Source organism: Centroberyx affinis, unplaced genomic scaffold (assembly GCF_046629955.1).
Source record: "Centroberyx affinis isolate AG114_WGS23_722 - 3 ecotype Tasmania unplaced genomic scaffold, CSIRO-AGI_Caff_v1 ptg000249l_1, whole genome shotgun sequence".
NCBI classification, from domain to species: Eukaryota; Metazoa; Chordata; class Actinopteri; order Beryciformes; family Berycidae; genus Centroberyx; species Centroberyx affinis.
The window spans coordinates 144,645-433,002 of record NW_027278932.1 but is presented as its reverse complement, the minus strand read 5'-3'; the positions used below and the strand labels follow the sequence as shown (position 1 = coordinate 433,002).

The following is a 288,358-nucleotide window of genomic DNA, read 5'->3' as shown; positions in this document are numbered from 1 at the left end:
GTAAACATGGGTACATGAGTAAAACTCATGTGGGATGGCTTCTCATCACAATCACTGTTGGATTTAGCTTTCCCAACACAACAGCCTTCAACTGGTTTCAGCTGCTAAGCAGCTTTTCTCATCAGTGACTGATAGTGACAGAGATACAGTGGAACACGCTGAACAATGAGATGGGCCATATCCTTCCACAGAGCTGACGACTATCTGAGATGGAGTCTGCCGCTGATGAACACCTCCTCCTCTGTAGAGTAATAATGTGCAGTGAGCCAGAACCTCAGAGAAAAGCTGCAGGGTTGGAGGGCTGAGCGTCTGCCCGTCTCTAGAATAGAGCCCCACAAACTGGCTCTGGGGGACAGACTGAGTGCTAAATTACAGGGCCATGAGGTCAATCCAGATTAGGTGACAGTTAGCTGGTTTCTTCCATTGCTCTTCTCTCTACTATGTGATGTACTTTTCAAGCCAACCAAAGCTGCTCTATGTCTGTGTCCTTCATGATAACACAATCTATCCATCATGTTACCATCCAGGTTAAAATCTCATCTTTAGCCTTTTACATAGGCTCCACAAACTCAACATGACCACTGAGGATTAAAATGTATTTATGGTGAAATCACTAACTTGTACAACTCAGACAAAGTTCAGAAAACCTTTTTCAGATCCTCATACTGCGAAGCAAAAGAACATTTTTACCTTGGGTAAATATTTCTTGGTAAGTCTGATTATTTCTTTAAAATTCTCTAAAATTAGGTGCTGTGATGGTCATATTGAGGGAGAATCTATTCAAATGGACCAGATAAACTCTTGAATTAATCTATCCAGCATGTACAGGCAAGCTACACAGACCTTCAAGACTGGAATGCAGAAGTTAGTCTTTCTCTCTCACTCAAAGCAGCCATCCCATGGGAGGATTTGTCCCTGGAGGCTGAATAACAAGCATTAAACACTTGAACTCAGACACTCCAGTCTTGTCCTTTCTTTAGTGAAAAAGTGTACATACAGAGAAATTTTACAACCTAACAAAATACCACACAGTTTTAATAGAGTCACGTAGTCAGAGGACCAATATGCACTTCATTCAAGATCAGCGCAGGCATACAGACCAGAAAAAATGATAAAAATAGAGAGATAATGGGAGAAAGGCAAAGCATCATACTTCAGATTTAATGGACTCTAATGACTCCATTTAGACACTTCATTTTGCCCCATCGAATGAATAAAACACAAACTATTTTGGTAAGAGCTTTGAGTATAAGAGACAAAGCCCAATTACCTGGCAGGCATGGAATAACAGAGGAGTAACTCCATGACAGTGGAATTAATTCAAAGAGAGGACAGGGAAATGACACTAAAGCACATGCTGGCTCGGTTAACATCATTATACTATTGTCACTGAATAGAAACTGTATATCTCTGTATGAGTGACAAAGCAATATTCACTGTATATTGAGTATATATTACAATTTCCTGGATTACTGCAGCAATCACACAACAAAGGCTATTCGGCATGGATTTTGAATGTTATAAGTGCGTGATTCGATATAGGAGGATGAAAGCTGTGATGTTGGCTCACTCGGGTTACATGGTTCATTCTGGCCCGAAGTGCATTTCTATATTTCATCTCCGAAACAAAGATGTGTACTCCATCTCAGGTGTCCCGGGTAGGAATGAGTCAGGCAGCGTGAGCATCACTCTCTGTCTACTCTGGCAGCGGCAGAATGGGCCGAGGAAAGCAGAACAAAGACAGGAGTCAGGTGTTGCCTGTAGAGTCGTCATACATCTGCGAGATAACAGCGATGAGGCTGCCGAGGTATTTCTAGAATGACTGTAGGGGTCTCAAATTACGGTCACGAGTAAAATTAATGAGTTATGAAGCATGCACACAAAGAAAACCTCTCTGCAACTAATACAGCACCTCATGCTGAGTCCCACTGTCAGGCCTTACATGAGTTTTCTATTCATACAGCTGTGAGGAACATTCCCTCATTTTTCTTTCTTGTTCTTCCTCAGAGTGTTGGAATGTAATAAATAAATTGTATCTGATTATTCACCCATGGTCCTTTTTTTAAAATCAGCAGCCATACTTAAGAGTCTCCCTCATTTAATCCCCTCTTTTGAACTGACAGATGAGTGTAGATATACTCTTCTAAAAAAAACTCATTTGAGAACAAAGATTGGACATTTCCAGTGAGAGATTCTTGATGTTGAGGTTACCTCAAAACCCCTTACAGTGATTAAAGATCAGAAAAAGAGAGCACTTGAGGACTGTGTGAGACTCTGCAATCTACAGTATATGGAGAAAGTATTGCTGAACATCTGGCTCTGGAAATTATTGTTTATTCAATTCTTAACCAAAGCAGAAATCTGGATCTGCAAAAGAAGCTCACTGACTTAGTTACACAGTAGGATCTGTATTCGAGATAGCCATCCTGGGATCTGCGGGTGGTTGAATGATTGAGGAGTTTCCTGCTTTTGCCTCTTTTTGTCAGTAATGAGGCAAGGGACCAGTAGAGCTGGCAGCCCACTCGGGGTGCGCTGGTGGGCAGGCACCCTTTGATGGCTGCTGATGAGTGGGGAGCGTCCTAAGCCACTGGGGCGAGAGTTGGCAGGCTCCCGGTCTGTCCAGATGGGGTCTCATCTGGCCTTGCCTCTCCCCCTCGACAGACCATCTCCCCACACACAATAGGACAGACCGGCCGCGGAGTAGCCATCTCAAATCACACCAAATGAAGATGAGAGGTGTCTGGTACATCAAAAGCATCCCTGATTGCCAGGCATCTCAGACTGAGATCCATCACTGACATTTAGAGTTTGTCTGATGGCCAGAAGATGGAAAGGTTAGATTTTGGATGTTTGAATGAACTACAAAACAGGGGTGCTGGGGAATAGCAGACATGGGGGATTAGCAGAATATAAATTGGTGAATATCAATAGACAAATACAAAGACAAAGAGCAAATATATGAGGAGAGAAGAAAGAAAGGAGGGAATGACAATTTATTAAGAGCAATGGAACAGTTATGGTGTATTGCAGGAACACTGTCCCTCTTCAGCTGGAATGCTAATGAGATATTCATTGTCTCTCTTGTGCACTGAATATGTCGCAGCTTCCTTATCACTACTTAAATCCCACAGCAGAGGGAGGAGCCTATGTGCTAGGTAGAAAAAAGTAGATGGAATTCCACAACTACATAGCCAGCAGCAAGCAATTTTCCTTGTCTGGCTGGAGAATAATAAACTACAGAATGAAAAAAAAGGTCTTAGTATTTGTTCAAACCTCATTTGTAAATCTCTCCACAAATTGGTATCCCATTTCGTGCATGATAACATCACCAAACAATGGTCGCTGCTAACTGTTCATCAAATTGAGTTTTCTTCACACACAATGAAGGGGAAAAAAACTCATCCCCTGGACACTATCATTTCAGCATAAATTGTTGGACAAAAAGCAATTATTGATATGGAAATGCTTTGGCGCGACTTAGTAATTGAAATCTCATTTCACCGCTGCATTGTTCCATTGCATCATTTACAGTTTTATACAGATGAATGTCAGAGTCCCGGCTTCAACAACTACCTGGGTAAGTGGCTGAACTCCGTCTAAAGGAAAAATAAATCTAAATTGTATATAACCTTTACATGTTTCATAAATGGATGGTATTGGCAAAATGGAGAAAGGCTAAATAAATTTCAGTTTCTTTCTGATTTTTTCTGATTCAGTCAGATGGCATCTAGGTCTCAATCAATACCTTCATATCTCAAAACCTCTCCCACACCCCCTGGAATGGTCTGGTTCTAGGTCGGAGGAGGACATGTGTGTGAATTATTATGAACAAGGTATTATGAACAGTATGAGCAGGGCATTTATGCAAATGAGATTCATTATGAGTAACCAAATTACATGGCAAAACAAAGGATAATGTTCAGGATCATGTTCAGTTCGAAGGTGGCAGAGGGGATGGTGGCGAGGAAGACGGCACTGAATAACTGTAATGGGGGACGAGGTCATCATGTGCATCATCAGCTGCTGATCGGCAGGCCTTTTCAGTGCATTCAGTTTGAAGAAGAAATTATTGAAAATAATTATTAGATAAATTATATATCACTATATAAATTATTGAAAATATATCAATATTGAAAACGTTGTCAAAACTTTGCAGTCCTGCCAGGGTATTTGAACTGTGCCATGAACTGAACAAAAGGAAAAACTTGAAGCTAGAATTGGTGCACAGCAAATTTGCCACTGTTGATAATTTCAGTGTTGATTTCTCAGTGACAATTATTTGGAGATGACAGCTGTTGACTGGAGAGTTGTTTGTCCACTCAGAGTTCATACGGCTCTGGGGCAGCTCTTCAAAACTAAAAGTGTTTATTAACTGTGATGTGTGTGGACCAGTGGTGGAAGAAGTACTGAGATATTTTACTTAAGTAAAAGTAGCAATACAACAATGTAAAGATACTCCATTACAAGTAAAAGTCCTGCATTCAAAATCTTACTTAAGTAAAAGTACATAAGTATTGGCAGCAAAATGTACTTAGAGTATCAAAGTAAACGTGCTCATTATGCAAACTGTCCCTATTTAGAGAGTTATATTTTTCATAAATTATTGGAATATTAATACTGATTTATTGACATACATGTACATGTAAGCAGCATTGTAAAGTTGTCAATGTGAAGCTAATCTTAACAATTTAGCTATACTTTTGGGTAGTCTAATATTATTTATATTTATATTATTTATAATATAATAACTATTTTATAGTTATTTTATAAAGATGATCAAATGTTTTAAATATAAAATATTGATCTGAAAAGTAACTAGTAACTATAGCTGTGAAATAAATGTAATGGAGTAAAAACTACCCTCTAAAATGTAGTGGAGTAAGTACAATGGAAATACTCAAGTAAAGTACAAGTAAAATTGTACTTAAGTACAGTACTTGAGTAAATGTACTTAGTTACTTTCCACCACTGGTGTGGACTGATATAAACACTGGCATAGTGTTGACAGTGACCACCTTTACACCTGAGATTAACATTGGTCTTGGGCACACAGATTTTTATCAAACTAGAGCCTACATGCATATAAATCTTGGCATAAATGTACCTGTGGAAGAAATTAAGCTTTAATCATTTATATGAATTAAGTTTATCGTTCTTTCTTTAGTGTGAATGTGTTTGCAGAGTGTAAAAGTATTGAATCCTTCATCCAACTTGTTTACCAGATCTTTGTGTTCTGTTCCTGTCTTTATCAGAAAGTCAAGGACATGTGAAACTCACACATAGTACACCAATTGTTACATTTCCAACCGTCCCCTATCCACTCCACTTGTCTTTGTACTGAAAATCATACTTATATCCTTTTTTCTGCTTCACTATTCAGAGAACAAAGAACCTGCCACCTGCTTGTATCTTTCTTCCTTCCTTGCACATATAATAAATCTTTTCAGAAAGACACAGACGTCTCCTTGAATTATTGGTTATTTGCTTTATTAATCAATTTATACTAAATTCTTCAACAGTACCCCAAATGGATTTAAATGGATAGTAATCCAGTCGCACCAATCCAATCACCTCTAAAGGTGGTCAGAGAAACGTTGTGGTCGAACTGAAAAGTGTAAATGCTGCAACATCTCCAGTCCAAATAGAACAACTACATAAGTGTAAATAAAATCTCACATAAGTTGTTTCCATTGTTGTGTACACCATTCCATTGCCTGATTTTTTTTCCCCTCATCTTTGCAATACAGTAGCTTGTGCTATTCTAATTGCGGGAGACTTTGCGAGGGAAAGAACAATCTGTGGATACTTGAGCTGCATTTTTAATGCTAGGTATAAATGAAATACAAATAACTCATATCTGGAAACAATCTGGATAAAGGAATGTTAATGCACAATGTGGGCCACTGGTCCCATCACGAAAGAACTGCATCATAGAAAGACGGTGATCACTGTGAATCATTATGTTTATGGTAATTAAATGGTGATTGGACCTAATCATGCCAGGAAACGCACTCAAACCAGTATAACACCGCCAGAACACTCACTGCAAATGTGGGGGGACTTCACATTGTTGGTTCCTTTATTTCGACCACACTCTACATCTTGTTATTGGGTATGGTGCTTTCTAGCTCAGAGCTTGGCCCTCATCAAAATGAGTTTTTTAAGCTATTCGATAAATTCAATTAGGTATACATCAGGGTTTAATACACCCTAAATTAAATGAAATACTGTATAATTGATATGATGAGCAGCATCACCCCTCAAGTGACCAAAAGTAAAAACAAATGATAATGTGCAATATTAAATGGCAAAAAAGACCACAAAACCAGGACATGCTCCCAGCCATGTCCCTCCCCACCCACTTTGTTTACAAATCAGCAAGGCCCCAGTCCACTGGGAACCGCTAGCAGCAATGATTTCCGATGCATAGCAGATCCCTCCACTATCCCTCCTTTGAAAGCCCTCACTAATTCCCCTTCCCTGTGCACAGTGAGCTAAGCAGAGTTCCCAGTGGACCTGGTCTGTGCAGAGGGAGGGGTGGGGGCTGGGGGGGCTGGGGTAGGGGGGCTAGAGGGGGGGGGGGGGGGGGTATGGCTGAGATGACTGGCCAAGCATGGGAGTCAATCGATGCAAATCATTCTGAACCTCCACGAAGAACAGGAGGGAAACACCATCATAACTATATGCTCGGCTATTTCTTCCACCCAGTTCAACCAGTGCATCAAGATTCCAAAACCCCCATTACAATCACTTGATTTGAACTCTCAAATCATCAATAAAGTCAGCTGATGAATCCTTTGATGCAGAAATGCTTTAAATCTTAAAAAAAGTATCAAAAGTACTAGACTGTGTGTGTTTATTAGTACATGATATGTACCGTGATGGTAAAGTACCAAACAAGTGAACGTGTCACTCTTTGATAACAGAACCTCATTATATTACTCACACTGGTAATGACACAAATCCACAGTGTTGCAGAACTGAGCTCACACAATTAACCTGCTGCCAGAGAATGAAAGTAATCAACCCCAGCGAATCAAAATGTATAATTAAAATGCAAATCCTCGGGGCTCTCTACAACCCTAAATGGATTATTTCAAATTACCTGTCATAAAAAGTGGCATTAATATTGCATCCACTGTTAAAAGTTCTGAGATGCAGAGGGGCATAAGCAGGTAAATATTAGACTCTGGGAAAGGATTGTGGGTTTCTGCAGGTGCATGTTTGTACAGTAGCTCCATGTGTGCATAGCTGTGTATGTTGGCTGAAACTAAATCAGTGAGAGTAGAGAGAGATTCATCTATTCTCCTTGATTGAGACCTGTATCGCTTGAAGTTAAAGTACATTTCTACCACTGAGTATTATCAAATCACTCATATGGCTCCTATTCAATAGCTCCCGAAGGTATATTTTAACACCACTAAGTGACGTTTTGACCTGTCACTTCAGGAGCTACACAGTGTGTGGACTCACTTGTTTTATTTTAGTTTTCAGTATGGACACAAACCATGACATCTCATACATTTATCACAAACAAAACAACCAAATATAAATTAAAAACGACAAAGACAAACTCAAAATAACTAAAACAGAAAACTTGATATCTACTCACCTGCCAACAGAACATACAAGCAAAACACCACACATTACAAAGCCTACATTAGAACATACAACAAATCAAAATACTGGAATCAACATGAGCACTCCATCTTTATTTTTTCCTGTTCCTGTTTACATACAAGATGTGTGTGTCTTTTTTCTCTTTTTCCTAGTTAATATCTGACAAAAAACTACAGGATTTTAACAGATTTCAGGCATGTCCTATGCATGAAAATATAACATATTCAAGTTCACCTAGAACCTGGTGCTAGTTACAAACACATGGGTATTAAAAACAAATTGACTATTCGCCAGCCATGGCATTGATCATTCCACGCTTTGTGTCCCCTCACATAATGAAAACTAAACAGCACATTAAGTCAGTGGCTGACTTCTCAGCCATCTGGTGGTGCAGCTAGTGAATCTGCGGTCTAAACAGAGCAGTGTGGCGGAGCTCTTGTGTCTGTTGTCTCACTGTCTCATGGTGAGGAAGGGGGGAGGGCTGTCTCTTGTCTCATCACTGTCACCGACGAATTGAAATGAAGCGTGTCTGGGTTGGGGAGGTGGCAGAAAGATCGGGGCATTGCTCATTTTGCTTAGCAGATTACCAAGGGGGGGTTGGAAGATATTATGAAGAGTGATGAGCAGGAGTGGGAGGATCACTAAGATGTAAAATGCTTCATCTTGTGCCTCACTGAGCAGTGAAGAGATGGAGGCCAAACAGGTGGTAGAACTCTACATCAGAGACTTCACACACTCTGAACATCTTGACTCAAGGCCCTCAATTCAAACTGTGTGGGCAAGCATGTAGCTGCTGATTATTTCCACTTGTCCTGTCCATACTGACCATGGTGGCTGGGATAAATAATATTTCAATTGCTCAAAGGAATTAATATATTACTTTTGACAGCAGATGTCACGGAGTCAATATTCCAAGGAAATGACAGTATGTTCCTTTGAAATAATTTATAAACAGGAGGATTTCAAGTGACCTGCTGTGACCTGTTTAGATATTTGTTGAGTTAAACTGAAAAACATTCTCTCTCAAACTAAAGGCATTGTTAAGAGACAGTTTGAACAAGTCATTTGTAGACTCTCTCAAAGGCCCGGAAAACGTCACGGTGCGGTGTTTACATGACAGAGTTGTCTTCTGATGTCTTCTTCCTGATTCCCATACAATAATCTCCTGCCCTCTTTAATTAGTAACCAGTCAGGTACAGCAACACCCTAAAGCACTTCTTATGTCAATCACGATTTACACCTAAATCCACTGGCAATGTGAAGTGCCAACAATAATTGCCAAGACAGCTCTTGAAATGAAATGAATAAATATAGCTATGAGCCGACCTGTGAAAGTCTATAGTTGACAGTGTGTGGAACTGTATAACCCATGGCAACATTTTCTTACTAATAACTGAGTCACAGCAACAATTTGGCATCCTCAAGCAAATTGGAAACACTGAAATAATGACTTATCTGTGTGCGAGCAAGGCTCTCATACCTCAGGGCAGTGTGTTTTTACATTAAATTGCTAGTTGTAATGAAAATAATGCAGTAACTGCAGGACACATCACTAAGGACAGATGGGTTTCTCTTCACCGAAGGCAAAGAGCACCGCCAAGCAAAGACGAGGGACGTTGTGCGTACTGTTTGTCTCACAATGTGTTGTACCCGGTAATGTTGAAAGTGCACATTTTGGTCATATGGGGAAGTAGGCATTTGTACAGATAAAGAGTCGGGCACAGGTGCTGAAATGTGTCTCCTTCAGGCTCTCTGGTATGGATTAAAACTGGGATGTTATCTTGCTGATGTCTAGACAGGTGGCAAGCAAAGCCCAGAGTCACACAAGCAGCTGCCTCTCAGCCCCTGCCTGCTTTCTGCACTTCAGGTGCCTGAGGCAGACTGGAGGACAATGGGCACTGAAGAGCCGACAGTGTTCATTCCATGACCTGAAGACAGCACGGAAGGTAAAAACACAGACACACACACACACACACACACACACACACACACACACACACGCACACAGACACATACACACACACAAACAAACACCTCAAGGTCACTGGCCTTATCTTTTCGAGAGCAGAGCTGTCCATCTGAGCCCAGCTATGACATTGTTTGTCAAGCATTTACTGCTCCTCATGTAATTCTGATCTCATGCATGTATGTTTCATCACCCCCCCCCACACACACACACACACTCCTCTATCTGCCTCTTTACCCCCTGGGAACAGAGACAAGTAAAAGATCTGCGCTTCCTTGCTGATGCTGAAAAGATTGCTGTTTTACTTTGCATTCACAGCGATGTTCTGCGCCTCACTGTTTCACAGGTCAGGAAGGGAATAACTTGCCTCAACAGACAGCCTCAACTTGGTGATTTAAACAGCCAACATTTAGAGATTGTTCAGACTCTTGCTATACGCATTTCCAATTATTTTTCACAAAGCAGATTTTGGTAGCAAAATTTGGTATTCACACAGACACTTGTGTCCATGCCGTTATCTATTCCTCATTCAAAATTCAGGGCATTAAACTGCAATAATGAAGGGCCTATGGGACAGTTGGGGTTCAGGCCTCTTTGGGGAAATGTATTCAGATGATCAGTCAGCCAGACTAAAGCAAGATGGGGGGCCAGGCAGTGTGTGCAGCTCATGTTTGAATCCCCCTGCTGAACCGGCCTCGAGCTGAAAAGGGTTGTTACCACTGACACAAAAAGACTTGCTGGGCTGGCAGTAAAAAGCACCTTATTACACTGTGTTGATCATTAGGTCCGGAGAGTGAGGGGGTGAGCTAAACTAGTTAAATACCGTAAAACAGTTTGACCGCCCAACTGTGTAATGATAAATGCAAAAGGTGTGTAATAAGTAATGAGGATAATTACAAAAGGTAACAGCTTAGTTTAATTTCTTGGCTTTGTGTGGTGATAACATTGACGTGTAAAGAATAATCTAACTATGTTTGGAAAATTGAATTATAATAGCCACTACTACAAAAATGATCTCAGTTTTTTGAGTAAGCCTGTTTCTTTTTTGCAATCACACATGTATCTTTGTACCTGAACGATTCAAGTTGGAAGCACTGAGAGCTGATAACCCCATTACATCTGTGAAGCAAATGTGAAGTGTTAGGAGGTGAAAAGACATCTGTATTTGCTGTACCATTAGTAACCTGCAGGGTGACTTTTTTAATACCTCCACTCTGCGGCAGTGGATCAGTGGAGATCAAAGGAGATTCTATTAGAATGTGAGTCGAAGAGCAGCAGAGAGAGTCGCTGATGAGGACCAGGATCACAATCACCTTCACCTGACAAGTATATTTGCACTAGAAACAGACCGTTATCAGAGGTAAAGTCACCTTTACACTTGAGGAATGTTAATTTGTGCCTGGTGCAGAAACATTATGTCAACAAAGCAGTCCAACTCTTACTGAAACACATTGCTAAAGGATATGAAGGACCTCACATATAAAACAAAGTTCAAGTGATAAAAAGCTAAAATGTTGATATTCAGGTTGCAGTAACGATAATCCTTGTTCTAGCATTTTGTGCAAGGGTATGACTGTTGAGCTGAGGATTGCAAGGATTGCAGTAACCAGTGACGGCCCTCAGGTAAAAATTGCTGAGATGACAGTGGTTTTGGTTTCAATGGACTGGTCACAAGGATAATTAATGACACAGGTGGTTACCTACAGTATGTGGGCAGGGCTGGTGGCAGTCTTCCCTGTCTGTTTCCCCACTCTGGCATCATGCTCAATCAGACTTTTATTATTAAAGATGTGAAGATGCATTCAAGGATAGAGCTATTGAATAAGACTAGTACTCATTGTGAATTGGTGAGTCTTTTCAGTTGCACATCCTCTGTTGGGATTTCTCATCCCATACGGTCTTGGCCCCTAGGAACTTTGTAGTGTAGTGTTGTTCTAGGGAAGAAAAATATTTATATCTCACTGTAACCGATGCAGATTAAGTTAAGTACCTTATTAAAATAAATTTTCTAAATGTGGGAATCAAATGGAATTTTGACAAATAGCAACATTCAGCAGTAATCTGTCTTTGCTATACCAATGACTGAAAATCTTCAGTCATAAAATACCAAAAATTAAGTAAATGTCAATGAATAAGTCAATAAGTCAATTCAAAACTACAGATTTGACTATACCTAGCTTGAATTATGTAAAACAATCACTATCCAAAACACAGTATGGGTATCAAGTTTCAGATGGAAATGGAGATTTTGAAATGCATCAGGCCACACATGTATAGGGAAATTAGTCATTGGTGATACATTAGGCAGCCCACTTTGGGTCAAAATCTAATATGATGGATCAAGTGTTCACTGGCAACAGTTTCTTTTCACCAGCAATTTGATTTTGCAGAACAGAATCATAATTTGGAAGGTTTAGGTTTGCGTGTAGATATCCTATATGCAAAATAGGTACATAACTTTTCTTAGCGAAATCATAGACAGTATTATATGGGAGCATGTTGATCTGATGGACTTGTCATTGTTAGTTGATAAGGCCCCTGAGGTTGGTGTCTGTCATCTGCAAACTGCACTTAAAGATAGAATGAAGTGACAGATGTGGGCCAATACTCTGTAGACTCACACTGTATCTTTTTATTTCATTCCTCAAGTTAGAAGTCAAGTATAATTCTTTCTCAGTCCCTGAAGTTTATAGTCTGTCTAAGCACAGAGAGAATAACAGTACCGCAAGTACATTTGTAACAAAAACACATGGATGGAGGTGTAAATAAATAATAACCTCTGTATTGTACATATTTCATTAAATAAGTGGTTATCAATCATAAACGAGAGAAGTACCAGACTGTAGCTCAAGTCTGAGCTACTGAAAGTCATCTACCAAAACAAGATATCAAGCCCTACATTTCCACATAAAAGGAGCAGCGAAGTCTCAAATGACTGCGGAACTGAAGTGAGCACAGAAAAACAAAGTTACAGAATCACAGCTCCAAAACAGGACGTTTTCCTCTTTAAAATGGCTTCCTACTACTATAAGAACAGCTACACGCTCTGACACTACAGCATATTCACTATACATACACAATTGGAACGAGGGTAAACATAATATCACCTTTCTGGTTAATGCAGTATAACAATTTTGATTTGAGGCTCATCCCATACTGGTGAAGCTGTTATTCAATAGCTTATGCCCCATAAACTAAAATCTGCTGTTATAATGGAAAGCTTTATGTGTTAATTGTTATCAAGTTGTTGGATATGACTTCTAAGTTACGTGGGTGTGGTAATGAAAGGATGTTTCTCTTTACAAGGTTAATTTAGCCCCCCTAAAACGAGAGGGGATCATTAAGTCTGAGTTCAGGGCAGCGGTCATTAAAGTCATGAGACCCATTAAAGTGGAGAAAGAACCTTAATCAGAATCTCCTTCTCCGCCCTCCCTCCTTCTGCTGCGTGGCCAATGCAGCATGAAGGGAAAACACTGCTTTATGCAAGCAGCAAGGGCAGCATCATGCATCCTCGCCTCCCATGGACCTTTAACGGCAACTTCCCCAATTAACTTTAATGGCCAATAATATCATTTTATGCTTTTCACTCTATTCTTTCTATTCCAACTCCTCCATGAATCCATATTATGCCCCTACACGCCCTCGGCCTTCCATCCCGCACACCCAGCTCCTCCGCCTTCATTCTTCTTCTCCCCAGACCTGCAGTGTCAATGGTTTAAACGGATTGCTCATCCAGCCAGTTAACCTTCTCATCCCATAAAAAGTATAATTGGTTTACTATAGAAAGGAGCCTTTTCCATGCTAGGGATAATCCCTCAGCTTGATTAATGCTTCTCTAATCAATTGGTGTCTGGGAGACCCGCCTCTTCAGTCACATCCTGTAAAGGGGAACAGCTGGCCTTTCTAAAGGTCAGGGAGAGGGGGGTCACCTGGGGTCAGAGGGGCTGATGGATCAACCAGGGGGTGTCAAACCACTTACACACATTAACGAAACCCCTGTGCCATTTTCAAGGAGTGGTCAAGAGTGTGTAAAATAATCAAAAGGCTTTATGTTGTATTTGTGTGTGTGTGCATGCATGCGTGTGTGTGTGTGTGTGTGTGTGTGTGTGTGTGTGTGTGTGCGTGTGTGTGTGTCTGTGCATGCATATGTATGTGATCTTTTACTGTCTATTTGTGAGTCAAAATGGCTCAAAGAAAGTAGAGCACTGAAAACTGATCACATGATAGAATCTTTTTGTCAAAGAATTAGGGTCATTAGGAAATTGTTTTTTTTTATGGGTGTAGGGAATTAAAGGTAGGGTTTAGCATTAGAAACGGGATAGAGAAGGGTAAGGGTTAAGGTTAGGCGTGTAGCGGAGAGGGTGAAGGTCAAGGAACATAATAGAATCTCCCCAAAAGTATATTGCAAGTGTGCGTATATGTGTGTGTCTGTTTGCAAGCACTCCCATGTGAGTTCATGTGTATGTGTCAACCTGCATGAATCTACTCAATCCATACATGCTGGACAAAAAAAAAAAAAAAAAAAAAAACAGAAAGGGGAGAATGCTTCATTTGGATGAAATTGCTCTGCGATGTCTCACGCAGTGACATCACAGACAATGTGATGTGAAGAGATCCCCGGGTGTATTGCTCTTGTAATTTTCTCTTCAAACAGGATGGGCTATCATCCTCCCAGCCAGCGGTGCTGAGGGGTTTGTGCTCCATTCAGAACAGATTTGAATAAGACTTGGAAATTGACATAGAGCCCGCTGCGATGTATGAATATCAATGTCACCTCTGACTGAGTAGAATGACAGACTGGAAAATATCAATTCATTATGAGTTTTGGAATGGGACAGCGGCAAAGTGCACTACTATTTTACTTTGAAGACCTGATTTTTTTTTTTCTCCTCCCCATCAACCCAGCAGCATGATGAGTGTGTATGCACTCCGTGGAATAAGTCTGGTGACAATGAGGTGAAGTTATCCTCACCGCGACTGTAATCAATATACAATTTTAACACTAGCAGACGCTTAAAGATGACCACATTGAACAAGATGTCACCTCTGAGGGCTTTGAATAGTAAATAATGAATCACTGCATTAGTACAATCTCTGTTGTATACATTAGCATTCAAAGTGGACATCTAAATTACCTTGAATCTATAAGTGTCACTTGTCACACAGAGAGAAGACGCATGCTCTCCCCTCTGTAACTCCTCTGACATGTTTCTAGCGAGCTGGACTTCAGAAAGAGAAAAAAAAGCCTGACATTACCTGCTGCAGGTGAACCTCGACAGACTGCTATGTAAACCTAGAGATGGTGCATTAATCTCCGAGTCATCTTGACACTAAAAACCTTAGACTCACGACATAACAGAAGCATTGATGAATTATCTCACCGTACGTTTATTTCAGATATTTTGCAGCTATCAGTTTTCCACATCTCCCCCTTTCTCTCTCTGTCCCTCATTCGCTGTCTTTCCTACTTTCACTTTCAACTTTCTGCGGGGTGTCACGGCTGATCGGCTAGTGATTTAGTTAAACTTGTAAACAACAACAGCCATCTGTCTCCATCGACTTTAATAACAGCTCAATGCTTATTCCCTTATTTATAAGAATGGGAGAGCAGGCAGCAGGCGCTCCTGTGTTGGCATAGGGGAATCGCAGCATGGCCTGTGTTAGTATGCACATACATGCCTCTCCTACACACAGACTCACTGCGACAATGCTGCAGTCAGAGATGGGGGAGATGGTAGGAACGGAGTGGGGGATGGAGGGGGGATAAGGGAAAGAGGAAGGGAGATGTGTTTCGGAATACTCTTAAGCCTCTCCTTAAGGTCAGTGGTTTGGACCCTTACATATGGAAACAGACACACAGAGACATCGAAACACCCACACCCACACACACACACACAAAACACATGCACACACACCCAACCACACAGGAGCTCTTTAATTGGAGCACAGTAGAGTGTGCAGAATGAATATTTCACCCATACACACTAACACACAAGAAAACACAATTGATTTGGAGCGGGTCCGCAGCACAGCAGCGGACTAGTAAGTGAGCCCCTCATTGTGTTGTTTTATTATTAATACTCTTGAGCCAATGGGCTGTGGAATATGCATCGAGTGACCTGCCCTTCCCTCTTCTTATGCTAATCGTCATTGACATTTCCCGCACACAGCACACCCGTCCTGCACATCAAGAGGGCCCCCTCTGCAATGGACCAGAAAACCACTGAACATTAACAACAATAAAATCCTCAAATGGTGCAATAATCCACCCTGAGACATTACCATACTGGAATTATAGTCCTCCATATGCTGGAGCGTGGCCGTGCTTCTTAGAAAAGATCGCCACCTGATTTTGCTGTCATCTTAAATGTTTGACCGTCAGGTATTCTTTGTGTGCGAAAGGCTACAGCATTTGAACTCTGCCCATTTATCATTCCTGTCCATTTTTCTGCAGTCCACCATTCATCTATCCATCCATCCATCCCTCCATCCATCAGTTCATATAGCCATTGTTCCACATGTGGATCCATCTGTCATGGCCTTTGTGATGCATGTGCTTTTATATATAGACAACTCAATCCAACCGTCCACCTATTTCAAATTGCTTAAAATACGTGGCCAATTTTGGCGCAGATGCTGATTCAAATATAATTTCAGGGTACAGAGAGCTTTTGACTGAAATGCTCTTTAATAGACCGGTATTTTGTTCATCTCTATAACAAAAAGGGAGTGGAAAGGTACGTATATTCCACAGCTTGCAATTAATGCTTTTCCTTTGATGACATTCACAGCAGACTTTGGCACTGTCAGTTGAATTATGAGTGAGCATGGCTGAGGAGTCTATGTCGGTATTAGAGCCGCATGATGCCCATCAGATTGTGTCTAGTATCATTCCTCCCACACAACCGGGAGGCCTGTATCTTCTGTGGGGAAAGAAAAGCACGATCATGCTTGAGAGGTGGGGAACTGCGATTTTCTGGTTCAGAGAACCCACTGCCTTCCCAGCCGCCTCCGCTCCTTTTTTCCTCACTTTGCTGTCAACTCACGGCCCTTTTCTGTTTTCCCCTGGAACTTTTAATAGACTATAGAATTGGCCCGGGTTTATCTCCAATGTTGGTAAATCTGTGAGATTAAACACGATAAGATTGAATCTCAATCAAGGTACTCAGGCAACAAAGACAACTTGTTTAGTTTCTACAATGTTCTACAAGGTTTGTCTATAGCAAATAATACAGTTGCCATAGCCACGGTGTCTCTCCTGATCTCATTTGTAAAAACAGTTATTTTGCGATCAAAACAAGGGAATCAATGAGTGGATGGAGATGGAATAACAACCAAGCTAATTGGATTTCCTGGCTCCAATACAAGCCAATTAACCTTACACTGAGGCAATTAACAGTGAATGGAGTGGTTCAATATCACAAAAGTGAGGCCCCAGAAGTTATTTGCAGAATAGTTTATCTCTATTGAACTGCATGGTGCTGGTCTTATAGAAAGCAATACACTCAGCCTGCGCTCTAACCACTTCTGTAGTAACTGGTAAATGTGACCCTGTGCTATGTCATCTTTTAATGATGATTCATGCCCGTCTTTCTGCCCCTGCAGTTGGATAGTCCTAACCTCTCTGTGCATGTTAATGATGACTTTCCTTTCGAGTGGGTTCTGTAGGTTCAGCGGGGACAAAGAGTAGTGCAAGGTTTTAAGCATGCCTCACTAGAGAACCTCCACAGACCAAGCTGTGATAAACACATGATTAGGAAGACAAATGATATTAGGGCCAATCATCTCCCGCCCACTGTGGTCATTAAAACACCACACAGCAACAATAGATCAGTACTAATTGGATGCAGAATATGACCATAACAACACATTAGTCCCATCAATCACCAAGTCTGTCTTTGAGGAGAACGTGTGTTGACCTAATGATTTACATCAGAATTGTTGCAATTTTTTCACAAGTGCATGGTTATAAAAGTCATATGGCCAACGGAATAGATACATTCTCTGTTTTCTTTGTTGTTTACAAAGAGCAATAGATCCAGGATGGCGCCACTCAATGGTATATAACATTATCAATAAAACAAACAAAACATTTAAAAATGAACAAGGACAGGCTTTCCAAAGGGATGTTACTGCGTGGGCGCCTTTGGCAAATCCAGCTCTGATCCGTAATCTCTGTCACAACGTGCTGCCTCTCATTAATAACATATCATCTGGCACACCACGTCTGTTGATCAACACAGGAGATACTCCTTCCGGACCGAGAGGAGACATGCATTCTGCTTCCTCTGCAATCCACTTATTTTTTACAGTCAATATTTTCCTGGCAAATCAATTTAGCCATACTCATCATAAGCCAACCCAAGGTCAAAAAGGACATAAGGAGAAAAATGTTTGCTACCATATTATAAGTCCTACGCTGATTTAAGAATGTAGCACATGGCCTCCTACTTAATATAACCTAATCATTGTTCGATTTTGGGATAATATTTCTAGTTTTCATCTTAAATCCTTTAAGTTGCTGAACATCACAAAAAGCACACTAATTTTGAAATTTTGCACTTCAGGGTGATTAGACTAGAATTGAAATGTTTCTTTGTGAAACATTCCCACTCTACTTATTCAATATTATTAATAAAGAGAGTGGACAGGCCCAAACCTCTAAATGACCCGCAGTGCAGCCTACCCAATAGGAGAGAGGGTCTTGCCCTTAGACCCGGACCTAGACCCAATCTCCTCCACAGACACTATCATCAGGTCACAGGTGCATCACATTCACCCGTCAAACGGAATTGACCAGTGGAGAAGTATGGGAATTCAATGGCAACGCATTGTGATGATGCGACCACACTTCTGTCAAACTCCTGACAGTCAATTGAGCAGAATCCAATAAAGGTTGAGTCAAGGATGAACTAATACTGATGCAATGGTCATACTGGTTCAGGGGTCAAATAAGAAGTCAAAGTTGCAGGACAAAGTGATTAGAAAAAGAATGTGTGTGGAGTGGAAATAAATGATGATCGGATTATTGACTGGAGAGACCACAGGTTTATGATTACTTTGGGGATGGAAGATGGACAATGCTCTCTGTTCAGCCTCTGCACTGCTGAGCAAACACCAATGAAATGAAGCAAATTTGCAAACCATCAGGCTTACGTTATTAGGAAAGGTTGCTGGAATCACAATGAAGTAGCATCTTGCTTCCTTATTTTGATTCCTTATGAGCATTCCTGTTGAAACAGGATATTGAGGCGGGACATAACGAGCGGAGGGATCATTCAAAAGTGTAAACCAACATGATCGGTTGCAATAACTGTGTCAGAATAGACATATTATTACATTCGACATAATTACAGTACAGTTGTCAACTCTGACTCATCTTCCTAGGTTAGGTTTTAACTTGTAAACACAGATCTGTGTCATAGCACAATGTTGTTGTGCCTAGTTGTAAACTCACAAGAAATAAAAAAACAACAAAAAAAAACAACAAGTGTTATCTGTAGCAGGCATGATGATTAATGATTAAAAATGGCTAATCAATAATCAATATTGTGTGACAGTCATATTTTGGTCTGTGATGTTATAATAATGTTCCTTGCTGCCAGTTAAATCATATTATAAGCTATAAGGAATACCAATACAGGGAAGAGTGACAACCCACTGAGCCCTAAGCTGGTTAATTTACCCGCCCAGTCATTTTTTATATGGCCGATTCATTGACATTTAATTGTAGGGTCTGTTGCTTCTGTTGTTGGCATGTTGTTGATTGATCTGTCTTGGCTGATCAGGCGGAACAGTTTGGTATGTGAAAAATATGAAATTGCGAATGTACTTGATACTTGAAGCTGTTATATAGGTCAGCTTCACAGACAAAAACAGGTGAAGCTTGAAACTAGCACTAAGCTAGTTTTAGTTAGGAACACAAACTTAGCATTGTGCCATTTACAGCATATTATTATACAGTTTAGTTGAAAATTGAAAGTTGAAAATTGATGTCATGGAACTTATAAACTAGTGAGAGTCTAATTAAGAAGAGGCAGACTGGCCATTAATTCTAATCAAGCAATATACACTTTCAGCCTGCAGAATGATGAATAGCTAAAAAAAAAAAATTCAAAAACAAAAACTTCACTGTGAGAGGAAAAGTGCTATGCAGAACTCCAGACTGAAAAGCCAATGTGTGGAAAGGCTCAAAGTGCAAACAGATTGACTGATGGGACCTTTGAAGGTATCGGGTGGAATTAGATTGATAGTGTCCATTAATTTGTACGACAGAAAGCTCTTCTGGATTCTCAGCATGATCTCACCCTATTCGAGAGTAGATGACCCACGTGAAAAGGCTTGACAGGGGTTGGTTCTCCCTATTAACAACTGTCGACTTGCCCTTGAGCAAGTCACTTAATCCCCAAAATTGCTGCAGTGGAGCTCCTCAGTAGCCAATGGAAGAAGTCTGTGGCTGAACTGGTAAACTCTCAGGTGAAATTGGCTCTATGAGCATAAAGCCAGGTGTTGCTGAAAAACAGCATCCAGGCCAGATATACGTTAAAGGTATTCTGATGAAGGCCTTTGATGGCCGAAACGGCATGCTTTTAATGGAAGTTTAATTAAGCTATGCTATTTTTAGACAAGAGCAAGAGTCGCCTCAGAAGTGACAACCTGTATTTAGTGGTGACAGCCAAATATGCTTGTGTCATCTTTCTTAAATCACTATCAATCCAAGAGACACAAAAACTGTGTTCATTTAAAAGGGTATTAAGTAATTTAGGACTTTTGCCGACCTTTATCAGTGACCAAGGAATTGCGACAATATTGACAGGTCCCTGGCACAGCTCATGGTAGCCTGTAAAAGCAATACAGGACAGAAATAGAAAGGTCACATTTTCATAATAGAATGAGTAAGGTAGCTAATTAGAGAAGACATCCAACAGAAACATCTAGCGATGCAAATTTATACTGCTTTGTTATTTGCTTTCTTGGCTTGAGAAATGTGTTGTGATGCCAGATGCTCGCTCGTAGCACCGTCCTCCATCCTTGAGCTGCTGGAAATACAAGGGGAAGGTAGGTTGTTTGCGAAAGTGAGTTTTTGAAATCCAGAAATCTAGAAATCTCAGCACCTGGCAAAGCAATCGCTGAGTCACTGGTAACAACCTTATCAAATCTCTACAGATAAGTTACGGCCTTTCGTTCTATGGGACAGTAAAACCTTAATGCACCAAGTACACCAATACTGTAACAACACCTTAGGGTGATGTTATATCTTTTAGGTGTCTATTATTGGGCTACATCCAACCTCTGCTTTTTCCCCTGCCTTGTTCAGCCTCACCTTGCGATGTGTCTACGATTGTGGTAATAGTATTTGAAGGGCACTCTATATATGATGACTTTATTAGAAAGCATCATCAAATGGCACTCAGCTCCAACATCTAACAACGTGCAGGTGAGTAACTCCCTTTAAAACACCGGTTTGTCCTTCAAAAACTAATGCCAACAAGCCAAAGGCAGAGATATAGTGCATTACAGTCCAATGGCATAAAATGTTTTAGTACCCTTCATAAAACAGCACTTTCTTCTCAGTGTCCCTCTTTGAAACATCTATTTTTCTTTGGGATCTAATGGGCCTCATTGGAACTCCTAATTGGCAGTCACTGTACCCACTGTCCTTTGAGCTACAGTTGCTATAGGGGGATTTGAGCGTTCAAACCAGCTTTGAAGACCTCAGAAGTGAATTCTCTCCTCACTGCTGTGGCAGCAGAAACAGCAATGTCCAGATGGGATGGTAATTGATAGGAGAGGTATAACTGGAGCCAGTGTCATACGTCTACAAAATCGCACTGTGGGTCCATAGGAGTGGGTTCTCATTATGAATGTGGCTAACGGAAAGTACCCGCCAAAGCGTTCACAAAGACCTACCATGTTCACCCAGCTGCTATCCCACATGGACCTTCATGCCTTTGTCAGTGGGTTGGAGCACTTGATGTTCAGAGAGAGAGGTATTTCATGTGTTCCCTTTCCATTTCCTTCAAACAAACTCAAATTGTTAATTGCTTCCTTTTCAAGCTCCAGCACGCCACCCTCAGAAAGTCCCAACAATGCATTCCCCTTGACCCTCCATGCTCCCTTTCTCCTTTTCTATCTCTCAGTTGATCTGATAAGCCCATGTGCCATGGTGAGATCAGTGAGCAAATGATAACTGTTTGCTTTGATAACTTTTTTATGTTTTTATATTTTAGAAGAAACATATCTGATTATCCAGTCGCAATGGATTTTTGTCATATATTTCAGATGTAATACAAAATGGAGCCTTAATTAAATTCAGTATTTACTGTTGGTCTCCGGCCAAAGACCTGAGTGCATAATGCTATCCAAAGGCCATTTTTCACGGGGTGCATTTCCAACCGTAATCTGTACCTGTTCAGTGCTTTACCTATGGATTGCCAAGGAATTTGTAATTACATTTAACTGCATACATCAGAAGCAACATCATGGATACCACTATAGCTAACAAATATTTTAAATAACGATTACACCTCATATATGCATCAGTGTTCCTCTTTCAAAAAGAAATTCAACTCTTTCACTATTTCCTATTCAGTAAAATGGAAATGGTTTCAGTATACAGGAATAGTTTGTTCCTTTTTATTCTGGATAATTCTTTAGGCACTATTATATAAAGATATTATAGAAAGAAAAATACATACAGACAATAAATGTCTCTCTGGGTGAAGAGCGCTACATTATCCACTACACATCATCCACTACATTATGGCCGAGTGTGCTCAGGATTTGTGTTATTATCAACAGTGATTGTGCAAACAAAGCATGTTCTGCTATCTAAATACTCTGTTTAATGCTAACAACAAAAACCCTCTTATTCCTCTGCACTCTTCAGTATGAATCCATTGACCCTCGCTCCAGCAGGAGCAGGTCTTAGAGTCTGGGAAACAAAAGCGGAGACATAGATGGCGGTTCAGCAGATAGGATTAGGCTGTAAGTCTTCAAAGAAGTCCCTCTCCGCCAAAGCTGTTCACTTCAGTCTTGCTAATGCTGTTTATTTTTTCTTATCCGTTTTTGTCTTTCTCTCCCTCTCCCTCACCCTGCCAGTGGCAAGGAGGAGTAAAACATCATTTCTAATCTAACACTTTGCTGGAAATACACTGACAGGTGAATATTTACAGAGGGGGAGAGTTATGGACAGAGGAAGTGAGGGGTTTAATACTGGCCTTGAGAGTGGTGGATCTTTAATGCAGCATCTTAGCCTGAGGCGAAGCCAAGGGACCCTAGTACTGACAGTGAACCCCTCCTCTCTGCCTGCAATGAGGACTTTTTTTCCATTTCATATGGACCTTTATGCTGAAACTGCCTCTCTCTCTCTCTCTCTCTCTCTCTCTCTCTCTCTCTCTCTCTCTCTCTCTCTCTCTCTCTCTCTCTCTCTCTCTCTCTCTCTCTCTCTCTCTCTCTCTCTCTCTCTCTCTCTCTCTCTCTCTCCTCTCTCTCTCTCTCTCTCTCTCTCTCTCTCTCTCTCTCTCTCTCTCTCTCTCTCTCTCTCTCTCTCTCTCTCTCTCTCTCTCTCTCTCTCTCTCTCTCTCTCGTGCACACACACTCAAACAAGCCTCCCAGGGTAAATAAACATTTAATCAAAACCTTTTTTTAATGCCACTGTATGCCTGTGCCGTCTTCATTAAGTGTTCAGGGAGTCTTTGTCATTCAATCAGTCAAATGTGCCCTTTATTACAGTAAACTAAAAACAGAAGTTGCACATAGTATATTGTCTCCCTCATGCTCTGCTGAACGCTTCTGTCTCAAATGTGATTTCAAAATATTTTCTACCTTGTAAGATTCACATTAATATGAATATTACTGATTGCCCCTCTGAATGCTTTAGCATTTCTTAGCAAATTAATCAACTAGCTCACTCACTCACTCACTCAAAGTAAGTTCCTCAGTGCAGTTAGGGCATTGAAAATTTGAGTTAGTCCACAGAGCTGTCAAGCATGGAAAATGGAATGCAAGGCAGCTGACAAGCAATTAATATCCATTACAGAGGAAAGTGTGTGAATGTGACTTCACCAGATGACCGTAGTCCTGTTTCCACGTCCATACGTGGGAAAACCACAGTGCCTCCCTGGCAAATGGAACCCATATATAATCGAGTCCAATGCAATGTATTTCACACTCCACTAAAGGCGCTTAAAAGCAGGATTTAAGAGACTTGAAGCCATGAGTCCCTGCACAAAAAGCCATCACATGGTTGCCACTGCCTTTGCTCTCCTCATAATTGCAGTAGTGGACTTTCTCTTGCAAGGGCACAGTGAATGGTAAACGGGACTAGCTTTTGTGCACACCGTCTGATAATGGCAACAAAGGGAGAGAGGCAGCAGAGTGAACAGAGCATTATGTAATCAATATCGCTGGTCAGTCGGAACAGAAAGGGCCGTTGATCTGTTGTCTGAAGTACTGTTTACATAGATTTTATTTTCTCACGCTGCAGATTTCAAAGGAAAAACGAGCAGGAGGAAATAAAAAGCACTTCCGCGTCACCAAAAGTGTGAAGTATGATCCAAAGAAAACCCCAAGATGATTGAAGGCACCTAGGAAGGTGCCAGGGGTAGCGACCCATGTCACAACAGAGCGAGGTCAAGGCCAAGTTGCTTATCTCTGTAAATTAAAACTGTCGTCTTGAACAATGGACGGATGATTTCAATTAAATTTGCAGTGCATGTGGACACTGAAGAGCAAACTCTATAGCTTTATCGCTTTCAAATTATTCCCTGCTGTGACTAAAAGCAGTTTGTTGGTTTGTCGGTTTGTCTTTATGGGTTGAGCTGAAGCCTTCTGGGCAAAATAATAGCCGAGTCACTGAAATTTGCCAAACGCATTAGATATAATTTTAACCATGTTCTGTTCATTAACAACCTATTATTGTTATGGCAGCATATTTAAATTAACAGGAAGAGAACAAGTTGATACTGTTGATGTACCTTGAGCAGTTGTTGTATATTTCACATGCTGTTTCCATAAGATGAACAGGATGCAGCAATAGTGTTCATGTATTTGTCCTCACTGTAAAAATGGTAATATATAACCTGGTAAGTAGGAGCACTAATCGCATTTCAGTGAACAAGAGGAGGAAACAAAGTGAAAAATACACTAAATGACAAGAGAGAAAAGTAAAAATCAATAGATGTGGAACAGACCTTAATAGTTGAATTAATATATTTGAAAGACAGTGAGAAGTGCTTTGTGTAACTGCGATTTAAGTGGAAAATACAATTCAGGCAGCCTTACTTTCTTTGCTGAATACTGAATACAGCTCAACCCAAACACTGATATAATGAAACATTCCTGACACAAAAACACTTTCAAATGTGCAAATGCATGTGTGTGAGTGTGTTTGCAATTATTACTGGTGATATCTAAGAGCTGAGATCTGATAGATTGACCTTTGTGCAGAAAGTGGCAGCTGTCACTCTGTCCAACCGTCAGTATGTGACCTTCACAAGCTGTCTGTTGCTTCACCACCAGCTCTCTGCTGCTCAGCTCTTTCCTTCTGTGCTGAAGATGTCTTCTAACTTCTTTCAAACTTATCAACGATATCAAAAGGTAAATAGATCCATAGGAATTCGGTGTCAAACACATTTCTGTCTGAAAACTAATTGCTGTAGTAATTTCCAAGCTGTTGACTAGCATTACTCAGTCGCATTGCCGAAAGCCTAAATTGCTGGTGATTGGTTTGTCTTCATCGCCATTAGGGTCCAGTGTGTTTGGAGACACCAATGGATTGTCAGCTGGCCTAATTAAAGTGATTTCATGGTTGCCACTCTTTGGAGGATTTTAATCTGAAATGCTCCACTGTGCTTATGCAAAGGCTCAAAATTAAAAGCATATCCCTTAAAATTAGCTTCATTCGATTTTTCTCCCCCAAGTTTGAAAGCCTTGCCTTAGGTAAACTGATGTGCCACCCTCTAGTGGAGCTGAACGTTAGCATTTATTCTTCATAATCACATTTGGTTAAAACCTAATTGGCAGAGGCAAGGAGGCATAAACTGAGGGACAACAAAAGAAGCTACAACAAATATAATCAGATCAATGTGTGAAAATACAAACCAGTCCAGGCTATCAAAAACACATTTCGGCTAAAGAGGTGGAAAAGACAAGAAAATGCACGACAAAAATTGAAATCTAAAAAAAATAACAACAGAGAGTTAATGCTGGATGTAGAGAAAAGAACAACTAAAGCGTCATCCCCCTTACTTCACATGGAATAAGCTGTGTCAAAAAGCAGCTCCCATGAAGCATTGCATTTCAGGCTCCTTTTCTCCCATCGCAATTAGAGGGTAGCACATCAGTTAACCCACATGCATATTCATATCGCGTCATGAGGCAGATCCATGACTTGGTGCAGGTCTGCAGTCTCTGCGCAGGGTGGGGGGGGGGGGGGGGAATGTGAGTTCCTCAACTGGGGAGGAGCGAGGCGATGGGCCTCACACCCTGCAGCTGCTACCTGGAAGTTACGAAGGAGAGAGAGAGAGAGAGAGAGAGAGAGAGAGAGAGAGAGAGGAGAGAGAGAGAGAGAGAGAGAGAGAGAGAGAGAGAGAGAGAGAGAGAGAGAGAGAGAGAGGATTTTGAGGTGCTTGAGGCTCAGACCCATTAGAGATATCACAGCCCTCTGATGGGTGTCACCTCTCTCTCCCTCCAACACAGCCAAGGCCCTTTTTAATGAAACCGGACTGCTTGCTCTGCTCAGCAAGCCCTTTGATATCGTCCGCGGGAGCCTTTTACAATGGCTTGATGTTAATTGTGGCTAATAAATCCACCTTTCCCCCCTCCCCTCCCCCCTCCCCACACCTCCCACCCCACACCCAGGCCTGATCGGTGCCTGAAACTCCTTGGATGGCTGCCAGGGAGCAGAGACGCAGCAGTGTAATGAAAAAGCGCTGTGGCAGACGCGCACACACACACTCACACTCATGTTAATTATTTGTTTAATAAATATGCAATAACTCCAGCTCCTGGGGCAATAACAGATCCATCTCAGCACTGCGCGTTTCCACAACAGTCAGTTTGGGTAAGTGGGCTTTTCACTGTAACTTCCTTTGCAGTGCTGACACTTTCCCAGAAACTTCTGCAGTAGTTATATTCTCCACTGGCTGGATGTTCACATCTGTTACAGACTCTGAGGGTTAGTTGGTCTTTGTGAGTGCATCCCTTTTTCTGTATTGTAATGTGGGCTAGCCTAATCCTGATTATCCATGTCCACGCGTCGCCATGGAGAAGCACTAGAGACAAGTCACAAGCCCTCTCTCCCTGTCCGTCTGTTCTACAAATAGCTCTTACCACTTTCTATCTCCAACTCTTTAATCACCCACCAGAGCCTAGATCAAGGGTTTTACAAGGGTGATTATGAAAGTTGGTGAGCAACAGTGCTCAAGAGATGACAAGGGCCCACAGAGATACATCCCCCATCCTTTATTATGGCAGAACAAGGCTATTAAAATAATTTTTCACTCTCTGTTGCGCTGTTGTTTTATTCTTCTAGTTCTTGGTGGATGACACTGCAAAACCTCAACAATGGGTGAGTGGATGAGTGAGACTGTGAGTTTCAGTCCTGCTTTCAATCCTGCAGTGTGTATGAGCTCCCTGTGTGGTGGTGGGGTTTGTTTCACTTTTTGTTCTGTGGTCCTTCTGTTTGTACATACCTATGTATAGAAAGTGTGTATATGTGCAGATCTGCACTGTAAGAAACTACACCATATCAAATACATTAAAATTACAGCTGAAGATAACAGAATGTGCAGATTTGGATATGCGAATTACTAACAGTCCACCTTATCGTAAACTCCAGATAGAGGTACCCTATGTACAGAAAAGCAACAGTGTGCAAGGCACATGTGCATTGAGTTCTGTTCTTATTATCATATCAGAGCATGTTTATGTATAGAGGTAGCATATGTACAGAAAAGGTGTCCAGAGATATGTAGCAATTCTTATGAATGTACAGAAATACAGGTCAGAAACAGTACAAGAAACTATAGATTAGTCCAGAGCACAGGAATGCAAAAAAATAGTCCAGGATAAAATATGAAAATATGGGCATTGCATTTGCCCTGCTTCAGCATTCAGCTTCAGGGGCCATTTGGATATGAAGCATTGTACAGTGTGATGCCTGTGGATTCATAGACCTGATCTAGAGGGAGTGAACTTCATAAACATAGCGCTGCCACCACTGTCAATATCATCCAAAGGGGGGGGGGGGGGGGTTATGTGGATTATAACACATTGTTTCATCAAATCTGGCAACCTGCTCCTCCACAAACCTGTTGCTAAGAGGTGGGAGGCAGATATGGCTGGCTGACAACCACCTAACTATCTTTTCATTTCAATGAGTGGCATAATATGAATAATGTGAAGCTCCAAAAGAACTTTTCAGTCGGGGCAGGAAAGCGAAAATAAATTGAAGAAAGAAAACAAAAGGTTTGCTGCATGTATTTTATCTCATGGTGACAGTGACGTTTGTTTGCAGTCAAGCTAGCAGGCAGCTAGCTACTAGGGTCGGGATCAGCTTGGCGTAACTTGTAGGCCTTTATTAAACTGCCAGAGCCAGCTAACTAACATGATGGGTTTGGGAAAAGAAAATCCTCTACTAGCTATAGTTAAACCTAGTTAAGTTTATAGTAGAGCGTAGTTAAACCAAAAAAAATTTAGCTATACGATAATTTAAGATTTTCATGAATAAGCCATATTTTGTTGACTTATTTTAGATGATCACCTTCTCAGGAGCACTGATGCAATATTTGGGTTATGGAGCCAAACGAGCCAAACAAGCAATGGCCAACACCGAAGCTACTGGTGAGTGCAAATAACGATGTAAGTTACCTGCTAGCTATTGTACAGTATGCCTGCCTGTATTGGCCAAAGATCACCAAGTTCTTCTTCCTCCTCTGCTGGAAACAATGCAGCAGCTAGCCGAGGACATTAGCTGCTCCTGAAGGCAGTCAAATGGATTCCAAGGCAGGTAGGTGTTAATTTGTATTTAAGGAGCTTTCTGTATTTTATATATTATGTGATAAAAAATCTAAAATGATTTGTTTATTACTACTCTTGAGTGACACCTAGTGGCTGTAAATTATTTATTTATTTACGTATTATTTTAAAAAATTACTAATATCAGATTTAAAGCAGAGTTTAAAGCACAATCCCACTCCTGCTATTTCTATGGCCAAGGACAATTCAATTGATATTTTTGAACATGCACAACTCTGAGTTGACTGAGTTGGAAACCAGAGAACTAAAACTAATCTGAAATGCACAGCTTGAATCGGCTCAATAGACAATGAATAGAAGGCTGACTGTGTAAACTCATCATCAGAGGGACAAAATCCCGCAAAGGGCCCCCCACAGTCCAGGGCCGGAGGGTGTGGGGGTGTTGATGGGGTTCAGTTTAGTCCTCATTCTCCCCTCTGCTCAGAAGTTCATAAGTGGATGTAAAAGGACAAAGCATTCAAATGTCACTTTTGTGTAGGAATTCAATCTGCACACTCACACATCACACTCTGCTCCTTTGGTTGGACCAAAACTCTCACCCAGTTTTGTGCATGTTAGAGATGTGCAGACTAAACCGCCTCACTTCTTGTTTCCGAACCCCCATTCCCAACTGCTGAATTGTATTCGCCCTCACAATCCTCCAGCCTGGACACCCTGTGGGTTTGTGTTTTCTGTTGTCAGACACTGCCTAAGGTTACTGTGAGTGACTGTTTGCCCTCTGCCTCAGACAAACGTACTCCACAGACCTTCATGCAGCTTTTTGTCACAGCATGATCGAAGAAAATATTTGAGGTCTCTCACCTATTCCTCTCTTCCTTCCCTTTCTTCCTCTTTCAGGTTGTTTTTGTTGTCCTTCCACTGCTCTTCAATAACCCCTTATTTTTTGTATAGCCCAGACAACCTGAGATTCTGCGCCTGAAGCTCTAACTCATCTGATGCCAGGCCAGAGAGAAAGGGAGAGAGGGGCAGAACGAGAGAGAGAGCAAGAGGGAGGGAGAGACAGACAGACAGACAGACAGACAGACAGACAGACAGACAGACAGGCAGACAGGCAGACAGGCAGAGACACAAAGACAAAGGGACAATGTGAGAGAGAGAGAGAGAGACACTTCTGGTCCATTCCAGAGCAACCAACACATTTCATTCTTTGTCCCCTCCTAGTTTTGCAGTGCCTCCTAGTGCAGAAAAGGAGATTGCCAGAGAGAGAGAGAAAGAGAGAGAGAGAGAGAGAGAGAGAGAGCGAGAGAAAGAGAGAGAGAGAGAGATGCTCTCACTACTTGGAAAGGCTTTAAACTTACCATAGAAACTATGATTTCTACGGTTTCTATGCAAGTTGTAGGAATTATATAAATAATGACTAACAATTGCACAAACTCTGACGGATCACACATACATTTCCTCTAGTTTCATTATACAATTTCTTAAATACTGAGTACATGTATACAGGTCTGTATAAATTTGGTATTAGAGATTCATCAGTGTATTACAAGAATCAGGCGATTTACCAAGTAATTAACTCTATTTTTATTTTATTTTTTCAGAAACTAAGGTGAAACTTGACTGTAAACTTCTTACCATAGACAGGAAGCTGCTGAAGCAGGACAAATGCAAAGACTGTAAAGTTCTTACCATGTCCGTCATAATACCTTATTTCCATTTCAATTCAATTAAGGTCAACATTTACCATGTACATTCTGTGATGGTACTAGGCAGAGGGGCAAACTAGGGTTATGCAGTATGCAGTGCAAAATCACAGGGGCAATAAAAACAAAAGAAGTGTTTAGCTACAACACATTTTCATTGGTTCAGAGTGGTGTTCACTGCAATCTTACCAGAGTCAATAATAATAACAATAATAATAATAACCTTTATTTTATATAGCACCTTTCATACACAACACGTAGCTCAAAGTGTTTTACGTCAATCGAAGGAAGATAAAACACAGATAAAAATGTAAAATATTTATAAAAGAAAAAAGCTAAATTCATTGAATTAAAAGAAAAAGCTAAGATGAAAAGATACGTTTTTAGCAGTTGTTTGAAAATGCTTACAGCGCCTCTCTAATATTCTTTGGCAGGGTGTTCCACAGTTCAGGAGCATAGTTAAAAAAGCTTTTGAGTGGAGTTTTGTACGTCTAACAAACCAGAAGTAGAAGACCTGAGGGCTCTTGATGAAATGTGGAACAGCAGGGATTCTGTAATGTATGCCGGTCCTAAGCCATTAAGAGCTTTGTATACAAGTAAAATAACTTTAAAATCGATTCTAAAGGACACTGGGAGACGGTGCAATGAAGCTAAAACCGGAGTGATATGCTCTCGCTTCCTTGTTTTTGTGAAAAGTCTCTCAGGGAGGCCGGTAAAAAGGGCATTGCAGTAGTCCAGTCTACTTGTATAACAAACACGTGAGTTAGCTTTTCCAGCATCTTTCTGGGTCAGGAAGGGCCACAACTTGGCAATATTAGAAGAAAGAATGCTGTTCTGGCCACCTTGTTTATAAGGCTGGGTATTGGCAAGGACCTCACGAAACGATACATATCACGATACATGGGTCACGATATGATTGTATCACGATACATTGCTATACGATACATATTGCGATACATTGCAATAGTCTACATAACTTACTGAAAATTTAAAAATAGAGCTGAAAATACAACTTGCTGTGTACCACCTGGGTAGTCTAATATGTACATCACATTATATTGATAACTCAGTGGACAAATTGAGTCAAAACTATTTAATTCAAAGGGATTTGAGGGAAATCTAAGGACATTTTAAATCCGTTTAAAACATGAATAATTGTTTTTAATGTATCGATACGAGGGGCTGGAAAATCAAGCAATACTCACCTGTATCGATTTTTTTGCACAGCCCTACTTGTTTATATGTGAAGTAAAACTTAGATCAGAATCTAAGATAACACCCAGGCTTGTTACTTCTGGCCAAGCCAGCCAGGATACAAAAAACAGGACTGCTGTATAGCCTAAGTATTGCATTAATTCCTAAAAACAATGTAGTTACTTGAACTGATGAGTAATAACAGAGGTGTTTTTAAGTAATTCAGCTGTGATTTCTGTTTAGTATTTAGTTAGTTACAGCTGTAACTACTTGATAACTTACTATTCTTAACATGTATTTACCTGGTAAATACCTGGTAGGCCTACTTACTGTGAACTGCTGCCACATCTAACAATGTAACGATTGATAAATACATTTTTAGGCCAGTTTAATTAACAGGGAAAAGGCAGAATGAATGAAACCTGGGTGGAGGGGGACCAGAAGTCTCTCTCTCAGTCTCTTTCTGTCTCTCTCTCTCTCTGGCCTGGCACCAGATGAGTTAGAGCTTCAGGCAGAGAATCTCAGGTTGTCTGGGCTATAGAGAATAATAGGGGGGGCATTAGAGAGGGTTAGAAGGACAAAAAAAAAAAACAACCTGAAAGAGGAAGAAAAGAAAGAGGAATGTTTGTGAGACCCCAAATATTTTCTTCGATCGTGCTGTGACAAAGAGCTGCATGAAGGTTTGTTGTGTAAGTTTGTCTGAGGCAGAGGGCAAACCGACACTCACAGTAACCTTAGGCAGTGTCTGACAGTAAAACACAAAACTATGGGGTGTCTGTTTAAGGATGTAGGACTGTGAGGGCAAATACAATTCAGCACAAAACAAGAAGTGGGTTTGGTTTATTTATATATTTATATATGACTCAGACATGGACAAAACTGGGTAGAAATTTGGGTCCAACCATTACGAGCTGAGATTAGCATGTGACCTGTGAATGTGTATATAAGAGGCATACCATGTGGCAATGATGTCCTGGATTTAATCTGGTCTAGGACCTTTGTTGCACATCATCCCCTATTTCTTTCTTGCTTCTCTTTTCACTGGAAACTATCCAATAAAGTAGAAAGGCCTTTTCATCCAAAAAAAAAAAAATAATGTAAATGTTTATCAAGTTACATGTGGTTAAATATGTAGGATGTTTCTTCTATTCTGCCTGCAAGCTACTGCACATACCTGAAGGTTTTTAGATTGGATTCAGATAGGACTCTTTAATCGTTAACCTACTTGAAACAATGCATTAGGCAGGAAAATCTGGTTCTAATAGGTTCCATGTCTGACCATGCATGATTTCAAGTAAATATAAATAATAATGACACTTTATTGATCCCCAAAGGGAGATTCTGTTTTTCTGCTTTTCTTTATAACATGGCTCAACAACAAGGATGAGGGTTCTGCAGTGGGAATCCAAGTTTAAAGCCGCCACTGATATGAGAGTGTGAAAGTCAGAAGTCGTATCTCTCAGTCAAAGCCAGTGCAAGGACTGTCTCTCAGGGATTGTGATTTTGGGAGGGATAAACAGGTTCAAGTACACTTTTCTGGATTTGACCTCAGCTAGGAGGTGGAAACGCCACACATGGAGCCACAGTAAGAGCAGACAACAGACAGTAAGCATCTTTGACTATTTGACTCTTCCTCCGTAACATCAAATTTCAATTGTTGTTTTAAATATGTCCTTTCCAAAAATATAGTGTATACCTGTGTCAATTTTTCTTCTCCCTTTGTACTTGACATTACATATTAATTTATATCTATACACATCCAAACACATTTTTTAAAATGATAAAAAAAAAAAAACACAAAAACAAAGAACCACATTTTTCCACAGAACATTTTAAATTCAGGCTTTACACCATTTTTTAGCCAGTGTTTGTAAGCTGCATACCTATAGCAGATGTAAAGTAAAGTCCATTTATTTGGATAAATGCATTGCAATGTCACTTATTAATGAATTTATCTATTTCTTCTTTATTTACTCTCCCGATAAGCACTGACCATCTCATTATTGGAAATCAATTATCATTGGAGGGGACAAAAACAACTTATTCTGCACAAAATTAACAATGAATAATTGTAATTAAGCCAGAGCAATTATTTCATTTATTTGATTGGCAGGCTCTCATTAAACCCCACTTAGGACAAACCATTTCATTTGTACTGGAAGGATCTCTCTTTCCGCACACAGCAGCTCTTTTTCATTCCAGTAAGTGATCACGGCATGCAGTCATTCATTGACATGAGACACAGGGCCACTCTCACGGAGAGCCGTCCTCTGACAAACTGCACCGCAACCTTTTACCTCTGCATGTAATTATGGCTCCGGACATGGAACACATTCACTTAACCTAATTAAAGGACGACAAAGACAAACCGTACCATCATATGCCTGACATCTTGTCAGCTGGTGTCTAAGCAGAATCTTAGATATTTTCATCTGCAAATATTGTAAAATGAGATCAAGGGTGGAAGAAGCTGTTTTTCTTTGTGTCTGGTCCGCTGTTGCTTTCCACAAGCTTGTAGAGTCAGCTAATCCTGCTCACTGCTCCAGATGCTGTCAGCACGAGAATGAACCAACAGGCATTTCTGTCTGCTCCAAAAGCTGGATTACAGTAACAAGAAGATTACCCTTCCAACCACTCTAACAAGCATGAAAACAAAGCTATCGCAATGCTTCTCAGTGTGTGGTGATTAACAGTATTCTCTGTTGCTCTCATAATAAATACTGTCCGGTAGTTTACAGACCCTAAAAACAAAGATTCCCTGCTGCGCAAATTAAGTACATGCTCAGAACACAATTTTGGTTTGTTTCAATAAAACTAATGGGCGATTGTTTGTTTTCCATCTAATTTGACAGTCTGTCTGGCCATGGTGATGGCAGAGTATTAAAAGTAAATAGATCTTTCCCACATTACAATTGTCCCGTTTTTCTTCAGGGTGGTGCTGTAATGATGCGATAGAGGAAAGTTCACGGAGAGGTAGTTAGCGACTGTCTGACAAACTCCTGGCTGAAGCCCTCTGAGGTAGAGAGAGTGATCGGCTGCTGCTTTCCTCCTCCAGCCACTCATAAATCAAATAATTACATTGTGGTTCTTCAGGGAAGAGAAAACTTTTCCCATTAACCGGCACTCATTAACCCACTTCCAAAATGTGCAAATGACTAACTTCAGGGGGCTGCAGTTATTTTCTTATCGCACAGCCAATTCAAATACATTACAAATTTGCCAAAGCGTGGTTTACATGCATAACATGGGATCCTGCTCACCAGGAGCCTGCCACAGAGGCAGTAAGTGATCATTTTGTTATCAATATTTTATGATGTACATCAATTAACCTTGAACTGTCTGGGAACGCTAGACAAACGCTCCCTGGTGACTGTGTCAGAGGAAACTCTGTCAAGTCCAGCTTACACCCAGCCGCTGTGATTGACAGCAATTTAAAACCTACTTTTGAGGGATGGGTCCTATTCTTCTTCTGGAAACAAGCCAGAGTAATCGTCCCTCATTTTATAGATGTCTGAGGTCTGTAATCCAGTCTGCTCAGTGTGTAGCGGGCTGTTATCCAAAGCACTGAAAGTGAATATGAATCAGGGTGAAAGGCCATAGTGATAATGTTTATTATTGTGCAGTGGCAATGTTTGCTTGTAACCATCTTTTCTAAGCCTGACTTCGTTCACAAGATATGCCTTAAAGGCTGCCATTCTAAGTAAGAGCTCATACTTGTGCATAATGAAATGACTTGATATTAAAATCAGATCTGGCTGTGGAATCTCAAGGCCATGAGAGTCGAGGCAGTTAATCTTTCATCTTCCTCATTTGACAGAAGTTTGTAAAGAAAGGCAGAGGGTACGAGGCACATGAAGTGGGCGCGTGTAGGTCTAACTCCTCAATTTCAAAGATAAGTATCGAGCCGGGACAAAGCCACGTCTCTGCCCCGCCGTCACAGAACTGTCAGAAATGACAGAGGGAATACTTTAGTCCTGTACAACGTGAGACGAGGACAGGACAGGCGGGTGTCTCTGATCACATCACACTCCTGATTACTGAGGAAGGCAGAGGGATAAGAGAAAAGCCAAGGCTCCCATTGATCACACAGATGCATTATGGGCCAGTTAGAGCGGGCAGGGAGGGTAAAGTGCCTTTATCTGTCACTGCATACCGCACAGCCTTGTTTGTCACAGGCACTGCCTGAGGGCTACACCTCAGGTAGCCACACAGATATACATTACCATATCTCAGAATAGCAAAACGGGTATTTTTAAAAGTTCCTTCACACAGACTTTCGGGTCAACCTAATCTCAAGGTCAAAATTGTTTATGTATATATATATATATATAAAAGAATAATAATCTGATTTTCAGAGTAAGAATATGAACAGATTCCGGTTACATAATGAATGTCAAAAACAAACTTTCTCAATTCAGTTGCAATTATTTATTCTAATTTTTATTATTTTAAATTATCTTAAGATGAAAACAGTGAAACAGTGAACCAGACAAGACACTAAAACCATCACTTGTCTCTCTCAAGAACATTTTTGGTGATCTACAAAGCAGATAGTAAAGGAAAACACTCTGACAATTTGAGTGATTACGATATTTCAATGACTTTAGTTTTAGCGAGTCAATGAGGGCCAGAGAGGGGAACTCTATATTCCTGGCCAGAATAAATGAAAGAACAGAAGAGCAACTAAGGGAAGTGATATTTCTTAAAGCTTTGAACCCTTTCCAATAACATTGAATTCATGTGACCTTTCCTGGACGGGGAATAGTTTGTTGAAGGTTCCCATGGATTAAGCACAAAATCATTAAAATGACCCATGCTGGCAGATAGACTGGCCACATCAAAACGTGAGCCAAATGTTATAGCACCTTATGGAGTGTGAAAGGTTAACTGGGAAGGGAGTACAGAAAGACAAATTGAAGGCAGAAAACAGAGTGTGATAAACTCTCAACACATTCAGTGGTTATATGTACAATTGTACTTGTATTTCTGATTAACTATATTAGTCTAAAAGATTCACAATGTAATTTTGATGTTTAGAAATTTGCTACAAAAGTATAGAAACTATTAGTCTGAAGCCAAACGTTGGTCATTAACAAGACTTCATAAGTTACTTTACACATGTTTCTTCGTAAATATAATCTACTAAAATGAATAAAAGCAGTTTGATTGTAAAAAATAATCCAGTAGAATAGGATAATGTTGTACAGGCAGCAGCATGGCGTCCCAGTAAACACTTTCCCATCTCAACCTGCCTGTTCCAGTGGGAAGTGAGTGGGGCAGCAAGTCTGTGGTCTAGCGGCCTGTTTTCCTTGTGGTGAACTCGGGGAGCAGGTCCAGATGGTGCCTCCATTAGTCGGAGCAGTGGAGCCACCCTGGCAATGTAAATAGCCGTGTCAGATGCCCAATAATTGATATGGATGATTACAGACTCCCTCTCACACACACTGGCTCCCAGGAATAAGGACCAGGAATATCCCACTAATTGTCAGTGAAGGATGCAAACTGGCTGCAGGTCATCATTTTTCCACTAGCAAGGCCCAGTATTCCCTGTAGCCTCCTGAGCTCCAAAATATCCTCTTCAGCCCTGGAAACTGGGGTTAATACCAGAATACTGATTCAGAACATCTAAAAAAAAAAAGTGGGATCTACCTCTCAAAGTAGCACTATTGACAAGTAGTTAAGTGCTACGTCTAAAAACCTCTGTCCCAGTGTGGAGTGGAGATCTTTGATTAAACCATAAAGTTATCAGTTGATAAGCAGAACAGTGACGAAAGATAATATCATTGCCCATTTATTTCGCAGCACACACACTGCAATAATTCATTTCAACAAAAATGTGAGATGAGAAGAACATTTGCCTTTGGAGGAATATCATGTAAGTTGAGAAACACCTTGGGCATTTCTGTTGCTGAGCTGGAACAGAGTTATATGTACAGTATATGTGTTATTACTTGCCCATTGTGGCGCTGCCTGGGTGGGCATTATAATCAACTTCATAGAGATATAAAGAATAATATATCATATCAATAATATCAAGAATAAAGCCCCTAAGCTAATGACTCTGTAAACAACTGTAAACAAATGTCCTTTATTAAGTGCCGTTATTATTTTAAACAAAGAATATACTCATGTGCTGATGGCCACAGCTTCCAGTTTCTGTTTCACAGACACAAAACAGACACAAGGTGTTCTCCGTCCTGAGCACCATATGCAGTAAGCTCTCACCCTCTGTGCACATGTACACTTTTCTTGCTGTTTTGAGCCATTATTGCTCAGCTGTTGAAAATCGTGCATTTCAGACTCCAAAATCACCACCGCTTCAAAAGCAATTATCTTGCCATTTCAGAGGTGGACTCATATGCCCACTAGCTGACAAAAGACCAATTTAAGGGCAGCTACGTTGAGCCTTTCAGATTTTATGACCTCTTGAAATTATCAGCATTCAAAATAATAACTATTTAATTGCTACAACATTGTTCAATTTCTACTGCTTAGACCGCTAAACCGCATTCTTTTATTTGTCAACCAATAAAAGAGTGAGTACCTTTTAGGGATCATCTTTGTGTGGCTTTTTTTGGTTTTTGGATGCAACCTCAGTATTCTACAAGAATACTAAGATGAAAATGAGAGAGAAAGAGAAAATTTCTGGACAAATGGATTCTCAGGCAATCAGATTGGGTAGCAGCAGCCTGAAGGTTAGAAAAGTTTGGCAGGAAGATCACTGGCTCGAAAAACCAGACCAGCTGGGACAATCTGGGTGGGGAAAGTGAATAAGTAACGCTCTTCCCTCCCTCAAAAACTACTGTTGAAGTGCCCATGAGCAAGACAGAATATAATAGGCTTATCACATGGGTATGCACCTTGTAGTTCATTCCTAAGTGCAGGCTGAAGCTTCTCATCAGACTCATCAGATATAGAAATCAAAAACACACAAACAAAACAGGCTTTCTGATTGCATTCAACACATTTTAAATTCAAATCAATGCTTGTTATTTCTGCCAGGACTGTTGATGAAATGGTTTGCCAAGATAATAATGTTTGTAAGGACTAATGTTTGCCAGCTTTAACCCGCCTCTTTTGTGCGTTACTGTATGTGTTTGTGCAATGTGTTTTGCCATCAATTATGTTCTATGCTTCTGCTCTACTGCTTGTCAAGCCCCCTATCAGTTACAATTACTGCCCTATCAGGTGCTTATACTATTAATTTTGTCTGTTACTTTGGCTTGTTTGTTCATTTGTCATTTATTTCACACCAATGCCGATGGATGATATTATCTGCATCTTAATCCCCAACCTGAGCTCTCACATTTTCCTTTTGCTAGGCTGACATTTTTAATAATAATGACAGAAAAGTCAATAAAGAATGAATCAGTAAAATAGCTGTAGACTATATCTGCATCTATAGCCTGGGCACATTACAGTAATATTTTCTGTGAATAGCATCACAAACTGAGCATAAAATAAAACTAGCAGAAAAATCTTGAAAATGTGGTAAGTGAGGAGAAATCAATTTGAGGAGACATTTTCATGCTTTAGCTGTAATATTTTGCACAAAAAAAAAATCAGCTCTTTCCAGAAGATTTTAATCTCTGGTCAAATTGTTATCTTATGAAGCATAAAAAGAGGCAGTTTATTCAAGCTAAATGAGTTCCATTTCCATTTAATTTCTTATAATTTGGCATGTTTTTGGCTCTCTGAGCAGTTGAAATCCGGTGATCCTGCATCCCACTGATGTATTGAGGACAAGGGGCTATTAATCCTGGCAGGACCTGTCGAGATAAAGCAGTGCTCTGTTGGATTGTGCACTATGCTCCTAAAACTACAGATTTAATGTTGTGGCAATGATTACTCCCCATGAATCTATCCTCAGTCACAATGTATCCAAACTTAGTCAATTTGTACAGTTGTACCAACTACTGCAGTCAATACACTCAAAGCACTGCCTCCCACTCCTAACTAGGTCAATGAAATACATTTTCTCTCCCAAAGTCTGCAAACAAATATTGGATGCCAAGCTAATATTGTTTCCAAAGGTCAGATCCATGATGAGAGATTGTGGGAGAAAGATAGAGCAGACAGAAGATATAGGAGAGAGCTGGTACAATTGTTACACTTTGTTAATAAACCTTTGATACACTGTTCAGACTATTTAAGCAAGAGACGAGACAAGAGTGTCCTGCCATTACCAAGGGAGATTTTTTTTTTTTTTTTTATGTTACAATTTACTAAATTAAATACTATTATTGCATGAACAAGTAATGCAGAGTGTTACATTTGACCCCACTGGTAAGGACTATGGTAAGACACAGTTAGAGTCTTCAAAATGTAACCATCACTGCTTGAATTGGGTTGGTACCCAGCAGCAGGGCGGAAAAAGTCTAGTCAACTAGAAGTATTTGTTGTTACTTAGTAGATACTTTGCTGAAATTGTATTTAAGTTAGTTAAAATTACTGGTGTAAAAATCTACTTAAGTAAACGTAAAAAGTAGCTTATTTAAAATGTACTCAGTAAAAGTTACCTAGTTACCTTTGACAAAAGAGAAAATTGGTACATGTGATCTTTTCCATGTGATTCTAAAAGGCAAAGAGGGCAGAGTTCAAACTAGATTCTTTTAACTGGGGAAAAAAACATTACAAAATAAAGTAAAGCCAGATTACTCTTGTTTTCTCAGCTGACTGACCGTTCACTGCAAATGGATCCATGTTTGGGCAATTTATGACTGGCCAGTCTCTGACAGAATACATAAGGTTAGACAAAAGATCCGTACTCTGTAATGGATGTGATTTGAGATGTAGCAAAGTACCTCAATAAAAACATTCATCTATTTTCCATACCTGCTTATTGCTATTCAGGTTCTTGGTGGGACTGGAGCAAGAACACCCTGGACAAGTCACTAGGGCTAACACATAGACAGACAAACACACTCACATTCACATCGACGGGCAATTTAGAGTCTTCAGTTGACCTGACCTGCATGTCTTTGGACTGTGGGAGGAAACCCACACAAACACAGGGTGAACATGCAAACCGAGATTTGAACCCAGGACCTTCTTGCTGTGAGGCGACAGTGCCAAACACTGAGCCACCATCCCGGCCCCAGTCAAAACATACTCAAGTAAAAGTAAAATTACTGATTTAAAAAACAACCAAAAAAATCTACTTAATTACAGTAGCGAGAGTAACCGTAAATTAGTTGCTGTCCTTAGTCAGCGATACATCATACCATCTCTGATACTGATGTGGGATCTTGTTAAAATTGATCCCTGTCTCCACTAGTATGAAGGACTGTCCTGTTGGGGAGAGGGGCGGTCTGACTTGCCCTTTACAAGAATGTGAATGGCAATCCCTCTGCATGACCCCGGCCTGGAAAGATCCCTGGAGGGGGATTTGTTACCTTGGATACCTAAGCATATACAAAATTAGATCTACTTCATGCTCTGGTGAATACATTCAACTGTATGTACCATGTAGATGATTATATTTTGTGATAGAATGCAGTTTAAAGCCATCGCTCTAGATGCTATAGTATAATCATCTATGTATCTATACATCATTATACAGCTATACAGGAGATAATTTGCTATTAGACGATTCTCAACCCACCAACAGCCATCTGTAACGGTGATAAATATCTAGTCAATGTGTCATCAGAGAGTAAAGTGGTCAGTGTTGTGAGGTATTGTGCACCTCAGGATGGGTCTGCTTTGTTCTGAGCCTCGATCTGAATCCTCATTGACTGACGCTCCTCATCCCTGATACCTCTCACAGTCAATGATTCCATCAAGGGCTGACAAAATACAGACAGGCCCCTCTCCATCACTCTCCTGCGGTGAAATGAGCTCTGTATCTGTGTTTGTTTGGGCCGAAGGGGGCCCGGGCAGTGATGGGACACGGCAGAGCGTCTCACACCCAGCCTGTCCCCTGAAACAAATGGCTCTCAACGTACCTCATTTTCTTGTCTTTTCAAGTATTATTGAGATTTCTTACACATAAGGCGGCCATCAATCATTGTCAACGATGCATATTCACGTTTTCTTTGAGCCTGTCAGGATCAGAGTCCAAAGTAGTTATCAATTCGCTCAGCTGTTTTGTATACATTTTAATGATTTCAGGCAAACGTTAAAGAATTTTGTGACCTGTTGTATTTCACTAGACATTTCTTGCATATTTCTTCAATCCTACTCTACTAGAGATTTCATCTCATCACTATATCAAATTGACTGGAGTTATTAATCATCCACAACAGCCCTCATCTGTAATTTAAATTTCTTAGTTCATTTCAATACCTGCTTGCTAAGATGTAAGCTTATGTAAAATATTGATGTTTTTCAGATATATGCCATGAAGGCTCCAGTCTCAACATACTAACCCTAACCCTCACCCTAACCCTAATCCTACTGTTAGGAACTCTCATAAATCTATAACTCAATTAAGATTCTCCTCTTGACCGCTTACTTTATTCAGTTTGTTTGCTGTATTGTGTCCGTGGCTTGTGCAGCCAACTGGCCAGGGAAAATCAACACCTGCTTTGGTCCAGAGAATGGATTATCAAGATTCTGTCACTAAGATGACACCATTTCTCACTCCAGCAGGATTTACCTAACCACCGATGCTACAGCTACTTCCCTCACAGACAGGTGCATGGAAAAGACTGCACCATTATGGTGTGTGAGCACAGCAACTTGAAATATACTGAGACTGCACTAAAAAAACGCTGTCTGTTACATTTTTTCTAAGGAAACTGCAAAATCCAATGATGTTTACTTAGCCAAATTACAATACAATAGACTAAACTCCAGGGGGGCACACTTAAATTACAAAGTGTGACGTTAATTGCCATTAAAACGGTCTCATTTGCCTGCTAAATTCTTAGACTGTTTTTATTCTCTTTAACAAGATTGGTAGTTTGGAAAAGGAGAGATGATTCTACGGTGAGATGCTGCTGAGAAAGAAAGGGCACAATTAGTTTCCCGATCAATTTGCCAGGAAGAGGAGAGAAAAATCAATCCTCTGATTATGCATGAGGACGTCATCCGCTTGCATTGAGATCAAAGTATCAATGTGCCAAGCTGAAGCAATGAGGGATCCATCTATAGATGCTGCACACGACTGGTGTGGGAAGGGAAGGACTGAGGGAAAGGCAGACATATATACAAAGGGATGAACAGCAACATGATATGTAAATGGAGACAACTCATCTTTACCCTAGAGCCCATGAAATCATGTTGGCTTTTATTATCTCATTTGTAATCAATAATGTTGAAATTCTCTGTGGAAGCACTTAGAGGTGTCCATTGGGAGTTCCAATGTTTGAAAAGCAAACAGGGAAAGAGGGAGTGGTTAAGTTTTGATCTAAAACACTGTATGGTTTAATGGGAACATGGAAGGCAGCTGGTTAAATTATATGTAGTGGTTTGTTAAAAATGTAGAATGCATATGTTTGGTTCTGAGACCGCGAGTTTCATGTTTACTTAATAAATATAGACAGTGTCAGAGTCAGGTGGGATTCTGGCCGTAAGTGAAAGAGGAAAGCCACTCAAGACTAACATTTGTACTTGATGTTGGAGGAAAGAGCATGCAATCAGAGGCAGCGACACAGACATTCAAATATTTATGAGTTTCGAGGAACCATTTTCTTTTCTTGTCTCCTCGGAGGTCAAAGGATTAAGATACAGCCTTTCTTCTCCGGATAGGATGGTGCTCATATCTGTGGACTGTAGCTATTGTTACTCAGATGTATTGTATGGCATTCACAGCGATAAGCAAGGAATTACAATGGATTATTTCTAAAACTATGAAATTATTCTCTGTCTGCATGCCTTTATTCATCCACCACATACAACACTTACATATAAGCACAGAGTGGCTCCTGAATTGATTATCAGAGATCCGGTAATATCTTGGTGATATCTTATTGGTTTGAATTATGGAGTGAGCTTGAATGGGAGACATTGTCCTGTCCCTTTACAGAGAATGGGAACCAGCAGACGGGGTGGGGCAGATTCTTAAGTGAGATGAAAGAGCGGTGCACCTGGCAGGTCCACACTCTAACATCTTTGATCCACCGAGGCAAACATCAAAGACTCTGTTGGGGGCTTTGTGTGAAAGCCAGCCTGCGAAGCACTCACCGCCAAGCACCAATCCACAGCATAAAGCACAACCCAACAAGAGGTAAAGGAAAGCTTAAGACGGAGTCCAGCGACCGAAATTACAACAATTGAGCAGTCTCCAAAGTAAAAGTATCTCAGAAGTGATTCCTCAGTGATAATAGAGGGAAAATTTCAGTGCAATTACTGTCAGAGGAAGTGTGTGAACATAGAATAAGTCATATAGTGTGTGGGATGTGTTTGCTGGAGCTATATTATCTAAAGAAAATCCTATCAAATAGATAACCGCTTATCACTGTGTGCTCTCTTCCACAATGGACTTGCTGTGCTAAAGTGAAGCACCAAACACCGTACCATCTTCCACATGGCCATGAATGCAAGTGTCCAAGCTGTACTGTGAGAGAATACACTCATGACTGATTTCATGATTGTGACTATTCATGATTACGGTCACAATATTGCCACAGTAAGAAGAGATTTGTTCCAAAATGTCCACCATTTGATAAATTTGTCATCTACAAAATAATTGCTTCCATAAAATGAAAGCTCACCATGGAAATATTATTAGAATCATTTGATATCTGGATACTTCTACTTGTACATTTTTAGTGGATGTGTTATCAAGCAATGAACATCAAAACTGTCATATTGTAATTGTTACTTCAATAGACTACCAGGAAGAAGCAGAGCAATGCTGAAAAAGAGCATAGAAGCCCAGCAAACCTTCCCTGGATGAATACAGGTAAAAATAAAAATGATTTTATCTATCTGCTTTATAGAGAGTGAACTAACCCACTGGGAACAGCAGTAAGTCAGAGAGGATGTAATATTAACAAAACGGGTCACAGCAGAAAAGACTTATTTGTATAGTACTAGTACTATAGTATAGTATAGTATAGTATAGTATAGTATAGTATAGTATAGTATAGTATATATTACATGCAACTGTGTAGTTTTGCACACTGGCTAAAACTTGAAGCGAAGTTGCAGATGTAACTGGAGCAGAATGAGCCTTTTATTGTGTAGTGAGCAGCTGTTGGTGCAAGGCAGACAGATGTGGGCTATGGGAAACAATATAATGTTAGCAAGGAATTGAACTAATTAGCTCATGCATTGAGTCAATTAGCAAGATGTTTGGCAAAGGTTGTAAGAATTCCAGATTTTTAAATTAAGACTGCTAGTTTACCAAAATTGCCAAGTTGTCTGACTGCACTTTTACATCAGGTAAGGAATAACAGAAAGTTACTTAAATTATGCTTTGAATTTGTCAAATTTAAAAGGCAATTGTTGGTAATGATAATAATGTCCTTCCTGAAGCAGCAGGTTATCGTGAAATATCATGCACATAAATCCTTTACCCTAAAGTGTTTTTATCCCCGCGATGACATGGGGAGAGGGATCGGCCCCGGTCCGTTCATCCGTCCATCTGTCTATATCTCAGATGCCACTGATGGGATTTTGATGAAACTTCAGGGAATGATGTGTGTCATTGGCATTTTCAAAATTACACTTGATTGGTCTAAGGGGGTGCTACAATGTTTGTTTAATTGTCTGTACCTCACACACAATATCTTAGACACTGCTGAATGGATTTTCAGAGGAAATGATGCGTTTCATTGCTCCATTCTGGTATTTTTAAAATTGCACTGACTGGTCTAAGGAGCGCTTTGTTTACTTGTGGGATTTTGCTGAAACTTGGGGGAATGATGCATCTCACCACTGCATTCTCACATTTTCAACATTACACTGATTATCCCAAAGGGGGCAGTAGATAATTTGTTCACCAATCAATGTGTCACGCACAATATCTATCGGACACTACTGGTCGGACCAATAGTGGGGAAATGATGCATCTTACCGCTAAATTCCAACATTCAAAATTACACTGGATGGTGCAAGGGGGAACAACCATTACAGCTCAAAACAAGGTGACATATTTGTTAATGATTGGCCCAGATGGCGACTTCATCATTTGTAGGGAACGGCATGTTTACTGTTACCTTTTTTTTTTTTTTCCCAAAAAACAACGCTAAATTACCACCGCATCTATGGATGTAATTAACTTGACCACTGAGCAAATAATGAAGGTGCAGATTCTACCTTAAGTTAATTACCACATTCTACTAAATTTATTCTGATCAATTTATCCATAATTTTGGATTGTTTTTGCCATTAATTTGATTTCATTAACCCTGGAAGCAGAGAAACCCGGTTCACTCACTGAACATCTGGCCTACTTGCAGTGTTGGAGGAGCGGTTTCACCAACAATTTTTAGCTATAAAAGAAAAATGAGGAAATAAATTATGTATTTATTTACCTATTTATTTATTTAGCTATTACCATTTATTATGGTTGCCTCTCATGTCTTGATTCATCTCTTCTGACCCCCTGATTTTTTACCCTTTTTCCTCTAATCCAGACCACTGCAAAGGCCCACACAATACTTCCACTTTTTTTGTATGGAGAACCCAAATCGAGTTTTTTGGTTTTTGTTTAGGTCCAGACTGTAGTCTCAGACAGACGGGTGTCTGAGTGACAATGTAGGAGTGATGGATATTACATACAAAAGAAAGTTAACATGCCTTGCACTTCTCCCTGTAACCAACCCAGTTTTTTCTTAACAACCCAATAAGTGGTATTTTTTGCAGCCATGTGATTTAGTATTGTATGTCATTGTAGATGTAGATATTATATATTTTTTTTACAAGTCAGCTTGAATTACTTTGAAGCTGCAAGGAAGAATCTAAGAAATTTTGTAACAAGTGAAAGAATGGCAACAACACTGTCAGTTATGGGTAATTTGTCTCATTTGTTAACAGTAGGTTTTATCCTGTAACTTTTCCATAAATACAATGTAAGACGGCTTTGGGCTGCACATCGTGCTGATTGCTTGTGTCGCGATGATGCTGCAGTGTCAAGAAATAAGGGCAGAGTGAAGGATCTCTGGCCTCAGAAGTACCTACATTCACTTCACTGGTGCTCCAGTTCAAGCTTATGATTATTGGACTCCACACAAGTTTCATACTCTTATGGCATTTTTCCTACTCCAATACTCTACTATTTATTCATTTACTTATTTATTTCTATATATTTTTTATTCCCATATTCAATTTTTTTTTATCTTTTATGATATACACAAATCAATCTCTCATTCATACTGTAACAACTACAACATACTGCAAGCACTTGTGTATCCAGTATAAACTATATAAGCTGCTGTAGGTCGGGTAGAAATAGTAAATGCTTTGGAACAAGCACAGTGCACCCACAGCCAAAACTATTTCTCTGCACTATTAATTAGACTGCATAGGCCTATAGCCTTATGCTATTTCGTTTTTGCTAACTGAGTCGCTTGATAAACAAGCACAGATCCTGTGCAGACTCACAGCGCGTGTGTTCAATTCAATGCACTGAAGCATTACGACACAGTTATCGGTGAAATAATTCCACTAACGTCACTTAAATACCACGTTACCTGACGTTAAAGTTTAGAGGCCAACAGCAGACGTGCATGATTGTAAATTAACGGCAGAGAGTGGGGCTCAGTGTGGGAGCAATCGGCTAGTGCGACACGTTTATTGGTTAAATTACCTATTCCACCAATGTCACATACCACAGGGAATAACGTGACCTACCGTTAAGGTTTGCAGGACAGCAGAAGATGTGGATCTCTGTAATTTCATGGCGAAGATTGTGGCTCAATGTGTGAGATCCAATATGGCATTATCAGTGGCATTTAGCCCATAGGAGAGAGGCCATCTCATGAAGCGACATCTTGTGATGCCTTCGGCTGCACTGGGGAAAAAGAGGAAAAAACTTTCTTTACTTGTTCATCAGAGTCAAAAATGACTCCCAAATTTATAGCAGCTGGTTTAACATTGGCAAACAACATGCCTAGTTCATTTTAAATCAAGGTTGTTGTTTTGGGGACCAAATAACATTTTTTAGAATAGGCTATTGAAATTACTGGGTTTCATGGGTATATATAGTTGTGTATCATCTGCATAACAATGACAAGAAATATTATGTTTATAGATTATGTAACCTAATGGGAGCATATGAAGAGATAATATGGGTCCGAGAATTGAACCTTGAGTGGCTCCACTGGTAATGGGTGCTGATGAAGAAGAGGAGTTCAATACAGAACCTGAGAATGTTCTATGTGATAGGTAGGAGCAGAACCAATATAGTGCTGTGCCTGTGAAGAATTTTCCAGAATTTTCCCCCACATCCACTGCTAAAAGAGGTAACTGGTTACCAAAACTAGATTGGAACTGTTCAAAGACGCTCTTTTGAATCATAAAACATACAGTATAAGGTGAGTTGAAACCACCTTCTCTAAAACCTTGGATAAAAATGGAAGGTTGGAGATGGGCCTGTAGCTCCTCAGATTTAATGGATCTAGGGATTTTTTTAAGAAGGGGTTGGACTAAAGCAGAGGGGAAAGTACCAGTTGTCAGAGAGCTGTTGGTTATAGTTAAAAAAAAAAAAAAGTGGGACAAACTGTGTCAAAAACCTCTTTCAGGACTTTTGTAGGGACAACATCAAGGAGGCAGGTAGTAGATTTCATATGCAATACAGTCTCTGCAAGAGTTGATGGTGAAGTGGGTTCAAAATGGCTGAGAATAACAGAAATTTAAAGGAACCGCCTTATATTCTCAACCTTTATTCATAAAAAATGTAATGAAGGTAATGCATATTTTTCTTCCACATGTAACTAATTGTCAGACAGAGGAAGCCATCCAGTCGGTGGAGGATCTAAATAGGAGATGAACCCTCAGCAGTGGACAGAGGGTAGTCTAGTTTTCGTTACTCCTGAGGATGCTCCACTGATGGGTCGCTCATCGAACTGCAGAATAAAAGGGCTGACGACTGTCTCCAGCATAATTGGACAAATTAATCAATGACATCAATAGCAAATTACAACATTCATAATTGATCCCTGGGCAAATGCAGTATAGATCATCCCGGTGTTCGATGGCTATACCACAATATTCATGTTACACTGAGAATATTCAGGAACTAATTAAATCTCGAAGGAGAGGATCAATGTTTGGAGTAGCATGAGAGCACTATTGATCGTACACACAAGATCTCTTATACATCTCTTAAACCAATGATACAACATACGTGACATGATACTAGCATTTCTTTTGATGAATTATCTTCTGCAGAAACTAATGGTAAATAGTGGATAGTGGCCATAGCAGTAGTATTAGTCGTATTCTCTATTGTTTTCATTATTCTTCTATTACTGTTGTTTAAAGTTTCCATGTGCATGCTGTGAAAAATTCTCTTGGAGGACAATTAAGTATCTATTTATCTAACTATATAAGTATTGTAGGAAAGCACTAAGCACAACTCTGAGTCTTTATAAGAGGCTTAACAGCACTTATAATAGAACGTGCCTGTCAGTACCAGAGTTTACTTGACAAATCAATACCATGGACAGAGTCAGATATATACTGATGCCCAGAAGCGAGAACAGAACAATTCACCCCGAAATAGAAACTAGTTATGAGACTGCTTTCTGGTTCCTGGAGCTTTTAACTGTGATAAAACGTGAAATGATTTTATAATTATTGTTGCTTTATTGTTGTATCTAAAGAAAAACAACAGCATATGGTTGGCTTATATCTGAAGTAGTAATTTTCAGCTAATATCTGGTATGTTTGACATTCCACTAAAATCCTAGACCTGTTGGGAGGTTTTACTGATGTTATTTTTCTCACTAAAGCATATTCACAATTATTATAAAAGCGTCAAGGTTGATCTCACACAGTCAAAATATTACTGAATTGTATTTAATGGTATTTACAGATGGAAAATCGGTAGTGTCAGTTACAGCTATGCCTCCCTCTCCTTGCTGCCTCTGACCTTTCTCTACTGTCCATGTCTCACAGCTAGCGGAGAGTATTTTGGCCACACTCCATCTCTTCCCAAATGAGGCCAACTGAGGAAGTGAATCAATGTGTTTTTCCCCTAGTCATAGGAAACAGCTGTCGTGCTGTCGTCTGGTACAGAGCTGGGCTGACTTAATGCCAGAGCCGGCTAGGGGAGTCAGCAGGGAGGAGAGTGCTCCCCTCTGCATCCACTCATACTAAACCCATCACCTGAGTGAATTCTATTTGCCATGCCTTCCAGCTACATCCAAAGCACAGGGACATAAACAAAGAACCAGCTATATTCCAGCAGGGTATCTTCCCGGCACTGCTATATTTCAGAATATCTGCCCTAATTAAAGGAGCATCACTTTTATACGTCCTTGGACAGTATTAACTTTCATTATATGTGCTGTCACGTGGGTTCCATGCAAACGCTGCAGGTTATGGTTCGCTAGCTAGTGTTAACATATTGCAGATGAATGATAAGAGATATGGTGAAGTGGTCTGCCATGTGTCTGTCATATAAATCCAAAGAAAGGAAAGGTGGTTGATAATGAACAAATACCAGGGACGAGCTGGATGGGCAGGGAATGAGACAGATCAAAATAAAAGACACATGAAATTAGAAGTTAAGGGGGAGCTCTACGTGTAAACCTTAGCATGTGTTTCATTTGCAGGACCTGACCTTATCTCCCAGGACCAAACCTTATCTCCCACAGATACAGCCAGCATGCATAATAGGAGTAGGCCCTTTGTGCCAAATGCTGGGGGGCAGAGCCCACACCTCTCTTCTGGTGCAGACCACCCCCTTTCCCTTTCAAGCACAGAGCAAGCCACAGCCGTACACACAGACACACACAAACACAGGGATGCAGAAACAAACACACACACACGCTCACTCACTCACACTCACCTCCCCTGTCTTCAACGCCTCCTTCATGTTGCCCTTTGCTGGTTTTTCCCCAGAACCTCGTCTCTCTATGAGTCAGGAGCTGCTGTCTGAGATTGTAATCAGGCTCACGTCCTTAAACAGAGAAATGGGCTGAGTGAGGGCAGGAGGCAACAATGAGGTTTGTTAACTAAACAACTGGAGAGCAAGGCAGTGAAATCTTTATGTCAGTCATGGAAATGTATACATGTCACCAAACCAGCTTTAATCGTTTTAATTAAAGACAGGGAGTGAGCAGGCGGGGATGTGTGTATGTGTGTGTATGTGTGTGTGTGCGCGCGTGTAATATAAGACGAGCATCTGCGCCAAGCATAGAGAAAAGCGGAGGCTACCTCTTCCATATTCATGGGTTTCCCCATATGTGACCTTCCACTGTAAACAAAGAATATTAAACACGGTTACTCAGAGGCACACTAATGAACACATACACGTATTACTCTCACGGTGTAATGAATCGATAAAACTTCCTCTTTCATCAAATATTTATTGAAGTAATATTTCTGAGCCCTTCAAATTGAAATGACTGTGCCGTTTGGAATATAACAACAGACCTGTATGGCCTCAAAGCCAGGCTGAACGCAGTGACTCATTACGAGGAAAATATAAAATCCTTGACTTAATGAAATATATTAAGTCCATCAATCATCCCCGGCCAGGTGGATCAAATCGCTACAAAACTAATATTTAGAGCGAAAAGCGTTTCCTTCATCCTTGCACTGCAAAGATTTTGCAATATCAGTGAAATATACATTACATTTCGCCTGGTTTAAAATCCTGTTTTGCTTGGTATAAGTAAACTATTTGAACGCCGCTATCTCCAAACCCTCTGTCACAATGAACCTACAAGCTCATTAATCTTTAGGGGATGTGTAAAGAGCCACCCTGTGACTATTGTGTACAGTGGGGTTGCACGGCATAATGAATGGCACAGTACAGGAGCCTGGGACGCCGGCAGAGCGTGACGGCAGTGTGAGGTAACCACAGGCGAGACGGTTATGAACACTGTAGTAATAGAAAAGCCTGGTGGCCCCTGGAGACCCCACGTCTGTTTCCTGGGGCCGAGGCAAAACAGCTGACAGGTCCCACCTTGAAGCAGTGAGGGACCACAGCTGTCTGCTATTGTCAGGTCCTGGGACGCCTCCCACCGCCTTCCCTCCCTCCTCCCCCCCCGACTCAGCACCTGCTGGGGAAGCCTCTACGCCCTCCATCTCTAAAACCCCCTCATCTCTCCACCTCTGTCTTTCTTTTCTTACTAGCAAAGGTCAGCAAACATATTCTGCTTATGTTATATCTGTCACAGCGACAGACAAAGAGATATTTTCCCTGTATAAATAAAGGTTTGAATGAATTTGAACTGACCAGAACTATACCAGAGATCCCTCTCAGAGACTGAAACTCAACTGGCTGTAAATGTCTACCTGCATATAGCTTGGTGAGCTTTACATTTCATTAGCCCGTTATTTATTTATTAAGTAATTTTGCATGTAAACAAACTGCGGTGGCACCCCTTGCCCCATCTCAGGTTGAGGAGAGATAGCTATTGGGCTCCCTCTATTGGCCTTTATACATCTATCTGCATTCCTCCTGTCCAGTAGCAGGTTAGGACAGTAGAAGGTAAAGGGTTTATGGCATAATTTGTGGGCATGTCATATTTGCAGTGTTATATTGAGCTAACTTTGAGCTATCTGCCATAGATTTTCCTGTTAACCTCTCTGATCTAGTATGCATGTGAATAGTAAAAAGGGTCTATTTAAATTAGTGAACCATATGCTTAAAGATGGCTGCCAGCTGATGCCATCCTGGTCCATTCAGCCAATCCCATTGATGCAAAGCACAGCCCACAACAAATCACATCAAACCAAAATGCTGCCACATTGCTTCAGGTACATGGCCTTTTCAAATTTCAGTGGAATAAAAAAAAGAATATAACGTAAAGAAACTTAGAGGGTACAACCCCTTTCAGATTTTACAAACTACAGCACTGTTTGACTCTGATCTTTGCTCTGGGCAGGTAACACAAGCATGTGATCAACCAATTAGCATTGTTGGGTCATCTGAAATGACTGATGTCCTGGTTTAATTAGATAATAGTATCCCTAACAATTCCCTAGTCATGATTGTTGCCAAGGAGCCAACTTCTGAAACACATTCCCTTGTGATGAATTATGCATGGAGCAAAGCAGCAAAGCCCAACTCATCCATCAACATCAGGGATAAATACATAAACAAAATTATTCAGATAGAGTGAGCCTTAAATTTCAGTTTAGTCATTTGGCGTGCAGCCTTTAAAAAGGGGGTACTTATTGTTCTATTTCTCTCATTCAGAAGGGGTTGTGGAGCAACTAATATGCATTTGGCCAATTTACCTGAGGCCCAAGTAACTCAATTCATTTTCTGGACAGAAATCGTAGAGAACTGGCAGTATTGCATAAGGCTTTTATTGGACGCCACTTACAAAGTCTGTCATAGCAGAATTCATGGCAGAAAGTTTGTGCGTTTGCTGTGCCAGCAGGATCCAACTTTCTAAGTAGGAAAGCGAAGCAGTGGCTCGACTAATAACACTGCATAAAGCTAATCTGTGCTGTACGTCCATCTCAGGGAGATTTCAAGAGTGGGAGAGATCTGAATATTTTCCACAGTCGCAAAGTGACTTTGACCAAAGCCATATCTCTCTAGATAATAGACATAAAAAATAGTGTGGTTAGCACAGTCTTTTGTCTCAAGCTGTCATTCCAAAGGATAGGATTACTTGCATTCCCTGAAGACCCAACAGCAAATTCAAGCGGCTACTTTTAGACCTTGACACAAAATCTATAGACTCCGGTCTACAAGTAGATTGGATGACGGTGTTAGTAGTTGATCTTTATGGCAGGTTGCGGTGACACTCTGCATCCAGGACTGACAAAATCTGCTTAACAATTCTTTGATTTTCCCAAGCGGGCGAGACACCTGGATGAACAAACTGCTCCTGTGTGAGTACATATTCAGGGCAGCCGTGTTCATGTAGGGCTAGGAGATTAAGCAGCCAGACATAATAGAGTCTCATATCCCAAACAAACTGGTTTGGTTCTGTCAACAGCGCGCCGGCTGCTGGAGGTGCGACTGACATTTCAGATGGGACTCATGTTAACCCCTTGTCTCTGCCACAAAGCCATCCGTCCTCTGAAATATTTATGACATATGTGGGAGGGTGACTGTTTATATAAAATGGAAAAGGCGTCAGGGAGGAGTGTGTTTGTGTACTTCATAAATAATTGGACTTTGAAAGGTTAAACTGTATCCATCAGTTGGACAGATCATGCATGTGAGAGTAAGGGGAGTAAATTTTGGCGAGAAGATTGGTTGGGGCATGTTTTTTAACTGTCAGTTTGTCACTACAACCATGACAACCCCATGTACATTTACAGCAACACTGACATGCACAAACACACACACACACACATGCAAGCACAACTGCATTACACATAAATTTACTTGTGATTTGAGGCAGCAGTGTATAGTTGCTGACATATACCAAATGTAATGTGCCAAAAATATCATTGTGTGCTTTAAATTGGGTCCCATTTTATACAAAATTACTTTGTGAGATTGTTTCTTGCAAAATTCACATCATGTACCTTACACTCTGTATTCTATAAGAATGACGAACAAATCCACAGTATGTAAGCTGATGATAAATAATGTAGAAAATATTGTAAATTATCAAAAATATCTAAATACATAATGTTCATACATGCTTTAATTATTTTACAATGCATCTAATATATGATTTCTGAGTAAATAATTTCTCTATTGTCTGAGCACTGTGAGATGTCACATGGGAACCTTTTCCTCAACTAGCCTCATTTATAAGCTGCTCAAACCTGGCTCATTTATCTGCTGAAATTATTCATTGATGCGTCCCTCATTAATACAAAAAAGTACGGCCGTGCTCACTTTATCTGCAGAGTAGCAGCACACCACTTGTGCTTCTTGTGTGTTTCCAACAATATCATATATCATCATTGTGTCAAGTACTTTCAAGCTTATAAACACTAACTTAACATCTTACCTGAGTCTCTGATGCTCCGTCTCCCTCTGTGCTGTTGCCTCTTCCTGGCTGTTCTGCTTTATTTGTTGCCTGATCAAATAATATCCATGCTGTGCCCATTATGGCACTAAATGTTAATTAGAAACAGTGGCTGTGTATTGTGAAATGGGGTAATGTCCAAATGGCTTATGTCCACATTTTCTCTTAAAGACTAGCTACCAAACCTGCAAATACAAACCAACACACACATACACAAATACACACAGACACACACTGTGACTAGCTGGAGTGTGAAAGCAAAATGCCATCCATAACACCAGGATGTAGATTGTGAGGTAGCCAGCCTGCACCAAAGTAGTGGCTGTACTGGTTACATTAGTCAGCTAACTGGTCCAAAAATGTGGTATATTCAGTCTCTCTCAAATTTAATATGACCATACAGCGTCTTTCTGTTTCGGCGTGGACTATTATATTGATTCTCTCGAAAATGATGGGAAGAAGAAGCCAGCAAAGTGGAGCCAGCAAAGTGGAGCAGCCTTTCTCCTATCTATAATAAACACAAGATCACTCATTCTGACTCTGGTAAGAGCGACGCCAGTGGGAAAAGCAACCATTTCCAACACCCGTCCGTCTTTTTTGACCTTTCCTGCCAGGATGAGGAGGGTCTTTCAGAAGAAAAGGAAAGGCAGGAGCTGATGGAGTGTTGGCTTTAATGAGGTATGCTGGGGCTGTTGTCTCTCCATTTAATTAGACAATTATGCACCCTCCTGGGGAAGAGGGGGCATTTGGGGTCACAGGGGAGGGGCAGACGATGCCACTGTGCCACGCTGTCACATACATAGGTAAGGAGGCTAAATCACAGGTGAGTCCCTTTGGGGTGTGCACAGACCCTGCTCTCCATTTGGGAGCCATTAGAGGATCATATTATTTAAATTCAGTTCAACCACCTTTGTCCATCTTTGTTCTGTTTAAATCTGATTATGCCAGCGATTGCCGTTCCACATGGAAGTGGAAGTCACTAACATTGCTGCGGTCTGATGATATTAGATGGTCTTTCCTCCGATTTTTCATTATTCGTACCTTGTAGAAACTGGGTTGATTGCCGAACCTCTGGCCAAATAAACAAAGACTTTTGAAATGGGGCCGTTTGAAGCTGCGACAAGATTGCATTCCACTGGTCCCTCATTTTGCACCAGAGAATTGTGATTACAGATTCATTGCCATCTGGTATCCATGCTTGTCTCTGCCCATTTCTCACTGGTGCCAAAGCAGGTTCCAATTTCTTCCACACTGAATTGCTTTAACCTCATGTCTGCTGTCCCAGTGGATATGTCACTACACTACACGCTCAGACAGGCAAAACCAAAAGAACAACACAGTAGGTTTGAGATAGCCTACACAAGCGAGGTGAAGGTTGAGGCAGCGCGGTTACAGCAGCTTCTAACGGTTCCACTTGTAAAGGGACCATAACTCACGTGGATGAATTGTCGGAAATCTCAGCCGCTGATGAGACAAAATTCATTTTGGTGATGTATGGAACGTGTCTCTGACCAGTATTATTTGTACATATGTCAGCACAACTGAATGTCCCCCCATTTCCTTTGTTTTGTCTTTTTTTCTCCAGCCCTCAGGAGATAAGGTGAGAGTGGAGATGGAGGGTTCAGCACGGACGCAATATAAACTGCATTATTACACAGAAATGCTTAAGGATCAATACAATACCAGTTACGGCACATTTTGGTCCTTCGTGGCAGAGACTGCTATAAAGACAGTGATAGAAATCACAGAACGCTCTTTTGAGTTATCATTATACTCTAGGTGTATAGGCAAGGTGAGAATCTGCCGCATGCTGATACATTTTCTCCTCCGCGCCGCGTACAGCCTCTGAATATCACAGCTGCAGCTTCCCAGTTGACCATAAATCATCATCAGCCTCCAATCTTTCCGCGCACATATTCATATGCAATTCAGAAAATGAGCGACATCTCCCAGGGAAGTAGTCACCCAGCAGAGAGCTCAGCTGTACATCATTTCTCACTGCTGCCAGTGTAGTTAGAGCAAAGAGACATAGAAAAAAACTGAGAATACTGTCCCAAACAATCTCCCAGCATGAAAACACACTCATTCTGTGATGACGGGAAGCCACTCTCTGTATAAAACACAATTAATCCATCATTACTCCTTGTTCATTCTGGAGACTGATGGTAGTGTATGATCTCAGCATGCCCCTCTCCACAAGTGAGCAAGTACAAGCACATTGGCTTGAAATACACTATTCTCAAGGGTTAAAACAATGGGAATTCGTTACATGTGCCAGAGCCAGCTGCCAGGAAAGATACATATTTAAATAGGCACAGTGGTGGTGCCACTTAGCCAGAGCATTATGATGGCAGTCGACGGGAGAAGATACATCAGTGCACTTAACAGCTGTTTTCCTCCAGAGCACCAAATAGTGATGAATTTCTTAATAGTATACTGCTATTAAGAATACTTACAAAGGTAGATTAAGAGATTCAGCAACATAAAGGTGTGTTAGATTTTAATAATCTCTTCAATCTTCAATTTGTTTGAAAGGTTAGAGAGTTTAGAGGATTATAGTTGTACTACATGTAGCCTACTAGGACTATACTATGTGAAAGGCATTGTAAGCGCACACTTAGTTTTATCTTAGAGTTAGTGTAAGCTCCCGTTCAGTCTTAGTTAGTTTGAAGTTGAACATTTGGACATAGAGGAGGCATTTGAAACAGAAATCTGCAAAGCAACTTTCACCCAAACAACAGAGAGGCCTGTCCACCTGGACAAACAACTATCGCCAATGAAAACATTACACTCCATGTTCATTGTTCCATATAAGCTCCTACCAATTATCTATATACATCCATATATATCTGTGTACAAAGCCTACTACTGAGGATTGCATTGTACGGTAACATCCTTATGCATTTAACGTTAATTGTTCAGCACAAAGTACTGTAGGTAACTAGGCATGGTCAGTTTTGGCAAGCTTTCTGACTGTAAGATTTTCTTAAACTGGTTGAGTGACAGTATTTTGCCTGAAAGTTTTGCTAAGAACTTGGTTCTTTTTCATAGCAGATCAGAGCAACAACTCACTTTTGAAGGGCAGCGGAGACTTTCCAATCAAGATGTAATTTTCTCCCATAGGTCTCTCCACAGGGACTTTGCAGAGGCAACAGAAAAATCTCTTCCATACTCAAGATAGTCCAGCAAAGGTTCCTATGTAGTGTGGTTGATGTTGTTGCCAAGCAGTAATCCTTAAAATTGAATTATCTTTGGTTTTTATGTACATCTTATCAACCTATCACATTAAATTAATCAAACTGGTAGTAGCAAAATGCATGCAAATGTATAAATGAGAAAAACATCTCAAACAATGGTACTGTAGCCCCACACAGGACACACTAGTAGCTAGTAGCTAACTGCAAGCAATGTATGGTGGCTAGTAAGGATCAATCAGAGTTTGCTGAGTTCCCAATTAGCCCAGCAGTACTGCTGTATATCTTTCACCATGTACCTGAATACAGATCATGCTTGAGGATTTGTATAGCACCTTTCAAAACACACTCACAAAGTGCTTTACAAAGGAGTAAATAAAAACAAAAAAGAAGAAAATCAACAGTAAAAGTGAAAAGCAATGTAAGCAAAATAAGAAACATAAAATGAAAACATAAAAAAGTGAGGTTAATGACCATTAATTAAAGACCATAACATTAAAGCAATATTTTGCTGAACAGCCTCCCTCTCAAAGCTGTGGTATGAAAGATGCCACCACAGGAGGATGTGCAGCATGAGTCAAGTGCAAAATCCTGAAAACGAGATGAGTATGATAATGAAATAATATTCATATACACACCTGAGACATAGACTAAGTTATTGGATGTTCCTGTAGACAGCTTTTGCTACATTTTACAAATTAGAGTAAATTGACAAGGGCCATTTTGAGGATATGTGCATATAAATAGAGTTTCAGTATTTCCTCTCAACCACCATGTTCTGTGTGGAACAAAATTAACTGCAACTGTTTGTGTACAGATGGTTGAAATAAAAAAGCACAACAGGGGCAACTCTTTATCCCAGAATCATATTAGTATCAGTGTCAACACAGTGGGACTGGTTCCAAAACATGACTGAATCCAGTTGGAACAGCATGTATTTTTAAACCAGTCCATCACACTCTTATTGGACGGTGCAATGTTGCTATTCCACTCAAGTGTGATTCAAAAATTCAAGTCCCATAGGCTTTTCCTGTTGGATACTTTAAGCAGTTTTTGGCTTGAAATATTATTTGGAACTTGCATAAAAGCCACACAGATACATCATTCACCAGCACCAGGAAAGGCTGCAGGGCAAAACAATAGATTATGGATCTCATGTACTCAAATTTATCCTGCCAATAATCTCACACACACACACACACACACACACACACACACACACACACACACACACACACACACAATAGCAGTTACCCATAGGATGATTATAATAGTGATTAATAATCAAAATCTAAATGTTTTGCATTGGACCAAACCCTTTGTGGCATATGAATTACTGCATTCATGAATATCAATTAAAGCGAGACAGGATAAAAACACTAATTTGTTTATCTCTGTTCTCAGTAGTGCAGTGCAATATCCTGGGCTTTCACAATAATTCATGAGGGGCTCAATCTAATCCATTTCGAGCAAAACACCATACGCCAATGAGTGCACACATAGTCAGGGCACCGGGGCCTGTGAGCCCATGTCCAGACTAGATGGATTTGTGTTTATTTTTTTCTGCTCACGGCTCAAGGTCATGGCTCCCTGTGACTCTGCCTGGCCTCTCTGTTCCTGCTGCACACTGTGTTCTCACTGAAGGCCGTGCTGTCTCAGCTTTCTGTCCCCCAATCTGCAAATGCTGCCCTTGCCCTCTCGACCTCCCAGAGCTCAACCTGTCAACCCGCACGCCCCGCCACCCTGCTGCAGTGCAGTATGGGGGATTGGAGGAGGAGAAGATGTAAAAAAAAAAAAGGAAAGGAAAGAGAAAAGGGAAAGAGAGATTAAGAAAAAAATGAGAGAGACGGCAAAAGACCGAAAACAAATGAAAGGGGTAAGAATGGAAAAAGGCGAAGCGTAGGAGATTGAAAGGCCTCTTCCTCTCATTTGCACCATATTCATCACCTCAGACGGCAGACACTCTCATATCCCTTTCCATTCACTTCCTGACCCTTGGCTGCAGGTCAAAGGAAAAGGCAATTTCCCCTCAGCCCGTGTGCAAGCTGCCCCATTCCTCACGGATAAACTGTACTTTTAAAGCGTGTAGAAGTGAGGGCATTCATCACCAAGGACTCACGCTCGTCTATGGTTCCCCTCTCTGCAGTAAAAGCTGGAAGAAGCAAACACCTCTGATTAATAGCTTTCTCCTTGTGCAGTTAAAGACCGCACGGCGGGGCCACTGTCTGTCAAGAGGGCCAGTGTTGGGCGCACTGCCCACCTAATTCGCTTACTGAGCACTGGGCAGCTTGCCCACCTACTGAAGACACAGAGCAGACTGTCTCAGGCTGTCAGACTTTTATCTTGGAGATCCACCATGCTGGGCCTGCCAATGAAGACACCAGGGGTCTGTTACACATCCACTCTCTACGCTCTCCCACACAACTTCCGCTACTGGAGGCAGGTGGAAGGAAATCAGGGCATATGAAAGTCATGGTACTTAATAAAACCAAGCAAGGTACGCCTAGGTTTTAAAACGCATGTCAATACAGAGTGACATTACATTTATGAAGGCAAATGGGTACAGCTTTATTTTGCTCGGTTATTCTGAGTAGAACTGCTGTAAAAATAACTCAACAAGATCCCTGTCAAGGTGGTAAAATACAGACAGTCAACACGCTGCAAAAGCACAAATAAACACACACGTGTGCGCACACACATCACCTATTCTTCTCTCCCCCTATTTCGCATCAAATTTCCATCTCTCCCTCACACACAGAATTCTCCTCTAAAGCATCACTTCCACTTCAGAGAGATGGAGGGAGAGGGGGCTGGAAGTAGATGGATGATGATTATTCAGGCACACTCTCTCTTCTCTTTCTCCTCTCTCCATTGATCCCGTCCCATCAGAGAGGCTATAAATATTAATAAGAGGGCTTTGTTTTAGCAACCTGTGTGAAGATCAGAGCGTAGAACAATAGAAGTATCTGGACATGTATTTTTTGCTGGCAGACAGGCAGGCAACCTGCAGAGTGTCCTTGGGGGAGGGGAGCCTGGGGGGAGCGCAGCCCCAGCCCAGCGCCTCAGGCTCAGTGCGTTCAAGTCAAGGGCAGCTCAAGGGGAGCTGCTAATGCGCGAGACCTGAGTCTGATTCAAATTAGCCATTCACAGGCCGACTTGTGGTGAATGTGCCTCAGTACAAACAGACAATGTATAAGGGGCGCAAAACATTTATGTTTTTGTGTCACACACTCGTACACATTTATACATATTCTCACAAGGCAAAAAAAAGGCAAGGCAAACTTTATTTATATAGCACATTTCATACACAAGGCAAATTCAATATGCTTCACATAAAACACAAAAAATACATCATTTGTCAGGTAAAATGACTATCAATTCAAAAACAAACACACTAAAAGAAACACATAGGCAATTGCACCATGCACAACAAATGAGAAATAGCTTCTCCTATCTTCTCTCATTCCCAAATGCCTCACTGAACCAACATGCAACTTAAAACTCACTGAAAACACATAGAGATGAAATAGGTCAAATATTAGTCTCGACCCTCCATCCCTCCCAATGTCATTCAGTGTGTTAGAATAATATGTTGTGTGTGTTGTGTGACCTCCATTTTCTCATCTTGACCCGGCTGATAATGCTAGCCTGTTGGGTCACAGTGCCCCCCCCCCCCGCCGCCGCTTGCTTAAACGTTTTAATGTTGTACCTGACATCATTCTGTTCACACACCAGCACCAATGGTCCTGCCTAAAGTAGAGTATCGTCCCAGTGACGGTGAGGACAGTGATGGAGGGTCCGGCCAGCTGAGGTTACAGAAAACCCAAAAAGGGAAACCAAGACAGCGCTTTAACCCAGCAGAAGAACTGAGCTCTTTCCTGGCAGAATGGATCCCTCTGGTTAATGGGAGTTTATGATTTACAGCAGATGTTCCCCAACTCCTTTTCAATCTAGAAACAATAAGTGTGACATGGGGCCCATTTCTAGAAGGGAACAAATCGATGATACAGAAGGGTGTGTTTTTTATGAGAAGTTGGGCTTGCTTGGCTGTGGGGGTTTGACTGATGCAAGCCATCCAAGCTGATCCACACAGCACAGGTCCTGCCACTGTGATGTGCAGCAGCACGAGAGGCAGGAGGCTGGGGTAGATATTGCTTTTTGGGGTGAAGGGGGTGGGGGTACTATTCAGGTTCTCCTTCTCTCTCTCTCTTTCACAGAATCTCAAATGTACTGTACAGAAACACACTGAAGTTCTTGGAGATCTGAGCAACGATTACACAAAGAGCATTGTGGTGCACATCATGCATTCCGCCTTTTACACTCAAGAGAAAGTTTCTTTTGAATGAATTATCAATGTGAACTGAAATGCACTGCCTTTGCTTTCATTCTCATCGAGTTCAAAAACAAAAGATTATATGTATGATAATGGTGGTGGGAGGGAATAATCAGGGCTCATCAGAGTCCAAGGAAACCAAATCCCTAAATCAACAACTAAGATTAAGAGCGGTGGGGAGTCCTGCTGACTGACTGAACCTGTGCAGCGGCTTAAGAGAAACCTGGCATGTGGTATGAAACCTACATGGACTGAGACAGCAAATGTCTCACACTTTGCTGCCACAACTCTAATCTCCCTTCCTATCTTCACTGTACTATATGAAGAGTTTAACAGCAGCTCTTGTTCATAAAGGGAAACTAATAATAATAATAATAATAAAACTTTATTTGTATAGCACCTTTCATACAAGAAATGCAGCTCAAAGTGCTTTACAACAAAGAAATTACATACATGAAAATAGACATAGAATGAGCATAACATAAGATGGAAAATAAAACCCACTGAATAATAATAAAAATAAAGTTAAGAAATAGAGTACATAGAATGCATAAAATCAAGTAAAATACAACATTTTAAAAGAAGCGCATAAGTGCGAAGCAAGTGCAAAAAAAAAAAAAAAAAAAAGAGTTTGAGGCCTGTATCAGGAAAGTCATAGCTAGTTAAAGGCTAAAGTGAAGAGATACGTTTTTAGCTTTCTTTTAAAAAATATTTAGCGAGCTGGCTTCCCTGATATCTATAGGTAGTGTGTTCCATAGCTTTGGGGCGTAACTGACAAAGGCTTCATCCCCGATTTTCTTTCGGCTGTTGCTGGGAACCTCCAATAAACCAGCAGCTGATGATCTCTTGAAGGCAAGTAGTGAACAAGGGAGTTAGCAATGTAGCTCGGTCTGACAAAACTGACAAAACAAAAGACAAGACAAGAAAACAAGAAATCAGAAGCAGCATTTTTGTCCTTTGTTGCTCCGTTTTTTAGGTCACAATGGCAGCAATCACTAACAGGCGACTGGCTATGCAGCAATGCATATAGCCTACCCTCGACCGCTCCGACTATATGAGGGAGGCTTTTCTGCTCTGGCTTAAAGGATCAGCCCCATTGAGAGAAGCAGCAAGGTGTGTACTTGCATTTCATTTGGTGTGTGCCACTTGAGAGTCCCCAGGCCGACCTGTAAACAGGTTTCTCTGCATCCGACACAGGAGTGTGCCTCTGTCGCCCGTCTGCAACAGTGCCGAGCCAAGCGTCACCCATGTCACGCTCCGATAGCTCAATTTAAATGGAAATTGGATGAACTGCTTGGAAGTGATCCAGCCATCCAGAACAATTAACCCATATTACTGGCAGGCCTTGAAGGAGTAATTTGACTTTGAATGAGTATGGGAGGGGTGGGGGTGAGGGGGTGGGGGGTGGTGGGGGCAGTGGTATTTAATACCACTGGAAACACAATAGCCCCAAGTGCAGAGCAGATCCTATTTGCTGCCTCGGCTATCGGAGATTTAATGTCAAACTTTGTCTCTTAAGTCTTTTTTTCATTTTTAAAATCATGCTAACACTAATCCATTGTTAGAGCAAAAGTAATTAACAAACAGGATTTAGATACATGGGAATATTTATTTTCACTCATCACACATCACACATTGCTTATATGTACATAGTATGTTATCGTATCTATCTATCGTAACTATTTTGTTATTTTATTTCTATCAATCTATTTCTAATCTTATTTCTATCACTATCAAATGGTTTCTATCACCACTACATTAGCACAATGGATAGATGGTAATGGGAGGCCACATGCTTATCTACACCAGTCACTAATACACCACTGTCTGTAATTTACAACCACTATTAGAAGGGAGCAGTGCTTGAGGTAGTGCAGACAGTGCTTGACGAAGACCTTTGTCTTCGCTGATTTTAAAAATAGACACGCCAGCATGTGCCATGAGAAAGTCACCCATGACCCACCGAGCTCAATCTATTCAGAATCAATAAACATAATAAAAACTTTCAAGAAGCTTCAGAGTTTCAGAGAGAAGTGTAGTATATTGAGGCTACAGCTCAGGGCATCCTGACGGTCTGTGGTAATATATTTTAGAAATGGCAGCAGAGGAACATGACAGGACCTTCGTATTAACTCTCCCCATGAAGAGAAAATAGAGTCACCCATAGTGACTAAGATGTAATGATACACGGCTGAGATTCTTTTCAGTTCTAATGCTGTTCAAACTCAGGCACCAAAGCAAATCTAAAGTTTTGTGGATATTGCTGCTTAGGCTACAGTTACAGGAAGTCATTTCAGCAGGATTTTGGACATCTGATTGTAAAGATGTTGTGAGATCACATCACTGTATGTGCACACATGGCCTGAAAATAGCTGTTTTGTGCCTCCTGTGGCTATATATTTATTTAAATCTGTCTGCATTACTTTTTCCTGCTCCCATCTCTTCACATTGCTTGTACGCACATTGTGGCCATATAGGCCCCTTTCACAACGTCATGGTAACAGCTTCCGCATTGAGAAACAGGTGCATTACAATTTCCTGTTGCCAGCTCTGGCCTTCACTAAATCGCCCCACAACCTGCCCAAAATGAACACTGGTGAAGTACAAAGACTATTTTTGTTGACTCCTGGATCTAAACTAGAGCAAGGCTACAAGTTCTTCACCTAAAGTTACCTCTTCGATTATCACATTATGTATCTAGTGCCAGAATCCATTACAATTTTGTTGTCTTTGTTGGATTGGTGTGTCAATAAGGAAGTTATCCACCGGTTGTAATCCACCGGTTTCTCAATATGGAAGCTGTTACCATGACGACGTGAAAAGGGCCTATTGCGTCCAGACAGCATAGAATTCCACTCACAATGTGAACATGAACACTTGCAAATCTGCTTTTGAAGATCAGATAGCGATGAGAGCAAAATCAGATTTTTGTGCATCCAGATTTAATGCAATTCGGCACGATCAGGTGATTAAAGTCGCATTGAAACAACTATTGTTAAGTGTAGCCTTAGAAAGTGAGTTGTGTGAGATTTCACACACTCATACACACACACACACACACACACACACACACACACACACACACACATATGTATACATGCACACAAATGGAAGATTTGGTCAGGGTCAAACCATATACTGAGAGACACATGTAGTGAAGCACATACCAACTAACTAATTTCTACACACAGGACATCACTGTCGTTATTTCCAGAATAAAACCGGTGAAGAAACACTAAATATTCAGAGTAGAGCTTGATCTATAGGGAGGCTGGAGATTGTCCTCCTCCTCCCTTGTCCTCCTGCGGTGTTGACAAGAGAGAGCGAGGGCAGGAAAGGAGGAGGAGAGAATGGCAAAAGAGGCTGAAATCACCACACTTTGTATGCAGGGGACTGAAGCGTGTTGGACTTGTGAGTCAGTCAGGTAATGGGTGAAATTGTGTCTGCTGCACAGCTTATAAATCGCAGTGCTGGCAGTATTTATCTATGTCTCAGACAATCCTGCTGGGAGATGGGAACGGTGAAATGAGAATCAACAGCCTGCTTCTTCTCCCCTCACCTCCCGTCAGGTCATTTCATCTTCCCCCTCTTGACTGCAACATGTGAAGAGAAACTGATAAATATAAAGCAACTCAAGAGCTGCCTGCCTCTGCCCTCTGCATTTCACCATAATTCCTGAGGTCATTTCAATGTATTTTGCCCAAACGTAAAGGAACCTTGCCTAAGCTGCGTCTCTCCTGCTGAATTTCCATGCAAAGATATGATTTAGTATTTATTTATTTATTTTTTTTAGACTAGTCCCTGTCCGCCACAACCCCTTTAAAGGCCAATCAGCACGCACTAATCCTCGACCACACTTCCAGTCAGATCTTGCATATTTCCTCATCCTCCCGAATCAGAGGTTTTACACTCTGGTGACAGCAGGCGCTGCACTGTAATAAAAGACTGGACAGGAGCTATTTCTAGTCTCCCATCCTAGACAATTACCCTTTGGCTTTGTCTCTGACAGTCACACCCTATTACCACATCTCCTAAGGATAGAGCGGAAGGGACAGACCAGGGCTTGAGCAAAGGTTGGAGAGGGAGAGAGAGAGAGAGAGAGAGAGAGAGAGAGAGAGAGAGAGAGAGAGAGAGGATGGGAACTCGGGGAGGTAACAATAACACACAATTTCAGGCTTCATTGTAATTCCGCTCTCATCTCAGTCCCAAGTGACAAGCAGCGAGCCGCCCAGGATTCTAATCATTCCTGTTGTCAGATTGGTACCCCAAGTGAGATTGAGTTGATTGCTTGAACAAATTTGCAAAGTAATGATGCAATTTGCTGTCGTATGCCTTGGGAGGGTTTGGTACGTCAGATTGGTGTGTTCTTTGGAGAGGCTCAGTGGAGGCTGGGACCGGGACCCTGCTGTCTTCTCAGGGGGACTTGTCTTCAGCTAAATTAATCTCACTGTTAATGACAACACCTGTAAACCAATCAACAAGTTATTTATTCGTGCATGGACTCAGTTTGATGACAGCAGCGCTACAGTGAATGAAAGCTTATTTGAAATGGTTTATTTTCCAATATTTAACTACCAGGAAATGAAGAGATACTCAAACGATTACGTGTGTAACAAACTCTGTAACACATTGGGAATGTTTCATCCTTAAATATAATGAGACATGTCATTTTCACTAACTCTAATCACTGGGCATTACAGCCTGACAATGGCCAATGATCAGGCAGTATGAATATGAATTGCTTGGTGTCTGTCATCTCAAGTTTAATGATTAAAGATTCCAGTGACATGGTAGTGCACGAAATAAAAAGACCATTCATTTCCAGCTTGACAGTTGCTATTCTTCATAGCAATTACTCTATTATGGATTTTGACAATTTTTAATGGAAATGAATGATTGGAGGAGGGGGAGTGGGGACCAAGGTGCACAAGAGAAGTATATTTGTCTTGGAACAAAAGAACTTGTCACTGACTCATAAGAGATCCTTGCGGCAGGCTCTGAGGCTTTACCATTCATGCATTCCCTGGATGTGGCAGCTTGCAAGCAGGTCTATGACAAACCCAATAGAGATGAATTTTATGGTAAGTGGTAGAAAGATCAAGGGCATATTTGTCAAAGGGCACATTTGTTTGCAAAATGCACCTCCCTATTCTGAAGAATTCAATAAAAAAACAAGTATTGGGTAAGCTGAAGTTGGCAGTTTTTCATTTCCAATATGCCCATGCCCAAAATAAGCAGGTGCTGTTTGAGAAAAGAACATTCTGCATTTGCACTAGCAACTATTCTGGAAAATAAAGTAAATGAGCTTTCTTCAAAACATAGCCATAGTGAAATTGACAATAGACAAAGGTAACCTAACATCACATACACATTCGTTGTTGTTGACAATAGTCCTAACTTGCTAAAGGATGCTACCTGCATCCTTTAGCCCTCAGCTGCATAAATTAAAGGTAAACATTTTTGACATTTCAGTGAGGGATGAGTAGACATCAAAGAAGTATAAGCTGAAAATTAGTAAATACCCACAATGTTGTGCACTACAAATGAAGTGAAAATTGGTAAACAAGAGTATGATGCGTGTCAGTATTTAAGCCTCGGTATGATTTAAGCGTACCAGGTTAACACTACTGCATGTTATTTTTCACATACTGCACATTACAGAACTGCAGAGTAACTAGAGGCAGGGTTTACTGTTAGATTTGTGTATTTAACAGGCTTCAGACATGGCGAGTGGCAGGCTGTCACTGAACCGCCACTGAGCTGCTGGAGCTGCTGGAGGCCCACTGGAGAAACCATTGTCAAGACACCAGTGGGCTGCTGGCTGCTCTGCTCCCACTGGCAGGGCAATAACTGTGTTATTTGGGGATAGAACGAATTACAGAGCATTTTGAGATTAGACTGTTTAATCCCTAAATTAATAGCTCAGGGCACTAATAGAGACTGTTTACACATTTGTGTTGTGCCTTTGTGCTTTATTCTGTAATCATCTGTCATTCCATGTTTTTAATGTATGTTTTATTATTATGAATTATCAGTTTCACAGGACTAGGTAAAGATAATTGTTTTCCCCTGACACTCCATCTAAAGCTGAAATAGAATAAATATCCTCCTCTGCGTTCCCTTTGTAGTTGATGCAACTCTGTGTCTTCACACATCTCCTGTGGCCATGTTTGATTTGCTGTGACCTGACCAAAGCTCAGAGCGCCGCAGTGTCTTACCTGGTTACCAAGAAGCACAGATCTCTCTGCACAACCCAGGAGCCAGAAAAACAAAAAAAGCAGTGGAAATGTAATGGGCAACCGCTGTTGAAATAAAGGCTCAAAAGGAAGGATCCTTGTACAAAGAGCTGTATTCTTGCAATATGAATCAGTCAGAAGCAGCTATGTCCTACAGGGATTTCTATCATCTCTCTCAGACCTTGATACCAGGTTTAAGATGAGGCTCGCACCGGCTCCTTTCATCCAGCCTGTTCTACTGTAGATTGGTGATTAGATTGAAGAGCCCAGCAGAGGAGATAGAAGTCCTCTCCTCCACACTGAGAGGAAAAGCAATGTTCCACAAGACTACACATTCATTACTCAAAATAAATCCCTATTAAACAAATGCCGTATGCATAATTAGGCTATAGGAATAATTATAATTGTGATTAGTTTCTCCATGGGCCGAACTATCTAAATTGTGATTGACACCCAGCAAATGTGGAAGACTTGCATGCAATGGCGGAATGAATAAATCTGGCCTCACAGATACACAGACACTTATTGTTGTAAATGTGCAACAGCACAATAAGAAACATTAGAATACAGAGAGACGATGAAGGGATTTAGGGCATGGGTGGCTGTAAACATGCCACCGCACATTCATAACGCAAGCGAAGCGAGACGTAACTACTGTACGTGTCATGTATAAGGAATAGAGGTGAACACCTAAAGGATGCATTCGTTCACAGATACATACAGAATATAAACACATGAACTATCTCAGTAATCTGCCGAAAGAGGGTGAAAGTTGATCAGGAAATCGCCCAGGTCTTCTCATACACAATGGCTTTTAATGTAGCAATTTCTGCCTTAAAAGACACTGATATGTCTGAACCACATGATGCAACAGGACAGTGGACTTTGATACGTTTCATCTCTACAAACATAAGTCAATCAGTCACCTAGAGTGGGGGTCCCAGTCTATCTCTTCAAAAGGAACCGATTATAGCCGAGGCCTTGATCTGTCCGACTGCATTGGGATCCTGCTGGCAGGGCAGTCTTGATATTCGTGTGGAGACGTGGAGCCCATTATTACCAGTCTGGGGCTGCAGAGGATTCCACTTGATGTGTACCTTTCATCTCCAAAGCCATCTCTCAGGGAAACAATAACCAGCCCTACAACCCCCTCCCACCCCCACTTTTGAACTCACCAGGTGGGGGCAGCAGTGGAGACGTGAATTGAACAGGTGACTCGGGGTTGTTTTGCATTTTGTTCATGTGCCGGATGGCTCGTCTGTCAATACATATGGTAAAACCAGTGTCAGCAGGTTTAATACATATGCAAAAGGACCCAGGCAGGTTGTGTGGCTTCTTTTACATTTTAATGGAAAAGCTGGGAATGAAAGATAAAGCCATTGATTGAAAATGAAAAATTTCTATGCTTTCACAAGCAGATACCAAAGGAGACATTTCAGGCTATCTAATCCAGAACTGCCCTTTGGAGTCCAATCTTTCAAGACTCACCTGGCTTCACATAGCCAAAAACAGCCAAACCATATCAATGACTCTTTCAGACTACAAGACAAAGACTACAAGACAAACAATTATGATATGTTCACATTTATTGTGCAGTGACTTTTATATACATACATTTTATACACCTAATTTACATGAACAGAAATAAATTAATCTGCTAATGTTCCATAACTCATCTTGCTTTAGTGTTGACACTGGACACACCAACAGAAAATTTTGAGGAAAAAAAACAAAAGAGCACAATTCCAAGTGACACATGAGTGACAAGGCAGTAATATATGAGAATTCAGTTTAGTCTACTTTTAGTTAGTGTTTATATCTTACATATATTTAAAGAAGCAGTTGATAAGATTTTAAGCATTCAATTATCTCTAAAATGTTACAAACATCCAGAGGAATCCATGAATGAAACCATTCTGTGAAAGGCCAGACGTCATAGAGCGCTACCGTGCCCCTCTACAAAGCTTTTTAAATCTGGTGACAAGGTCAGACAATAAAAACAGCACCATGCAGCTTTATGCTTGGAAATCTCTCTTGCAGAGATCACAGTCACTCTTGTGTATACAGAGATGGCAGTTATTTCTGATGAATGCATTTCAAATACGCATTTACTTGCATTTGTAATTTGCATTCTGCAGGTGCCAAAAACATATGTACTTTGTACTTCTGAATATTCTTTAGTATTTTTGCATTTAAAAATAAAATTTGAAAACATAGACAACAGACATCTAGAAAGTGAAAAAAGCCCTTGCTAGAGCTTATGAACAATTCAACAGTGATAGTAAGCAAATGAGACTCAATGACAAACAAGGCCTCTTAGACCAGTGTACATCGTTATGCACCAGTTAGGCTCAAAGGGAAGATCTTAATCTTAATCTTACACAATAGGTAAAAGGTTATTTGGTCATGGTTGTATAGAAATCACTGTTTCAAAGCTGTATTTTCAACATTTTAAATATACAATCATGTATTTTATATACATGTATTTTTATTTCAACACATTCCTCTTCACCAGTATTTCATAATTGTTTTTTTATTGATACATTTGCTGTGGGAGGATTTGGAATTTGTAACAAGATACATTTTAATATAGTTTTGCCTATCTGTGCGTGTAGTGAGGTTACTTAGCCTGAGGATGCTAAGTAGGTAGCTAGCAATGTCTGAGACACTGTAGAGGTGAAGACTACCTAAAATCTTACAAACTGCATCTTTAATATGTTAGAGATGACTATTACTATTGTGCTAAATATTCATTACATACATACACATAGCAAAGATAAAATACAACTCGACTAATTCATGTGTTCTTTATAAAAAAGTAAATCTAACGAGCTAATGCGGAATTTATCTCAATAGTGTACATTTTAGTGTATGCAAACAATACAAAATACATTACTTGGAGTGGCCAGGGTCCAAACAGATCAAAATGTGGCAAGGAAAAAAAAAAAGACAAATGTAAACCATTGGAGAAATCCTCTCTAGGTTTCCCCTGTACATAAACTGTAAATAAATGGAGACACTGACCTGCTCTCATCTTTTCAGTCTAAAGGGACTGACAGGAAAATCTAACCTACTGCTAGCTTATGATAAACACTGATACTAACTAGAGTGACATGCCTAAGAAACACGAAACACCACATCAACTCCAGCCTCCCCTTACCATACAGAAGCACATACAGAATCTACTAGGATACATTAATGGGTCTTAAGCACTAAGCTGCTGCAAGCAGCAATAACTCTAAGCTATTAAAACATGCAGCCTGTGGTGAGGTTCTACAGTACTATTCAGTAGTGGTGGTGGTAAATGGCTGTGTGTAACTCACTCTGATGGGAAACTCAGAGTTTGTATTTATTATTACTATTATTTCCATCACCAGATTTTCACCGTGGCACTGTTGTTCCGGCAGCCTTGCACCAAATCCAACCAAACCCTCCACTTCAAGTGAATGAATAATCACCTGGCAGCCCAACAGCCATCTTATCACCACACCATACAGGAACATCTGATTATTGCACACTAGCACTGAACTTGCAAATGTTCATGCAGAATGTATGAGAAACACCACTACACTCAAATCAGTGGTTGCTCACTATGTGACAGATGATCGTACAATTCTTTGGAAGACTAAAATACATTATTCGGGAGGGTTGGGGACATACAACTATGCGGCACACTTCTTAGGCTCCTACAGGGCTAGTATTACAACCTAGGTTGGGCAGACTGAGAGGTGTAATGATGGTTTAGAAAATCAATATTAGGATACTCCACATTCTGCCTGACAGCGATTGCACTACCTTCTTTAGACAGTAGAAAAGGAGGAGGAGGAGGAGTGTTTGAGTACGATAATTGCACTGAAGAGGAAAAGAGCCCATTTCTGTGAGGGAATCTAGCAACCTCTTTGTCAAGCAAATTCTAACTTTTGCTTGTAAAATATATTACATCCATATCCAACATTCCTAGCATGGTTTCTGTTAAAACACAAAAATAGTTAGACTCACAGAAAGAATCCCAGCAAAGAAAAAAGATAGGTGCCAGGGCTCATTCATTTGGAGTTGAGATCTAAAGATAATTACAGTTATAAAAAGCAAAAGATAAAAAGAAAATAAAAGCAATCTTTGCAGTCACACATTTTCCCCAGTAGCAACTCCACGCACTAGACTAGTGACTAGACAAGTGAAAGGGTTGTAAGGCGAAACAGTGAGCAGGAGGACGAGAAGAGATGGGGAGATTTAGGAGTGAGAAGGGGCTGTTGTGATGGACCTGGTGCTCATTGGGTTGTGATTCATCTCCTCTCCTCCTCAAGGGGACTGAGAGCCTGACCTGTAGCTCTTGAAGCTTCCCAGCAGACTCTGCACCCCCTTCTTGACCCGTCGAGCCACAGAGTCGGCAGGAGGCGTGGGCAGGCAGGAGCCCAGGCTAGGGGGACGTGCATCCAGACATTTCTGGTAGCGAAGCTATTGACAGAAAACATCGACAGAACATTAACATAGGCCAAACACTAGGTCAAAGCCCCAATACTGGACTGTGCATGTGAAACCACAATCTTGCCAAATTAACTTCCCATTTCGGGACAGGCTAAAGAAGGAACCACTTGTCAGAATTACTACACAAGCGATATACATCTCTCAAGTGTCTCCTTCAGAGAACACAGTCATTTGTAAGTAATTTACTTCTCCAGCCCATCTTTTCATCTCTCTGTTTACACGCCTTTCATCCCATGGATTTGTTTATGACTCACCATGCAGGCAGCCTGTACGGCCTCACTCAGACTGGCGGCATTGGGCTCACACCAGAACATGTGACAGATGAAATCCCTGGGGCCTTCAGCCATGATGAAGGCAAAGCTGTGGACATCCTTCCCCACACCCATGAAAGACAGGAACCGCACCCTGCACTCTGACAGCACCTCTTCAGTCTGGGGTTAGAAATACAAACGATACAGTAAGAAGAAAGCACTCAACGTTACATAATTTTAATATTTTTAAGTGACATGGCTTTTGTGACACTGCCATTGCCCATGTTAAGGATGGGCAATATGGATACAAAATATATTAATTTCAGACATTTTCACGATTCACAATGTGCAACGCAATATTTTTTATTTTACTTTTCTAAGGCTTGGCTACAAGATACTGAAAAGTACCCCAACCCCCCATCTGGCAACACTACAGTAGTCAATTTGCAGCCTTTACAGAAAGTATAGGCCAACAAGAAAAAATTATATAAAATTTGAGCTTATCAAATTGGGTTTTTAGAAGCCTTCATTTTCTACTGTTTTCATAGGAACCATGTCGTTTCCGAGATAAAACGTTACTGCATCCATTACGTCTTGCCATCATTTGCTTTTCATTTCATATGGAGCGCTTCTCTCAAATGACTTGGCTAGCAGAGTCCCTTTGACTGTTCACGATGCATTCAAGCAACATGTTGAGCCACGCAATTTTAAGCTTTCAGCATGTTCTTTTGTGCGCTTCCTTCAGAGATGACTAAACTGGATTGTTATGTTACCGCCTGCTGAACCAATCTTGAAAATGTTTTGAGCGATGGTGCTGTGAGCAGTGACGGACTCAGCTAATCTGAACCCATTCCAAACAGCAGTGGAATCTTTTTTGAAACATATTCTTCTTCCACCGCCTCTCCGACTAAGCTATGTCCAGTTCTTTGTTTATAAAAGTAGTATGCAAAACTAATCTTCCCCGTCTGGAAGTAAACGTGAAGTCTCAAACAGTGAAAAACAGGGACATGTCCATCACAGTAAGAATATATCCAATCTAGTTTTACCTTTTTAAACGACTACCACAAAGGACAGCATTGGTTGAATGTTTTTGTGAGGCATGGGTTACTAAGTTAAGCTACACAGTAAAAGGTGCGTGTAAGCAGGTAATGTAAACAGTTATGGTGAAACTTATGATTGAAAATGCATGGGCCACACAATGCAGTTTTAACCAGTGACAATTATATCACCCACCCAAAGTCCATGTCATGTTGAGATTTTAGTTCCTCACCTGTCTTGAAAGTATTGTAAGAGTGGCTGGAGCGACATTAACAAAGACAGGAGTCCAGTCATGTTTATCTTTGCCATTCATTGCTGCCTCAAGCGTATCATTGATTGTGTCCATACCTGAGAAATGCATAGGAGACAAAAAAAAAAAAAACCCACGACAAAACAAATTAACCTAAGGGTTAATTGGGTTGCAAATCATCGTCATGATTAGGACATGGAAATCATAGTGGCATTTCAAGGAACATTGTTCACTTTAACCATTACATCTCGAAGGGTTTTTCTTATCCATGCAGTCCTTACCTACTGGCTTGGCCACAGTCTCATTACCAAGGTAATAAACATGGAAGCGCTGGAAGAGTTCATTTTTTGGAACAGGAAACTCTGGTAAAAGATAAAGTAGGATTAAGTACTGTATTTTCACATATGTTCACAAATACAGTACTTACTTAATATTATGAACATTAAAAACATTTCTGCCCCTAAAAGCATTGCTATACCTTCAACAGGGATGCCCATAGGATTACAGGGGTCAGAGTTGAGCCTGCTCACTCCTGGCTTGGCCGCCTTTCTCTCTATCATTATCTGAAGTTGGATTGGAGGTGAAAAAAGGTGAAAATTCAGTAAGGCGATGATTATGAATGCTTGATGATGAATCGAGGCATTTTCATGAATACATAATCACACAGAATTCACAATGAGCATGGGGTCTGACCTTTGAGCACATCTCATGCAGGCTGGTGGCAATGTTCTTGGCAGGGGAGTCGCAGCGGAAAACGTGACATTTCAGAACTTGGGTCAGGTTGTCTCGAGCCACATAAGCAAAATCTCTGTAGGTGAAATAAAATGAACACAAACCATATTCACATACAGCAACATGAGTATCAGACAAAAATATGCATAAGGGCACATCATAATACACATACTAGTACAGACACCACATATATGTGACAAAAACTTCTAGGCATAATAATCATTGAAGTATACCTTTCCCTGTTCAGGACGGAAAATGCAGCATGGAAGAAAAAACATGTTTGTTAGAATACACTGTTGCAGGAAACATTTTAAGAAACACATCAGAGACATGGAAAAAATCAGGACGTCAGGATGGTATTTTTGAGGAAGATCTGTAATACTCCAGACAATCCAGCAGAGGGCAGTACGTCACCACGGATAGGCTATGTTAGGATTGCCAAAAGGGATTTCTTAAGGAATGCCAAGCCTCTGCTATGAGTCATAATGACTGCCACAGCTGTCTGTGTATTACTTAAAATGGCAAAAATAACCGCTGGGTGCAAATGCAGCAGGATTATGGTGCAACAGTCAGAAGTGTGAGACAAAGACCGTCTGTCCTGGTAGACATTAGGAATACTTTAGGATATTTATAAAATGACAAGCATTACTAGATTTACTGTAGCCAATATCTCCACTTATGGTGTAAATTCACACTCATGCAGCTGTTACTAGAATAGTCCAAAGTGACTGTTTTCAGTTATTCATACCCAAGGAAGCAGAAGGAAACAATTTTCTGAAACAAACATTTTAAGCCCTTGTTCACTTTGATTGATGAGTTTTGGTTTTAAGTCATTAGAAAAATATGTTTTGACAGAAGATCCTCTTAAAGAACCTACAAAACTTTGAAATGTGAATTAAAAACCCATAAAGGTTATTTTCCTTCATGTCAAGTGAATGATATGTGGTCATGCTTCTAGACAACAAAAAAGTACTATTACATGGGAAAAATGCAACTAGCCAAAGTGACGCTTAGTACTTCCTTAAATACAAAAACAAAGCCTTTTTGAAGCGTGTTTTCTTTTAAGCAAATTAAGAGTTTGGCACATAAAACACATCTTGTTTTTGTCTTGCACTGTGGATACTGACCTGCCATTGTCTCTGCCTACACCCCACACACGGATGCTGGCGATGGGCTGAGCATGCAACAGAGTCTGGCCCAGTGGGTCAATCAAGTTCATGGTGTCATTCTCCAGGACCATCAGCATATCCTTTCCCTGTCAAAACAGATACACACACTCTAACAATGAGCAGTCTGGCTTAGAAAACCTTATGCAACAGAGTAATTTGTGAACTAGAAATCGGTAAAGCTCTTTATGCATGCCAATACCCATTATTACTATTTGGTTGTAAACAACATTCAAATCTTTACTATTGGCAATTCCTTATTACTCTAATATGACATTAGCCAAGGAAACATTTCAGAACAGCTTAAAACTAAAGCTGAAGAGATAATCACATAATCATGCACCCCATTTACACCTGGTATTGAAATTAGATCTGTATCTGGATAAGGAAAACGCATGTTTATGCAAGGTGAAAATGCACACAGCATGCATTGTGATTAGAATGTGATCGGATCTCAGCCACAGCCAGCCAGGTATAAATGCAATCCGTACATACATGTGATCGCATTTATGAGAAAATACCGTCCAGGGGGTATCTAGTCATGACTCTCTGAAGTCTGGAAGTTTGAAATCCACTCGAGCACCATCTGCTCCCACCAGTCATCGCTCCTTTCCCTCAGCCATATAGTGAAGCAGTCATTGTAGCAGCCTTCACAGCAGCTGCAGGGTTTACATACTACTAGTGCTGCAAAAACGACCGGTCGTTGTTTCTGCTGCCTCCTACTAAAGAGTCGTAAAAGACGAGCCTTTTCGCTTCAAATGAAACATAAATCCAGGCTGTACAGATTGCGTCTAATGACCCTAAACCTGCCATGTTTGTTCTTGTTGACAATGCCTCCTCCCCACCTACTCATCTGCTTTGCATTGTGGGTGCCAAAAATCAGATCTATTCACAATGCAGACAGAATGCAACAAGGACACATATAAATACCAATAAATGCAAAGGGCGTGATCAGATTGTTCATGATAACATATCCGGATACAGATCTTATTTTAATACCAGGTGTAAATGGGGTCATGATGCCTGAAGTCATGAGTAATACTTCAGGAACCACTTGAGATAATGGTTTAATATTCTCTTGAGCTGCCAACTTTATAAGGAGGCTCTGAGAGGCAAATCAAACTTCACGCGGACAGGAATCGTCAGTCAGCTTCTTATGCGGTACGATGAAATCCTCACCTCTCCCCAGATACCGGCAGTGTCGTGAAGGTTGTGTTTGTGATAAGAGAGCTGCCTGATGCAGTTGTTGACAGCAACACTGCTCTTCCCCGGTGCCATGTCCTCCTCAGACATCTCTACCCAGCCCAGGGAGCGCACTGCAAAACACTGGAATAGCACAAATAGGCCACATATTAACACAAGACTGAACCGGGGCGGCGGAAAACAATCCAGTTAGGAAAGGGTGGAGAGTGTGAGGTTTGTTGACAGAAAGCCGCGCCAACAGACTGTCCACTTCCTTTTGGGATCGCCTATTTCAGTGAGTCAGTTAGTGTTGGTGAATGTACCCAGGTTTTCTTTTATATTTATTTAGCTGTGTTGGCTCCCATATAACTGAAAGCACAATTATCTAAATATATCCAAATGAGAGGAAATATCCATTCCATAATATCCAAAAACAAATAGCTAAGACTGACTAGAACTGATCCTGAAATGGGTCCAAGAGCTAGCCTCAGTCTCAGAAACAAAATTAACCTCACTCCCCACATCTTCAATAAGTTCAACAGGAAACACTGATTTACCTTAGTTTCTAAGTCTGTGCAGAGTGGAGCAAGCTTTTCTTCCTCCTCAGACTGGGAGCAATTGTAGCTACAATGACAGAGAGGGAGAGACAGGATGAGAACAGCTGAAAATATAAAACTGACTATAAAGACCTGCATGTAAATAGCTTCACCACCACCTACTTCAGGTTGATGGATGCATAGCGTAGAGTTGCCCCTTCAAACTCCTTCAGGCTTTGGTCAGAAGCCACCTCCCCCTCCTGCCAAGGGGACACAATAGAAGAAAAAGAAATAGTGATGAGTTAGATATCAAAATTGCAACTTAGCTCAAAGCGTTTCAGCCAAAAGATACTGACTGGTCCAAGAGCTCTCATAGGTTTTGCAGCCTAGGGTGAGAGCGAGACATCTCACCACTTAGCCAGTGGGCCTAGCTGATGAAAATAATATATAACTCTTGTCAAGCGTGGAAAACACCACACATGTGCCTGTGAGCCATTCTGGGGTACTGACCTACAGTTTCAGAAGCACTGGATCAGTCTAAAAATGATCTAATGCCTGAAAAGACATAACTGACAGTTCAGTGACATTTACTCAGCACCATTCACATAGTGATGAGCAAGAGGATTTTAAGGGCTTGACATTAAATTTACCACAGGACGGCACATATCAGTAGCCTGCAATTATTTGTAAAACGTCTATTCAACAGCTGCTGGGATAGAGAAGCCCACTAGGCATTTCTCAGAGAACCCCATTTTCAAATGTCAAATTTATTTTTACCCTAAAGTATCATAGTTTCATAATTTAATAAAATATTTTTCAGCACTTATTATTCTACGGTTGAGCATTTCCATGCACAATGAAAGACAAAGAAGCAAGTTCTGAAATCAATATAACTGGTAACCTTTTAAAAACACATTTGAAATTAGTGAGAAACACTGAAAATGCTGGATTATTGGCAGGTAAATTGTTAATTTGTTTAACCGACTAGTATTTTAATTCCAATTTATCCTGTTTATCTCAAGTAGGCTATTTTACATTTTTGTAAGACTTACCTTCCACAGTTCCCCATCACCAGCTGCTTCATCTGGGTTGGAAAGTTGAGCCCAAGATTCCTAGGAAATGTAACAGAAGACATTATTGGCTACAGAAACACGTGCCGGTGTGCATGTGCGAGCAAAACGCTTGTTTGACCTCACCTCAGCCTCCTCGCAGGGTGTAGTCTCCAGGGACATACTGGAGGACATTATGGAGTCGCCAACTTTACCCAGGGGTGACGGTGGCTCCCACTGGGTGGTGCCTGTGGGGATGTGCCAGTAGTAGGTGCCTGATGTGTCTCGCACTCGCATCCAGCCTGAGGGCAGGTCTGTGTCCGTCTCAAAGGCATTGGAATCCCAGAACGATTCTGAGAGGCAAAGAGCGAAGGAGATGTTAAAATTGTACTCGGTATCTGGTTGAAACAGAAAACGAATACCACTCTGGCTGTGAATAAATCAAAGAACATTAGGTTAGATAATGGTGAGCAATCTTCAAACACCTACATATAAAATCCATGTAGTTCCTCTTACCTCTGTTACCATTTGGAGAGCTGTCAGCTGTGTTGTCCTGAGACAGCACGGGCCAGCTGGCCTCTTCATCACTTGGTGTGCCGTTCACATTGGAGAACAGGAGACAGGCGTTCCTGCCCGCAACGCCACCCTCTTTCTGAGACTCCAGGTCACTCGTTTCCTCTGCCTCTGTCTCTTCTCTGGCAATACTTGACGTCTCCTCATCACCCTCTGATTTCTCCTCCTTCTCCTTGTCATCTTCCTCTCGCTCTTTCTCTTCTGCAGACTCCAGAGTGTCAATAAGTAGTGGCTCATTAAGGATGTTCTTGGACTCCTCATCATTGAGGCCCGGGGTCATTGCTGTTTTGGGAGACTTTGTCTGCTCCTCGTTTCCCTGTTGTTCTTCCTGAGTGGTGTTCTGATGAGGGAAATCCTCCTTGTTCCCATTCTGGTTGATATTGCAGTTGTGGTCTTGGTCCTGCTGGTTCTCAGCTACTTTCCGCAGCTGGTTCTGGCCTTCCTTGACCCATTTGGCATTGTTGCCAGTGGAGTCCTGCTCGCCCCAATGGCTGCTTTCATTCAGCTTGTTCTTCAGCTCTTCATCTTGCTTTTGTTTATTTACTACATATGACATATCATCATCGTCATGGCCACCCATGGTAACGTTACCATTTAACAGCTCTGAGGGAGAGAGAGATTGAGATTTATTAGCGTTAGCTGGCTAGCTAACTGGCGACGATTTAATAATCGAGGTTATACTGGCCTGTTTGAACTAAATTGCAATATAGCTGGAGAGATTATACTTATATTAGCTATCTGGGACTGTGTAAAGTCAGAACAGTTAAGTCACAACTGCACCCAAACGCTAACGTTAGCTCGATGCCACAGCGATTAGCAGCTCGGTTCTCGACACCGAAGTTAGTTTCTTATTCGTCTCTTCCGGTTGTCGCAGTACTGTAGCTACGTTTTCTAGCCGAATACGGAACATACTTCTGCAGCTTCGTGCTGCATTTGCCACCACAACCTTTTTCTGTTTTGATATTAAGGACGATATCTATCGAGTCATGAGCTAAATACACCGTAATCTATTCAGTCAGATGGTTAACAACTAAAAATCTGCTTTTAACAACATACCGAGCAGTAAAATATATCGGCTGGCTTCGCCTCAGTTGGAAATAACGGGCACCATCCGCCATCATCACCGTCGTCATCCCAGCTAAATGTTAGCTCGCTAGCTACTGTTAAACTTCCAACCAGGAAAACCAAAGCGATGGCGGTGACAGCGATTTCTAGTGATAATGTTAAGAATGTCAACTTACCAGCTCTGTCAATCCCCCTTTTTTCGCGATACACCCGCTTGTATCAGCTACATATTTCCATAAATCGAGGAAGCTCGCTTGGTTTCTAGGTGGTGTTTGCTGCCAGTGGGCTCGTCTAGTGATGGAGGATGAATCTGCGTCACGGATTCGTCACAGCCAGTGCCACACTGGTGCCACTCGGGGATAGGAGCAACATCCCACTCCTGCTGAACATGGTGGCCATGTTTACTGGATGTAGTAGTAAATAAAAAGCTGGGAATAAACTATGACCTCCAGTCTGCGATCACAAGGCCACCAATATTAACAAAAATCTATTGTATTTCCAGTAGAACATTAACTTATACTCCCCCCCCTAAAAGCCCTGTCTCCATATAACTTAGTTTAATACTACTTAAGTCACTAGTATAGATGCAGTTTATGTGGGTTTACCCTCCACTACATCCCTGAGCAGCACCACTGCCTTATATCAACAGTCTCTTTATTGTTGTGCGTTTAATAATATTCAATAAATAGTTTAGAATCATTCATTCATTCATTTGAAAGACTTAGGATCATACTTTGTCTTTCCAAACTACCCAGTAATTTCCCATTCACATAAAATCATAAATCACACTATTTAAAAAAAGATTGTTCCACAAGTTGCTCATATTTTTCTTTTTAATATACTTATATATAAATACATACATTTGTATAAGACATGCTTGATTTTGGCTTTAACCCCTGTGATTCAGCACAAACAAGCAAGCTGGTGGAGGCACAGAAACAATGCAGGTAGAAAAAAACAACCCATAAGATTAACATTAATGAAAGATACAAGTGGAAATAATCCAGAGGACCAAAACAATGAAAATAGGGCAGGAAACAATGTGACAGTTTGCATAATGTTAATGCGATCCCCGCAGTGTCCAAGTCACCTTCTGTGAAATGTTGGCAGCAGCTTTCGACACAGACACAAAATCCAACTAAACTGGGAGGAAAGGCGGTCCACATGCTCAGGAAAACATCAACAAACAGAACTGTGCTTATGAATAAATTAGTCAGGATTGGAGTAATCATTGCTGATACTTGGAGAAAAACAGGTTATCACTTGCTGGATTACTCAGATTGTTCAACATGAAAAAGAGAAAGACACTTGCTTGAGAGATTATGGACACAAATACTTTAACACATCTTAAAATTATGGTTGATATTGTTCTTAGTTGAATAGTTATGCTAACACCATTCAAATCATTGTTTGTGTATTGAAATACATTTTCATTTTTATCATAGATTTTGGAGGGAAAGTAATGAAAAAAACAAATACATTGGATTACAATAATACATTTGAGTAATCCAGTGGATTACATTATTTATTACAATTTACAGGAGGGAATCAGCAAAGGATTACATTTTGAAAGTAACCTTCCCAAACCTGGAATAATCGACATTGGCATTTCTGCTGCACCAAGAAAACATGTTTGTTTGGCCAGACTTACAGCTTCAGCAGATTATAGAAGACACAAAACAGGGAACAATGCTCTAGACAGAACAAGCTCAAGACATGGCTTCCCTCTCCACACATCACTAAACAGCCAAGATGAATGGCACAACATCGTAAAACTCCTCTCATGTGAACCACTCATTCATATCCACTTTCTTTATAATGTTACATGTTTAAATGCTTGGTCTCAGACACTTGTCATACTTCCCAAATTGCATACAATATGTTGTTAATACAACACAAACACTTTTTTTCCACAAAACAAGCTTTGGGTTAATACAACATGTATTTGTTTTATTTAGCGCTTCCATTATAGGTGAGCAGGTTGCTTACAGTGTGACTTTTGGAGAGTGAGCTCACTCCAGAGTTAAATAAGGCTTGAAATCAAAGGAAGCAATGCGGCAGACTGCCATCCTGACCTCCACAGGTTATTCAGTCACAGACAGAAGATTGTACTTAGTCCACATGATTACAACTTAGAAGTTGGAACAGTCAATACTTAGCTCCTGCGAAGACATGATGCATCAGTGTCAATGATGAACATACTAATAAAAACTCGTCTTGATAACTCAAGGAGAAAAAAAAACAAAAAAACAAAATCATAATAAAATAAGTGACTGCTGCTGGATTCATTTCAGAAGCAGAAGCTACAGTGGCGTTGAGTGCAGCGGTAGAGTAAGAGTTTAAGGCAATACTGGTAAGCACCACACCACCATATCAGAATGATATCTGGGGTATTTCGGGGGGTTCATTCAAGGAGGCCAGAAGAGGCTTTTTTCACTTGTCCTGCATTTTTTCCAGAATTGGCACAATCATGTCAAATTTAGGCCTCTTTGCTGGGTCTTCGTTCATGCAAATCTTCATGAGCTTGCAGATGTGGGGCGAGATGCCGGGGGGGATGGTGGGTCTCAAACCCTCTAAGGCAATCTGAAGGCCAAAACAGACAGACAGTAAGCAGTGAGGAAAAGACGAGGACAAAACCTGCCTAGAATACAACAAGCAAATGAGGCTTTATGCTGATATTGCTGCGTCTATTGAACTTAAGAGTAAAGGTTTATTTTTTCAAGTCTCAAGCCTATGCTACCCAGTTTGGTGACCTAATCAGCGATAGCCCTACTAACCTTCATGCCTATCTCCATGTTGGACAGGTCAGCAAAAGGCACCTCTCTGGTGACCAACTCCCACAGCAGTACAGCAAAGCTCCACATGTCTGCTGACCGGCGGTTGATCTCTTCAGGCTTCTTCTGCAGGGCTGGACACCATAAAGAGCAACGAGAGAAAGTTACACAGAGAATTAGAGACAAACGGAAACAGATTCTATTGGGCTTTGCCTCTTTCTACCTTATCCAAAAAGAAACCTTTTGAAGAAAAACCTCAGCTCAGGTACAGTGAGCTCCATAAGTATTTGGACAACGCTTAAGTGTCTGATGTTTTGGCTTCATACTTTTAATACTTTAAATGTGCAAGGACACAGTGACTATGAAGTTGAAGTACAGAATATAAGCATTCATTTTTAAGTACTATTATTTAACTATACACAAACTATATATTTAACTACATCAGATGAACAGTTAGAACTACAGATTGTTTTCAGTATCCCTAGTTCAGGGTGCTAAAAGTATTTGGACATATTAAGATTATATTGAATATTTATGCATTTTTCATGCGTAGTCAAATACTCCTTCCATACACACAACCTGGAAATTTTATGGTACACTGATCCGGGTTCAACCCACGTAGGAGGCAATTCACACTGAGCCTCATACACAAGAATATCCCGTGTCCCGACTATTCACACCAGGCCCAGTGTTCTTCATTAATCATCACTTCTCTATGGGCTGTCACCTTTTAAAGTTATCACAAGCCACTGTGTTTATATGTTATGTTCAAGATGGTGGATGGCATGATGCTTGGTGGTGTCAAGAAAGGAAACAGGAGATTTCAGGAAGTGATCTCAGAAGTGCATGGTAACCATAGCTACCGCAGAAGAGTCCTGTAGGCCTTTCGCCTGTGCACTAGCAGCAGCTGTCTGTTGCTATGGAAACAGAATGTCTCATGGAGAGGGGCAAGCAAGACGAGGCTTAGATATGACATTTATCTCTTCATTTCACAATAACTGCAACTGAAATGGATTTTTTTTTTTTCAATTTCAAAATGTAATTTCAAAACATCTCTGGTCGTTTTCACAGAGCAATTTACCCTACACCCTCCACACAACTGCATGCATATTTGCAAATATGCAAAGTTCCCTTTCTTGGAATGTATTGCTTCCAACTAATACTAACTAATAAATCACAATGCAGTAGACAAAAAGATGGTAACCGTTTATACACAAATCATCGGCTTGTTACTTAGCTTGTTTAATAGTCAATCTATCTATCCATGTAGGTAGCTGTAGTGTTAACATGGTGTTAGTGTTGTCAAGATGGCTGTCCTGCTGGGAAGTAGTGAAGTTCTTAAACAGAGCCAAATCTATACATTTGTCCTTGTCACTATCAAAGCTCTCTGCACTCTCCATTTCATGACCCACTGCCCACAGTATGGGCAGTCTGATTTTCCTGAAATCTCCTGCACCCCTTGTAGTCACCACCATCGTGCTCCAGACGTTGGGCCTCATGCATGAATGTTTTCTTCTAAAAACCTCAGTAAGCCCATATAAGGGCAGCAGACTTCAGTACCGTGTGCACACCAACAAACCTGGCAATTGCATTTGACAGACAGACAGAGATAAAAAAACAAATATAGAAGCCTCACAGCAGGATGCCTCCAAAGGGCAGCAAGACTACCAGAAAAAAAAGTTGTCATTTTCAAGTGTGAGCGATGACATTACAGCTCCAGATAAGTGTAAAGCATGGAAAGAAATCACTGGCTGTGAGTTCACAAACTCTTTTGGAGAATGTTGTTTTGGTATCGTTTGCGTCTCGGTTGTCACTGCTGCAATGTGTCAAATATGTTAACACCACCTTTGTATAGCGCCCCGGTCGAGCTGCATAGTTCCCGGGTTGCCTCCTCATGTTATTATCAGTTTCTGTTTCCAGCTTGCTTGCAATTCAGTGCATCGCTAGGGGAAATCAGCTGTAGATGACACTTGGCTCTGAATTAGTCTGTGGCAGTGTGGAGTTCCCTGTATCTATCATTCACGCTCGAGCTTCTGAGGCTTCAGCTGTCGCTTTGGATTCGTATTTCATGAGTGACGCCTACCTTCAGGGGCTACCCATGCAGGCGAGTACATCCTGCCAGGACACTGGAAGGAGAACTTGACGTCTGACATGCTGATCCTAGCTGTCATGTCCTCATCTATCTGTGGAAACACACAACATTGAGGGAATCACCACTTTAAAATATAAAGCATATCACTTCCTACTGGTCCTACTAGACTATTTTCATAGGAAAGACATAATTCCCTTTGATATGTCAGTTATCATATACAACAATCTGCTACATTATTAGACATAATGTTCCCTAATACCTTGCTGAAACCGCCTGTACAGTATGTCTTACCATAACACTCTTGCTGTTGAGATAGTGGCGAGGGATCATGGGTTCAAGTGTGTGTAAGAAGGCCATTCCACAGGCAATGTCCAGGGCAAACTTCACCGCCTGTGTCTGGTCCACCACAAAGTCTGATAGCAGAATAGGAACAGAGAACAACACGTTTCAGCCTCTCTGACTCACCAGACAACAGGCTGACAGTGAAATTGCTACTTGTAGAGAGTGATGACAGCATAATGACAAACACTTAAGAGTGCTGCACAATAAATCACAAAACCCTGCAAATCACCAGAATTGGTGACAAGTAAGGACTTTGTGACCAGAGTAGGAGTACTCACTGGTGCCTTCATGCAGCACGTTGTAGAGGGAGCCATAAGGCATCCAGTGTGTGATGATGATGGGGTGAGGGGCGGGAGGAGACTGACATGCTCCCAACATGGGTAGGACATTCGGGTGGGAAAATATCCTGGGATGGAGCCCAAGTGGGAGGGACAGGGGAGAGAGGAAGACAGACAGACAGAAAGAGGCAAATCCACAGGATTTGACATAAACTAGAGGCTTATGTGAAGTGCAATCCCCAAAAAAAGAAATAATACAAAACGTTTTGGATCAACACAATGCAAACAGACAAATGAATGATCGCAACAGCAGAGGACAAATAGACAATACAAAGTTGAATACTAAATAATAACCTGAGTTTGGGATACTCCTCATTGAAGTCTCTGCTCTTCCTTGTGGTCCAGTCACGAACCTTTAGCACTTTAACAACAACTTCATTTCCTTGCCAGCGCCCTTGCCACAGCTACAGAAGAGAATTGAACATGACAAAGTGACATTATTTATACAGAAACAACAGAGAAATGCTTTATTAATGGAACTGCTAATTTAACTGTTTCTTATAACTCTACAAGAATATTTACTACAATGAAACAATGAAACAATGAAATCAGAAATACCTCTCCAGACTGGTTCTCATTTATTTTAGCCAGGAGAGAGAGCTGTTTGTAGTCAATGCCTGCGTGTTTGTTCAAAGTGCCATTGCCTGGAAACATAGGATTGAGACAAGCTTAAGTGACAAGTTAAAACTCTGACAAAAGCCCTACTATTCATGTGGAATTTAGCATACTATTACACACACTGAAAACCAAAGGAAATGTGTTTTTCAGTGGACGGCACATTAGAAAGTGCTTGAGGGGCCAGTATGGAACATTTTTTTCCCCCATTCATGCAGTATGCTGTCCCATATTAAAACCAAGTGATGGAAACTAGCCAGCTAATAAATTGGTTTATGTGTCTGTGGGACTTACGGGGTCGAGTTCTAGTGGTGCCTTTCCAGAATGTGTCCTTGAAGGGAACCTTAGTCAAGTTCTGCCCCATTTTCTCCGCTTTTTCTGAGGGATGGAGAAATAGAACGCAATGAGAAAATCAACACAAAAAAAACAAATGGACAGGCGAGTAGTAATGGGCAGTGGGGTTACCTCTGAGGATATCTCGCAGGTGAGGTTTGGCTTTGTCCAGAGGAGTTTCTCCATATTTGTTACAGATGCTCACCTGAGCCCCGTTACCCACGAGGTCCTGGGGAAGAGCAGTGTCAGTGAGATTTCAAATGGTTATCATGGTAGGCAATTACAAATAAACAGAGAAGCGTCCTGCGTAAGACCACCAGAGGGTGCACTAACCTCAGCCACTAGGTCTTGGCCCCAGAAGCAGGCGTAATGCAGTGGTGTGTTGCCGTGTTCATTGGCAGTGTTTGTGTCTGCTTTGCATTGGATCAGCTAAAAGATGGAGAAACACAGGATTATGCGGAAAACAAGGCTGGTCAGATCTTGTTTGGGCTATATACAGGGACGGATGTTAATACTACCTAGGGCAACCATGGAGGTTTGTCTTGCCTGTGGCCACATACCAGAGGTATTGTGACATGCCTAATATTAAACTGAATAACTGTGGTCGGCAGCAATTCAAAATCAGACACAGCAGCCTCACATTTTGGCATTCAATACTGTGGGCTAGAATGACAGTTAAGATTTACTAGTATTTGTTTTTAGAGAAGAGCAGCATTACCTTTTGGCAAACATGATTACCTGACAAGTCAGACAATTGGGATACTTTTAGCTGCAAAACCCAATAAATCAATTTCAATGAATAAGTAAACCAAGCAAGATTTCTCAGGGACCTAGTCTACACCCCTAGTTGTGAGGACAGGTTGTTACAACACAGTAGCCAAGGCTTTTGGGGGCACCGGTAAACTAAAGGTTAGAGAAGCAGGTGTGCGACAGGAAGGTCACCAGTTCAAACCCCTGGACCGACTGAGAAAGATTCTCTGCTCTCTTAACACTACAGTCGAGGTTTCCTTGAGCAAGGCATTTCATCGCCAATTGCTACAATGAAGTGTAGAACGAGACTGTGGTTGTACTTAACACATTCAAACTGGCTGGTTTGAACGCGTAGGGCATAGCTGGTAAAGTGCTTAGTCGACTTCTCCTGGATAAATAAAAGATAAAATCAAAAAAAAAAAAAAAGCTTCTACAAAATTACTATTTTTTCACATCATAACCCTTAAATATCAAAATAGTCCATTACCAGACAAAAAAAAAATATTATACCCACCCCCAACAACTCGAGTTTTATAGCCATACTTGCGTAACAGCCATCAAATCATCCAATTTCCCCATCAGCACTGACAAATTACCAAGCATTCCCTTCTCTGTGAAACGACTCATCTAAGTACTGCAAGAACAGACAAGACTTTCCTATCTGTAGCGGTTGTTCAATTGACATCACTTCAGGTTTCATAAGATCCTATGTACAAGAGGAAAACTTAAAGAGATACAACAACATTTTGGCTAGGAAGGTTTGATCACCCTTGTGTGACGGGGAGATCAATTTCACCTCTTTGCTACAAGTTTCCAGTAAGTTTTCTCAGGAGAACATATTTAACCTTTAGTACAGTAGATAGATGCAGTGGAAAATTTTATTTTTATCATCTTAAAATTCAGGAAATAGACCAAAGCTGGATTGCTAGTCATGTTCTATGACAGGTAGGCAAGCCTGGCTGCCTTAAATACTGACAATGAACATAAAAATAAACTTGACTGTGGAGTTACAGGCAGGTTGAACTCCTACCTTTTGCGGTGATACTAAATAGTATCATCGACTACATTTACAGTGTGCTAAAGCATTCATGCATGCACTGCAGCAAATTTTATGCCAGTGGCACGAGAGTGAAACTGGTACCCATTTTTTCACCACACAAAAGGCAGGTTGATCAAAGAGCTTAGGTTTACTTGCCAAAATGTAATTGTTGTACAAAAGCCATAATAGCCTTGGCTGCACATTGTACCTGATTTGCAACCAGTTTAGCACGTGTGGCAAAGTGCAGCTTATATCTTCATGTGACCTGACCGATGATCCTAGATCGGCACTCCTTCTGTAAGGTTGAAACATATGAGCCACTGTGTGCACGCCTTGACTGTTTACACGAACCCCACCTTTCCCACGATGTCGCGATGCCCGTGGCTGGACGCCAGGTGCAGAGGCGTGTCATCTCCACGGTTCATGACATTAATACGGGCGCCTCTCATGATGAGCATGTCCACCACACTGGAGCGGCCCTCCCTGCATGCCCAGTGCAGAGGGCTGAAGCCGTGGTCATCCCTACAGGGAAACAGACATAGAGACAGAAACGTTCAGCACAGCAAGGAGTTTGAATAACTGAGGAAATGGGCAAACTTTTGCTTATGTGTAACTTGAAGGTAAAAAAGAAAAATAAACAACCTCAGCACACTGGTTATCCTCATTAGGCTCAACAGCCCTCTAACAGTCTAGTTCTTCAATGGAGTTCTTCCTTGCAAACAACTTTGTGGTAAAACTAGCACAATTCCAAGTGGTACAGACAGAGAATGTCCTCTGCAGCATATTAATTTTGGTGTGATAAGCATAAAACGCCTGCCGTTTGCTCATGGCTTTGCATTAATGACTGCACCTAATGCATGGGTACGGACACTGAGTGCCCATAAGGAAGCCTTCAAATAGTTTCTAGGCCTGACAAATGGAACAGAAATGACAGCATTAAGTGGGTATGGGCAATTTAGTACTGTGAAGCCCAGCTGAGGGTGCATAATGGGGAATTTCTCAATTTGTGTGACATAGCACTTCTGTCATCCTCTACCACGTAAAAAAGGAAGTTGATGCAAACTCAGACTGCAGTGGAAAAAAAGTCAGTATGCCTCTGGCACACATGTCAATGTCATTCCTCTTTTTTTCAGTAGCGCTGGCAGTAACACATGTAGGACAGTGGCCTCAATTACAAGACAAAATGACTGACAGCATCCCTCCTCAGAGAAAAAGAAAAAGAGATAAAGAGAGAGAGATGAAGATACAGCAAGAACTAACAAAGAGGCAATCAGGAAAAGGGAGTGAAAAAAAAAACACAGTAGGCCAAGCATTTGCTGCAGTCCTTATAAGGGCCAGGGAGACTTCCTTCACCAGTGTTATGCGTGCACACAACACACACACCAGCTGCTGCGTGTGATTATGTCATTCTGCATTTCTTTGGCCCTTGCCTCCTTCCTCTCCTCTGCCCCCTCTCTCCCTGGCCGCGGTCACCTCCTCTCCCTGCAAGACTCCCTCCCTCATCGGAGCCTCTCCAAACCCTCGTCCATCCTCTCCCTCTCGGTCCCACTGGAACAGCTGGCCTTTGCTGGTGATGTATTCCATTTTCCATACTGGTTCCTATTCCATATGACTCTCTCCCCGCCTAGCTATTTGTGCCAAGATGCAGCACAGCCCTCTGGCCTCTGCATATTAATAAAGTCGTACACTTGCTCTGAAATTATAAGTAGGCAGAGAGAATAATAATTTGATCTGAGAACTGAGGGAGTATTATGGTACGAGAAGGAATCTGAACCCTCTGCCCTCACCATGAATTCACTGGCTTGTATTCACACAAGCTCACACACACACACACACACACACACACATCTTGCGGTGCTTCACTGAAAACAGCATGAGAGTCCCACAGAGACCCTCAGACCCACAACACACATCTATGTGTGCATCTGTGTGACCTGCTGCAGCCACACCAGACACGCTCTGGGTGCAATTTCCTCTTGGCCAAAGAGGTCGAAGCTTACAATCTAATTAGCCTAAGTTTATGAGAGCAGAAATCCCCACAGTAAGTGTGCATAAATACAGACCCATTTCTAGTTTCACACGTTAAGTTTGAGGCTCCTTGTTTAGTGTAGGGGAGGAGGTAGATTTACAGAATGATTTGTGTTTATATACAACTAAGCCGCAAGTGTTAAAAAGCAAGAATCCACTCAAAAGCAGAATTCATGTTTTATGCTTCTGATCTTAGATTAATCACCATTTGCAAACATGGACAATTCTCTCTCTCAGCTGTAAATCGGAGACAAAGCAACCTATGTCATCGAGAGACAAAGAGACAAGATTCAGAGCTGCTCTAATGCCAATGAAATGGCGCCAACGGAGTTTGACTCAGAATATTTGTTATGAACAAAAAAATGTGCCGTTATCCATGTAAAACTGTGCTACACATGTACTTTCAGTGACATCATCAAGTGAGGCACAGCCCTCTTGTTTTCTAGCTTTGGTGTGTGTGTGTGTGTGTGTTTGGGGTGGGGTCAAATCAAGACTGTTCAAGATCATAGGATTACCACATATTCTATTATTTAGAGTAGGTTTTCGCTTGAAGCTGGCAACATCCAGTTGGTCAACTTGGTCAAGTGAGTAGCATTAGTGGTGGCAAGAGGAGCAGTTATATGCAGTCATACACACCAAAGGGATTTCAGTGCCAGGGTTTTCTCCCACCCACCTCCCTCCACATTGGCTGGGTTAATTTATTTCAGGCGCTTCCACCTGCCAACAGCGCTCAGTTCGGCAGACGGAAAAGCCCAAGGAAGAGCCCCTGTCTGCACCCTGTCTGTGCCCTGACACCCCCGCCAGGTTTTATAGCATGGCACAATGAAGGGAAAGCAAATTCACTTTCAGAAGACCAGGGTGAGGATGGCAGCATCAACCCAACAAAAAGACCATCCACATACGCACAGTCAAGTTCCCAATTGAGAATGGCACAAATGTCATATGATCTTGATTAGTAAGACCAGGTACTGTTTTCTGGACGAAAGCTGTGTGATTGCTAGCAGCTGGCCAGAGGGATCTGAGAAACCCTGTTGTCTCCCACTGGCTTCACAACACAGTCCCAGCCCGGCCCTCATGTAGATGCAGTGTTACTGATGACACCACACCACCCGGCCTCAAGACCACTGCCGACCACAGAGGCAGGACCATAGGCTCACATTCACACTGCTAACCTCCCCCAATGGGGTTATATATAAACAGTAATCACCCTGTCACTCTACCTCCTTACCAAACCAGAAGCCTCAAACTTAACAACATGGTAAACTCTAAAAAAGAAGTGCCTTCCCAGCGATAATAACATTCATGAGTGAAATAGAAAATGCTCTGGTCAAACTAATATTCATACAGGACTTTACTTTTAGAAGAGGCTAAATACAGATAGCCATCAAAGCCATGCATTACACACTCCTAAGCCAAACAAAACACTGGAGTAGAAGATTCAGTCCACTATTTGCGACCAAACACAACACAAATGGGCCATTGTGAGGAGTGGAGGTTGGGCAACGGGGACTCACTACTCTTAACTTTGTTATGAACACTACTTTCACACAATATTCATTGACCTAAAGTGAATCCTACAAAACCAAATGGCCCTAAAACAAAACAAAAAAAACGCTTTCTGCTCTCAAATTCTGCATTTTGTTCAGTTAAAATGTATTCAATATATCAAAAGGGCTTACAAGAGACACTGTAAAAAGATAAGTAGACTTGTAAACAATTAGGGCAACTCCTTTCAAACTTTGCAATTAACTCTTCTCAACTAGGGGGAAATGCTGAGGGGAAATGACTGGCGCTATCTAATACCACTGGGAGACGAATACCGGAAACACAAGTGGAGGAGGGGAAGGTGATATGCTCTGCTATGGCTTTTTGTGCATTCCTTCTGTGAAGAATTCAGTCAGTCGTTGGCCACACACACACACACACACACTAACTCACTCAACACACACACACACACACACACACACAAGGATTCTCCCCCCCCCCCCCCCCCCCGTCACACAAGCCCCCATAACTCCTTCGGTCCGGCCCACTACAATAATCTCCTCCCCTCTCCCTCTCTCTCATTTTTGGTAGGTGGTAGACTGTTCCCTTGAGGCCTGCGTGTTATTCCTTGTAAGGAGATTCAGCATTCCACTACTACTCTTTGTCTTGGACTTACGTTTGTGTAAACGCACAGACGCTGACATCAAGGAGCGCACACAACTAACACACTGAGTCAGCCAATTATTGATCTGCCTATCTAAATAGGAAGGGAAGAATTGGAGGTTTGTATCTTACAATTGACATTTCGCTGCAGGGAAATGGAATGGAAAGAATGGATGCGTTTCGCCCACTGGGAGAGATATATCAACCAGAAAAGGGAACTTGACATGCAATCAGCTAATGGAAGAGAGTCACATGTGGGGATGCGTACAGCCACACCAGCTCGATGCATTCATACAGTCTCATAGCGATGGTGGTAAAATAAATACAAACAGATAAAAACAGAGCAAACACTTCTCCTTTTTCTACATTTTTTTGTGCTACAAAAGGATCTCAAAAAGACTATTTGGCATATTATGGACAGTAATTTGCATACTGTACTCTATTATATTGAAAACAAAACGAGAATTGTAGATATTTGTGGGAATGTAATAAATCTATTCAACCCTTTTATAGCAAAACAGCCTCAGAGTAAAAACCATATTACTCCTCTCACCCAGATTAAAAACCCAATTTGAGAAAAAAATGTTTTACCTCAGGTGCAAAAAATAACGCATTTCATACCATGTTACTCTTACATTATCAATAGGTTGTACTTAGGGAGTTGTGAATAATGTTTTCAATTCAGAATAACTATTCAGCCTTTCTTTCTGACAAATGTCATCAGGTCACTCCTATACACTGTGCACTTTTTTCAGAATACTTGAGCAGTGTGGAATAGATATTTTACGCATGGGTGTGATCAGAGTCTAGTCCAGAAGTATCAGAGAAAAACAAAAATCACTTTCTCTCCATTACTGTATGTTAAATTACAGGGTTGGCACTTTCATTGCACATTTTCATGTCCAACTTGCTGGACTATGGTTACTATGGAAGCCAACAGAGAAAATGAAAAGACGCACACAGTGAAAAGTGCACCCTTTTTATTTTCATATAACTATTAGAAGGGTGCTGGTTTATTTTTTCTTTTAAACCTCAGAAACTGGACGCCTAGGTCATTTTTAAGTGAATCATTTGTTCCATACTGGTGAAGCCGGTCAATGGGGGGGGGGGATACTTTCTTGAGTGACTATAGTTTACGAAAAAAATAAAATAAAATCACCTCGCTTAGACATACTGTGCTCAACCTTCTGACTGTAAGGTACTACAACAAAGGACAAAACAAGAAAAAAAAAAAAACGCTTCAAAATACATGTTGATCGAACAATAGACTAATTGATTCTCTCTCTGCTAACTCTGAATAGAAATATTCTAAATCTAGGACAAAAAAAAGTCCAAAAGACACACATTTCCTGTGAAAAGTCTGAGATAGTCATCAGTACTTGCAAGCTCTGCCAAGTTTCTCTTTGCAGAGTCAGCCAAGGATACAGAAGAGGGGGCCAGCCCAGGACTTATGACGTGGTACAATATCAGGCTGAATATTCTGTATAACGGCCTAATAAACATGTCATGTCTTACATAAGTGTGGACTGGAGTATTTTCTGCACCCAAATCCTGCTTTGGTACAGCCCCACAGAATATTTTGGATCTCTTTAGTTCTTATCTCTTAAGAGGCTAAATTAAAATGCAATCAACAAATGCAAGCGTGACAAACTCTAACAACAAGGCAGTGGCCATGAGGAAAACAAGGCAGCAAGTTTCCTGCTGGGAGATGTTTGTCATTACACTTTTGAATTATTCCATTGGCATTCCAGACACACACACTCGCCCGTAAGGAAATGGGTTCAAATCAGGGGCCACGACCACACTGGGAATTGGACAGACAGGCTTTTAGCATGGACCAGACAACTGCTTTCAGAACACAACATCAAAAGCAAAAGACACTGCAGTTTAGCTTTGATATTTGCCTTGAGCTTTTGATCCATGTTGTGTATCATCACATATTCATGTTGCCACAACTGTTATGCAGAGAAGTGCAAAAATAATCTGCAGAAAGATTACGGCACAAATCAGAGGACCTCACTATGAACTGATCTCAAGACACAATTGGTCTATGTTATGCAACCAATGATGCACGTTAAGCTGTAATCATTCTTTAGTATATATAGCCTTTCCATACCATTTTGGTGGTCCTGTGTAGCTCCTAAACACTTGGCACCAACACTGCCAAGGATAGGGTGTTTGATTCCCCCTGGGGCCACCAATGCTAAATATGTATGGCCTCATGGTACTGCAATGCTTTGGATAAAGGCTTCCGCCTAATGATCCCTCTTAAAATTATAGGTCAAATTAACTATATATATTCTACCTTTATTTTAGGACACAGTCTTATTTACAGCAAGAGCCTGCTGTTTTCATATTGCACTCCTGAGTTCAACTGAGTTGCTACTTTTGATTAGGTTAGCTGGCCACAGATACAGGTGCTTTGTTAATCTGGGATACCATTATTTTCCTATCGACAAGAATATAAACAAAACAGATTTGAAATAAACTGATGTTGACCCTTGGCTCACCCTTGATTGAGGTCATTCTCTGTGTTGTCCAACCATAAGCGAACTGCTACTGCATTGCCTTCCCGGCATTGTGTGAAGATGTCATCCATGACGGCTGGCTTATGCTTCCTCTGTTAAGTTACACTCGCTCTCTTGGGGGTGGATACAGCACTGGACTGGGAGGACTGGGTCAGACGAGGGAGGCAGCCGGAGGAATTCAGTAGTGTCCTGGCGAGCATCCGTCCCTCATCTGGGAGTGTGGGACACAACCAGAGACGCTCACTGGCACTCACACAATCCTGAAATTAAGACCAGGAACATTCAAGGTTTATGAGAGTCTGTATTAACTGCGTTTACCTTATGGCACCAAACTTTTGAATTGAATACAAAATAATTTTCAATCGGCTCAACCTCTATTCAAGCAGGAGTATTCCCTCTCATGAATGATAATACCACAGCTGTACATACAAACTCAAGAGAAAGCCAGACAACCAAGTAACCTAGAGTTGAGCAATCCTGTCTACCTTAATAATATTGGGTGTGTATGTGGTTGAGCCATCTACTGCACAGTGATTCATCTAACACTTGGCCGTGACTAGCACCCAGTATACTTGGGCAGATGACAAGCCAAGAACTGTGATCCCACTTTAACTTCTAAATACAACCACAACTAATTTGACAAGATGTTGAACCGAGTACCCAAAGAGGAGAAAAATGAGGAAAGATAACACCATAGCCCACCTGAACATGCCACTAGTCTGACGAAGTCGAGAAGAAACACTTTAAGGTTGCCTTTTATGCGATAACTAGTCGGATAACTATTTATCCTTGCAACAACCTGGCGTTTCAGTTACGTTATTAATCAGTTCAACGTTAACAATCACAAAGCAAGAAGCGTTCCCTATTAACAGTAGTGGGACTAGCTACACTGATATCTACCTAGCCAACACAAGATAATAGCTAATATAGCTGATTAGCTACTCTGCTCCTGCTCGTAGATCCGCTATAAAGGAAAATGGTTTGGTTAGCTCGTTACGTTAGCTAGCATCTCATTGCTGGCTAAATAAGTTAAAGGTTTGCTAGCAAGCTAACTAACCAACTATCTTGACGCCACGGTTCTCTCATTTGACGCTGACTGAGAAACCGACGCACAAAACGTTATTTTCGTAGTTTAATAAATTAAACAGAATAACAGATTGTAAGGCGGATAACTTACCAGATGTATTCAGCTATGTTTAGTTATCTGGTTAGACGCAGCATAAGTTATTAGCAATGTATGTTATCTCCAAAAGATTGAATGCTTTGGTACGTCCACACCCTCGCCGTCGTCCTTACGTACGCGGTAGCGCTGCTGAAGAAAACATTTCCCCTCGTGTAGCGCCCTCCACAGGGAGCGAGCCGCAGTGTCGGCATGATGTCAAGATATCCACTGCCTCAGGCTATATTTTATAAGGGATTTAAAATGCCATTTGACAAATGTAAAGCCCAGGTTACAGCAGACTACTTGCATAGTTAAGGAGTAAATCTCTGTTTGTTGAGAGATTGTGGATACAAATTTATGCACAATTCTGGTAACACTATTGAAACAACATGCACATTAAAATGGTCCTGTTTAACTTCCTAATTATTAATTAACTAATTAATTAATTCATACATCTCTTTCCTCATTAGTTGACAGATTAGTTGTCACTGTTTTTTTAATCATTATTATTAAAAAGACCAAAGTATTGTAGGCCTACACACAAGCAAGATATGGACCAGCAAAGTGAAGTATAGAAATTATATAGAAATGAGAAAAGTGAAAAGGATAAAACAGAAATCTTACAAGGAGACTTGCAAGCAAAATAAATACATTAAAAAACGCATGTATACATTCAAGTCAATACTAAGAATATCTAGATTTCAGATAGAGCTGAAGCTATCATAATTTGCATAATTTTTGAGGCAGAAGTATAGTGTATGCATATGCGCATGTGCATGTATATAGTGACAAACATTCCTACTTATAGGCAATTTAGTGTCTCTACCTCTACCTACCTCTATTTCTCACCTAACCTGCATGTCTTCAGAAGGCAACATGTTGCAAACGTAAATAAAAGTAATCAGGTTGCATTTCCAACTTTAAATAATCCACAATGTTGTATTGCTAATTGTAATCGACCTGTAATCTGCAGTGGATCATATTTGGAAAGAAACCCTCTCAACCATTTAGTAGGCTATGGTGTTTGAGTAGTCATATTTATCAGATTTGCTCATTCATTCATATTGATCAGTATTTTTGCCTAATATTTCTACTAATGACCCTGAAAAGAAATATAAAATGTGCATTAAAACAGTGATTCTTTCATTCCAAGCTATATTTGCAGTGTTTATAATATTCCTAGAAAGAACTCAGTATCCCATACACCTTCATTGACGTGCATTGCGTCATTCACATGCGCCTGTAGTTTTGTTTTGCTTCCTTCACGCACATGAGAAGGAATCGCCTTCAACCAACGTGGTTTGCGCGATTGACAAGAAATAGATGTAGCAATGCTATATAGTTAACCGGTCACTGCAGAAAACATTGATATACAAACACCGTCCGTGACGAAAGAAGCCGTTTGACAGGTGAATCCGCTCGTTTTGACAGAGATTAGAAGTCTTGAATCAATGAACTAGCTAGCTAGCTAGCATTAGCTGTGCTGTTCAGCCAGCAAAGTGAACGTTAGTGAAAGTTAGGTAGCTCTGAATTTCTCACTAGCAGTGTTCAGAATTACTTTACCTAGAAGACTGTCCAGTATGTATGGTTTAGCTGTGCCTTACTGAACTAATGTTATGTCCCTTATGTTCCTTACAGTCCTGGATAAACATGTTTATTGAGGAAGAAGATTGGAGCGATGAAGCAGATGCTCAAGTCCTGAGTAAAACTTTTCTCAACAATACTCAAAAGGCCAACAGCAGCACCAATGTCAAGGTAGTTCAAATTTGATTCACATGCATTCATTACCAAAGCGCAAGCAATTTGTATCTATATTACACATTTAAATCATTGTAATTTGTGGGTAACAAACTGATTCTGCTCCTCTGAACAGTCCAAGGGTGTTGGAAAAAAGAGCCTGTTGCGAACCCTCCAGACACTGGGATCAGTGCCAGACTGGAAGAGCGATGGCCCACAGCCGGACAGTGACAGTGAGACAGACGCAGTGTCATCGCCCACTAAGAGAAAGAAGAAAAGAAGCAAAAGGCGAAAGCAAGTAGCGAAATCAGGAGAAGATGCAGAGAATGGTGACTTAGATCTGGGTGTCAAGGAGGAGAAAACTGTCACAAAAAAGAAGAAGAAAGACAACAAATCTGGTGAGTAACAAAATGGTTGAAGAGTTAACATTTCTACTGCATAAGACACCTGAATTAGTACATTATTTTTCCTTTCTCCTAAAGGGGCCCTAAAGGGAAAAAAAACAGACTCAGCCAGGATGGAAGATAAAGAAATGACAAAATCTGACAACTTGGGAACGAAACAAGAAAACAAGGCTGACAATGCAGAGAAAATAAGCAGAAAACAGTGGAAAGCCAAGATGAAGAACAAGAGGAAATGTCAAAATAAATACCGCCCCAATAAGCCTGAGGAGGAAGTAAATAAAGCAGACACTACAGGGCAACACAGCGCAAAAGAACAACTAAAAATTGATTCATATAGCAACAACATCAACATTGAAAAAACATTTACCCAAACACCAGCCCTGAAAAAGAAAAAGGAGAAGGAATGTAAACCACAGAAAAGGAAAATGGTCAATGACGTATCTTCAACATTAGACACGCAAACACTCAAAGAAGACAAGGAATCGATTAAAATAGAGAATAAAATGAAGGGAAGCAACCATGTTAAAAAAGGTGCATTTGAATCCTCTGGTGATGGATCAAAACAGGAAGCAGGTGAACCTCATGGGGCGATCCCAGGTGAGCGGCAGCAGCCAGGACCCAGCAAAAGACTGAAACTGGAGGCGAGCAAAGAACAGAGTCGCAAAAGAGACCAACTGCGGAAACTGCTGCACAGCCAGGAGCCAGACAAACCGGAGAATCCCACAGAGGATAAGGTGACGCCCGCAGAGGAAAAGGTCAAAGACGCTCCGGCGGACCGCTCCGCGTCCCTCAGGTCCCGCATGGAGCAGCGGTTGGAGGCGGCGCGCTTCCGCTACATCAATGAGGTTTTGTACACAACGTCCAGCGGCGAGGCGAAGCGCATGTTCAGACAGGATCCCCAGGCGTTCGGGGTCTACCACAGGGGCTACACCGCGCAGGTCGAGAGGTGGCCGTCCAATCCAGTGGATGCTATTATCTCTTACATTCGGCAAAAGTGAGACATTTCACAGCGTCTTACTCATGGATAATATTCTGCATAGACTGTTCTGTTTTTGGTTTCCTGCTTTCCTAGAATAGTGCACCCCAAAATAAAAATTCCATCATTAGCTATTCACTCCCATGTCAGTCAAAGCTCCGTTTAAGTTTGTAGGACCACCAGACACACCGTTGGCCCCCGTAGTTCCAGCTGAGCCTTCTCCCTAACTATTGAAGTTAATGGGGCCATCTATTTACAGCTCCAAAAAAAGTATAAAATGTCCCTCAAATTTCTTTAAACAGCTTGTGCAGCATAATCCGAGTGTTTTGCAGCCAAATGTTTGCACTGTGGGTTCCAAAAGGCGAATATTTACCTCATTTATCTCCTACATTTTCTTACTGACAATGCTCTGGTTGCACGCACTTTACAGCGCTCTGGCATAAGACTCATTTTCAGTGAGGAAAATATGAGATAATGCTGCATGAGCGGTTCCGAGAAATTTGATGGACATTTTATGCATATTTTTTATCCATGAAATGGTCAAAAAGACCACCATAAAATTGACCCAGTTAAATTCAGTAGTTTGGGGGAAGGGAGATGGAACTAGAGGGGGTAACTCACTGTGTGTTTGGTGGTCCTATAAACAATGGAGTTTCAACTGACATGGAGATGAGTAGATAACTGAATTCATTTTAGGGTGAACTATTCCTTTAAGTTTCATGTCGTTATTTACATTAAGTTTCTATTTGTTTCAGACCTGCCTCTCTAGTGGTTGCAGACTTTGGCTGTGGCGACTGCAAGATAGCCCGCAGTGTGAAGAACAAAGTGCACAGCTTTGACCTGGCATCTGCCTGTGATCTTGTTACCGTCTGTGACATGGCCAATGTGAGTGTGTTGTTTGTGATTCTGTATGTTAAACACTGTACACTCTGTCTGTGATTGCCATAAAACATGCATTCTCCCCCTCTGCAGGTCCCTCTTGATGATGGCACTGTGGACATCGCTGTGTTCTGCCTTTCTCTTATGGGAACCAACCTGGCAGATTTTTTAGTGGAGGCCAGTCGTGTCTTGGTGATGGGGTAAAAGATTTTATCTTGATTCAGTATACAAATATTAGCAGTATACTAGTATATGTTGTTATAACTGTTCTGTACAATTATTGCAGGGGTGTCCTTAAAGTAGCAGAAGTGGCGAGTAGATTTGAAAATGTGCGGAACTTCTTGTCTGCACTGGCAAGTCTTGGATTCAAGATGGTGTCCAAGGTAAGGCAACATACAAGGTGTCATAAGGTCACATTTACATGCACAGATAATTATGTTCTTTCAGTAACTCAGTTAACCTGGTTTTGATTTGACACATTTAAACATCATAGCGGGGTTAGAATAACCCTGTTAAGCTCACACTGATTATGAGAACCCAGGTTAGATTTCCAACCATACTCCAGTAGTATACAGGCTAGTGTGGCATGGAAACAAATTCACTTGCCAGCTGAAAAATCTCACACAGCATTATGGGTACATGTTGATGCCAACAAAAAACAGGGGGGAATCATTATTTCTTCATTAGAAGTTATCATTCCTGTGTTAGAATTAGCTTGCTGTTGCTCAAAGGGGGAGGGGGGAGCTGTCAGCCGCACCTTTTTTTTTTTTTTTTAACAATGTGTTTATTGAAATTTCACAATTGAAAACATAGACAACACATCACGTACATCCTCACTCATACACGTGTCAAAAATAAATAAATGAATAAATAAACAAATAGTGAAATATATATATATAATACATATAATAATAATATGAATCATAACAATAACAGAGAAAGAAAGAAAAATATTAAGAAATTTAAAAAAAACAAAAAAAAAAAACAGAAGGCAGTCTTCTGTCACACTTTTCCTTTTCCCTCCCTCATTCAGGCCATATTTGCAGCCGCACCTTTTATACTTTTTTGGAGGCAGACTGTTTTATCTGTGGGTGGGACACCCCAGGTAGACAGGGATATTCAGTTAACTGGTTTAGTCATGCCAACACAGAGACTCAATTACAGGTATCAAAGGTGCGTGTAAACAGCTTAACCCTAATAAGACCTTAACTGGAGTATGGCTAGTAGCCAGGTTGCGCTGTACATGTAAACCTAGCCAGTGATGGTATGTAATGAGTGTTTTTTGGTTGTTTTATTTATATTTTGCTGTATCTCCTTTTTCTTTAGGATACAGAGAACAGTCACTTCTACTCCTTTGAATTTGAGAAGACAGGAAACGCTCCAGAAAACGTAAAGAAATCAGGACTGCAGCTGAAGCCATGTGTGTATAAGAAAAGATGAGGACAAGTGAAAGGACTTCATTTGCAAGATGTCTGTAAATGTGACATTTTTCAACAAAAAGAAATTCTGTTAATCAAAATGTAAAAGGACTATGAATCTTGTGTTCAGTGTTTTTCAAAGACAGATACTATGTTTTCCAGCCTGTATAATGTGCTTTTTATCAGCAGACTGCAACAGAATTGATTTATCACTGTTAAATATTATGTTAGTCTTTCATGTAATGTGGGGGTCTGCAACCACATGACATCGAGAGCCAAGTGTATGGAGGTTTGCATTCCAACCAAACACTTTTACAGCTGATTTCACTGATCAGTTCCTCTCTGGTTGAAGTTGAGCTAACAAGTGAAATCAGCTGATGTAGTGTTTGGTTGGAATGAAAACCTGCACACACACGGCTCCAGATGGCACATGGCATGCAGACCACAGTGATATAGAACCTTGTTATAAAAGAAAAAAGGTTATTTAAATATTGAGCTTTTCATATTAAAAAAAACAAAAACATTTAAGATTATTAAAAAAAAATAATTTAATGATGGTCATTGATGCAAAATATATTTTTTTAAATTTGTCTTTCTGGTGTCTGTATAAGCCATAGACTGTAAAAAAATAAATAATTCTAAGCACTACATCTAGGTGCACAGGAATACTCTGTAGTACTAGCTTTGACAACTGCTTCACCCTGACATACAGGGATACACTGGAAAATTTTAAGGTGGATAGATGGTAGATAGTTTGAGAGAAACTAAAACTAAAATGAGAACTAACATTTGTTTCTCTGATGACAAACCTTTTTCTCTCACTTGTGCACATAATCATTTGCCACAAGAGGGTGTAATAACACTGCAGCCTTATGCTGTTTGCAAGTGTAGGATGATGGGAGCTGCAGTTCAGTCTGTCTGCATCTTGATCGTTCCTCATTTAAAGAGGGATTGTATTAGCGGGATTTCAGTGTCACACCAATTAATCATGAGCTACTAAAAGTTAAAAATATAGCAATAGGGAAATTGGTGTGAAAGTCACATCTAAGTCTGTTGGTCTATTGGGCAACCTCAAAATCGTGTGTTGTGATATATTACAGTAAATGACTGACTGATACAGTATGGTTATTCTCCCAGTAACAGCATTTAAAGTACACAATTCAAATGTGGATAATACTAAGAAAACTCAAAGAAAATTATATTCATATAATTTTATTGTCACAGACAAAATATGATCACAAAATGTTAACTGAAAATAAATCTAATAATTACACAATGTAAGATTCAAGTAAAAGGAAAGTGCAAACGTGTATTTATAATCATGAATGTGATTCTATCAAATACCTAAATAAAACAGAACAATAGATGCTGAAGTACATAAACAGAAATTCCTTCATCTGCAGATTCTGGGTTTTACTGCACCAGCTGTGTGAGTCACATAAAAAAACAAACACTGAAATGATGAACAAGGCTGTTTTCTAAGTGCCACCAAGCCTTCAGTTCTGGTCTCTGAACAATGTGAAGCTGCATGTGGAATCCAAAGTACTGCTGTGTTTTTCAGACAGTAGTCTTGACGTCAATGACTATGGAGTAACTGACCAGCTGGGCGTATTCCTGGCTGTCTCCTTCCAGCACTGCTGCCTTCTTCAGTTCAGGAGAGCAAGGGTCCTGCATCAGACTGGTCAGGGCCGAGAGGGACTCCTGATTCTGAATTGTGCAGCCACAAGAGAAAAGGAGGGTAGAAGGAAAATGTCCGCAAGCTGATAATGTTGGTTGCTGAAGTGTGTAATAGTATGGTGAGTAAGACTAGAAATGGAATGGATATAAACCTCTTCCTGAAGGAAATTTATAAATTTGCAAGTTCACATGGCAGAACTCATATTCATCATGTGAATAATCCTGCTGTGAATTATGGGATTGTAGGGCTGAGCAACACCCCTATAGGTGGCACTGTGACTTAAAGCTGCAATAAGAACCTGCTGTGTGGATATTAGTTTATATCGTTATGTCTCAATGACATCTCCACATAGCACACATTAGTTTCAGGATTGGTTATAAAGTCTGATATCTCTTATTGCAGGTTTAATCCGGTTTAATCCAATAGACTGAATCAATTTAAGTAGGCTACTTGCAAGTGGGGGTGCATCATGCGACAGGAACATCAACGGAGAAGAGTGGTGACCCGACTCATCATCATTAAGGCTGCTAAAAGTCAGACTACAGGAAATGGGGAAATAAATCTGTTCTTACCACACAGACAGGGAACAGACGCTACCCGCCTGCGAGAGCTGTGGTGGCAGAGGCACCTGTCTGCCCCAGCCACACTGCTTCCTGTTTGTGAATAGTATGATACTTTTGGTTTTGGTGACGTGTTTGTCACTGTTTGTGTTGTTTCATATGGGAGCCTTGCCCTCATTTACCCATCAACAGTTCACCTGCCAAGCTGCGGCCTATCACCTGCAGCGGCCTTTAACTCACCAGAACACCAGGAGAGTGATGACCAGGATGAGAGTGATGGCTGAGGCCGAAGAGATGCAGATCATGGCCAGTATCTGGTTTTTTTTTAAACACCATGACACCTAAAAGGCTCCATAATATTGCCCAAAGGTACAGTAGTCAAATAATGATCAAACATTTATAGGCTAATTAAAATCAGACAGGCAATCACGTCATTTATCAAAAACATGACTGAAATACAGCAGACCAGAAGATGATTTAAGCAATAGAATAACTTGAAGACAATCATGATAAAAGTCTTTTTTCAGATCTATTTTAATAAAGATTAGTTTCAAAATAGTAAGCAAATAAAGTTTCAAGGAAGGCCATTAAAATCTTGCCATAAAATTGCCATAAATCATCATCCTGGCCCTTTTAAAACATATAATGGATAGTAACATATCTACTTAGGTTTTACATCTCAGCTTTTAAGTGAATTGATTGAGAGAAAGAAATTTGTTGGAGAAAATGTGGGTACCCGGATAAAAAAGTAGCACAAAAGCTTGGCCTCAAATGAAAATGCAGTTTCAATGCCACTAACCAGGCTGAGGAACTTATTTAGACCTGGAACACCAAATGAATGCAATTAAGTGCCTGATGGAATAGGAAAGTAGCAGTAGTCTGGGTCCCCAGGACCAGGGTTCAGAATCAATTAATCACATATGAACTCTCTTTTCAAAGTCTCTGGGCTCTCAGTGCTCGATCACCACCTCTGTCTCTGGCCCCTTTAAACCATTTTGAGATGGCCTTCTTAGCTTCCTTTTTGTTTACAGTTTGTGTCATTTTATTCTTCTTGAGTCCACCTTAAAAAAAAATTAGAATTTAAATTAGAGCCAATACTGATACAGTATGTTTAAAGGGCACTGTCACTCGTTAAGAATCCACGTTTTTTCTGTTCCATTGACAATGAATGGGGATACTGATGAGGCATAAATAGCTTTCTCCATGTCAATAAAAGAAAATATTCGATTTTTTCAATGGTGCTGAGATGGAAAAATGGATTTCACTGCTGCATTGTCAAAGAGCACACCACAATATTATTTGTGCATGATAAGACATTTTATGGCCCCACAAAATCAGTACCCAATTCACCGTGTATAGTGCAGAGTCTCAGAATTAACATACAGGTGCATCACTAACCTGAAGGTTTTCTTTCTGATTTCTAGGTTTAGGGGATTGGTACATGTTTCACAAAAGATTATACTCTTCTGGGGCACAGGAATAACATAGGAATTCTTAAAATGTGTTGCATTCTCCTTGAAAATAAGGACTTTGACATTTGATTTATTGACTGGCTTTAGAATTCTTGTGTCTAGCATTGCACATTGTGGTTTAAAACTACGATGGAAGAAGAAAAATATACGAACCATATATGACTTCAAAAAGACGGAGAGTTTCAAATGCACGCTTGCCGTGACATCCAGCGAGGTTGTATTGCAGAGCCAGGTCATTTGTCATCAGGAATGCCATGATTCTTTGTATAGCTTCATCCAGAGTAGCACCACCAATGTCTCTAATGATGGAAACCTGAAAAGATAAGCCCACAATCACAACAAACTCACTATCACTACCAAACTCTACCTGGCTCCATGTGCAATTGTTTACAATTGGACCTGATCGTCCGCAAAACTAGATCATGCTGCCAGTAACGCACTTTCACCCCACAGCAGTTTGTGCTCCGGCAGAGAGAAATAGTTCTGTGATTTCCTGATTAGTGAAAGTGAGTGTAATTGCGAAATTGTGTCATGTTTACTCTCAACTCCCCTGTGGAGCCTACAAACTGCTTTTTTGAAGATATTGTGACAAACCCCATTTGAGCTTGCTGTTTCAACCAGCAGCTGACTCTGGAGTCAATATTCTCTGCAGGTCCAAATACTGCAGGTATGTAAGAGACAAATTGTATACTGTAGGTCCAAAATCACCAAACTTATCCTTTAAGATCAGTGTGATGTGACATGTACAAGGGAAAAAACTTACCACATTATTCATGAAGGCAGTTTCAACCAGCCTCTGTTCTATGGAGTTCACATCTTCAATGCTGGCCAAGGGGAAGTTTGCACCATCAGGAAGTATGGCTGATGCACAGTCACCTTGTTTCAGAAGAGCATTTATCATTTGTCTCTGGATCTGTTGTGTTTCCTTTATCTCTTCAAGTACCATCAGTATGTGGCTGAACATGGCCTTCCCCCTGGCTCTTGGGGTTCCTACAGCAGGGCTGGGGATTCGCCGGCTTCCTTGTACTGCAGGGCTGAGGATTCGTTGGCTTTCTTGTACTGTAGGTCTGGGGATTCGCCGGCTTCCTTGTACAGTAGGGCTGGGGATTCGCTGGCTTCTGAGTACTGTAGGGCTGGGGATTTGCTGGCTTCCGAGTACTATAGGGCTGGGGATCCGCCGGCTTTCTTGTACTGCAGGGCTGGGGATCTGCCGGCTTTCTTGTACTGTAGGGTTGTGGATTCGCAGGCTTCCTTGTACTGTAGGGCTGGGGATCTGCCGGCTTTCTTGTACTGCAGGGCTCGGGATCTGCTGGATTTCTTGTACTGCAGGACTGGGGATTCGCTGGCTTCCGAGTACTATAGGGCTGGGGATTCGCAGGCTTCCTTGTACTGTAGGGCTGGGGATCTGCCGGCTTTCTTGTACTGCAGGGCTGGGGATCTGCCGGCTTTCTTGTACTGCAGGGCTGGGGATCTGCCAGCTTTCTTGTACTGCAGGGCTGGGGATTCGCCGGCTTTCTTGTACTGCAGGGCTGGGGATTCGCGGGCCTCGTGCTGCAGGAGTGGTGATTCCTGGGCCTCCTTGGGCTGCAGGGTTGGTGATTCGTGGGCCTGCTTGTGCTGCAGAACTGGTGAGCTGGTGAGAGGGTGTAGATGGGAGTTCATCCTCACTGTAAATATCAGATTCTTCACTTGAAGAGTTCAGTTGTTTCCTTGTTGGCCTGCAAATGCATTGAAGAGAATATTAAATTGAAAAGCATTTAAGGTTATTAGCCGTGTAATTTAGAGCTTGCATGTAATACAGTATTCTCTATGTAGTTCAATTTTTTTACAATTCCTCTTTTTTTCCCTTCATTTTTAGAATACAATCCTACCAACCCTACCTTAAAATGATCTGCTGTCCTCACTAACAATTGCTGTCCTCACTAACAATGAAGGCCCAAATAAGAAAGCATAGATAAACATGCTCTAGTCCTGTCTTCTTCTTCTCTCTTGTGCTTTTTCCGTCATTTGCCCAATTAGTCATAATGTTGTTGTTGTTTTTTTAAATATTTGATTATTTTTGACTAGAGTTCTGTCTTAATTGCAGTGTGTGGAATATATTTTTAGGTTCCTCAATTAAATGCTCACCTACAAACAGTATAGTCACATGTATGTGACTAGGATATAACTCTAAATGACAGCAACAATCTTCTTTAAGGCAAAACAGGGATCAAACCCATTTCTTGCATGCCTTGTTACACCCCCTCACCCCAAACTCCTACACACACACACACAAAGTTACTGTACATTCTAGAGGAAATACTGTACTTGATAAGATACACCAACCTTCTCTTGTGGTTTTCTTGCACTTCAGTGTCTGTCTGGACAGACACTGAAGTGTCCTCCGCTCTGTTAAGCTTGGCTTGTGCGTCAGCATATGTTTCTGCAAAACACAAACAGAAACATAGAAAAACAATACTGAGGGATTTCTGCTCTTATTCCTTCAGATTCATCAGAATATAAAATTTGTTTGTCTTAAACTTCAAGTCACCTGCATCTCCCATGACCTGCACAATGCACTTTTACATATATTATAGCAGGAGAATGTCCAAAATGTCACTTTCCTTTCCCATTTTTTTTTTTACTTCAGGGTGCCAGACTAAGGATGTCCCTATGTCCCGAGGATAATGAAAAATGTATTTGGGATGAAAAAAAATCACCAAATAAATCCTCAAACATAAAACTGTTTTGAATAAATCATTGTTGCTGTATAACCCAATAGCCTACTTGAGAATACTCGAGAGCCAATGTTCTCCACGGATTCAAGTACTACAGGTATGTAAGAGACACATTATATATACAGTATGTCCAAAATCGCCCAACTTATCCTTAAATTCATTCAAATACTTGCGTGTAAAAATATTTAAAAAAAAGTCAAAACATTTAATTGGAGAAACACAGCCACCAATTGCATGTTGTACTGTATGGTAAAATATGGTATTGTTATTCATTAATGAATGGGATGTCACTGCATTATGTGGTTTGATGATAATAATAATAATAATTCATTCCCAAATGAATTTATGAATGCATCTGATGTATGGTCTGTCAGAGTGGTATTGTAAACATACTGCGTATTTAGAGTAGAGTGAGAAAGAATGTCCAGCATGAAAAATCTGAAGGGGAAAGTTACTGTGCTATGTGAGTTTATCCTTGTTTGAGTCATGATGCCATGACTATTATGTCACTTCCTGGCAACACAGATCCTCAAACCAGCTGAAAAGCACAACAGGACAAACCTACTTTTCTGTGAATGTGAGCTTACCATAGGTGTCCACCCTCACTGTGATGAGTTTGGGACTGGGTAGGGTCGGGTGTTGGACCACACAGGTGACCCTGTCCTCGTCCTGCAGGTGGGTGGGGAAGCGGAGGATGCTGCTCATGGTGGCAGTGCCATCTGGGTGAGCAGTATCGCTCATCTCCACAGTAAAGGGGTAAACAGAGGGAGGAAGGCCGCTGACCAGCCAGCTGATCTGAGGCAGCGGTCTGCCATTCACAGCGGAGCATGAGACTGACTGGTAGTGGGTGCCGTTGACAGTCTCTTCATTTACCAGGATGTGAGTATCAGGTCGGGCTGAGTAAACAGACACATGAATGAATGAATGGATGAATGAATGAATGAATGAATAAATTAACAAGTAAACATGTCGTCCCCCAAGAATGATGCAGGCACTCCTTGGGTCAATCAGAAGCAAGATGCATTATCTCTCCAAGTTTTATCAAAATCAGACTGGTGCATCAGTTACGTCCTTTTAAAGTTTGAAATTTTGATCTTTAATTATAGCTCCCGCGTTAGGTCAATTAGTGTAATTTGTAAGGATAGCTGGATTTGTGTAGCAAGTTTCATGTCAATGTGATTTAGGGCCTTTTAAAGTTTCTTTAATTATAGCACCCCCATCAGACCAATTAGTGTGATTTTTATATGCAGGAACACAATGCATCATCAATTATAGCGTCCCAATCGGGCCAATTTCATCATGTGGGAGACAATGAATGAATGAAAGAATAATGAATGGATGAAGTTTCATGTCTAGGCTATATGATTCTTCCTTTCATTGCTCTTCTTTATTAACTAACAGCCGTGTTCCTGTGCTTCCTATCCTGTCACTTGTCTTAACTTACCTAGTACAGTGAGGAACGTGCTGTGACTGAAATCCTGGTCTTCTGTCATAAACACACAGATGTATTCTCCCTCTGCCTCCACACTGGATACCCTCATCTTGACTGTGAGGTTGGTGGGAGAGGCGGGGATGGAGAAGTTACTGTCACGGCTAAAGGGCTTGCCATTAGCAAATCCCGTCAGTCGCTTAGACGTTTTAGAATTAGTCTGGCGTTTCCATTCGGCTCTGATGATGGTATTCTCGCCCAGATATTTACAGCTCAAGTACACCTCCTCTCCCAGGATCGCTGTGATGTCGTGTTTGACAAGCAGTTTGATCTCTACAACCAGCTCTTCACCTGTTTCTGAGACACAGAACAGCACAGTGTTACACATAAAAGGCCCAATATGTAGACTCCATTATGTTAATGAAATAAAAAGTCCAAAAGTTGCGCCCTGATCCATACCCAGACACCAACGACCTCTTCCCCCTCCACTGTTGAGAAATCAGGCACGTTTAGGGGAGGTTTCAGAGGAAAGGACATTTAATAGCAGCTGACAGTTTTTTGCACTTGGAGAAGGACAGTGTGCAGACTCCAGTGCATAGAAGGTAGGATTTCTGAATAAATGTAGGTTGCAGAGGGTTTTCCTCTACATGAACCAAAAAAATCAAAAACCTTGAAAGTAATATATTAAGTTTAAAAGTCTGTAAAGCAACTTATTGGATTTAATAGGTGACACTACTGGTCACTAATAGTGGACTAACAGCCAGAGTAATAATATAAACATGCCAGCAATAACGTGTTCCATTAATAGTTGTCATTCATGCCTGTTAGTGCATCATATTATTCAAGATGCATTCACAATACTTCAGCATGTGGTTTTATCGCTTGTAAGCATTTATAATTAGACTAATCACTAAGGAAAACCATTGCACCACTGTTTAGTGTAAATGCCACAGGTTAAACAAAGACCATAAGGGCTAATAAAAATAACCCATAAACAGCAGACACTCGCACATGGATTGTAACTCTGCAGACTTACCCAGAATTTCCAAGCAGTGAGCAACATTTAGGACAAGACCCAAGATCAACAGCTTTGAGCATCCCATGATGGTGTCACTGAATAAAATAGAGTTGAATCAGACTACCATATGTGTTACTGCAAGGGTATTTTAAGTGTGTGTGTGTGTGTGTGTGTGCGTATTCTGTGGTTAAGGGTTAGAGGTACACACCCTCTACAGCTGACTACAGCTCAGAGTTACTGTACATTTGCATGTCTGTCACTATTTTCACTCCTCAGCCATTTTCTCTGGCTGTGAAAGTCACCAAGCAGAACGTGTCTGTTCAGCCACTTCATATTGGGAAATTTGGTGTAGCCATGTTTATTTATATAGCCCTTAATCACAAGCATGTCTCTAAGCACTTTACATACCATCATGTACATACATCAATATACCATACTGCATCATATGCATACTACACACAAACACACTCATGCCTATGAGCAATTTAGAGTCTTCAATTCACCTGAGCTGCTTGTCTTTGGAGGAAACCCACGCAAACACAGGGAGAACATGCAAAGTCCATACAGAAAGAACCAGAGATTCTAACCCACGACCTTCTTGCTGTGAGGCGACAGTACTAACCACTGAGCCACCGTGCCACCCAGTGGTGAGGCCATGCATCGTTCAAACCATCTCATCCCTGCTGGGGCCCTGTGAGACCGCCAGTCACTGGCCCCGCAGTTTGGGAAATCACTCACTTTTACGCATTGTTTTATAGCATAATATTCTGCAAGTGGAAAAAAATGTCTGCAGGTGCGTCTGAGAAAAGCAGTAGATTCAACAATGAAAAAAACATGCACTCTGCTACTTGCAATGTAAAGCCTTTTTCTAATTCCAGAGTAATGTTTCGGTCCAACTGGACCGTCTAATCTGGCAAAATAAATCATAATGTTACCATTAGACAGCACCTTAGCATGCAATCTGTCCCCCATTTTATGCCTTTTCCTTAAACTTAATGATGAGTTTGAATTCTCCATCATCTTCAACCTTCATCATCTTCAACCCTCATTACTTTGTTTAGGCACTCGCCAAATCTCCTCGCCTCCATCCTTATGTCCACCTGTTTGTCCACTAACCCATCCTTCTCCATCCTGACTGCTCCCTGCTGTGCATATTCTCCTCACAGAGAAGCCTTAGATCCACTGTATCAAGCATTTGATCTCAAAGCAGTTCCAGTTGAAAGTTTCCAATGATCTCAAATCGGGTTTTGGTTATTAAACCGCCACTTTCTCTAGTCAGAGTGGTTGATGTGGCAGTGGTGTAGCACTGTCTTTGCCAGCTGTCTGCTTTGCCCTGACATACAGAGATACACTGATGATATTACCCTCTTGTGAGGGAAACTTGTCATGGCTGCCAAAACCTCTTTGGAAATTGTCAAGGCGGATAGATAAAGTTTTTCTGAGAGAAACTAAAACTAAAATGAGAACTAACAGATTTGTTTTTGTGATGACTAAAACATTTTTCACTCAGTTGTGTGCATAATCATTTGCCACAAGAGGGTGTAATAACACTGCAGCTTTAGTCTGCAAGTGTAGGATGATGGGAGCTGCAGTTCAGTCTGTCTGCATCTTGATCAGACTTTATAGAGGGATTGTATTAACAGGATTTCAGGATCCAACTGATCATGAGCTACTAAAAGTAGACAAAAAAATAGTAAAAGGGTAGTTTGTGTGAAAGTCACATCCAAGCCTGTCAATCCATTTGGCAACATCTTAAAAATATGGAAATCTGTTTGTTGTTTGTGTTGATATATTACAGTAAATGACTGACTGATGCAATGTGGTTCACATTATTCTCCCAGGAAAAGAAGTGTGCATTTAAAATAACACAATTTAAATGTGGATTATACTGAAAAAATTCAAGGAAAATTAGATTCATATATTTTTATTGTCACAGACAAATATCATCGCAAAACAAAATGTTACCTGAAAATAAAATGCACGTAATTACACAATGTAAAATTCAAGTAAAAGGAAAAAGTGCAAAAATCATTAATGCGATTCTATCAAATATCTAAAAACAGAAGATTAAATGCCTCAGTACATAAAGAGAAAATCCTTCATCTGCAGATTCTGGGTTTTACTGCACCAGCTGTGCGAGTCACATAAAAAAAACACTGAAATGATGAACAAGGCTGTTTTCTAAGTGCCACCAGGCCTTCAGTTCTGGTCTCTGAACAATGTGAAGCTGCATGTGGAATCCAAAGTACTGCTGTGTTTTTCAGACAGTAGTCTTGACGTCAATGACTATGGAGTAACTGACCAGCTGGGCGTATTCCTGGCTGTCTCCTTCCGGCACTGCTGCCTTCTTCAGCTCAGGAGAGCAAGGGTCCTGCATCAGACTGGTCAGGGCCGAGAGGGACTCCTGATTCTGAATTGTATGTGCAGCCACAAGAGAAAAGGAGGGTAGAAGGAAAATGTCCGCAAGCTGATAATGTTGGTTGCTGAAGTGTGTAATAATATGGTGAGTAAGACTAGAGAAAGGGCAAAGTTATGAACATCTTCCTGAAGGACATTTATAAATTTGCAGAAATCAGTCTTACCTTAGATTGTCCCACATCATTTCTTTTACTGAAAAACAAAACAAAAAGTGTTGTTTATATTCCTCATATGAATAATCCTGTGAATTATTTTATGGTTTGTGATTGTAGGGCTGAGCAGCACCCCTAGGTGGCACTGTGACTTAACCCACCAGACTGAGTCAACTCAAGTAGGCTCCTTGCAAGTGTGAATGTATTATGCGACAGGAATATCAGTGGGGAAGACTGGTGACCCGACTCATCATCATTGATCTCTCTGATGTCAGAAACAGTGGCTCACCTCATACATCATGACCCCAGTGACATCAACCATGCCAATGAAGACCTGCTCCTGTCAAAAAGTGTTCCTAGCATTGGCGACGCAAATCCCAGAATAGCTTTTCTCCTGGGGCGTCATGTTTTCTCACCGTGTGCTGTGTGACTGACCTTCCCAAATTAGCCTGACAGGACCCTCCCACTGGAACAAGGGATAACGGGACAGAGGCTCGCTCCACCAATGGCACCTTGACCAAATGTTCTGACCAGAGAAGCAAGCCTATTGAAATAGCCTCTGAACCAGTGTTGTGCTGCACAGTGTGCCTGTATGTATTCACCATCTCTGCACACTGAGGCCTGGTCTGGTCTTGACATACATACTTCAGAGAAGTTAGACCTAGCATGGAATGTGGAAATGTGGAAACTTCCAGAAGTAGAAACCATAAAAAAGTTCTCGGATCGCAGCAGGTATCCCATATCAGTCATAAAAGACAGTTGATTTTGCGATTACTTCCAACAACAACGAGGGTAAAAGATGAATGTGGATTTTTTTTTTTTTCATTCATTTGCGAATAGCAATTCCAATTTCATGATAGATATACAGCTTCAACAGATGTGGAGTTTTTGAATTTTTATCATTGCATTGGTAAGAGTAGATCAACTAAGAGTAGACTGAAATTAGCACTACTAACGCTACTAAAAGTCAGACTACAGGAAATTGGAAAATAAATCTGTTGTTCTTACCACACAGACAGAGGGAACAGACGTTACCTGCCTGCAAGAGCTGTGGTGGCAGAGGCACCTGTCTGCTCCAGCCACACTGCATCCTGTTTGTGAATAGTGTGATGATACTTTGGGTTTTGGTGAGATGGGTTAGCGATCCACGCATCCTGTTTGTGCTGTTTTGTACAACTGTCTTGCCCTAATTTACCCATCGACGGGTCACCAGCCGAGGTGTTAGCGAGGCGCTTTAACTCACCAGAACACCAGGAGAGTGACGACCAAGATGAGAATGATGGCTGAGGCTGAAGAGATGCAGATCATGGCCAGTATCACTGCAACACACACACACACACACACACATACAGCACACAAATCAACAAAGGTTAAAGAAATGTCTGTGAAAACCAAGTAGAGGCTCATAGTAAACCTTGGTACGTTTTATTAAAGTGATGAGAGAGTAAAGCCGAGTTTTATCATTTAACCCTGCCATGTTAGTAATGCAGATCAAAGATATACTACGTGTGAAGAATGGTAGGCACATACAAAACTGTTCGTCCTCAGAAACCACCTCCACCTGAATGTGGACTGTGGCCTTGTGGTGATAGAAGGAGGCATGGCAGGTGTACAGGCCTCTGTCCTGCTCAGTGACCTCTGACTGGAAGACCAGTGCAGCCCCTTCCATCTGCACAAACGACCCATCACTCCTGAAAGACAAGTGTCTTTATAAGTAATTTATTATAGCTAAATACCTCCATCTCATCGAATCAACTGGCTGCATATTTCTTCAAGAATTCAATGCATAGGGTACATTTTCTAACTAGGCTTATTGCACAACTCCAGACAATCTGTGTGGATTTATCAATGAATGCAATAAAAGATAGAAGTATCATGATCTTGAAAGACCTTTATGCAGAGCTTATCTTCTCTGATTGAAAGGCTTCTTTGGTACCAGTGCACACTGCCTTTCCCTCACAGCAACTCATGCAACGTCGAGGTACTCTGCTTATCCCTTGTTAAAAGCTTAGATAAAAGATAAAACTGATCGATAGAGCTACCATCTGATCAGGAAACATTGCTCTCATAAATTAGCACATTGTGTACTGGCATTAACATTAGTATTAAAGGAAAAATCCACCCTAAACACTTAAAGACTGTAAAAAAAAACAGCTGTTGGAAATCCATTGTAGAAGAGGCAGAGATGGCCTACTAATTTCTCCACCGATAGTACTCTCAATAGACCAGAATGCAATGCAGCCACAGACAGGTTGCGTTCTGAGTAAAGAGTGCAACTCTTACTTTTTCTCAACTGGAAAAAACTCACTCTCTCGCTCTTACTATCACTATTTACCATCGCTCTCGCCTACCTACACAGTTCAGGCACGCTTTATGGGGGTTGTTGAAAGGAATTCTGGGAAATCCCTAACTGAAGTAAAAGTAGACGAGGCAGGTTGAGGGACAGTGGGTCCACCAAAAAGTTAAATTACAACACTTTATCACAAAATAATTCCTGGAACACACTGAATATGACAGGCTGGCGATACGTAACAGTGTAAGAGTATCCGAGGGTGGAATTTACCTTTAAGACAAAGGAGAAGAAGAAGAAGCAGACCTGCATAGTTTTTCATTCATAATAAATCCTAGCTGCTAGTTTACTAGCTCCTTCAAAAGGCAGACTGGGAGAGAATAGGACTCTCCACAATACACCATGTTTACCGATGTTGTCTTAGGATGAAAGTGTTAGATTGGAGAGGTTACAGCACCTTTGACAGGTGAGGCTGTATGTTGGCACATTGCCACTGACACTCAGCAATATCCTCTGGCTGTGAAGCTTCTCCTGGAGAGCCAGTCTGTGTATGACGAGTTCGCCGCCATAGCGACTTTGCAAAGGAGTCGTATGGTTGAGCACTGTCACAGAGGAGATATCTGTGGAGAAAAGCTGCAAGGGTCAGTTGGGTGAAACACCTTAGTTCAGTGCAAACCTCCAAATGAACAAAGCTGACTAAACCTGGTTATGTTTCATATGAGTATGAGGATTTTTCAAAATGCAGAGTAAAAGTGAAGTGTACTGGTATGACAACTAAACATAAGACTTCTAAATGAGTTCAAGTTTTCTTATTAGGGTTGCTTTTGATGATGTGTAATAATGTGTTGATTTTCCCTCACACTTACAGTATCTGGGGATGTGTATTTTCCTCTTCTCTGTTATTCCATGTTGATACTGACTGACACAGATCAGGTCCTGCCCCTCATGAAGGGCCAGTGGAAACTGATAAGTTAGCTTGGTTTTCAATATGTGCCCTTCATACTCTGAGTGCAGGGACGTTTGGCCTGTGGTATTGTCAGGAAGGATCCAGGCAAGGTTAGCCCCGACACCCTCCCCTCTGTAGTCACACACTGCCAGCCAGAGAGAGGAGTCCTGCTGTCTCACTACAGACACACTCAGCACCGAGGCTTCTGAAAGAAGGTGAGGGGTGAGAGGAAGGGGATGAGTAGGTGTGTGTGTTTGTGTTTGTGTGAAAGACAAAATGGGAGGATGGAAGGGCAGAGGGACAGACAGTCAGAAACCCAATGCCTGGTGGAGAAACACAAAGAGGAAATATTTCAAAGAACTGCAAAGCTAGACTGGACAGCCTGAAAGTAACGTACTGTGCTCTGGAATGAATATCTCTCTTTTCTCCGGCAGCTCCAGGCTCGGATGCTCCATCATGCAGGTCAAATTCTGACCAGAATACAAAGAAGACAGGAAGAGCACGGTGCTGTGGGCCGTCACCGAGCCACCGGCCTGGACCTCAGGCTGCCGCCCAGTCTCCTCCACATGGCTGATGCTTTTGTCACTGTCACTGTCTCCAACATGCCAGGTTATGGTTGCTGCAGGTGCAACACTGTCCACTCGACACTCCACCACTGTGTACTCCTTGCCTCCTCTCCACTCAGTACTGGACTTTATGGTGATGTTAGGGGGAGCTGCATGGAGACGGTAAAGTAAAACTGCAGGATGTGACGGATTGCTTTGGAGAAAAAGTTAAAATCTATGGTGCGCTAACGTGGCAAAATATATCCATTACTCAGAGAAAATTATTCATTGCTTGATTTGTTGAACATACCACAAATGGGGAGTGTTATGCTTCTGTTCTCTGGCTTCTCAAAAACAGGGTGATTAATCACACATTCTGCAGTGAGCTCCCAAGGCGAGCAGGCAGGAAGGAGTAAAACTCCTCTGACAGAGTGGCTTCCATTATGAGAAGTGAAATTGAACGAGGAGACACCAGACACACCCTCTGGTAGGAGCCAGGACATGTTGGCTGCAGGAACAGCATCAGCTGCGAAGCACTCAATGACCCTGTGTGCAGGTCCCTTCTGCATATAAACTCTTATCTTGGGAGCAACTAACACTAAAGAGAAAGAGGGTGCAGAGAAGGTTCAGCATCAATAATTCAAAATGACATAAAGGAGGAAATTCAGATTCGTAAAACATTTTAAAGACACGTTGGCTGGCCTTGTGAAGTGCGTTCATCAAAGTCTCTTCACAGCAATCAAGCTAGACGTACGTACAAAGGGTTTCACATACCTGGCTCTCTAACTTGAGGCTTAACTGTGAGGTTAAATTTTATCACTGCCTTGTGTCTGTGATAGGAGGCGACGCATTCATACAGGCCAGCATGGCGAAACTCCACAGGACCCTGAACTGTGAGGGAACGACCCACCACCTCCACATCCTCAGGCAAGGCCTCATCATCTCTAGAGGGAAACATGAACAAACATACACACAGTTAACATAAACTCCTAATAATTAAATTATCACCTTAGATAAAATTCAACTGATAATATCTGTTTGTTTCAAAAACGACAATTTCGATCAGGAAGTGTCTCTAAACCTGGTGCCTGTTGTCTATCACTTGTGGCTTGTTGCCACCAAACCTCTTACCACATCCTCAGCAGGGTATGTAGGTTGTTTCAATCTATATGTACGTGAGAAAAGCAGTAATGAGTTGTAATTGTTTTTGAAAGAATGAATGATTGATAAAATCAGGGGCAGCTCATTGAAACAAATGCAATACATAAGAAAAATCATCTTATCTAAACATTTTATCCACATTTTCCTTACTTCTTGCAGGAAACAGAGTAATGTGGTACATTCCCAATGATCTTCAAGCCAATAGTTGTGTCGCTCTCTCCTTCCTGCAGCTCCACAGATCCAGTGTCCTGGATCTCATCACTGCTGTTTCTGAGCCCCGAGTGTGACAACTGAACTCCAGACAAATCTGCAAGAATAAAAAGTACATCCCAGTTTCCTGTAACTTCCACCTCATGAGAATCAACAGGATTTCTCCAAATGTCGAACAACTGGTAGTACTCACGGATGGGAGGCAGTCTAAACACGCGTGACTCCCTGTGTGTAAATTTGGGGTGGTCAAATACACAGGTGATGTTGTGCCCTTCATACACTTGTGCAGGGAGGCGGTATGAGCTTGTCTGTATGTCTGAACTGTTGTCATCCTCCCTTTGCAGCTTTTCATCAGTGGCCAACACCAAGGAGATGCCGGTCTCAGGTCTCCCTCCAGATGCCACGCAGGAGACCACCCACATCTCCCTTCCTTCCTCTTGGACTATCTCTGCTTTAATGGTCACATTTGGAGCAACTGTGGAAAAGGAGGAAAGGAAAGAAGCATTGGCCTAATGTTTTTTTCATCAATAGTCAGATAGCAAGTAGTGGCTTAGGGTGTTTTTGTTAAATAGGAAGCTGGGGCCGGATGAGCTGAATGTTATAGCTAAACACAGGGCATGAGGGGCTCCTGCTTGGGTTTGGGAGAGTGCTGACTTAGGCTTATCACCTGTCCCATCTGTTGGCTGTGCTGCAGCTGAGAGCAGATGTCTGGCCCAGCTGCTGTCAGAACAAAACTAAGAGAACCACAAGCTTTAATACAGGGAATCAGCAGAGTTTATTATCAAATAAATATAAGTTGTCCTGGTGGTGGTGTGTTGTAGCCAGCTCTACTTAATAAGCAGTACAAGTGCTTTATAGGCTCTGGGGTGGTGGGGTGGAAGGGTATAGAGTTGACCAAGTTAACTTTAAAAAACATCAAACGTCATGCGTTGACTTAGCCGCAACAGTTTGAAAATCCCCATCCTGGTATGTGAATGTACTGTGCGCCAACATAGAGCTGCCTCATGCATGTATGACTTCTACTGTTCTGCTTGGTGTACGAACGCATACTGTAATTACCACATGTACTGGCCATTGCAAAAAGTGTTAAGCACGAAGGAACAAGCAAATGAAGGACTGAACAAATTAATTAATAAATGAACAAACAAACAAACAAATGAACAAATGAACGAATGAACGCACGAACAAGCAAATTAACAAAATAACATCTTTTTTAGGTCCCAAGCGCCTAGCGTCTGCTTATGGTCCCATGACTACTAGGGGGGCCCTTAGCAACAATTCCCAGTTTGACTCCTTCAGTGAAACTGAAACTGCAGAAATGTCTAGAAAGACATATGAATATGATGCAAAAAATATTTATGTCTGGTGGATTGTTGACATTTTTTGCAGACTGTCTGGTGCTAGCCAAGCAGTGAATGTAGCCGAGCATAGTATGATGACATGAAGAGAGCATAACTGAAGGGTTGACACATTATTTTTTGGGATTGTTTGGCTTGTTTGTTCTGCCAATCTCTCTTATCTCAAAATTTGGTCTTCACGTGCTAAAGGCTGCGCTGGTGAACCTGCAGGAGAGTAAACAGTGGACTTGATGGGTCTGTTTCTGAGACATACTGTTGATTTTAACAACAAAATAAAACGTTTTAGTGTATTTCTCACATATAATGTGAGAAAAAAGTTTGTGAACTGTTTGGAATTACCTGCTCCTAAAATGTTATAATAATAGATAAACACAACATGAATAAGCAAATAACACACAAACAACTGTACTTTTTCATGTCTTTATTGAAGACTGTCAACCAAATGTTTGCTGTGGCTACAAATAGTCATGTGAGCATTTTCAGTCAGGATGACCGGGGTTCATTTGGAAAATGGGGTTAATTCATTCAAATATTTGTGTACTTCAGTCAAAAACTTCCACTGGAGAAATACACTCACCAAGTGCATGCTGTACTATATGTGGTATTATTATTATTAATTAGTGAATGGGATGTTGCTGCATTGTGCTGTTTGGTATGCATGACACCAATGAAATAATTCATTCCCAAATTAATTTATGAATGCATTTGCGCTGTGCGATCTGATGCATGTGTGGTATGGTAAGCATAGCCTACTGTGTATTTAGAGTAGAGTGAGAGGGAATGACTAGTGTGAACAAGCTGATGGGGAAAGTTATTGTGCTATGTGAGTTCATCCTGGTTTGAGTCATGATGCATGACTATGTCACTTCCTGGAAATACAGATCCTCAAACGAGCTGAAAAGCACAACAGGACAAACCTACTTTTCTGTGAATGTGAGCTTACCATAGGTGTCCACCCTCACTGTGATGAGTTTGGGACTGGGTAGGGTCGGGTGTTGGACCACACAGGTGACCCTGTCCTCGTCCTGCAGGTGGGTGGGGAAGCGGAGGATGCTGCTCATGGTGGCAGTGCCATCTGGGTGAGCAGTATCGCTCATCTCCACAGTAAAGGGGTAAACAGAGGGAGGAAGGCCGTTGACCAGCCAGCTGATCTGAGGCAGCGGTCTGCCATTCACAGCAGAGCATGAGACTGATTGGTAGTGGGTGCCGTTGACAGTCTCTTCATTTACCAGGATGTGAGTATCAGGTCGGGCTGGGTAAACATACACATGAATGAATGAATGAATTAACAAGAAAACATATCGTCCCCCAAGAATGATGCAGGCACTCCTTGGGCCAATCAGTAACAAGATGCATCATCCTTCCAAGTTTAATCAAAATGGGACTGGTGGTGCAGCAGCTACGTCCTTTAAAGTGTAACTGAACCCCAAACCCAAATCTGTGTAAAGCCTGACATCGAATGGTAAAAGCATGCTACTGAAATTGTCATCTGCTATTGGCTGATCTTTGGTACCAAAGACCATCATTTTGCACTAAAAATCAGCCAATAGAAGATGGCAGTGTCAGAAGCATGCATTTTAGATGTCAGGTTTTACACAGATTTGGGTTTGGTGTTTAGCTACCCTTTAAAAATTTTGATCTTTAATTATAGCTCCCAATCAGTGTAATTCGTAGGATAGCTGGATTTGTACTGCAAGCTTCATGTCAATCTGATTTATGGGGTAGGAGTTTCAAAAGGCTTTTCCAAGTTAGAAATGTTTTATCTTTAATTATAGCGCCCCCATCAGGCCAATTAGTGTGATTTTTATGCATACCATAACACAGTGCCACAATGCATCGTCCCTCCAAGTTTTGTCAAAATCAGACTGGTGGTGTCTGGGATATCACTCTTGAGTTAAAGAGATTGACCTTTAATTATCCTTGACCTATATAATAATCCTATTAGGCCAAACAGTGTATGTTTTTTTAATATGCCAGAACACAATGCAAGAATGCATCATCCCTCACATTTTTCATCAAAATCAGACCAGTGGTGGAGCACTTAAAGCCTTTCAAGTGTGAAATTTTGACCTTTAATTATAGCGTTAATTATAGCGCCCCCATCAGGCCAATTTCATCTCATGGGAGACAATGAATTAATACAGTTACATGTCTCATCACATTTTTGAAAGGATTCTTCCTTTCATTGCTCTTCTTTACTAACTAACAGCTTTGTTCCTGGGCTTCCTATCTTGTCACTTACCTAGTACAGTGAGGAACGTGCTGTGACTGAAATCCTCGTCTTCTGTCATAAACACACAGATGTATTCTCCCTCTGCCTCCACACTGGATACCCTCATCTTGACTGTGAGGTTGGTGGGAGAGGCGGGGATGGAGAAGTCGCTGTCACGGCTAAAGGGCTTGCCATTTTCATTGAATCCCGTTAGTCGCTTAGACTTTTTAGAATTACTCTGGCGTTTCCATTCGGCGCTGATGATGGTATTCTCGCCCAGATATTTACAGCTCAAGTACACCTCCTCTCCCAGGATCGCTGTGATGTTGTGTTTGACAAGCAGTTTGATCTCTACAACCAGCTCTTCACCTGTTTCTGAGACACAGAACAGCACAGTGTTACACATAAAAGGCCCAATATGTAGAGCTATAGATTTTCAAATGGGCCTTGATTGATTCACGAGAGGTCATAAGTTCACAAATTCTGTAAACACTGTTAAAATTGCAAAAACTGGCAAAATTGATTTCTCTTGAGGACAAAAATATTATTGTTTCTCTTAGCAAGAGGATGGACAGCGAGATGATAGATGTCTTTTTGTGTGGCTATGAAAGGGGTCTCTGTGCATCCTATTGTCTTTCACTAGTGGAGTGAAGCTGTGATGGATGAGGCAGACGGTAATAGAGAGTCTATAGAAATGAGTATGTATGTAGTTATGTATTAGAGAGAACAGTGCTGCTCTGTTGTCATTCTGCATGTCGGTGCCAATCACTAAGCAGTATAAAACACATGGAGCTGCAAGCCTAATAATGATATGAAAGTAAGTAAAAGATGTAGTATGGCCCTACTGCTCAAAGGGCTAAAGACAGGATGGATTTTATGCACAGAATGACACTTGACAAATGTGGCCTTGTCCCTCCAGCATATATTTAATGGAGGACTCCATTATGTTAATGAAATGAAAACAGTCCAAAAGTTGCACCCTGATCCATACCCAGACACCAACGACCTCTTCCCCCTCCACTGTTGAGAAATCAGGCACGATTAGGGGAGGTTTCAGAGGAAAGGACATTTAATAGAAGCTGACAGTTTTTAGCACTTGGAGAAAGACAGTGTGCAGACTCCATTGCATATCAAGTCCCTTTCATCCTGCTTCCTCTGCTGTCTTTATCACAGGGCACTTAAGGACACAAGTTGCTCTATCAGCCAGTTGAAACTAGGCAGACTGAACCTTTATGTAGCTACATAATGACTGAAATTGTGACAGCTTAATACACTGGGTCATGGAAAAAACATGTAACAGACAGCAAGTTGAAAGCAGCCCACTTTAAGAAATTAGACTGTTTGCATCAAACACTGTCCAAGCTATTAACAGCATAATGCTGTTGGTCTCACTATATATCACAGCACATGGAAACAATGTGGAGAGCTTCCAAAACCACTTAAGAGGGAAAGAGTGGGAGAAATAAATATGCTGTATCAGTCGATTATGTCTAGTGGGTTCATAATCCAAAAAATGGATTTGCCCTTGCAAATTATTGCCAAAATAAAAGTCAGCCAAGCATGGAAAAGGCACACCTTAAGGATACAGAGCAAGTAATCACCGAGTAAAAATCTTGTATTCATCTCCCGTAGTAGATTTCCTGAGTCCCCAGGGCTACTTTTCTCACCAACAGAAACTATATACCAGTGACACAGAGCGTCTCTTTCTCTAGACTGGGGTTGTGGTAAACAAATAACTCTCAGCTTAAAAAAAAAAAATCTAAATTCCTTTCATCATAGTGGTTTGTCAGACATCAGAGAAATTCTCATCTCCAACTCGAAGTCCCAGAGTTTCTCTTTTGAAAACCCAAAACCATAGAAGGTAGGTAGGATTTCTGAATAAATATAGGCTGTAGAGGGTTTTCCCCTACATGAACAAAAAAACAAAAAAAACACACAACCTTGAAAGTAATATATTAAGTTTAAAAGTCTGTAAAACTAAATTGGTTTTAATAGGTAACACTACTTGTCAATAACAGTGGACTAACAGCCAGGGTAATAATACAAACATGCCAGCAATAACGTGTTGCATTAGTAGTTGTCATTCATGCCTGTTAGTGCATCATGATAATATTCAAGATGCATTCACAATACTTCAAATGTGTTCAGCATGTGGCTTGTGAGCATTTATAATTAGACTAATCACTAAGGAAAACCATTGCACCACTGTTTAGTGTAAATGCCACAGGTTAAACAAGCCCATAAGGGCTAATAAAAATAACCCATAAACAGCAGACACTCACACATGGATTGTAACTCTGCAGACTTACCCAGAATTTCCAAGCAGTGAGCAACATTTAGGACAAGACCCAAGATCAACAGCTTTGAGCATCCCATGATGGTGTCACTGAATGAAATAGAGTTGAATCAGACTACCATATGTCTTACTGCAAGGGTATTTAAAGTGTCTGCATGTGTGTGTAGGCGTGTGTGTGTGTGTGTATCTGTGTGTGTGTGTGTGTTCTGTGGTTTAGGTTAGAGGTACACACCCTCTACAGCTGACTTTTACCACTTTTGTACACAAGCACATGCACATTCATGCACGCTTGTCCCCACTCACGAGCATATACACACATACAGTACATATGCCTGTGTGTGCATAATCACAGAACACACACATACTGTATAACGTATGTGTTTAAAACCATTTCTCCCTCTCGTTTTCTGAAATAACAATCGGGCCTCTGTATCTCAGAGTCACTGTACATTTGCATGTCTGTCACTGTTTTCACTTCCCAGATGTCGAGAGGCATTTTGTGCGTCGGGCTGAAAGTCGCCATGCAGGATGTGTCTGCTCAGTTACTCAACCACCTCATATAGCAGGGTGTCCTGGGAAGTGGTGAGGCCATGCATCATTCAAACCATCTCATCCCTGCTGCATGGGGCCCTGTGAGACCGCCTGTCTGCATGGCAGCTCACTGTTTCTCATGCCCCGCTGTTTGGCGAATCACTCACTTTCAGGCATTGTTTTATAGCATAATATTCCCCCTAATTCACTTTGTGGCTGTGCGTTTTTTTTCCGTCAGACTTATTTGCTGAACACAATTTGTCATTCTAATACCATGCAAGGAAAACTGCAAACAAAAACAGATGAGAAAGGGGTAAAAAAAAGTTCTTTCTAGTTGTGCAGCAGGCACAGTATTGCACAGCAGTTTATGCGGAGCTAGGTAGGTGTGAGCTTTGATTTCCTGTTATAGTTATTCAACTTGTGTCAAGTCATAGAGACCACTGGGGTGAATGAAATGACTTGCCTAAAAACACTGTCAGCATATTTGATGGTGTGCGGTTTCTAACGGCTTTTTGATACCTGAGATACGAAACTGTCAGCGTGTGACATTTTGTAGCCAGTGGAAATGTGTTTGCTATGATTTTTATATTTACAATATAAAATAGTATTTTATGTTCTCTCTCAACCCATCTCTTTCTCTCTCTCTCTCTCTGTCTCTCTCTCTCTCTCTCTCTCTCTCTCTCTCTCTCTCTCTCTCTCACTTGCTCTCTTTCACTCGCTTTATACATTTATATGTATCTATCTATCTATACACACACACACACACACACTGCAGGCTGACAGTCAGCCTCCAGGAAGACTTTGAGTCAAGTAATGCCCTATCTTGGTTTCTTGTTAATCCTCTATTAGGTTATGTTACTTTAATTTGACTGCTACATGAAAAACAATGATGTGAGGAAGCAATGCAGGATACATTCATACATCAGTTAGATCTTACAGATGAGTGAAAACAATCTAGCTCCTGAACTGCGGGGATAGATGAGAGCGGTTTTGCTCTGCGAGATCTAAGCAAGATTAAGGCCTTATTACTTCCAGTCTGCTCTCCTCTACTTGATTCTACTTTTTTTCTACAGATGATCATATCTCCGGAAGGTAAAACATAGTTCAGACTATTAAGTAAATTACATGCAACATTTGCTTTTGAGGGCAAACACTTGACACAAGAGTCGACTCTATCTCTTAAAACCCTCACGCAAAATGTATAATCACATGAACGTGAAGCTTGAGGTTATTTTTCCAGCTAATTAAATTACCTGAAGTGGTGTTCCTAAAGTGAGGCGGAGGTGGAGTGAAGCTCGGGGAAAAAAGTCTGGAATCCAACCCTCCACTCGTTTCCATTTGAAGTTGGGGTGTGTCTACTGTCTGCAAGCTAATGTATTTTACTGCCGATAAAACATAAGGTATTCATGAATTTCACAGATGTACAATTGGCTTCTCTCTCTCACCTTGCTGTCTTTCTCTTCATCACATAACTGTATAGACACATATCTGGAAAGGAGAGTGGAAAAAGTGGCCGGTAATTAGCCGGTAATAAATTGTATGGGACACAAGCACTGAAACTTGCCTGTGACGCGTTGTGGAAACCTACTTAAGCCTATATGGAAAGGAAACCTTATCATCATTATCGTCAGAAAGGGGAAAATCTCTAATCATCTCCACCATCTCTCCCTGCTGTTCTTCATTTAGAGCAGAATCATCACCAAACCCTGCAGCTTTCCCAGACAAGACACTGAGATAGATTCCACTCTGACACAAAACTTGATTGATGCACTACTAGCAATCAGAAGCATGTACCGAGATCCTCTTATGACACTTCTGGCTTATACACTTCTCTCACACAGATCTGGCCAGAATATCCTCAGTGTTATCTAATATCACTCACTTTTGAAAAGACGTGTGGCCGGCACCGTGGGTTGTTGTCATATTGTGATTTTCTCTCTCACAATATGCTACTTTTCACAGTATAAAAGTTGAAAAAGGGGCCTGCCCTGCTCAAATAGGCCTCTAAAGGAGTCCCATCCATTTCAGAGCACATGTTCACTCTCCTGGTCTGGGAAACAAATGGGAAAGAAATAGAAAGAGAAGTATCAATTTGCAATTTTATAATAATTTGCATTCTAAAACTTTCTTTGACTAGTATATCTGTACTACATTATAAGGACAACTCATAAGGAATTCACTCATAATACTTTATGAGCATGCTTATAAGAGCACATAATGGTTACTGATGCATCATTTCAGCCCTCATAAAACATTATACATTCTTAAAATGAATTATAAGTGTAAGCATCTTATGAATGTTTATGGCGTTTGTCAGAGTTTGTCTGATGACCTTCTAAAGTCTTAATATTACTTAAATATTACTTTAAGATCTATCACTCAACATTATAACTTTACTTAACTTTAGAAAAGCAATAACTTCTGATTCTTTGTGGTTTATTTTGGAGCATTAGAAGGCATGGCACTTTACTTAAAGCAGACAGTGCCAACTTGTGATGCTGCATGGAGCATTTTAGTAGACTATGAGCACTTACAACACTTTGTTGTGTGCTTGTGGTATAACGTGACTCATAGGGCTTCTTGTAATACGTTATAACCCTTGTCAGGTCACGTGACTTCTGATAGATGCACACTCATGCTTGCACTCCTTATGATGCGCTATAGATGTGGTAGTCATAGAAAGTGTTACCAAAAACTTCAGGCAAAGAACTATTAGTCCCTTTTATTTTTTTTCAAATGAGTTATGTTTCTGAATCTTATAATAATGTGATACTATATTGATATGAAAATTCACCGAGCTACAGAAGAGTCCCTGGAGCTGTTAGGAATTTAGCAGAGGTGGGAGTAAGTCACACATGTGCAAGTCACAAGCAAGTCTCAAGTCTTAACCTTCAAGTCCCAAGCAAGTCCCAAGTTACTGTGGTGAGAATCAAGCAAGTCAAGTCGAGTTGTTGCTATAAGTCAAGCAAGACAAGACATTTTGTGGCAATCAATAACAAGCCTCCTAAATGAACAACAAGTAAATATAATTTAAAAAAAAAAGTCAATTCCTTTCGAGTCATCTGTCTCAAGTCTAAGTCAAGTCTCAAGTCATGAATACCAAGTCAAAGTCAAGTCGAGTCTTTTATCAGTGTTAGTCAAGCAAGTCTCAAGTCCTCAAATTTGTGACTCAAGTCTGACTCGAGTCAAGTCATGTGACTCGAGTCCCCCACCTCTGGAATTTAGTGCCTTGTTCAACGATACCTAAGCAGGGTTTGAAATCCCCACTTGAATGATGGGCTGTCTAACCACTAGGCCACCCAAAGACTACAGACTGTAAGTTGCAGAGTTGTGCACATTCACAGTTAAAGACAGAAGAGGCTGTGAAGAGGATGCACATCACATCAACACTTCAAATAACTGACTGAACAACTGCAAGAATGTTTAGTCCAGTCAATGACTGGAAATCCAATGTGGTTTCTCATCTGAAGGCTTCTTTTTTCTCAATAGAAAGCTTTCATAGGACAGAAACAGCTCATATTGTAACTTCTTGGCACTTTATATTTTTTTCTAAACACTCTGTGAGTCATAACTTCTTTGCTCAATCTCTTGTTCTTGTGTCGTCTAATGTTCAGCTCATGAACCCCTTATGTACTTGAATGGGTTCAGTCTGAGTGCTTAATGGTTATTTAGTTGACGAAAATTACTCAAACACACTTATGAAGAGTGGAGCAGCCTGATCTTGTCATTAGAGTAAGTGCTGGATAAAGCATGGATGAGGGTTTGTGATAAATTACCCTGCTTTGAAATACAATTCAGGGAAGCCTGGTCTTTTGTTTTCCAAGAAAAATATCCCCGGTCATACATCTGTCTTTGCCGCCGGACTCTATATAAAATCAGAAAAGCAACCATGGGGAATAGGTGCGGTGTCCTGCCAGCTGACTCAGCAGGGAGCCGGCTCTCGGACAAGGCTTCGGTGGCCGGTGTGCGGACGGGGGATCAGGCTCGGTCCAGGGGTGAAAAACCGAGCTGCTGGCAGAGTATCAAGTGAGAATGTTAGTGAAACGGACAGCAGATGGTTCTGGTTTGTGCACCGGTTGTGTCGGACTTGCTGAGCATGGCAAGGCCTGTGAGATATGAGGTGTAGCCCGGCGGACCTGGCAGCGGTCCTGAAATCCCCCAGCGCAGGACTCTTCCAGAGCGGCTGTGACTCTGAGCCTCTACAGGTCCCAAATGGTGGAGTTACTGAGGCTCATCCAGGGACTGTTAAATAAGGTCCTGGTCCCAAAGCTATAGGCCTCTTGTGCTTAACTAGCTGGAGTTACTGATGATTTTTGACTGTGCGTTTTATTTTCTATCATGACACACAACTAATTAAGGAAGTAAACATTTGAATCTTCTGTACCATTTGACACACAAACCGCAAAACTGTCGTTATGATATAGAGTCAAGGGGCCACACCTTACTGTGTGGTGGCTGGGTGAAAAGGTTAATCACAGGTTGCTCTGCAGGGTCCTCACTCACTGGGACGTCAAAGTCAAGCCAGTGACTTTCAAGGTCTTGTTTGGTGAAATTCAAGGACTCTAAATTTGCATGTGCTGAGGTAAGACATGATATTGGTCAAAATTAGACATCATAGAGGCCCCATTTTTTTACTCATGGTCTTGTCAAGTCGAGAAATCCTGGTGAAATCATTTTTAAAACTGCTGCTATATCACTGCAAATCACAAGGTTTTCCTCATGATGTGAAGTGTTGATCTGAGGACTGAGAGCTCAGACATAGTGATGAATTTGTGTGCTGTATTTTAATAAAAAATCAAGGCCATCCATTCATTTTCCAAAACATTTGATGCATTATGGGTCAAATCCACTAACTTTTTCAAGGCCTGTGGGAATCCTGCTTTGGCTGTCATTGTAAATAATAATTTGTTGTTAATTGACCTTAAGTCGGGTTACACAATCAAAAAAATACATGCATACATACATGCATATATATACATATATAGATCTGAGTGTCACAGTAAAGGAGAGGGTCATAAAATACAAAAATCTTGAATAGCTTTTATCTGAGAGCAAAGCCCCACTGTCATACATTAAACTAAATTTTCATTTTCAGTCAGAATTGACAGTCTTTGTTGTCATGACAATGAGACACACACTCCATTGTGGAGCCTGAAATATTGCCCATTGCCATTTGGAGATGTCGGCTGCCAGAGGCAATAAATGAGTTAAAGATGTTGCCTTCCTTGACAGCGAGCTCTTAATTAAAGCAGTGTGGGATAATTGGAGTCCCACCTCCTCTCCAGTGAGCCCTGCACTAAACTCAGCTGACACAACAGAAAATTCACATGCAACCTTAGACCTGGGGGACAAATTACTCCAGCAGCGCCCAGGCAGGGACTGTGCAGGAAAGTGAGCAGCAAATCAATACAGTTTTATAGGCCCGAATCACACCTAAATGTTCCTTCTTAGCCGTGCTACACCAAGTCATCTCTCGCCTGTCCAGAGGAGAGAAGTGACGCTCATACGCACACACACACACACACACACACACACACACACACACACACACACACAGACACACACGCTGCTGTGATGGAGGGCATTGTGCTATTTCTTACATTCTCCTTTCCATTAGCCACCAAATTGATGAGAAGTCTCTCAATTCTCAAGACACACACTGTTTATTATGAGACCGTTCTACGTTTTACTCTACAGTGCATTGTATATTGTCAGATGTCAAATAAATCATTGCAGAGTTTGTGCAACAAGTCTGTGCTTGGCAAAAATAGCTTAACAAAACTCATGGCTGCCATCTGTAGGCAGGACTGATGACTGATCAACGACAAGAAGTTTGATGCAAATGATACCAGTGTGACTGCTCACAAATCAAAATAATCAAAATAGAAAGTAAATAAACATGCATTTCTGAAAAACAAAAACAAATAAAAGATAGGATGCTTTTGTTTTTGTTTTGTTTTTTGATGAATGAGGAAGTCATGTGCTTTATTTTGTGATACACAGATAAGCAACAAACAATACTGATGCCACTCCTCAACCCAGTCTCCTGCTGTCAAAGAGGCACGTCCATTCACTAAAGTGCGGTGTCACCTTTACTATATTGCTTAAGCCTCGCTCTCAATCTCATAGTTCTCCAGTTCTTAGTGTTATTGATCAGATGATAATGAAACCAAATTAGCCCTAAATCAGCCAAGCATGCAGCAGGTATAAATATTTCAAAGCCCCTTGTTTATGATAATTCAATCAGCTCCTGAGGTGGAGCTGCAGCCTGTTAGCCAGTGTGAGCGGTGATGAACCAGTCCTCTGGGCCAAGAATAAACAGGGATGCCGGGGGCCCTCAGAAATCCCCGTGGCGCCTGTTGTGTATGCAATGACCGCTCAACCAATGCATTCCTGCAGCACACTGTACTGTAGGTCTGCCCGTGGTAAAACGAGTTTCAGCACAATGACAGCAGATCATCCTCTCCCGTTAGCCTTAAAACCCCCAGAAGGAGCAACACAGGTGATCACTTCTGCCCGGCCGTATCAATACTCAGCACTTCCGCCTTATCAATACTCAGCAATTCAGACGCTGCCAATCATGGAGTCTTTTCAGCCAGGACCCTGAGTTACCTCTCACTCTTACTGCCAATATTACACGCTTCAACCTTTGTTTTACCTGCACTGAGTTAAGCGATGATGGTGCTGATGACCACCCAGTTTTGACGCATTTATCCCATATTAGCTTAACATCTTCATTCCCACAATTTTTCCGAAAACCCTGAGGTTGTAACTCCCATCTATCTGCAGTCACTGTTGATAGGTTAATTGATTCCTTTAATGGGCCGAAGTTAATGACAAGCAATACGTTGTGTAAAGTGTAAAGTCCGTTTTAACTAGTTTAACACAAGTTTAACACAAGTTTTGATGTTACACGGTATAGTTATTTCTATAGTAACTTACTTTGACACTGCACTTCTCTTCCTTATTTTGTCGGCATCACTCGGTTGTAAAGGAGACTCTGGTGGAATTCCTGGTGGCAGATTCCCCAATTAAATAAAGCCGAGCTGTTTTAATGCTCCTTCTTTTCCACGTTCAAGTTTATTTATATAGCCATTTATCACAAGCATGTCTCAAAGGACTTTACAGAGAATGAGCCTAACTTGATCTAACTGATTAACAATCAACTATAGAACAGAATGATATAGGACAAACATCAGGAAAAGCACAAGACACACAAAAGCAGATTTTAGCAAGACATAGCAAGGCCTACCTATTCTACATACCTAACCTGCTCTGTTTCACTTTTTAAAATTTGGTTTCATAGATACAATGGGCTCAATCTGGGCCACATAGATGTTACAAAAGCCCATCTAGGAACAAACATTGCAAATTAGCTTAAGCTATAAATGTTATGATATGTGACATCAGATTATTTTCATTTAAATGTCCTATGGCTATGTCTCTGTCTTCAAATAAACACTGAAAAAAAAATACTTTAATATAAAAAGAGCTGTGGCCTGGAGTAGATTGACTCACCTGAATCCTGTCCTGAATGGCAGACAAAATGTCACCAACTGCAAGGTTTGGCACCACATCAGAGACAAACAGTGGGGCGTTACACAGCCACCCAAACCCCATCTATAACACCTACATGAAATCCATATTCCCCTGACAACACACATAGTGTTAAGATAAGGAAGAAACACTCTGAAACAACCTCTGGTGCTTTTCCAAAAGGTTAAACTTGTTTTACCTCACAAGACAGTCTGTACTTGCCTGTAATTAGATTTAGTGCGTGACGGTGAGAGGGCCGTTTTGAGCTCAAAAACTCACATGCAAAATGAATATGTGATCTGGGAAGTGAGGTTAACAAGGGAGTGTTGGGTTTCAATGACTCAGGCGATGGTGTATGAAATGGATAGGTATTTAAGAAACTGAAATCATCAATTGGTTTCACATTTTCAGCATGGAGTGGCTAAAGGCACTCTGTCACAGATCCAGAGACACAAATATGAACTTTGGCTGAGTTTTATATTAAATATTAAGGATAACAAGTTACATTTAAAGCCTCTCCAAGAGTAGGGAAATCAAGAATTGGGTATGTTAAAAGAACACCGAAGAAAAAATTCCAGTATTCAAAGAGGTCACTCGTATGAACAGCAGTTTCTTCTCTGACTAAAACTAAACAAGCAGTTATCAATAAAGGCAAGAGTTCCTCTTTAGAAAACCCAATTTCTAAAACACCAGAGGACAACGCGTAGTCCACATATCTGTTTTAAGAAGTAAACCAAAACCAACTGTGAGATAATGTCTAAACTGAGCTGCAGCTCCTCCGCCAATGTAAACACACAGCCTGACCAGACGGCAGTGACCTCTGTCCCTGGTGATGAAATTATGGTGTCTTGGTTTGGTTGGGATGCAGTCCCTCATTATAACACATAGGACTCGCTCCCCTATATAATTACTGACTCACTCCTGCCCAATAGCTGTTTAATGACATCTAAAATTTGGGCAAAAAAAAGGGCATTAAACTTCTATTTTCAGCTTTACATTCCCCTTAATAATATTGGGGGGCTGGGGGCTAGAGCATTTTTGTCAATAAAGTTGGTCTGACTGGAGCCAGACACAGGGGCCAGACAGTTTTATTGCATTGTGGGATTACTAGCTGGCTGAAATGAAAGTGCATCGTCACGGATACCAGCCCGCTGATCCTCGTGGCTGCAGTAACGCAGATTCGTGACCTCTCCAGGTAGCACAGCCAGGGGTGAATTTAATACAAGTCCAAACATTTATCTGGGCCAAAAGAGAGCTGCCCCGTGACTTTTGTTCTGATATCGCCACAGGAGACGCTGGGATATTTAGCTAATTGGGAAGAAAATAAAACCTGACTATGCATTATAATAGGGACCTGTTTATGTTCAAATCAGGCAAAATATGATGTTAACTTACGACTCAAACCTTTTTTTAATGTCTTATTTGTAATGTGCATTTGTATACACTACCAGTCAAAAGTTTGGACATTTTTTACTATTTTTCACATTTTATAATAATAGTTAAGACCTCAAAACTGTGAAATAACGCAAATGGAATTATGCAGCGACCAAAAAAACTGTTGAACAAATCAAAACCATCTTATATTTTAGATTCTTTAAAGTAGCCGCCCTTTGCCTTGATGGAAAGGCAAAGGCTTTGATCCCTCTTCATACAGAGGCATCGATCATTTGTCATTCATCATCATTTGTCTAAGAAACAAATTTCAAGCATTAAAGCATAAGCCTTTAGATAAAAATGGCTTTTAAGACAATGAAAAACATAGTACATTCAATCCAAACTTTTGATTGGTAGTGTATATAGTTTGGATAATCTTAATTTTGGCAGATTGAGGATTCCTGATGTTCTTGCTATAGTCGACCTTGGCATTTTTGTCGACTGTTTTTGATGCCATTTCATTTCGGAGTAGAATCAACTGCAATCAGCAGCATAATTCTTATTGTACTCTTGTACTGTGTCTGTATAGTTCGTCTGTCATTTGGTGGTCTGTATGTTTGTAATTATTTGAAATTGTGAATAAATAATATACGTATACAGTATATATTATTTGTAAGCATAATACCAGAGAAATTGACTCATTCACTATAATTAATGACCACACTGGAACATATGCCCATATTTTCCACCAAAAACTATGAGTTATGAGAGGCACATTTGAAGCCTGACAGCACAGGGGGAAGTAAAGGTCAAAGGTCAATACGTACATCCTTATTCTCATTCACACCGTCACACCCTCCGCTAATGCAACTGGAGCTTCTCACCGCCCCTGGTCCTCTTCCAAGTAATTTTCCCTCCTTATTGTGAACAGCAAGCGCTAACATGTGATTGGTCAGCGGGGAGTAACTTGGGATCATTACTGCCAATAAACCCAAGTGTGCATGAAGGTTCAATCTGACAGGAGGGAGAAGGTGAAAAAACGAATGACTTTTTGGAATATTCATCTCATCCCAACGCCGGACCAAGTCCAAATCAAGACGGTGCCTTACCTGCATTTTACCTAACTAGTCTAGACAATTTAATATAATCAACCTGTGTTGTATTTCCCCCCCCTGCTGGCAGAGGCAGTGGAAATGTCCTGTTATCTCTCCAGTCTCCAAACTTCAGTCAGTCTTCTCTCCTTCCTCTTAGCCGCGGGGGCAGCAGCCTCCAACTCCTGACCGTCACAGCGTGAGTACAGCGCTGGCCAGTGTTAAGTCTCAGTAATTAAGACTTCACGCTGTTCGACTTTTAAAGCTCCTAAATGGGCCTCCTCCACCCCTCCCCCCTCCCTCTCTACTCAAAGTAATTTATTCGATTTGACGTGAGTTGTGCTTCACCTCATCCTCCCCTCTCCCGAAACACACTTCTGTGTTGTGGTGGAACAATGGTGCTTTCTCTCCTCTTTTGTCCGCATTTGCTTTTGTCAATCCCCCGCTTACGTATATGATCGCGGTTGTGTTTAATTAAGTCAAAAGGGCCTCTGTCTTAGGAGAGGCCTAAGATTATGAAGTCAACTGGTCATTAAGGCAACTGGAAACTATTGTGAAAAGAGGAAAATAAGTCCAGTGCAAAGCGCTTCGGGGAGAGGGAAGGATAGATAAATATCTGCTGGGAATATTCCGTCTAGCTCTTACAGTGAATCATAGCCATAAATCAGATATGGTAAGGCAGTGCTGATGTTGTTGTAACAGAAAAGCACATGTCCTGACTATAAACCCGAGCCACGGTGATAGATCATCTGGCAGAACAGCTGAGTGTGACAGACTCATCCGTCCGATTCAGGAGAGCTGCAAGATAAAAGACCCGTATGAAGGCTTCGACTAACTGTAGCAAAAACAAACCAGCACTAAATAAATTATGCAAAATCTCTTGGCCTTTAAAGCCACTCTATGTCTATTATTTCCATATTAACTAAACTAGCTGATTGATTAGCAATAAGCTGAGCTGGCAGAGGCTTTAATGTGAGGTAGTACATGAAGTTTTATGAGCGCTCATCTGCTCCAAAGGATCTGGAGCTGACAACAACAGCCTCCGGTGGTGGTCTCTTGGCTGCTGAAGGTTTGACAACACACGGAGGCAGGAGTCATGTGATGTGGGCCGTCACGTGCCACAGACGCACAGCTGGTGGTAGCAGAGAGAGGAGAAGACAGGCCCTGCTGCCAGACTGGATCCACACACACACACACACACACACACACACACACACACACACCGGTCCAGCACAACACTTGTTCATGGGAAGCATGTGGAGTCAGACACAGGCAGCGGTGTCTGGTCATCAGGCAGCCGCTCCTCGGTAGGCTGTGACTGACAGACACAGGCAGGTGAAGGAAACACAGATTTAACACTAAAAATAACAGCAGCACTCTTAAAGAACACCAGACATGCAGACAGACGGCAGAAGTCACTGGACATGATAGATGGTGGTCAGAATTACTTTGGCTCCACCCGATTCTTAAAGCTTGTTTTCTGCTTTGTAATGCAGGAAAAACATTTGCATAACGCTGCTGTCAGGGGGAAAACCTCTGTATCTCAATGTCAACTTTTCAGGAACGAAGAAAAACTTTTTCAAAGCTTTCTTTTTAGTTTGATGACAATGCAGTTTGGAGTTCAGCCAAAGGGGTTTTGAAAGGGTTTCATAAGCCCAAGAGATTAGAATTTCCTCAACCCATACAGGACCATTTAATCCTTCAATTGACGTGAAAACATGAAAATCACCAAAATTTAAGTTATGAGATTTTCCCATGACAACAGCGATATGGTATGTTATACTCTTTTTGCTATGCATATATGGTTATGTTTTTTCTGGCATATATGCAATAAGACAATGCACATCCAGTCCAAGTCTCGCTGTATTTTAGCCAGTTCAGTTCAATAGTGCGTTGTTGTTTCCTGTTATATACTCCACGGACATTTCCCAGGGAACATTGCATTGTTTTGGAGGGATTAAAATTCACTGAAGATTATATCTGCTCCAGCACTGCAGAACAATGTGGAGGGATGTGGGGGTCTCACTGTCACGTCCCAGTACGACGGCTGCCCACCCATTCTGATCAGAGCCGCTGGCATGCCATGAGCCCAATTAGAGGCTGATCCATAAGAAAAACTTTGAGCCTCGTATGTAAAACCATGCAACTCTCTTCCCCTTTTGCCCTCTAACGTGTATGTTTTTGTCTTTAAAACGTGCCTCCAGCCCTGGGTGGGAAGGTCCATGGGTTCATTTTGCCCACGGTCAGTCTGCCAAAGGGAAGAATGATCCTATGGATATTTTCTTACCGGCCACACCACCCAATCTGTATGTTTATACCTTATTTATTAGACCCCAGAGAGAGCCACTCTATCATCACAGTATAATTTCATATTGTGCAATAAGAGATGCTGCTCTCAGTACTTTTCTCTAAACTGTCTCTGGAAACTTTCTGAGTCAGCAGAGAGAAACGCAGGCTCATAGCGCTTCAGCGCAGCGAGCTTTTCATCCCGGCAGAGCGAGCCGGGAGCAGCACACAGAATCTGTGAATGGCCCTCAGTGCAATCTAGAGTAACAATGTGGCTCATCGATGAAAACCTTCATTGTCTTTGCTCTCAGTCTCAGAGGAGGTGAACAGCACAAAGGGGCTTTTGTCAAGGTGCCCGCCCTCTCATCTTTTTCGGAAGTACACCCATTTACGCTGCAAGCCATTCAGATTTACTGCTTTAAGGTAATTCATGTAGGATTTTCTCTAAATATGCAATGAATTTCGATAAGGGCCATATGTCTCTATAGCGCTTGTGGACTGCGTTTTATCAGCATGTTTCATTAATTTTTTGCTTTCTGCCTGTGATAGATAACTAGAGGAAGGGTTTTGTGGGATTTGGCAAGGAATGGAGCCCAAGAATCCCCAAAATGGACAAAACTATAGCACAAAGTAGATAATTAAGGCTACTGTTTGCACATGACAGCCGTGCTTGTAATATATCATTTAAATGTTTCATCCTACACTCATGACATGCAAATGACACACCCTCTTTCATCGAAGGCAGAGTGATACAGTAGGAGTCCACAAAGCAGCGGACCAGAGGTCACAGACTATTTCCAGGCTTGTGCTGCATGATTCCTGCCAAACACTTGAGAGAGAAGAGCAGTTTTACAGAGGAAAATGGTGAAAAACAAAGCCTGGCCTGAGTCTGTCCCCCTCTCCATAGCTTGGCCTGCTTTATGGAGCGCATTGAGGCAAATCACCGTGGAGACAGCACTTCTCTGCTGATGTAAGAGGAACCTTGCCCCCTCCCCCAGTCACTGTGTCGCTCTCCCACAGTCCGGGGTGCAGTACTGGCCTGTGTGGTCATCTAAAAAATCAGCCCCTCTTTCCAAAAAAGGGACTGCAGCATGTTTTTCTCTCCGCACTCCGCCGCTGTCTCTGCCACAGGTGCTCGGCGCTCTGCAGCCTCGCACGCTTCACACCGCGCAGAGGGGCAGCGAGACCACAGGCCATGTGACAACATTTTTGTTGTAACTGCTCCGCACTCTCCCACCCTCTGCAGCATTTCATTATTTCCAAACCCATGAGCTCAAACAATTTGTCTGTTCAGCTATGTCAGCTGTGGCCTTTGATGTAAGCTCCCTGGTGCTCTGGTCGTGTTCATTAGCTAACAATCAGTGTTTTTTGGAGAGGGGGGTAGAAGCACAGAATGGAAGTGGCCCTCTCTCTCCACTACATTCTAGATGAATAAATCAGCAAAAGTGAAAAAGAAAACAAAAAAAAAAACACAGTAGGCTGCTGATTCAATGGCGTATACTGGGAACAATATGCTTATACTGCCCATCTCAGCAAACAGCATGTACGGCAAGCAGCCCATTTTACAAGAATAGTTTCTAAAGGTTACAGTTTGATGCTAAAACCTATCTAGACCTTAACTTTAGGTGGGGTTTCTGAAGAATGTTGAAAGGGCCTGCTGCTGCTTTACAAGGTAACAAAACTAAACACATTTGCTGACTGATTCATTAAGTGTGAAAAAATGCCCCTCGCAGACAGCTGCAGAAAACTTAAGAGGTATGGAGGGGTAGGAGAGGTAGGTAACCCAAGCCCACCAACACTGAGTTATTTACTCACACAGCCTGCACAAACATGCAGATGGTAGCAGTGATGGATTAGGCCGGAGTTACCCCAGCCAGACAACACCGTGATAATAGAGTGAGTGTGTTTGGGCCGGGGCACTGCGGCTGCCGAAGTGATGAAAGTGGAGTCGGAGAAGGGAGATTTCTGTCCGACATGCCAGAGAGGATTAAGTATCTGGTTTCTCCTCTCGCTCCTAATCTGGGCCAGGGGGGGAACGATTGTCACTTTGCTAAACAACAGATATTGATAGTGTTCATGCCACCTCCAAAGCCAGGTTAACACATGGGATTAAGTAGAGGCACTTAGAGTGGGAGGGCCTGGATTATGAATTCCATAGTGAATGCCTTTGTGAGCGCTATTGTGGATAATTTCAATTTGATCGGCCCGCAACATTTAAGTGTACACATCTTATTATCGAGTTTAACACAAAAGGACTGAAGTTGTGGGTGGTCAGCAACCTTCCAGCCAACGCAGGTGTGACAAAGCCAGCGGCCTCACTCCCCATTCTGCGAGCCGGTGATGAAGAGGGTGCTGAGTTGGACGGGATGGAGTGATGCATGATGGGTCAGTTAGTTACAACCACAGGTGTGGACAGTGGAGGCTGCTGAGGGTGACAGAGACTGATGGGCACTGACCTAAAAGATAGGATCTTCTTTGCCCCCTCATTAGAGGAGAAAAGGCGCAGTATTTGTTTAAACATGTGAATGAGAAAGGCATATCTATCTATTACTTGAGGGAAAACAGTGTTCTCCTAGTCTGATTCAAGTTGAAGAACTTAATAAAGGAAAAGGCAGACATCAGCTCTGAAAGCAGAATCCCAGGAGACAGTTGAGTGCAATAACGGTGTTTTTTTTATTGCAAACAAAAGGAACAAAATACAATCTACCGCTCTTTCATTTTTGATTCCTGCGAGAGATCAATCATTTAAACAACAATGTACAAAATAATTAGTCACAAACTCTTGAGAACTAATATAAAATGCAGCGGAAAGAGGAACGCTCTCCTTCTATCATCAGACAGGAGCTCCTCGATGCTTGTAAGATAAACTAATACTCTGTGAAAATTACAGACCTCATAGAAAAAATAAGATTTTTTTTTCAATAATAATAAAAAAACAGCCAGCATATTTACAAGACAATAATATTTTCTATGACTCTGGCCTGCCTGAATTCCCAGTGAAACTTTACTAATTACAATTTTCTGGTACTTTGTAACCGAGTTGTTACATGTGTCTTCTGAATCTGTATAAGGCATAACAATCAACCTTTAGTCAATTTGAATGTTTTGATAACAACAAAATCTTAAATATCAAGATGGAAGACATAATAAAAGACCAGTCAGTCCTCCTCACTGAATGATAGTAATAGCCTTTACATGAATCCATACAATAATTAGCATTTCAAAAGGTTTCTGTGCATTGCTCAGCCCATCTAAGGCACCAACTATTCAGAACATACTGTTTATGAACATGTGAATCAAATGTCTGCAGACAAACGGCTAATCCTACACTAACCTATTAACATTATGTACATGTACATGACTAAAAAACATGAGTGATCTGAAATAATGAAGGCAGTAGGCAGAGAATAACTTAAATCTATATGCGATCGAAAGATCACTGACCAAAACTGATCCAAAAGAAAAGGAAAAATGAAAAAAAAAGGAAAAATTAAAACATTCATCACTTCAGCTCATTATGCAATTGTAAAACATAAACAATAAGTATTAACAAACAATCATCAGAGTTTGAGCGGAGTGATGAAAAGATTATTTTTTCCCTGGATTATATCATGCTTCAGGTGGATTTTAGAGCAGTAGCGGAGAAAGCAGTTTACATGAAGCGGCTTTGTCCATTTATAAGAGAGATAGGTGGACAGCCATGAATCAACCATATTAAAAAACGTATGTGCATTCAGACACTGATGTGTTACATATCACTGAGGTGGAATACTTGCCAAGTGCACCAAAAAAAAAGAAAAAGTTAATTAAAAAGCTAGAAGTCTGAGGTGAGGACTACTCTTTGACTGTGGGCTGGAGTGGCCTTATGTAGCAGATGTGTGGTGTGTGTGTGCGTGTGTGTGTGAGTATGGGAGCGAGAGCGAGATTAAAGTAGTTTATTCTCAGACATCTAAACCTTCAGCCAAAGCCCTGGCTCTGCTGTAGGGGCGAATGAGGGTGGAGGAGGAGGAAAAAAAAAAGAATGCAGTTCAAATTAAAAAGTGTGCCCACAATCTATAAAACCCCAATAGGAAAGAAAGAAACCTCAAAACTATACGCAACACCCCCCCCCCTCCCCCCATCCTGATTCCCCTGTAAGAGACATACATGGTTCTCTCCTCTAGCAGCAAACACCCTGATTGACTAAAAGTGGCTCTTTCCAGAAAGGATATTTTCCCTTTCATGGTGAGGCTTTGCAGAGGCCACTTTGATCCTTGTATCATTCCACAGGAAAAAAAAAAATGTAGCTGCAGGCAGGAAGTGCGAGGTCAAATCAAGCAACGAGATGAGATCACTGATGATGTCAACTCTTTTGTTTCAACCTAATGTCATGGTGCTTGTTGTTAGTCGGGGGAAAAAATATCCCTAGAGGAGCTATTAAACAGACAGAACTAAACGGCTCTTAAAGCAATCTTTCACTCGGGTATAAGATTTCTAGTTTTCCATGATCGCTGTGTGTCCTCACAGGAGTTGCTGTGGAGCCAAACCCCGACGTTAGCTGGTCCTGTAATCAGTAGTGATGTCAACAGCTAACTTTGTTTCCCACCGTGTCGTGAGGTAGTCACAAAAATCATACTTATAACACATATACCCACTGAAGCTGAAAGATCTAATTAATACTGCTCCTTTTCCATGTCCTGGGAATACTTTTTCAACAAGTATTTTTGCATATTTACAATTATTTATAAAGAGTGTAGGGTGTGGGGCATTTGTGATGCAAAATCACTTCATGGGGCCTCATAATGTCAGATGACGACAGCTTGGATAGTCACATACTTACCGTATGTGACTATCCATAACGTAACAGAAATGCTATACCGGTGGAAAATATTGCTTTAACCCCAAATTTAAAACAAAAATAACAATCAAATAACCTGTTTCTGTTAATTATGCAGACATAGTTGAAAAAGATAGAAATCAGAGGATACAGAGGAAGGGAATGACACCAATGCTGTTCAGTGTTATAATGGCTGACTGTATAAGCACAAGGCCTGGTTGGCTTCCTGTGGTGTTTTTTTTGGCAAATTTAACGATAATAAGGGTGTTGCGCTTTTCACTGCAAGACTGTGGTTGGATTAACACATTTTAAATGAGCAAATCAGCCAACTGTGTGTTCCGACTAAGACTGGCCAGCTATCTCACACTTCCAATTCTGTTATACCACTAAACAACCCTTGTGTATTCAGTTAACAACATACCAATATACAGTCTTACAAATGTTGCAAATCAGTTAAACTGAAGATGGAAAAGTACTTCCACAAGGAGTGGCTTCTCTCTTTATGTAGACATCTTCACTAGCCGTTGCATGAGTAACTCACAGATGATACTTTGTTTGCAAAAGCCAACATGAATATTTAAATGAAAATGGTGAATAAGGAGCCCACTGAATAATCGCTTAACCAGAGAAGGTTTCTGAGGGGCAGTGCTCTTCTTGTCAATGTACTTTCGTCAGTCCGCTTGCTTTTCCCTAGGTAAAATGCCTGTGTAATTCTCCCTTTTAACCATGAGATTGAATATCTTTCCCTTTCACTTAATTATACAATTTGTTTTTTAAAAGATCCATGCAATATAATCTCATTTTAAATGCTCTTTCGCAGCCATGATGAAAATTTCAGCTTTATGAAAAGGTCATTTGCACACAGGTAAGCAATCAAGAGTCCATTTTCAAAATGCCACAGAATTTTAGGGGTTTTATGATAATGCAACATGTGGGCGCAGAGCTCAGTCAGATATAAATACTTCACTAACAAGGGCCTGAAAGCCCGACCTATGACCTGCAGCTAAGACAGGCGCATACTCATACAAGCAGAAAACAAAAACTCATTCACATCTATTGAAACTCCATGGTATGCCAAAGCCTCTTAAGGTTACAGAGATAATATCAACGAGGCTATTCCAGCGCACTTGTAGCTCCTTGAAATGCTACAAACCTGTAACACAATCCACATACAAGTCCTTAAGGTAAGTGGTTACAATCAAGGCAGAGCAACAACCTTCGCAAGCTCATTGTAAAACCTGAGCCTGGAATTTTTATTCAACCTTTCACTCAACGGAACACTTTTAATGATATTTATATCTGAAAGTTGTTAAATTATTCTCAGTCATTCACTGCAAGGTCCTTTTTCCTGCTCCTCTCCTCAGACATACCACTCCCTGCGCGAAATCACAGATCCATCCATATGGGACACGTAGTCGCTGTCTGTGCCATTGTCATAGCAGTCTTCCGGGAGGTAGGGGGAGCCGTTGTTCACTATGGGACTGTGCACAGGGGGCCCGCAGGGGTGCATGTTATGGGTGTTGTTGTAGTGCTCGGGGTAGTAGTTGCCCTCCTTGAGGCCCCTGTGGGTGTCACCCCTGTCGCCCCAGTCTTCCCTATCCTTGCGTTCATTGGTGTAGTCGGGGTAAATGATGTCTCCTACGGGTTTGGGTTTCAGCTCCTGGCTGCCCTTGCTGGTCTTGTCGCCGTAGACCTCCTGCAGCTCATGGGGCTGCAGCACGTCCAGCTGAGACTCCTTCTGCATGTCGGAGGGTCCCAGGTACTGCTTGGTGTAGTAGTCTCCCCTAAAGGTTCTGCGTTGGCGCATGAAGCAGGCCCCGCCAAGAATCAGCAGGAGGAGCAGGAACAGAACTCCGCCCACCGCCCCGCCAACTATGGTGCCCAGGCTGCTGTCTGTCAAGGAGGCCAGGGTCGGGGAGGTGAACAGGGCGCTGCGCTGGTCCACGGCGGTGCTGGTGCCAGCGGTGTCCTGGAAGAGGGGCGCGGTGGTGGTGGGGGCAGCCGTGGTGGGGGGAGGATCTGCAGAGGGAACATGTGATGAGGAGATTGAGCAGAGAGGAAGGATGGCAGATGGGGGTAGGAGTCATAAAAATAAACAGTCGAAGAATCGTGACGAGAGAGGCTCCAATTTATGTTCTGTGCCTATCAACAAAAAACAAATATGGAGTGGCTCTTAAATGAATTTCTAACAATATAATGTACTATTGAAGCAGAGCTGTGCCCGGCCTGAGATGAAGAGTCTGTTGAAAGCTGTGCTGTAGAGCGAAAAGGGGGATATGAGAGGGGCTGCAAAAGGTTAAGTGCTAAATGTCATTGTGTGTGTGCATGAGAGAGAAAGGGGGAGAGAGAGTGATAGAAGGACAGAGAGCATGCACTCATGAACATCTGAGTGAGAGCGATTAGTTCTCCCCCTTCCTTTTTCACCCTGCTGTGGGGAAGTCATGTGAGAAGATGAAACACTGTGTGATCGATGTGAGGTTCCTGCATTTGATTTGTCCTCCGGTGGCCGGCAGTTGTGATGGCACCCAGAGCCAGAGAAAAGGGCTCTGCAGAGCTCAAGGTCAGATAAGTGTCTCCATATTGACCTCCGGTCTCTGGGACAAAAAGCAGCCTGACACCACTCGTCTATCTCTGGAAAGGCACATCAAAGGCCCGACTACAAAGCAGTATGACTTGCACTAATAGAGGTTTGCATCCACAGAAGGTTTTAAGGTACCAGTTATCAAACGCACCAGAATTTCTGCCTAGCTATAATGACCTTCTGCAATTTGTCTTACTAAGTGAGAATCTATTTACTTGCAATTATCTACCATAGCTGTACCTGAAGGTTTAGCGGTATGGCTGGGCGATATGGCGTGAAAATTTTATCGGTGAGAGAGTGCCAGTGTTGGTTTTGGTACATTTTCGGTATATCGCCCAGTCCTAATAAAGTAAATAAAAGGAGAAAGGGAGTGGATAATAGAGACAGATCAAGGTCAGTGAACCGATATAATTGCAATCACCTCCTTCGTCAGTCACCATCAACCTCCTATTCTGGAGGGGGACATTGTTGCCTTGTATAGGTGATGAGCATCTGCCACCATGTAGCTGATCAACGCAGAGACCGGCAGCCAAAGGCACAAGGCTACAGAGACAACTGGGAATGTGAAACAGCTACACCATGGAGGGGGAGGGAGTATAGCTGTGCAAGCTGTAAGCACAACCTGGCCATCTCCACGGGGGGGGGGGAGCGAGAGGCAGCATGCCCAAGTCCTCATATTGGACAAGAGAAGCCAGATAATTGCTCAGTGCAAGTCCGTCCTGGACAGGATGTCAGCTATGCTTTAGTTTGGAGCAGGACTCCAAACTGGGCCTATAAACAGATGGAGGCTGACAGCCTTTTCTGGGGCTCCTCCAGTTCTTTCCTCAACAGTGAGAAACGAAACGGATTGTGTGCTGGGGGAGTGTGTGTCTAAAAGCAGCAGTCGTTTTGTTTGGAAAAGGATTAAAAGGAAAAGAGGAGAATGAAAATAAAAGGGATGCAGAGTTCTCAGGATCCACGCCTAACTTTGGAATAATGAACTCAAGTAGCAAACCATGGAAAGAGACAGGAAACAGACAAGGGGGAGTTCAGTATCCTCTGTGTTTTCTGACCAGAATTTATTAAAGTCTAGTACTGTACAAAGCCAAATTTAGGAAAACTCCTTTGGAAGATTTGGGGAAATCCTGTCTGGTCATTTGTATAAAAAAAAAGGAGGAGCTGAAGTCGACTAAATGATTAATCACATTTCTGATGAGTACAGAACTGCTCTGAGAGCAGAATATACTGTTTAGCGAAAATAACCTTTTATGGGGTAAGCAAATACTTCTGTCTGTGTACTGAGAATCTGTGAACACAATTCATTGTGTCCAAAACTGAAACCTGACCTTGAAGAAAACAAAGAAAAAAGGCTACATTGGTGCATACTTCGCTGAGTGTGCTCCCAACCAGCGGGGGAAAACACTCTCTTCCCTATCTGAGAAATCTAATGTTTCCAAAACCACAACAGTGGAAATGTTTGGTATCGATACTGTGTATCTGCACTCTCTGCTCCTCTGTTGCCAGGAATGTGTGAAAGTGGATCTGGGCTGGGTCATTTATATGGCGGCTTAACTCTGCTTGAAGTGTTTAACTGAGGGTGATCTTACTGAGAGGGTAATCTTACATCAGAGGCACGATGAACGTCACAAGGCACAGGGAGATTTCTCTCTTAACCTCAGAGTTATTTGGTTTACGAATGCAAAATACGTCAGCAGAAGCCTGCAATCAAGCAATAAATAGATACATAAAATGACATACAATGACATACACTTCAATAAACAAAGTGTATCAAAAGGTACCTTGTATCCAAAGGTGTACATCTTGACTGCGCAGACCAACGTCATTCATCACTTCACATCTGTATACTCCAGAGTCATTGCGCTCCAAAGGTCGTGTGAAAACAAAGCTATTGTTTGCTATCTCAACACCCTCGGGCATCGAGCTGTCCATCCTGTTCAAAAATGAAACATTGCAGAGAAGTTTCACAATGTATGTCATGCACAGACAAAGCCTTGAAGTCTATAGGCAATTTAAAATCCATAATTCTCAAAGTGCGTTTCCCAGCAAAGTATAATTATTTCATTTACCAGAAGTTAGCATAGTGAAACCGATCCATGGCTTGCAGTGATGGCGCTGTTCTGTTGACGATGCCATATTAACTCATAATTTGATTTCCTTCATCAGTTCAGTTAGAAAGAGAGAAAGTGCCTACCGTCACTATTTTATTAAATAACACACTTTAATAGTTTTCCCACTGAGAGACGTGACATAGTAGTAACAATTTATAAATGTAATGTTATCTTACATGCCCACTAATCAGAGCTTTTTCTCTTGAAGATTAAGTACTTTTGAATAGTTCACCCACCCTGAACTGAAATACCGAAATAAAATAAATATATTTCCTTTTCTTACAAAGTCAGGTGAGACCTTTGCTTGTTCATGGTTGCTTGTTATATAGTCTGTGGTTATGATGGAGCACTGTGTGTCATTTCGGGAGTCAATATGGCAGCGTCAACAAAACACTGATGTCACTGCAAGTCATGGAATCTGATCATAACATACTTGCCACACCTATCTCCTCACCTGCAGGACAGAACATCTACTCAGATGATTCTCAAAAAGCCTAATGTGTGTTTTTATCAGGGAGTTTGTGGCAGGAGGGGTCTGTTCTTTGGGATACTGACCTGATCCATGTGAAGTGATGGGCAGGTGGGTTGGCTTTGGCACCACAGTCGAGCTTCACATTTTCTTGTCCCACATACCAGTTTTTGTCATTTCCTATTATCGATACAACCGGAGCAACTGTGAAAACAAGGGTTGTGATGGTAAAAATTAGCAAGAGCTACTAAAAACTAAATCCATTTGCATCATATTTTTTGTCTCGTGGCTCTGTGATTCTTTCACCTCCTATAACAGTAAGCTTCTGTGTCATGTTTGCTTGAAATAGTGGAGAGACTACTGTATCAAAAAGGGAAAATGAATTTAATTTACAAAATAACACAATGCTTGGGTCATGAATAGCCTATCAAATGGAAAGGTGGATTAATTTCAAGAGGAAAAAACACTGTGGACTTCATAATCAGTCATTGTGACCCCAGGCAGCATGATGACAAATGAGCTTTTCCATAAGGAACAAAGCAAGCATTATAAGCTCAGTAGTGATGACAAAAACGAAAACAGTGCAGCACTGTAGTACAGCACAGGCTCTGCTGGTGAAAACAAGCCAAGAGAACAAACAAATGACCCTGGGTTGGTGGAGAGCTACAAAACGACAGACTCACTCAGAACGGAGATGCGCTGCAGCTAATAATAAACTCTACTGCTCACCAAGAAATAAACAAAAGGAAGCAGGAGGAAGCCTAAAAGAACCCCAACAGATGCCACTGTAATAAAACATGGCAAACAATGACTCAGATATCCAATTTTTCATTCTGATTTCTCTGGAGGACAGATGAGGAACTCATTATTGCACAGAGGAAGATGCCTCTGCTCATTGCGTCCAATGACCTTTTTCCACGCAGTTCAACGTTGAAATTGTGCTTCTTTTGCACTTAAAATCCCTTGCCTCTGCATTTGACATGATTTATTGAGCTCTAAAGCCTCTTTCTTCCTGTATTAACCTTGGTTTTTCTGCGTCTCCATCCGCTGCCCCCAGCACCCTCCTGCTACTGCTGCTGCTGCTGAGGCCTGATCAATATTTCATAAAATACCTTCATTAGCCTGCACTCACGCAGTCCAAACAGACACTATCCCCCAGTACAGCTCGCCAAGGAAGTATGCATCAATGATTATAACATTAAGATGAGTCTTAAATGGCCCATTTATGAGCGAAGGAGGAAAGGTAGGGAGCAGAGCCTTCATAAATCAAGCTATCAACACGGGTTAATATAGATAAGATATACTGTAACTCATAGGGCGGCACAATTATGGCTAAAATGATAATCCTTCTTATTTTGCTGCATATGGTGATCACGATTATTCGTCTTGATGATTTCAAGAACAAAATTATTTTAGTGCACTTACGACATTTTACATCAACGTCTATTTCCAACAATACTGGACATTCTAAAAGAAAGGATATTTTCAGTATTGCCAATACGCCAATGTTCTACCATTATTAATCGTGGAAACTGAAATTGTGACATATAATTGTACACAATTCACTGTGCAGCCCTAATACATGGAGGTGAGCAACATGAGCAGAAGCAGTTTTGGCAGATAACAGGATGATGATGTAAGAACTACCACAAAACCAACCAGATACGCTCCAAAATGTTTTATTTAGATGGTGATCTATATTAGCCTAAATGTTTTGAAGTGGTGGTTAGGGCATAAGTATAGAGAGCACAGGAATCAGGGAAGTCCCATGATTCAACACTCACACTGCACGTTGAGTACGTAGGGTATGCGGAACTCGGTCTGCAGGGCCGGGTGGCGCACCACGCAGGTGAGCGTCTGTCCCTGGGCGTGGCTCTGCGGCTGCCAGATGTAGTGCACCTGGGTGGTGGTGGTGCCGTTGGGCTCGTCCTGCGTCTGCAGCTCAGAGCGCCCGAACAGCTCCGTCTCCCAGGAAACCTCAGCGGCGGGACGGCCGCGCTCCGCTATGCAGGTGGCCACCAGTGACTCGTTGGCGCCGTCCAGCAGAGCCGAGGGGCCCGCCGACACGTAGACCTTCGGCTCCACTGTGTGAAAGAGAGGGAAGAGGAGATGCGATGGAGAGAAGGGGGAGGGGAAGGCATGGTGCAGCGAGAGGGAATGACAGAATGGAGAACAGATTACAAAATGAATATTGATCTTTTTGTATATGGATATGAATAAATAATGGCCATCATAAAACAACGACAAGAATATGGACAGAAGGAAGTGGCCTCAGTACACTTAGCTGCCAGAAAGAGTAGATTGATTTCCTCCATTTCACAGATATTTATTAAAAATTGATGAGCCACGCTATTCGATCATATAGGAGCATTTCAGTGGGGACTTGGCTGTCTTCATTGTTGTGCCCCATATGTCAAAGATGCAGTGTGTTTGTGAAACGGTAATACTGAGCAGCAGCATCGATTGCTACAACTGTATGGATCTAGCCATGCATCTAGGCCTATATATAAACTTTTACTGTATTATCACAGTATCACTTTTCTTCTTTAACCATGACATTATATTATTCAACAATAAAAACTTCTCCTCTTATTGGCTTCAAAAGTTTCCATACAGCAACACTACTTCAATAATGGATAGGACTTTGGGGAAAAAATAAAACAAAAACAAAAACCTCAATATAGCAGCATCAGTAATAACAGTGAAGTCATACAGCACTGTGGTGTGTCTGTATTTGTGGTGACGGGAGCTCAGGAGTTAAGTTACTGTGCACTATTCAGTGCTTTAGAGCCGGGATAATGTTACACTGGCTTCCTGAGAAAGTCTGTGAATAACTGGAGGTTTAGACGTAACACAGATTTTCTCAATAGGGAGGCAAAACAGATCCATGTAAGACGGAAGTGACCAATGTAACACAGCCCACACTACCTGTTGCACAAAACGGTAAAGCAGGAGTTTCACTTATGCTGCACTGGTCTTAAAAACATATGGCGCCCCCCTTTGTAATCACAACCTGTCAGCAATGACACCGGGGAAAGGTTCGCAGGATATGGGAGCAATGAGAAGAGCAGTCCAAGGGGAAAGGAAGAGAGTCTGCCAAGGGCGGGGTGAGGGGTGGGGGGGGGCTTCAACAGAGATGTAGCAAAGCAAACACTGGCTAGCTACAAAGGTTACATTAGGCACCAGGTCCAAGCTATCTTTCCTTTTCCATCAGTATTTCCCTGGGCCTACCCTGACATTTCCCTCTTTCTATGTCCATTTCTTCTTCCTTGTCTGCCCATGCAGCCCCTCCTCCCTCCCTCTCCCTCTGACAAGAGCACTAACAGCTGTTCCACTTACTGTAATGGTGACAGACTGGGGGGCAGCGCGTGTGGGCACACACCGGCCTAATCCCCAAGACAAGGCCGTCACCTCAAGACATCTGCTGGCCCCCTCCTCACCAGCCGGGCAGGCAGGAGGGACAACAACAAATTCAAATAACCTCCGGCACCCCTTTTTCCAAAAATAACTTGGCGTCTCCTGTACCCAATGCAGGGGCGGGGCCGCTGTTCTCAGCCATCCGCCTCACATTCTTCACTAACTTCCCTCGGCCCCTCCTTACAGCTCTCTGACTATGAACAGTGGCTGCTCTATGTTAGGAGGCAAACTGGCTGGGCCTATAGAATAATCAAATCAGAGGGATGTGTTAATTTGGAGGAGCTGTCAGGGAGGGAGGGGGAGGCTTTGGATGAGTGGAGAGGCTTGAGTGGAAAGGGTAACGATTTCCCGTCAGACAGCCAACGGGCTGCATTGGCCCTTTCCCACCCACCTACACTCTGTTCCACATATGCGCATTGAGCGCTGACGTCAAACAGAAAGAGTGGGAAACCCTATCAAGCTGGGATTTGACTGAATGTGCAGTGGAGATACAGCACGTCTGCACATTGTTACCATAGGATGCAGCGACAGACAAAAACTATAAATTGATAATTTTACCATTCAAAGCAGTCAATTAATTAATACTGCATGATGTTATATAGCAGTTCTAAATGATAACACAGGGTTTCCTATTTACCCAAATATATTTGGGTAAATTAAGAGCCACAGCTTTGTTCTACATTTATTTCAGATGCTGTGCACTCAAACTTGCAGTTTCTTGTTGATTTAGTTTAATAAAAAACATATAGTGAACTACAACAACCATAATTCATTGCGCCTATGATGCAGCACATGGTATTGGTGTAATGATGGACTTAATGTTGAATAGGTAACCTGCATGTAATTAGCTGCATATTAAATTTGCTTCACAAAACTAGCGATAATCAGATAATAGTCAGTTTAAGTTGTAGTAGCCAGTTGCTAGCATCATCAGTGTATAGTTAGTATTTGCTAAATGAAATGTCAATAAACATGCAGCCAAGATATAGCCTATACAGTATATACACAAACTGTAAAAAGGTCATTTGAATAGACTGAACAGAAAAATGAATAACATTTTGCACACAGGCAACACTATAACAGAAATGTTGGATTCCACAAGTAAGCAACTCTTGCTATCTCTCTGTGGAGTGGATTTCTCAGATTTATGACTCAGCAGAAGAATAATGTTATTGGTCACATAAACAAACAGAGAACTTTGAACAAAAGAGACTACAGTTCATGGTTGGATGATATAGCTCAGATGCAAGGAGCTTATTTGAAGAATTTGCTGCAGTATCTGCTCATTAATATCATCTACATCAAAACAGCTTCCCTAATCCTTTTTCCTTCCTTTTTTTTTTTTTTTTTTTTTAAGAAAGTAAACTGTTGTGCAGTAGATTTCCCACTGACTTGTCAGCAGTTCAAAACAAAAGGTCACTCTAATTCTTTCACTATCCGTGGTATATTTTCCTCCTCTGGTTCCCTCCTATTGTTTACTGGTGGGGACTTTTGGCTCACGTAGCACAATTGCTCCAAAACTGCTTGGCTCACTCTTAAATGTTTGGGCTTTATGTGTGAACCTAGTCGCAAACAGGAGGACGAAGAATTGGGTGAGACACAGAGTGAACCTAGATCAGATCTTATTACACAAGAGTACAATGCACTCTTGAAAAAACAATCACAAAGTTCAGGGATGTTAAGAGATTTCACCATCTAACAACCTTAAAATGTACTATATAAAGCAATTCTGTTAGGTGATATGAGGTCATGCTTGAGCTATCCTAGCAGAACAAAAAAACATTTGGTCACTGCAACTCAAAGCCAAGTGCTATAAAACAGAGCGAGCAGTAAAATGACACTATGTTTAGGTAGTTAACATTTAGAGTTTCCAACTTGACATCATTATTAACAATTTCAGCCATGGCCAGTACCATAAGAGCACATACTTACAAAGTACACATCTGCATCCCATGATAATAATGAACCTTCCTCAAGTCAGTTAGTCAAAACCATAAAATAAGCCTTAATCAGTTGGGCACCATCTTCAAATATAAAATATGAGGCCTGGGTTGGGGAAAAACGGTAAATGCTTCCCAACAGTCCCACAACTGGCCCCAGTGTCATGACATGCTGAGAACCTTGTTCCAAAATGCCCAATCGGGAATCAAACACAATAAGTACAATTGCTGTACAGTCCCACGGTGCCTAGGTAGGTGTGCAGCATCAACTGTTGCTGTAGCTTAAGTTATGACAGTCCTACTCCGCATAACCACATCATTCACCAATGTATCATCAAGAAGAATAGATCCATACTGTAATGCTATGCTCCAGTGCATTAAATGTCTCAAAAGTATCATAAGCAGTATCATAAGATAGTTGCCAAAAGCATTGCCCAAACTCAATAAATTCCACACTTGTTATGCAAAACTAGCTCAGTGTGATTGTGACTATATATTTTATTCCATGTGTAGATTAGCCATTGCAGCTGCAAAGCTTACACACATTAGCAAGACTGTAACACTGGGAGAGCGAGCATTGCTCAATACGAGGTGAGAGAGCGCCATTTGGTGATACCTTGGATATTCTCTATATCAAACCATAACATGTTTTCCATACGTTTTTGGGGAACATTGAATTAAAAATGCAGGTCAGATATGCTCATATGTTTAAAATCTGGCTTGTGAATATCTGTGAAAATGGATTTGAGTAGTTTTTGCTGTGCTAGCTATTCTGTGTACGACCATAGTGTACAGAAGTTACAAAACAGAGTGACACTCTATGTATAGTGTCCGTTACATTGGCTTGAAAATTGCACCTGACCAAGATAGCTGCTTTTTTCTTGTTATTACTGCACAGCTTCCCTATTAATAAAATGTTTCCTTATCGTCAAAACGGCCTCATGAGACAAGCCACATGTCGACCCAAAACAAGGCCAAGACGAACCACTGTTATAAGAGCTTAAAACTGCTGAGTTTAGGTCTTCATAATTGTAATGTGCTCCGTAAGAAAAATACCCTGCGGAGTAACCTAATTCCCAACTGTCATGTAGCAAATTGTGAAGAACCTATATATTTCTACCATAATCACACCCTACATAAGAATTTGTAACGAAGGCCTAAGCATGTATTTATGTATGGGTGTGCATGTGTGTGTTTGTGTGTACGCCAAAGAAACAGGCCTGTGAAACTGCTCAGAGTGGAGAGTAAGGTGTAATTGAACTCTGTGAGGTCCCAGACACTGTGGCTGTCACAGCAGCACTTAATGTACCACTCATTAGTCATCAGAGCCTCCTTCAGTCTCTGGAGGGAGACAAGAAACTACTGCCTACAGTGCAATCTCCAGCCCTCAGCACTGCCTGAGTGCAATCAACCAACCATTTAGGGCTTGAAACACACGCTGACCACAGAGAATCTTAAATGTTCACATTCCTCAGAGAGGGGGCTATGTATCCATACAATGTGGAATATGTATGTAAACGTGAGTGCATACACTGTACATTACGCAATCCACTTACGGGAAAGCAAGGTAAGGTAAGCATGAGGGTCTTTTCTACATTAAAGCTGCAATATCCGACTTTTTCACATTAAATTAACAATAAATAATAGAATAGTATGCATCATCAGTCTGCATCTGTCTGTGACCCGATGTGTACATGCCTAAATCCACCCATTTTCCTGACATTGGCTTTTCAATTGTGTGCGGGATGTTCTGAGGTGTAGGCCTATACCATTTGCTGTGGGTGTGTCATATGAGCATGGCCAGTGGTGAGCTGCTTTGTGGATAGCAAGGTGAGGACAGCAGCCACAGCATAGGGAAGGCATAACAACAACAACAATGGAAGAAAGCAGTAAGAAAAGAAAGTACTGCAACGCTAAATGTGCAGCAGATAAGACCCGTTCAAAAACACAGGTGAACATCGGCATTGCTTTTTACTGCAGATTGCCTATGTTCACCATCTGCTTCTTCAACACCTGCAGTGGCTTTACAGATGCCGATGACCTCAGCCTGAGGCTCGATGCCGTTTCAAAGTAGACAACTCATCAAGATTAGTGTTGATGAGTGTTGGGGTGTGAACTTTCCCAACTGAGAGGTAGGAGGGCAGCACTGACAATGCACTTCATTGCCTCAAGGGAAAAAAGCTGCATATTGTAGCTTTAAGGCTGTAAATCTGAATAGTATAGAGTTCTTACTTTGGCGAAGGCTAGTTCTATGAATATTTATGGAGGAATCTGAAATGCCCTCCCATTATTCAAGGAGACTCAGTGAAACAGCATTACAAAGACATAGCAATATGGGGCATTTAAATGACTTTTGCTCAACATTCCGCATTTTGTCTCTTTATAGCTGAGTCGGCACTTTTTCCAGAGTGAGTGACACTGAGATGAGTGAAGTGAGTGGGACCACACCGCAGCAGCTTCTGCACAGCTGCAGATTCTTGCAGGGATTTAAATGTGCATGGCCTCTGTCCAGGTAGTAATTTAAAAGCTAGGCTGCTTCAGAGAGTAATTTATCCCTCCAGGGCAAACACTTACTGGTGACCTGAGCTTTGCTTAATCTCAACCAACAATGTTCTCCAACTGTTACCCGGTCAGAGTGAGATTTAAAGGTGGGCATGAGGAAGCACTCAGACAATGAAGATGGACATTAGACAGGTCTACTTTACCTAATACATTAACGGTGGTCGATGCTTGCGTGTTGCCCAGAGGAAAAGTAGCCACTTTGCAGGTGTAGGACCCGATGTCTGCAAAGCCAACTCCCTGAAGAGTAATGGTGGCGTCACGTGCCGAGGGGGAAACGAAGGAGATGCGCTTGGCATAGTCTTGGGAGATGGAGATTCCAAACTCGGGGTTGAACACTGCCAAGGTGATGGTGCCTGACGGAAGACGACGCTCCCAGGAGCTCTGTGTGAGGCTGAGATTGGAGCCCACCTCTATTCTGCAGCTCAGCGTGATGTTCTTCCCCAGCACTGCATTCACTTTCTCAGGAACAACCACCTGGTTACTGCTCACACCTGCTGAGGGAAGAGGAGAGAAGTCAGAATCAGATAAACAACAGAAACACGTCATTGTTTTGTCCAGAATTAAATTGGAAGGGGATTAAATTGCTCATGAAAGAGTCACTTCATAACATCACACATTACAGTTTTGGTTCTCCGGTTTCTAGCTTTGGAGGAAATTTGTTTGTACAAATCTAGATTAATGACAGAAATAGTATACAGGCATGTGAATTCTGGTGACAGATTTTCTCTTTCAAATTAATTAAGGGAGAAGACAAGCTTTCTGAGATATATCCTTTTTTCTGTAGATATAGCAAAAAAACTAGCATTAAACAAGCAGAAAATCTGTTTTTATTTACAGGAAAATCATGTAGTGGATTGCATGAAAAATTAGACTGCTTTTGGATTTGGACTAGCCCAGTAGCCTGTTTTTATGCATTACATGATGTCATTGATTTAGGGGACCTTGTTTCCTTTGAATGTAGATGAACCTGAAAAGAAGCATGGCTACAAACAATTCCCCCTTCATTGTGCAGATTTTGTAAAGTGCTCCTTAACAACATGCACATAATCTGAGGGCTTTAACAGTGCGCTCTACCCAGAGTCAGTCCCATAAATTATTCAAATAAGCATAGGACAACAAGAGGTTTGAACTATTCCTTACTAACATCTCTTGCTGTTCTAAAACTTGTGACCCCAATTTCAAAGAAGTAGCGAAACTCAGGTTATAATCAGACTCATCTTGACCACTAACTGCAGTAGGCTTATACTGTATCATGCATTCCCCTCACTTTAGATAGGCACATCATCAACACTATTAGTCTTCCCATGGTTACAGGTAAACATTAACAGCCGTTATTTGTTTCAGACATGTTATTCTGGGGTAAAAAAAGAGACCAGACTTTGTCTGAGCTACTTCTCTGTGTGCTCCCCTTTCCCTCTTAATAAGCAACACACATTCACCACAGGACACTCAGACTGTCCCTCTTGCTAATTGTCAGAGCACCTTTTAAGCAGGAAGGAAAAAAAAAATCTGGAACGAGATAAAACAAAATGCGCAATTTGATGTTTTTTTCATTCCCTCTTTTTATGAGCCCCTTAATCTGACTTAAAGCCCACCACAGGTTTATTTGAACATGATGGAGTTATTTTAAACCGGTGCAACATGTAAACTTGGTTTTGAAAAGTAATGGCCCATTTGGATTCTATAATTCAGTTGAGGTGCAGGAAACTAATCAAGAGAGGATGAGCATGTGATGACGAAGGCCTGAGTGGTAATAGCACAAATTCAAGCTTTGATGCAAAATAAATTAAGAAATCAACATTCGAGAGTGTGAGAGTCAGCGACTCCCTGGTTCTTCATGTGCAAACTAGCCTACATAGACAGTAGCCTATTTTGCATATCACAGTTGATATGCCCGCTACTGGATCGTGATTGTTAGCAAAAACAACACAACCAGCTAAGAGGGAATGCATCACAGTATCTTGGAAAATAAATTTTAAAACTAACCTGAAATAAGTCCTAAATTACATGTTATGGCTAGAACCCTGAATGGAAAAATTCCATTGCAGACTGTTTTCCTGAAAGCATAATAACACAAATGAGTCACTGATAGTAACATATAAACTTAACCATTTTAAAAAGAGGCTATGTGAGCTTTTACAACATTGGTCAAGACCTAAATGAATGGGGGATCCCCATTAAAACTAGTGAAAATGTTTGTTTTATACATAAAATGTAAGAAGTGAATTCCATTCAAAATATTCAAAGAGTATGTCTCAGTTTTCTTTCAGTTTTCTTGACACGGTGTCGGTTAGAGTAAGCTATATTTGGGAGACATAAATTTCCACTTAGTACCTAGTCTCGGATGTGTATGGAGTAAAGCTTATAAAAGTGGTCCACTGGCTGGTATTTTGGGTCTTTGGCATGAATATGAGTGGTAAGCCACAGCAATGCTATCTTGGTTAGTGGGGAATATAGCCAAGGAGGCTGAGGCTCCCCGTGCTCCATTACGTCCCCTGTAATTTCAGTGATCTCTCTCACACACACACACACACCAACTGTTTCTTCCAAAATAAGGAATAAGTGTGTGACCATGTGTGTATGAGTCAGGCATTTTGTTTTAGTGGATGTGAATCCTAAATGTATGTTGCATTGTGTTGCACTGTGTTGCACTGTAGTGTCATGCTGTGCTATAGTGCCTCGGTTTTCCTTTTTTTCCCCCTCTGTTGAACCACATTTTCAAAATATTTTTTTTTTGGGACAACAAAACTTATTTTGCAGACAACTGTGTAAACTAATCTAGCATAGTTATGCAATGTCTTTAGGTGTTTAACCAACTAACCAAAAGTATTTTATTCAGCCTGCCAATGCCTTAGATAAAGTTTGTCAACTTAACATAGCCAGTGACTTTGGATATTACTCCATTTCTTCTGAATAATTTAGGGATCAGTTTAAATCTTTTTTCCGCACCTTTGATTCATGACCTGGTCTAAAAAAGCACTGCCATAATGTGCTGTGCTGTGCATGTGTTGCCCTGTGTTTGCATTGCCTCTGTCAGAGTCCTCTGGGTGTGCTGGTGTGGGGGAGAATCAGGGTCAGAGCAGTGTAGGTTATGCATTCTCCACTCCACAGCCATCTGAACTGACACGACAGCTGCTCGCTGTCCCCTTACCAGTGCAACAGAGCTCTTTTGCTTGACTACCTAGTATAACAAAATCATACCCCCATGACAAAAGATAGCCTGTGAGATAAACAAACACATAGGCTATAGTTGCTGCAGGAATAGCCTATATAGCGGGTGACCCTAGATGGCAGATAAAAAATCCGACACTGGTTTTGTGAGCAGCAGTAAACTGACATGCTTGGCATGCGTGACATTGTGTTGATCCAGGCAGACACGTGTCTCAGACCGGGCTTCTCCCAAACATGCTCCACATACTGTAGCTACCTGACACGATACTCCAACTGCTACCGTAGGTAGTTTGTCTGCCTCACTGTGTCAGCTTTCAGGCCTGTCAAAGCATACAAAGAAACTAGACTCCATCCATGCTATGTTCTGTTTGTTTTACAGTAAGCGTTTGGGAGTGAGCAGGGAAGGAGGGAGAGAAAGAGGGGAAGTGCTTAAAGTGGTCTCCACCCTTGCCATTAGGGGAGGAGAGACAGATGGCCTCTGCGTGGGATACCTACAGCCAGGAGGAGAGTGGGGAAACTTGGCATTGCTAGCTCAGACCATGAAGAACACAGTCAGGGCACGCAAACTAGAGCACCATGAAATATTATCTAAAATACTGCAGGCAAATGAAATGTAAGCAGTGCGTTAAACAAAGTTGTCATGCTGTTTCACTAAGGAAATAGGCTCACTGTTGCGGGGCTGAGGCAGACCTCAGGAGTGTCACTAGTTATATAAGTTATCTTATCCAGGATACAAAATAATGCTCAGAATGAGAATAGGATACACAAGCAAAACTACATGCTGACTGTCATCTTTTCTATCTCACCGTTTTGATCCTTTGTAACCCAAAAATTTGGTCAACTCATGATGTTTTATCCTCTAGCAAAAGGCAGGAAGTAGCCTAGCCTGCATAATTTGACAGAAGAGGAATAATTTGCACTTTTGCCCCTTTCCAGAAACAATCCTTGAGAAACCCAAGGAAAGAATGAACTCATGGGAAGGATATGCTTGCCCTTTGAAGAAATGCTTCATATTTGTTTCTTTCCCTCCTGACATCACTAATTGCGACAAGCTGCTCGGAAGACGCAATGGTAAATCAAAACCTTCCTCTTTGCTTGGCAACCGGCTCAAACATTCCACGTCGGCCACTTGATGAGCCAAAATCTCCACCTACCCAGACCTGACCCAGCTTCAGCCCTGACCTCCCCAGAGCAGCCTGTCTCCTGGCTAGAGATCCTCTCAATAAAGCCTGCATTGCATGTCAGAACAGTCTGAGACAGAAGGATCCAAGGCCAGAAACATTCACAAGCAACAACAAAATAGACAACATGACACGCTCATGTAGACAAACCCCATGAATTGATTATCATGTCAAACAGCACTCATGAGGGACTGATCTCAAGACCTCACAGCAGAAGAATGCAGACATGAGATCTGTGCAGGAGGGAGTGTGGTTAAGAACTAAAGCAAGGGGAAACTGTGAATGCTCAATGTTCAGAAATGAATATGGTGAAGCGAGGACATATAAGGATACAAAGCACGAAACAGGGCAGTTATTGAGAAGAAGTAGAGGAATGAGATATGCATATAATGCAAAAAGTAAGGACATACAGCTGTAACTATGCTAAGTCAATCATTTTAGGAGAATACAAGGCCATATCCATGTGTCACAGACAATGACAGTGTGACGGTGAGGTTTTGGCTTAACCCATCACAGAGTTTGCTATGGAACCAGGTCAAAAAAGCATCCACAGTAAAACCACTGGGACAAACACATGCATGTGTAGAGGTGTTAATTCAAGTAGACTATATTTTTTGTGTTTATAGCCCAATTTTATTACAGTCCTAACACTTGCCCCACCTTGCCTCAATAATTAAGCTCTTGGTAATGTGGATACTGACTTTAAGGCCTACCTACTGTAGACCTCTTCATGCATTATAACAGAAGATGAATCACTGAGTGGGGAATAATGGATTGGGATGTAACAAAAATAAACTTAGCCTAATTTTTGAACATCTATTGTGCCAGAAGAGACGTCATCCCACTGAATGACACCAGTGTTTCCCACAGGTTGTCAGTTTACTTCGGCATTAATCGAGAGAGGAGGGGTTATTGACGACTTGTTATTGACGTTTCATTTAACGAGCTCAGTAACTCATTTTTTCAGGCACTAAAGTCTCTCAATCTAGTAAACTAATGGCACTGCAACATTAGCTGACTACACAACTTCCATGTCATTATCAAGGCTACGTTTCAAACTGTCCCTCCATTCAGTTTTTGTCGGCACAAACACATCGCGACTTGAAGGAGCACAGATGCGCTGCGTCATAGATACATGCAATGAAGTACGGTCATTATAGTTTAAACACATTTTCAGTGCTTCACATTATTATTAATTATTAAATGAAGTGAATGTTTGAAAACAGCATCATCAACAACCGCACCCAAAATTAATAAAAAATAAAAAATAATATTTTGATGGGCCAAAATGATGAGTGGATAATTTTATTTACACTTTGTAATGACATTTTTAAATTGTTTACATTCTAGCAAGCCAATGCCATTGCTAAAAAGATTTTGTGTCTCAGAAATAAACATAGCCTAATTCTGCAGTCACACTTTGTTGTCATTGAACTTTTATTTATCACCCCATATCGTGTATCAAATCGCATCATGAGATAAGCATATCGATAAGATTGATAAGCATACCCTATTTTATACATACAACTTCCACATGAGGCAGCACTTTCTGCAGGTCTTACAAACTGTGCCTTTAAACACTGCACACTCCAAGAACTCAATGGGCATTGTAGAGCCATTTGTTAGGTAATGTTGCCCTCTAAAGAGTTGACCAGGAGAAAAAAGATTAGACAATGCCTATAATATAGGCCCCCGAGACCTCTGCTTTATCTTTGTGAGGCCCATAACTCTGTCTCAATCAGTTAGAAACAGGAGAGGCCAAGTACCCCGTTGTGGTGAATTGCCTGCTTTATGGCATGTCTTTATCGTAGGGAATATTTGTGCAGTGTGAAGAAGACATTAGTCCCTACACCAACTCTAATCTACCCCCTTCCTTCCTAGCATTGTAACTTGTGAGGGTGTGAGGCTGTTTCAGTCAGCTAATTCATGGTGGAGACAAACACAGGCTGACAGGCCTTTCAAAGGGGCAGGCTGGGCTCTTTCACATGTCACTCTGTCCTCTTCAAGACCCTTTTCTCCTTGCTCCCCCCATAGCAATGTGTCTGTGCCCTTCTCATCCAAGTCGCATTTGATTAAAGATCAGTGCTTAAAAGAAAAAAAAACAAAAAAACAAAATCAATAGTGTTGACATACAAAGCGTCAGGATAGGTTGCAACCTCTCAACAGAGTGCACTGTAAGTATGCTGTAGGACTTGTGAAGGACGATGTCTGCCACTGTTTACAAAAGCAACACAAACATTCCTGCAGCGTCCTGCCTTGTTGTGTGGGACTTGTTATTGTTGGTTGTGGGGGTTTAAGGTATTTAAGTATCTGCAACACAAAGCTATGGACCCAGAGTTGGCCAGTAACATTATTTTTCCACGCAGACAGACAATGTATAAGAAAACGCACACAATTTTGTAACAGAATAAGCAATTTTGCAACACAAGGCTTTATGTCACAGGCTGTCATTGAAGGCAGAGAAAGCTACAAGGGGCGATGGTCTAAGAGTAGCAAACCAGACATTTTTCTACCTGCCATGTGAATGAGATGATCTAATTTGGAGGTTTTCTTGTTAGGGGTTCAGTCACGATGGGAGTCTTTCTCAATTAGAGCACAAGTGTATGACATCCCTGACATGTTGATGCTAACAGAGAGTCCACTGCAATCGTCATCACTTCACAGTAGTGTTGAAACTTTCACTGGGGTAGAAATGTTATCCAAGTCCGAGATCGCTTGCTCATCAAGTGTAGCCTAAACCTCCTGTACGTATGTAGATGGCTGAGTTTTCCAGGCTCAGAAAACATTTTCTTGTCTCGGAGGATGACAGCCATGAAATTTTTAGACTATAACTGTGTAACAGTATTAGCCAGATAACACGAAAAGAAAATTGCATCTAGGCTTCTCCTCTTTCAGAACAAGTGGTATTTTATGGTTGGCCTAGTATCCATTTAATTGATTTCATCAGTAAATCATTCACAGCATCCGGTAAAACCTACAGTGAAGCCGAACAAAGACAGCATGGACAGACTTCCTTTCATCACTAGATAGCCTAACTCTCCGTATAAATCTCTGTGATAATAAAAGCTTAACCTAATGTTTGCCTCATGTCTTCAACATTGATTGACATTTGCCTGAGTTTCTTTCACTGCAGCTGCTTCTGTAGGTTTCCATCCCTACTGGCAAAACACTACCAACCAACCATATCCCACACAACTGTGCTCTGTAACAGTTGGGTGGAAAGCAGAGAAATATTATTTTCCTCACACCAGTCTCCCTAACAATGCTCAAGTGTATACCCAGCAGTGAACCATGCCTACGGACACACACACGGCTATGGACAGATGAGGCTCAAGAGCACTGTATACTATCTGAACTAACAAGGGGTTGGGCACTTGGTTTTTTCCCCATATTCACACAACACTCTCTTTGGAAGAATACAGTAATTTCCTGACAAAAGCCCAAGCTCAATTTTCATTCATTCAAACAGAAATAGATCAGGCCCTTTGGGGAGTAGGTGGGGCTTTGCAGAGAGAAAGGCTCCTCTACTAATCACAGACTCAAGTGCCCTTGACTTGGTCTAAATGGGCTACTGTACTTTCATTAGGCTAATCTTTCAGAGTGGAAACATAGTTTCCCACATGCCACAGAGACCCTGGAGGGAATTAGATTGTTTTCCTTTAAAATAATTCCCATGATTGTCCCATTTTAGATTTCTTGTACAACATTAGCCTGTATTAGCTAACAACCAGCTAACAACAACATGTCCTCATTTTGCAAGTGATCTACATGATGACAGAGACTGAATTAAATTGAATTTTTATTGACAATATAAAAAATATATGACATATATACATAAATAATATATGCACAGCTTCACCAGGAGGCATCATATCTTTGTACAATATTTGTCAAAAGGATAAAACACAATAAAGCCCAAGAGCTTATTTCCATTGTGGTCCTTTGGGTGTAGGTGTGTTTAACTCTTAGTGATTGAATGAGTATGTGAGCACAATAAGCATAAATTAACGAATGTGTGTATGTGTGTGTGTGTGAGCGCGTATGCACGTGCCCGCGTGTAGGGGAGGATGGCGGGGGACTGTCACATATGTAGGCTAAGAACAGAACTAGTATTATCTGGGAACGTCCAGTGATATGTAATAATTGCAAAGATCTGTGACTGTGCAAGTCTGTCATGTCTGCAATTTGTAGTTTGCAGTATAAGGTTTAAACATGAGCCATGTTAGCTCCCAAATTCCTAGGCGCTATGAAGTTAAACAACCCAGAAGCTACTGAATTTGACATTGGATAATTTGAGATTTCTGCAAGGCCAATAACAACAGCTTCAATTTTGTGCCATTTAGTTTGGAAAATTTTGGTTACATCCAGTCCATGATATCAGCTAAACAATCATGTAAAACTGCCACCTTAACTGGTATTGTTTGATGTAACTGAGAGATACAGCTGAGAAGAGTGGTGGGTGGTATAATAGTAGAAACAATACATTGGTGAAATCTTTGCTAAACTTTACATTTTCCCATTGCAGATGAGCCAGAAAAGCTGAAGGTGAAAAATCCTGGGTGAAACATTAGCCATATGAACGTACTTACGTTCTACAGACTTAACATCAAGCAGTTCCGCACAATTGCTGAAAATACACTTTACGAGTAGCACCCTTGAGATATGTTTGTTTAGGTAAGGGGAGACACGAAGCTTGAAGGAAGTGAAAGCGAAGTCAGCGCACCTCCTTATCTCTGACCAAACGAAAGCCAATAGAACTAAGATGAAGAGATTGTCTAAAAACAGTGTGAGGAGCAACAACCTAAGCTAATTTGTGCATTAATTGGGACAATGAATCTTGTACCATTGGTCTCCATTTAAGGTTGCTATAATAATGCTGTATTACACAATAAGTTGATCGTTCCACAGTTAAACTACAAAAAAGTAACTTTGTTTAGTTCCACTAACCTACAACACAAGCATGTAGTATATAGGGCATGTAACAACAGTACAAACAAAATTAAATATTTTCAAGAAGACTACATGCTTCACTGTGGCCTTTGTCCTTCAGATATTTTAAGTTCAGGACAGCTGGTCTCATTAACTCGTGACACTGTTAAATAGATGGAAGAAAATATTCTTCAAAGGCCTCTGTTTGCTAAAGTATGCTTTTTTCTATGCTTGAGATGCTATGTTACTCGAGCAAAGCTGATCATTTCTGATTTGATCATTGTTGCCTTTTCATCGCATTCCTGCAGATCTCAAAGCAATCATTAGGGCATTTCTCATCTAAATCTAGCAGACTTTAAGTGTTCAAAAGGTAGCCATTATAGCCACAAATATTTAAATTTATTATGACTAGGCTAGGCCAAGTCTAACCATATTTCCTTTTTAGTGGCTCCTTATCTCATCTTAAATTAAATATTTATATAGTTGTAGGCCTATACTGCAGTACCCAGGCTATTTGACAATGGAGTCTCTTGCTGCTGTGGACGTTCTCAAACAATCTGCATCACTGCACATGTCAGCAATCACCACTTCACAATTGAGGAGGAAGTAAAGCAGCACAACAAAAACATGCCTCTGAACTGTGTGTACTCCAGTGGTCAATAAAAGCAGCAGTTTGGTCAGTGTGGCATTTTACCAGCATTATCCTGGTCAGAGGGAGTTCACTTTCCCGGCACTCCCACTTTTCCCGGCGCCTACTCTCACCCTGTTCCTGCAGAAGATTAGAGCAGTATTCTTGATTCATGGTTACCACCCACTTTGAACAGTGAGAACAAGGAGAATTAGGTGCTTAGTGTAGCCGTCATTTGGGACACGCAGTAAGAAGTCAAAGCTGTCTAGGCCAGCACATGTCCAGGGTGACCTCACAGGAAGACACAAGTGCAGCATTTCCTCTGTATTCATTTAGCAGTGGTGCGCCACCACATCAAAGAAATACTTCCACTGCTAGAGAATATGTGAAAATAAAATTAGCATTGGAATTTTGTCTTACCATCATCTAAAACTAAAAGTAGTCCAAATGTTTTAGAAGTAATGATTTTATTAAGCTTAAACATATTTTAGCACTATAACCTCAACTTGAAAGGTTAGACCCAGACAGCGACAGATATGGGACAAAACTAGAATTATCCCCCCAAACACCACAGCTGCATGAAATTAGAGAGGAAACACTGCAAGTGTGTAGGTATTTGACAACCTGCCAGGCCAAACCCTTAGCCCACTCCTCTACTTGCAGGCTTGCATTATACTCCCTTCCTGCCCATATACCCCGTCTCTGAACTTTATTTACAGGAAAATATCAACAAATACCAGCTTTGAAAAATGTTACATCTACGGCCCAGGGAAGTTAGGTCTCTAGCGGTGATAACTACTGACTCTGATGGCCAGAAATGAGAAGAGTTTGCCCCACCCCACATCTGTGATGTCAAAACAATACACAACTCCACAGAGATTCAATGTGAAAAAAGACAGAAAAGGTCAGTAAGACAGTATCCAAGTATATTTTTATGGGCCTCAGGTTACATTGTCTGGTTTGGAACAGATAGTGTTCCCATAATATAAAGTTCACTTGGATGTAAAAGACAAACACTTTGAGTCCATAAAGTCAGTCTCCCATTTACTGTCAATGGAACAACTCCAGGGTGTAAGTGTACCTTAAAATTGAATTGCATTCCCCTTTAAGAGGCAATGCAATCCATGCAATATTGTAACATTATTTTTAAGCTCTAAATAGACCTGGCCACTTGTTTTGTTATGATCCCTTTCACAATCCAAGTAGAGGCAAAAAATAGCAACCACAGTGAACTGACGATCATGTTTGTCCCCTGTGTAAAGAACAGCGTGGCTGTTGAAAAGGAGGGACAGATATGTTATACCTTCCTTTATCAACATACTAAGAGAAACTGCAGTTTGTGTTACTTGTAAGGTCTATATTCAAAGAAGGAAATGTATTCAGCTTTATCCGGTCCGGACAGTCTGGCTGAAAATGAAGGGAGAAATTATGTCAGAGATTGAAATCGGAGAGTGGAAACTTTAGCACAGGGGAGTAATGTGGACATGGGAGGTGTAGCTGGAATGGCAGAGGGGGAATACGGAATAATTTGGCTGAATCCCAGCTGGGATAGGGTTGTGCAAAATCCTATTAAAGCCATCGCTGCAGTATATCTGCAGCAAGTGGCAGGGTCACTCTGCAAGCCAACTCAGCCAGGCAACTCCAAGTTAGGGGACAAGTCTTTCTTTGCCTGGGTTTTGGTGTCTGATGTAATCTGACACACTGGGGGGGTGTGGGTCGGGTTCGGGGAACTGAAGCTTGGGAGAGGTTGGAGGTTTTAGCCCAAGCCTTGTGGTATTGAAGTAGTAATGAAGTAGTAAAACCTCTGTTCCCACTTCAACAGTGCCAGCCTGAAGTGTGTTAACTCAGAATAGCAATGGTAAAATCAAAATAATAGAGCAATGTATCACAGTAGCTTGCACGGCCAGAAATTAAGTCGGACTACCTGAATTTCAATGTTCACGAACTTTATCATGCCTGTCTTTCTGGTTAGCAAAGCCTAGACCAGGTCCCATCAATACATTTTAATGGGGTTTTAAGATTCAGGGTGAACTCTCCTTTACACTACACCGCAAAGTATAGAATCTTTATGGATGGCATTCAAGTTCAGTACTTGAAGTTACAAAGACAAAATATCACCCAATGACTAATAAATATTAGAAATCAGTAGCCTAATTCATATGTTTATAATTCTACAGTATAATTGACATTTTATCTAGCTTTGGCACTAATGTTGATACTGTGGTGGAAAATCACAGCTGAAAGGCTAATACTTGCCAATAATATTGATACATCAATACATCAGTTGGGCACTATTAAAGCCTATAGGCCATTACAACCTGTATAACTGTGTCCTTGCTAGCCATGTGACAGATTCCTGTTAAAAGCTTCCAGAGATACGCGCAACTACAAAGATAGATAAGCAAGCAATGCAAACAGACCAGGCTTTGTTTAATTTTGTAGTCATGTTGAGTTTTGTTTCATAAACATAGTAGGTATGAGTCAAGAGGGACATACAAGGCAGGATCAATTCACTGAGAACTACAGCACAGATCAAAACAAGGTTCGAATATAGTGCAGTGAACTCATAAAATGTTTATATTTTACAGCAAACGGTGTATAATATTTTACAGCTGTGCTATCAGTTCTGCCTCAAAAAATAATAATAATAATAATAATTGATTACATTTATATAGCGCTTTTCTAAGTACTCAAAGCGCTTCACATATCGGGGGGGGGGGGAACTCAACTCATCCACCACCGATGTGTAGCACCCACCTGGGTGATGCACGGCAGCCAGTTTGCGCCAGAACGCTCACCACACATCAGCTATCTCAGTGGAGAGTAGAGGACTGAAAGAGCCAATTAGGTAACGAGGGATGATTAGGTGAACTCTTATCCCCAGAAAATTATCCTGGGTACATTTCACAGTCAACATTTTCTTCTTTTCCCATTTAATTCTCAAGCAGCATATTTGCATATCACAGGTTTGGAGACTGGATAAACACTGTGTACCAAACCAGGATGTTGGTGGGCGTCATATAGCCTAGAGTGTATGCTACCAAATGTTGGATTGCCTTTGCACCCAGACTGGACACAGAGAACGAACGTGAGGACCATGTTGCGGGTGTGGCAAAAGGATGGGGAGATAAACAAAGATTACCTTCCACCAAATCCGGAGCAAAAGCAGATTTCACTAGTCCCTGTATAATATCAATGAATCAGACTACTGATATCTTAACAAGCTTACCGGCCACAGCCAGGATTTATAGGTTTTTGGCTGGTGGCTATTAATAATTTCCCACATGGGTGGTGTAGGGGTGTGTGTGCATACAACTGACTACCTGTGTGCTCATCCCAAACATCATGAACACCTGTCAGTTGAAAATGAGTGAAGACTGAGTGGTAAAAAGCAGCCACACCTGTTTCCCATAACCCTGGAGCTCCTCTCCTGGGGGATTCTGCTGACTGTGCACATCCTGCCCTGTAACACTCTCCAATACTCACTGTGGAACCACCGTCTATCCACAGTGACCCTTACATCAGTCACATACTGCGATCTGCTCTTTCAGGGAAAAACCCTGAATCCTGAAAACAGCAGTCAAAATAAAAGTTTAAAAGCTTTCTCTGTTCATTCACAGTTGGCAATTAACCATGAAAATATCTGGAGGCCATTTATACCACCCAGTTCCTATGACTCAAACACTCCAAGTTATGATTGAAACAGTCGATTTCCATCTAAGCAAGATATAGTCAGGAGACAGCCATAGATAATTACTAGCTGACGTGCAGTGCTGATGTTAGCAAAACAAAACCAAAAATAATACTAATACAAAACTGTAATTGCAATACAATTTACCTTTACAGAGAATAACCATAAGCTTGACATGCCCAATGGCCAGAAAAAGCATGATGCTGCAATGATGCTGCTGATGCTTGCAATTCCAATTTTGGCGATTTTCACATTGTTACTTAAAATGGAAGTTCACACAGTCCTTTGTGAGCTAAGTAGAGTTCATAACCCACGGGACAATGAAACCCATTGAAAACACATACTATAATTTAAAAGCCGCAATAGACTTAAATTGAAAATGTTTTCTTATGTTTTGAAAAGTTAACAATTTGGAGATACAAGGTTTTCATCCAACAGTAGCAATGTGTATAATTTATTGTCTCCCATCAAGCACTTTTCAACTGCTTTGTTATGTTGATTTGAAGCATTACTGAAATTTCTATTTGACCAGTCAGAAAAATTGCTCAGCTGAAACTACCCATTGTATAATACAATTTCAGTTAGATCTTGCTAAACACAGACAAACACACACCAAAACAAACAAACAAAAAAGGGTACAACAGGCTAGACAATATCAATAGCAAGTGCATTAGATTCTGGCATAGTCTAGTACTGGCAGGCCTGAATGGACCAGTCACTGATGCTGATTCCTATCTAAAAGCACTGGATTGAAAGTGATCTACAAATGCTTTGTCACAGACATTGTAGTCTTTTTTATTAATCCCAGTTAGAGCCATGTCCTGGGGTATGCCAAGGCTGGAGGTCACTCCTCTACATTCACTAATGGACCACCGGGGAGCGGCTTGCCCTACAGAACCTCCAACAGTCACATCTGTCAGGGGAAGACGAGGCTAAGGGTGGAGGGTGGAGTCAACAGAGCCTCAGCGGCCACAGCCTGCTCCCGGATCCCCACACACAGCCGTCATGTCCCACAATAAAGCAAAACACTCATCTGCTGATGGCCCTCCTTCAAAAAAAAGACCCTTTTAATGTGATTAGGAGTTTTCAGTCTGCTGCCTCACAACTGAGATTTAAGATCAAATAAAAGGATCAGATGGATGCAACAGCTGCGAGCCACAGATGTGCATCCAAACACTACAACTGGCTTTTAAAGCCCTCTCTTGCATGGCATTCCAGTAGCAAATAATCATAATAGATAATTAGCACCAGCCATCAGCCAAATTTTGGCATATTTTGTTAGTGACTCATAAGTCTGTCTACTGCAGCCACTAACTTCACCAAAAATGATTATGAAATGATTAAAGTACCTGGTGAATTTTAAAATTGGAAATGAATGAATTTTCACTTCCCACTGTGATGGTGGGTGGAAAAGTCAGTTTCTTATTTGCAATCAAGTGGCGGGCACATAGCTTAGTTTATGTTTACACTTATAGTTTACTCTGACATTATATGACTCAAGACAAAAACTGAACATTTTATAATTGAAATATTCTTTAATCAGGAAAAATACATTTTTCTATGTTCAAGTTGACAATGACATGGAATTACCCATACACCTGCTCCTAAACCAGAGGCGAACATGTCAGATAAATTGTCCTGACCTGATCTGTTGTCATGCTGTGACAAAGCTGTAGCTATTTGGATTAAAGTAGGGATGACAGACCTACTTTACTTTACTACTTTCCCTGCATTTCTCTGCCAATTAATAATCACTGACATACCAGAACCTCCATTAGGCCCAAACTTGCTCAGTCAGTGCATTTCTTTTTTTTCAAATCTATTTCTGTTTTTAGTCTGTAATTTAGGTGGCTCCATTACTACATTATTTATTTAGATTGCGAATCATGCAGCCCCAAGAGAAGAAACCACAAAACTATGGTCTTCAATTATAGACCTCACAGCCTGTAGCCACGCCTTGAAACGATCCCCTCCTCACAACCCGTCTGCACTACAGGGATTCTGAAAATGACACAGCCAAGGAAATACACATCAGATCTATTCTTGTCAAAAATCCCCCTGCATACTGGGAGACAGAGAAGATTTGTACTCCGCTGAAAATAAAGATACACTAGGTCTAGGTCTAGGTCAAGGATAGGCAACCGTGTGCCATGGGGTGCCGAGACTGCAGGTTTTCATTCCAACCAAAGATTCACCAGCTGATTTCGCTGATTGGCATAGCTTCAACCAGAGAGGAGGAATCACCTGCTGAAGTTTTTGGTTGGAATGAAAACCTGCATACACTTGGCCCTCCATGGCACATGGTTGCCCAGCTCTGTGTAGGCTAATCAACTTTGTTTACAACAATACAATGTTTATCACTTCTGTCTTGATTTATGACCCCATATTTTGTGGTTACAGACAGAAAAAGTATGGTATGCAGAGGAGTCGTGTGTGTATGAGCGCGTGTGTAAGCAAGACAGATATCACACTGGTGGCAGCAACTTATCTGCTTTGTATACATCTATGTTTGGCCAAATTTTCTCCTAGCAGACCAGACATGTAGTGTGTCCTGGCACAAAATTGGGGTACAGCAAAGCCCCCCCCCCCCCCCGCCCCCCGCACTATTTGGGACAGTGAGACTGGAAGGTGCTCTGGCATGTGGCCCAACTGCAGGTCAATACTTCCAGACTCTGCGGCTGCAGTGCCTTTCCTCTCTCAGTCACTGAAATATGTCTTCATTTCCCCTGCCACCCCACACACCCCTAACTAGAAGAGGCTACGCTGCCTCTCCTCCCCCTGGCGTGCTCCGCGTCGCTCCCCCATATCGTATAACGTTATCCGCCACATCCCAACACTTGGCAAACTTTTCATACAGGAGCTCCCCTCTTTGCTTCCCATAATCCAATGATACCCTCAATACTCTTCCCATCGTTTTTATTTTCGTACGCCACGATTCAGTGCTGCTAGTCAGTGAATTTCGGGTCATTTGAGTTGGAGACCGGCCGGTATTTCCACTTAACCACTTGGGTAATGTTAAGTCACGATGTGAGGAAGTATTACAAAATCTGCACATTGCTAGCCACTCACTCAAATAAATGCGGCGCTAAGTTAAATATCTCATGTCCCGGGAAGGGTCAGTCCGGCTGGAAATCACATTTAGTTAGCTTGAGTATAATTAGCAGTGGTTGAGTGGGGTGTAACATTGGCTAGCGTTAGTAACGGTGGAGAATTCACAAAGGAAAGGAAAAAACCGGACAACTATCTCACTAAGGTTTGCTAACAGCGTATTGACACGATCAGCTAGGTTCGTCGGCTTAATTAGCTATGGATAACAGTCCACAGAAACAAAAAATGTTAGCTTAGATGGTAGAATGGCTTAAGAGCTAGCTAGCTATGAACAAAACACAGCCCACTTCAACACAGCAGGGATAGCCAGGTTTAGCGGTCTGTATCGGTAACTAACGGTAGACACTGCGGACCATTCAGCCTTAACTTTTTTTCATTAGCATGAAAACTATTATGAAAATCAAAAGAGAGACGAACAACTCACAGGTAAATCCGTATATGACGAGAAGCAATGTTATAAGTCGCAGTCCTTTTGGTGGCAAAGTAGTCTTGAGTGGCAATCTTTTCTCCATGATTCCCTGTGCGCTTTGGCACTTTGGCTCCGTGCTTCTCGCTCTGACTCTCTGGCGGTCTCAGGGAACTGTTCTCCATAGCAACCCGTCCGCGTGGGCTGTACCACTTCTGCGGGACAACAAACAAAACACACACACACACGCACACACACACACACACACACACACACGCACATTGATATTTTACTTATTTGATTTAGTTTGTGCTTCAGTCACAGCGCTTTTGAGATGTTTTTTTTTTTATTTTACTTAGTGCTATAATGATAGCTGCAGAAGAAGTAGTAGCAACAGTAACAGTAGTAGCAGTAGTAACACTAGTAGTAGTTATTATAGATCAGGGCTAGGCAACCATGTGCCATGTTGTGCCAAGAGTATGAATGGTATGTATGGTTTTCATTCCTGCCAAAGACTTCACCAGCTGATTTTACTGATTGGCAGGCCTTCAACCAGAGAGGGGGAACATTTGCCTAGCCCAGTTAATATAATACTTACATGGTAATAGTAATAGAGCAGGGGTTCACAAACATTTTCATATCAAACATTGCCAAAATGGATTCACTTTTGCCTCTGGACCTGATGAGATTTTGACCTAAAGTAGATTTAGCTAAGAAGGGGACAGCTGTTCATTCAGTGGGGAAATGAAAGTGAGGATAGTGAAACCCATGCTTAAAAAATGATCTTTATGCATTCTGTCATTGTGCTAACTGCTAGAGCATGAAATAATAGTGAAATAATGGTGAAGTTTTGCTGGGGACCACCTGGAATCGTCACAGGGACCCCTGGTGGTCCCAGGATCACACTTTGGGAACCAGTGGTATAGGGCATTACATGCACACTGAAATGCAGCATAAAGCATTTAAGCTACAACTCAAAATGTACCTTTACATTTTAGGCATTTGATAGTCTTATCCAGAGCGGCTTACAGGGACTGGACAGGTAGAGGTTCAGTGTCTTGATTCAGGACACTTCAGCAGGACCCATGGCTGTTGTGGGGATCAGACCTGCAACCTTTTGGTTACACAACAGTCTCTCTAACCACGAGGCCACCCTGACCCACAGGTCAGCTTTTCATATGCAACAAATCAAGTCAAATCTGATCTAAATGTTATTTTTACCTTCAAACGTTTTGAAGATTTATAGACTCCCATTCATTTGTAGCAGAAAAGGTTTAACTCAAAAAGTACAACTGGCATTTAATCAAACAAACAAAATACCACTTTGTGTTCCTGTCTTAAAATCTCTTTTTTAGTTTTCATTTCACTTTAACATTTAGACCCCAAACTTTTTTCAGCAGTTTTAGGTTTATGTATGGGTTATTTGCTGCCTCATTGACTGCAACAATATTAATAACATGCTGATTGTGTCTCCTAAAGACGACTCAGATATGGAAATATTCAACTTTTTGAGCCTATTGAGACAAAACTCAAAGTCATCTTGACAGCAAACAGTGTATTTGTTTTGCATTGTGTGTCTGTAACCTTTATGTCTGTCATTGATGCTGCTTTTCTTGGCCAGGTCTGTCTTATTAAAGATATCTTGTACCTGAATGAGTTAAATAATGGTTGAATAAAAATAAATCAAATACTTAGTTATAGATAATTATGGGTCAAAGAAAATGAATGGCCACCTACGGGAGATACTGAGATTTGTGTACACCACTGGCCTAATTTTAACTACAGACAGTACATTTATATGTTAAAATGAACAAACTAAGATCACTTTTATCATCACTGATTGTTGTATAGGAGATTGTTGAGGTAATTATTTTGCTGACAATGTGTAACTATGTTTTGAAAGGCCTGTTGCCTATTATCTAGTAGTCTAAAAAAAAAACAAGGAAATGAATCTGAAAGTTAATATAAACCTCACGAGTTCAACTACTGGAGAAAAAAAGCAGTCACATGCCACTGAAGCACTCCACCTACATCTGATTCGGAAAAAGTGAAGTACGTTCTCACAGGCATTACAACAGAAACATTGCAATTACTTTGTCCTTGAATGATGTGGTAACTAAACGCCCATGACATTTTCTTGCATTGTTACATTTGTTTGAGATAATTACAGCTCCTTTAGTCTCAAGCATTCGGGAATTCAGCATTGTCTGCAGCAAGGTGTTATTATCATGCACTGTAGCTTGAATTGATAAAAAAAACTTGCTCCCTCAGTAGTTTCGAGCAGATAATGATGTTTATTCACCTAACATTAGCAGAAACTCCCTTTTCAATGTGGTTCCCTTACGTCTAGCTACCCATTTCACTCTGCAGTGACATCTTCTTAGCCTCTATTAGTTTCTAAGTCTTCATCAGGGGACACTGACCCTGCAGGGGGGGCCTCCACCTCCTGCAAAATTTAACCCGGTCCCTCAACGACAGCGCCACAACTCAGCTTCACTGTGATTAAAGCATGACCCATGATGTGTCCCCACACTATACCCCCTGCCTTTATACCCTCCGGTGGTTTATTTATATCCTCAAAGCGTTATAAATCCCCAGGTGAAAGTGCTGCCCTTTTCACCAATCAATCACCCCTCACTGGGCCACTTTGCATGTACCAGTGAAGTCGGTGCAGTGACGAGACTCATGAGGGTATATTTATGAGACGATAAATCAAATTTCATTTTATTTCCATGAAGCATTCGATGTGTTAATGATAGCGCCAATTTGGGTGAAATAGGTTCAGTTTGGGCTTATTCCACAGCGTCGGTATAACTGCTGCGTAAATGTTCAATTTTGGCTGTAGTTTAGTTTCGACTCTTAATACAGAATCCCCTCAGTAGAACTAAATGGTTTATGAGCATTTATGGCCCGTGACCTTTGTAATTGCAGTTGCCTCATTGAGGGTTTACGCTGCAAAATATTTTCTCTGAGACTGCTATTACGTTTCCAGCCTGGCAGGAGAGGCTGCACTGGCACCAGCTCTCCCTTGAGCAGAGAGGGTGCACATCCACACACACACACACACACACACACACACACACACACACACAGCCTGTCTGGGGCATTTGGTTTTACAGTCTGTGAAAACAGCCTTTGTTAAACACAGCATTCCTCACCAGTCACATTGGTGAGCCAGTCCTTGCACACCTCAACCCCCCCTCTTCTCTCTCTCTATCCACACTCATCCCCTGCCAAGGCTTGACCATCTAGAGCCGGGAGAGGTCATCTCACTGCTGACGCTACACACTCGTGTTTACAGCTCCGGAGAGGTCTTCTCCATAATGAGCTCACTCCGAAATGACCCTCTACAGCACAAACTGACCTTTACAGGGCATATGTGAAGACAATTAAGCTGGCGTACTTTTTACCTTGCATATTGAGGTTACTAATGGCTCAGGTTTCTGCTTTCTGTATGTTTGGCAATAGATTCAGCAGGTTAGGTGTGTATTTTTTTTTCTTCTTCAAGTATTTCATCCGTTTTTTGGAATATACCGGGAAGATGAGCATTGGAGCAGGAGGAGATGGTGACAGAAATGACTGAGTTAGGGTTCAAACAAACTGCACAAACTGATTGAGAAACGAAAGGCCACAGGTAGCATAATTAATGGCTCTCTGCTCTGAGCTGTCTGACCAGATGTTTATATCCAAAAACACCCAAAAGAGCACTTGGGGCCCCCAGCAGAATCTAATCAATCAGACTCATAGACCCCAAACAAAATAGCATGGGTCAAGTCTGATGAGATAACACTGTAACTTAACAATGTAACTTAATATAAAATATAAAATAGTGTCTGGAACAGATAAACTTAACAAACCAGACTTTTCAGTCGACTGTATGTGAAATTGGAATTGCTATAAATGTAACTGTAACAACAGCATTAAGCTTTGTTGTAATGGATTTTGATCGCCATCTGCTGGATTACAGTTTACAAAGCAAGGCAGGCAGGCATGGGGGAATAGGGAAGTCTTTGGTCCGAGGCCTCAGCAGGATCATTTTGTTGTTAGCTGTCTGGTTGAATTTCTAAATCATGTGTCTATTGCTCTGCGAAATGGCAGTATTGAACAAAAAATCCTTTTGGTCCAAAGTGAAAAGAAGCTGCAAGTTGTGAAGTCCTTGAAACATGCAAATGAGCTCACAGTCTGCCTTCATCTCATTTGCAAGTTAGACCACCTGTCCTCCCTACACATCCTCAGCCTGAAACTGAATCTGAGACATTTTTTTTTTTTTACTTCTGGATAGTTTTCCTAACCCACTTGTTGCATACAAAATTATGCAATTATGAAAACATTCCTTTTATTGTTGCATTTCAGAAAAAAATCCCATAAAAGTGTCACAACTCAACCAGTTTTTCACGGTTGACAAAGACGTAATGACAAGATGTAGGGAGCTTTGTTTTCTGTTTTGTCACAGTGTGGCAGTGGTGACATTGTAGATTAAGTGATGACAGGGGGAAAGAGAAATAGCCTAAAAGCTCTATCCAAGAGAGTAAGGGCATGGATAATTTGCAGTGAAGATAAGGTGTTGAGTGAAAAGAGAGATGCAAACACCAAGTAAAGGAACACTACAACAAAAAAAATAAATGTTCGCAGGGAAACAGGAAGCAGGAAGCAGGAATCATTGGAAAATTAATTCATTTGCGACTAGAAATCTGTGTGGAAGACTTGTTCACACCAACAACATAAATTACTTCTCAATAGCAGGCGACAAATCTGCCACTTCCATTTCATTAATTGAATAGAACAAAGAATGTGCTATTCAGTATGCTGAGTCCACAAAGGGACAAACGACTCTGGTCTCTTTTATCATCAGAGTAGTTCTCAAGAGGGTTAGACAACACAGTGGCAGAGCTTTTGACAGCACACACACTTGTCAGGTAAAACATACTGTATTCTCTCACCCACGATTAAACAGTTTAGAGAGAGAAAAATACATTTTCTGCCACATGCTGCTTTCACACAAATCACTCATCCTTGGGCAATCATTTCAGGGCAGAGAAAACATGGACTGTCCTCTATTTTCACTAATGGTTAAACAACTTTCAGTAATGTAGGTAAACTGAATTGCACATTGAATTGCAAAAAAATCAAGGCCCCAGCAAAATATATTTTCAATCAAATTTACTCAGCTAAGTTATGTTTTCTGATGTTAATGTAAATAGTGAAAACAAAGAATGCCAAACAGTAGTTTTATGAAAAAGTGTTTTTATTACAACGAAACATAACCACAAAATATAACAAAAAATAAAGACAAATTGTAATCCGATGGTGGCCAAGCCCACAGCGATACAATACACATTGGAGATTCAACACAATCATCTTCCACACTCCAGAACAAGTTGACATTCATTAAATCAAATAAATAGTTTTAAATAATCAAACATTTATAAGAAAGTGAAGAATTACAAACAAGTCTGTTTGCAAATTTGTTTGATTCACTTTTTCAATCTTGCAGTTGCTTTGCATTTGTGTAGAGATGCAAGTACATAAAAATGAACTCAACAAAACTAAATATCCAACATTCCCCTCATACCAAAATGCACAACCAATTACACTCAACTTCAAGAGCATTTATCACATAATCTGTTTAGAGTGAGACATGGTAAATTACCAAGGTAAATATATTATAGACTCAAAAAGAAGGAGAACACCATAGGGATAATAAAAAGTTGCTGAGAGCTCAAAGCTGTTGAATATGGTTGTTGTGACAACGGTTTGCTGGGTATTTCTCTTAGTCTTCTCGTAGATAAGCCTCATGCACCTCATGCTCCTCGCTGTCCTTCTCTAGGAAGGAGGCGTACTCTGCCATCCTTTGGATCTCCTCCACTTTAGTCTCGGCCAACTTCTTATCGGCATCCATTGACAGTTTGCGTGCCTCGTCCACCTGGGACTTGGCCACCTGAATGTTGGTCCTCACGGTGATGGATGCCTGCTCGGCTCCTGGGAACACACAGAGGCAAACACACCTTGAGCCACACGGCTGGGAAAGGGCAAGAGTTGACACAACCCTAACTCAAGTGCGGACATTAGGTGAGGACATTAAGCAGGTGCTCCTGTCCATCGTCTCCAGTTTGTTCTACACCATCACCTCATTTCAAAGCCCTGCTGACTGGCAGCTACTGATCCGTACACTGTCCAAAGTGTAACACTGACAGAACATGAATAGGAAGAGGCACAAACAAAAATCTACAAAGCATTGAGCAGATGATATACCGCTACACAACAAATACTATAGGCACGTCACTGTCTCTCAGTATTGACTGTATTCGTCACTGTTATGGGAAGCCTGGGAACGCCCGGCTCAACACTTCAACAATTCTATCCTTCATAGGCAATCTGAAGCTGTGGTTCAGCTCTTCCTTTGATTCATATGGCCACTCAGACATTGTGTTTTACACACCTGAGATGTACGCTGCCTCGGCTGCCATTTCACACAGGTTGACAGCATTGACCCAGGTCGACTCGAAGCGCTTGCATTCATCTAGTTTGTCATCAAGCTGTCAGAACAGAGAGACAGAGAAACCTCAATCACAGTCCACAAACATCTCATGACTACTTTGCAAAGCATTTATAGGGTCTTGTTTCAAGTCTGTTGTCATATCTGTCACCAATGAGTGAAAAGCTGACAGTAAATGAACGTGTTTAAGCAGAAAAACTGAAGGGTATGTTCAGGTTTCTTAAAACAACATTTACCCAGTGAGGAAAACAGACTAACCTTTGCACGCTGGCCAATGATCACCTGCCAAATCGAATCCTCCTCTGCTGGGGTCAGTTTTCCCAGCGAGGCCAGATACCGTCTCTGGAGAGCAATGAGTGTGTGCACAGCCTGTGAGCAAACAGAGGGAGGAAAAACACAGTCAGTGGCATTCAAAATCAAAAACAGTACAGCGCAACTGGGTTTAACTGTTAACTTCACAGTGTTTTTTATGTCTGCATGAAATCATGGCATATGTCCACTTTTCAGAGCCATTATCTTCAGTATGAAATGACATTGTTTGGATGCATAAAAAATGCTTGATGAGTGTGTAAAGTCTATGTCCAATTCATTATATAATGAGAAGCTCTATAAAGTGTTTATTGCTCAGAATGCTCACATAACAGAAACAAGTTGGGGTCTCTGTTTTCAGTTATTACTCACAAATACAGATTTAACTACCCCAAATCATAGAATAACATGTGGATCCTATCTTAACTTCACTTTAAAAAAAACAAAAAAAAAACAGGGATGGATGAAATATGAAATAGTTTGGATCATGCAAATCTACAGTAGTCTGGTTCCTTTCATCATAAAAACACAAAACCAATCATGCACCACCATCTGACTAGTAAGCTGAAATAATGTAGCTGCAAATTATTGTGGATGTGCCTCGTCACACTAATTTCTTGGTACCGTTTTCCTAGGGCTGGCCGATATGGTTGAAATCAATATCACAATAATCATTAGAATCAAAGATTTTTCTCGATATCAATATATATCACGATATGGTTCATGTATGCAAAATCACGTTAAATAATCAAATTAATGTTCATCTCATTGAACCGAATGGTAATGTTAGGTGTGATGTCAAACAAAACAGAAATATTCAAATAATATTCCTACCATACCTTATTTTATGAGTTTTTAAGTAAAATTTGCTTGTCATCATCAATTTAGACAGCAGAAATGTGTGTCACAATATTAAAATATCTTCATATCATCCCGATATCATTCCACTGAAAGACAATAAACGATAATATTGAATTATCGCCCAGCCCTACGTTTTCCTCCAAATGATGAATTAATCCCCCACAATTTTATACCATTAATCTGGCAATCCTAATGTCTGGGAAGAAGGTTTAATACAAGATCAAAAACTTACTTTTGAATACTCTGTAGTGGCATCTATTAGGGCCAAGGTGGTCTGGGAGAGGAAAGTGCTTGTACTGTCTGTGACCATTGAGGCTGCTCTTCTGATCAGGGAGTCATGAGAGAGGTTTTCCGCTTTCTGCATGCAGAGACAGAGAGAAAGAGAAAGAGAAAGAGAAAGAAAGACAATTTTGTTAACTTATGCTTGATTCTAGTTTCTTCCATGTTGGGACAATTTGAAGCATAAGAATAAGTTAAGTGTTTCTCATACTGGATGAACATATCAGTGCAGCTATATAAGCCTGGCACAAGCATCATATTATTTCTGGTAGGTGAGTGACCCACCTGTGTGAATGGGACAGCACACAGCGCGCCGCCGACGCTCAAAGACGCTATACTTGTGTGCACGATATCTGCCCATTTTCCCAACCTCCGGACCGTAGGCTTTCTGTTGCTGAAGAGGACGCTGGCAGAACTCCTGTAGAAAAACCAGGACAGATTAAAAAAACAGATTATTACACGGTTATGACAGGTGTAATCCAGCGGCTTCAGCTCAAAGTTTAGCAGCGCTGTCACGACTTGCAACGTCACGATTCAACTTTACAGGCAAAACAACAGCCAAAGCTAAAGGTGACGTTAGGGAGGTCAAACCTGAATCTGCGGTCTCGAAAACTTATTTTTAAGTAAACGGTACAGCCACTCTTTCTTTTAACTCTGTCTCACACTTTTATGTGATTGTCTATAATCTAGAAATATGTAAAAGCGTATTTCAGGTCAAGAAAAAAAATAAGAATTTCCCTGCTAAACTTCTAGCTAACTTCCTGTTATCGTTATTCGCAGTTGCACTCCTAACCGAAACATTCTTCTTTTTGAATATTAAAGTCGGTTGCAGCGTTTGATTTTTACGATATGTATTATTGAATAGTATGTGTTTACATCCCATACACGCTTTTGCCAGTGTAACGTTAACTATTATAAACAAACCTACCTTAGGAAACTGAGGCAGGCTGCCCCCCTTCTGAGCGCGGCCATGTTGGTCCGCAGCAGTAAAATGTCCGTCCGACTCTGCAGAAGTCCCCCGGCGGCACGGCTGGCACACATTGAACATTGACGGGCAGCTTGCATTTTGCCAGTTAAATTATATATGTCGATAACGTCTTTACACTTGCAGAATATATTTGATGTTATCTACGGCAACAGAAACTTGTCGTTGATTGTTTTAATGTAGGTTTTCTTTCCTCTTATTTGAGCCGATAGCTATATGTCGCCCTCTAGTGGTGAAATCAGCAGAATGCTCTTGTTCTCTCCGTTTCAGCCTTGCAGTCTGCTGAACAACTGCAGCCTGCCAGGTCCCCCGGGTATTTATAAAGCCCGGGCCCCCTTTCATTACGCAGAATGCATTGATCTGTTTACTTTGACCTGAAATGTACGCACTTGGCATGACCGAAAGAGGCCCACAGAGATAGTCATTATGTACAGATGCAGACACTGATATCTTGGTAGTTAGGCCTACAGTCTCTCTCTCTCTCTCTCTCTCTCTCTCCCTCCCTCCCTCCCTCCCTGTGTGTGTGTGTGTGTGTGTATGTGTGAGGGAGGACCAGTTTGAGTTCAGGGCATAAAACCTTTTAGAGAAACGGGGACATTTTTGTATTGTCCTTAATTTGAAAAATGTTTTAAGGGAATGAACGTAGTCAGCGGATCATCCTCACAAGCAGTCATGCATTTTTACGTTTTACATCATAAGCATTCAGTGGACACTGTCTCAGAGCGTCTTATATCAGATACAACAGCTTCAATTCCTTTATTTCACCATAATTATAAGCAGCTGAAAATAAGGTGTGCAAATGTCAGGGCTTGTAGTGCCTTTACAATCTCCCTGTGACCATAGAACGATCATGAAAGAGTGAAATGTTTTGTTTATTGTGTTTATTCTGTTGTCAGGGAGAGACAGAGACAGACATTCACTTCCTGTTACACTGTGACAGATACAAACATGTGAGACAGACTTATTTTGAGAGGATAGGCAGAATTTATCCAGAGTTCAACCATCTGCCTGATCCTCTCAAACTGCCCTACCTGTATGGGGAGAAAAGTCAGTGTGCAGTATTAGCTGCTAAATGTGTAGATTGCTGTCACACTTTAAGGGAAGAGGGACACACAGCTGAATGAGAAATGTGAAGCATAATATGTGAATGTATGTGAAAAGTTCTGTTTTATTAATTGGATAAGGTGATATTTTGCTGGTTTATGTTTCCTCAGAAACACAAGTGACATAAACACAGAAACAATGATAGTCAGTAGACAGTGGAGGCACAGCAACACACACGCAGGCACACACAATAATACATGGGAGGGGATGGAATTATTTTTCTTTTACTTAATTTTTTTTTTTTGTTATTTAATAATTTAATTGATGATTAATTTCTTGTTACATGCTTTGGCAATATTGTTTGTTTGTGAACTGTCATGCCAATAAAGCACCTTGAATTGAATTGAATTGAAATGCTAGGAAAATAAATAAAATAAGTGAGAGAAGGATTTTTCAAGAGCAATTAGAGTGAGTAGAAAGGGGATAACATCCAGTGGGAAGAGGGTGATGTGAGGTAGGCCTACTTCCTGAAAAGATGAGTTTTCATGAGTTTTGTGATGGAAGATCTGGAGTGACTGCTGATCTGACTGACTGGAGGATAGGGAAGTGTGTGTGTGTTTGGTGGCCTCAGTAAAGTTCCCTTAATGCAGGATTATAGAGCAGAAAGAGGTTTAGCACAGGGTGGGAGGTAAGATGCAACCAAATCAAGACTGAGAGGAACTTGATTCAAGACTCATTTACCCAAACTCACTATACTCACCAGTCGTGTGTCAGAGAGAAACACTGGGGTCTCATCCATGTGGACACCTGTGCCCTTTAGACAACCAATTTTAGCCCTGGGAAAAAGCTGCAACATCTTACATTTCAGTTAAGAATTGTCATCATTAGAGAGCAGTCAGGCATGCATACAGTTTGAACTGAAAAGTACAACTCTGCTGTGACTGAAATATTTATTAATATCATGCAGCAAAGATTATGTGTCACCATGTCTTCAATGGCCGCCCTTAACTATATGTTTAGCACCACATGGCTTGAGTACAAAAGAGTTGTGACCCACGTACACGGGTTGTTTTCATTAATTGCTTTTATTAGATTTTTGTATTGTAAGTATTTTGATGTAAATGTCACATTGCACATTTTATGTTTGAGAGTGCTTTTGGGTTTTAAAACTTTTAGACCAAAGAATTACCTAATAATTAACTTTTCTAATTAACTTTTTGTGATAGAGGTGTTCACTGGCTCACAAGCAACGATTATTAGCATCATTAGTCCCATTAGCCCAACAGATCTCATGTGAGTTATGAAGAGGGGACCAATGTTTTCTACTGCATATCCCATGCTGAGCAATTAGTTTGATTGTGAACACATGTTTATAGAAAGGTATTAGATAAATTCAAGATGTGTAACCACCCAGCAGATCATCTTCTGGGACTCATTAGAGTCTCTTATCATCACACTCTACATTTAACCTCATTAGCTGATATTAAAGAGCAAATAGTCTATACTACCTATTCCCAGCTTACCTGTGCCACCATGAGTTGCAGTTTTTTTTTGACAATAAACAAGAAACAAACCTCATCACGCCAGATATGGTCAAAAACTTATTGTGAGGTTTCACAAATATTTTTGCATGGCACTGAAACTGCCTCAGAGGTAGACAGTACAACTCAATCAGTGGCAAAAGTATTGGGACAGTGAGAGTTGTATTTTTTTGTGTGTTTTTAAACACACTAATCTGTGTGAGGTAAAAGCACAAACTGTTTTGCTTGCATGGTAGAAACAAATCTTTTGTTATCAATCCCTAAATTTCAGGTGGGCCAATGTTTACCAGGCTGTTGATAGCCTACTTTCATGTGAGACAGTCTGCTCAGCCCTAAAACTGTGACATTTAGTCAAAATACAAATTGCATTTCGAAATCCAGCTGTGCTGTGTAATGGTCTTTACTGACTCAGTGTTTTTGCGCTCCTACACACATCTAGTCCTGTATACAGTGACCTCAGCTGCCTCCTCCAGGTTCGTTTTCCCACAGAACACCATAGGAATGTTTTCCATGAACTACACAGCTAAAAATGATCCCATACAATGACGTATGGTGATTGGAGGGCAAACATTTTTGGCTGATACTGGATCCATGGCCTTGAACTCAATCATTTGTCATTCATTAATTCTATATTATACCAAATACAGATGTGTGACGGTGAGATGCAAGAGGATGTTAGTGGTTCAAAAACTTCACTATTAAACAAGTTACTATCCAAAATTGAGTTTTCATGACTGCAATTTATTGTATTTGTTTCAAAACTCCTGGTTACCTGATACAGGGGAATTAGGAATCGGGACTGGAAGGTCATCGGTTCAATCCCCCGGACCGGCAGGATAAATCTGGGTGGGGAAAGTGAAAAAGCAGCGCTTGTCCCTCCCTCATTACCACCACTGATGTGCCCTTGAGCAAGGCCCTTAACCCCAACCGCTCCAGTGGAGCTGCTCAGTGGCCAGCAGATCAGACTGTGGTTGTACTGGTCAGCTTCCAGGTGTGAATCTGTGTGTGAATGTGATCAGGGCATTCCTGAAAAAGAGAGCATTGCTCTCAGTGAAACTCCCCCTGAATAAATAAAGGTGGAAAAAACATCCAAGTGGAAAGTAATAAATACAATCTTTATTTGTTTATCTTTAGTTGTATCATTTGTTTTCCAACTATTAAAAATGTATTCAACTATTGTCTCCATTCAGAGCCAAAATCAACAGTGCAGTCTCTTAAATATTTATCTTACAGGAGTTAATTAGCCACAGAAAAGCACAGGCAATTGTCTAATTATCATCATCATTATCATTGTAGGGTCTGAATCTGCATGGAGAAAAACAAGTCAAGACTGCAGAATGCCACTGTCAGTGTGATATTCCCTCCTGATGTCTCTGAGTTGACTGTCGGCCGTTTGGTGAGTGCTCAGGCTCAAGTCCAAAATTTATGTGCAAAACAACTTAACTGGTACACACAGGAGCAGTATGATCCAGTCTGGTGCAGTTGTGCAGTCAAGTTTTAAACAAAGGTATGAACAACATGATAATGCTTTGTTTGGCATTTACATTAAAAAAAAAAAAACCTTGCTGAAACGCGGCACACCCATTTGCTTTAGAGCCCTTTTTCTTATGTACACTAATAGTCATATAGGAAAATACATGCTATGAATCTGTGCTGCATATCACACACTAATTTCTGCAGGCAAACTTTATGACTGACAGTTACGTCACACTGTGGCCCCTGAAAATGAGCATTCACTTTTCATTCTTCAAATACCATTCAGAAAGTTATTACCAGAGGTGTGACCAAGTCAGCTTCACTCGAGTCCCAAGTCAGTCTCAAGTCTTAAGAGCAAGTCAAGTCAGAACAAATCAAGAGTCCAGTATCAATTTAATATCTTGAAGAAAACTAAATATCTACGACTTTACAATGTAATATGGTTTTAATAGGATAAAAACTTGGTAAGAGCATCATGAGTTTGATTTCAGTTTCAACTTCAATAAATTCAATCATTCCGTACAAATTCAGAATTTTTTTTTTTAATTCAGTCGTCTGCTGGAACAAATCTCATCACACAAGATCTTTTGTCAAGACTTTAGAAACCTTTTCAAGTCATCAAAGTACAAGTCAAAGCCAAGTCCCAAGTCACCAGAACACAAGTCAACTCAAGTCTCAAGTCTTCTCTTCATACATAAAGACAAGTCTCAAGCAATTACAACTGTGACTCGAGTCTGACTCGAGTCCAAGTCAAGTGACTCGAGTCCCCACCTATACATACAGTATATACATTATAGCTTCACTGGCAATTAAAAAATGTATGCCTACGCCAGAGCATCCAGTTTTGTGTACAAAATGGCATTTTAACTTCCCAAACATGCCTAACTGGATCAGGATCAGTCACACACTGCAGTTACAGCGGCTGTAAAATATCTGATACCTACCAATCACATACACTACCAGTCAAATATTTGGACACACCTGATTGAATGTAAAAAACAAAAAATCATTATCTTAAAGCCATTTGGCTTATGCTTAAATGCTTGAAATTTGTTTCTTAGACAAATATAGATAGTGAAGTTGATGCCGATGTATGAATTTCTTTCCAAAGCCTTTGCCTTTCCATCAAGGCAAAGGGCGGCTACTTTAAAGAATCTAAAATATAAGATACCTCTGAGTGTGTCTTGAACACTTTTTTGGTGATTGCATAATTCCATTTGTGTTATTTCATAGTTTTGATGTCTTTACTATTATTCTAAATTGTGGAAAACGGTGGTGCGTCCAAACTTTTGACTGGTAGTGTTTGTCTGTTTATACGTGTCATGCTGGTTACTTGCATGTTTGGGATGCATATAGAGACTATAAACACGATATAGGCTTTGGATGCTGTATCAGCCAAAAAATTGCCCTCCTACTACCATACCTCATTGTTATGGAGAGCTTTAGTAGTACATTAGTTTTCAGATAATCCTCCTATGGAGTTCTGTGGGAAAACTAGGAGGAGCCCAACTCCTGAGTCTCCATGTATCTAAATATAGATGGCCTATGATGTATTAGCAGTGAGTGGCGATGACGACATTGTGGCCAGAAAAGTTGTATTTGGTGTTATTGTCACTGTGCTCTAGTCGCTGCTATAAAGTCTCGAGGCACAGCTCTCTGTCAGAAGACTGCACAGAGCTCAGCAAACAACATGCGCTTTAGATTCATCTTCAGAACTGCTCACCAAAAAGCAGCTGGGCAGTGAACTTTACAAAACCTTTATCTTTCAGATCAAGGATTTCAGATGATATTGACAGACACAATTTAGATAATGGTACTTTAAGTCTTGGATTTTGTCTTGGTCTTCAAAGCCAACTGAAATATGGCAGTGCCTAAATCCCTTGTGTATTTGGTTACAACAGAGAAACTGGCTGATAACAACTCAGTACATTCAGTTGGTGGTGAGGTCTTAATGCGACAGATCAATGACAGGGTCATTATAGTACAGGTTCTGGTCGCAGTTTTCCTTTGCATCAACTCTCTGCTCATCATAACCTTTTTTAAGAAGGACTGCTTTCGCACAAACATGCGCTACATCTTCTTTGCTAATACACTACTGTCCGATTGCTTGTTCTTAATCTTGGCTGATATCCTGCTCATCTTGAACTATTATAATTTTCCCGTGCAAGTTTGGTTGTGTCTTATTCTCTGTATTGTGTCGACTGTGAACACATGTGTCACACCAATTACTTTAACAGCGATGACCCTGGAGCGCTATGTGGCCATCTGCATGCCGTTGCGCCACGGAGAGCTGTGCACCACACACAGAGCTCTGCACTGCATCCTCATCATCCACAGCCTCGGCTCCATGCCCATCATCATCACTCTCTTCATCTTCTTTACATCAGCCACCTATAGCCTCTACACCCAGTATAGGATCTGCTCTGTGGAGATGCTCATCCTTCACAGGTGGCAGGGTCATGTTAGGTCAGCTGTGTACCAGTTGTACTTCTTGATCATGTCTGTCACCATTGTGTTCTCCTATGTTAAAATAATGAAAGTTGCCAAAGCTGCGTCAGGAGAGAATAAAAATTCAACATGGAAAGGGCTTCGAACTGTGGTTCTGCACGCTTTCCAGCTGCTCCTGTGTCTTATCCAAATGTGGTGCCCATTCATAGAGGCTGCTGTCCTCCAGATTGATTTCATGTTATTCATTAATGTGAGATACTTTAATTATATAACTTTTATTCTCGCTCCTAGATGTCTGAGTCCTCTCATTTATGGCCTCAGGGATGAAACGTTTTTTCTTGCATTGAAACACTATGCCTTCTATGGCTTGTATAAGAAATAATCTTCAGATTTTCTTTGATTGGCAAATTAGATTTATGATCTTTTGCTCGCTCTCTCTCTAACATCCAGTGGGAAGAGGGTGATGTGAGGTAGGCCCACTTCCTGGAGTTTTCAGCCTGTTATGGAAGATATGGAGTGACTGCTGATCTGACTGACTGGAGAGGGAAGTGCGTGTGTGCATGTGTTTAGTGGCCACAGTAATAGTTGCCTTAATGCAGGATTACAGGGCAGAAAGAGGTTTAGCACGGGGTGGGAGGTAAGATTCAACCAAATCAAGACTGAGAGGAACTTGATTCAAGACTCATTTAGCTACCCGAACTCACTATACTCACCAGTCATGTGTCAGAGTGAAACACTGGTGTCTCGTCCATGTTGACATCTATGCGCTTAATACCACAAATGTTTAACGCTGGAAAAGCTGCAACATCTTACATTTCAGTAAAGAATTGTCATCATGAGAGAGCAGTCAGGCATGCATACAGTTTGAACTGAAAAATACAACTTTTCTCTGTCTTTTTAGATTTTGAAAATATTTATAAATATCATACAACAAAGATTGTGTGTTATCCTATCATGTCTTCAATGACTGCCCTTAACTGTATCTTCAATACCACATGGCTTGAGAATAAAAGTGTTGTGACCCACTTACACAACAAGTTGTTTTCATTAATTGGTTTTCATTAGATTGTAAGTACTTTTGATGTAAATGTCATGTTGCCTTTATGTTTGAGAGTGCTTTTGAGTTTTAAAACTTTTAGACCAAAGAATTAACTAATAATTAACTTTTTCTAATTAACATTTTTGTGACAGGCTGAGGTGTTTACTGGCTAACAAGCAACAATTATTAGCATCATTAGTCCCATTAGCACAACAGTAGATCTCATGTGAGTTATGAAGAGGGGACCAATGTTTTCTACTGCATATCCCACGTTGAGCAATTAGTTTGATTGCGAACACATGTTTATAGAAAGGTATTAGATAAATTCAAGATGTGTAACCACCCAGCAGATCATCTTCTGGGACTCATTAGAGTCTCTTATCATCACACTCTACGTTTAACCTCATTAACTGATATTAAAGAGCAAATAGTCTATACTACTTATTCCCAGTTTACCTGTGCCACCATGAGTTTTTTTGGACAACAAACAAGAAACAAACCTCATTACGCCAGATATGGTCAAAAACTTATTGTGAGGTTTCACAAATATTTTGCATGGCACTGAAACTGCCTCAGAGGTAGACAGTACAACTCAATCAGTGGCAAAAGTATTGTGACAGTGAGAGTTCTATTTTTTTTGTGTAAACACACTAATCTGTGTGAGGTAAAAGAACTGTTTTGCTTGCATGGTAGAAAAAAATCTTTTGTTTTCAATCCCTAAAATTCAGGTGGGCAAAAAAACATGGGACAAATAAACTTCAAAACTTTAAAGTCATGTAATGAAAAGAAATCTTTGGCTGATGTAATCCTTAGATGCAACTTCGTGAAATTTACCAGGCTGTTGATACTTTCATGTGAGACAGTCTGCTCATCCCCAAAACTGTGACATTTTGCATCAAAATACAAATTGCATTTTGAAATCCAGTATTTTAGCTGTGTAATGGACTTTACAGCCTCAGTGTTTTTGTACTCTTACACACATGCCTAGTCCTGTATAGTGACCCTAGGTTCGTTTTCCCACAGAACACCATAGGAACGTTTTCCATGAACTACGCCAATAAAATGATATACAATGCAATACAATACAATACAATGACGTATGGTGGTTGGAGGCAAGGCTGGATTATGGACCGGGCCAGTGGGGCCAGTGCCCCGGGCCTCGGACTGCCAGGAGCCTCCGAAGCCTCAGGCCCCGCGACGCGAGACTGCCAAAGGATGTTGAACAGCAGGGCCCTCGGCACATACAGTGCAAGCTGACCACTAGGGCCATTCGCCACATACAGTGCATGTGATAGGCAGAGACTAGAACCCAGATGCAGACACTCGGAGGCAGAACAATTATGAAAAAATTTACTTTACTGAGCGTAGCAAAATACAAAAAGGCAACCAAACCAGGCAAAGGCAGAGTCAGATAAGGCAGAATTCAGATAACCAATTTATACAAATAGGAACATGAAATGCGGGAAAGCTAGGTTAACACACTAGACAATCTGGCAGGGACTGAGGGGAAAGTGACTGGTATATATGTTGCTGGAGTCATTGCGAATTAAGTTCAGCTGGTGCAGGGAGGAGCTGGACTGATTGAAGCTGTCAACAAGACCTAGAAACACAACACATAGACAGGACACACAGACAAACAGATCAGAGAGGGGTAGAAGAGGCAGACAGGTCAGGAGGTGAGGCAGGCAATGGAACAGCCGGTCCCATGACAGGACTCCCCCTCCTAGGGTTGGCACTGGATGACCCTCCAGGCTTGTCAGGACGCTTCTTATGAAACTCCCTGATCAGTGAGGGATCCAAGATGTTCCGAGCTGGCACTGTTATGACCCTGGGTCATAATTTGTATTTGATTGTATTATATTGTATTTGAGTGTATTTGTATTTCGGCTGTTCTCCCTCCCTGCCTGTGGGTGGCGGTGTTCACCCTGTTTGTGTGTTTTCCCCAGTCTGTTGAGTTGCAGGTGGCGGCTGGTGATTGGACGGGAGACTAATGGCGCCTACTTTAAAAGGGGCGTCTGTCCGATGCCGGCTCACTCCTTCTTCCTGGCTCCCAACCAGACCGTGCTGTGCTGTAGTGAACCAAGTGAACGCCGTATTGACCTAGTGCTGTAGATTGATCTCTGTTGTACAAAATGTAAATAACTTCTAAAAGAGCAGTCCTGGTAGCTGTAGGGGTGGGAAGCCTTTTCCTTTGTTTCCTTTTTCTCCTGTTTATGTTAGGGAGGCAGGTAAGCTGCTTGTATTTTTCTTTGTTTTCTTTTGCTGTTTAGGTAAGTTAGTGGTTATAATTTCAGGTTGTTGTGTTTGTTATTTTGGCTGTGCTCCCCCTGACGCTTTTTCGCTGCCGTGATAAATAAATCACTTTTGTTTCGACTGCACCTGCTGTGGCACTAGTCATCCTTGGGAGTGGGGAAGGAGGGGAGTCACTTTTATGCTATGCCCGATGTTTCCCCTAGGCCGGGTGTAACAGGCACCCATGACCTCTCTTCTGGACCGTACCCCTCCCAATCCACCAGGTACTGTAAGCCCCTCCCTCGACGCCGCACATCCAAGAGCTTCTTGACAGTATAGGTGGGATGGCCATCGACGAGACGGGGTGGAGGCGGAAGCAGAGGACTCTCCTGGACTGGCTTGATCCTGGAACGTGGAAGGTGGGATGAATGCGAAAAGTCCTAGGTAAAGACAGACGGACAGCAGCAGGACTGATTACCTTCCTTATGGGGAATGGGCCAATGAACCTGGGTGCCAGTTTACGGGACTCCACCCTGAGTGGAATATCCCGGGTGGACAGCCACACCTTCTGTCCGGGCTGATACCGAGGAGCTGGCACCTGATGACGGTCCGCTGATGACGGTTTGGTTAGTGGAATGAAGTGAGCAGCCTTTGAGAACCTGTCTACCACAGTACTGTGACCATCAGAAGGGGGTAATCAAGTGACAAAATCTAAAGATATATGGGACCATGGTCGATGGGGAATGGGCAGGGGCTGAAGCAGACCTGAGGGTGACTGGTTGGAAGATTTATTCTGGGCTCATACCGGACAGGCGGCGATGAAGGACCAGATATCTCTCTCCATAGAAGGCCACCAGAACCGGCGTTTGAAGAAAGCAAGTGTCCGGCCCACCCCAGGATGACAGGTGAGTCTAGAGGAGTGCCCCCACTGGAGAACACAGGACCGGACAGTGTCAGGAACATACAGGCGATTCTCTGGGCAAGTCGATGGACCAGGCTGTTGTTGGAGTGCCTCTTTGACCCTCTGCTCAACCTCCCACAACACCACCGCCACCGTGCAGAATGCTGGAAGAATGGGCTTAGGAGCATAATCCTCAGCTTCCAACCCAAACTGACGTGACAGAGCATCTGGTTTAGTGTTCTTGGATCCAGGATTATAGGACAGAGTGAAATCAAATCGTGTGAAGAAAAGAGCCCACCTAGCTTGCCTGGAGTTGAGACGTTTGGCAGACTGAATGTACTCCAGGTTTTTATGGTCAGTCCATACCAGGAATGGCTGGCTTGCCCCCTCCAACCAATGTCTCCACTCCTCCAGGGCCAGTTTGACAGCGAGCAGCTCCTTGTTGCCTATGTCATAGTTCCTCTCTGCGGGAGAGAATTTGTGAGAGAAGAAGGCACATGGATGAAGCTTACCATCCTTGGCAGCGCGTTGTGACAGGACAGCTCCCACTCCAACATCCGATGCATCAATCTCCACCACAAACTGACGGGTTGGGTCCGGGTGAACCAGAACAGGGGCAGAGGTGAACAGAGCCTTGAGACCTTGGAAAGCCTCCTTGGCCTCCATGTTCCACTTAAAAGTGATAGAACAGGGGGGCAGCCATAGTGCTGTAGTTCCGGATGAACCTGCGGTAGAAATTGGCGAACCCCAGGAACCGCTGAAGCCCCTTGCAGGTCATGGGTTGGGGCCAGTCTCTCACTGCCTGAACCTTGGCAGGATCCATCTTGAAGAAATCTGTGGAGATAATGAAGCCCAGGAAAGAAACTGTAGACACATGGAATTCACATTTCTCTCCTTTCAAGAACAGCTGGTTCTCCAACAGCCTCTGCAGCACTTGGCGGATGTGTCGAACATTTTCTTCCTTGGACCTGGAGAAGATGAGTATGTCGTCTAGGTAGACAAACACAAACTTATTAAGCATGTCTCTCAACACATCATTGACCAGAGCCTGAAAAACAGCTGGGGCATTGGTGAGACCAAAAGGCATTACCAGGTACTCATAGTGGCCACTAGGAGTATTAAACGCCGTCTTCCACTCGTCCCCCTCCCGGATGCGGACCAAATGGTAGGCGTTGTGTAGATCCAACTTGGAAAATACTGTGGCTCCCTGAAGCAGCTCATGTGCAGAGGACAGCAGTGGTAGTGGGTTCTTGACTGTAATGTTATTCAGTGGTCTGTAGTCAATACAGGGACAAAGCCCCCCATCCTTCTTGCCAACGAAGAAGAAACCGGCACCCGCAGGGGATGAAGAGGGACGAATCAGCCCAGCTGCTAGACACTCCTCAATGTACTTCTCCATGGCCTTCACTTCAGGAGCCGTATGAGAGTACAAACGACCCCGGGGAAGAGTGGTACCAGGAAGGAGGTTGATGGCGCAGTCATAGGGGTGATGAGGAGGAAGCGACATTGCCCGGCCCTTGCTGAAAACCTCCCTCAGGCCATGATATTCCTCTGGCATGCCAGAAAGGTCAATTGTCTCTTCCATAACTGTGGGAGACCTAGGAGAAACAAACAGGGCAGAACGCAAACAACAAGCATGACAGGCAGCACTCCAACCCACAATGGAATTGGTGGTCCAGTCAATCTGAGGATTGTGCTTCTGAAGCCAAGGAAACCCCAATACCTGATATTATGAGCTCCACTGGGACTGTCTTCAAGGTAACCGCCTTGAAGAGCCTACCATCCAGGGCACGGGCAGGCGAGGATTTAGGGAGGCTGATGTCTTGATGCCAAGCTGCAGAACCAGGGTGGTGTCGATGAGATTCCCGTCCGCCTCAGAATCCACCAGGACAGCAACCGTGAACATCTGATGCTGGAGAAGGAGAGACGCCTGCAGAGGGAAACGAGAGGAGGTTAGGGAGACAGTAGTATTGCTCACCAGTAGTCTCTCCTCTACTGGTGAGCCCGCCCTTTTGCTGGCCAGGAAGCGGCATAGTGTCCAGACTGCCCGCAGTACAGACAACACTTCTCCCGGATCCGTCTCTGGCGCTCCAGGGGGTCCAATTTAGCTCTCCCCAGTTGCATCGGTTCAACAGCAGATGCCTCCCCCATTCCTTTGACGAACCTCCCCTCTGTGGATCGCTTGCCGACCACAGCAGAGCTGAGAGGAAACTTGTCATTCTTGTAGAGTGACTGCCTATTAAGACCTCTCCGACCGTCATTCCCGCAGTCGGTTGTCAATACGTATCGCCAAAGCTATCAAAGCATCCAGGCTAGGAGGCAACTCTCTTGAAGCCAGTTCATCTTTTAATTGTTCAGACAAGCCCTGATAGAAAGCATCAAAAAGGGAGGACTGATTCCACTCATTCTCAGCAGCTAGAGTGCGAAACTCAATGGCAAACTCTGCGACCTCCCTGCCGTAACCTGAACAGTCTCTGGGCTGCTTCTCTACCCACAACTGGGTGGTCAAAAATCTTCTTCATCTCAGAAATGAAAAAAGTCAGACTTCTACATACTGCAGTTTGCCGGTCTCACTCTGCAGTGGCCCATTCCCATGCTTGTCCAGTCAACAGAGAGATGATATAAGCCACTCTGGAGCGTTCAGTGGGAAACCCAGAGGGCTGCAGTTGAAATATCAGAGAGCATTGGGCCAGGAAAGAGCGACAGTTACTGGGCTCTCCAGTGTAGCGTTCAGGAGGTGGAAGTCGGCGCTCATGATGCACTGGAGGGTGAGGAAATCCAGGCGGCGGGGTGTTGAGACCCGTGGAACCGTCTGCTGGCGTAGTGGCCGCAGGAGAAACACTCTGGAGACGGTCAAGGAGTCCGTTCAGCGTGTGGTCGAGGTGGAGAGCCAGCTCCTGAAGCCCCTCTGTCGCCCGGTCCAGTTGTTGTTCATGGCGACCAATGGCAACTCCCTGGGCAGATAAAGCGGCACGAAGCTGGTCGGTGTCTGCTGGGTCCATACTGGCCAGATTGCTCTGTGATAGGCAGAGACTAGGACCCAGATGCAGACACTTGGAGGCAGAAAAATGATGAAAAAATGTACTTTACTGAGCGTAGCAAAATACAAAAAGGCAACCAAACCAGGCAGGGATCAGGCAAAGGCAGAGTCAGACAAGGCAGAATTCGGATAACCAATTAATACAAATAGGAACATGAAATGTGGGAAAGCTAGGTTAACAAGACATTCTAGACAATCTGACAGGGACTGAGGGGAAGGTGACTGGTATATATGTTGCTGGAGTAATTGTGAATTAAGTTCAGCTGGTGCAGGTCAACAGGACCTAGAAACACAACACATAGACAAGACACACAGACAAACAGACAATAGATCAGAGAAGGGTAGAAGAGGCAGACAGGTCAGGAGGTGAGGCAGGCAATGGAACAGCCGGTCCCATGACAGTGCAAGCTGATCACTAGGGCCATTCGCCACATACAGTGCAAGCTGACGACTAGGGTCATTCGGCACATACTGTACAGTGCAAGCTGACGACAAGGGCCCCTCGGCACATAAGCGCAAGCTGACCACTAGGACCCCCTAACACCTCGGCACATACAGTGTGAGCTGACCGCAAGGGCCCCCCAACACCACGGCACATACAGTGGGAGCTGACCGCGGGGGGGGGGGCAGGGCCTCGCGGGACCATGATCCAGCCCTAAACATTTTTGGCTGATACTGTATCCAAGGCCTTGAACTCAGTCATTTGTCATCCATTAATTCCATATTATACTAAATAAAGATGTGTGACGGGGAGATGCAAGAGGATGCATTAAGGACATGGCAGAGTGTCTCAAAGTTAGTCATAAACAATCCGCTAATGTTGGTGGGTCAAAAACGTCACACAGTTAAGTAAGTTACTAACCAAAATTGAGTTTTATTACCCTTGGTTACTGGATATAGGGGAATTAGAAATTAGGAACCTAAAGTTTTTAACATTTTTGGGCAGTGGAAAATAATAAATACAATCTTTATTTGTTTATATTTATTTGTATAATTTATTTTAATTTGTTTCATCATCAACTATTAAAAATGTATTCAACTATTGTTTCCCCTATCTCTATTCAGAGTCTAAATCAACAGCGCAGTCTTTTAAATATTTAATGAACCAATTAACAGTCACTTTTAATTATTTTCACGGGAGTTCCTTTGCCACAGAAAAGCACACACAGTTGTCTAATTATCATCATCATTATCATTGTAGGGTCTGAATCTGCATGGAGAAAAACAAGTCAAGGCGGCAGAATGCCACTGTCAGTGTGATATTCCCTCCTGATGTCGACTGTCGGCCGTTTGGCGAGCGCTCAGGCCCAACATTGACTCAAGTCCAAAATGTATGTGCAAATCAAACTAGCACACACAGGAGCAGTATGATCCAGTCTGGTGCAGTTGTACAGTCAAGTTTTAAACAAAGGTATGAACAACATGATAATGCTTTGTTTGGCATTTACATTAGAAAATTCAAACTTTGCTGAAACTCAGCACACCCATTTGCTTTAGATCTGAGCCCTTTTTCTTATGTACACTATTTAAATAGTCATATGGGAAAACACATGCTATGAATCCATGCTGCATATCACACACAAAATGAGCATTCAGTTTGCATTCTTCAAATACCATTCAGAAAGTTATTACATTGCATCTTTGTATTGAAACTAGTTGAAGTCATTTTTTCTTTTAATGTTCATACCACTATAACTAACATACAGTATATAGGTGTGCAAATACATCTGCTGATGCTTCTGGACACATCTTCAGTAATGTTCCTGGAATCATTGGGTGTTTCGGGTCTTTCAACATCATACATCCTCATCCAGGCGACCCAGCTGAGGCTGATCAGACCTCAGCTTGTGTGCAGCTGGCTAGCTAGCTACTTTGCCCCCATGGCTCTCCTCTCTTGAGCCACAGCCATCTTGAGGCTCTCTCTGCCGCTTCGGTGGTGCTGCAAATGGCTCTTATCCTCCTCACTCCCTCGATGCCCAAAAACCTGAATGCTCTGGACAGGGATCGGGCTGCAAAGCCCCCGCATCCGACTTCAATCGGTAGGCACCTTGCTCTCCATCCAGCTTGTTGACAGCTGCTGACTAGTCCCTCATACTTGGCGAGCTTCCTTTCAAAGGCTTCTTCTAAGCAGTCTTCCCAGGGCACTGTCAGCTCCAGTTTAGTTTTGATTTGTTTAACACTTTTTTGGTGACTGCATAATTCCATTTATGTTATTTCATAGTTTTGATGTCTTTACTATTATTTTAAAATGTGGAAAACAGTGGTGTGTCCAAACTTTTGACTGGTAGTGTTTGTCTGTTTATACGTGTCATGCTGGTTACTTGCATGTTTGGGATGCATATAGAGACTATAAACACGATATAGGCTTTGGATGCTGTATCAGCCAAAAAATTGTCCTCCTACTACCATACCTCATTGTTATGGAGAGCTTTAGTAGTACATTAGTTTTCAGATAATCCTCCTATGGAGTTCTGTGGGAAAACTAGGAGGAGCCCAACTCCTGAGTCTCCATGTATCTAAATATAAATGTCCTATGAGGTGTATTAGCAGTGAGTGGTGATGACGACATTGTGGCCAGAAAAGTTGTATTTGGTGTTATTGTCACTGTGCTCTAGTCACTGCTATAAAGTCTCGAGGCACAGCTCTCTGTCAGAAGACTGCACAGAGCTCAGCAAACAACATGCGCTTTAGATTCATCTTCAGAACTGCTCACCAAAAAGCAGCTGGGCAGTGAACTTTACAAAACCTTTATCTTTCTGAAGCAAGGATTTCAGATGATATTGAATGACACAATTTAGATAATGGTACTTTAAGTCTTGAATTTTGTCTTGGTCTTCAAAGCCAACTGAAATGTGCCAGTGCCTAAAACCCTTGTGTATTTGGTTACAACAGAGGAATATATGGCTGATAACAACTCAGTACATTCAGTTGGTGGTGAGGTCTTAAGGCAACATATCTATGACAGGGTCATTGTAGTACAGGTTCTGGTCACAGTTTTCCTTTGCATCAACTCTCTGCTCATCATAACCTTTTTTAAGAAGGACTGCTTTCGCACAAACATGCGCTACATCTTCTTTGCTAATACACTACTGTCCGATTGCTTGTTCTTAATCTTGGCTGATATCCTGCTCATCTTGAACTATTATAATTTTCCCATGCAAGTTTGGTTGTGTCTTATTCTCTGTATTGTGTTGTCTATGCACACATGTGTCACACCAATTACTTTAACAGCGATGACCCTGGAGCGCTATGTGGCCATCTGCATGCCGCTGCGCCACGGAGAGCTGTGCACCACACGCAGAGCTCTGAACTGCATCCTCATCATCCACAGCCTCGGCTCCATGCCCATCATCATCACTCTCTTCATCTTCTTTACATCAGCCACCTATAGCCTCTACACCCAGTACAGGATCTGCTCTGTGGAGATGCTCATCCTTCACAGGTGGCAGGGTCATGTTAGGTCAGCTGTGCACCAGTTGTACTTCTTGATCATGTCTGTCACCATTGTGTTCTCCTATGTTAAAATAATGAAAGTTGCCAAAGCTGCATCAGGAGAGAATAAAAACTCAACAAGGAAAGGGCTTCGAACTGTGGTTCTGCACGCTTTCCAGCTGCTCCTGTGTCTTATCCAAATGTGGTGCCCATTCATAGAGGCTGCTGTCCTCCAGATTGATTTAATGTTATTCATTAATGTGAGGTACTTTAATTATATAACTTTTATTCTCGCTCCTAGATGTCTGAGTCCTCTCATTTATGGCCTCAGGGATGAAAAGTTTTTTCTTGCATTAAAATACTATGCCTTCTTTGGCTTGTATAAGAAATAATCTTCAGATTATCTTTGATTGGCAAATTAGATTTATGATCTTTTGCTACGGAAATAATTTGTCATTACACATGCTCATAGCTTATTTATTGAAATTCTTATTTTATTGAAACGTGAATGAAATTATTGAATATGTCCTCTTGCAACAATTCACTTTCTTCATAGTTAGGTTTTAGAATCATTTTTGAATTTTTCTGAACATGTTTACACATTAGCCCGTCTCTTGTTATGAGTGTGAATGTGATTATATTGCTATAAATATCCCATGCAACTATTACCCTCAAGTGCAATATTACATGGCTTTTGATAAAGACAATAAAGATAATCTCACACAAATTAATCTGAGTTTTGCACTGTCTCCTTCTTTGCATCTTTTCTCCTTCTTTCCCTTTATCATTTTCAATTTGAAATGACTGGATATCAGATCAGGATATCATTTATCTGTTTACTTTCAATTTAAATTCAATTCAAGATGTACATTATTGACATGATGTACATCTGCACATGTTGCCAAAGCATAGATTCAAACATAAATGAGATAGAAATAAAGTAAAGTAAAATAAAATGAATTAAACTGCATATTAAATATACCATCACATAGAGTATTTCTGGACAGTAACAACAATAACAGTGATGATTACAAAAAAGCAAAGTTAAAGAAGAGTTTACAGAGTTGATGTCTTTCTTAGATTATGGCATGACATCACATACTGAGCACAGAGTTGTACTGTTTCAACATTTTCTCCAAGTAGGATACCCATTTTTTCGTTGATACTGAGATTTTGAAAGTTCTCTATTCTTTCAGAGATTTTTGAAAAGTATGTGTCCCTGATGTGTTCATACTTGGTACAGGAGAGAAGGAAGTGTTCCTCACTTTCTATTTCTCCTGAGTCACAGTGCACACACACTCTTTCTTCTCTTGGCAGCCAGGTTCTTCTGTGCCTGCCCGTCTCTAGCTGCTGGTCTCTCCTGCCCGTCTCTATAGCTAGTTGGTGGTCACTGAGTCTGTACATTGTCAGCAGCTTCCTCTGTCTGGGCTGTTTGATTCTGATCAGATACTTGGCTAAATTGTAATTTGTTTTAAGGTTTTGGAAGCATTCAGTTTTGTTTATAAGTTTGTTTGAATTTTGTCAATGGTGGTTGTGTGATTAGGTTTAGTCGGTGTTTTTTGGTCAGGTATTCCAAGGGGTCTCTCTCTGGGTGTCTCCTCCAGTGTGTCAGTGCGGTATTGTGGGGATACTACTGGCTCCAGAACTTAGCTGCTCTTTTCTCTATATGTACTAGCAGAGGGAATCTCCCCAGCTCTGCTCTACAAGCCCAGTTTGGACTCTTTCTGTGCACACCTAATATGTTTTTGCAGAATTTCAAATGCAGAATTTCAGTTGGGCTTTTGTCCCAGGTTTCATAGTTGCATTTGAAATGAGGGCCCCAGATTTCACCACCATAGTCTCTCTCTCTCTCTCCCCCTCTCTCCCTCTCTCTCTCTCTCTCTCTCTCTCTCTCTCTCTCTCTCTCTCTCTCTCTCTCTCTCTCTCGCTCTCTCTCTCTGTATGTGTGTGTGTGTGTTAATTTGGAAAAGGACCCCTTTTGTTTGAGAGGTTGGGGTTAGCACTGGGATAAGGGTAAAGCTTAAAGTTAGGCATGCATTCATCAGACTTACAACGGATGCAACAGTAAAATAAGCTTCAGTTCCTATGGTCACCATAATTACAAGCAACCAAAAATAATGGGGGCGAATGCCAGGGCCTTAGTGCCTTTACAATCTCCCTGTGACCATAGAATGATCATGAAAGAGTGAAATGCTAGGAAAAGAAATAAATTAAGTGAGAGAAGGATTTTTTTAAGAGCACTTACAGTGAGTAGAAAGGGGATAACATCCAGTGGGAAGAGGATTTGCTTTAGATCTGAGCCCTTTTTCTTATGTACACTATTTAAATAGTCATATGGGAAAATACATGCTATGAATCCATGCTGCATATCACACACAAAATGAGCAATCAGTTTGCATTCTTCAAATACCATTCAGAAAGTTATTACATTGCATCTTTGTTTTGAAACTGGTTGAAGTTGTGTGATTTTTTCTTTTTATATTCATACCACTATAACTAACATACAGTATATAGGTGTGCGAATACATCTGCTGATGCTTCTGGACACATCTTCAGTGATGTTCCTAGAATCATTGGATGTTTCGGGTCTTTCAACATCATACATCCTCATCCAGGCGACCCAGCTGAGGCTGATCAGACCTCAGCTTGTGTCCAGCTGGCTAGCTAGCTACTTTGGCCCCATGGCTCTCCTCTCTTGAGCCACAGCCATCTTGAGGCTCTCTCTGCCGCTTCGGTGGCGCTGAGAATGGCTCTTATCCTCCTCGCTCCCTCGATGCCCAAAAAACTGAAGGCTCTGGACAGAGATCGGGCTGCAAAGCCCCCGCATCCAACCTCAATCGGTAGGCACCTTGCTCTCCATCCAGCTTGTTGACAGCTGCTGACTAGTCCCTCATACTTGGCGAGCTTCCTTTCAAAGGCTTCTTCCAAGCAATCTTCCCAGGGCACTGTCAGCTCCAGCAGGACAGCTTGTTTGGTGGACTCAGACAGGAGAACAATGTCTGGTCTTAAGGTGGAGGTCGGTGGTTGAGGAAATTCAGTTGCCTCTCAACATAGGTGTCATTTACACTGGGGACGCTGGGGACATGTCCCCACCACTTTTTGAAATGGTCGATTTTGTCCTCATCACTTTTTAAAAGCATAATTTGTTAAAAATGTTCTGAAAAATAGCTTGCACTAAGAAATGTTAACTAACAAATGAGAACGCTTTGAGAAAGGTTTATTTGCACAATAAGAAAACATACAATGGAATGTAAATATAGAAGAAACAAATGCGCATTGTCCAAAAAAAATAACAGAAGCTAAAACAAAAAAAATCCCCCCTAGCCTACTGATTCTAAAATGACCCAAAAACGTGCATGCGCCGATCAGTAACTTTAACAAATACTTGACATGGTGTTGCAGCTGTGGATGTCATGCATATGGATGACTGTACTTGTGCGGTCGACATGTTGTATGCTGAGTATTTTCATATTGTCGACTCTGTAGTAGCCTAGGCTATGCCCTTTTGATGCACCGTTATGCAATTTTTTTCTCGCCATAATTATCTACTCTGACCTCATACCGATCCCCCCATTACATTCCCTAAAATCGCAGAAGACCGTTTAAAAAATGTTTTTTCACATGAGCCCTTATGTCCCCACCACTTTTCAACACAAAGTGACGCCCTTGCCTCTCAAGGTCTACCAACAGCTGCCAATCCCTTGCAGAGGCCAGGATTCCTGCAGATGTTTTTGCAGAGGGTTTTGGGTGCTCCCCGCCTCTGATGAAGGCAATGGCATGTTTGGAGGGGCGGGACCACTTGGCCCACTCCACTCCTGCACTCATGGCTTCTGCGATGACCTTCAGAACCTGATCGTGCCTCCACCGGTATCGTCCCTCTCCCAGTGCTTTTGTGCAGCAGCTCAAAATGTGCTCCAGGGTTCCATGCTTGCAGCACAGTGGGCATGCTGGTGTCTCTACCTTGGCCCATGTGTGAAGGTTTGATGGGCTGGGAAGCACATCATATACTGCCTGGATGAGGAACTTGATCTGGTGAGGCTCAGCTTTCCACAGCTCAGCCCAGGTCACCTTCCTCTCTATTGTGTTCTCCCATCTCCTCCAGGCACCCTGTTGCCTCATTGCCACCATCCTGCAGGATCTCTCCTCCTCAACTGCTGCTCGCACCTCCTCCTGGACTTCTCCTTCTCTTTGGTGGTGTCAATGTGGGGAGTTGAAAAAGGATCCCAGTCCAGTTCTGCCCCGAGTCACCACTCCTACCAGCCTGGTATTTGTGACTGAGACTTGGCTACGAGTTGGGGAGTCAAGCCCCCTCTCCGAACTCTCTCCCACCGACTGTAACTTTTTCAGTTCCCCTAGGACTGCTGGCCGGGGTGGGGGTCTGGCGTCTATATTTAAAAGCCGCTTCCACTGCCGTCTTTTGACCGCCGACTCTTACTCCAGTTTCGAACTACAATTACTTGTAGTTGAACTGTCACACCCGGTGCTTCTTGCCGTGGTGTATAGACCGCCTAAATCAAGCGAGAACTTTATACAAGAGTTCTCTGATTTGCTGGCCTCAATTATGCCTAAATGGGATAGAATCTTAATTCTTGGTGATTTTAATATTCATGTTTGTTGCCCTACTAGACCTTTGGTAAGGGATTTTGAAAACCTTGTTGACTCGTTTAATCTTGTTCAAAACATCAGCGGCCCTACGCACCAGCATGGCCACACACTCGATCTTGTTTTTACCTATGGTTTCCCTGTCTGTAATGTTGAACTATGTGACCAAGTATATTGCTTATCCGATCACAAGCCCATTGTGTTTGATGCCATTCTCCCCTGCCAAAGTTCACTCAAACCTCGTCTGCCTGGTCGTTGCTCTCGCTATATTAACTGTTTGACTGTCAGTCAGTTCTCAAACTCCTATATAGCTGATCCTAACTCCTGCACTATTGAGGCGGCCCCCCCTCACTTGAGCGTTGATGAGTTGGTCGCTTTATTTAACTTTAATGATCTGGAGAAAGTAATTCATGCTCTCATTTCATCATGGCTGGACTACTGCAACTCACTGTATACAGGAGTTGCTAGCTCCTCCCTCTCCCGGCTGCAGCAAGTCCAGAATGCCGCCGCCAGACTCCTGACTGGCACCCGTAAGCGGGACCACATCACACCTATACTGGCCTCCCTTCATTGGCTCCCAGTCAAATTTAGAATTGATTTTAAAGTTTTATTATTTGTTTTTAAAGCCCTGAATGGACTGGCATCACCCTACATCTCTGACCTCCTGTGCCCCCATTCCACGTCTAGGTCACTTGGATCCTCTGACCAGGTGCTTCTCACTGTCCCGCGAACCCGGTTGAAGCGAAAGGGTGACCGTGCTTTTTCTGCTGCTGCCCCAAAACTGTGGAATAGCCTGCCCTTGCTTGTTAGGTCTGCCCCTTCTTTGGACACTTTTAAGGCGAGACTAAAAACATACTTTTTCTCCCTGGACTTTGATTCTTATTAAAATCGCTTTGCGTATCATGCGCGGTTATTGTCTGGGTTATTGTGTGTCTGTTATATTTTAGGCTGTTTTAACTCGCATGCTGTTAACGCACATGCTTTGAATTCTTTTTATAATGCTCTGCCACAAGATTCTGGGATGTGCCATGCTGGTACAACCACGCCTTAAACTTCCCTGGTAGTCCACACCGGTCCACAGATTTAAGCCAGCCGTCCAACTCGGTGCAGGTAGATTTGGTTTGAACCTCATCCGGGCCCACTCTATCAGCTTCTCGAGCCCTTGCAGGATCCATCTACAGCCTGCGACAGACTCTGTAGTGACTGTAAACGTCCATAAACGCCCTGATAGGTGGCTGGCATTGAGCAGATTTTGTCTTGGGCCCTCTGCATTCTCGCTCAGCCGACTTCGTGAGCATGTTCATTGCCAGGGAGAACAGGATCACAGAGATGGTACAACCTGTGATTATCCCAATCTCGATCTTGTGCCAGCCTGAAGTAACTGCTCCTGAGGACACTCTCATCCTGAAGTTGCTGTAGTAGTCAGCAATGAGGTCTCTGATTCTGCTGGGGACATGGTGTTTTGTCAGTGTCGGCTGCACCACCTTGTGTGGTATTGAGCATTATAGCTTCACCGGCTATTAAAAATGTATGCCTACGCCAGAGCATCCAGTTTTATGCACGAAATGGCATTTTAACTTACTGTGAAATATTCGGTCTGATACCTACCAATCATATACGTACGCTACCAGTCAAACATTTGGACACACCTGATTGAATGTAAAAAAAAATCATTATCTTAAAGCCATTTGGCTTATGCTTAAATGCTTGAAATTTGTTTCTTAGACAAATATAGATAGTGAAGTTGATGCCGATGTATGAATTTCTTTCCAAAGCCTTTGCCTTTCCATCAAGGCAACTTTAAAGCATCTAAAATATAAGATACCTCTGAGTGTGTCTTGAACACTTTTTTGGTGACTGCATAATTCCATTTGTGTTATTTCATAGTTTTGATGTCTTTACTATTATTCTAAAATGTGGAAAACAGTGGTGTGTCCAAACTTTTGACTGGTAGTGTTTGTCTGTTTATACGTGTCATGCTGGTTACTTGCATGTTTGGGATGCATATAGAGACTATAAACACGATATAGGCTTTGGATGCTGTATCAGCCAAAAAATTGTCCTCCTACTACCATACCTCATTGTTATGGAGAGCTTTAGTAGTACATTAGTTTTCAGATAATCCTCCTATGGAGTTCTGTTGGAAAACTAGGAGGAGCCCAACTCCTGAGTCTCCATGTATCTAAATATAAATGTCCTATGAGGTGTATTAGCAGTGAGTGGTGATGACGACATTGTGGCCAGAAAAGTTGTATTTGGTGTTATTGTAACTGTGCTCTAGTCGCTGCTATAAAGTCTCGAGGCACAGCTCTCTGTCAGAAGACTGCACAGAGCTCAGCAAACAACATGCGCTTTAGATTCATCTTCAGAACTGCTCACCAAAAAGCAGCTGGGCAGTGACCTTTACAAAACCTTTATCTTTCTGAAGCAAGGATTTCAGATGATATTGACTGACACAATTTAGATAATGATACTTTAAGTTTTGAATTTTGTCTTGGTCTTCAAAGCCAACTGAAATATGGCAGTACCTAAATCCCTTGTGTATTTGGTTACAACAGAGAAACTGGCTGATAACAACTCAGTACATTCAGTTGGTGGTGAGGTCTTAATGCGACAGATCGATGACAGGGTCATTATAGTACAGGTTCTGGTCGCAGTTTTCCTTTGCATCAACTCTCTGCTCATCATAACCTTTTTTAAGAAGGACTGCTTTCGCACAAACATGCGCTACATCTTCTTTGCTAATACACTACTGTCCGATTGCTTGTTCTTAATCTTGAGTGATATCCTGCTCATCTTGAACTATTATAATTTTCCCATGCAAGTTTGGTTGTGTCTTATTCTCTGTATTGTGTCGTCTGTGAACACATGTGTCACACCAATTACTTTAACAGCGATGACCCTGGAGCGCTATGTGGCCATCTGCATGCCATTGCGCCACGGAGAGCTGTGCACCACACGCAGAGCTCTGCACTGCATCCTCATCATCCACAGCCTCGGCTCCATGCCCATCATCATCACTCTCTTCATCTTCTTTACATCAGCCACCTATAGCCTCTACACCCAGTACAGGATCTGCTCTGTGGAGATGTTCATCCTTCACAGGTGGCAGGGTCATGTTAAGTCAGCTGTGCAACAGTTGTACTTCTTGATCATGTCTGTCACCATTGTGTTCTCCTATGTTAAAATAATGAAAGTTGCCAAAGCTGCATCAGGAGAGAATAAAAACTCAACAAGGAAAGGGCTTCGAACTGTGGTTCTGCACGCTTTCCAGCTGCTCCTGTGTCTTATCCAAATGTGGTGCCCATTCATAGAGGCTGCTGTCCTCCAGATTGATTTCATGTTATTCATTAATGTGAGGTACTTAAATTATATAACTTTTATTCTCGCTCCTAGATGTCTGAGTCCTCTCATTTATGGCCTCAGGGATGAAAAGTTTTTTCTTGCATTGAAATACTATGCCTTCTTTGGCTTGTATAAGAAATAATCTTCAGATTATCTTTGATTGGCAAATTAGATTTATGATCTTTTGCTACGGAAATAATTTGTCATTACACATGCTCATAGCTTATTTATTGAAATTCTTATTTTATTGAAACGTGAATGAAATTATTGAATATGTCCTCTTGCAACAATTCACTTTCTTCATAGTTAGGTTTTAGAATCATTTTTGAATTTTTCTGAACATGTTTACACATTAGCCCGTCTCTTGTTAAGAGTGTGAATGTGATTATATTGCTATAAATATCCCATGCAACTATTACCCTCAAGTGCAATATTACATGGCTTTTGATAAAGACAATAAAGATAATCTCACACAAATTAATCTGAGTTTTGCACTGTCTCCTTCTTTGCATCTTTTCTCCTTCTTTCCCTTTATCATTTTCAATTTGAAATGACTGGATATCAGATCAGGATATCATTTATCTGTTTACTTTCAATTTAAATTCAACTCAAGGATCTTTATTGGCATGATGTACATCTGCACATGTTGCCAAAGCATAGATTCAAACATAAATGAGATAGAAATAAAGTAAAGTAAAATAAAATGAATTAAACTGCATATTAAATATACCATCACATAGAGTATTTCTGGACAGTAACAACAATAACAGTGATGATTACAAAAAAGCAAAGTTAAAGAAGAGTTTACAGAGTTGATGTCTTTCTTAGATTATGGCATGACATCACATACTGAGCACAGAGTTGTACTGTTTCAACATTTTCTCCAAGTAGGATACCCATTTTTTCGTTGATACTGAGATTTTGAAAGTTCTCTATTCTTTCAGAGATTTTTGAAAAGTATGTGTCCCTGATGTGTTCATACTCGGTACAGGAGAGAAGGAAGTGTTCCTCACTTTCTATTTCTCCTGAGTCACAGTGCACACACACTCTTTCTTCTCTTGGCAGCCAGGTTCTTCTGTGCCTGCCCGTCTCTAGCTGCTGGTCTCTCCTGCCCGTCTCTATAGCTAGTTGGTGGTCACTGAGTCTGTACATTGTCAGCAGCTTCCTCTGTCTGGGCTGTTTGATTCTGATCAGATACTTGGCCAAATTGTAATTTGTTTTAAGGTTTTGGAAGCATTCAGTTTATTTTATAAGTTTGTTTGAATTTTGTCAATGGTGGTTGTGTGATTAGGTTTAGTCGGTGTTTTTTGGTCAGGTATTCCAAGGGGTCTCTCTCTGGGTGTCTCCTCCAGTGTGTCAGTGCGGTATTGTGGGGATACTACTGGCTCCAGAACTTAGCTGCTCTTTTCTCTATATGTACTAGCAGAGGGAATCTCCCCAGCTCTGCTCTACAAGCCAAGTTTGGACTCTTTCTGTGCACACCTAATATGTTTTTGCAGAATTTCAAATGCAGAATTTCAGTTGGGCTTTTGTCCCAGGTTTCATAGTTGCATTTGAAATGAGGGCCCCAGATTTCACCACCATAGTCTCTCTCTCTCTCTCTCCCTCTCTCTCCCCCTCTCTCTCTCTCTCTCTCTCTCTCTCTCTCTCTCTCTCTCTCTCTCTCTCTCTCTCTCTCTCTCTCTCTCTCGCTCTCTCTCTCTGTATGTGTGTGTGTGTGTTAATTTGGAAAAGGACCCTTTTTGTTTGAGAGGTTGGGGTTAGCACTGGGATAAGGTTAAGGGTAAAGCTTAAAGTTAGGCATGCATTCATCAGACTTACAACGGATGCAACAGTAAAATAAGCTTCAGTTCCTATGGTCACCATAATTACAAGCAACCAAAAATAATGGGGGCGAATGCCAGGGCCTTAGTGCCTTTACAATCTCCCTGTGACCATAGAATGATCATGAAAGAGTGAAATGCTAGGAAAAGAAATAAATTAAGTGAGAGAAGGATTTTTTTAAGAGCACTTACAGTGAGTAGAAAGGGGATAACATCCAGTGGGAAGAGGATTTGCTTTAGATCTGAGCCCTTTTTCTTATGTACACTATTTAAATAGTCATATGGGAAAATACATGCTATGAATCCATGCTGCATATCACACACAAAATGAGCAATCAGTTTGCATTCTTCAAATACCATTCAGAAAGTTATTACATTGCATCTTTGTTTTGAAACTGGTTGAAGTTGTGTGATTTTTTCTTTTTATATTCATACCACTATAACTAGCATACAGTATATAGGTGTGCGAATACATCTGCTGATGCTTCTGGACACATCTTCAGTGATGTTCCTAGAATCATTGGATGTTTCGGGTCTTTCAACATCATACATCCTCATCCAGGCGACCCAGCTGAGGCTGATCAGACCTCAGCTTGTGTCCAGCTGGCTAGCTAGCTACTTTGCCCCCATGGCTCTCCTCTCTTGAGCCACAGCCATCTTGAGGCTCTCTCTTTGGTGGTGCTGAGAATGGCTCTTATCCTCCTCGCTCCCTCGATGCCCAAAAAACTGAAGGCTCTGGACAGAGATCGGGCTGCAAAGCCCCCGCATCCAACCTCAATCGGTAGGCACCTTGCTCTCCATCCAGCTTGTTGACAGCTGCTGACTAGTCCCTCATACTTGGCGAGCTTCCTTTCAAAGGCTTCTTCCAAGCAATCTTCCCAGGGCACTGTCAGCTCCAGCAGGACAGCTTGTTTGGTGGACTCAGACAGGAGAACAATGTCTGGTCTTAAGGTGGAGGTCACAATGTGGTTGAGGAAATTCAGTTGCCTCTCAACATAGGTGTCATTTACACTGGGGACGCTGGGGACATGTCCCCACCACTTTTTGAAATGGTCGATTTTGTCCTCATCACTTTTTAAAAGCATAATTTGTTAAAAATGTTCTGAAAAATAGCTTGCACTAAGAAATGTTAACTAACAAATGAGAACGCTTTGAGAAAGGTTTATTTGCACAATAAGAAAACATACAATGCAATGTAAATATAGAAGAAACAAATGCGCATTGTCCAAAAAAAGTAACAGAAGCTAAAACAAAAAAAATCCCCCCTAGCCTACTGATTCTAAAATGACCCAAAAACGTGCATGCGCCGATCAGTAACTTTAACAAATACTTGACATGGTGTTGCAGCTGTGGATGTCATGCATATGGATGACTGTACTTGTGCGGTCGACATGTTGTATGCTGAGTATTTTCATATTGTCGACTCTGTAGTAGCCTAGGCTATGCCCTTTTGATGCACCGTTATGCAATTTTTTTCTCGCCATAATTATCTACTCTGACCTCATACCGATCCCCCCATTACATTCCCTAAAATCGCAGAAGACCGTTTAAAAAATGTTTTTTCACATGAGCCCTTATGTCCCCACCACTTTTCAACACAAAGTGACACCCTTGCCTCTCAAGGTCTACCAACAGCTGCCAATCCCTTGCAGAGGCCAGGATTCCTGCAGATGTTTTTGCAGAGGGTTTTGGGTGCTCCCCGCCTCTGATGAAGGCAATGGCATGTTTGGAGGGGCGGGACCACTTGGCCCACTCCACTCCTGCACTCATGGCTTCTGCGATGACCTTCAGAACCTGATCGTGCCTCCACCGGTATCGTCCCTCTCCCAGTGCTTTTGTGCAGCAGCTCAAAATGTGCTCCAGGGTTCCATGCTTGCAGCACAGTGGGCATGCTGGTGTCTCTACCTTGGCCCATGTGTGAAGGTTTGATGGGCTGGGAAGCACATCATATACTGCCTGGATGAGGAACTTGATCTGGTGAGGCTCAGCTTTCCACAGCTCAGCCCAGGTCACCTTCCTCTCTATTGTGTTCTCCCATCTCATCCAGGCACCCTGTTGCCTCATTGCCACCATCCTGCAGGATCTCTCCTCCTCAACTGCTGCTCGCACCTCCTCCTGGACTTCTCCTTCTCTTTGGTGGTGTCAATGTGGGGAGTTGAAAAAGGATCCCAGTCCAGTTCTGCCCCGAGTCACCACTCCTACCAGCCTGGTATTTGTGACTGAGACTTGGCTACGAGTTGGGGAGTCAAGCCCCCTCTCCGAACTCTCTCCCACCGACTGTAACTTTTTCAGTTCCCCTAGGACTGCTGGCCGGGGTGGGGGTCTGGCGTCTATATTTAAAAGCCGCTTCCACTGCCGTCTTTTGACCGCCGACTCTTACTCCAGTTTCGAACTACAATTACTTGTAGTTGAACTGTCACACCCGGTGCTTCTTGCCGTGGTGTATAGACCGCCTAAATCAAGCGAGAACTTTATACAAGAGTTCTCTGATTTGCTGGCCTCAATTATGCCTAAATGGGATAGAATCTTAATTCTTGGTGATTTTAATATTCATGTTTGTTGCCCTACTAGACCTTTGGTAAGGGATTTTGAAAACCTTGTTGACTCGTTTAATCTTGTTCAAAACATCAGCGGCCCTACGCACCAGCATGGCCACACACTCGATCTTGTTTTTACCTATGGTTTCCCTGTCTGTAATGTTGAACTATGTGACCAAGTATATTGCTTATCCGATCACAAGCCCATTGTGTCTGATGCCATTCTCCCCTGCCAAAGTTCACTCAAACCTCGTCTGCCTGGTCGTTGCTCTCGCTATATTAACTGTTTGACTGCCAGTCAGTTCTCAAACTCCTATATAGCTGATCCTAACTCCTGCACTATTGAGGCGGCCCCCCCTCACTTGAGCGTTGATGAGTTGGTCGCTTTATTTAACTTTAATGATCTGGAGAAAGTAATTCATGCTCTCATTTCATCATGGCTGGACTACTGCAACTCACTGTATACAGGAGTTGCTAGCTCCTCCCTCTCCCGGCTGCAGCAAGTCCAGAATGCCGCCGCCAGACTCCTGACTGGCACCCGTAAGCGGGACCACATCACACCTATACTGGCCTCCCTTCATTGGCTCCCAGTCAAATTTAGAATTGATTTTAAAGTTTTATTATTTGTTTTTAAAGCCCTGAATGGACTGGCATCACCCTACATCTCTGACCTCCTGTGCCCCCATTCCACGTCTAGGTCACTTGGATCCTCTGACCAGGTGCTTCTCACTGTCCCGCGAACCCGGTTGAAGCGAAAGGGTGACCGTGCTTTTTCTGCTGCTGCCCCAAAACTGTGGAATAGCCTGCCCTTGCTTGTTAGGTCTGCCCCTTCTTTGGACACTTTTAAGGCGAGACTAAAAACATACTTTTTCTCCCTGGACTTTGATTCTTATTAAAATCGCTTTGCGTATCATGCGCGGTTATTGTCTGGGTTATTGTGTGTCTGTTATATTTTAGGCTGTTTTAACTCGCATGCTGTTAACGCACATGCTTTGAATTCTTTTTATAATGCTCTGCCACAAGATTCTGGGATGTGCCATGCTGGTACAACCACGCCTTAAACTTCCCTGGTAGTCCAGACCGGTCCACAGATTTAAGCCAGCCGTCCAACTCGGTGCAGGTAGATTTGGTTTGAACCTCATCCGGGCCCACTCTATCAGCTTCTCGAGCCCTTGCAGGATCCATCTACAGCCTGCGACAGACTCTGTAGTGACTGTAAACGTCCATAAACGCCCTGATAGGTGGCTGGCATTGAGCAGATTTTGTCTTGGGCCCTCTGCATTCTCGCTCAGCCGACTTCGTGAGTATGTTTATTGCCAGGGAGAACAGGATCACAGAGATGGTACAACCTGTGATTATCCCAATCTCGATCTTGTGCCAGCCTGAAGTAACTGCTCCTGAGGACACTCTCATCCTGAAGTTGCTGTAGTAGTCAGCAATGAGGTCTCTGATTCTGCTGGGGACATGGTGTTTTGTCAGTGTCGGCTGCACCACCTTGTGTGGTATTGAGCATTATAGCTTCACCGGCTATTAAAAATGTATGCCTACGCCAGAGCATCCAGTTTTATGCACGAAATGGCATTTTAACTTACTGTGAAATATTCGGTCTGATACCTACCAATCATATACGTACGCTACCAGTCAAACATTTGGACACACCTGATTGAATGTAAAAAAAAATCATTATCTTAAAGCCATTTGGCTTATGCTTAAATGCTTGAAATTTGTTTCTTAGACAAATATAGATAGTGAAGTTGATGCCGATGTATGAATTTCTTTCCAAAGCCTTTGCCTTTCCATCAAGGCAACTTTAAAGCATCTAAAATATAAGATACCTCTGAGTGTGTCTTGAACACTTTTTTGGTGACTGCATAATTCCATTTGTGTTATTTCATAGTTTTGATGTCTTTACTATTATTCTAAAATGTGGAAAACAGTGGTGTGTCCAAACTTTTGACTGGTAGTGTTTGTCTGTTTATACGTGTCATGCTGGTTACTTGCATGTTTGGGATGCATATAGAGACTATAAACACGATATAGGCTTTGGATGCTGTATCAGCCAAAAAATTGTCCTCCTACTACCATACCTCATTGTTATGGAGAGCTTTAGTAGTACATTAGTTTTCAGATAATCCTCCTATGGAGTTCTGTGGGAAAACTAGGAGGAGCCCAACTCCTGAGTCTCCATGTATCTAAATATAAATGTCCTATGAGGTGTATTAGCAGTGAGTGGTGATGACGACATTGTGGCCAGAAAAGTTGTATTTGGTGTTATTGTCACTGTGCTCTAGTCGCTGCTATAAAGTCTCGAGGCACAGCTCTCTGTCAGAAGACTGCACAGAGCTCAGCAAACAACATGCGCTTTAGATTCATCTTCAGAACTGCTCACCAAAAAGCAGCTGGGCAGCGAACTTTACAAAACCTTTATCTTTCTGAAGCAAGGATTTCAGATGATATTGACTGACACAATTTAGATAATGGTACTTTAAGTTTTGAATTTTGTCTTGGTCTTCAAAGCCAACTGAAATATGGCAGTACCTAAATCCCTTGTGTATTTGGTTACAACAGAGAAACTGGCTGATAACAACTCAGTACATTCAGTTGGTGGTGAGGTCTTAATGCAACAGATCGATGACAGGGTCATTATAGTACAGGTTCTGGTCGCATTTTTCCTTTGCATCAACTCTCTGCTCATCATAACCTTTTTTAAGAAGGACTGCTTTCGCACAAACATGCGCTACATCTTCTTTGCTAATACACTACTGTCCGATTGCTTGTTCTTAATCTTGAGTGATATCCTGCTCATCTTGAACTATTATAATTTTCCCATGCAAGTTTGGTTGTGTCTTATTCTCTGTATTGTGTCGTCTATGAACACATGTGTCACACCAATTACTTTAACAGCGATGACCCTGGAGCGCTATGTGGCCATCTGCATGCCGTTGCGCCACGGAGAGCTGTGCACCACACGCAGAGCTCTGCACTGCATCCTCATCATCCACAGCCTCGGCTCCATGCCCATCATCATCACTCTCTTCATCTTCTTTACATCAGCCACCTATAGCCTCTACACCCAGTACAGGATCTGCTCTGTGGACATGTTCATCCTTCACAGGTGGCAGGGTCATGTTAGGTCAGCTGTGCAACAGTTGTACTTCTTGATCATGTCTGTCACCATTGTGTTCTCCTATGTTAAAATAATGAAAGTTGCCAAAGCTGCATCAGGAGAGAATAAAAACTCAACAAGGAAAGGGCTTCGAACTGTGGTTCTGCACGCTTTCCAGCTGCTCCTGTGTCTTATCCAAATGTGGTGCCCATTCATAGAGGCTGCTGTCCTCCAGATTGATTTCATGTTATTCATTAATGTGAGGTACTTAAATTATATAACTTTTATTCTCGCTCCTAGATGTCTGAGTCCTCTCATTTATGGCCTCAGGGATGAAAAGTTTTTTCTTGCATTGAAATACTATGCCTTCTTTGGCTTGTATAAGAAATAATCTTCAGATTATCTTTGATTGGCAAATTAGATTTATGATCTTTTGCTACGGAAATAATTTGTCATTACACATGCTCATAGCTTATTTATTGAAATTCTTATTTTATTGAAACGTGAATGAAATTATTGAATATGTCCTCTTGCAACAATTCATTTTCTTCATAGTTAGGTTTTAGAATGATTTTGAATTTTTCTGAACATGTTTACACATTAGCCCGTCTCTTGTTAAGAGTGTGAATGTGATTATATTGCTATAAATATCCCATGCAACTATTACCCTCAAGTGCAATATTACATGGCTTTTGATAAAGACAATAAAGATAATCTCACACAAATTAATCTGAGTTTTGCACTGTCTCCTTCTTTGCATCTTTTCTCCTTCTTTCCCTTTATCATTTTCAATTTGAAATGACTGGATATCAGATCAGGATATCATTTATCTGTTTACTTTCAATTTAAATTCAACTCAAGGATCTTTATTGGCATGATGTACATCTGCACATGTTGCCAAAGCATAGATTCAAACATAAATGAGATAGAAATAAAGTAAAGTAAAATAAAATGAATTAAACTGCATATTAAATATACCATCACATAGAGTATTTCTGGACAGTAACAACAATAACAGTGATGATTACAAAAAAGCAAAGTTAAAGAAGAGTTTACAGAGTTGATGTCTTTCTTAGATTATGGCATGACATCACATACTGAGCACAGAGTTGTACTGTTTCAACATTTTCTCCAAGTAGGATACCCATTTTTTCGTTGATACTGAGATTTTGAAAGTTCTCTATTCTTTCAGAGATTTTTGAAAAGTATGTGTTCCTGATGTGTTCATACTTGGTACAGGAGAGAAGGAAGTGTTCTTCACTTTCTATTTCTCCTGAGTCGCAGTGCACACACACTCTTTCTTCTCTTGGCAGCCAGGTTCTTCTGTGCCTGCCCGTCTCTAGCTGCTGGTCTCTCCTGCCGGTCTCTATAGCTAGTTGGTGGTCACTGAGTCTGTACATTGTCAGCAGCTTCCTCTGTCTGGGCTGTTTGATTCTGATCAGATACTTGGCCAAATTGTAATTTGTTTTAAGGTTTTGGAAGCATTCAGTTTTGTTTATAAGTTTGTTTGAATTTTGTCAATGGTGGTTGTGTGATTAGGTTTAGTCGGTGTTTTTTGGTCAGGTATTCCAAGGGGTCTCTCTCTGGGTGTCTCCTCCAGTGTGTCAGTGCGGTATTGTGGGGATACTACTGGCTCCAGAACTTAGCTGCTCTTTTCTCTATATGTACTAGCAGAGGGAATCTCCCCAGCTCTGCTCTACAAGCCAAGTTTGGACTCTTTCTGTGCACACCTAATATGTTTTTGCAGAATTTCAAATGCAGAATTTCAGTTGGGCTTTTGTCCCAGGTTTCATAGTTGCATTTGAAATGAGGGCCCCAGATTTCACCACCATAGTCTCTCTCTCTCTCTCTCCCTCTCTCTCCCTCTCTCTCTCTCTCTCTCTCTCTCTCTCTCTCTCTCTCTCTCTCTCTCTCGCTCTCTCTCTCTGTATGTGTGTGTGTGTGTTAATTTGGAAAAGGACCCTTTTTGTTTGAGAGGTTGGGGTTAGCACTGGGATAAGGTTAAGGGTAAAGCTTAAAGTTAGGCATGCATTCATCAGACTTACAACGGATGCAACAGTAAAATAAGCTTCAGTTCCTATGGTCACCATAATTACAAGCAACCAAAAATAATGGGGGCGAATGCCAGGGCCTTAGTGCCTTTACAATCTCCCTGTGACCATAGAATGATCATGAAAGAGTGAAATGCTAGGAAAAGAAATAAATTAAGTGAGAGAAGGATTTTTTTAAGAGCACTTACAGTGAGTAGAAAGGGGATAACATCCAGTGGGAAGAGGATTTGCTTTAGATCTGAGCCCTTTTTCTTATGTACACTATTTAAATAGTCATATGGGAAAATACATGCTATGAATCCATGCTGCATATCACACACAAAATGAGCAATCAGTTTGCATTCTTCAAATACCATTCAGAAAGTTATTACATTGCATCTTTGTTTTGAAACTGGTTGAAGTTGTGTGATTTTTTCTTTTTATATTCATACCACTATAACTAACATACAGTATATAGGTGTGCGAATACATCTGCTGATGCTTCTGGACACATCTTCAGTGATGTTCCTAGAATCATTGGATGTTTCGGGTCTTTCAACATCATACATCCTCATCCAGGCGACCCAGCTGAGGCTGATCAGACCTCAGCTTGTGTCCAGCTGGCTAGCTAGCTACTTTGGCCCCATGGCTCTCCTCTCTTGAGCCACAGCCATCTTGAGGCTCTCTCTGCCGCTTCGGTGGTGCTGAGAATGGCTCTTATCCTCCTCGCTCCCTCGATGCCCAAAAAACTGAAGGCTCTGGACAGAGATCGGGCTGCAAAGCCCCCGCATCCAACCTCAATCGGTAGGCACCTTGCTCTCCATCCAGCTTGTTGACAGCTGCTGACTAGTCCCTCATACTTGGCGAGCTTCCTTTCAAAGGCTTCTTCCAAGCAATCTTCCCAGGGCACTGTCAGCTCCAGCAGGACAGCTTGTTTGGTGGACTCAGACAGGAGAACAATGTCTGGTCTTAAGGTGGAGGTCGGTGGTTGAGGAAATTCAGTTGCCTCTCAACATAGGTGTCATTTACACTGGGGACGCTGGGGACATGTCCCCACCACTTTTTGAAATGGTCGATTTTGTCCTCATCACTTTTTAAAAGCATAATTTGTTAAAAATGTTCTGAAAAATAGCTTGCACTAAGAAATGTTAACTAACAAATGAGAACGCTTTGAGAAAGGTTTATTTGCACAATAAGAAAACATACAATGCAATGTAAATATAGAAGAAACAAATGCGCATTGTCCAAAAAAAGTAACAGAAGCTAAAACAAAAAAAATCCCCCCTAGCCTACTGATTCTAAAATGACCCAAAAACGTGCATGCGCCGATCAGTAACTTTAACAAATACTTGACATGGTGTTGCAGCTGTGGATGTCATGCATATGGATGACTGTACTTGTGCGGTCGACATGTTGTATGCTGAGTATTTTCATATTGTCGACTCTGTAGTAGCCTAGGCTATGCCCTTTTGATGCACCGTTATGCAATTTTTTTCTCGCCATAATTATCTACTCTGACCTCATACCGATCCCCCCATTACATTCCCTAAAATCGCAGAAGACCGTTTAAAAAATGTTTTTTCACATGAGCCCTTATGTCCCCACCACTTTTCAACACAAAGTGACGCCCTTGCCTCTCAAGGTCTACCAACAGCTGCCAATCCCTTGCAGAGGCCAGGATTCCTGCAGATGTTTTTGCAGAGGGTTTTGGGTGCTCCCCGCCTCTGATGAAGGCAATGGCATGTTTGGAGGGGCGGGACCACTTGGCCCACTCCACTCCTGCACTCATGGCTTCTGCGATGACCTTCAGAACCTGATCGTGCCTCCACCGGTATCGTCCCTCTCCCAGTGCTTTTGTGCAGCAGCTCAAAATGTGCTCCAGGGTTCCATGCTTGCAGCACAGTGGGCATGCTGGTGTCTCTACCTTGGCCCATGTGTGAAGGTTTGATGGGCTGGGAAGCACATCATATACTGCCTGGATGAGGAACTTGATCTGGTGAGGCTCAGCTTTCCACAGCTCAGCCCAGGTCACCTTCCTCTCTATTGTGTTCTCCCATCTCGTCCAGGCACCCTGTTGCCTCATTGCCACCATCCTGCAGGATCTCTCCTCCTCAACTGCTGCTCGCACCTCCTCCTGGACTTCTCCTTCTCTTTGGTGGTGTCAATGTGGGGAGTTGAAAAAGGATCCCAGTCCAGTTCTGCCCCGAGTCACCACTCCTACCAGCCTGGTATTTGTGACTGAGACTTGGCTACGAGTTGGGGAGTCAAGCCCCCTCTCCGAACTCTCTCCCACCGACTGTAACTTTTTCAGTTCCCCTAGGACTGCTGGCCGGGGTGGGGGTCTGGCGTCTATATTTAAAAGCCGCTTCCACTGCCGTCTTTTGACCGCCGACTCTTACTCCAGTTTCGAACTACAATTACTTGTAGTTGAACTGTCACACCCGGTGCTTCTTGCCGTGGTGTATAGACCGCCTAAATCAAGCGAGAACTTTATACAAGAGTTCTCTGATTTGCTGGCCTCAATTATGCCTAAATGGGATAGAATCTTAATTCTTGGTGATTTTAATATTCATGTTTGTTGCCCTACTAGACCTTTGGTAAGGGATTTTGAAAACCTTGTTGACTCGTTTAATCTTGTTCAAAACATCAGCGGCCCTACGCACCAGCATGGCCACACACTCGATCTTGTTTTTACCTATGGTTTCCCTGTCTGTAATGTTGAACTATGTGACCAAGTATATTGCTTATCCGATCACAAGCCCATTGTGTTTGATGCCATTCTCCCCTGCCAAAGTTCACTCAAACCTCGTCTGCCTGGTCGTTGCTCTCGCTATATTAACTGTTTGACTGCCAGTCAGTTCTCAAACTCCTATATAGCTGATCCTAACTCCTGCACTATTGAGGCGGCCCCCCCTCACTTGAGCGTTGATGAGTTGGTCGCTTTATTTAACTTTAATGATCTGGAGAAAGTAATTCATGCTCTCATTTCATCATGGCTGGACTACTGCAACTCACTGTATACAGGAGTTGCTAGCTCCTCCCTCTCCCGGCTGCAGCAAGTCCAGAATGCCGCCGCCAGACTCCTGACTGGCACCCGTAAGCGGGACCACATCACACCTATACTGGCCTCCCTTCATTGGCTCCCAGTCAAATTTAGAATTGATTTTAAAGTTTTATTATTTGTTTTTAAAGCCCTGAATGGACTGGCATCACCCTACATCTCTGACCTCCTGTGCCCCCATTCCACGTCTAGGTCACTTGGATCCTCTGACCAGGTGCTTCTCACTGTCCCGCGAACCCGGTTGAAGCGAAAGGGTGACCGTGCTTTTTCTGCTGCTGCCCCAAAACTGTGGAATAGCCTGCCCTTGCTTGTTAGGTCTGCCCCTTCTTTGGACACTTTTAAGGCGAGACTAAAAACATACTTTTTCTCCCTGGACTTTGATTCTTATTAAAATCGCTTTGCGTATCATGCGCGGTTATTGTCTGGGTTATTGTGTGTCTGTTATATTTTAGGCTGTTTTAACTCGCATGCTGTTAACGCACATGCTTTGAATTCTTTTTATAATGCTCTGCCACAAGATTCTGGGATGTGCCATGCTGGTACAACCACGCCTTAAACTTCCCTGGTAGTCCAGACCGGTCCACAGATTTAAGCCAGCCGTCCAACTCGGTGCAGGTAGATTTGGTTTGAACCTCATCCGGGCCCACTCTATCAGCTTCTCGAGCCCTTGCAGGATCCATCTACAGCCTGCGACAGACTCTGTAGTGACTGTAAACGTCCATAAACGCCCTGATAGGTGGCTGGCATTGAGCAGATTTTGTCTTGGGCCCTCTGCATTCTCGCTCAGCCGACTTCGTGAGCATGTTCATTGCCAGGGAGAACAGGATCACAGAGATGGTACAACCTGTGATTATCCCAATCTCGATCTTGTGCCAGCCTGAAGTAACTGCTCCTGAGGACACTCTCATCCTGAAGTTGCTGTAGTAGTCAGCAATGAGGTCTCTGATTCTGCTGGGGACATGGTGTTTTGTCAGTGTCGGCTGCACCACCTTGTGTGGTATTGAGCATTATAGCTTCACCGGCTATTAAAAATGTATGCCTACGCCAGAGCATCCAGTTTTATGCACGAAATGGCATTTTAACTTACTGTGAAATATTCGGTCTGATACCTACCAATCATATACGTACGCTACCAGTCAAACATTTGGACACACCTGATTGAATGTAAAAAAAAATCATTATCTTAAAGCCATTTGGCTTATGCTTAAATGCTTGAAATTTGTTTCTTAGACAAATATAGATAGTGAAGTTGATGCCGATGTATGAATTTCTTTCCAAAGCCTTTGCCTTTCCATCAAGGCAACTTTAAAGCATCTAAAATATAAGATACCTCTGAGTGTGTCTTGAACACTTTTTTGGTGACTGCATAATTCCATTTGTGTTATTTCATAGTTTTGATGTCTTTACTATTATTCTAAAATGTGGAAAACAGTGGTGTGTCCAAACTTTTGACTGGTAGTGTTTGTCTGTTTATACGTGTCATGCTGGTTACTTGCATGTTTGGGATGCATATAGAGACTATAAACACGATATAGGCTTTGGATGCTGTATCAGCCAAAAAATTGTCCTCCTACTACCATACCTCATTGTTATGGAGAGCTTTAGTAGTACATTAGTTTTCAGATAATCCTCCTATGGAGTTCTGTGGGAAAACTAGGAGGAGCCCAACTCCTGAGTCTCCATGTATCTAAATATAAATGTCCTATGAGGTGTATTAGCAGTGAGTGGTGATGACGACATTGTGGCCAGAAAAGTTGTATTTGGTGTTATTGTCACTGTGCTCTAGTCGCTGCTATAAAGTCTCGAGGCACAGCTCTCTGTCAGAGGACTGCACAGAGCTCAGCAAACAACATGCGCTTTAGATTCATCTTCAGAACTGCTCACCAAAAAGCAGCTGGGCAGCGAACTTTACAAAACCTTTATCTTTCTGAAGCAAGGATTTCAGATGATATTGACTGACACAATTTAGATAATGGTACTTTAAGTTTTGAATTTTGTCTTGGTCTTCAAAGCCAACTGAAATATGGCAGTACCTAAATCCCTTGTGTATTTGGTTACAACAGAGAAACTGGCTGATAACAACTCAGTACATTCAGTTGGTGGTGAGGTCTTAATGCGACAGATCAATGACAGGGTCATTATAGTACAGGTTCTGGTCGCATTTTTCCTTTGCATCAACTCTCTGCTCATCATAACCTTTTTTAAGAAGGACTGCTTTCGCACAAACATGCGCTACATCTTCTTTGCTAATACACTACTGTCCGATTGCTTGTTCTTAATCTTGAGTGATATCCTGCTCATCTTGAACTATTATAATTTTCCCATGCAAGTTTGGTTGTGTCTTATTCTCTGTATTGTGTCGTCTATGAACACATGTGTCACACCAATTACTTTAACAGCGATGACCCTGGAGCGCTATGTGGCCATCTGCATGCCGTTGCGCCACGGAGAGCTGTGCACCACACGCAGAGCTCTGAACTGCATCCTCATCATCCACAGCCTCGGCTCCATGCCCATCATCATCACTCTCTTCATCTTCTTTACATCAGCCACCTATAGCCTCTACACCCAGTACAGGATCTGCTCTGTGGACATGTTCATCCTTCACAGGTGGCAGGGTCATGTTAGGTCAGCTGTGCAACAGTTGTACTTCTTGATCATGTCTGTCACCATTGTGTTCTCCTATGTTAAAATAATGAAAGTTGCCAAAGCTGCATCAGGAGAGAATAAAAACTCAACAAGGAAAGGGCTTCGAACTGTGGTTCTGCACGCTTTCCAGCTGCTCCTGTGTCTTATCCAAATGTGGTGCCCATTCATAGAGGCTGCTGTCCTCCAGATTGATTTAATGTTATTCATTAATGTGAGGTACTTTAATTATATAACTTTTATTCTCGCTCCTAGATGTCTGAGTCCTCTCATTTATGGCCTCAGGGATGAAACGTTTTTTCTTGCATTGAAATACTATGCCTTCTATGGCTTGTATAAGAAATAATCTTCAGATTTTCTTTGATTGGCAAATTAGATTTATGATCTTTTGCTACGGAAATAACTTGTCATTACACATGCTCATAGCTTATTTATTGAAATTCTTATTTTATTGAAACGTGAATGAAATTATTGAATAGGTCCTCTTGCAACAATTCATTTTCTTCATAGTTAGGTTTTAGAATGATTTTGAATTTTTCTGAACATGTTTACACATTAGCCCGTCTCTTGTTATGAGTATGAATGTGATTATATTGCTATAAATATCCCATGCAACTATTACCCTCAAGTGCAATATTACATGGCTTTTAATAAAGACAATAAAGATAATCTCACACATATTAAGCTGAGCTGTGCACTGTCTCCTTTGCATCTTTTCTCCTTCTTTCCCTGCATCATTTTCAAATTGAGATGACTGGATATCAGATCAGGATATCATTCATCGGTTTACTTTCAATTTCAATTCAATTCAAGGATCTTTATTGGCATGACGTACATCTGCACATGTTGCCAAAGCATAGATTCAAACATAAATGAGATAGAAATAAAGTAAAGTAAAATAAAATGAATTAAACTGCATATTAAATATATAGATTCATCACATAGAGTATTTCTGGACAGTAACAACAATAACAGTGATTACAAAAAAGCAAAGTTAAAGAAGAGTTTACAGAGTTGATGTCTTTCTTAGATTATGGCATGACATCACATACTGAGCACAGAGTTGTACTGTTTCAACATTTTCTCCAAGTAGGATACCCATTTTTTCATTGATACTGAGATTTTGAAAGTTCTCTATTCTTTCAGAGATTTTTGAAAAGTATGTGTCCCTGATGTGTTCATACTTGGTACAGGAGAGAAGGAAGTGTTCCTCACTTTCTATTTCTCCTGAGTCACAGTGCACACACACTCTTTCTTCTCTTGGCAGCCAGGTTCTTCTGTGCCTGCCCGTCTCTAGCTGCTGGTCTCTCCTGCCCGTCTCTATAGCTAGTTGGTGGTCACTGAGTCTGTACATTGTCAGCAGCTTCCTCTGTCTGGGCTGTTTGATTCTGATCAGATACTTGGCCAAATTGTAATTTGTTTTAAGGTTTTGGAAGCATTCAGTTTTGTTTATAAGTTTGTTTGAATTTTGTCAATGGTGGTTGTGTGATTAGGTTTAGTCGGTGTTTTTTGGTCAGGTATTCCAAGGGGTCTCTCTCTGGGTGTCTCCTCCAGTGTGTCAGTGCGGTATTGTGGGGATACTACTGGCTCCAGAACTTAGCTGCTCTTTTCTCTATATGTACTAGCAGAGGGAATCTCCCCAGCTCTGCTCTACAAGCCAAGTTTGGACTCTTTCTGTGCACACCTAATATGTTTTTGCAGAATTTCAAATGCAGAATTTCAGTTGGGCTTTTGTCCCAGGTTTCATAGTTGCATTTGAAATGAGGGCCCCAGATTTCACCACCATAGTCTCTCTCTCTCTCTCCCTCTCTCTCTCTCTCTCTCTCTCTCTCTCTCTCTCTCTCTCTCTCTCTCTCTCTCTCTCTCTCTCTCTCTCTCGCTCTCTCTCTCTGTATGTGTGTGTGTGTGTTAATTTGGAAAAGGACCCTTTTTGTTTGAGAGGTTGGGGTTAGCACTGGGATAAGGGTAAAGCTTAAAGTTAGGCATGCATTCATCAGACTTACAACGGATGCAACAGTAAAATAAGCTTCAGTTCCTATGGTCACCATAATTACAAGCAACCAAAAATAATGGGGGCGAATGCCAGGGCCTTAGTGCCTTTACAATCTCCCTGTGACCATAGAATGATCATGAAAGAGTGAAATGCTAGGAAAAGAAATAAATTAAGTGAGAGAAGGATTTTTTTAAGAGCACTTACAGTGAGTAGAAAGGGGATAACATCCAGTGGGAAGAGGATTTGCTTTAGATCTGAGCCCTTTTTCTTATGTACACTATTTAAATAGTCATATGGGAAAATACATGCTATGAATCCATGCTGCATATCACACACAAAATGAGCAATCAGTTTGCATTCTTCAAATACCATTCAGAAAGTTATTACATTGCATCTTTGTTTTGAAACTGGTTGAAGTTGTGTGATTTTTTCTTTTTATATTCATACCACTATAACTAACATACAGTATATAGGTGTGCGAATACATCTGCTGATGCTTCTGGACACATCTTCAGTGATGTTCCTAGAATCATTGGATGTTTCGGGTCTTTCAACATCATACATCCTCATCCAGGCGACCCAGCTGAGGCTGATCAGACCTCAGCTTGTGTCCAGCTGGCTAGCTAGCTACTTTGGCCCCATGGCTCTCCTCTCTTGAGCCACAGCCATCTTGAGGCTCTCTCTGCCGCTTCGGTGGTGCTGAGAATGGCTCTTATCCTCCTCGCTCCCTCGATGCCCAAAAAACTGAAGGCTCTGGACAGAGATCGGGCTGCAAAGCCCCCGCATCCAACCTCAATCGGTAGGCACCTTGCTCTCCATCCAGCTTGTTGACAGCTGCTGACTAGTCCCTCATACTTGGCGAGCTTCCTTTCAAAGGCTTCTTCCAAGCAATCTTCCCAGGGCACTGTCAGCTCCAGCAGGACAGCTTGTTTGGTGGACTCAGACAGGAGAACAATGTCTGGTCTTAAGGTGGAGGTCACAATGTGGTTGAGGAAATTCAGTTGCCTCTCAACATAGGTGTCATTTACACTGGGGACGCTGGGGACATGTCCCCACCACTTTTTGAAATGGTCGATTTTGTCCTCATCACTTTTTAAAAGCATAATTTGTTAAAAATGTTCTGAAAAATAGCTTGCACTAAGAAATGTTAACTAACAAATGAGAACGCTTTGAGAAAGGTTTATTTGCACAATAAGAAAACATACAATGCAATGTAAATATAGAAGAAACAAATGCGCATTGTCCAAAAAAAGTAACAGAAGCTAAAACAAAAAAAATCCCCCCTAGCCTACTGATTCTAAAATGACCCAAAAACGTGCATGCGCCGATCAGTAACTTTAACAAATACTTGACATGGTGTTGCAGCTGTGGATGTCATGCATATGGATGACTGTACTTGTGCGGTCGACATGTTGTGCGTTCTATGCTGAGTATTTTCATATTGTCGACTCTGTAGTAGCCTAGGCTATGCCCTTTTGATGCACCGTTATGCAATTTTTTTCTCGCCATAATTATCTACTCTGACCTCATACCGATCCCCCCATTACATTCCCTAAAATCGCAGAAGACCGTTTAAAAAATGTTTTTTCACATGAGCCCTTATGTCCCCACCACTTTTCAACACAAAGTGACGCCCTTGCCTCTCAAGGTCTACCAACAGCTGCCAATCCCTTGCAGAGGCCAGGATTCCTGCAGATGTTTTTGCAGAGGGTTTTGGGTGCTCCCCGCCTCTGATGAAGGCAATGGCATGTTTGGAGGGGCGGGACCACTTGGCCCACTCCACTCCTGCACTCATGGCTTCTGCGATGACCTTCAGAACCTGATCGTGCCTCCACCGGTATCGTCCCTCTCCCAGTGCTTTTGTGCAGCAGCTCAAAATGTGCTCCAGGGTTCCATGCTTGCAGCACAGTGGGCATGCTGGTGTCTCTACCTTGGCCCATGTGTGAAGGTTTGATGGGCTGGGAAGCACATCATATACTGCCTGGATGAGGAACTTGATCTGGTGAGGCTCAGCTTTCCACAGCTCAGCCCAGGTCACCTTCCTCTCTATTGTGTTCTCCCATCTCGTCCAGGCACCCTGTTGCCTCATTGCCACCATCCTGCAGGATCTCTCCTCCTCAACTGCTGCTCGCACCTCCTCCTGGACTTCTCCTTCTCTTTGGTGGTGTCAATGTGGGGAGTTGAAAAAGGATCCCAGTCCAGTTCTGCCCCGAGTCACCACTCCTACCAGCCTGGTATTTGTGACTGAGACTTGGCTACGAGTTGGGGAGTCAAGCCCCCTCTCCGAACTCTCTCCCACCGACTGTAACTTTTTCAGTTCCCCTAGGACTGCTGGCCGGGGTGGGGGTCTGGCGTCTATATTTAAAAGCCGCTTCCACTGCCGTCTTTTGACCGCCGACTCTTACTCCAGTTTCGAACTACAATTACTTGTAGTTGAACTGTCACACCCGGTGCTTCTTGCCGTGGTGTATAGACCGCCTAAATCAAGCGAGAACTTTATACAAGAGTTCTCTGATTTGCTGGCCTCAATTATGCCTAAATGGGATAGAATCTTAATTCTTGGTGATTTTAATATTCATGTTTGTTGCCCTACTAGACCTTTGGTAAGGGATTTTGAAAACCTTGTTGACTCGTTTAATCTTGTTCAAAACATCAGCGGCCCTACGCACCAGCATGGCCACACACTCGATCTTGTTTTTACCTATGGTTTCCCTGTCTGTAATGTTGAACTATGTGACCAAGTATATTGCTTATCCGATCACAAGCCCATTGTGTTTGATGCCATTCTCCCCTGCCAAAGTTCACTCAAACCTCGTCTGCCTGGTCGTTGCTCTCGCTATATTAACTGTTTGACTGCCAGTCAGTTCTCAAACTCCTATATAGCTGATCCTAACTCCTGCACTATTGAGGCGGCCCCCCCTCACTTGAGCGTTGATGAGTTGGTCGCTTTATTTAACTTTAATGATCTGGAGAAAGTAATTCATGCTCTCATTTCATCATGGCTGGACTACTGCAACTCACTGTATACAGGAGTTGCTAGCTCCTCCCTCTCCCGGCTGCAGCAAGTCCAGAATGCCGCCGCCAGACTCCTGACTGGCACCCGTAAGCGGGACCACATCACACCTATACTGGCCTCCCTTCATTGGCTCCCAGTCAAATTTAGAATTGATTTTAAAGTTTTATTATTTGTTTTTAAAGCCCTGAATGGACTGGCATCACCCTACATCTCTGACCTCCTGTGCCCCCATTCCACGTCTAGGTCACTTGGATCCTCTGACCAGGTGCTTCTCACTGTCCCGCGAACCCGGTTGAAGCGAAAGGGTGACCGTGCTTTTTCTGCTGCTGCCCCAAAACTGTGGAATAGCCTGCCCTTGCTTGTTAGGTCTGCCCCTTCTTTGGACACTTTTAAGGCGAGACTAAAAACATACTTTTTCTCCCTGGACTTTGATTCTTATTAAAATCGCTTTGCGTATCATGCGCGGTTATTGTCTGGGTTATTGTGTGTCTGTTATATTTTAGGCTGTTTTAACTCGCATGCTGTTAACGCACATGCTTTGAATTCTTTTTATAATGCTCTGCCACAAGATTCTGGGATGTGCCATGCTGGTACAACCACGCCTTAAACTTCCCTGGTAGTCCAGACCGGTCCACAGATTTAAGCCAGCCGTCCAACTCGGTGCAGGTAGATTTGGTTTGAACCTCATCCGGGCCCACTCTATCAGCTTCTCGAGCCCTTGCAGGATCCATCTACAGCCTGCGACAGACTCTGTAGTGACTGTAAACGTCCATAAACGCCCTGATAGGTGGCTGGCATTGAGCAGATTTTGTCTTGGGCCCTCTGCATTCTCGCTCAGCCGACTTCGTGAGCATGTTCATTGCCAGGGAGAACAGGATCACAGAGATGGTACAACCTGTGATTATCCCAATCTCGATCTTGTGCCAGCCTTAAGTAACTGCTCCTGAGGACACTCTCATCCTGAAGTTGCTGTAGTAGTCAGCAATGAGGTCTCTGATTCTGCTGGGGACATGGTGTTTTGTCAGTGTCGGCTGCACCACCTTGTGTGGTATTGAGCATTATAGCTTCACCGGCTATTAAAAATGTATGCCTACGCCAGAGCATCCAGTTTTATGCACGAAATGGCATTTTAACTTACTGTGAAATATTCGGTCTGATACCTACCAATCATATACGTACGCTACCAGTCAAACATTTGGACACACCTGATTGAATGTAAAAAAAAATCATTATCTTAAAGCCATTTGGCTTATGCTTAAATGCTTGAAATTTGTTTCTTAGACAAATATAGATAGTGAAGTTGATGCCGATGTATGAATTTCTTTCCAAAGCCTTTGCCTTTCCATCAAGGCAACTTTAAAGCATCTAAAATATAAGATACCTCTGAGTGTGTCTTGAACACTTTTTTGGTGACTGCATAATTCCATTTGTGTTATTTCATAGTTTTGATGTCTTTACTATTATTCTAAAATGTGGAAAACAGTGGTGTGTCCAAACTTTTGACTGGTAGTGTTTGTCTGTTTATACGTGTCATGCTGGTTACTTGCATGTTTGGGATGCATATAGAGCCTATAAACACGATATAGGCTTTGGATGCTGTATCAGCCAAAAAATTGTCCTCCTACTACCATACCTCATTGTTATGGAGAGCTTTAGTAGTACATTAGTTTTCAGATAATCCTCCTATGGAGTTCTGTGGGAAAACTAGGAGGAGCCCAACTCCTGAGTCTCCATGTATCTAAATATAAATGTCCTATGAGGTGTATTAGCAGTGAGTGGTGATGACGACATTGTGGCCAGAAAAGTTGTATTTGGTGTTATTGTCACTGTGCTCTAGTCGCTGCTATAAAGTCTCGAGGCACAGCTCTCTGTCAGAGGACTGCACAGAGCTCAGCAAACAACATGCGCTTTAGATTCATCTTCAGAACTGCTCACCAAAAAGCAGCTGGGCAGCGAACTTTACAAAACCTTTATCTTTCTGAAGCAAGGATTTCAGATGATATTGACTGACACAATTTAGATAATGGTACTTTAAGTTTTGAATTTTGTCTTGGTCTTCAAAGCCAACTGAAATATGGCAGTACCTAAATCCCTTGTGTATTTGGTTACAACAGAGAAACTGGCTGATAACAACTCAGTACATTCAGTTGGTGGTGAGGTCTTAATGCGACAGATCAATGACAGGGTCATTATAGTACAGGTTCTGGTCGCAGTTTTCCTTTGCATCAACTCTCTGCTCATCATAACCTTTTTTAAGAAGGACTGCTTTCGCACAAACATGCGCTACATCTTCTTTGCTAATACACTACTGTCCGATTGCTTGTTCTTAATCTTGAGTGATATCCTGCTCATCTTGAACTATTATAATTTTCCCATGCAAGTTTGGTTGTGTCTTATTCTCTGTATTGTGTCGTCTATGAACACATGTGTCACACCAATTACTTTAACAGCGATGACCCTGGAGCGCTATGTGGCCATCTGCATGCCGTTGCGCCACGGAGAGCTGTGCACCACACGCAGAGCTCTGCACTGCATCCTCATCATCCACAGCCTCGGCTCCATGCCCATCATCATCACTCTCTTCATCTTCTTTACATCAGCCACCTATAGCCTCTACACCCAGTACAGGATCTGCTCTGTGGACATGTTCATCCTTCACAGGTGGCAGGGTCATGTTAGGTCAGCTGTGCAACAGTTGTACTTCTTGATCATGTCTGTCACCATTGTGTTCTCCTATGTTAAAATAATGAAAGTTGCCAAAGCTGCATCAGGAGAGAATAAAAACTCAACAAGGAAAGGGCTTCGAACTGTGGTTCTGCACGCTTTCCAGCTGCTCCTGTGTCTTATCCAAATGTGGTGCCCATTCATAGAGGCTGCTGTCCTCCAGATTGATTTAATGTTATTCATTAATGTGAGGTACTTTAATTATATAACTTTTATTCTCGCTCCTAGATGTCTGAGTCCTCTCATTTATGGCCTCAGGGATGAAACGTTTTTTCTTGCATTGAAATACTATGCCTTCTATGGCTTGTATAAGAAATAATCTTCAGATTTTCTTTGATTGGCAAATTAGATTTATGATCTTTTGCTACGGAAATAACTTGTCATTACACATGCTCATAGCTTATTTATTGAAATTCTTATTTTATTGAAACGTGAATGAAATTATTGAATAGGTCCTCTTGCAACAATTCATTTTCTTCATAGTTAGGTTTTAGAATGATTTTGAATTTTTCTGAACATGTTTACACATTAGCCCGTCTCTTGTTATGAGTATGAATGTGATTATATTGCTATAAATATCCCATGCAACTATTACCCTCAAGTGCAATATTACATGGCTTTTAATAAAGACAATAAAGATAATCTCACACATATTAAGCTGAGCTGTGCACTGTCTCCTTTGCATCTTTTCTCCTTCTTTCCCTGCATCATTTTCAAATTGAGATGACTGGATATCAGATCAGGATATCATTCATCGGTTTACTTTCAATTTCAATTCAATTCAAGGATCTTTATTGGCATGACGTACATCTGCACATGTTGCCAAAGCATAGATTCAAACATAAATGAGATAGAAATAAAGTAAAGTAAAATAAAATGAATTAAACTGCATATTAAATATATAGATTCATCACATAGAGTATTTCTGGACAGTAACAACAATAACAGTGATTACAAAAAAGCAAAGTTAAAGAAGAGTTTACAGAGTTGATGTCTTTCTTAGATTATGGCATGACATCACATACTGAGCACAGAGTTGTACTGTTTCAACATTTTCTCCAAGTAGGATACCCATTTTTTCATTGATACTGAGATTTTGAAAGTTCTCTATTCTTTCAGAGATTTTTGAAAAGTATGTGTCCCTGATGTGTTCATACTTGGTACAGGAGAGAAGGAAGTGTTCCTCACTTTCTATTTCTCCTGAGTCACAGTGCACACACACTCTTTCTTCTCTTGGCAGCCAGGTTCTTCTGTGCCTGCCCGTCTCTAGCTGCTGGTCTCTCCTGCCCGTTTCTATAGCTAGTTGGTGGTCACTGAGTCTGTACATTGTCAGCAGCTTCCTCTGTCTGGGCTGTTTGATTCTGATCAGATACTTGGCCAAATTGTAATTTGTTTTAAGGTTTTGGAAGCATTCAGTTTTGTTTATAAGTTTGTTTGAATTTTGTCAATGGTGGTTGTGTGATTAGGTTTAGTCGGTGTTTTTTGGTCAGGTATTCCAAGGGGTCTCTCTCTGGGTGTCTCCTCCAGTGTGTCAGTGCGGTATTGTGGGGATACTACTGGCTCCAGAACTTAGCTGCTCTTTTCTCTATATGTACTAGCAGAGGGAATCTCCCCAGCTCTGCTCTACAAGCCAAGTTTGGACTCTTTCTGTGCACACCTAATATGTTTTTGCAGAATTTCAAATGCAGAATTTCAGTTGGGCTTTTGTCCCAGGTTTCATAGTTGCATTTGAAATGAGGGCCCCAGATTTCACCACCATAGTCTCTCTCTCTCTCTCCCTCTCTCTCTCTCTCTCTCTCTCTCTCTCTCTCTCTCTCTCTCTCGCTCTCTCTCTCTGTATGTGTGTGTGTGTGTTAATTTGGAAAAGGACCCTTTTTGTTTGAGAGGTTGGGGTTAGCACTGGGATAAGGGTAAAGCTTAAAGTTAGGCATGCATTCATCAGACTTACAACGGATGCAACAGTAAAATAAGCTTCAGTTCCTATGGTCACCATAATTACAAGCAACCAAAAATAATGGGGGCGAATGCCAGGGCCTTAGTGCCTTTACAATCTCCCTGTGACCATAGAATGATCATGAAAGAGTGAAATGCTAGGAAAAGAAATAAATTAAGTGAGAGAAGGATTTTTTTAAGAGCACTTACAGTGAGTAGAAAGGGGATAACATCCAGTGGGAAGAGGATTTGCTTTAGATCTGAGCCCTTTTTCTTATGTACACTATTTAAATAGTCATATGGGAAAATACATGCTATGAATCCATGCTGCATATCACACACAAAATGAGCAATCAGTTTGCATTCTTCAAATACCATTCAGAAAGTTATTACATTGCATCTTTGTTTTGAAACTGGTTGAAGTTGTGTGATTTTTTCTTTTTATATTCATACCACTATAACTAACATACAGTATATAGGTGTGCGAATACATCTGCTGATGCTTCTGGACACATCTTCAGTGATGTTCCTAGAATCATTGGATGTTTCGGGTCTTTCAACATCATACATCCTCATCCAGGCGACCCAGCTGAGGCTGATCAGACCTCAGCTTGTGTCCAGCTGGCTAGCTAGCTACTTTGGCCCCATGGCTCTCCTCTCTTGAGCCACAGCCATCTTGAGGCTCTCTCTGCCGCTTCGGTGGTGCTGAGAATGGCTCTTATCCTCCTCGCTCCCTCGATGCCCAAAAAACTGAAGGCTCTGGACAGAGATCGGGCTGCAAAGCCCCCGCATCCAACCTCAATCGGTAGGCACCTTGCTCTCCATCCAGCTTGTTGACAGCTGCTGACTAGTCCCTCATACTTGGCGAGCTTCCTTTCAAAGGCTTCTTCCAAGCAATCTTCCCAGGGCACTGTCAGCTCCAGCAGGACAGCTTGTTTGGTGGACTCAGACAGGAGAACAATGTCTGGTCTTAAGGTGGAGGTCGGTGGTTGAGGAAATTCAGTTGCCTCTCAACATAGGTGTCATTTACACTGGGGACGCTGGGGACATGTCCCCACCACTTTTTGAAATGGTCGATTTTGTCCTCATCACTTTTTAAAAGCATAATTTGTTAAAAATGTTCTGAAAAATAGCTTGCACTAAGAAATGTTAACTAACAAATGAGAACGCTTTGAGAAAGGTTTATTTGCACAATAAGAAAACATACAATGCAATGTAAATATAGAAGAAACAAATGCGCATTGTCCAAAAAAAGTAACAGAAGCTAAAACAAAAAAAATCCCCCCTAGCCTACTGATTCTAAAATGACCCAAAAACGTGCATGCGCCGATCAGTAACTTTAACAAATACTTGACATGGTGTTGCAGCTGTGGATGTCATGCATATGGATGACTGTACTTGTGCGGTCGACATGTTGTATGCTGAGTATTTTCATATTGTCGACTCTGTAGTAGCCTAGGCTATGCCCTTTTGATGCACCGTTATGCAATTTTTTTCTCGCCATAATTATCTACTCTGACCTCATACCGATCCCCCCATTACATTCCCTAAAATCGCAGAAGACCGTTTAAAAAATGTTTTTTCACATGAGCCCTTATGTCCCCACCACTTTTCAACACAAAGTGACGCCCTTGCCTCTCAAGGTCTACCAACAGCTGCCAATCCCTTGCAGAGGCCAGGATTCCTGCAGATGTTTTTGCAGAGGGTTTTGGGTGCTCCCCGCCTCTGATGAAGGCAATGGCATGTTTGGAGGGGCGGGACCACTTGGCCCACTCCACTCCTGCACTCATGGCTTCTGCGATGACCTTCAGAACCTGATCGTGCCTCCACTGGTATCGTCCCTCTCCCAGTGCTTTTGTGCAGCAGCTCAAAATGTGCTCCAGGGTTCCATGCTTGCAGCACAGTGGGCATGCTGGTGTCTCTACCTTGGCCCATGTGTGAAGGTTTGATGGGCTGGGAAGCACATCATATACTGCCTGGATGAGGAACTTGATCTGGTGAGGCTCAGCTTTCCACAGCTCAGCCCAGGTCACCTTCCTCTCTATTGTGTTCTCCCATCTCGTCCAGGCACCCTGTTGCCTCATTGCCACCATCCTGCAGGATCTCTCCTCCTCAACTGCTGCTCGCACCTCCTCCTGGACTTCTCCTTCTCTTTGGTGGTGTCAATGTGGGGAGTTGAAAAAGGATCCCAGTCCAGTTCTGCCCCGAGTCACCACTCCTACCAGCCTGGTATTTGTGACTGAGACTTGGCTACGAGTTGGGGAGTCAAGCCCCCTCTCCGAACTCTCTCCCACCGACTGTAACTTTTTCAGTTCCCCTAGGACTGCTGGCCGGGGTGGGGGTCTGGCGTCTATATTTAAAAGCCGCTTCCACTGCCGTCTTTTGACCGCCGACTCTTACTCCAGTTTCGAACTACAATTACTTGTAGTTGAACTGTCACACCCGGTGCTTCTTGCCGTGGTGTATAGACCGCCTAAATCAAGCGAGAACTTTATACAAGAGTTCTCTGATTTGCTGGCCTCAATTATGCCTAAATGGGATAGAATCTTAATTCTTGGTGATTTTAATATTCATGTTTGTTGCCCTACTAGACCTTTGGTAAGGGATTTTGAAAACCTTGTTGACTCGTTTAATCTTGTTCAAAACATCAGCGGCCCTACGCACCAGCATGGCCACACACTCGATCTTGTTTTTACCTATGGTTTCCCTGTCTGTAATGTTGAACTATGTGACCAAGTATATTGCTTATCCGATCACAAGCCCATTGTGTTTGATGCCATTCTCCCCTGCCAAAGTTCACTCAAACCTCGTCTGCCTGGTCGTTGCTCTCGCTATATTAACTGTTTGACTGCCAGTCAGTTCTCAAACTCCTATATAGCTGATCCTAACTCCTGCACTATTGAGGCGGCCCCCCCTCACTTGAGCGTTGATGAGTTGGTCGCTTTATTTAACTTTAATGATCTGGAGAAAGTAATTCATGCTCTCATTTCATCATGGCTGGACTACTGCAACTCACTGTATACAGGAGTTGCTAGCTCCTCCCTCTCCCGGCTGCAGCAAGTCCAGAATGCCGCCGCCAGACTCCTGACTGGCACCCGTAAGCGGGACCACATCACACCTATACTGGCCTCCCTTCATTGGCTCCCAGTCAAATTTAGAATTGATTTTAAAGTTTTATTATTTGTTTTTAAAGCCCTGAATGGACTGGCATCACCCTACATCTCTGACCTCCTGTGCCCCCATTCCACGTCTAGGTCACTTGGATCCTCTGACCAGGTGCTTCTCACTGTCCCGCGAACCCGGTTGAAGCGAAAGGGTGACCGTGCTTTTTCTGCTGCTGCCCCAAAACTGTGGAATAGCCTGCCCTTGCTTGTTAGGTCTGCCCCTTCTTTGGACACTTTTAAGGCGAGACTAAAAACATACTTTTTCTCCCTGGACTTTGATTCTTATTAAAATCGCTTTGCGTATCATGCGCGGTTATTGTCTGGGTTATTGTGTGTCTGTTATATTTTAGGCTGTTTTAACTCGCATGCTGTTAACGCACATGCTTTGAATTCTTTTTATAATGCTCTGCCACAAGATTCTGGGATGTGCCATGCTGGTACAACCACGCCTTAAACTTCCCTGGTAGTCCAGACCGCTCCACAGATTTAAGCCAGCCGTCCAACTCGGTGCAGGTAGATTTGGTTTGAACCTCAAACGTCCATAAACGCCCTGATAGGTGGCTGGCATTGAGCAGATTTTGTCTTGGGCCCTCTGCATTCTCGCTCAGCCGACTTCGTGAGTATGTTCATTGCCAGGGAGAACAGGATCACAGAGATGGTACAACCTGTGATTATCCCAATCTCGATCTTGTGCCAGCCTGAAGTAACTGCTCCTGAGGACACTCTCATCCTGAAGTTGCTGTAGTAGTCAGCAATGAGGTCTCTGATTCTGCTGGGGACACGGTGTTTTGTCAGTGTCGGCTGCACCACCTTGTGTGGTATTGAGCATTATAGCTTCACCGGCTATTAAAAATGTATGCCTACGCCAGAGCATCCAGTTTTATGCACGAAATGGCATTTTAACTTACTGTGAAATATTCGGTCTGATACCTACCAATCATATACGTACGCTACCAGTCAAACATTTGGACACACCTGATTGAATGTAAAAAAAAATCATTATCTTAAAGCCATTTGGCTTATGCTTAAATGCTTGAAATTTGTTTCTTAGACAAATATAGATAGTGAAGTTGATGCCGATGTATGAATTTCTTTCCAAAGCCTTTGCCTTTCCATCAAGGCAACTTTAAAGCATCTAAAATATAAGATACCTCTGAGTGTGTCTTGAACACTTTTTTGGTGACTGCATAATTCCATTTGTGTTATTTCATAGTTTTGATGTCTTTACTATTATTCTAAAATGTGGAAAACAGTGGTGTGTCCAAACTTTTGACTGGTAGTGTTTGTCTGTTTATACGTGTCATGCTGGTTACTTGCATGTTTGGGATGCATATAGAGACTATAAACACGATATAGGCTTTGGATGCTGTATCAGCCAAAAAATTGTCCTCCTACTACCATACCTCATTGTTATGGAGAGCTTTAGTAGTACATTAGTTTTCAGATAATCCTCCTATGGAGTTCTGTGGGAAAACTAGGAGGAGCCCAACTCCTGAGTCTCCATGTATCTAAATATAAATGTCCTATGAGGTGTATTAGCAGTGAGTGGTGATGACGACATTGTGGCCAGAAAAGTTGTATTTGGTGTTATTGTCACTGTGCTCTAGTCGCTGCTATAAAGTCTCGAGGCACAGCTCTCTGTCAGAAGACTGCACAGAGCTCAGCAAACAACATGCGCTTTAGATTCATCTTCAGAACTGCTCACCAAAAAGCAGCTGGGCAGCGAACTTTACAAAACCTTTATCTTTCTGAAGCAAGGATTTCAGATGATATTGACTGACACAATTTAGATAATGGTACTTTAAGTTTTGAATTTTGTCTTGGTCTTCAAAGCCAACTGAAATATGGCAGTACCTAAATCCCTTGTGTATTTGGTTACAACAGAGAAACTGGCTGATAACAACTCAGTACATTCAGTTGGTGGTGAGGTCTTAATGCAACAGATCGATGACAGGGTCATTATAGTACAGGTTCTGGTCGCAGTTTTCCTTTGCATCAACTCTCTGCTCATCATAACCTTTTTTAAGAAGGACTGCTTTCGCACAAACATGCGCTACATCTTCTTTGCTAATACACTACTGTCCGATTGCTTGTTCTTAATCTTGAGTGATATCCTGCTCATCTTGAACTATTATAATTTTCCCATGCAAGTTTGGTTGTGTCTTATTCTCTGTATTGTGTCGTCTATGAACACATGTGTCACACCAATTACTTTAACAGCGATGACCCTGGAGCGCTATGTGGCCATCTGCATGCCGTTGCGCCACGGAGAGCTGTGCACCACACGCAGAGCTCTGCACTGCATCCTCATCATCCACAGCCTCGGCTCCATGCCCATCATCATCACTCTCTTCATCTTCTTTACATCAGCCACCTATAGCCTCTACACCCAGTACAGGATCTGCTCTGTGGACATGTTCATCCTTCACAGGTGGCAGGGTCATGTTAGGTCAGCTGTGCAACAGTTGTACTTCTTGATCATGTCTGTCACCATTGTGTTCTCCTATGTTAAAATAATGAAAGTTGCCAAAGCTGCATCAGGAGAGAATAAAAACTCAACAAGGAAAGGGCTTCGAACTGTGGTTCTGCACGCTTTCCAGCTGCTCCTGTGTCTTATCCAAATGTGGTGCCCATTCATAGAGGCTGCTGTCCTCCAGATTGATTTCATGTTATTCATTAATGTGAGGTACTTAAATTATATAACTTTTATTCTCGCTCCTAGATGTCTGAGTCCTCTCATTTATGGCCTCAGGGATGAAAAGTTTTTTCTTGCATTGAAATACTATGCCTTCTTTGGCTTGTATAAGAAATAATCTTCAGATTATCTTTGATTGGCAAATTAGATTTATGATCTTTTGCTACGGAAATAATTTGTCATTACACATGCTCATAGCTTATTTATTGAAATTCTTATTTTATTGAAACGTGAATGAAATTATTGAATATGTCCTCTTGCAACAATTCACTTTCTTCATAGTTAGGTTTTAGAATCATTTTTGAATTTTTCTGAACATGTTTACACATTAGCCCGTCTCTTGTTAAGAGTGTGAATGTGATTATATTGCTATAAATATCCCATGCAACTATTACCCTCAAGTGCAATATTACATGGCTTTTGATAAAGACAATAAAGATAATCTCACACAAATTAATCTGAGTTTTGCACTGTCTCCTTCTTTGCATCTTTTCTCCTTCTTTCCCTTTATCATTTTCAATTTGAAATGACTGGATATCAGATCAGGATATCATTTATCTGTTTACTTTCAATTTAAATTCAATTCAAGGATCTTTATTGGCATGATGTACATCTGCACATGTTGCCAAAGCATAGATTCAAACATAAATGAGATAGAAATAAAGTAAAGTAAAATAAAATGAATTAAACTGCATATTAAATATACCATCACATAGAGTATTTCTGGACAGTAACAACAATAACAGTGATGATTACAAAAAAGCAAAGTTAAAGAAGAGTTTACAGAGTTGATGTCTTTCTTAGATTATGGCATGACATCACATACTGAGCACAGAGTTGTACTGTTTCAACATTTTCTCCAAGTAGGATACCCATTTTTTCGTTGATACTGAGATTTTGAAAGTTCTCTATTCTTTCAGAGATTTTTGAAAAGTATGTGTCCCTGATGTGTTCATACTTGGTACAGGAGAGAAGGAAGTGTTCCTCACTTTCTATTTCTCCTGAGTCACAGTGCACACACACTCTTTCTTCTCTTGGCAGCCAGGTTCTTCTGTGCCTGCCCGTCTCTAGCTGCTGGTCTCTCCTGCCGGTCTCTATAGCTAGTTGGTGGTCACTGAGTCTGTACATTGTCAGCAGCTTCCTCTGTCTGGGCTGTTTGATTCTGATCAGATACTTGGCCAAATTGTAATTTGTTTTAAGGTTTTGGAAGCATTCAGTTTTGTTTATAAGTTTGTTTGAATTTTGTCAATGGTGGTTGTGTGATTAGGTTTAGTCGGTGTTTTTTGGTCAGGTATTCCAAGGGGTCTCTCTCTGGGTGTCTCCTCCAGTGTGTCAGTGCGGTATTGTGGGGATACTACTGGCTCCAGAACTTAGCTGCTCTTTTCTCTATATGTACTAGCAGAGGGAATCTCCCCAGCTCTGCTCTACAAGCCAAGTTTGGACTCTTTCTGTGCACACCTAATATGTTTTTGCAGAATTTCAAATGCAGAATTTCAGTTGGGCTTTTGTCCCAGGTTTCATAGTTGCATTTGAAATGAGGGCCCCAGATTTCACCACCATAGTCTCTCTCTCTCTCTCTCTCCCTCTCTCTCCCTCTCTCTCTCTCTCCCTCTCTCTCCCTCTCTCTCTCTCTCTCTCTCTCTCTCTCTCTCTCTCTCTCTCTCTCTCGCTCTCTCTCTCTGTATGTGTGTGTGTGTGTTAATTTGGAAAAGGACCCTTTTTGTTTGAGAGGTTGGGGTTAGCACTGGGATAAGGTTAAGGGTAAAGCTTAAAGTTAGGCATGCATTCATCAGACTTACAACGGATGCAACAGTAAAATAAGCTTCAGTTCCTATGGTCACCATAATTACAAGCAACCAAAAATAATGGGGGCGAATGCCAGGGCCTTAGTGCCTTTACAATCTCCCTGTGACCATAGAATGATCATGAAAGAGTGAAATGCTAGGAAAAGAAATAAATTAAGTGAGAGAAGGATTTTTTTAAGAGCACTTACAGTGAGTAGAAAGGGGATAACATCCAGTGGGAAGAGGATTTGCTTTAGATCTGAGCCCTTTTTCTTATGTACACTATTTAAATAGTCATATGGGAAAATACATGCTATGAATCCATGCTGCATATCACACACAAAATGAGCAATCAGTTTGCATTCTTCAAATACCATTCAGAAAGTTATTACATTGCATCTTTGTTTTGAAACTGGTTGAAGTTGTGTGATTTTTTCTTTTTATATTCATACCACTATAACTAACATACAGTATATAGGTATGCGAATACATCTGCTGATGCTTCTGGACACATCTTCAGTGATGTTCCTAGAATCATTGGATGTTTCGGGTCTTTCAACATCATACATCCTCATCCAGGCGACCCAGCTGAGGCTGATCAGACCTCAGCTTGTGTCCAGCTGGCTAGCTAGCTACTTTGCCCCCATGGCTCTCCTCTCTTGAGCCACAGCCATCTTGAGGCTCTCTCTGCCGCTTCGGTGGTGCTGAGAATGGCTCTTATCCTCCTCGCTCCCTCGATGCCCAAAAAACTGAAGGCTCTGGACAGAGATCGGGCTGCAAAGCCCCCGCATCCAACCTCAATCGGTAGGCACCTTGCTCTCCATCCAGCTTGTTGACAGCTGCTGACTAGTCCCTCATACTTGGCGAGCTTCCTTTCAAAGGCTTCTTCCAAGCAATCTTCCCAGGGCACTGTCAGCTCCAGCAGGACAGCTTGTTTGGTGGACTCGGACAGGAGAACAATGTCTGGTCTTAAGGTGGAGGTCACAATGTGGTTGAGGAAATTCAGTTGCCTCTCAACATAGGTGTCATTTACACTGGGGACGCTGGGGACATGTCCCCACCACTTTTTGAAATGGTCGATTTTGTCCTCATCACTTTTTAAAAGCATAATTTGTTAAAAATGTTCTGAAAAATAGCTTGCACTAAGAAATGTTAACTAACAAATGAGAACGCTTTGAGAAAGGTTTATTTGCACAATAAGAAAACATACAATGCAATGTAAATATAGAAGAAACAAATGCGCATTGTCCAAAAAAAGTAACAGAAGCTAAAACAAAAAAAATCCCCCCTAGCCTACTGATTCTAAAATGACCCAAAAACGTGCATGCGCCGATCAGTAACTTTAACAAATACTTGACATGGTGTTGCAGCTGTGGATGTCATGCATATGGATGACTGTACTTGTGCGGTCGACATGTTGTATGCTGAGTATTTTCATATTGTCGACTCTGTAGTAGCCTAGGCTATGCCCTTTTGATGCACCGTTATGCAATTTTTTTCTCGCCATAATTATCTACTCTGACCTCATACCGATCCCCCCATTACATTCCCTAAAATCGCAGAAGACCGTTTAAAAAATGTTTTTTCACATGAGCCCTTATGTCCCCACCACTTTTCAACACAAAGTGACGCCCTTGCCTCTCAAGGTCTACCAACAGCTGCCAATCCCTTGCAGAGGCCAGGATTCCTGCAGATGTTTTTGCAGAGGGTTTTGGGTGCTCCCCGCCTCTGATGAAGGCAATGGCATGTTTGGAGGGGCGGGACCACTTGGCCCACTCCACTCCTGCACTCATGGCTTCTGCGATGACCTTCAGAACCTGATCGTGCCTCCACCGGTATCGTCCCTCTCCCAGTGCTTTTGTGCAGCAGCTCAAAATGTGTTCCAGGGTTCCATGCTTGCAGCACAGTGGGCATGCTGGTGTCTCTACCTTGGCCCATGTGTGAAGGTTTGATGGGCTGGGAAGCACATCATATACTGCCTGGATGAGGAACTTGATCTGGTGAGGCTCAGCTTTCCACAGCTCAGCCCAGGTCACCTTCCTCTCTATTGTGTTCTCCCATCTCGTCCAGGCACCCTGTTGCCTCATTGCCACCATCCTGCAGGATCTCTCCTCCTCAACTGCTGCTCGCACCTCCTCCTGGACTTCTCCTTCTCTTTGGTGGTGTCAATGTGGGGAGTTGAAAAAGGATCCCAGTCCAGCTCTGCCCCGAGTCACCACTCCTACCAGCCTGTTGTGACGCAGCCTTGATTCTGCCTGCAGAACAGTTTCTTCTGCTCTCCACTTCCTGCCAGTCCTCACCTCAATTCCGGCTTTGGCCACCTTTGGATCACTTGACTCTCCACCCCAACAGGCTGGGTAGCCAAATGCTAGCGGCTAACTTGCAGCACGCTGTACAGTCCTCTCCACGTGACTGACTGTTTACATCCCACACTCCCTCCACGAAACCTCCATCTCCGCCTATAGTGGCAGCTCAGAGTACTGTTCCCCCCGCTAGCTCCCCCCTCTGGCCTCATCTGTCATTTACCCTCTCACCGGGAATTTACCCCAAAAAGACCATTATCAGGCACAGGGCCACCTATCCACACGGCACACGGCGTGTAAACCATGGTGTGCTAACCCCGCTAGCTAAATCAGATGTATATATGCAACTCACCATGTGCACTAACAAAACAACCATCTCATGGTGGATGGTCCACAAGACCCTTTCCTATTATAAACAGAGACACAACCTTCCCCATTCCTGCTCGGACAAATTACCGAGTAAATAAAGTGTTTTCAGCCCACACTCCGCATCTCCGCACCAGTGGAGTGGACTCAGACAGTTGCAACGTGCATCCCCTTCGCCAACCGACTCCGACTCTATTAAGATGGCCCTGGTCAACGCCAGATCGCTATCCAACAAGTCGTTCATTCTGAACGATCTCTTCACATCCCGTGGATTGGATTTTCTATTTGTGACTGAGACTTGGCTACGAGTTGGGGAGTCAAGCCCCCTCTCCGAACTCTCTCCCACCAACTGTAACTTTTTCAGTGGGGCTTCGATAGCCATGTTTGATATTAAAGTGTTCAGGAATTTGTGCTGAGTTTAATGATGTTAATGTTGCGACGGTCAATTATATTGAATAGATCTGGGAACCAAAATTAGGGTTTCATGCATATGTAATGAGCCGTAAAACTAGCACGCACACACCCCTCAACTGATCACAACAAAACCAAACACACACATTTCCAATGCGGATTTCATGCACTTTACGTGGTCGCGACACGTGTGCTAACGGAGTCTGACAACAACTTTGTTCCAAAGTTTGTCTCCAAAGACGGACTCAACTGCATCATCATCAAGCCAAGTAGAAAGCCTGTTTCATCCGAAACAGTGAAGATTGCCTTGCTGCCTGCCTACCTGCCTGACAAATACACACACACACCAGCACGTGTGTCTGTGTGTCCTGCCTGCTACAACCTCGCTATCAGCTATCCTGCTGAGTTTAACTCTGAATAATCATCAGAACCTCCATAGTGGGTCGGCGTTAGCCTTGAGAGACCCACAGCCCTGTCCAGCAGCCTGCGTGCTCCAGCCTGCGTGCTTCACCCTGTTGCTGCCTGCTGAGATCAACTGAACAGACGTCGGATCTTCATCCTCCAGCACCTCCTCGAGCCGAGACTCCTCACAGCCTCCAGGCCTCAGCGTGCTTCATCTCCCTCCAGACCTTCGCTGGTGTCGTATGTACTGTAATGGAAAATTTTATCACATGCTTATAATTTTGATAGGTACTTTGCTAAGTTGATTTTGCTTACTAAACCTTTCTCAGTGACCGGGACATGACCCTAGCCAAAAGGGCAACTTCTGCTATCGTACTCAGACTTCTGCTATTGTTCAGACAGAACAGACAACAGAATATGCTATTTAAAGGGAACTTCACCCTTTGTCTGTATCAGTCTGCCTTGAGATCTTTGAACGCTCAGTAGCTGATCCTTCCCTGCGCAGAGAAGCTCAATAAAGAATAACCAAGAGAGTTGTTCAAATTTGCCTTTATTACCAGAATTTCCATCACAGTACTGATCATTGTCCGCTGGGCATCATATCATACATCACACATAGCTATTCCATTACATTCACACTTCACACACATATCACACACTTTATGACGGCTCCCTATAGTTATAGTAAGCATTCAGTTATTCGAAGATTCATTTGAGTCAGTTTTCCAGATAGTTATACTGTCGCCCCTTTATTCCTATCTTGCCGACTCATGTCTTCCACTGCTCATCTTCCATGATTGTGTCTGCTAAAATATTGGTTTAATTATCAGTATTGTGTATTCACATGATCATTTATTCCTATTGCCATTGATTCATCACAATTCATAGGTATGCCGCTTGTATATACTGTACTATATTCACTTGTATTTACCTGATTATTGAGTGTGCTTTAGTTTAGTAATAAATATATTATTCTGCATAAAGTCACCTCCTGTGTTCATTGTGTAGGTTTAAATTCAAACATGCCGAGAAGTCACTCCTTCAGATGAGACCTGTTGATGCTGTCTGTTATCTGATGCCCCTTTCTTAATTCTCATTGAAGCTAACTCTAAATTATATTGATATCAGACACCATTAATACCTATCACCACTACACCAGTTTCGAACTACAATTACTTGTAGTTGAACTGTCACACCCGGTGCTTCTTGCCGTGGTGTATAGACCGCCTAAATCAAGCGAGAACCTTATACAAGAGTTATCTGATTTGCTGGCCTCAATTATGCCTAAATGGGATAGAATCTTAATTCTCGGTGATTTTAATATTCATGTTTGTTGCCCTACTAGACCTTTGGTAAGGGATTTTGAAAACCTTGTTGACTCGTTTAATCTTGTTCAAAACATCAGCGGCCCTACGCACTAGCATGGCCACACACTCGATCTTGTTTTTACCTATGGTTTCCCTGTCTGTAATGTTGAACTATGTGACCAAGTATATTGCTTATCCGATCACAAGCCCATTGTGTTTGATGCCATTCTCACCTGCCAAAGTTCACTCAAACCTCGTCTGCCTGGTCGTTGCTCTCGCTATATTAACTGTGAGTGTGTCTTGAACAAAAAAAAAACATTGGATAATGTGTCAGCTAAAAATTTGCCCTCCTACTACCATACCTCATTGTTATGGAGAGCTTTAGTAGTACATTAGTTTTCAGATAATCCTCCTATGGAGTTCTTTGGGAAAACTAGGAGGAGCCCAACTCCTGAGTCTCCATGTATCTAAATATAGATGCCTATGAGGTGTATTAGCAGTGAGTGGCGATGACGACATTGTAGCCAGAAAAGTTGTATTTGGTGTTATTGTCACTGTGCTCTAGTCGCTGCTATAAAGTCTCGAGGCACAGCTCTCTGTCAGAAGACTGCACAGAGCTCAGCAAACGACATGCGCTTTAGATTCATCTTCAGAACTGCTCACCAAAAAGCAGCTGGGCAGTGAACTTTACAAAACCTTTATCTTTCTGAAGCAAGGATTTCAGATGATATTGACTGACACAATGGTACTTTAAGTCTTGAATTTTGTCTTGGTCTTCAAAGCCAACTGAAATATGGCAGTGCCTAAATCCCTTGTGTATTTGGTTACAACAGAGAAACTGGCTGATAACAACTCAGTACATTCAGTTGGTGGTGAGGTCTTAATGCGACAGATCGATGACAGGGTCATTGTAGTACAGGTTCTGGTCGCATTTTTCCTTTGCATCAACTTTCTGCTCATCATAACCTTTTTTAAGAAGGACTGCTTTCGCACAAACATGCGCTACATCTTCTTTGCTAATACACTACTGTCCGATTGCTTGTTCTTAATCTTGACTGATATCCTGCTAATCTTGAGCTATTTTCGTTTTCCCATGCAAGTTTGGTTGTGTCTTATTCTCTGTATTGTGTCGTCTATGAACACATGTGTCACACCAATTACTTTAACAGCGATGACCCTGGAGCGCTATGTGGCCATCTGCATGCCGTTGCGCCACGGAGAGCTGTGCACCACACGCAGAGCTCTGAACTGCATCCTCATCATCCACAGCCTCGGCTCCATGCCCATCATCATCACTCTCTTCATCTTCTTTACATCAGCCACCTATAGCCTCTACACCCAGTACAGGATCTGCTCTGTGGACATGTTCATCCTTCACAGGTGGCAGGGTCATGTTAGGTCAGCTGTGCAACAGTTGTACTTCTTGATCATGTCTGTCACCATTGTGTTCTCCTATGTTAAAATAATGAAAGTTGCCAAAGCTGCGTCAGGAGAGAATAAAAATTCAACATGGAAAGGGCTTCGAACTGTGGTTCTGCACGCTTTCCAGCTGCTCCTGTGTCTTATCCAAATGTGGTGCCCATTCATAGAGGCTGCTGTCCTCCAGATTGATTTAATGTTATTCATTAATGTGAGGTACTTTAATTATATAACTTTTATTCTCGCTCCTAGATGTCTGAGTCCTCTCATTTATGGCCTCAGGGATGAAAAGTTTTTTCTTGCATTAAAATACTATGCCTTCTTTGGCTTGTATAAGAAATAATCTTCAGATTATCTTTGATTGGCAAATTAGATTTATGATCTTTTGCTACGGAAATAGTTTGTCATTTCACATGCTCATAGCTTATTTATTGAAATTCTTATTTAATTGAAACGTGAATGAAATTATTGAATATGTCCTCTTGCAACAATTCACTTTCTTCATAGTTAGGTTTTAGAATCATTTTTGAATTTTTCTGAACATGTTTACACATTAGCCCGTCTCTTGTTAAGAGTGTGAATGTGATTATATTGCTATAAATATCCCATGCAACTATTACCCTCAAGTGCAATATTACATGGCTTTTGATAAAGACAATAAAGATAATCTCACGCAAATTAATCTGAGTTTTGCACTGTCTCCTTCTTTGCATCTTTTCTCCTTCTTTCCCTTTATCATTTTCAATTTGAAATGACTGGATATCAGATCAGGATATCATTTATCTGTTTACTTTCAATTTAAATTCAATTCAAGGATCTTTATTGGCATGATGTACATCTGCACATGTTGCCAAAGCATAGATTCAAACATAAATGAGATAGAAATAAAGTAAAGTAAAATAAAATGAATTAAACTGCATATTAAATATACCATCACATAGAGTATTTCTGGACAGTAACAACAATAACAGTGATGATTACAAAAAAGCAAAGTTAAAGAAGAGTTTACAGAGTTGATGTCTTTCTTAGATTATGGCATGACATCACATACTGAGCACAGAGTTGTACTGTTTCAACATTTTCTCCAAGTAGGATACCCATTTTTTCGTTGATACTGAGATTTTGAAAGTTCTCTATTCTTTCAGAGATTTTTGAAAAGTATGTGTCCCTGATGTGTTCATACTCGGTACAGGAGAGAAGGAAGTGTTCCTCACTTTCTATTTCTCCTGAGTCACAGTGCACACACACTCTTTCTTCTCTTGGCAGCCAGGTTCTTCTGTGCCTGCCCGTCTCTAGCTGCTGGTCTCTCCTGCCCGTCTCTATAGCTAGTTGGTGGTCACTGAGTCTGTACATTGTCAGCAGCTTCCTCTGTCTGGGCTGTTTGATTCTGATCAGATACTTGGCCAAATTGTAATTTGTTTTAAGGTTTTGGAAGCATTCAGTTTTGTTTATAAGTTTGTTTGAATTTTGTCAATGGTGGTTGTGTGATTAGGTTTAGTCTGTGTTTTTTGGTCAGGTATTCCAAGGGGTCTCTCTCTGGGTGTCTCCTCCAGTGTGTCAGTGCGGTATTGTGGGGATACTACTGGCTCCAGAACTTAGCTGCTCTTTTCTCTATAGGTACTAGCAGAGGGAATCTCCCCAGCTCTGCTCTACAAGCCAAGTTTGGACTCTTTCTGTGCACACCTAATATGTTTTTGCAGAATTTCAAATGCAGAATTTCAGTTGGGCTTTTGTCCCAGGTTTCATAGTTGCATTTGAAATGAGGGCCCCAGATTTCACCACCATAGTCTCTCTCTCTCCCTCTCTCTCCCTCTCTCTCCCTCTCTCTCTCTCTCTCTCTCTCTCTCTCTCTCTCTCTCTCTCTCTCGCTCTCTCTCTCTGTATGTGTGTGTGTGTGTTAATTTGGAAAAGGACCCTTTTTGTTTGAGAGGTTGGGGTTAGCACTGGGATAAGGTTAAGGGTAAAGCTTAAAGTTAGGCATGCATTCATCAGACTTACAACGGATGCAACAGTAAAATAAGCTTCAGTTCCTATGGTCACCATAATTACAAGCAACCAAAAATAATGGGGGCGAATGCCAGGGCCTTAGTGCCTTTACAATCTCCCTGTGACCATAGAATGATCATGAAAGAGTGAAATGCTAGGAAAAGAAATAAATTAAGTGAGAGAAGGATTTTTTTAAGAGCACTTACAGTGAGTAGAAAGGGGATAACATCCAGTGGGAAGAGGATTTGCTTTAGATCTGAGCCCTTTTTCTTATGTACACTATTTAAATAGTCATATGGGAAAATACATGCTATGAATCCATGCTGCATATCACACACAAAATGAGCAATCAGTTTGCATTCTTCAAATACCATTCAGAAAGTTATTACATTGCATCTTTGTTTTGAAACTGGTTGAAGTTGTGTGATTTTTTCTTTTTATATTCATACCACTATAACTAACATACAGTATATAGGTGTGCGAATACATCTGCTGATGCTTCTGGACACATCTTCAGTGATGTTCCTAGAATCATTGGATGTTTCGGGTCTTTCAACATCATACATCCTCATCCAGGCGACCCAGCTGAGGCTGATCAGACCTCAGCTTGTGTCCAGCTGGCTAGCTAGCTACTTTGGCCCCATGGCTCTCCTCTCTTGAGCCACAGCCATCTTGAGGCTCTCTCTGCCGCTTCGGTGGTGCTGAGAATGGCTCTTATCCTCCTCGCTCCCTCGATGCCCAAAAAACTGAAGGCTCTGGACAGAGATCGGGCTGCAAAGCCCCCGCATCCAACCTCAATCGGTAGGCACCTTGCTCTCCATCCAGCTTGTTGACAGCTGCTGACTAGTCCCTCATACTTGGCGAGCTTCCTTTCAAAGGCTTCTTCCAAGCAATCTTCCCAGGGCACTGTCAGCTCCAGCAGGACAGCTTGTTTGGTGGACTCGGACAGGAGAACAATGTCTGGTCTTAAGGTGGAGGTCACAATGTGGTTGAGGAAATTCAGTTGCCTCTCAACATAGGTGTCATTTACACTGGGGACGCTGGGGACATGTCCCCACCACTTTTTGAAATGGTCGATTTTGTCCTCATCACTTTTTAAAAGCATAATTTGTTAAAAATGTTCTGAAAAATAGCTTGCACTAAGAAATGTTAACTAACAAATGAGAACGCTTTGAGAAAGGTTTATTTGCACAATAAGAAAACATACAATGCAATGTAAATATAGAAGAAACAAATGCGCATTGTCCAAAAAAAGTAACAGAAGCTAAAACAAAAAAAATCCCCCCTAGCCTACTGATTCTAAAATGACCCAAAAACGTGCATGCGCCGATCAGTAACTTTAACAAATACTTGACATGGTGTTGCAGCTGTGGATGTCATGCATATGGATGACTGTACTTGTGCGGTCGACATGTTGTATGCTGAGTATTTTCATATTGTCGACTCTGTAGTAGCCTAGGCTATGCCCTTTTGATGCACCGTTATGCAATTTTTTTCTCGCCATAATTATCTACTCTGACCTCATACCGATCCCCCCATTACATTCCCTAAAATCGCAGAAGACCGTTTAAAAAATGTTTTTTCACATGAGCCCTTATGTCCCCACCACTTTTCAACACAAAGTGACGCCCTTGCCTCTCAAGGTCTACCAACAGCTGCCAATCCCTTGCAGAGGCCAGGATTCCTGCAGATGTTTTTGCAGAGGGTTTTGGGTGCTCCCCGCCTCTGATGAAGGCAATGGCATGTTTGGAGGGGCGGGACCACTTGGCCCACTCCACTCCTGCACTCATGGCTTCTGCGATGACCTTCAGAACCTGATCGTGCCTCCACCGGTATCGTCCCTCTCCCAGTGCTTTTGTGCAGCAGCTCAAAATGTGCTCCAGGGTTCCATGCTTGCAGCACAGTGGGCATGCTGGTGTCTCTACCTTGGCCCATGTGTGAAGGTTTGATGGGCTGGGAAGCACATCATATACTGCCTGGATGAGGAACTTGATCTGGTGAGGCTCAGCTTTCCACAGCTCAGCCCAGGTCACCTTCCTCTCTATTGTGTTCTCCCATCTCGTCCAGGCACCCTGTTGCCTCATTGCCACCATCCTGCAGGATCTCTCCTCCTCAACTGCTGCTCGCACCTCCTCCTGGACTTCTCCTTCTCTTTGGTGGTGTCAATGTGGGGAGTTGAAAAAGGATCCCAGTCCAGTTCTGCCCCGAGTCACCACTCCTACCAGCCTGGTATTTGCGACTGAGACTTGGCTACGAGTTGGGGAGTCAAGCCCCCTCTCCGAACTCTCTCCCACCGACTGTAACTTTTTCAGTTCCCCTAGGACTGCTGGCCGGGGTGGGGGTCTGGCGTCTATATTTAAAAGCCGCTTCCACTGCCGTCTTTTGACCGCCGACTCTTACTCCAGTTTCGAACTACAATTACTTGTAGTTGAACTGTCACACCCGGTGCTTCTTGCCGTGGTGTATAGACCGCCTAAATCAAGCGAGAACTTTATACAAGAGTTCTCTGATTTGCTGGCCTCAATTATGCCTAAATGGGATAGAATCTTAATTCTTGGTGATTTTAATATTCATGTTTGTTGCCCTACTAGACCTTTGGTAAGGGATTTTGAAAACCTTGTTGACTCGTTTAATCTTGTTCAAAACATCAGCGGCCCTACGCACCAGCATGGCCACACACTCGATCTTGTGTTTACCTATGGTTTCCCTGTCTGTAATGTTGAACTATGTGACCAAGTATATTGCTTATCCGATCACAAGCCCATTGTGTTTGATGCCATTCTCCCCTGCCAAAGTTCACTCAAACCTCGTCTGCCTGGTCGTTGCTCTCGCTATATTAACTGTTTGACTGCCAGTCAGTTCTCAAACTCCTATATAGCTGATCCTAACTCCTGCACTATTGAGGCGGCCCCCCCTCACTTGAGCGTTGATGAGTTGGTCGCTTTATTTAACTTTAATGATCTGGAGAAAGTAATTCATGCTCTCATTTCATCATGGCTGGACTACTGCAACTCACTGTATACAGGAGTTGCTAGCTCCTCCCTCTCCCGGCTGCAGCAAGTCCAGAATGCCGCCGCCAGACTCCTGACTGGCACCCGTAAGCGGGACCACATCACACCTATACTGGCCTCCCTTCATTGGCTCCCAGTCAAATTTAGAATTGATTTTAAAGTTTTATTATTTGTTTTTAAAGCCCTGAATGGACTGGCATCACCCTACATCTCTGACCTCCTGTGCCCCCATTCCACGTCTAGGTCACTTGGATCCTCTGACCAGGTGCTTCTCACTGTCCCGCGAACCCGGTTGAAGCGAAAGGGTGACCGTGCTTTTTCTGCTGCTGCCCCAAAACTGTGGAATAGCCTGCCCTTGCTTGTTAGGTCTGCCCCTTCTTTGGACACTTTTAAGGCGAGACTAAAAACATACTTTTTCTCCCTGGACTTTGATTCTTATTAAAATCGCTTTGCGTATCATGCGCGGTTATTGTCTGGGTTATTGTGTGTCTGTTATATTTTAGGCTGTTTTAACTCGCATGCTGTTAACGCACATGCTTTGAATTCTTTTTATAATGCTCTGCCACAAGATTCTGGGATGTGCCATGCTGGTACAACCACGCCTTAAACTTCCCTGGTAGTCCAGACCGGTCCACAGATTTAAGCCAGCCGTCCAACTCGGTGCAGGTAGATTTGGTTTGAACCTCATCCGGGCCCACTCTATCAGCTTCTCGAGCCCTTGCAGGATCCATCTACAGCCTGCGACAGACTCTGTAGTGACTGTAAACGTCCATAAACGCCCTGATAGGTGGCTGGCATTGAGCAGATTTTGTCTTGGGCCCTCTGCATTCTCGCTCAGCCGACTTCGTGAGCATGTTCATTGCCAGGGAGAACAGGATCACAGAGATGGTACAACCTGTGATTATCCCAATCTCGATCTTGTGCCAGCCTGAAGTAACTGCTCCTGAGGACACTCTCATCCTGAAGTTGCTGTAGTAGTCAGCAATGAGGTCTCTGATTCTGCTGGGGACATGGTGTTTTGTCAGTGTCGGCTGCACCACCTTGTGTGGTATTGAGCATTATAGCTTCACCGGCTATTAAAAATGTATGCCTACGCCAGAGCATCCAGTTTTATGCACGAAATGGCATTTTAACTTACTGTGAAATATTCGGTCTGATACCTACCAATCATATACGTACGCTACCAGTCAAACATTTGGACACACCTGATTGAATGTAAAAAAAAATCATTATCTTAAAGCCATTTGGCTTATGCTTAAATGCTTGAAATTTGTTTCTTAGACAAATATAGATAGTGAAGTTGATGCCGATGTATGAATTTCTTTCCAAAGCCTTTGCCTTTCCATCAAGGCAACTTTAAAGCATCTAAAATATAAGATACCTCTGAGTGTGTCTTGAACACTTTTTTGGTGACTGCATAATTCCATTTGTGTTATTTCATAGTTTTGATGTCTTTACTATTATTCTAAAATGTGGAAAACAGTGGTGTGTCCAAACTTTTGACTGGTAGTGTTTGTCTGTTTATACGTGTCATGCTGGTTACTTGCATGTTTGGGATGCATATAGAGACTATAAACACGATATAGGCTTTGGATGCTGTATCAGCCAAAAAATTGTCCTCCTACTACCATACCTCATTGTTATGGAGAGCTTTAGTAGTACATTAGTTTTCAGATAATCCTCCTATGGAGTTCTGTGGGAAAACTAGGAGGAGCCCAACTCCTGAGTCTCCATGTATCTAAATATAAATGTCCTATGAGGTGTATTAGCAGTGAGTGGTGATGACGACATTGTGGCCAGAAAAGTTGTATTTGGTGTTATTGTCACTGTGCTCTAGTCGCTGCTATAAAGTCTCGAGGCACAGCTCTCTGTCAGAAGACTGCACAGAGCTCAGCAAACAACATGCGCTTTAGATTCATCTTCAGAACTGCTCACCAAAAAGCAGCTGGGCAGCGAACTTTACAAAACCTTTATCTTTCTGAAGCAAGGATTTCAGATGATATTGACTGACACAATTTAGATAATGGTACTTTAAGTTTTGAATTTTGTCTTGGTCTTCAAAGCCAACTGAAATATGGCAGTACCTAAATCCCTTGTGTATTTGGTTACAACAGAGAAACTGGCTGATAACAACTCAGTACATTCAGTTGGTGGTGAGGTCTTAATGCAACAGATCGATGACAGGGTCATTATAGTACAGGTTCTGGTCGCAGTTTTCCTTTGCATCAACTCTCTGCTCATCATAACCTTTTTTAAGAAGGACTGCTTTCGCACAAACATGCGCTACATCTTCTTTGCTAATACACTACTGTCCGATTGCTTGTTCTTAATCTTGACTGATATCCTGCTCATCTTGAACTATTATAATTTTCCCATGCAAGTTTGGTTGTGTCTTATTCTCTGTATTGTGTCGTCTGTGAACACATGTGTCACACCAATTACTTTAACAGCGATGACCCTGGAGCGCTATGTGGCCATCTGCATGCCGTTGCGCCACGGAGAGCTGTGCACCACACGCAGAGCTCTGCACTGCATCCTCATCATCCACAGCCTCGGCTCCATGCCCATCATCATCACTCTCTTCATCTTCTTTACATCAGCCACCTATAGCCTCTACACCCAGTACAGGATCTGCTCTGTGGACATGTTCATCCTTCACAGGTGGCAGGGTCATGTTAGGTCAGCTGTGCAACAGTTGTACTTCTTGATCATGTCTGTCACCATTGTGTTCTCCTATGTTAAAATAATGAAAGTTGCCAAAGCTGCATCAGAAGAGAATAAAAACTCAACATGGAAAGGGCTTCGAACTGTGGTTCTGCACGCTTTCCAGCTGCTCCTGTGTCTTATCCAAATGTGGTGCCCATTCATAGAGGCTGCTGTCCTCCAGATTGATTTCATGTTATTCATTAATGTGAGGTACTTTAATTATATAACTTTTATTCTTGCTCCTAGATGTCTGAGTCCTCTCATTTATGGCCTCAGGGATGAAAAGTTTTTTCTTGCATTGAAACACTATGCCTTCTATGGCTTGTATAAGAAATAATCTTCAGATTTTCTTTGATTGGCAAATTAGATTTATGATCTTTTGCTACGGAAATAATTTGTCATTACACATGCTCATAGCTTATTTATTGAAATTCTTATTTTATTGAAACTTGAATGAAATTATTGAATAGGTCCTCTTGCAACAATTCATTTTCTTCATAGTTAGGTTTTAGAATGATTTTGAATTTTTCTGAACATGTTTACACATTAGCCCGTCTCTTGTTATGAGTATTAATGTGATTATATTGCTATAAATATCCCATGCAACTATTACCCTCAAGTGCAATATTACATGGCTTTTGATAAAGACAATAAAGATAATCTCACACAAATTAATCTGAGTTTTGCACTGTCTCCTTCTTTGCATCTTTTCTCCTTCTTTCCCTTTATCATTTTCAATTTGAAATGACTGGATATCAGATCAGGATATCATTTATCTGTTTACTTTCAATTTAAATTCAATTCAAGGATCTTTATTGGCATGATGTACATCTGCACATGTTGCCAAAGCATAGATTCAAACATAAATGAGATAGAAATAAAGTAAAGTAAAATAAAATGAATTAAACTGCATATTAAATATACCATCACATAGAGTATTTCTGGACAGTAACAACAATAACAGTGATGATTACAAAAAAGCAAAGTTAAAGAAGAGTTTACAGAGTTGATGTCTTTCTTAGATTATGGCATGACATCACATACTGAGCACAGAGTTGTACTGTTTCAACATTTTCTCCAAGTAGGATACCCATTTTTTCGTTGATACTGAGATTTTGAAAGTTCTCTATTCTTTCAGAGATTTTTGAAAAGTATGTGTCCCTGATGTGTTCATACTTGGTACAGGAGAGAAGGAAGTGTTCCTCACTTTCTATTTCTCCTGAGTCACAGTGCACACACACTCTTTCTTCTCTTGGCAGCCAGGTTCTTCTGTGCCTGCCCGTCTCTAGCTGCTGGTCTCTCCTGCCCGTCTCTATAGCTAGTTGGTGGTCACTGAGTCTGTACATTGTCAGCAGCTTCCTCTGTCTGGGCTGTTTGATTCTGATCAGATACTTGGCCAAATTGTAATTTGTTTTAAGGTTTTGGAAGCATTCAGTTTTGTTTATAAGTTTGTTTGAATTTTGTCAATGGTGGTTGTGTGATTAGGTTTAGTCGGTGTTTTTTGGTCAGGTATTCCAAGGGGTCTCTCTCTGGGTGTCTCCTCCAGTGTGTCAGTGCGGTATTGTGGGGATACTACTGGCTCCAGAACTTAGCTGCTCTTTTCTCTATATGTACTAGCAGAGGGAATCTCCCCAGCTCTGCTCTACAAGCCAAGTTTGGACTCTTTCTGTGCACACCTAATATGTTTTTGCAGAATTTCAAATGCAGAATTTCAGTTGGGCTTTTGTCCCAGGTTTCATAGTTGCATTTGAAATGAGGGCCCCAGATTTCACCACCATAGTCTCTCTCTCTCTCTCCCTCTCTCTCCCTCTCTCTCTCTCTCTCTCTCTATCTCTCTCTCTCTCTCGCTCTCTCTCTCTGTATGTGTGTGTGTGTGTGTTAATTTGGAAAAGGACCCTTTTTGTTTGAGAGGTTGGGGTTAGCACTGGGATAAGGTTAAGAGTAAAGCTTAAAGTTAGGCATGCATTCATCAGACTTACAACGGATGCAACAGTAAAATAAGCTTCAGTTCCTATGGTCACCATAATTACAAGCAACCAAAAATAATGGGGGCGAATGCCAGGGCCTTAGTGCCTTTACAATCTCCCTGTGACCATAGAATGATCATGAAAGAGTGAAATGCTAGGAAAAGAAATAAATTAAGTGAGAGAAGGATTTTTTTAAGAGCACTTACAGTGAGTAGAAAGGGGATAACATCCAGTGGGAAGAGGATTTGCTTTAGATCTGAGCCCTTTTTCTTATGTACACTATTTAAATAGTCATATGGGAAAATCCATGCTATGAATCCATGCTGCATATCACACACAAAATGAGCAATCAGTTTGCATTCTTCAAATACCATTCAGAAAGTTATTACATTGCATCTTTGTTTTGAAACTGGTTGAAGTTGTGTGATTTTTTCTTTTTATATTCATACGACTATAACTAGCATACAGTATAGGTGTGCGAATACATCTGCTGATGCTTCTGGACACATCTTCAGTGATGTTCCTAGAATCATTGGATGTTTCGGGTCTTTCAACATCATACATCCTCATCCAGGCGACCCAGCTGAGGCTGATCAGACCTCAGCTTGTGTCCAGCTGGCTAGCTAGCTACATTGCCCCCATGGCTCTACTCTCTTGAGCCACAGCCATCTTGAGGCTCTCTCTTTGGTGGTGCTGAGAATGGCTCTTATCCTCCTCGCTCCCTCGATGCCCAAAAAACTGAAGGCTCTGGACAGAGATCGGGCTGCAAAGCCCCCGCATCCAACCTCAATCGGTAGGCACCTTGCTCTCCATCCAGCTTGTTGACAGCTGCTGACTAGTCCCTCATACTTGGCGAGCTTCCTTTCAAAGGCTTCTTCCAAGCAATCTTCCCAGGGCACTGTCAGCTCCAGCAGGACAGCTTGTTTGGTGGACTCAGACAGGAGAACAATGTCTGGTCTTAAGGTGGAGGTCACAATGTGGTTGAGGAAATTCAGTTGCCTCTCAAGGTCTACCAACAGCTGCCAGTCCCTTGCAGAGGCCAGGATTCCTGCAGATGTTTTTGCAGAGGGTTTTGGGTGCTCCCCGGCTCTGATGAAGGCAATGGCATGTATGGAGGGGCGGGGCCGCTTGGCCCACTCCACTCCTGCACTCATGGCTTCTGCGATGACCTTCAGAACCTGATCGTGCCTCCACCGGTATCGTCCCTCTCCCAGTGCTTTTGTGCAGCAGCTCAAAATGTGCTCCAGGGTTCCATGCTTGCAGCACAGTGGGCATGCTGGTGTCTCTACCTTGGCCCATGTGTGAAGGTTTGATGGGCTGGGAAGCACATTATATACTGCCTGGATGAGGAACTTGATCTGGTGAGGCTCAGCTTTCCACAGCTCAGCCCAGGTCACCTTCCTCTCTATTGTGTTCTCCCATCTCGTCCAGGCACCCTGTTGCCTCATTGCCACCATCCTGCAGGATCTCTCCTCCTCAACTGCTGCTCTCACCTCCTCCTGGACTTCTCCTTCTCTTTGGTGGTGTCAATGTGGGGAGTTGAAAAAGGATCCCAGTCCAGCTCTGCCCCGAGTCACCACTCCTACCAGCCTGTTGTGACGCAGCCTTGATTCTGCCTGCAGAACAGTTTCTTCTGCTCTCCACTTCCTGCCAGTCCTCACCTCAATTCCGGCTTTGGCCACCTTTGGATCACTTGACTCTCCACCCCAACAGGCTGGGTAGCCAAATGCTAGCGGCTAACTTGCAGCACGCTGTACAGTCCTCTCCACGTGACTGACTGTTTACATCCCACACTCCCTCCACGAAACCTCCATCTCCGCCTATAGTGGCAGCTCAGAGTACTGTTCCCCCCGCTAGCTCCCCCCTCTGGCCTCATCTGTCATTTACCCTCTCACCGGGAATTTACCCCAAAAAGACCATTATCAGGCACAGGGCCACCTATCCACACGGCACACGGCGTGTAAACCATGGTGTGCTAACCCCGCTAGCTAAATCAGATGTATATATGCAACTCACCATGTGCACTAACAAAACAACCATCTCATGGTGGATGGTCCACAAGACCCTTTCCTATTATAAACAGAGACACAACCTTCCCCATTCCTGCTCGGACAAATTACCGAGTAAATAAAGTGTTTTCAGCCCACACTCCGCATCTCCGCACCAGTGGAGTGGACAGTTGCAACGTGCATCCCCTTCGCCAACCGACTCCGACTCTATTAAGATGGCCCTGGTCAACGCCAGATCGCTATCCAACAAGTCGTTCATTCTGAACGATCTCTTCACATCCCGTGGATTGGATTTTCTATTTGTGACTGAGACTTGGCTACGAGTTGGGGAGTCAAGCCCCCTCTCCGAACTCTCTCCCACCAACTGTAACTTTTTCAGTGGGGCTTCGATAGCCATGTTTGATATTAAAGTGTTCAGGAATTTGTGCTGAGTTTAATGATGTTAATGTTGCGACGGTCAATTATATTGAATAGATCTGGGTTTCATGCATATGTAATGAGCCGTAAAACTAGCACGCACACACCCCTCAACTGATCACAACAAAACCAAACACACACATTTCCAATGCGGATTTCATGCACTTTACGTGGTCGCGACACGTGTGCTAACGGAGTCTGACAACAACTTTGTTCCAAAGTTTGTCTCCAAAGACGGACTCAACTGCATCATCATCAAGCCAAGTAGAAAGCCTGTTTCATCCGAAACAGTGAAGATTGCCTTGCTGCCTGCCTACCTGCCTGACAAATACACATACACACCAGCACGTGTGTCTGTGTGTCCTGCCTGCTACAACCTCGCTATCAGCTATCCTGCTGAGTTTAACTCTGAATAATCATCAGAACCTCCATAGTGGGTCGGCGTTAGCCTTGAGAGACCCACAGCCCTGTCCAGCAGCCTGCGTGCTCCAGCCTGCGTGCTTCACCCTGTTGCTGCCTGCTGAGATCAACTGAACAGACGTCGGATCTTCATCCTCCAGCACCTCGTCGAGCCGAGACTCCTCACAGCCTCCAGGCCTCAGCGTGCTTCATCTCCCTCCAGACCTTCGCTGGTGTCGTATGTACTGTAATGGAAAATTTTATCACATGCTTATAATTAATAAAAGTTGATTTTGCTTACTAAACCTTTCTCAGTGACCGGGACATGACCCTAGCCAAAAGGGCAACTTCTGCTATCGTACTCAGACTTCTGCTATTGTTCAGACAGAACAGACAACAGAATATGCTATTTAAAGGGAACTTCACCCTTTGTCTGTATCAGTCTGCCTTGAGATCTTTGAACGCTCAGTAGCTGATCCTTCCCTGCGCAGAGAAGCTCAATAAAGAATAACCAAGAGAGTTGTTCAAATTTGCCTTTATTACCAGAATTTCCATCACAGTACTGATCATTGTCCGCTGGGCATCATATCATACATCACACATAGCTATTCCATTACATTCACACTTCACACACATATCACACACTTTATGACGGCTCCCTATAGTTATAGTAAGCATTCAGTTATTCGAAGATTCATTTGAGTCAGTTTTCCAGATAGTTATACTGTCGCCCCTTTATTCCTATCTTGCCGACTCATGTCTTCCACTGTTCATCTTCCATGATTGTGTCTGCTAAAATATTGGTTTAATTATCAGTATTGTGTATTCACATGATCATTTATTCCTATTGCCATTGATTCATCACAATTCATAGGTATGCCGCTTGTATATACTGTACTATATTCACTTGTATTTACCTGATTATTGAGTGTGCTTTAGTTTAATAATAAATATATTATTCTGCATAAAGTCACCTCCTGTGTTCATTGTGTAGGTTTAAATTCAAACATGCCGAGAAGTCACTCCTTCAGATGAGACCTGTTGATGCTGTCTGTTATCTGGTGCCCCGTTCTTAATTCTCATTGAAGCTAACTCTAAATTATATTGATATCAGACACCATTAATACCTATCACCACTACACCAGTTTCGAACTACAATTACTTGTAGTTGAACTGTCACACCCGGTGCTTCTTGCCGTGGTGTATAGACCGCCTAAATCAAGCGAGAACTTTATACAAGAGTTCTCTGATTTGCTGGCCTCAATTATGCCTAAATGGGATAGAATCTTAATTCTCGGTGATTTTAATATTCATGTTTGTTGCCCTACTAGACCTTTGGTAAGGGATTTTGAAAACCTTGTTGACTCGTTTAATCTTGTTCAAAACATCAGCGGCCCTACGCACCAGCATGGCCACACACTCGATCTTGTTTTTACCTATGGGTTCCCTGTCTGTAATGTTGAACTATGTGACCAAGTATATTGCTTATCCGATCACAAGCCCATTGTGTTTGATGCCATTCTCACCTGCCAAAGTTCACTCAAACCTCGTCTGCCTGGTCGTTGCTCTCGCTATATTAACTGTGAGTGTGTCTTGAACAAAAAAAAAACATTGGATAATGTGTCAGCTAAAAACTTGCCCTCCTACTACCATACCTCATTGTTATGGAGAGCTTTAGTAGTACATTAGTTTTCAGATAATCCTCCTATGGAGTTCTTTGGGAAAACTAGGAGGAGCCCAACTCCTGAGTCTCCATGTATCTAAATATAAATGTCCTATGAGGTGTATTAGCAGTGAGTGGTGATGACGACATTGTAGCCAGAAAAGTTGTATTTGGTGTTATTGTCACTGTGCTCTAGTCACTGCTATAAAGTCTCGAGGCACAGCTCTCTGTCAGAAGACTGCACAGAGCTCAGCAAACGACATGCGCTTTAGATTCATCTTCAGAACTGCTCACCAAAAAGCAGCTGGGCAGCGAACTTTACAAAACCTTTATCTTTCTGAAGCAAGGATTTCAGATGATATTGACAGACACAATTTAGATAATGGTACTTTAAGTCTTGAATTTTGTCTTGGTCTTCAAAGCCAACTGAAATATGGCAGTGCCTAAATCCCTTGTGTATTTGGTTACAACAGAGAAACTGGCTGATAACAACTCAGTACATTCAGTTGGTGGTGAGGTCTTAATGCGACAGATCGATGACAGGGTCATTGTAGTACAGGTTCTGGTCGCAGTTTTCCTTTGCATCAACTCTCTGCTCATCATAACCTTTTTTAAGAAGGACTGCTTTCGCACAAACATGCGCTACATCTTCTTTGCTAATACACTACTGTCCGATTGCTTGTTCTTAATCTTGACTGATATCCTGCTAATCTTGAGCTATTTTCGTTTTCCCGTGCAAGTTTGGTTGTGTCTTATTCTCTATATTGTGTCGACTGTGAACACATGTGTCACACCAATTACTTTAACAGCGATGACCCTGGAGCGCTATGTGGCCATCTGCATGCCGCTGCGCCACGGAGAGCTGTGCACCACACGCAGAGCTCTGCACTGCATCCTCATCATCCACAGCCTCGGCTCCATGCCCATCATCATCACTCTCTTCATCTTCTTTACATCAGCCACTTATAGCCTCTACACCCAGTATGGGATCTGCTCTGTGGAGATGCTCATCCTTTACAGGTGGCAGGGTCATGTTAAGTCAGCTGTGTACCAGTTGTACTTCTTGATCATGTCTGTCACCATTGTGTTCTCCTATGTTAAAATAATGAAAGTTGCCAAAGCTGCGTCAGGAGAGAATAAAAATTCAACATGGAAAGGGCTTCGAACTGTGGTTCTGCACGCTTTCCAGCTGCTCCTGTGTCTTATCCAAATGTGGTGCCCATTCATAGAGGCTGCTGTCCTCCAGATTGATTTAATGTTATTCATTAATGTGAGGTACTTTAATTATATAACTTTTATTCTCGCTCCTAGATGTCTGAGTCCTCTCATTTATGGCCTCAGGGATGAAAAGTTTTTTCTTGCATTGAAACACTATGCCTTCTATGGCTTGTATAAGAAATAATCTTCAGATTTTCTTTGATTGGCAAATTAGATTTATGATCTTTTGCTACAGAAATAACTTTTCATTACACGTGGTCATAGCTTATTTATTGAAATTCTTATTTTATTGAAACGTGAATGAAATTATTGAATAGGTCCTCTTGCAACAATTCATTTTCTTCATAGTTAGGTTTTAGAATGATTTTGAATTTTTCTGAACATGTTTACGGGCTAATGTGCCCGTCTCTTGTTATGAGTATGAACGTGATTATATTGCTATAAATATCCCATGCAACTATTACCCTCATGTGCAGTATTATATGGCTTCTGATAAAGACAGTAAAGACAATACACATATTAAACTGAGCTGTGCACTGTCTCCTTTGCATCTTTTCTCCTTCTTTCCCTGTATCATTTTCAATTTCAGATGACTGGATATCAGATCAGGATATCATTTATCTGTTTACTTATCTGTTTACTTTGACCTGAAATGTGCGCACTTGGCATGACTGAAAGAGGACCACGGAGATTGTCATTATGTCCAGATGCAGACACTGATATCTTGGTAGTTAGGCCTAGAGTCTCTCTCTCTCGCTATCTCTCGCTCTCTCTCTCTCTCTCTCTCTCTCTCATCTCGCTCTCTCTCTAACATCCAGTGGGAAGAGGGTGATGTGAGGTAGGCCCACTTCCTGGAGTTTTCAGCCTGTTATGGAAGATATGGAGTGACTGCTGATCTGACTGACTGGAGAGGGAAGTGCGTGTGTGCATGTGTTTAGTGGCCACAGTAATAGTTGCCTTAATGCAGGATTACAGGGCAGAAAGAGGTTTAGCACGGGGTGGGAGGTAAGATTCAACCAAATCAAGACTGAGAGGAACTTGATTCAAGACTCATTTAGCTACCCGAACTCACTATACTCACCAGTCATTTGTCAGAGTGAAACACTGGTGTCTCGTCCATGTTGACATCTATGCGCTTAATACCACAAATGTTTAATGCTGGAAAAAAGCTGCAACATCTTACATTTCAGTAAAGAATTGTCATCATGAGAGAGCAGTCAGGCATGCATACAGTTTGAACTGAAAAATACAACTTTTCTCTGTCTTTTTAGATTTTGAAAATATTTATAAATATCACACAACAAAGATTATGTGTTATCCTATCATGTCTTCAATGACTGCCCTTAACTGTATCTTCAATACCATATGGCTTGAGAACAAAAGTGTTGTGACCCACTTACACAACAAGTTGTTTTCATTAATTGGTTTTCATTAGATTATAAGTAATTTTGATGTAAATGTCATGTTCCCTTTATGTTTGAGAGTGCTTTTGAGTTTTAAAACTTTTAGACCAAAGAATTAACTAATAATTAACTTTTTCTAATTAACATTTTTGTGACAGGCTGAGGTGTTTACTAGCTAACAAGCAACGATTATTAGCATCATTAGTCCCATTAGCACAACAGTAGATCTCATGTGAGTTATGAAGAGGGGACCAATGTTTTCTACTGCATATCCCACGTTGAGCAATTAGTTTGATTGCGAACACATGTTTATAGAAAGGTATTAGATAAATTCAAGATGTGTAACCACCGCAGATCATCTTCTGGGACTCATTAGAGTCTCTTATCATCACACTCTACTTTTAACCTCATTAACTGATATTAAAGAGCAAATATTCTATACTACTTATTCCCAGCTTACCTGTGCCACCATGAGTTTTTTTTGGACAACAAACAAGAAACAAACCTCATTACGCAAGATATGGTCAAAAACTTATCATGAGGTTTCACAAATATTTTGCATGGCACTGAAACTGCCTCAGAGGTAGACAGTACAACTCAATCAGTGGCAAAAGTATTGGGACAGTGAGAGTTGTATTTTTTTGTGTAAACACACTAATCTGTGTGAGGTAAAAGCACAAACTGTTTTGCTTGCATGGTAGAAAAAAATCTTTTGTTTTCAATCCCTAAAATTCAGGTGGGCAAAAAACATTCATGTCATGTAAAGAAATCTTTGGCTGATGTAATCCTTAGATGCAACTTCGTGAAGTTTACCAGGCTGTTGATACTTTCATGTGAGACAGTCTGCTCATCCCCAAAACTGTGACATTTTGCATCAAAATACAAATTGCATTTCGAAATCCAGTATTTTAGCTGTGTAATGGACTTTACTGCCACAGTGTTTTTGCACTCCTACACACATGCCTAGTCCTGTATAGTGACCCTAGGTTCGTTTTCCCACAGAACACCATAGGAACGTTTTCCATGAACTACGCCACTAAAATGATCCCAAACAATGACGTATGGTGGTTGGAGGCAAGGCTGGATTATGGACCGGGCCAGTGGGGCCAGTGCCCCGGGGCCTCGGACTGCCAGGAGCCTCCGAAGCCTCAGGCCCCACGACTCGAGACTGCCAAAGGATGTTGAACACCAGGGCCCTCGGCACATACAGTGTAAGCTGACCACTAGAGCCATTCCCCACATACAGTGCAAGCTGACTACAAGGGCCCCTCGGCACATAGGCGCAAGCTGACCACTAGGACCCCCTAACACCTCGGCACATACAGTGTGAGCTGACCGCAAGGGCCCCCCGACACCACGGCACATACAGTGGGAGCTAGGACTCCTCGGCACATACAGTGTGAGCTGACCGCGGGGGGCAAACACATGTGCCCAGGGGCCTCGCGGGACCATGATCCAGCCCTAAACATTTTTGGCTGATACTGTATCCAAGGCCTTGAACTCAGTCATTTGTCATCCATTAATTCCATATTATACTAAATAAAGATGTGTGACGGTGAGATGCAAGAGAATGCATTAAGGACATGGCAGAGTGTCTCAAAGTTAGTCATAAACAATCCGCTAATGTTGGTGGGTCAAAAACTTCACACAGTTAAGCAAGTTACTAACCAAAATTGAGTTTCATTACCCTTGGTTACCCGATATAGGGGAATTAGAAATTAGGAACCTAAAGTTTTTAACATTTTTGGGCAGTGGTGGCCTAAAGGTTAGAGAAGCGAGCTTGTGACTGGAAGGTCATCGGTTCAATCCCCGGACTGGCAGGATAAATCTGGGTGGGGAAAGTGAAAAAGCAGCGCTTGTCCCTCCCTCATTACCACCACTGATGTGCCCTTGAGCAAGGCCCTTAACCCCGACCGCTCCAGTGGAGCTGCTCAGTGGCCAGCAGATCAAACTGTGGTTGTACTGGTCAGCTTCCAGGTGTGAATCTGTGTGTGAATGTGATCAGGGCATTTCTGAAAAAGAGAGCATTGCTCTCAGTGAAACTCCCCCTGAATAAATAAAGGTGGAAAAAACATCCAAGTGGAAAATAATAAATACAATCTTTATTTGTTTATATTTATTTGTATAATTTATTTTCATTTGTTTCATCATCAACTATTAAAAATGTATTCAACTATTGTTTCCCCTGTCTCTATTCAGAGCCAAAATCAACAGTGCAGTCTTTTAAATATTTAATGAACCAATTAACAATCACTTTTAATTATTTTCACAGGAGTTCATTAGCCACAGAAAAGCACACACAATTGTCTAATTATCATCACCATTATCATTGTAGGGTCTGAATGTGCATGGAGAAAAATAAGTCAAGGCTGCAGAATGCCACTGTCAGTGTGATATTCCCTCCTGATGTCTCTGAGTTGACTGTCGGCCGTTTGGCGAGCGCTCAGGCCCAACATTGACTCACGTCCAAAATGTATGTGCAAATCAAACTGGCACACACAGGAGCAGTATGATCCAGTCTGGTGCAGTTGTGCAGTCAAGTTTTAAACAAAGGTATGAACAACATGATAATGCTTTGTTTGGCATTTACATTAGAAAAATCAAACTTTGCTGAAACTCGGCGCACCCATTTGCTTTAGATCTGAGCCCTTTTTCTTATGTACACTATTTAAATAGTCATATGGGAAAATACATGCTATGAATCCATGCTGCATATCACACACAAAATGAGCATTCAGTTTGCATTCTTCAAATACCATTCAGAAAGTTATTACATTGCATCTTTGTTTTGAAACTGGTGACAGTGAAACAAGTCGTGTGATTTTTTCTTTTTATATTCATACCACTATAACTAACATACAGTATAGGTGTGCAAATACATCTGCTGATGCTTCTGGACACATCTTCAGTAATGTTCCTGGAATCATTGGGTGTTTCGGGTCTTTCAACATCATACATCCTCATCCAGGCGACCCAGCTGAGGCTGATCAGACCTCAGCTTGTGTCCAGCTGGCTAGCTAGCTACTTTGCCCCCATGGCTCTCCTCTCTTGAGCCACAGCCATCTTAAGGCTCTCTCTGCCGCTTCGGTGGTGCTGCGGATGGCTCTTATCCTCCTCGCTCCCTCGATGCCCAAAAAACTGAAGGCTCTGGACAGGGATCGGGCTGCAAAGCCCCCGCATCCGACTTCAATCGGTAGGCACCTTGCTCTCCATCCAGCTTGTTGACAGCTGCTGACTAGTCCCTCATACTTGGCAAGCTTCCTTTCAAAGGCTTCTTCCAAGCAATCTTCCCAGGGCACTGTCAGCTCCAGCAGGACAGCTTGTTTGGTGGACTCAGACAGGAGAACAATGTCTGGTCTTAAGGTGGAGGTCACAATGTGGTTGAGGAAATTCAGTTGCCTCTCAAGGTCTACCAACAGCTGCCAGTCCCTTGCAGAGGCCAGGATTCCTGCAGATGTTTTATCAGAGGGTTTTGGGTGCTCCCCGGCTCTGATGAAGGCAATGGCATGTTTGGAGGGGCGGGGCCGCTTGGCCCACTCCACTCCTGCACTCATGGCTTCTGCGATGACCTTCAGAACCTGATCGTGCCTCCACCGGTATCGTCCCTCTCCCAGTGCTTTTGTGCAGCAGCTCAAAATGTGCTCCAGGGTTCCATGCTTGCAGCACAGTGGGCATGCTGGTGTCTCTACCTTGGCCCATGTGTGAAGGTTTGATGGGCTGGGAAGCACATTATATACTGCCTGGATGAGGAACTTGATCTGGTGAGGCTCAGCTTTCCACAGCTCAGCCCAGGTCACCTTCCTCTCTATTGTGTTCTCCCATCTCGTCCAGGCACCCTGTTGCCTCATTGCCACCATCCTGCAGGATCTCTGTCTCTGTGTCTGTGTGTCCTGCCTGCTACAACCTCGCTATCAGCTATCCTGCTGAGTTTAACTCTGAATAATCATCAGAACCTCCATAGTGGGTCGGCGTTAGCCTTGAGAGACCCACAGCCCTGTCCAGCAGCCTGCGTGCTCCAGCCTGCGTGCTTCACCCTGTTGCTGCCTGCTGAGATCAACTGAACAGACGTCGGATCTTCATCCTCCAGCACCTCGTCGAGCCGAGACTCCTCACAGCCTCCAGGCCTCAGCGTGCTTCATCTCCCTCCAGACCTTCGCTGGTGTCGTATGTACTGTAATGGAAAATTTTATCACGTGCTTATAATTTTGATAGGTACTTTCCTAAGTTGATTTTGCTTACTAAACCTTTCTCAGTGACCGGGACATGACCCTAGCCAAAAGGGCAACTTCTGCTATCGTACTCAGACTTCTGCTATTGTTCAGACAGAACAGACAACAGAATATGCTATTTAAAGGGAACTTCACCCTTTGTCTGTATCAGTCTGCCTTGAGATCTTTGAACGCTCAGTAGCTGATCCTTCCCTGCGCAGAGAAGCTCAATAAAGAATAACCAAGAGAGTTGTTCAAATTTGCCTTTATTACCAGAATTTCCATCACAGTACTGATCATTGTCCGCTGGGCATCATATCATACATCACACATAGCTATTCCATTACATTCACACTTCACACACATATCACACACTTTATGACGGCTCCCTATAGTTATAGTAAGCATTCAGTTATTCGAAGATTCATTTGAGTCAGTTTTCCAGATAGTTATACTGTCGCCCCTTTATTCCTATCTTGCCGACTCATGTCTTCCACTGTTCATCTTCCATGATTGTGTCTGCTAAAATATTGGTTTAATTATCAGTATTGTGTATTCACATGATCATTTATTCCTATTGCCATTGATTCATCACAATTCATAGGTATGCCGCTTGTATATACTGTACTATATTCACTTGTATTTACCTGATTATTGAGTGTGCTTTAGTTTAGTAATAAATATATTATTCTGCATAAAGTCACCTCCTGTGTTCATTGTGTAGGTTTAAATTCAAACATGCCGAGAAGTCACTCCTTCAGATGAGACCTGTTGATGCTGTCTGTTATCTGGTGCCCCGTTCTTAATTCTCATTGAAGCTAACTCTAAATTATATTGATATCAGACACCATTAATACCTATCACCACTACACCAGTTTCGAACTACAATTACTTGTAGTTGAACTGTCACACCCGGTGCTTCTTGCCGTGGTGTATAGACCGCCTAAATCAAGCGAGAACCTTATACAAGAGTTATCTGATTTGCTGGCCTCAATTATGCCCAAATGGGATAGAATCTTAATTCTCGGTGATTTTAATATTCATGTTTGTTGCCCTACTAGACCTTTGGTAAGGGATTTTGAAAACCTTGTTGACTCGTTTAATCTTGTTCAAAACATCAGCGGCCCTACGCACCAGCATGGCCACACACTCAATCTTGTTTTTACCTATGGGTTCCCTGTCTGTAATGTTGAACTATGTGACCAAGTATATTGCTTATCCGATCACAAGCCCATTGTGTTTGATGCCATTCTCACCTGCCAAAGTTCACTCAAACCTCGTCTGCCTGGTCGTTGCTCTCGCTATATTAACTGTGAGTGTGTCTTGAACAAAAAAAAAACATTGGATAATGTGTCAGCTAAAAATTTGCCCTCCTACTACCATACCTCATTGTTATGGAGAGCTTTAGTAGTACATTAGTTTTCAGATAATCCTCCTATGGAGTTCTTTGGGAAAACTAGGAGGAGCCCAACTCCTGAGTCTCCATGTATCTAAATATAGATGCCTATGAGGTGTATTAGCAGTGAGTGGCGATGACGACATTGTAGCCAGAAAAGTTGTATTTGGTGTTATTGTCACTGTGCTCTAGTCGCTGCTATAAAGTCTCGAGGCGCAGCTCTCTGTCAGAAGACTGCACAGAGCTCAGCAAACGACATGCGCTTTAGATTCATCTTCAGAACTGCTCACCAAAAAGCAGCTGGGCAGCGAACTTTACAAAACCTTTATCTTTCTGAAGCAAGGATTTCAGATGATATTGACAGACACAATTTAGATAATGGTACTTTAAGTCTTGAATTTTGTCTTGGTCTTCAAAGCCAACTGAAATATGGCAGTGCCTAAATCCCTTGTGTATTTGGTTACAACAGAGAAACTGGCTGATAACAACTCAGTACATTCAGTTGGTGGTGAGGTCTTAATGCGACAGATCAATGACAGGGTCATTATAGTACAGGTTCTGGTCGCAGTTTTCCTTTGCATCAACTTTCTGCTCATCATAACCTTTTTTAAGAAGGACTGCTTTCGCACAAACATGCGCTACATCTTCTTTGCTAATACACTACTGTCCGATTGCTTGTTCTTAATCTTGACTGATATCCTGCTCATCTTGAACTATTATAATTTTCCCATGCAAGTTTGGTTGTGTCTTATTCTCTGTATTGTGTCGTCTGTGAACACATGTGTCACACCAATTACTTTAACAGTGATGACCCTGGAGCGCTATGTGGCCATCTGCATGCCGTTGCGCCACGGAGAGCTGTGCACCACACGCAGAGCTCTGCACTGCATCCTCATCATCCACAGCCTCGGCTCCATGCCCATCATCATCACTCTCTTCATCTTCTTTACATCAGCCACCTATAGCCTCTACACCCAGTACAGGATCTGCTCTGTGGAGATGCTCATCCTTCACAGGTGGCAGGGTCATGTTAAGTCAGCTGTGTACCAGTTGTACTTCTTGATCATGTCTGTCACCATTGTGTTCTCCTATGTTAAAATAATGAAAGTTGCCAAAGCTGCATCAGGAGAGAATAAAAACTCAACATGGAAAGGGCTTCGAACTGTGGTTCTGCACGCTTTCCAGCTGCTCCTGTGTCTTATCCAAATGTGGTGCCCATTCATAGAGGCTGCTGTCCTCCAGATTGATTTCATGTTATTCATTAATGTGAGGTACTTTAATTATATAACTTTTATTCTCGCTCCTAGATGTCTGAGTCCTCTCATTTATGGCCTCAGGGATGAAACGTTTTTTCTTGCATTGAAATACTATGCCTTCTATGGCTTGTATAAGAAATAATCTTCAGATTTTCTTTGATTGGCAAATTAGATTTATGATCTTTTGCTACAGAAATAACTTGTCATTACACATGCTCATAGCTTATTTATTGAAATTCTTATTTTATTGAAACGTGAATGAAATTATTGAATAGGTCCTCTTGCAACAATTCATTTTCTTCATAGTTAGGTTTTAGAATGATTTTGAATTTTTCTGAACATGTTTACACATTAGCCCGTCTCTTGTTATGAGTATGAATGTGATTATATTGCTATAAATATCCCATGCAACTATTACCCTCAAGTGCAATATTACATGGCTTTTAATAAAGACAATAAAGATAATCTCACACATATTAAGCTGAGCTGTGCACTGTCTCCTTTGCATCTTTTCTCCTTCTTTCCCTGCATCATTTTCAAATTGAGATGACTGGATATCAGATCAGGATATCATTCATCGGTTTACTTTCAATTTCAATTCAATTCAAGGATCTTTATTGGCATGATGTACATCTGCACATGTTGCCAAAGCATAGATTCAAACATAAATGAGATAGAAATAAAGTAAAGTAAAATAAAATGAATTAAACTGCATATTAAATATATAGATTCATCACATAGAGTATTTCTGGACAGTAACAACAATAACAGTGATTACAAAAAAGCAAAGTTAAAGAAGAGTTTACAGAGTTGATGTCTTTCTTAGATTATGGCATGACATCACATACTGAGCACAGAGTTGTACTGTTTCAACATTTTCTCCAAGTAGGATACCCATTTTTTCATTGATACTGAGATTTTGAAAGTTCTCTATTCTTTCAGAGATTTTTGAAAAGTATGTGTTCCTGATGTGTTCATACTTGGTACAGGAGAGAAGGAAGTGTTCTTCACTTTCTATTTCTCCTGAGTCGCAGTGCACACACACTCTTTCTTCTCTTGGCAGCCAGGTTCTTCTGTGCCTGCCCGTCTCTAGCTGCTGGTCTCTCCTGCCGGTCTCTATAGCTAGTTGGTGGTCACTGAGTCTGTACATTGTCAGCAGCTTCCTCTGTCTGGGCTGTTTGATTCTGATCAGATACTGGGCCAAATTGTAATTTGTTTTAAGGTTTTGGAAGCATTTAGTTTTGTTTGTCTCTATATGTACTAGCAGAGGGAATCTCCCCAGCTCTGCTCTACAAGCCACGTTTGGACTCTTTCTGTGCACACCTAATATGTTTTTGCAGAATTCCAAATGCAGAATTTCAGTCAGGCTTTCAGTCAGGGCCCCAGATTTCACCACCATATAGTCTCTCTCTCTCTCTCTCTCTCTCTCTCTCTCTCTCTTTCTCTTTCTCTCCCTCTGTCTGTCTCTCTCTCTCTCTCTCTCTCTCTCTCTCTCTCTCTCTCTCTCTCTCTCTCTCTCTCTCTCTCTCTCTGTATGTGTGTGTGTGTGTGTGTGTGTGTGTGTGTGTGTGTATGTGAGGGAGGACCAGTTTACCAGTTTGAGTTCAGGACATAAAACCTTTTAGAGAAATGAGGACAATTTTGGATTGTCCTTAATTTGTCCTTTTTGTTTAAGAGGTTGGGGTAGCACTGGGGTAAGGTTAAGGGTAAAGCTTAAAGTTAGGCATGCATTCATCAGAATTTTTGTTATGGTAAGCTTTGAGGGAATGAATGTATTCAGTGGATCATCTTCACAAGCATAACCATGCATTTTCATTTTGCATTATAAGCATTCAGCAGACACTCTCAGAGCGACTTACAACTGATGCAACAGTAGAATAAGCTTCAGTTCCTATGGTCACCATAATTACAAGCAACCAAAAATAATGGGGGCGAATGCCAGGGCCTTAGTGCCTTTACAATCTCCCTGTGACCATAGAATGATCGTGAAAGAGTGAAATGCTAGGAAAAGAAATAAACTAAGTGAGAGAAGGATTTTTTAAGAGCAATTAGAGTGAGTAGAAAACGGATAACATCCAGTGGGAAGAGGATTTGCTTTAGATCTGAGCCCTTTTTCTTATGTACACTATTTAAATAGTCATATGGGAAAATACATACTATGAATCCATGCTGCATATCACACACAAAATGAGCATTCAGTTTGCATTCTTCAAATACCATGCAGAAAGTTATTACATTGCATCTTTGTTTTGAAACTTGAAGTCATGTGATTTTTTCTTTTAATATTCATACCACTATAACTAACATACAGTATAGGTGTGCAAATACATCTGCTGATGCTTCTGGACACATCTTCAGTGATGTTCCTAGAATCATTGGATGTTTCGGGTCTTTCAACATCATACATCCTCATCCAGGCGACCCAGCTGAGGCTGATCAGACCTCAGCTTGTGTCCAGCTGGCTAGCTAGCTACTTTGCCCCCATGGCTCTCCTCTCTTGAGCCACAGCCATCTTGAGGCTCTCTCTGCCGCTTCGGTGGTGCTGAGAATGGCTCTTATCCTCCTCGCTCCCTCGATGCCCAAAAAACTGAAGGCTCTGGACAGGGATCGGGCTGCAAAGCCCCCGCATCCGACCTCAATAGGTAGGCACCTTGTTCTCCATCCAGCTTGTTGACAGCTGCTGACTAGTCCCTCATACTTGGCGAGCTTCCTTTCAAAGGCTTCTTCCAAGCAATCTTCCCAGGGCACTGTCAGCTCCAGCAGGACAGCTTGTTTGGTGGACTCAGACAGGAGAACAATGTCTGGTCTTAAGGTGGAGGTCACAATGTGGTTGAGGAAATTCAGTTGCCTCTCAAGGTCTACCAATAGCTGCCAGTCCCTTGCAGAGGCCAGGATTCCTGCAGATGTTTTATCAGAGGGTTTTGGGTGCTCCCCGGCTCTGATGAAGGCAATGACATGTTTGGAGGGCGGGACCACTTGGCCCACTCCATTCCTGCACTCATGGCTTCTGCGATGACCTTCAGAACCTGATCGTGCCTCCACCGGTATCGTCCCTCTCCCAGTGCTTTTGTGCAGCAGCTCAAAATGTGCTCCAGGGTTCCATGCTTGCAGCACAGTGGGCATGCTGGTGTCTCTACCTTGGCCCATGTGTGAAGGTTTGATGGGCTGGGAAGCACATACTGCCTGGATGAGGAACTTGATCTGGTGAGGCTCAGCTTTCCACAGCTCAGCCCAGGTCACCTTCCTCTCTATTGTGTTCTCCCATCTCGTCCAGGCACCCTGTTGCCTCATTGCCACCATCCTGCAGGATCTCTCCTCCTCAACTGCTGCTCTCACCTCCTCCTGGACTAGGTGGCGCTTCTCCTTCCCTTTGGTGGTGTTAATTTGGGGAGTTGAAAAAGGATCCCAGTCCAGCTCTGCCCCGAGTCACCACTCCTACCAGCCTGTTGTGACGCAGCCTTGATTCTGCCTGCAGAACAGCTTCCTCTGCTCTCCACTACCTGCCAGTCCTCACCTCAATTCCGGCTTTGGCCACCTTTGGATTGCTTGACTCTCTATACTGCAACACTTCTCTGGCTCTTGTTACCTTGAACTCCTCTTCCAAGGATCTGAGAGGCAGTTGCAGCTTGTTGTTGTGCCCATAGAGTGCGATGCTGCTCAGGCTCCTTGGTCCAGCCATTTTCTGAGGTGGTTACTGACCTTCCTCTCCAAGGTCTCGACTGTTGAGATAGGCACTTTGTACACCAGGAGTGGCCACAAGATTCTGGGATGTGCCATGCTGGTACAACCACCCTTTAGACTTCCCTGGTAGTCCAGACTGGTCCACAGATTTAAGCCAGCCGTCCAACTCGGTGCAGGTAGATTTGGTTTGAACCTCATCCGGGCCCACTCTATCAGCTTCTCGAGCCCTTGCAGGATCCATCTACAGCCTGCGACAGACTCTGTAGTGACTGTAAACGTCCATAAACGCCCTGATAGGTGGCTGGCATTGAGCAGATTTTGTCTAGGGCCCTCTGCATTCTCGCTCAGCCGACTTCGTGAACATGTTCATTGCCAGGGAGAACAGGATCACAGAGATGGTACAACCTGTGATTAACCCAATCTCGATCTTGTGCCAGCCTGAAGTAACTGCTCCTGAGGACACTCTCATCCTGAAGTTGCTGTAGTAGTCAGCAATGAGGTCTCTGATTCTGCTGGGGACATTTTGTCAGTGTTGGCTGCACCACCTTGTGTGGTATTGAGTATTATAGCTTCACCGGCTATTAAAAAATGTATGCCTACGCCAGAGCATACAGTTTTGTGAACAAAATTTTAACTTACTGTGAAATATTCGGTCTGATACCTACCAATCATGTACGTACGCTACCAGTCAAACATTTGGACACACCTGATTGAATGTAAAAAAAAACCAACATTTTCTTAAAGCCATTTGGCTTCTGCTTAAATGCTTGAAATTTGTTTCTTAGACAAATATAGATAGTGAAGTTGATGCCGATGTATGAATTTCTTTCCAAAGCCTTTGCCTTTCCATCAAGGCAAAGGGCGGCTACTTTAAAGAGTCTAAAATATAAGATACCTCTGAGTGTGTCTTGAACACTTTTTTGGTGACTGCATAATTCCATTTGTGTTATTTCATAGTTTTGATGTCTTTACTATTATTTTAAAATGTGGAAAACAGTGGTGTGTCCAAACTTTTGACTGGTAGTGTTTGTCTGTTTATACGTGTCATGCTGGTTACTTGCATGTTTGGGATGCATATAGAGACTATAAACACGATATAGGCTTTGGATGCTGTATCAGCCAAAAACTTGCCCTCCTACTACCATACCTCATTGTTATGGAGAGCTTTAGTAGTACATTAGTTTTCAGATAATCCTCCTATGGAGTTCTGTGGGAAAACTAGGAGGAGCCCAACTCCTGAGTCTCCATGTATCTAAATATAAATGTCCTATGAGGTGTATTAGCAGTGAGTGGTGATGACGACATTGTGGCCAGAAAAGTTGTATTTGGTGTTATTGTCACTGTGCTCTAGTCGCTGCTATAAAGTCTCGAGGCACAGCTCTCTGTCAGAAGACTGCACAGAGCTCAGCAAACAACATGCGCTTTAGATTCATCTTCAGAACTGCTCACCAAAAAGCAGCTGGGCAGCGAACTTTACAAAACCTTTATCTTTCAGATCAAGGATTTCAGATGATATTGACAGACACAATTTAGATAGTGGTACTTTAAGTCTTAGATTTTGTCTCAGTCTTCAAAGCCAACTGAAATATGGCAGTGCCTAAAACCCTTGAGTATTTGGTTACAACAGAGAAACTGGCTGATAACAACTCAGTACATTCAGTTGGTGGTGAGGTCTTAATGCGACAGATCGATGACAGGGTCATTGTAGTACAGGTTCTGGTCGCAGTTTTCCTTTGCATCAACTCTCTGCTCATCATAACCTTTTTTAAGAAGGACTGCTTTCGCACAAACATGCGCTACATCTTCTTTGCTAATACACTACTGTCCGATTGCTTGTTCTTAATCTTGGCTAATATCCTGCTAATCTTGAGCTATTTTCGTTTTCCCATGCAAGTTTGGTTGTGTCTTATTCTCTATATTGTGTCGACTGTGAACACATGTGTCACACCAATTACTTTAACAGCGATGACCCTGGAGCGCTATGTGGCCATCTGCATGCCGCTGCGCCACGGAGAGCTGTGCACCACACGCAGAGCTCTGCACTGCATCCTCATCATCCACAGCCTCGGCTCCATGCCCATCATCATCACTCTCTTCATCTTCTTTACATCAGCCACCTATAGCCTCTACACCCAGTATAGGATCTGCTCTGTGGAGATGCTCATCCTTCACAGGTGGCAGGGTCATGTTAGGTCAGCTGTGTACCAGTTGTACTTCTTGATCATGTCTGTCACCATTGTGTTCTCCTATGTTAAAATAATGAAAGTTGCCAAAGCTGCATCAGGAGAGAATAAAAATTCAACATGGAAAGGGCTTCGAACTGTGGTTCTGCACGCTTTCCAGCTGCTCCTGTGTCTTATCCAAATGTGGTGCCCATTCATAGAGGCTGCTGTCCTCCAGATTGATTCAATGTTATTCATTAATGTGAGGTACTTTAATTATATAACTTTTATTCTCGCTCCTAGATGTCTGAGTCCTCTCATTTATGGCCTCAGGGATGAAAAGTTTTTTCTTGCATTGAAACACTATGCCTTCTATGGCTTGTATAAGAAATAATCTTCAGATTTTCTTTGATTGGCAAATTAGATTTATGATCTTTTGCTACAGAAATAACTTTTCATTACACGTGGTCATAGCTTATTTATTGAAATTCTTATTTTATTGAAACGTGAATGAAATTATTGAATATGTCCTCTTGCAACAATTCATTTTCTTCATAGTTAGGTTTTAGAATGATTTTGAATTTTTCTGAACATGTTTACGCATTAGCCCGTCTCTTGTTATGAGTATGAACGTGATTATATTGCTATAAATATCCCATGCAACTATTACCCTCATGTGCAGTATTATATGGCTTCTGATAAAGACAGTAAAGACAATACACATATTAAACTGAGCTGTGCACTGTCTCCTTCTTTGCATCTTTTCTCCTTCTTTCCCTGTATCATTTTCAATTTGAGATGACTGGATATCAGATCAGGATATCATTTATCTGTTTACTTATCTGTTTACTTTGACCTGAAATGTGTGCACTTGGCATGAATGAAAGAGACCCACGGAGACTGTCATTATGTACAGATGCAGACACTGATATCTTGGTAGTTAGGCCTAGAGTCTCTCTCTCTCGCTATCTCTCTCTCTCTCTCTCTCTCTCTCTCTCTCTCTCTCTCTAACATCCAGTGGGAAGAGGGTGATGTGAGGTAGGCCCACTTCCTGGAGTTTTCAGCCTGTTATGGAAGATATGGAGTGACTGCTGATCTGACTGACTGGAGAGGGAAGTGCGTGTGTGCATGTGTTTAGTGGCCACAGTAATAGTTGCCTTAATGCAGGATTACAGGGCAGAAAGAGGTTTAGCACGGGGTGGGAGGTAAGATTCAACCAAATCAAGACTGAGAGGAACTTGATTCAAGACTCATTTAGCTACCCGAACTCACTATACTCACCAGTCATGTGTCAGAGTGAAATACTGGTGTCTCGTCCATGTTGACATCTATGCGCTTAATACCACAAATGTTTAACGCTGGAAAAAAGCTGCAACATCTTACATTTCAGTAAAGAATTGTCATCATGAGAGAGCAGTCAGGCATGCATACAGTTTGAACTGAAAAATACAACTTTTCTCTGTCTTTTTAGATTTTGAAAATATTTATAAATATCATACAACAAAGATTATGTGTTATCCTATCATGTCTTCAATGACTGCCCTTAACTGTATCTTCAATACCACATGGCTTGAGAACAAAAGTGTTGTGACCCACTTACACAACAAGTTGTTTTCATTAATTGGTTTTCATTAGATTGTAAGTACTTTTGATGTAAATGTCATGTTGCCTTTATGTTTGAGAGTGTTTTTGAGTTTTAAAACTTTTAGACCAAAGAATTAACTAATAATTAACTTTTTCTTATTAACGTTTTTGTGACAGGCTGAGGTGTTTACTGGCTCACAATCAACGATTATTAGCATCATTAGTCCCATTAGCACAACAGTAGATCTCATGTGAGTTATGAAGAGGGGACCAATGTTTTCTACTGCATATCCCACGTTGAGCAATTAGTTTGATTGCGAACACATGTTTATAGAAAGGTATTAGATAAATTCAAGATGTGTAACCACCGCAGATCATCTTCTGGGACTCATTAGAGTCTCTTATCATCACACTCTAATTTTAACCTCATTAGCTGATATTAAAGAGCAAATAGTCTATACTACTTATTCCCAGCTTACCTGTGCCACCATGAGTTTTTTTGGACAACAAACAAGAAACAAACCTCATTACGCAAGATATGGTCAAAAACTTATTGTGAGGTTTCACAAATATTTTGCATGGCACTGAAACTGCCTCAGAGGTAGACAGTACAACTCAATCAGTGGCAAAAGTATTGGGACAGTGAGAGTTGTATTCTTTTGTGTAAACACACTAATCTGTGTGAGGTAAAAGCACAAACTGTTTTGCTTGCATGGTAGAAAAAAATCTTTTGTTTTCAATCCCTAAAATTCAGGTGGGCAAAAAACATTCATGTCATGTAAAGAAATCTTTGGCTGATGTAATCCTTAGATGCAACTTCGTGAAGTTTACCAGGCTGTTGATACTTTCATGTGAGACAGTCTGCTCATCCCCAAAACTGTGACATTTTGCATCAAAATACAAATTGCATTTCGAAATCCAGTATTTTAGCTGTGTAATGGACTTTACTGCCTCAGTGTTTTTGCACTCCTACACACATGCCTAGTCCTGTATAGTGACCCTAGGTTCGTTTTCCCACAGAACACCATAGGAACGTTTTCCATGAACTACGCCACTAAAATGATCCCAAACAATGACGTATGGTGGTTGGAGGCAAGGCTGGATTATGGACCGGGCCAATGGGGCCAGTGCCCCGGGGCCTCGGACTGCCAGGAGCCTCCGAAGCCTCAGGCCCCACGACTCGAGACTGCCAAAGGATGTTGAACACCAGGGCCCTCGGCACATACAGTGTAAGCTGACCACTAGAGCCATTCCCCACATACAGTGCAAGCTGACTACAAGGGCCCCTCGGCACATAAGCGCAAGCTGACCACTAGGACCCCCTAACACCTCGGCACATACAGTGTGAGCTGACCGCAAGGGCCCCCCGACACCACGGCACATACAGTGGGAGCTAGGACTCCTCGGCACATACAGTGTGAGCTGACCGCGGGGGGGGGGGGAGGGGGGGGGGGGGGGGAGCAAACACATGTGCCCAGGGGCCTCGCGGGACCATGATCCAGCCCTAAACATTTTTGGCTGATACTGTATCCAAGGCCTTGAACTCAGTCATTTGTCATCCATTAATTCCATATTATACTAAATAAAGATGTGTGACGGGGAGATGCAAGAGAATGCATTAAGGACATGGCAGAGTGTCTCAAAGTTAGTCATAAACAATCCGCTAATGTTGGTGGGTCAAAAACTTCACACAGTTAAGCAAGTTACTAACCAAAATTGAGTTTCATTACCCTTGGTTACCCGATATAGGGGGATTAGAAATTAGGAACCTAAAGTTTTTAACATTTTTGGGCAGTGGTGGCCTAAAGGTTAGAGAAGCGAGCTTGTGACCGGAAGGTCGGCGGTTCAATCCCCGGACTGGCAGGATAAATCTGGGTGGGGAAAGTGAAAAAGCAGCGCTTGTCCCTCCCTCATTACCACCACTGATGTGCCCTTGAGCAAGGCCCTTAACCCCAACTGCTCCAGTGGAGCTGCTCAGTGGCCAGCAGATCAGACTGTGGTTGTACTGGTCAGCTTCCAGGTGTGAATCTGTGTGTGAATGTGATCAGGGCATTTCTGAAAAAGAGAGCATTGCTCTCAGTGAAACTCCCCCTGAATAAATAAAGGTGGAAAAAACATCCAAGTGGAAAATAATAAATACAATCTTTATTTGTTTATATTTATTTGTATAATTTATTTTCATTTGTTTCATCATCAACTATTAAAAATGTATTCAACTATTGTTTCCCCTATCTCTATTCAGAGCCAAAATCAACAGTGCAGTCTTTTAAATATTTAATGAACCAATTAACAATCACTTTTAATTATTTTCACAGGAGTTCATTAGCCACAGAAAAGCACACACAATTGTCTAATTATCATCACCATTATCATTGTAGGGTCTGAATCTGCATGGAGAAAAATAAGTCAAGGCTGCAGAATGCCACTGTCAGTGTGATATTCCCTCCTGATGTCGACTGTCGGCCGTTTGGCGAGCGCTCAGGCCCAACATTGACTCAAGTCCAAAATGTATGTGCAAATCAAACTGGCACACACAGGAGCAGTATGATCCAGTCTGGTGCAGTTGTGCAGTCAAGTTTTAAACAAAGGTATGAACAACATGATAATGCTTTGTTTGGCATTTACATTAGAAAAATCAAACTTTGCTGAAACTCGGCGCACCCATTTGCTTTAGATCTGAGCCCTTTTTCTTATGTACACTATTTAAATAGTCATATGTGAAAATCCATGCTATGAATCCATGCTGCATATCACACACAAAATGAGCAATCAGTTTGCATTCTTCAAATACCATTCAGAAAGTTATTACATTGCATCTTTGTTTTGAAACTGGTTGAAGTTGTGTGATTTTTTCTTTTTATATTCATACCACTATAACTAACATACAGTATATAGGTGTACAAATACATCTGCTGATGCTTCTGGACACATCTTCAGTGATGTTCCTAGAATCATTGGATGTTTCGGGTCTTTCAACATCATACATCCTCATCCAGGCGACCCAGCTGAGGCTGATCAGACCTCAGCTTGTGTCCAGCTGGCTAGCTAGCTACTTTGCCCCCATGGCTCTCCTCTCTTGAGCCACAGCCATCTTGAGGCTCTCTCTGCCGCTTCGGTGGTGCTGCGGATGGCTCTTATCCTCCTCGCTCCCTCGATGCCCAAAAAACTGAAGGCTCTGGACAGAGATCGGGCTGCAAAGCCCCCGCATCCGACCTCAATCGGTAGGCACCTTGCTCTCCATCCAGCTTGTTGACAGCTGCTGACTAGTCCCTCATACTTGGCGAGCTTCCTTTCAAAGGCTTCTTCCAAGCAATCTTCCCAGGGCACTGTCAGCTCCAGTTTAGTTTTGATTTGTTTAACACTTTTTTGGTGACTGCATGATTCCATTTGTGTTATTTCATAGTTTTGATGTCTTTACTATTATTCTAAAATGTGGAAAACAGTGGTGTGTCAAAACTTTTGACTGGTAGTGTTTGTCTGTTTATACGTGTCATGCCTGTTACTTGCATGTTTGGGATGCATATAGAGACTATAAACATGATATAGGCTTTGGATGCTGTATCAGCCAAAAACTTGCCCTCCTACTACCATACCTCATTATTATGGATAGCTTTAGTAGTACATTAGTTTTCAGATAATCCTCCTATGGAGTTCTGTGGGAAAACTAGGAGGAGCCCAACTCCTGAGTCTCCATGTATCTAAATATAGATGCCTATGAGGTGTATTAGCAGTGAGTGGTGATGACGACATTGTAGCCAGAAAAGTTGTATTTGGTGTTATTGTCACTGTGCTCTAGTCGCTGCTATAAAGTCTCGAGGCACAGCTCTCTGTCAGAAGACTGCACAGAGCTCAGCAAACGACATGCGCTTTAGATTCATCTTCAGAACTGCTCACCAAAAAGCAGCTGGGCAGCGAACTTTACAAAACTTTTATCTTTCTGAAGCAAGGATTTCAGATGATATTGACAGACACAATTTAGATAATGGTACTTTAAGTCTTGAATTTTGTCTTGGTCTTCAAAGCCAACTGAAATATGGCAGTGCCTAAATCCCTTGTGTATTTGGTTACAACAGAGAAACTGGCTGATAACAACTCAGTACATTCAGTTGGTGGTGAGGTCTTAATGCGACAGATCAATGACAGGGTCATTATAGTACAGGTTCTGGTCGCAGTTTTCCTTTGCATCAACTTTCTGCTCATCATAACCTTTTTTAAGGACTGCTTTCGCACAAACATGCGCTACATCTTCTTTGCTAATACACTACTGTCCGATTGCTTGTTCTTAATCTTGACTTATATCCTGCTCATCTTGAGCTATTTTCGTTTTCCCATGCAAGTTTGGTTGTGTCTTATTCTCTGTATTGTGTCGTCTGTGAACACATGTGTCACACCAATTACTTTAACAGCGATGACCCTGGAGCGCTATGTGGCCATCTGCATGCCGTTGCGCCACGGAGAGCTGTGCACCACACGCAGAGCTCTGCACTGCATCCTCATCATCCACAGCCTCGGCTCCATGCCCATCATCATCACTCTCTTCATCTTCTTTACATCAGCCACCTATAGCCTCTACACCCAGTACAGGATCTGCTCTGTGGAGGTGGTCATCCTTCACAGGTGGCAGGGTCATGTTAAGTCAGCTGTGCACCAGTTGTACTTCTTGATCATGTCTGTCACCATTGTGTTCTCCTATGTTAAAATAATGAAAGTTGCCAAAGCTGCATCAGGAGAGAATAAAAACTCAACATGGAAAGGGCTTCGAACTGTGGTTCTGCACGCTTTCCAGCTGCTCCTGTGTCTTATCCAAATGTGGTGCCCATTCATAGAGGCTGCTGTCCTCCAGATTGATTTCATGTTATTCATTAATGTGAGGTACTTTAATTATATAACTTTTATTCTCGCTCCTAGATGTCTGAGTCCTCTCATTTATGGCCTCAGGGATGAAAAGTTTTTTCTTGCATTGAAATACTATGCCTTCTATGGCTTGTATAAGAAATAATCTTCAGATTTTCTTTGATTGGCAAATTAGATTTATGATCTTTTGCTACAGAAATAACTTTTCATTACATGTGCTCATAGCTTATTTATTGAAATTCTTATTTTATTGAAACATGAATGATGAGCATGATTGTGACTATATTGCTACAAATATCCCATGCAACTATTACCCTCAAGTGTAATATTACATGGGAAAAAAGAAAAGACAATCTCCCACCTATTAAGATGAGCTGTGCACTGTCTCCTTTGCATCTTTTCTCCTTTGTTCCTTGTATCATTTTCAATTTGAGATGACTGGATATCAGTAACATGTTTTTCAATGCATAAACCAATCCAGTGTTTTTAAATATGGCACATGTTAAAGGGAATCAGGCAAGGATCAACAAACCTGTAAACCCCATAACAATACATGCTATGTGCTGTGATCAATATATTGGACATGCATAGTATTTCCTCTGTGCAGGTCTCAGGCTTTTGTACTTCCTACTCTGATCCTGCAGTAATAATAATAATCTATGTAAAAATCACAACAGAAATGCCCCTCATGATTCAGTTTTATCTGCTTGTTATACAGAGGACTGTCTTGAAAATAATTGTCCTATGCTGCATGTTTTTAGATCTTTGACTATATCATTAATATTGTAGCTTCTTGCTGTTTGAATCCACTTCATGGAGACATTATGGTTTCTCAACCAGTTTGCCCCTCTTGGACTTTTCTGTGAGTCTGTGGCCAAGCTTGACCTAAACACCAACAAAACAAATGTGCGCAAAGTTGAAAGATATTGCTAGATAATATTGCATTTAAAGAATATCCTGTGTATCTGTGTGGGCTACTGAGCAGCATCATGGTTATACATTGGGTGTTATCATTTTTCTGACCCGACATACAGTTTTACACCACATCTGGATCTTTCTCTTTACTTTTCTTGACTTTGTTTACAATGTATGTACAATGTATGTAATTGTACTAGATTGCTTTAAGGTAACATTTTATTGCACATACTCTTAACATGTAGACTGTTGAACCAATCTGTTCTCATACATCCTTGACTATTTTACAGAAAAATATATGATATTAAAGATATATGCCACGTTTGTCACGTTTCCATGTCTATTAATATTTCACTAAATCTTTGTTGCCAAAAGTTTGGCAATAGCGTTTATTCTGTTTGATAGCCTGCAGATAAACTAATTCTTTGCTGAGGTGGCATCCACTGAGGATCAGCAGAAAGTTTGTTTTGGACGTAGAGTTTGGTCTGATCCCCAGCAGTCCTGATTACTGACGCAGGACTTGCGTAAAGAGCAGACGGGCCCCAGTGAGCCGCTCTCAACAGAGTCAACTTGTTTGCCAAACAAAAGAAAACTTCAGGTTGCGCAAAGTAGACTCAGGAGCTTTATGTTAATAATCAGCCAGTCTGTTAATTACTAACCACGGGATAAGGGACCTGCTCTCTAACTTTACTCTGGGGAAGTCTCACAATACCTCACTCCAATAGTGACCACCAATAGTAACATTCCATTCTAGGTTTCATAATTTTTTTTCAAAAACAACACCAATACTGGTGGTGTGTGTGTAGTGTCTGTGTGTGTGTGTGTGTGTGTGTGTGTGTGTGTGTGTGTGTGTGTGTAGGTGTGTGTGTGTGTGTGTGCGTTTGTGTGTGGGGACAGCTAACCCTTTTGGCTTGAAAGGAAAAAGACGTCACAGTACTGGACACACCGTTTCACAGGTGATCATTGGGAAGTGCGGAGCAGAAAACACCACAGCCATGAGCACCGAGCGCCAAAGATGTCAACAAAATAAAAAAACAAAAAAAAACAACAAAAAAAACATGATTCTTGCACATCTTGCCATGGCATGGTCAGCACTACAAAAAAAAAACACACACACACACACACATCTACTGGAGTACAAGACTAGTTCAGGTACTAGACTGGTGCGGACTATGATGGGACTGTCAGTTGCTGGCCTACCTCTGCTCACATTTGCCGATCCCTAGCCTCTGTTTTAACTTATGTTGATGCAATAGTGAATATTTCCTGACTTGTCCTCCTTTATTTATGTACAAAGCCAATTTAATCTTTAGGTTCCTCTCACCTAGCGGATAAGGAATTGATCTCTGTTAATTTAGTTTAAATTACTAATGCTAAGCTCTTAACTTCAACACTCAATTTTGGGAACAACTAACTTTTCATCCTGTCAGGATATACAGTACCTATGGTTGCTCCAGTAATGAGTCTAATCATAGATGCTTCCATATTCCACAACTCTTCCCAAACAACTCTACACTTTCCCAGTTCATGCATTGTCTGGAAGCTGGAAGCTGGGAGCTGGAAAAACTGCTTTGGCACCTTTTTCCTCTCTTGTCAAGACATTTGCTCAGCTGCAAATTCCCTGTTTTCGACGAGTGTTGTTTTATTCTATACAGCTTTGCTTGTGCCATAACCGAGGCCTCCAAAGCCCTGGTGCAGTTGTCCTGACTGTTCTTGCTGAACTACTTCTATATGGGTAAAAGTCACATGAATTAATGTTAATGCAGTGCTAGGTAAAGAAATAAATTAGGGAGAAAAGGTGGAAATGTTAAGAAATGTCAATAAAAAAAAAAAAATATCTGCAACAATTTCCTTCCACAATTCCACAATTTCCACAATTTCCACAACTTCCAGTCTGTTCACACAGACTGGTCGTCTCTCAGTTGTGCAGAAGATCTAAAAACATGATGTGATTGGTTATGGTACAAGAATATTTATATTTTTCAATTTGAAATGACACATTACTGTAACATTGGCCAACCATCACTGAGTAGCACACGCCTAGTGATATGTAGGACTATAGTATACTACAGTATACAGTAAACAACAGTAGCATGGTGTAGAGAGGCGTAACAGGCATGTAGCCTACTCTCTACACCATGCTACTGTTCTTTATAGTATACTGTAGTCCTATTACTGAATGTCTGGATGATGGAAGCAGCAGTGAAGCTCAGGTTGGGCTGGACTCTCTGCCCGGCCTCCCTCATGCTCAGTCCATGTGGACCACATGGTGAACCAAATTGACCCGGATCTCATCTGAGATAACTGTTCTCCTTGCTCTTCTTTGTTCTCTTCCTCCTCTTCGTCTCACTCGTCTTCCTCTAGCTCTCACTGCAACATTGGTTTCCATTGTTCTCAAAAACAGGAGAGCTCACCTGTGGCCTTTTTTATAGTGCTAAAGCTCTGATTTCTGAGTGAACAATTCAAATATTAGTGTTTATATGTGTGATGAGTGGATTTTGCCAATTGGTAAATGAATTTAAGCATTTGGGATGGCAGTGCTTCCAAATGAACACATGTGATTTTAGTTTTTGACTGTTGTGCCTAAGGTAGAGAACTGTGTGTAGTGTTTTGCAAAAAGTGTGATTTAGAACTGAAAACTGAGTGTAAAGCAGAAATTGTGCTTGCAATTTTGCAGACTTGGTTTAGGGATTTGGTACATGAGTTTCAGGTTTCAGTGATTGTGTTTCAAGTTCCAATTTTAGTGTGTAAACAATTGTGAAAAACTGTAAGTTACACACTAGGAGTCACCCATACTATGAAGTTTACATCCTGCACTTGCCAAGCAGAGATCAGATACCCGACCAACTCAGCAGTCTGCATATCCACATTGTATCTGCTTTGGCAAAGCTAAGTGTAGGAGCCATTTATATGTTTATTGTTGGCATGTCATATTATTTTGTTTAGATATATCTTGCAATATTATTTTGGACACTGGGTGGCGGTCATTAGATGCACAGGGTTGTATATGTAGGGGCATAGGTGACAGGAAATGGTAGGCACAGGTAGGGGGAGCACACACAGCTCTCACCAGACCAGGAACAGAGCAACACAGTACAACTTGCAGAATTGGAAACAAGCTGGTATCTTCATCTCTTTCTACAACTAGATCTCAATAAACAACAAACTAAACTGCAACCACCGACTGGAAAATCCTAGCCTACCTGTGTATTACATTTTTTTCTGATTGCTTAGGCCTGTCTTTGAAACTATAGGCTATTTTTGCAAAACTCTACATACTAACCACAAAACCTTACATCAAACTAGCAAAACATTTTACATCTCTTGCAAAAGCAAACAATTCTTGCAAAACTCTTCAAACTCTTTTAAAAAAATTTGTTTTTGCGTCAATACAGTACACACAAACCATCATTTGAATAAGCACACAAAGCACCAACTACGCACTGATAGTATAAATGAAAAACACTTGTGGCTTTTGCTTTTTCTGTGTGCAGGGCATAGCAGTTTGCAATAAAGTTTTGTCATACATGTAGTAAACACACATACACACAGGTATCCAAATGTGTAAAATATGAAGCGCAGTAGAAGAAAACAAAAACATTTGTGCTAGAAAAAAAAGAACAGAAAAAAATTGCCTTCTTTGTGGGTCTGGCCATAAGTTTACAGTGTTGCTAGAAGTGTGGTATTACAGTAAATTGCAAACTGAGTGTAAAGCAGTGAGTTGTGTTTACAGTTTTGCAAAAAGTGTGTTATAAAATTACAAACTGAGTGTAAAGCAGAGAACGTGCATTCAGTTTGGCACACTTGGTAAATGCATTGGCTATTAGTGTTAATGGTTTCAGAGATAGTGCTTCAAGAATCACTGTTAGTGTTTAAGCATTCAGAAAAAACTGTAATGGCAACTGGAAAAAGGACATTGGAAAATTGAAAAATTGCCATGAAATTAAGTGAGAATTTGCTCTATGAGTGAAACTTGAGCTTGTGAATCATTCAAACGGAATAAGGATTGTTTTCTTTCACAAGCTGCTGCTGCTGCTGCTGCCCAATCAACTGGACATTGTCACCACCTGCGCTAACCTGACTGACAGAGATTGGAAACCAAAGCCAACGCGCAGGGAGAGTGGGTATGTGCAAGCATTAAAGTCCCACTGAAACGGAAGTTAGAGCGTCTTTAGCTTCTGTACTGTGACATATTTCCCAGTGAAACAGAATATTTGAGCGGTGTACAGTTACAAGAGGGATTTAAATCAAATCCTTCGCATTTGATTGGACTGTTAAACGGTGGGCGGGGCTTAGAGTTTAGTGCGATGTGGAGCTACAGAGAGAAACGGAGCTACAGAGGACTGTTGGCTCCACACACACCTTCCTCACCTGTTGTTAGATCAGGAGGAGGACAAGGGAGAGATGAATGAATTAGACCTCAGCGACATTGTTTTGGAAATGAAAACAAAGTTTTTGCCCACTGATATCCAAACACGCATCTCTTCCTATCTCTCTCCATATTGCTCTGTCAGCTACTACGACCCAGAAACAGTGAAGTGTGGTTTTATATGACCGGTGTGACTAAAAGGAATGATTGATGGGTGGATGTCATGATATTATTGGTTAAAATTGGTTGGTTCATGCTTACGTAAGCACACGGCATATTTAGTTTTACAGGAAGAAAACATGATTGGATTTTGATATAAGAATACAAAGAAATTGATTTTTTTGCAATTTTTTTTGGCATATTGTTAAATAGGTGCACAATATGACAGGGGATGTGATCTAAAAGGGTTAAAAATGCATTTTTCATTTCATCTCGACTTTAAGATACCGTGTAATGCGTTGTTATCAACTGGTATTGCTAACAATGGCTATAACCTGGCTAGAGCAAACCTCACTTCCCCCACCCCATGAAATAAAAAAACTAACTGGGGCAGTGGGGCGGTGGGGCGGTGGGGCGGCTGTGGCTCGGGAGGTGGAGCGGGTCGTCCACTAATCAGAAGGTCGGTGGTTCGATCCCTGGCTCCTCCAGTCCGCATGTCAATGTGTCCTTGGGCAAGATACTGAACCCCAAATTGCTCCCGATGGTTGCGCCAGCACCCTGCGTGGTAGCTTGCCGCCATTGGTGTATGAATGTGTATGTGAATGGGTGAATGTAGGCATCTTGTAAAGCGCTTTGGATAAAAGCGCTATATAAATGCAGTCCATCCATTTACTAATTGGTTTTCCGACTTGTTGTACTGAAATGCGGTCAACTTGGATGTGACGTCATCCCCAGCTCCGACTTCCGAGGTAAATGGAACGCAGCATTACTCAACCATGCTACCAAGCTACTGCTATCACAGATAGCTCAGGTAAGTTATCTACCTAGGCTACTTTGTGCCCCAGTTAGCATGTTTCCTTCTCATCCCCAGCCACTCACTGACACCCATGGCTGCTTCTGACGTAGTCTTAACTGGCTGCTTTAAACTCTGTCCACGGATGCCTAATTCACAAAGAAGTGCTAACACTGATCTGCCTACAAATCCTGCAACCCACCTCAAGGCCTATAGGCTTCAATCTACTCTCTACTCAGAGTGTCAAATGACCTCTACCAGGCTGCTGATGCTGGGAATTGTTCCGTATTAGGGTGAGTGTCCATATAGCATTTTTTTCTGAGCGCCAGCGTCTTTTTTTAATTGTTCCCAATGAGGAGAGAGCATATGCGGCCGCCTAGAGAAAACGCGCTGCACCCAGTGTCTTTTTTCAAAACGTTCCAACTTTTTTGTGCGGCCGCTGCGAGCGCTTCTAGTTGGAAATCTCTGAACTTTTCAGAAAGGCGCTGGTGTCATCACCAGCGCTCCTGTGCGCTCCAGCGCACCTGTATGATATGTCTCACAGAAACTATCACAACAGAGACAGAAAAGCCCATTTGTGGGAGCAGAGCGGCCAGACACTGAATGTTGCTGGTGAGTGTTGTGCTTTTATCACCGTGCGCGTTGTAAGCTTGTTGTTAGCTGTGTAGTCAACCCTCTGTTAACGTAGCGTTAAGTTAGCTACCTAGCTAACGTTAATGTCAAGATATTGTTGTCATAGAAACAAAACCCACGCGTAGCGCCTCATCAGAAAAGCACTGGGAACGCTTTTTTGATGAAGCGCTGGGATGAAGCGCTCCTCAGCGCCCTGCCAGCGCTTTTCTGACAGAGAAAAACGCAATATGGACACACGCCCTTAGTCCTGCTTGATCTTAGTGCGGCATTTGACACCGTTGATCATAACATCTTACTTGACCGCCTTATGAAATTTGTTGGCATTAACGGCTTGCCTCTGGACTGGTCTAGGTCTTATCTCTCTGATTTCTCGGTCACATATCCTCCTCCTCTGCCAAACTCAA

General features: G+C 41.9%; 21 protein-coding genes and 8 pseudogenes across 26 annotated transcripts; 14 read left to right on the top strand and 15 right to left on the bottom strand.

Moving 5' to 3' along the window:
• Positions 1-69,822: 69,822 nt before the first annotated feature.
• On the bottom strand, positions 69,823-80,861 carry apbb1 (amyloid beta (A4) precursor protein-binding, family B, member 1 (Fe65)). Its single transcript, XM_071544556.1, has 14 exons — positions 80,743-80,861; positions 79,445-80,104; positions 79,076-79,281; positions 78,932-78,991; positions 78,063-78,139; positions 77,901-77,967; positions 77,341-77,487; positions 76,123-76,250; positions 74,957-75,071; positions 74,742-74,826; positions 74,545-74,625; positions 74,246-74,361; positions 72,979-73,155; positions 69,823-72,694 (listed from the first exon to the last, which is right to left on the bottom strand). The coding sequence occupies exons 2-14, from the start codon at positions 80,079-80,081 to the stop codon at positions 72,539-72,541; spliced, it is 2,052 nt and encodes a 683-aa protein (XP_071400657.1). The 5' UTR covers positions 80,082-80,104; positions 80,743-80,861; the 3' UTR covers positions 69,823-72,538.
• Positions 80,862-81,395: 534 nt separating this feature from the next.
• LOC139665842 (scaffold protein ILK) lies at positions 81,396-96,849 on the bottom strand. The gene is made up of 13 exons (XM_071544846.1): positions 96,731-96,849; positions 95,536-95,813; positions 89,206-89,371; positions 87,394-87,489; positions 87,193-87,289; positions 87,022-87,105; positions 86,671-86,756; positions 86,407-86,516; positions 86,053-86,180; positions 85,724-85,845; positions 85,424-85,523; positions 83,344-83,474; positions 81,396-83,149 (listed from the first exon to the last, which is right to left on the bottom strand). The coding sequence occupies exons 2-13, from the start codon at positions 95,622-95,624 to the stop codon at positions 83,000-83,002; spliced, it is 1,359 nt and encodes a 452-aa protein (XP_071400947.1). The 5' UTR covers positions 95,625-95,813; positions 96,731-96,849; the 3' UTR covers positions 81,396-82,999.
• A 1,137-nt stretch (positions 96,850-97,986) lies between these two features.
• On the top strand, positions 97,987-102,410 carry rrp8 (ribosomal RNA processing 8). Its single transcript, XM_071544836.1, has 8 exons — positions 97,987-98,124; positions 98,354-98,470; positions 98,589-98,850; positions 98,935-99,850; positions 100,588-100,717; positions 100,805-100,911; positions 100,998-101,094; positions 102,038-102,410. Exons 2-8 carry the CDS (start codon positions 98,366-98,368, stop codon positions 102,149-102,151), a joined length of 1,731 nt encoding a protein of 576 aa, XP_071400937.1. The 5' UTR covers positions 97,987-98,124; positions 98,354-98,365; the 3' UTR covers positions 102,152-102,410.
• A 117-nt stretch (positions 102,411-102,527) lies between these two features.
• Positions 102,528-124,722, bottom strand: LOC139665778 (uncharacterized). 2 transcript variants are annotated; one of them, XM_071544813.1, is made up of 14 exons: positions 124,605-124,722; positions 122,326-122,670; positions 121,027-121,335; positions 118,919-119,200; positions 118,666-118,822; positions 118,129-118,298; positions 117,665-117,952; positions 117,207-117,524; positions 116,730-117,014; positions 116,321-116,483; positions 115,104-115,264; positions 114,817-114,892; positions 113,586-113,613; positions 102,528-103,836 (listed from the first exon to the last, which is right to left on the bottom strand). In XM_071544813.1, the coding sequence occupies exons 1-14, from the start codon at positions 124,669-124,671 to the stop codon at positions 103,687-103,689; spliced, it is 2,799 nt and encodes a 932-aa protein (XP_071400914.1). In that variant the 5' UTR covers positions 124,672-124,722; the 3' UTR covers positions 102,528-103,686. The 2 variants fall into 2 exon arrangements, with proteins under 2 accessions (XP_071400914.1, XP_071400913.1); XM_071544812.1 differs by lacking the exon at positions 102,528-103,836 and adding an exon at positions 112,936-113,413.
• LOC139665804 (hemicentin-2-like) lies at positions 103,832-111,570 on the bottom strand. 3 transcript variants are annotated; one of them, XM_071544825.1, is made up of 7 exons: positions 111,507-111,570; positions 110,001-110,342; positions 109,144-109,452; positions 108,165-108,261; positions 106,603-107,557; positions 105,993-106,152; positions 103,832-105,428 (listed from the first exon to the last, which is right to left on the bottom strand). In XM_071544825.1, the coding sequence occupies exons 1-7, from the start codon at positions 111,553-111,555 to the stop codon at positions 105,301-105,303; spliced, it is 2,040 nt and encodes a 679-aa protein (XP_071400926.1). In that variant the 5' UTR covers positions 111,556-111,570; the 3' UTR covers positions 103,832-105,300. The 3 variants fall into 3 exon arrangements, with proteins under 3 accessions (XP_071400926.1, XP_071400915.1, XP_071400917.1); XM_071544814.1 differs by lacking the exon at positions 111,507-111,570 and adding an exon at positions 111,022-111,151; XM_071544816.1 differs by lacking the exon at positions 111,507-111,570 and adding an exon at positions 111,022-111,103 and having other exon boundaries at positions 110,001-110,336.
• Positions 124,723-141,483: 16,761 nt separating the features above from the next.
• nectin3a (nectin cell adhesion molecule 3a) lies at positions 141,484-172,551 on the bottom strand. Its single transcript, XM_071544568.1, has 6 exons — positions 172,435-172,551; positions 155,446-155,793; positions 149,168-149,467; positions 147,470-147,587; positions 146,585-146,736; positions 141,484-144,244 (listed from the first exon to the last, which is right to left on the bottom strand). The coding sequence occupies exons 1-6, from the start codon at positions 172,520-172,522 to the stop codon at positions 143,586-143,588; spliced, it is 1,665 nt and encodes a 554-aa protein (XP_071400669.1). The 5' UTR covers positions 172,523-172,551; the 3' UTR covers positions 141,484-143,585.
• Positions 172,552-177,660: 5,109 nt separating this feature from the next.
• diabloa (diablo, IAP-binding mitochondrial protein a) lies at positions 177,661-181,445 on the bottom strand. Of its 3 annotated transcripts, none has more exons than XM_071544863.1 (6): positions 181,290-181,445; positions 180,643-180,779; positions 180,315-180,436; positions 179,171-179,281; positions 178,856-178,952; positions 177,661-178,395 (listed from the first exon to the last, which is right to left on the bottom strand). In XM_071544863.1, the coding sequence occupies exons 1-6, from the start codon at positions 181,424-181,426 to the stop codon at positions 178,187-178,189; spliced, it is 813 nt and encodes a 270-aa protein (XP_071400964.1). In that variant the 5' UTR covers positions 181,427-181,445; the 3' UTR covers positions 177,661-178,186. The 3 variants fall into 3 exon arrangements, with proteins under 3 accessions (XP_071400964.1, XP_071400956.1, XP_071400972.1); XM_071544855.1 differs by having other exon boundaries at positions 180,315-180,440; positions 180,647-180,779; positions 181,290-181,441; XM_071544871.1 differs by having other exon boundaries at positions 180,643-180,791; positions 181,308-181,441.
• Positions 181,446-187,268: 5,823 nt separating this feature from the next.
• Positions 187,269-188,237, top strand: LOC139665729 (odorant receptor 131-2-like). The gene has a single exon (XM_071544809.1). It carries the CDS (start codon positions 187,269-187,271, stop codon positions 188,235-188,237), a length of 969 nt encoding a protein of 322 aa, XP_071400910.1.
• Positions 188,238-197,967: 9,730 nt separating this feature from the next.
• LOC139665891 (odorant receptor 131-2-like) lies at positions 197,968-198,891 on the top strand. Its single transcript, XM_071544922.1, has one exon. The coding sequence runs from the start codon at positions 197,968-197,970 to the stop codon at positions 198,889-198,891; it is 924 nt and encodes a 307-aa protein (XP_071401023.1).
• Positions 198,892-201,163: 2,272 nt separating this feature from the next.
• Positions 201,164-204,597, bottom strand: LOC139665707 (uncharacterized; annotated as a pseudogene).
• A 1,022-nt stretch (positions 204,598-205,619) lies between these two features.
• On the top strand, positions 205,620-206,588 carry LOC139665697 (odorant receptor 131-2-like). The gene has a single exon (XM_071544789.1). The coding sequence runs from the start codon at positions 205,620-205,622 to the stop codon at positions 206,586-206,588; it is 969 nt and encodes a 322-aa protein (XP_071400890.1).
• Positions 206,589-208,813: 2,225 nt separating this feature from the next.
• On the bottom strand, positions 208,814-212,312 carry LOC139665686 (uncharacterized; annotated as a pseudogene).
• Positions 212,313-213,424: 1,112 nt separating this feature from the next.
• Positions 213,425-214,303, top strand: LOC139665897 (odorant receptor 131-2-like). Its single transcript, XM_071544935.1, has one exon. It carries the CDS (start codon positions 213,425-213,427, stop codon positions 214,301-214,303), a length of 879 nt encoding a protein of 292 aa, XP_071401036.1.
• Positions 214,304-216,570: 2,267 nt separating this feature from the next.
• On the bottom strand, positions 216,571-220,004 carry LOC139665676 (uncharacterized; annotated as a pseudogene).
• A 1,022-nt stretch (positions 220,005-221,026) lies between these two features.
• On the top strand, positions 221,027-221,995 carry LOC139665666 (odorant receptor 131-2-like). Its single transcript, XM_071544760.1, has one exon. It carries the CDS (start codon positions 221,027-221,029, stop codon positions 221,993-221,995), a length of 969 nt encoding a protein of 322 aa, XP_071400861.1.
• A 2,203-nt stretch (positions 221,996-224,198) lies between these two features.
• On the bottom strand, positions 224,199-227,710 carry LOC139665655 (uncharacterized; annotated as a pseudogene).
• A 1,022-nt stretch (positions 227,711-228,732) lies between these two features.
• On the top strand, positions 228,733-229,701 carry LOC139665647 (odorant receptor 131-2-like). Its single transcript, XM_071544739.1, has one exon. The coding sequence runs from the start codon at positions 228,733-228,735 to the stop codon at positions 229,699-229,701; it is 969 nt and encodes a 322-aa protein (XP_071400840.1).
• A 2,242-nt stretch (positions 229,702-231,943) lies between these two features.
• LOC139665640 (uncharacterized) lies at positions 231,944-235,886 on the bottom strand. Its single transcript, XM_071544726.1, has 5 exons — positions 235,882-235,886; positions 235,092-235,247; positions 234,331-234,402; positions 232,942-233,465; positions 231,944-232,323 (listed from the first exon to the last, which is right to left on the bottom strand). Exons 1-5 carry the CDS (start codon positions 235,884-235,886, stop codon positions 231,944-231,946), a joined length of 1,137 nt encoding a protein of 378 aa, XP_071400827.1.
• Positions 235,887-236,412: 526 nt separating this feature from the next.
• On the top strand, positions 236,413-237,291 carry LOC139665905 (odorant receptor 131-2-like). Its single transcript, XM_071544948.1, has one exon. The coding sequence runs from the start codon at positions 236,413-236,415 to the stop codon at positions 237,289-237,291; it is 879 nt and encodes a 292-aa protein (XP_071401049.1).
• A 2,227-nt stretch (positions 237,292-239,518) lies between these two features.
• On the bottom strand, positions 239,519-241,565 carry LOC139665631 (uncharacterized; annotated as a pseudogene).
• Positions 241,566-244,539: 2,974 nt separating this feature from the next.
• LOC139665619 (odorant receptor 131-2-like) lies at positions 244,540-245,508 on the top strand. The gene has a single exon (XM_071544704.1). It carries the CDS (start codon positions 244,540-244,542, stop codon positions 245,506-245,508), a length of 969 nt encoding a protein of 322 aa, XP_071400805.1.
• Positions 245,509-247,709: 2,201 nt separating this feature from the next.
• Positions 247,710-251,214, bottom strand: LOC139665610 (uncharacterized; annotated as a pseudogene).
• Positions 251,215-252,326: 1,112 nt separating this feature from the next.
• Positions 252,327-253,205, top strand: LOC139665920 (odorant receptor 131-2-like). Its single transcript, XM_071544968.1, has one exon. It carries the CDS (start codon positions 252,327-252,329, stop codon positions 253,203-253,205), a length of 879 nt encoding a protein of 292 aa, XP_071401069.1.
• Positions 253,206-255,391: 2,186 nt separating this feature from the next.
• LOC139665602 (uncharacterized) lies at positions 255,392-256,804 on the bottom strand (annotated as a pseudogene).
• Positions 256,805-259,756: 2,952 nt separating this feature from the next.
• LOC139665596 (odorant receptor 131-2-like) lies at positions 259,757-260,725 on the top strand. The gene has a single exon (XM_071544670.1). It carries the CDS (start codon positions 259,757-259,759, stop codon positions 260,723-260,725), a length of 969 nt encoding a protein of 322 aa, XP_071400771.1.
• Positions 260,726-267,977: 7,252 nt separating this feature from the next.
• On the top strand, positions 267,978-268,946 carry LOC139665589 (odorant receptor 131-2-like). The gene has a single exon (XM_071544657.1). The coding sequence runs from the start codon at positions 267,978-267,980 to the stop codon at positions 268,944-268,946; it is 969 nt and encodes a 322-aa protein (XP_071400758.1).
• Positions 268,947-271,270: 2,324 nt separating this feature from the next.
• On the bottom strand, positions 271,271-273,042 carry LOC139665581 (uncharacterized; annotated as a pseudogene).
• A 1,030-nt stretch (positions 273,043-274,072) lies between these two features.
• Positions 274,073-275,041, top strand: LOC139665574 (odorant receptor 131-2-like). The gene has a single exon (XM_071544634.1). The coding sequence runs from the start codon at positions 274,073-274,075 to the stop codon at positions 275,039-275,041; it is 969 nt and encodes a 322-aa protein (XP_071400735.1).
• Positions 275,042-279,358: 4,317 nt separating this feature from the next.
• Positions 279,359-281,230, top strand: LOC139665566 (odorant receptor 131-2-like). The gene is made up of 2 exons (XM_071544622.1): positions 279,359-279,452; positions 280,305-281,230. Exons 1-2 carry the CDS (start codon positions 279,359-279,361, stop codon positions 281,228-281,230), a joined length of 1,020 nt encoding a protein of 339 aa, XP_071400723.1.
• Positions 281,231-288,358: the final 7,128 nt, after the last annotated feature.

Coding starts and splice junctions, on each gene's coding strand:
- LOC139665729 (XM_071544809.1), top strand. CDS start 187,269: ATGGCAGTGCCTAAATCCCTTGTGTATTTGGTTACAACAGAGAAACTG.
- LOC139665619 (XM_071544704.1), top strand. CDS start 244,540: ATGGCAGTGCCTAAATCCCTTGTGTATTTGGTTACAACAGAGAAACTG.
- LOC139665697 (XM_071544789.1), top strand. CDS start 205,620: ATGGCAGTACCTAAATCCCTTGTGTATTTGGTTACAACAGAGAAACTG.
- LOC139665596 (XM_071544670.1), top strand. CDS start 259,757: ATGGCAGTGCCTAAATCCCTTGTGTATTTGGTTACAACAGAGAAACTG.
- rrp8 (XM_071544836.1), top strand. CDS start 98,366: ATGTTTATTGAGGAAGAAGATTGGAGCGATGAAGCAGATGCTCAAGTC. Junction 100,718..100,804: donor CCGTCTGTGACATGGCCAAT/GTGAGTGTGTTG, acceptor CCCCCTCTGCAG/GTCCCTCTTGATGATGGCAC. Junction 100,912..100,997: donor AGTCGTGTCTTGGTGATGGG/GTAAAAGATTTT, acceptor CAATTATTGCAG/GGGTGTCCTTAAAGTAGCAG.
- LOC139665589 (XM_071544657.1), top strand. CDS start 267,978: ATGGCAGTGCCTAAATCCCTTGTGTATTTGGTTACAACAGAGAAACTG.
- LOC139665574 (XM_071544634.1), top strand. CDS start 274,073: ATGGCAGTGCCTAAAACCCTTGAGTATTTGGTTACAACAGAGAAACTG.
- LOC139665566 (XM_071544622.1), top strand. CDS start 279,359: ATGGCTCTTATCCTCCTCGCTCCCTCGATGCCCAAAAAACTGAAGGCT. Junction 279,453..280,304: donor CCCGCATCCGACCTCAATCG/GTAGGCACCTTG, acceptor TGGTTACAACAG/AGAAACTGGCTGATAACAAC.
- LOC139665778 (XM_071544813.1), bottom strand. CDS start 124,671: ATGGGATGCTCAAAGCTGTTGATCTTGGGTCTTGTCCTAAATGTTGCT. Junction 122,671..124,604: donor TCACTGCTTGGAAATTCTGG/GTAAGTCTGCAG, acceptor TCTGTGTCTCAG/AAACAGGTGAAGAGCTGGTT. Junction 103,837..113,585: donor ATGATGTGGGACAATCTAAG/GTAAGACTGATT, acceptor TGCACAATTCAG/AATCAGGAGTCCCTCTCGGC.
- apbb1 (XM_071544556.1), bottom strand. CDS start 80,081: ATGGGTGGCCATGACGATGATGATATGTCATATGTAGTAAATAAACAA. Junction 78,992..79,075: donor CACCCTGCGAGGAGGCTGAG/GTGAGGTCAAAC, acceptor TACATTTCCTAG/GAATCTTGGGCTCAACTTTC. Junction 73,156..74,245: donor TTACAATACTTTCAAGACAG/GTGAGGAACTAA, acceptor TTCTAACCCCAG/ACTGAAGAGGTGCTGTCAGA.
- LOC139665891 (XM_071544922.1), top strand. CDS start 197,968: ATGGCTGATAACAACTCAGTACATTCAGTTGGTGGTGAGGTCTTAAGG.
- LOC139665640 (XM_071544726.1), bottom strand. Junction 234,403..235,091: donor GCAATGAACATACTCACGAA/GTCGGCTGAGCG, acceptor TACGGGTGCCAG/TCAGGAGTCTGGCGGCGGCA. Junction 232,324..232,941: donor AGACCTTGAGAGGCAAGGGC/GTCACTTTGTGT, acceptor ACCTATGTTGAG/AGGCAACTGAATTTCCTCAA.
- diabloa (XM_071544863.1), bottom strand. CDS start 181,426: ATGCAAGCTGCCCGTCAATGTTCAATGTGTGCCAGCCGTGCCGCCGGG. Junction 180,437..180,642: donor TGTCCCATTCACACAGGTGG/GTCACTCACCTA, acceptor GCATGCAGAAAG/CGGAAAACCTCTCTCATGAC. Junction 179,282..180,314: donor CCACTACAGAGTATTCAAAA/GTAAGTTTTTGA, acceptor GTTTGCTCACAG/GCTGTGCACACACTCATTGC.
- LOC139665804 (XM_071544814.1), bottom strand. CDS start 111,088: ATGGGATGCTCAAAGCTGTTGATCTTGGGTCTTGTCCTAAATGTTGCT. Junction 110,343..111,021: donor TCACTGCTTGGAAATTCTGG/GTAAGTCTGCAG, acceptor TCTGTGTCTCAG/AAACAGGTGAAGAGCTGGTT. Junction 106,153..106,602: donor CTGCCTTCATGAATAATGTG/GTAAGTTTTTTC, acceptor TTATCTTTTCAG/GTTTCCATCATTAGAGACAT.
- LOC139665647 (XM_071544739.1), top strand. CDS start 228,733: ATGGCAGTACCTAAATCCCTTGTGTATTTGGTTACAACAGAGAAACTG.
- LOC139665920 (XM_071544968.1), top strand. CDS start 252,327: ATGCAACAGATCGATGACAGGGTCATTATAGTACAGGTTCTGGTCGCA.
- nectin3a (XM_071544568.1), bottom strand. CDS start 172,522: ATGGAGAAAAGATTGCCACTCAAGACTACTTTGCCACCAAAAGGACTG. Junction 155,794..172,434: donor CGTCATATACGGATTTACCT/GTGAGTTGTTCG, acceptor TTCCCTCAGCAG/GTGTGAGCAGTAACCAGGTG. Junction 149,468..155,445: donor GACCACCGTTAATGTATTAG/GTAAAGTAGACC, acceptor TCTTTCACACAG/TGGAGCCGAAGGTCTACGTG.
- LOC139665842 (XM_071544846.1), bottom strand. CDS start 95,624: ATGGATGACATCTTCACACAATGCCGGGAAGGCAATGCAGTAGCAGTT. Junction 89,372..95,535: donor GAGAATGACCTCAATCAAGG/GTGAGCCAAGGG, acceptor GTTTCCCTGTAG/GGATGACCACGGCTTCAGCC. Junction 83,475..85,423: donor TGCATGGGTAGCCCCTGAAG/GTAGGCGTCACT, acceptor TATGGTGTCCAG/CCCTGCAGAAGAAGCCTGAA.
- LOC139665666 (XM_071544760.1), top strand. CDS start 221,027: ATGGCAGTACCTAAATCCCTTGTGTATTTGGTTACAACAGAGAAACTG.
- LOC139665897 (XM_071544935.1), top strand. CDS start 213,425: ATGCAACAGATCGATGACAGGGTCATTATAGTACAGGTTCTGGTCGCA.
- LOC139665905 (XM_071544948.1), top strand. CDS start 236,413: ATGCAACAGATCGATGACAGGGTCATTATAGTACAGGTTCTGGTCGCA.